A 288358-nucleotide genomic window follows, 5' to 3' on the forward strand; every position below is an offset into this window, starting at 1 on the left:
TGCCAAATGCAGTCCGAACGGGGATCTGTTCCGGACACACACCCATCCTGAATACGGGGGAAACCATGCATGCTTGTACCCAATGGGGTGCGTGCATGCGCGCCACGAGCACACATGCCATTCATTCAATTGTACCCCAGCTTCAGCATAAGCTGAAAGCTGCGTAAAGGAAGCCCGCATATGGCACAACTGTAACAGTGGGTGAAAATGAGACCTGGGTGACCATAAGAGTCCTCTAAAAAGTAATTCCTCTCTCACTACATCATGGGTCCAGTCTGTTTTTCCCCCTGTGTGCTTTGGGTACTGTGATAAACTTAGATTCTTGAGCAAGAGTGGTACAACACTGGCATAATTTGACTGTACTTGTGCAACTTCTGAGACTGCCCATGAATTGGGTTTTAAGATAGTTCTCTTTCATCAGTCAACAAGAGCAATTCAAACGTAAATGTAGCATGATAGTTTAATGTTGTTCAATGTGTGTAGACTGCAAAAGAAATGGGAATTTGGTTAAATGCTAATTTTTTAAAAAAATAAAATAAAGATAACATGAAGACCAAACACACATGCAAAGCATATTTAGGAAGATGGAATCCTACGAAGTAAATCATCTATGCAAACAGAATAAAACAGAATGAATTTAGGGGGAATTTAGGGGTAAGTTATGCCTTACTAGTTGCATAAAATCCAAAATATTTGGATTAATGGTTTAGTGTAGCATCAGAAAAAAATGTATTCTAATATCCTTGGACAGAGTTAAGCTGCGGAATAATAAAATGCAAACTATTTTGTATTTGCACAATTTAATCTCAGTGCAAGGCTGGGGAATTAAATGTCCACAGCAAATCAACTGGCAAAGACTCTCATCTTGCTTGCATTTCATGCCTTTTAAATATATGGTCTATTGCTCTTCTCCCACTATGTTGCAACCAGAGTAATTGCAAAGTAAAAAAGGGCCCTGTTCCCGTGGCTAAATACTTGCAGTTTACAATAAATAAACATTCACAAAATACTACCAAGTTTCAGACCCCTTTCCCAAGGTCCCAACTGACTTCCTCTTTGCATAATTGCTTCCATCATGATACTTGGAGGCAACAACTGTACAACATAAAGAAAAAGGGAGAATATTTCTTATTAAAATATGTTTGTGTATAAATTCAACAGAAAATACAAAGGGCATGTGTCTGATACTTTGATTTCACATTCCCCTGTTCCACTAAAGATTAGCTGGTTGACTGTTCATTTTTGTGAATATTTCTATTTCATATTTTAGTACTTTCTTGATTGTCTAAACTATAAAATCACCAAGATTAATTTAATTTAATGTCTTTTAGCACCTGCAATGAGGGCTGCATCTACACTGCATAATTAATGTGGATTGGGATTGCTTTAACTGCCATAGCTCAGTGCTATGAAACTCTGTAATTTGTAAGTTTATAGTGCATCTATGCCTTATGTGGGAGATCCGTTCCAGACCACCCCTCCCCTGCATAAAGTAAATTCCATGTATGATCAAGCCCCATTCATTTGAATGGGGTGTGCTCCCATGCCGCACAGCACAGCATGCACCATATTAGGGCTCGCCATGCATGTGCCCTCAAGTCCATGTATGGTGAGCTCATATGCAGCACAGGCATGCTGTACTATGAAGCTGTTCAACTTTGGACAATGTTTTACAGCAGAATTCTCTGTATCGTAAGAAATATGTCCAAATGACTTCCACTAAGCTTACTTCGAAGTGAATATGTACAGGACTGCAACTTGAATTGCTCTTCACAAATGGCACATCTATTTGTTATTTGTGAATAAGTAATGCTCCATAAATAGTCAGGAAAATTAGTTTTGTTTGCAGATGCTACCCAGGAATATAGGAGTACATTTAAATTTGTCAGAAGAAGCAAAATTGACACACCTTAAAGATCTACTAACTTACATATTCAAATGGTATTTAATTATGAGATCTTAATTAATTTAGTTACATTTCTACTCCTACTTTACTCCAATGAGTTCAAGCTAGCTATCCTATACCTTATTGTCCTTTGTATCTGTGAAGTAGGTTAGGCTAAGAGTGACTTCCAAGATCACACAATAAGCTGTGTGTTTCAACAGGGATTAGAATCTAGATCTTCCAGATCCATAGCCAGCATTCTGTCCATTACACCACACCGCTTCCTCACTTGTACTGAAATTAAGATCATACAATATGCCACTATGTGGTGGTGGGGGGTGTCTTTCAGTTCTCCACTACTCCCAATGCACTTCTGGACCAAGCCTTCAAACATTAATTGTACAAATAGCCAACAATAATATTTGTAAGTGCTGCACTTTCTTTTCTTGAGAGCACCCAGTTTATACAGTACTTGAATTTAAAACCTTTAAAAGAGTTCCAGATGTTGGAAACATCCTAGCCTCACCTTCTTCCAAGCAGATAGAGAGAAATAATTGAGACAGATAGCACATAAAATATTATGATAACGGCAGCTATCAATTGTTCTTCCATTGATTGTGCTGATGTGTATTCAGATCATGGGGAAAACACAAAAAAGATCTCAATCCAATAAATGATTTATCTTAGAATATGTTGGGCACATAATAAGATGCCTTGTTACCACTATTGTCTTTTCTGTCGGGCAAGATCCAATGTGTGAAGAAGAGATCTTCTACTCACTTGCAACCTGATTCTTTTAACCAGAAATTTGGGAGACTGAATCTAGGGTCTTTTGTATGCAAAGCATGTAGCTTTTTATAGAACAAACACAACAGAAAGCAATTCTTGATTTAATACTGAATAACACCTCAGTTCTGACTTCAGATTTAAATGCTGCTGGACCACTTGGGAACAGTGACTCAAACACTATCAAATTCATTGTCAATTTGAGGAGGAAATTCCAGTCACATTTAATTTGAAAAGAAGTTTTTTGTTTTTCAAATGAGAAGGCGCTAGCTTCCAGAAAGTTGAAGAGGAGAGTCAAGAAGGTCATATTCCTTCAGAAAGTGTGGCTGTTACTTGAAACCAAAGATAAAGTGTATATCATAGATAGAAAGGGCACAAATCATTCCAAGAGGATGCCTAAGTAGTTAAGTTGCAGTGTCAAGAAAGCCATAAAAGGCAAAAAGTGTCCATTTTAAAAATAGAATTCTTGCCCAAATTATTAAATATATATAATGTAAAAAACAAAACAAAACCTGAACAGACACTGGCAAAATTAATGCAAATTGATGATAAAGCAAGCAAATAAGAAATTTGAGGAGCTGAATGATAAAGACAAAAAACATAACAAAACTTTAGAAACAAAAGAAAACTTTTTTTTTCTAAATAGTGTGGCAACTTGGCTGGATTAATGTCTGTTCCAAAGAAGGGCACAGCCTCAGTGGCAGTTAGGGAAAAGTTATCAGACCTTTGGGGGAGAGATGAGGCTAGATGATGAATTGTACCATAAAAATATGATCTGAACTATGAGCCAATTTTCCATGTATTCCCCTTATTTTTTTTTCTATAAATTCTTCCCTTTTGGTTTATAAATAAATTCTATTGGTCAATCAACATTCTCAGCAGGAGAAAGGTGTGTTACTGATTGGTGTGGTATGATGATGATGATGATGATGATGATGTGCGAACTCTTCCTTTAAAGGATTCTAAAAAGGTAAAGGTAGTCCCTTGACATGAATCTAGTCGTAATTGACTGTAGGGGGCGGTGCTCATCTCCATTTCTAAGCCAAAGAACCAGTATTCTCCAAAGACAAATCTGGTGGTCATGTGGCTGTTACCTTCCTACCGAGAAGAGGTACCTATCTATCTACTTGCATTTGCATGCTTTTGAACTGCTAGGTTGGCAGAAGCTGGGACTAATGACAGGAGCTCACCCCATCATGCAACACTCAGGCCTCAAACTGCCAACCTTCCAATCTTCTGATCATCAGAACTGGCATCTTAACCACTAAGCTACTGCAGAATATCTCCCCGCCAATCTATTAGAAGTGCCTGCTTCTCCAATAGGGGAGTGAAACCAAAGCCAAAAATGGGTAGAGGCACTCCTTTTCTCTTCTCTCTTTTCTTCTCTGCTGTGCAAGGGAGTGATAGTTCATTCTCTGCAGAAGTCTGAACTGACCACTTGCAAAGAGTTTCTGTAATTAGACTGCCTGGGATGAAGTTGGCCTCATTTTGCCACTAAATTAATACACGGTGTTTCATCAAATTCTTGAAGGCTTAGACATTATGGCTTGGCTGAATAATTATACTTCTGAATAATGTACTTCTGAATCATGTGTACTGGATGGATTGTTTCACTTTTTAAAAAAAAAACTGTTTACATGGTTGCAGATTGTTTTAAATTGTTTTCTTGTCTATATCCCGCCCCGAGATTTCATACACACACTCCTGAGGACAGGATATGAAAACTTCAGTGCATTGATAAATAAATAAGCCAGAGGTCACATGCTTATACCATTGGGAAATGTGAGAGGTAGTACTGAACCTCTCAAGTGGAGTAATCAGATTGGCAAAGCAGAAGCTGAACAACAAACAGTCTTGTTGCCACACACACACACGGTCTAAAAGAGAAAGAAAGGAAGCTAGATTATCGCACCACTCTTCCCCATCCTTTCCTCCTGAGCAAGGCATGGGATGTAAACTTTAATACATGGATTTTATCGCACACCTCTGTGCCCAGGCAGGAGGCATCCCGTACCCGATCTGGACTTCTCCCACACTTTTGCAAGGTGCATGATAAGGCTGGATCAGGTATGGGATGCTGTGATCAGGTATGGGATGTCTCCTAGTCAGATGGAGGAATTGGATGATGCCTTTCTAGAACAGATGACCACACACTCAGAAAGGAGAGATGTAGTAGTGATGGGGGATGTCAACTATCCTGATATTTGCTGGAAGTCAAACTCAGCCAAATCCTCAAGGTCTAGTAAATTCCTCACACCTTGGAGACAATTTCATTGTCCAAAAGGTGGAAGAGACAACAAGGGGATCAGCTATTTTGGATCTGATCCTAACCAACAGGGATGACCTAGTTAATGGAGTGCAAGTGGTGGGATCCTTAGGTGGGAGTGATCATGGAGTTTGTTATACAATGGAAAGGAGAAGCCAGGCATAGTCAGACACACATTCTAGACTTTAGGAAAGCTGGTTTTAATAAACTTGAGGAAATACTGGGGGTGATCCCATGGTCAGCAATACTAAAAGAGAAGGGAGTTGAAGACAGATGGGAGTTTCTTAAAAGGGAAATACTGAAGGCACAATTTCAAACAATTCCAATGAGGAAGAAAAATGGGAGATGTCTCAAGAAACCAGGATGGATGACTAAGGAACTTTCAACTGAGCTAAGTTTGAAACAGGACATACATAAGAAATGGAAATCACCAAAGAAGAATTCAAATAAATAGTGAGCATGTGTAGGAGTAAAGTCAGAAAAGCAAAAGCACAGAATGAACTCAGGCTTGCTAGAGAGGTTAAGAACAACAAAAAGGGCTTTTTTGGATATGTCCACAGCAAAAGGAAGAAGGAGGAAATGGCAGGGCCACTGTGTGCAGAAGATGGCAAAATGCTAACAGAAGACAGAGAAAAGGCACTACTCAACACCTTCTTTGCCTCAGTCTTCTCAGAAAAGGCAAAGGGTGCTCAACCTGAGGATAATGGAACAGAGGACAGAATAGGGGAATTTTGGCACAGAATAAGTAAAGAGATAGTAGAGGAATACCTTGTTAATCTAAATGAATTTAAGTCTCCAGGACCAGATGAACTACATCCAAGGGTATTAAAAGAACTGGCAAATATAATATCAGAAGCATTGGCAATAATCTTTGAGAACTCCTGGAGAACAGGAGAAGTCCCAGCAGACTGGAGGAGGGCAAATGTTGTCCTCATCTTCAAAAAGGGGAAAAAAGAGGATCCAAACAATTATCGTCCAGTCTGTGAACATCTAGAAAGCAATGCCATAATCACAAAAAGTCAACACAGGTTTCAGAGAAAGAAGTCATGCCAGACAAACCTGATCTCTTTTTTTTATATAACATTACACGCTTGTTAGATGAAGGGAATACTGTGGGCTTAAAACTTTTTTGTTTAACTCGGCATTCCCCGACACAAGCCCCAATTAGCTCTTCCCCCCCCCAGGCCAGCAGTGGCAAGCTGGCTTGATTGTTTTAATATGTTGTAATTTTAATGTAATTGTAATTTGTTGTATCATTTTGATGTTTTTATGATGTTGTACACCGCCCTGATTGTTTAGAAGGGCGGTATAGAAATAAATTTTTTATTATTTATTATTTATTATTATAGTATATCTTGATTTCAGTAAGGCCTTTGACAAAGTTCCCCATGATATTCTTGCAAACAAGCATGTAAAATATGGGCTAGACAAGGCAACTGTTACATGGATTTGTAATTGGTTGACCGGCCGAACCCAAAGGCTGCTCAGCAATGGCTCCTTTTCATCCTGGAGAGAAGTGACCAGTGGGGTCCCACAGGGCTCTGTCCTGGGCCCAGTGTTATTCAACATCTTTATCAATGACTTGGATGAAAGAATTGGGAGTATACTTATCAAATTTGCAGATGACACCAAATTAGGAGGAGGAGCTATTACCCCAGAGGACAGGATCAAAATTCAAAATGACATGAACAGACTAGAAAACCGGGCCAAAGCTAACAAAATGAAATTCAACACAGAAAAATGTAAGGTACTGCACTTAGGACAGAAAAATGAAATGTACAGATATAGGATGGGGGACACCTGGCTGAATGATACTACGTGTGAAAGGGATCTAGGAGTCCAAGTAGACCATAAGTTGAACCTGAGTCAACAGTGCTATGCGACAGCTGACAAGGCCAATGCGATTTTAGGCTGCATCAATAGAAGTATAGTGTCTAGATCAAGCGAAGTAATAGTGCCACTCTATTGTGCTTTGGTCAGACCCCACCTGGAATACTGTGTCCAGTTTTGGACACCACAATTCAAAAAGGACATTGAGAAACTGGAGCATGTCCAAAGGAGAGAGACTAAAATGGTGAAGGGTCTGGAAACCATGCCCTATGAGGAATGATTTAGGGAGATGGGGATGTTTAATCTGGAGAAAAGAAGGTTAAGAGGTGTTATGATAGCCCTGTTTAAATATTTGAAGGGATGTCATGTTGAGGAGGGAGCAAGCTTGTTTTCTGCTGCTCCAGAGACTACAACACAGAACAATGGATGCAAGCTCCAGGAAAAGAGTTTCCACCTCAACATTAGGAGGAACTTCCTGACAGTAAGGGCTGTTCGACAGTGGAACAAACTCCCTCAGAGTGTAGTGGAGTCTCCTTCCTTAGACATCTTTAAACAGAGGCTGGATGGACATCTGTAGGGGATGCTTTGATTTAGATTTCCTGCATGGCAGGGGGTTGGACTGGATGGCCCTCGCGGTCTCTTCCAGCTCTATGATTCTATGATTCCTGCCTGGGCACGGAGGTGTGCGATAAAATCTGTGCATTAAAGTTTACATCCCACACCTAGCTCAAAAGGATGTGAAAGGGCAATGCAATAATCTCCTTCATCTTCTTTATAAAATACTTAAAAGTGGCTTTACTTACAAATTACTTGTCCATAGTGAAATACATGTTCTAACAGAGAAGAGTGAGGGAAGAGAAAATCGTTTCAGTTTAGAGTGATTTGGAAAAGGAGCCCACCAAATCCCCCCCCCCCAAAATATACATGATGCCTAAATTCTTAAAGATCAACATGCGAACTAGTAATTATTATGTATATGCATGCAAATGTTGCTAACTCTAACACACATCTGATGTTGATGTCATGTTAGTGTTCAAGAGTGTTATATACTTTGCAGTTTAATATATGTTACAGATGTTGCCAAGGAGGTAGAAATTGGGAAAGATTGGGCTACAATATAACATTAATCTAGCTCTGTTTAAGTTGCTCATTATGGAAATAAATTTCCAGTACTGTCCTTATTAAAAGTAAGTAGCATATGACACACGTTACTTCTCATTACCTGTAAGCAACTGACAATCCTCCAAATCATTTTGCCCGTTGAGACAGCATGGTGCACTTTGTTTCATTAAAACCCTTTTTTTTTTTTACAAAAACAGATGCCACATGTTCACTGCAACTAAACCCATCCTGCAAAAGCACTTCATCCTACCATTATGCACAATCAAAATGCATCTCTCTGAAACATAGAAACACAGTATATTATATGCATTATTCATGAGTGGTTTCCAAATTCAGTCTGGTCTTAGTTTAAGCCTGCTTTCATTTTAAAACATTATGAGGTCTGCAAAAGTAATGATTTTTTCCCCCTTCATATTGGTAGGTCAGAGCTTGCTGCCTCTTCATTAAAACAGGAGACTTGGGCTGGACAACTCCTACCACTGTTAACACTGAAAGAATTGGGCTTTTGTGATTCTGTAGCCTAGCAACTTCTTTCTTTTTGTTTTCCTGGGTGGATCAGTTATGGGGGGAAAGCCAAATGAATAGGTGCACATTGCTATAAATGGGGTGTGTCTTTTTTTCCCCAAGATCAGAAAACTGAATAGCATTCACAAGTGCCAGATCAACTAAGAAAATCTTTCTGGGCTGTAGACAGAAAAATGAAGTTTGTCAGGATATTCAAGTTTTTTTCTCGATTGCCTGGGTTGAATGGGTATTCTTGAGGAAAATGCAATGGGAAATTTCTGAAGTATAGCCCTTTCTACTGTGCACAGAGGCAGCATCAGAAAATCCATAGTAGTAGCATAGGGGCAAAGGTGGCAACAAAGCAAACATCTATAGTTATTTTGAGTAACTCTACACTCATTTTTTATATGGCCCCCCTCCCCACAACCACCTCCACAATGAGGCAGCCCAAAGGCACAGAGTGGCAGGCTGGTGGAGTTGCATAGAGTGACATACAGTATGTAGAGAGATCTTGTAGCACCTTGCAGACGAACTGAAAGAAAGAGGTTGGCAGCATGAGCTTTCGTAAACTAAAGTCTACTTCCTCAGATGCATATAGAGTGATATGCAGTGGGCTTTTTTATCCGCTAGGGTTTGGTTCCAGGGCCCCCCATGGATGTTCAAGTCCCATTAAATATAATGTCCAAGTAAAATGGTGTCCCTTATATAAAATGACAAAATCCAGGTTGCTTTGCAGATGGGAATGAACCTCTGGTTCTAGAACACTGGTTTCTGTAGCAGCTCAGCTTAAATGAATGGTCCACCTAAGACACTGACACTTCATTTTGGTATGTACAGCCAGCCCTTCATATCCAGATATCTTCAAGCAGTGGATGCTTAAATCCATGGATAAAAAAGCCTGTGTATATGGAGGGCTGGCTGTACATACCAAAATGAAGTGTCAGTGTCTTAGGTGGACCATTCATTTAAGCTGAGCTGCTACAGAAACCAGTGTTCTAGAACCAGAGGTTCATTCCCATCTGTGTCCTGAAGAAAAGCAGTATGGCACTGATTGATCTTTCATCTTTCTTTATTTAAAGGAATCCAAATATACTCCAAACATACATGCATGTGTAGGAAGACCAATATGTAGATTCCATTTTTACAGCAAGCCAAGAACTTGAAGGCTATGACTTGATTTCTTGTTTTGCTTGAGCTCCGTTTCTCTCCACTGTATGTTGCAGGCACTGTGTATCCAGTTGAGCTGCCAGATCCATGGTAAATCACGCTTCAGCAGTGAAACAGATGGATGAAGAGGTCACAGAAGTAAACAGGATTTCTGGGTGCAAAAACAGGATAACTCTCTGAGTGTCTGCTGTGTTGTGGCTCTGGGTCTTCATTCATCAATTATCTGGTGTGCTTAGAATCAATTGAGATGTCCTCTGTGGTATGATTAATGTACTTGGTGACATTCACAAGCACAGATTGACAGAAAACAACTCTGGGCCAAAGATACAAACGAGGGCACCTATAGGTTTTTCCAACCTTTGGCCCAACATCACTTCTACTATCAAACAATTAAACTATAATGGTTCTATCAGGTTTGCAGTGATCAAATTATTATCATTCTTATCTGTGGGAGAAATTGATCCAAGAGAATAGTCTGCCTAACATTATCTTGAAATTTCATAGCTACATTCAAAATAATTTTTTCCTTCAGAAAATACATCAAAATCTGGACTCAAAATTTGAGTGTTCTGTTCTTGTTGGCATTTCATTATTTAGCTTTTGTCAGGTGACGTATCTGTGATAAATTGTGAGTCACCAAATCCTTTCCCATTTTCAAAAATATTTCTTATGTTTCAAATTCAAAGCTGTACCACATATCTACTATTGATTGATGTTTAATATAAAATACTGCAGTGTGCTAGCTATTAAACACTAAACACCTTTCTTATTTAATAGCTGGTGTGTAAATACTAATGTTTGACAGCTACCAATTACTTAAAAGTAAAAATACCAGTATTATTTGACAGTATCTGTCTGCTATAACTGGATGTCAAATATATTTTCTGATAACATTGGATAAAATTTCCAGGCAAGAATTTGGGGCTAAAATTCATTTCAAGTCCAATTAAGGAGAAACAAATGAAAAGCCTAACACTACGTCTAAAATCAAAAAGACAGTTTGCAAGGCAACAAAAGCAAGAGAGGGCTATTGCCATCAGGTTCTGCTTGTGGACTTTCCATAGGCATCTGATTATCTGCTGTGGAAAATATTATGCTGAACTAGACCAGCCTTTAATCTCATTACAGTTTCTATAGGAAACTTGGAGTTGTACTTGGAGTTTCTATAGGAAGCTGGAACAATGATTCAGGATTAAGTGACACATAGCAAAGGAAACACAGGGCTAGTGTGGCCCTCCACCAGTTGTTGGACTGCACTTCCCATCAACCCTAGCTAGCATGTCCAACAGTGAGGGATCATGGGAGAAGAAGTCTCCCATGAAACCTCCCATCACGTGAACTGCAGTTTCCCATCCCCAGACTAGAGGACCAGGAGAAGCTAAATCAGACTATTAGTCCATCTCACCCAATCTACTGCCAATAGTTTGCCTGGCTCTCAGGCACAGAAAAGCCTTTTCCATTTCTTGTTCAAAAGATCTGTTAACTGGTGAATGTGTTCTTCCATTGAACCATGGCCTGTCCCCAAGACAAGGGATCATGCTGCTGTTTTATAACACTAACATTGTAAAATTAAGTAGCCACCCTCCACACCTTCTATTGTCCCAGCTGCTTTGACTGGAGTCACCACCCAGACCAGATTATCTGATAACATTTTAGTAACACAAATAAAATCACCAGCACTATTCAATTGCTCCTTCTGTTAGTAATGGAAACTCAGAGAGGGATGTTGTTAACAACAAACAACAAAAATCGGGTTGGCATGGGTTGGTGAAATTGGCGTCCCTGCCTGACCCAGTGTGGGTCTTTTCCACTCTGGTTCATCAGCTGAAAGATAGGAAGCTGTTACTGCTGCTCCTGCTGTGAACAAGAGCTTCAGGCAGGACAGGTCCAGCTTTATTGCAATGCCCTGGCGCCAAGCCATTGGCTGAGCAGGGCTTTTGAGCTGCTTTCCCAAGCTTTTTGCATCAGGCTTCTGCTTTTATGTATGCTGCAGTTGTATGAGTTGGCTGGATGGCAAGGAGTTTATTGTATTGCATTCGCCAGGACAGGAAACAGACATCAGTTGTTCAACTCCTTCATGGTAATGGGGCAGGGCAAGATGTTGCTGTGAATAATGCAGAGGCAGTACTGCAAATTACTGAGTGGGCTTTAAGAATCATCACAATCAGATTCCTGCATGAGAACCTTGGAATGGAGAGCAGTGGGGCTGGAGAGAGTTGCAGGAAAGGTTTGTGGTGTCTATGTTAATGCACATAGTGAACCTTTCCCATACTTTAGACCAAAGTTGAAAGGTTCTATCCAAGGTGAGGAACTCGATTCCCGAAACTGATTTGGCATATATCATTTAAAACCTAGAGACAATTCAATGATCCACTGATATAGAAGCCACGAGATGCTAATGGAGAATTGAGGAAACAGCCAGCAGCTGATCCATGAGTAAATTTCAGTCCAGTTTATGATGAAAGAGAGCACCTGGGTGTTTCAGGTGTATAATGCTTGTGTAGAGCCTGGACAACTCACCTTTCTGGACTACAGCTCTCAGAATCCTCTATATATGGCTTGGGCCCAGGGTACTTAGAGGACCGCCTCTCTCCATATAATCCACCCCGCACTCTCAGATCGGGTGATAAACATCTCCTAAGAGTTCCAGATGCTAGACGAGCCATCACTACACAAAGGGCCTTTTCCACCTCGGCCCCTAAGCTCTGGAACTCGATCCCCGACGAGCTCCGCTTGACCCCCTCCCTAGCCCAATTTAAAAAAGGGCTGAAAACGTATCTTTTCAAACAGGCATACCCCCAATAGCCCTGTTGTGATCCCTCTCCCCCTCACCGTTGTTACAATTGCTGCTAGCTTGGAATTGTTATTGTTGTTGTTTTATATAATGTTTTATATAATGTAATTGTAAATTTATGACAATGTTTTTATTGTAAATTGTATGTTGTTGGATTGCAAAATCCACCATTGTAACCCGCCTTGATCTCTGGAAAGGCGGGCTAGAAATAAAGCTTTTATTTATTATTTATTATATATATGGTGGCCATATTGGCTGGAGGATCCTGGGAGTTGCAGGTCCAAAAAAGGGAATTCATTCAGATGTGAAGTCGAAGACTTTCATGGCCGGCATCCATAGTTTTTTGTGGGTTTTTTGGGCTATGTGGCCATGTTCTAGATTTTTTTTTTTATTTTTTTTTAAGAATTTGTTCAAACTCTGCTGATGGTAAAACTGCTGGAGGCATGCCTTTTTTCCAAGCTGCATATCTATTGAGCTTCTGTAGTTGTGTTCTTTGTGAAGGTACACCTTCTTTGCAAAGTGACACTGAGTGATATATAAGGGAGAATCAATATTCACAGCAATTTGAGGGAGAAATCAATACATTCTTGCTATATTGGGATTGCCATTTGTAGGTTTATTATTCATTTATTCATTCAATTTACATCTGGTCTTTCTCTTGCCATAAGACCCAGTTTGCAGGTTGAAAAGGATAGCCTCTGAACTTCATTGATAATACAAGAACTCCAGTTCTCAAGCAATTTATTCTGGAACGATATTTATGGTAGTAGGCAGTTTTGACCCTGCTTTTTAAAATATCACAGTTAATCACTATATTCAGGATTCTTTATGCAAATATGTACAAAAATATTTCGGACTACTAAAATCATTCAGTAGGATCCAGACTTCATTATATATAGAATGAGCCCACTGAAATAAAATCAGAATTAAATTAATGAATCGTTACTATCTTAAAACAAATTAATTTCAGCAAGGACCCTGGTATGGGAGTGGGCAGGGGGATTGAGACCTGCCCCAATACCATGCAAGGCAACATTGGACTGGCAAAACTCCTATGTAGTTGGATGTCCGCATGAATTATCAATTATGATAATGATCAAGCCCTAGGAAATATTAAGACAGTTATTGTAGCTGAGCCCTACCACTCTTACTTGGGAGTAAGCGACACTGAACATGTGGAGGGGGACTCCTTCTCTTTCTCCTCCTCCTCCTCTTCTTCCCCCCAAATTAGCATTCAAAGCAGCTTATAATTTAAAAGAATACAATTAAAATACACAATGTGCTTGTAAGTGCCTTCATAGTTATGGATACTTTTTCCATAATGAATGGAAAAAGTATTTTGTCCTCTGTCTGCAGGTACTTACGAGTAGGTAAAATTAATGACTGCCTGTTTACCAACATTAACACACATACACACCTTTAAAATCACTTACAGGATCCCTGGACTCAATGGGTTGACTCTAGAAGAGATTATGTCTCCCTCCAAAACCTATGTCTTCTTACCCCACTGGATCTGCAACAGGGAACTGCAAACAAACACTAAGATCAATAAAACACAACACTTACTCTTATAAATAAATACAATTCCCCCCCCCCCCTTACTGAGAAATGTAAATTAATCCTTAGAATCATAGAGTTGGAAGAGGTCACAAGAGCCATCCAGGCTAGCTGCCTGCCAGACAGGAATACACAATGAAAGTACTCCCAACAGGTGGCCATCAAGCCTCTGTTTAAAAATCCTTTGTTTAACTCAAGTAATCTAAAAGGACCTGTATTCAAAATATTTTATCCCCCATAAACATCAAAACTGTATGATGTAAGGAATGGGTTGAGGCTAGTTTTAAACATAAAGAATTATTTTCAGATCAGATTTTGGAAGGAATCTGTGTCCTTATTAAAATATTCTTTGGGTTGGATAGCTGTCAAAATATGCATAAGCAGAACATCCAAATTCCTTTGTTCATAAGCTAATCTAGCAAAAGATGATAATTATGGTAGTAATCAATGTTGAAACTTGTTAAATGAGTCAAATAGCTCCATCTGGAGTGCTCCAACCACCAAAGGAAGCCCACACGAATGACGTACTGTTAGCACAATATTAGGCATAAAAGTCACTTGGCAAAATTCTCCAAATGGCCTTGTACCTCAGCAAGCCACCTACTACTATGACCTAGAATTTTCCCCATCTGCTATCTACATTCATCCAGCATGTGTTACTAATCACATGCATGTTACTCATTCCAGACACTGCTCCAATTCATAGAGGATGAGGCTAGCAGAAGCTGCTAGTTATGATAGATATATATTCTCTCTAATTCATGGGAAGTAATAGTGCCACTGTATTCTGCTTTGGTCAGGCCTCACCTGGAATACTGTGTCCAGTTCTGGGCACCACAATTCAAAAACAATGTTGACATCATATCCCCAGGAGAGCAACCAAAATGATAAAAGATCTAGAAACCAGGCCCTATGAGAAGAGACTTGAAAGCTGGATATGTTTAGTCTGGAGAAGAGAAGGTTAAGAGGTGATGTGATAGCCTTGTTTAAATATTTGAAGGGAAGGGATATTGACGATGGAGCAAGCTTGTTTTCTGCTGCTCCAGAGACTAGGACACAGAGCAATGGATTCAAGTTACAAGAAAAGTGGTTTCACCTAAACATTAGGAAGAATTTCCTGATGGTAAGAGCTGTCCAACAGTGGAATATGCTGCCTTGGAATGTGATGGAGTCTCCTTCTTTGGTGGTCTTTAAACAGAGGCTGGATGGCCACCTGTTGAGGATGCTTTGATTGTAAGTTCCTGCATGGCAGGGGGTTTGACTGGATGGCCATTGTGGTCTCTTCCAACTCTTCCACATCTTGAGCAAAATTAAATTATTTCTCATTTTGTTTTGTTTTTACTTCAGTCTGTAGGTATTCAAAATTACTTCACAATTGCAATCCTATGTATGCTTATTCAGAGGTAAAGTCAAACTGAATTAAATGTTTGACCCAGACTACATGGTTAAGTTTCTGTTCTTACGCTGCTATTCTAACTTTGTAAAAAAAAAGTGGATCAGCCTATTACTTTCTAAGCCTATGACAAGAAAGTGTTACTCCCAAGTCCTCTAATTTTTAAAAAACTGTGATTTTTCAGGTGACTTTGCCCCCAGGCCATGCAGATCCTGTCCCCAAACACGTAAAAATGCAGAAAAGGAACCCATGCCCCACAAAATCCCCGGAATCCCATCGTCACCTCCAGATATCTCCATTTTTGTCATATTTGAAAACTGAGGTAGCTTGGCTTGCTATGGGAGGGTACAGTCTGTGGAAGGAGTCAAGAAGAAACTGACCCCTGGACCCATGCAGTTATCCATCCCTTTTCTAAATTTTTGAGACCCTTCTCTGGGTGTTCAGTTTGCTTGCCAACTTATTCTTGATTGTGTTACATTAGGCTAGGCCCACTAATTTTTGAAATTATATTGATTGTAGTATTATCATAGGGATAATTGTTAGAAGTCAGGACAGGACACAGAAAACATGTCAGATCTGAAAATTCTGTTTTGTATCGTGAAATTATTAAATAAACTATTAAATAAAAGGTTGAACAAGGGGACTAGGACCCAAAAGGCCCCTTTAGGAACTTCCTATACACTGTCTTAACCAGCTCCAGCGATCTGGAAAAAATACTATCCAGGGCAGGATTTCCAGAGGCAAGGAGGGCTGCAGTAAGGAGGAGAAGGGCAGTGGTGTCATTAGGGGAGTTCAGAAAATATGTAGTAAACTGGGTGATACTATCAGAGGGGTGACACCAAAATCACTGTTTATAAAATGTTTGTGCAGTGTTTAGCAGAAATGTGTTGTTTTTAATTTTAAAAACTAGCCCTGTAGTTATTTATAACCACAAAAACATATTTTTTCTGAATATACCTACGGCAAAAACTCTCTGTGTGTGCCCTGTATATGGTGGCACCTGTAATGAAACCTGTAATGAAGAATGTGGTCCTTTTCAGCTACCTCTAAATCTGCCCATAGAGAGTTTATAGAGTACCCCCCCCCCCCAAAAAAAATGAGGCAAATGAAACTCTGTAGTCTCAGGATCTGGCTGGTGAAGGACTTCTTGTTGTGGTGCAATATGAGAAGGGAAGGAAGGATGAGGCCAAAAGGACTAGCTATAATGGATGGTGAAGAGCTGTAAGTAACAGTGCTTCATGGTCCCTGTCTCTCCATCTGATGAAATGATGGTGGTGTTGCTGTTGATGAATTTGTCATGACTCACCCACAGAATGACAATTATTTTCATTATAGGACAACAGTGGGTTGTTGAGTTTGTCAGATTTTTGTTGTTAGTATTCATATACATTACTAAGGATTTGCATGGTCTGATATGGAAGGAGGTCCATGTAGGTGATACTGTGAGCTACCATACTGACTGCCACCAACCCTAGTGATGCCACTGGGGAAAGGGGGGATGTTGTTATGCTAGTGGCTGAATGCTGGCACAGCATTGGATCTATGCCAAGATCTATTTTTTAAATACTGTTTTATTCTGGTGTTTCTTCAATGCTCCTTTTTAATTTTGTGTCAGTCTCCTTTCAAATTTTGTATAAAATGTTGTACAGTAATTTGAATTTTAGCCAGTGTCAACCTGTTTTTCAGGAGACTATTGCCCAGCTGGAAAAACATCATATTATTTATATTTTCAGAAATCTCCACCATGTACAGATGTTCTACTTTTTGGTTTTCATTAAAACATGCAGAAGTCTATTTACTATCTAGTGGCATTAGCTGGTGCAGCATATGCTACATATCACATTACTGTGGCTCTATTTTCAATTGGTTTTGCTTCAGAATTGTTTGGAGATGGCAATTCTGAGCTTTTTTGAATGGGAGATAATTTAAATCATGTATTTACAGTTCTTCCTTTCTTAATAACGTGGATGCTACCCCAGTACAAATCACAGAAATGCTTTTTATCTTTTGCCCAGATAATATGTGCGACAAATGCAGATAAATGTTTCTCCACTCACCCATGGAAGATGCTTTAGTTCTACTGCCATTGCAATCAACAGCATGAAAATTGTTCTCAGTGTGATCTGCAAATCTCCAAAGCACTTTTTCCAACATGATTTGCCAGTTCTCTCAATGCTGATGAACTGTTAGAACATGAATGGTTATCCCCATTTGGCCAGGCAATTTTCTTTTAAAGAGATAAGGACCTCTTTGCACACTTTCATCCTTCATGCACCCAGCTTCCAAATTAAGCTCATAAACATCTTCCTAAATTATACCTCTAATCTAGACTCTAGTTTTTAGAATGAGAAAAATATGGTCATGACTCAGTCTGCTTTTACGAAACTCTCTGAAATACTATGGAGATAATTTGCAACCTCTTCAAATATTTTTACAGTTCTTAAGAAATGAAGTATTTTATTTGCTAGAAAACTCACACCTCGACATCTGGGCTCTCATATTATGAAACACAGTCTGGAGTTGATTGCCTTTTTTGATTTCATGTCAAGTAATGTCTCCTTTCCTTCTTATTCATGTCTTCCAAAGCCTTATCTATACACCTTTGCCCCTTGTTATTCACTTTCTCGAATACATCTGATTTTTGAAAAAGAAAAAAAAGCCTTCCCCAGTTCTGATCTGCAGTACATACATTGAGCATGCTCTTTTTCCTTTCCTTTTGACATTTTCCCAATTTTTCATGGTTCAGCTTTTGTTCATACTATCTTCACACCCTTAGTTATTCTCGTTGTTGCTGTTGTTGTTGTTGTGCCTTCAAGTTGTTTCCAATTTACGACAACCCTAAGGTGAAATATCATGAGGTTTTCTTGGCAATTTTCTTTGGATGAGGAATGATTAGCAGGCATGTTGTCATTTTCTTCCATTTCCCTGAGGCTGTTCCATTTGACCTCAGCTGCATTTAATCCTGGGGGCAGCTCAAAAGGAATTGAATACCCCAGCAAAATATCTTGTTTTGTGTTATTCCTATTGCAGCACAAACTATTCTGGGGTGGCTTGTATTTAAAAAAAGTCCCTGCTCCTGATTTGAGATGAAAACTGCTAGAAATAGCTTCTCAATATGGATCCACACAGCTGCCTGTTTTTTTTTACTGACTTTCAGGATTTTCATAGTGAACAAGTATACTTCAGAATTTATCATTACACCATTGCCTCCATGTTGGCTTGTTTGTAAAACAATCTTGCATCTTTGCAGTTTCTAAAATTTCACCATTTAAAGCACTGTAGCATTTTAATAGAAAAATTAGTAACAACGTGATCAAATCATAAGGGAGCTGATAAATCCAAAAGTGGAAAACCTACATAATAGATCACATATTGTGGTGCAGAACACACCATACAGAATTGGTACAGCGGGTTCTTGAAATCCGCAGGCTTGGCATCTGTGGATTTAAACATCCACAGAGAGCAAGCCCCATTGAATTCACACATGCACATGGCCCCATGTGCGTCGCACCTACCATTAACTACAATGGGACTTGAGGTCCCATAGGTTTTTTATCCACAGGGTGGTGGTCCAGAGCAGATCCCCTGTGGATATGAAGGGTGAACTGTACATAATTCCAGTAACAATATATATTGTTGTCTTTCTTAAAGATATAGAGCATAGGACACCAGGTGCTATACGCTATATTACAGAAGAAAGAACTCACAAAACCACTTCTAAGTATTTCTTGCCTAAGAAAACCCTATAAAATTCATCAAATCACAATAAGTCGATGGGTGACTTGAACACACACACTGAGCTCTACTTCATGCACTGTCATAAGGTGTGCAAGAAAGAGACAAGCAGACAGATGGAGAGCAGAGATGCAGAGGTAGTTTAGGGTGGCAAAATGACAGCATTGCCCTAAAATAAGACTTCTTCTCTCCTCAAGGATTTTTTTCAGTCCCCAGTCCCCATTTCTAGCATTCCAGCGACTGAGACACTGAAAATCATTGACACCTAGAATTTTTATATGAATGGTATGTCTGCATTCCTTTGGCATTTTTACCTGCCCTTTTCTTTCGGATGCCTAAACTGTGTTACTAAATGCCCAAATGAAAAAATAAATTACCGCAATACTAAATATTTGAAAACTGAAAGAAAATTTCATTTGGCAAGGCAGAATTCTTCCTGAAGGTCAGCATCTTCCTTTTGCCTCCCCTGTAGCCCCAACACTAGAAAGGACTGTTAAAGAAACAAAGGTGAATGATCTATTCTATCTGCCAATAATAGAGAACCACATCAAATACTGTAATTCAGATTAACCTTGGCCCCAGAAATCTTGGAGCCATGACAAGAACACACATTTCATTGTGCGTTGCAAATTAATCAAATAACTATACATGAGTGGCTGGGCTGGACATAGAGGTTAAGGGAATATATTACATTTCCAGATTTAAAGAGTAGGAAATACACAAAAGCCATCAGTCAGAACTGCTTCAGCTTCATATAAATTGCTAAATGCTTTATTTATTTCTTCTCTAAATGGCCCAAAATATAATTCCTTCTAATTGCTAAGAGCACACAGCAACAAATGTGTATGCACTGTGAACACATGGAGATCAGAACTATCTATATTGTTGTTGTGTGCCTTCAAGTCATTTCCGACTTATGGCAACCCTCAGGCAAACCTATCATGAGGTTTTCTTGGCAAGATTTGTTCAGAGGAGGGTTACTATTGCCTTCCCCTGAGGTTGAGAGTGTGTGACTTGCCCAAGGTCACCCAGTGGGTTTACATGGCTGAGGTGGGAATCGAATCCTGGTCTCCAGAATCATAGTCTATCATTCAGACTGCTATGCCACGCTGGCTCCAAAATGGCCAGCAATTATAATGGGTGCCTCATTTTAACAAGGATTTAGACTACCTGGAGCAGGTTCAGAGAAAGGCAAGGAGGATGACAAAACATATGAGGAAAGGTTAAGGAGTTGGGTGTGTTCATCTTGGTGAAGAAAAGACTGAGGCATGACATAATTCCACCCTTTATATACTTCAAGGGCCATCACAGAGAGGAGAAGACAAGACTGTTCTCTGCTGCTCCAGAGGAGAGGACCAGGTCTAAGGGTATTAAGCTACAGGAGAGTAGATTTTGATTGAACTAGAAAGAACTTCTTGACAGTAAGAACAATTTGGAACTGAACCCAATTGCCTAGTGAGGTGGTGAGGTCAGCTGTCTGTTGGGGATGCTTTAGCTGGAGATTCTGCATTGAACAGGTGGTTGGACAAGATAGCCAATGAATTCCCTTTCAAACCTATGTTACTATGACTGTATGTATAGATTTCAGTGACATGTATATCTCCCTATCCATATTCTGGTATGCAAGGAGAGATACAATTATGTTGTTAATCTTGTTGAAAGTCAAACTGAGGTGATAAACTTTCTCTATCACAATATACAGGCCCCCCAGAGTTTAGCAGTACAGTATCATGGAATGAATTCAAGACCCAAAACATAAAAGAAACATGGTCAGCATGGACATGCTTGGGTGGTTCTTTACAGGGTCATATTAATATGGAAGAGAGAGAAAAATTGTCTTCAGTCCTTGTGCATTCTTTGAAAATGCTCATTTCAAATTTGAGTGTTGTAATAACTACATGTATGATACTAAAGTGATGATTTCTTTATTGGTTTTCTTGGACCTCAGTGGCTTTGACCTTTGACCAAAGCATCAGTCTGGTCCACCCGTCTGGGCTGGGAACTGACAGCACTGTTTTGTATGCATTATTTTAATCTCTGGAGGATAGCTTCCAGACGGTGGTGCTGACAGACTATCACTTATTCCTGCAGACCATAGTATATTTATCTGAAAGACCGTGGTTTATATGAAATGGAATATATTTCCCATGCCCGTAGCATCCATATGAAGCCATCGGGGAAAGGCATCTGGAAAGATAGGCTGATAGGCCCTGTGTCTTCTTTTCATTAGACTCAAATGAATGTCTGCGAGAAGTGGTTCATAGGCCTGACAATAAATGCATTTGAATTCACTTCCAAGTAAGCCAGAATTTATAATGTTGATGGGGCTGTACGTTTCTTTGGAGACAGATTTCATAGATGAATACTGTTCTTGGTAATACTGGACCTAGATCCAGTGTTGATCCTTAATTCTTATTTAAGGGTGCTTTTGAAAACAGTTTTAGATGGTTCAACAGCTAAATTAAAGAAGTAATTCACCACCTTTTAGTTCTAAGTGTAGCTGCTTTGGGTTCCTTTCCTTAAGGGGGCAAGCTTCTCTTTGACAGGACCTTTGGTTGTTGTATCTGCAGAGCTGGAAAATATTTGCCTAGAAGAAAGTCTGCATGTGTTTTCATAGACAATAATCAAATCAAATGTTCACTTTTTTATGTAGCTTTAACATTTTTATTAGTTTAATTGTGTTGGGGTTTTATTATGTTATATGGATTACTTCATGATTAAAATTGTTAGGACCCTTCTTCTGAACAGCTTTTCTATTGAAAAACAGTCTATATTCTTGAATAAACAACAATCAGATAGTAGAAATGTACTAGGCACTATGTTTACATAAAGTGAAAGGCAAAATGGGACTTGATATAACTTATTATTTCATTGTGGAAGCAGAAACACTGTATCTCCCAAACTGCTATAAATGCATTGCTCTTCTGCCAAGACATTCAGGTGACAAGGATCTGACTGCCAACTGGCAGTAGATTAGATTGAATATTTCCTGGTCTTACCTAGATCCTTAAGCAATCAGTCCTAGTGGGTTAAAAAATTAACTCTGCCAAAACTATCTTCTGTGACCGTATAAAGTTTGTTCCCTTTGAGTCATATTGAGGCCACCCTTTGGCTCAGTTCTTTGTGATTCATCTCCTTGCTCTCCTGATAACATTAAGTGCTTGCTCAAAATTGCTGAACATGACCTCTTGGTCCAACCTAGAAAAAGAGGAATATATTTTGCCACCCCAAGCAAAGGTGAGTCAAAGCTCACAATATATATTTTAAGAATATTTGTTGCATTGATTAAGACATATCTTTTCTCCAAGATTCATGTTACAGACTACATTCTGAGGAATCAGTTTTTCCCTTTAGATGAGAAATTCACAGGCAAATGGAGTCTCGCTGGTAGGAATCAATATGCCCTGTTAGTGAACTTTCCCTGAAGCATCTGTCTTTCCATTCACCACAGAGTCTGGAAGATGAATAGACTATTAACCTCACACAGCTTATCTTCAGAAGGAATCAAACCAGAAAATCGTACTAATTCCTTGTCTCTCACACCCAGTGTACCAACACACATTAGGCAACAGTTATTTGATAGGTAAAATTGATCACTTAATAAGATCATTTCTGCTGGGAAGAATTGTACTTCCTCTGAAGGAAGGCTCTGTTGTTGATAGTTAATATCACCTGTACCAGTGTGAGAGTTACAGTGGTTTAGTGATTCAAGTGTTAAACTATGATTGGAGAGATGTATGTTCAACTCCTGGCTAGAATTCAAAGATATAGCCAAAAGCATCTGAGGAAATAGACTGAAGTCTGCGAAACTCATGCTATCAACTTCTTTCTTTCAGTTCCTGGCAGGATCATGAAACTCACTATATAACATTAAACTAGACACTTATGAGCATAACACGAAACAGAGAACCTGATTTTGAGCTCCTTGGAATATAATAATAATAATAATAATAATAAGAAGAAGAAGAAGAAGAAGAAGTTTTATTTATAAACCGCTTTTCCGCAGTGATCAAAGCGGTGTACAGGTAAAAACTGCAATGACAGAGTAGATAATACAGAATAAAAATTGCAATACATAAATAAAACTTCAATAAAAACATTACAGTTATACAAATTAAAACCATTACATCAAATCCAAGCTAGCTGAGTGCAGTCGATAGTAAAGTACATATAGGGGGGAGTCACTTGATATCAAGGAACATCGGGGAAGGCTTGCCGAAACAAGAAGGTCTTGAGTCTCTTTTTAAAGAGATCCAGGGAGGTGGTGGAGCGGAGCTCATCAGGAAGGGTGTTCCAGATCCTAGGGGCCGAGATGGAAAAGGCCCTTTGCGAGGTTGACACATATCTCACCATCGGGATCCTCAGCAAATTCTTCCCAGCTGACCTGAGTGTGCGGGGCGGATTATATGGGGAGAGGCGGTCCTCCAAGTAACCTGGGCCCAAGCCATTTAGGGCTTTATAGGTTATAACCAACACCTTGTATTGTGCCCGGAAGCAAACAGGCAGCCAATGGAAATCTTGCAAAACTGGTGTTATATGGTCAGCCCTGGAACATCCAGTGACCAACCTTGCTGCCATATTCTGCACTAGCTGAAGCTTCCGGGTTTGGTACAAGGGTTGCCCTATGTAGAGTGCATTACAGAAATCCAACCGAGAGGTTACCAGAGCATGTACCACTGTTTCAAGGTCCCCCCAGCCTAGGTAGGGTCGCAGCTGGCGTATCAGCCAAAGCTGGTAGCAGGTGCTTCTGACCATCGCATCCACTTGAGAAGTCAACTAGAGCGACGAGTCCAAAAGCAGCCCCAAACTGTGAACTGAGTCCTTCAGGGGGAGCGTGACCCCATTCAGGACAGGTGGGCAAATTTCACCACCCGGACCGGAAGAGCCTATCACTAGTACTTCCGTTTTCTGTGGATTCAAACTGAGTTTGTTTTTCTTCATCCAGCCCATTACCGACTCCAAGCAGGCATTTAGAGGAGAGATGCCATCCCTAGTCACTGCATCAGTCAGAGACACAGAGAAACATATTTGGGTGTCATCAGCGTACTGATAACACCGCGCCCCGTGTCTCCGGATGATGTCTCCCAGTGGTTTCATGTACAGTGGACCCTTGTTATACGCTGGGGTTTGGTTCCAAGATCCTCCGTTTATAACAAAATCCGTGTATGCTCAAGTCCCATTAAATATAGTGACATAGCAAAATGGTGTCCGTTATAAAAAATGGGAAATCAAGGTAAATTTATACTTTTTTGGAACATTTTCAAACCGTGTATACTTGAATCCGTGTATAAAAAATCTGTGTATAATAAGGGCCGACTGTAAATGTTAAATAGCATGGGGAACAGAATAGCTCCTTGAGGAACACCAGATGTAAGTTCCCTCTTATTGGAGTAAACGTCCCCCAGCTGCACCATCTGGAATCTACCCGAGAGGTAGGAACGGAACCACTGGAGCGCAGTGCCTCCGATATCTAACTTCCTCAAGCGTTCCAGAAGGATACCATGGTCAATGGTATCGAAAGCAGCTGAGATGTCCAAAAGCTTTGCATAGGCACAATATAGGTGGAGATGGAAATGTAATAAAATAGAGCTAGTCCATGTACATCCATTAATAAGATTTAATTAAACAGCAGGTGTCATAGAATAAAAATGATTGTATGACTAGACTTTTCAGGTGAATTGGAGCAAATGAACTGATAGCTAATAGATCCACACATCCAGTTTTTCTTCTCCAACCTAGAATCATGTAGGGTTTTTTTTTTGTTTTTGTTTTTTAAAATCTGTCTGGAATCAACTTGAATCAATTACTTTTTTGGATTAGTAAGAACAGATTGATTATATGTAACTGTGGTTTATTAAGCAGTTATCATTGCAGTCACACATTTGGGATTCTCAAAGAACCAGGAAATGATTCCCAGAAACTGGGTATTGTAATCCAAAAGCAACTTTTCTAAGCTTTGGCTCTGTGCCTATGCAAAGCTTTGCTTGGTATCTTTTTGAGCTGAGATTTTTGTGGGGGGAGCACTACCTCTTTTTTCTCCTTCAACAACAGACAATCAGGTGTTATAGGTGCAACTGTTCTGGTTCATTTTCCAGTATCAACATGAATGGGGCAAGAATAGGTGAGGCAAGAGTAAGAGTAAATATAAGCAATGCTGCTTCTCATTACATTGGGGCTGGTGCTGTGAGAGTGGTTTGTAATAGTATCATAGTATCAAGACAGCGATACTGACCAAGATCAATAGTGATGCAGCAGCCTCAATGTGTATTAGTCTCCAGTAACTAGTGGATGCCAAATCTAAGCTCAAGCTAGTGACCAGCAAGGTTGTTTTTTGTTTTTGTTTTTTTGTTTCTTACATGTCTTTCCCCATAGATTGAGGCAGGGAACAACAAGAGAGCAATGAATACACAATATTACTTAAAAATACACATCAATTTAAAAACAAGATCCGTACATATTAAAACAATCCACATTTTTTAAAATAAAAAACCCATCATCATTTAAAATTTACAATTTAAAAATCATCTGGATAAGCCTGCTGGAAAAGACTCATCTTTAATACTGTTTTAAATTTGGACAGCATGTTCAGCTGTTGAATATCTTCCAGCAGTCTAGGGGTATCTTCCACAGTCTAAGGGTGACTGAAGAAAAAGTCACAATTGCCAACTGGGTCCTGACTGACTGAACTAAATGTCCCGTAATATATAAGAAGACAAGCTCTGAGATGGCCAATTGTTTATTCAATTTTTTTTTTAAAGCCCAACATGCTTCAGCCTCAACGAGAAAAGGTTTTCTTTAGTGGCTTCAAAAGAAAAAAATCACTGGAGCTGAATAAACTCCCAAACACAGGACCATATTCATTTTTTTTTTTAAACTATATTGGATAAACATTTCACCAACTTGGAGCATGTGGAGCTTGTCTCCTTGCTGTTTTCTGGAATAAATGTCCCCCAGAGGACCTGAGTGTATGTCGCAGATTATATGGGAAAAAGCAATCCTGTAGGTAATCTGGGCCCACACCATGTAGGGATTTAAAGGTAATAACCAAACACTTTGTATCTTGCCCAGAAACTAATTAACTAACTAAAGCTTGGTCTGAAGAATAGAGGCAGAGATCTAGTACCATCCAGCCAACTAGCAGAATGTCACTAGAAATCAACATAGGAACATGAGAACAATCCAGTGATCTTCCCACTATACAGCAGTGTAGAGGAATAGAGTTCTTCCTGGGAACCTTTAAGCCACTTGTGCAAACGCCTGGCATCCCTGTGTGGATAGGACCAATGGTTAAACACTACCATCTTAGTAAGGGTCAATTTCAACAGCTGATGTAAGAGGGGTGTTGGTACCCCTCTTACATCAGGGGCTAAACATTCCCGCCATTTCCCAAGTATGGTGAGAATAATAGACATAATCTGAGTCCTTCGAGGAACAGAAATTACAAGATAATGTCTGGGCATAAGGTGACCTACATTGGAGGATTCATTCTCAGGAAAAAGAAAGTTAGTCACAACCTGTACACATTTCAGGAAAAGAGCAAGGTGGTACATATGAGAGCAAGAAATATCAGTGGAGATCGATGACATGATGTGACAAATGGTGACGCAATTGTGCTTTCTTATCCAGCATTGGTATGGGTGATGCCATCAGAAGGGTCAGGTTTGAGACTAATCCCAGCACCAATGTCTACTTTGATTTAGACTTCCTTCTTGTTTCCTTTTAAGTGGATCACATCTCCACTACCATTTCTGTTTTTCAAGAAAAACAAAACATTCTGCTATTCATGTGTCCAAAGAGATTGCCACAAACAAAATTATGGGAAGAGTCGAGTAACTGGATTTCAGTCTTGAGGTAGTCAGTAGCAAGATTCCCACTAATATTACAGTTGGGACTTTTAAAAACCTTGTCTGAAGACATACACCAGTGAAATAATTTCCACAGACCAGAAAATTAAAGAGAAATCAAAGTACTATGGTAACAATGACATAATATATTAAAAACAAAAGGGGGGGAGAGAAAACCAAAAGTGAAAGGTCAGTCATGAAACACTCAAGTCAACTCTACCACTAATGAGACTTCTCTACTTCATGCTGTTGCTGTGGCCATTAAAAAAATGACCAGGAAAAATGAGAGCTGTGTTCTTAGTTTGGGGCGGAATAGAGCGCTTCTCAAAAAACTGAATTCTACAATAGTCTGGACAAAGTTCTGTATAGGAACAGAGCCATATGGACATGATATGTAGAAGCCACAATAAAAAATCCTCCATCTTTGCCATTAGTATTGACCAAATGCTTAACATTATTATTGTCTTCATATACAAGCCACTCCATTATTATCAAATTCTTTGCCACAGCTAATGACATGTGCAGATATAATAGATGTGTTTGATTTCTAATAGAAGCCACACATCTTTACACATCCCTTATTAGCTTTTGATAGTCTGTTGCATTAGCATCTCCACTAAAAGGCTGATATTTGCAGCTGACCTTTCCACCACTGACATTGTTATATTGTATATAGCTTTCCAGCAGCTATGTAGCAAGAAATCTAATTTGTGCTTCAAAGAGAAGCTTCCAAGGATACCCACATCAGGATTAGTTATTTAATTAGCAATTTAGTTGAAAATTCTTACATCTGTTAATGGGGCCTGGACCGTCAACACCCTTTATATTATATGTCCGCATCATCTCAGCAACAGTCAGAATTGTACCTTTCTCTCTTCTATTTATTTGAGTTTCCACACCTGTTCTACTCTTATTTAGAGCAAGGACCAAACTTCAGACTTTAATATTTAAACATATTGGACACTATTAGAAAATTCTGTTTTGTCTTATTTTTTATCATTATATTTACCATTGTGGGGGCTGGTGGTTATCATGCCGGTGTTATTGGTAAATCTCCTGGGATTTAGTCTAAATGTAGTCTAAATTTTAGACTAAATTTTAAAGTAGATATTGAAGAAATTGTACTTATTTTCCAGATAAATTGCAACACATTGGATAGGGCCTTTAAACTCTGGACTAAAACCTGGAGTGGATTCATTGTCCCACTTACATTGGAGTTACAGACACAAGTGTAGATACCTCTGACTCCTTCATGCATATATGCGTGTGATTCATGAAAAGCATTGTTGTACTTGTTGCTGCATCAGTCTTCATCAGAGAGGACTTCTGTAGCTATCATTACTACACAACAGCCATGGCAAAGAGTTCTTCTGAAGCATATTTGATACTATCTATGGAGTATTTAGTGAACTGAATATAATGGATATATCTCACCTGAATATAACTGATTTATCTCACAGCATTCCCAAGTGGTAAGCCACCTAGGCCCAGATCTTAGCTTCAGCAAATATATTGCGCTGTGTATTTTCAGACCATACTCTGGAACAAGAATGACTAGAGTTTGGAAAAGTAACTTTTGGGGACCATAACCCCCCACATTTCCCAGTGGTCATGCTTTTCCAAACGATGGGGTCAACACAACATTGCATCTCCATCAGAAGAATCGGGGAAGAACAAACTGCTTATCTGTGGAGGCGTGCTGGCTTTAGCTGCCACATGGTCATACAAAATGCAGTTTAGGAAACAAAACAAAACACCAGTTTCCTAAAAATTCCAAATGTTGTGTATTTTGTTGGCTTAATAGAGGTATAGTCCTGTGATGGACAGGACTGGAATACACTTCCTTCTAGGTTCAATCAATGGAATTTAGTTGAATGTTGTGAAGGTCAATAAAATTCAGTGAAATTTTCAGCAGCAGGGGAGAAAGAAAGAAAATGCAGACAATTAGAAAGAGAAAACAACTTGATAGAAACAGTTATATAGGCGGGATACAAACGGGCAGGGGAAGACGTCTTGGAGGTGTATTCTGCTGAATACGGAGCCTCCAGACCGCCCACCCCGGGGGCATGGCTCAGGAGATGGGGCTTCCACATGGGGGGCAGTGAAGACGCCTCACCTGGGGCTGTTTCTGACCCGCAGTTTCCAAACCGCCACCTCGGAGGACGCTGCAAAGAGAGAGGCAGCTTCCTCACGGGCGGCCAAAAACGGGGCTTTTTTTTTTCCTTTGCCGGCTGGCGGATGCGCAGCTGTGCAGCTGCAGCGCTAAGCAGCGGCGGCAGAAAGCCTATGGGCACATTTAAAGTGCCCAAGCCCCTTTAAAACTTTTTTCCCCGCTCTGCCCAAGAACAATGGTGGTCTCCTGCCAGCTGGTGATCAGCTGGTGTTGGCATCCTTGCCCGCTTGCACTTTGCCAGTGTCACCAGCATCATGGATGCCTCCTCTCCTTTGGTCCCCGCGCTCCTGCTGAATCTGCAATGCACAGCCACAGCTGTCGCCGCTGCCACCGCTGTCCCCCTGCCATCCCCCATCACCTCCCTTGTACATATGTAAATATTTACAGTTTTAGGGGTTTTTATTGTTAGGTGAAAATGGCACAGGAATGTGTGTAGGGGCTCACTTTAAAGTCCAAACTTTCCAAGCAGCGCATGCGTACATGTTGCTCTAGGGTTAGGGTTAGGGTTAGGGTTACGAGTCTTAAAATGCGCTGCAGCTGTGCTGCAGCTTCCACACCTGCATGGCAGCTGACGCTGCAATTAAAGCCTGACTGCAAACTGCGCATGTTCCAGGACCCCGACTCATTATGCGACGCAGCAGACACGGAGCTTTTAAATGGGCAACTTAAATTAGCGGCATAGCAATTCTGGCGCACCGGTGCAGCAGCTTACAGACGGAGCTGTGCAGCTGCGCATCAAACGGAAAAGAAGCGGAGAAAAGCAGCACCTTTTTAATGCCGCCTCTTCCCACTTGGGGCGTGCGGGGGGCGTGTTCATGGCGGCATTCAGGTAAGGCCCGTCTGAAGGCTCTACCTTCATGACGTCATGAATACACCCCTTTTTGCCCGTCTGTATCCCGCCATAAATTCTTAGCCCCCTGGGAGGCGGGTGGAGAGAGACACAGTGATGGTATTTCATTGAACTGTAATTACATATAAAATATTGACCAAAGCCTTGTAATTAGTATATTTTTTAAAAAAAAATCATAAAGAGTTTTTTCTCTCTCAGTCACACAATAGAGCATGCCCCCCTATCAGAGTTGAGAAATGAATTGTATACAAATTTTGTCTAATCTCCTCTAAAAACCATCTATGTTGATGGCTGTCTCCACATCTTTTGGTAAGGAATCTCATAGTATAACTATACCCTGTGTCAAGGACAGTACTTCCATTTGTCTGTCCTGACTCTTTCATAATTCAGCTTCACTGAAGGCCCATGGGTTTGAATGGCATATCTTATATTTACTGTATAAACTCAACTATAAATTGATCTAATATATAGGTCAAGGACAGATTTTGAGGCCAATTTTAATATGACTCATGGATAAGCCAAGGGAAAAACTTAGTGGCATGCAACAGAGTATCTAAAGGATGAAGCAAAAATATAGAAAGAACTTATAAAATTCCAGCAGGTATAACTGTTTGTGCTGCACTAGAGGCTGGATGGATGGAAGACTTGAGGGGAGTCAGTGATTCCAGGGCAGATGCTTTCCCCCTTGCTTCTCACCAGGGATGGTTCCTTTTTTTAATGGGTTAATATTTCTTTATTAATTTCATTTATAAAATGTCTCATATCTCAATAAACAATCATACAAACATTAAACTACAGATCTTACATTCTGTTCACATAATCTTATTATTTTATTATTTTATTTTAATTATTATTAACCTTTATTTATAAAGCGCTGTAAATTTACACAGCACTGTACATACAATCTTTTTAATTGGACGGATCCCTGCCCTCAGGCTTACAATCTAAAAAGACACGACACAAAAGGAGAAGGGAAAGGTGGTGGGGAAGGGGCCTCTCTAGTAGGATAATACAGTATAAAATACATAGCAATACAGGAAATGATTCAATAAAACAGGCAACAAAAGAACATCAAATAGCAAGTGACAATTATGCAATGCCTGGGAACGCTGCCCTGAACAGAATGGTTTTCAACTCCGTTTTGAAGCTGGTTAAAGAAGTGATGGCTCTTGCTTGTGGGGGAAGAAGGTTCCAGGCGTGAGGGCAGCGAGTGAAAAGGGGCAAATCCGGGATGGGGCAGAGGAAATCCTGGGCTGTGACAGCAGACCTTGACTACCAGAACGGAGGGCCCTAGTGGGAAGGTGAGGAGAAATAAGGTCTGATAAGTAAGGGGGGGGCAGCCCATGGAGGGCTTCATCCTTTCTTCCTTCTTTCTTTCTCACTCTTTAATCTTCCTATTCTCTTCTGTTCTTTACATCCCATCTCACTTCTCCTTCCCCTTCTCATTGACTTCTTTCTATCCTTCTCTCTCCCCTCTCAACTTCTCCACAAGACCTATCTCCATCCTGAACACCCATACTCTTACCCTCAACTACATACTTTAACCTTCTTACCTTCTATTCATATCGAATCCTTCTTTTAAACTTACCACTTCATCCTTTCTTAAAAAGAGAACACATTCTTCCCAACTTCCTCACTTCTGATTTATCCTTATCCTTGCAATATGCAATCTTTCCTATTCTCTCCTATTCGTATCATCTTTGCTACTATAAATCACATCTTCCTTATTATTTTCTTCTATTCTATCCGTTAAACCCCTTTTATCATCCAATTTCATTTCTATATCAATATTTGGTAACTTTTTATTTTCTTTAATAGTTTTACCTCTGTTCTGTCAAACTTATTGTTGCCAGTTCTCCCCACTGTTCTCTAATAAACTTAATGGGCTCTCCTTTAATATGTCTTCTCTTTCTTTTATCAGTTTATTTTACATATCCATTTTATATTTCTTTTTCCTTTGTAATATAGTGTTTTGTTGCATAAAGAACCCTCTTAATACTGCTTTAAAAGTATCCCAAATCACCACTATCTTTGTACCTCTATTCATATTTTCTTCAAAAAAAATAGGATTTTTTTTTTGCCTTTTCAACAACATCTAGTTCCTCATTCTTTTATTTAAGTCAGCATTTATTTAGTAACTAAAATTAAATATTTTCTTGCTAATGATTTGTGCCTATCTGAATGTTCACTCTTCTGCTTGATTATGCAAATGCCTCCAAGTATCTACTAATGCTAACTTTTCTATCATGTTAAATAAAGCCTTCAGTAGCTTACCCTGTTTCTCGCCTATCATCTTTGTAGATCTTATATCTAATTTGGGGTCAATTACTCCATTACAATCTCCAAATACAGTTATATTGTCATATTCATAATCAGTCACTTTTTTATACAGATCAGCATAAAATTCTCCCTTATTTTGTTGGGGGCAATAAATACCTTTCCAGACTAGCCTCCCCTTTACTGATACAGATAACATCGTCTACCCCGTGAAGGATGTTCTCGCCTCAATTTCCTACCTTTAATTTTAACTTATTTTTTGTTACTATATATTGTAACCTATTTTGTATTGTTTATGTTTTTTTTATGATCGGGATTATTTTAATGTATATTTTATGTATACTGTATTTTACTGTTTTTTGTCCTGTAACCCACCTTGATTCCTTTGGGATAAGGTGGGATATAAATAAATTATATTATTGTTGTTGTTGTTATAGCAGATGGACAGCTGCGCATGTGATAATGTACATTTCTGTAGATTTCAGTGGTATTCCAGTAAAAAAAAAAGTGAAGTCTTTTCCATGGAGTTTAGGTATATATATATATTTGTAAGGAGGGCAAAAAGCCAGAATTTTCTGCGAATCACATGTGGCCAGATCACATTCTATTTGATTGGAATGAGGACTATTTTAAACAGGTAGACTAGCCCCTACATTGATTCATATAGGACAATCCTGTCCCCGGGGTTTGTTGTTGTTGTTGTTGTTGTTTTTGGCACATTTGGTTCAGAGGGTTTTTTTGCCACTGCCTGCCTCTCAGGCTGAGAGAGTTTCACTTCCCCAAGTTCACCCAGTGGGTTTACATGGCCAAAATGGGATAAGCTGCTTCAATCCTGCTGGAGATGTGGGATAAAAATTATTATTATTATTATTATTATTATTATTATTATTATTATCACCTGGAAACCTTCTCCAACACTGAAACCACTATAGTATACTGGCTCTCATTATGTAGAAATCACTCTTTTATCCCCTAAACTTGCATTGCTTCCAAGCTGGGAAGAGTTTGACCATATGAGTTCTTGATAGATGGAATGATTCTTTGTGTTTCCAAATACAGTGGAATGTCATTATTTGCAGGTTTGCCATCTGCATATTTGAGCTTCCACGGATGGCAAGCCCTGTTGTTCTTAATGGAGGAGCATGCACACAGCCACACTAGTAGCCTCACACACATCACACTGCCATAGGGAACAATGGGGCTTGAAGTCCTGTGTTTTTTCTTACCCTTGGGGGAGAGGTCTGGAATAGATCCCCTGCAGATACAAAGAGACAACTGTAATGGAGCAGCACAGGACAAGAGAAACACTGACATGAGGGTGGTGTGGGGTTTAAAATTTGGTTTTGCAATCTTTGAGAATGAAATGGCTGTATTTGTAGAGAAACAACATTTCAACAGCAACTGAGCAAGTCAATTACCTATCTGAATATGTTAAATATCACTAGTATCACACAATCTGGTTTGCTTTGTTCTATGTATTATGTTGGAAATTCAAACAGTGCACCCCTTGAAGCACTCATCTCTGCAACATCAGCCTTTTCATGCATGTTAAGTAAGCTCAGGCCTTTAAAAATAAACTAAGATTGTATGAAATAGCTTTTCTTGGGAGATAATACTGGATCATATGTCTGATCCTTTAATCTTGTCACTATATGAAATGACAAAGTTCCACTGCTTTTCCTCAAAAACAATGTTGCTTACTTGTTCCCAGTTTTGAAGTAGTGGATTTGGGATGTTTGAAAACAGCTTCTCCCAGCTCCAACAAGAAAAAGAAAAACCTTGATGAAAATATCTCTCTACCAGAAATATTAAAAATACATTTTTATCTTCAGTGTCCAGCAAATTCTTAAAAATTGGGGTTTTGTATTTAGACTCTGAGGTGCCCTGAGGAAAAATACAAAAGCAACAGTTATAAACAGACAAAAGTTAAACCCTCCCCATAGTCCCTGTGTTTATCATGCCAGTGGTTGGAAGGCAACATAGCAAACAAGCCTCACAAAACAAGCTGCCAACATCTGGAGGAAAGAACATTTCATGTAGCGTGAGGAGAAAGATTTGGAGGCAGCTCCAAGAAAACAAAGAGATAATCTTGCCATACCTTCCATAAGTCCTTCAAAGGAGGGGGCAATATTGGAAAGCTGGTTTGGCACGGAACCTCAAGGACCTCTTTCTGCAATTTTCTGTTTCAATTCATATGAATTAATGGAATATAGTAATTAAAAACCTTCAATACACACTGCCATAATTTGCATTTGGTTATTTATCAACCAAAAAAAAAAAAAAAGGGGGGGGGCAATTCTCTGCTTATTACACTGTAGAGCTAAAGACTAACCAGTTTTCACAGTATGGGTGTGTTTTTAAATATACACAAGTGCTCAAACCATAGCCCTGCTAACAATAATAGAATTACCACCAAATAATGAAATTACCCCAAGATCTGCCCAAACCATACAAAACACACAAAGGGAACTCCATGCTTAGTACTTCTCCTGCCTGATCTCTGTAGGAAATGCCCCTCTTGACTTTCTTAAATACATTCCTTCCAAACTTGACTCTAAAAGTAAGGCTAATTATGGATGTAGATCAACTTGCATGGAAGAACTGGCCACTATTAGTTTGAGCCAGTAGTTTCCTGTGAGTTTCTTACACCAGCTCTGAAACTCCACTTTTATGCTCCTTTTGATGGGGATCAAAGTTCAAAATAAGGGGCAAAAAAGTGAGGGCACTAAGAGTTACTTCAGAAGTTAATTTTGAAAGCTCTATGTGAAAAATTCATTTCCTTCATATATGCTTTGTTCAACATACTGTATAGATTGATTTCAATGGAACAGGACTACAGAGCTTCCTATACAAATGCCACAGTTGGAGGGGGGGAATCTACAATTCTCAGAACCTGAGGATTTCTCCACACGCTTGTAACAACTGAAAACATCACTTTAATCTACTTTTCAGCTCTAAATTTGGCTGCCAAAGAAACTCCCAAAGTGTAAAGTACATCATATAAAATACATATTAATGAAGTCAAAATAAACAGCACTTTTAAACAACTCAAGGTGGGAACAATTAAAACCAAAGTAGTAGCCAGCAACCACAAACATAACATTAAAAAGCTTGGAACCTAATTTTTTGTGAATGGAATTAAGGGGAGAAACAGACAGCCCCGAAGGGGCAGCTTGAAGCAGCCCCTGACAAAGCTGGATTGGGGCCATGGCAACCACATGCCGTGGCCCCAATCCACCTTTTTGCCAGCCAAAAAAGAAGCGGCAAACATCCACTCCTTTTTGCTCCAGCAAAAAGCCAGCTTTTAGGCCTTGATGAAGCCGGAAACTAGCTTTAAGGCACTCCAGTGGTGTGCAGCATCTAAATGGCATACCACCAGAGTACCCGAAAGCCAGCTCATGTGTGGGCAGCCGGGGTGGGGTGGGGTGGCATGAAACCAGACTTCTGGCTTCTGGGGGGGGGGGGAATACACCACATCCCCAAGACATCTGGAAACCAGCTTTTCATGCTGGTCTGTTCCGGCTCTAAGTTCTGTTCACAGAATGAAGCTTTCCCACTTTCTCTTTCCCTTGTTAGTTCTTTCCACTTCCTCAAATCTGATCCTGAAAGTTAGGAAACCTGTGAGATGTTTCAGGAGGCTAAACCTCCCTTGTGTTCCTAGCCAAACTTCCCTATCCAACCATCCTGGGAATAGCCTGATCCCACTGCTGTTTTTGTCACACGCCATCAACCTATCCAGAATCTCACTGTCGGTTCCTGAAAAAGAATATCTAGCCTTTGTTACCTTACAAGATAGCCCACTACTTGGGGCTACAGTTCAAGTATAAATATTAATCTTGTAAACACATGGGAAGGAGTAAATGTAGAGAACACTGATTAAGAAGTACAGAAAAGACACATATTCATGTCTTAGGTATGGGGATGTGGGAAGTCATGTATGCAGGCATGAGTGGGGAGAGTAACAGGATTGTTTTGCTGGTTGATGTTGTTGTCTTAGTTTATGTGTCTGGTTTATGTTTTTTATGTGTAAACTCAATTAAAAAAGTATTAAGGGAAAAACTGGCACCAAGAACCTAGTCTCTGCACACTCACAGTAGCCATACTGTTGTACCAGGATACCCTCCATGTATGGAACTGTGCTACCCTCTGAGCCCTTCTTAATTCCTTTTATTATTGAACAGTTTAAATGAACAGATTGGAATTGCATGACCCACTGTTTTTCTTTGGATGGCAGTACCTTGTCAGTCTAGTAGAGATGCAAAAGTTTTGATCAGCTGAAAAGGTTTCTACAGTGTTTAAAGTTACTGTTAAAAATCACAGAGCTTAAGATATGAAGTACAGTACTCTTCAACTTCTGCATTCAAGATGGTGATCACATAATGCAGTTAATGCATCTCAGGCAGTTGATTGATTGATTGATTGATTGTGCCAATGTTATAAACAAATAATATTCCCAAGGCTGTTGTGGGACAGCATCCACATAGATGACTAGGCAGAAGCCTTGCAGGGAAGAGTCAGTGCAGGCTTAGACATAAGAGCCAGATCACTGAGGGAGAAAGAAACTGTTGCAGTTGTCATGGGAACTCTAGTTTTGCAGATGTTGTGATGGCGAACAGCCTGTTTCCCTTAACTGAGAAGGTCCTATTAGGGCAAGGTTTTTCCTTGCCTCCTGCTCTGGACTACTGGTGCTCACTGGAGTTGTCATTATCCTATAACTAGCTAAGGGTTTGGTCTTATTTTCTATGGGATGTTACTGCAAGATGTTTCCATTGGTGTGAACAAAGAATACCTGTTAACCTAACCATTGCATAGGTAATATTTTCTACAAGCATATATATTTCATGTGGTGAGATAGCTATAATCCTGGTTGGTGAAATGCTTGGGTTCAGCGTATGCAAGATGTTGATTCAGTATTAATTGCTTCAGAGTTTCTCGGCCCTTTGGCAAAAATTAAGAGAATAGAAATTATGTTCTGTGTCTGGAATGCAATTGTTTGGATATACTAATGATTGCCTATTTGTTCAATAGGAAAATATATTTTGTTCTTCTTTAGTATGCTCTTTTCTTCTTTGTTTTCTTTTAAAATGTATTTTAAAAGTTTAATCTATCCCACGAATGAGATATAATTTATATGTATGTATGTATATATAAAGTAAATCTTATTCTTGGGATAGATTAAATTTTTAAAATACACTTTAAAAGAAAATGAAGAAGAAAAGAGCATACTAAAGAAGAACAAAATATATTTTACTTTTAGATCACAAATAGGCGATCACTAGTATATCCAAACAATTGCATTCCATAAATAGAACCTGATTTCTATTCTACTTTTAATATTGCCAAAAGGCCAAGAAACTATGAAGCTATTGATACTGAATCCAACAAGCATTTCACCAGCAAGGATTATAACTACGTCACCACAATTTTTGCAATTGCATTCTTTGAATCTGATATGTATTACTCATCATTTCTATATTAAACTGTGTTTATAAATATTCTCTAATACAAAGATTAATCTATTCTATAAGTAGTTATTACAATGGGTCTGGGTTCCTGGAGAGCCCACTGCTCACCACCAAAGGGAACCAGTGGTACAAACTTTCTTCCATAAATCAAGGCACTTCCTGGAAAGTTCCCTGAAAGAACTCCTAAGAGAGACATATTCCACCACTATTTCGAGCAATATCTGATCAGTGAAAGGTCTTTGAGGTGACCAAGGAAAGTGGGACTCAAGTAACCACATTATGTCATATGGAGACTTCACACAATTCACCAACTGGCAATTTGTAAACCCAGCTTGCTTAAATGTTGTAAAATATATGTGAGAATTCAGATGTGAAAGAAATTTTCTGTGAATGTTTGACACACTATATTCTGTGTTTAACTGCATCAATAGTATCCAACTGGAAGAATCCAGATGTTTCTTGCTCGAGGAATTGCTAAGTTTCAGGGTTGTCTATGAGTAGGCTTGCCATATCCCACCTGTGGGCAGGACTTTCCCGGTTTTGGGCGGATCCGCACGGTCCCATCCCGGGTTGGCCCCGCCCCTGGGATTTCCCCCACCCCCGGGCTTTGTTGCAAAGTCTGCAACAGCAGTGGTGGGGGAAAGAGAGAGAGGCCTCTGTAGGCCTCTCCTTTGGCGGGGGGGGGGGGCTTCCCTCCCCTCTTTGGCTCCGCTGGAGCCGAGGGAGGGAAAGAAGCCTCGCCTGCCGAGGCCAGACTTCTTTCCCCATCTGAGTTCTGCCGGCAAAAACAGAGCCCAGGCGGGGGGAAAAAAGCCTCCCTGAGGGGAGGATTCCTTCTCCGCCTGGGCTCCGTCCTTGGTGAGAATGGAGCCCAAGTGGAGAAGGAATCCTCCCCTCAGCAAGGATTCTTTTCCCCCTGGGCTCCGTTGGCAAAAACAGAGCTCAGGGGGAAAAGAAAGCCTCCCTGGGGGCAGATTCCTTCTCCACTTGGGCTCCGTCCTTACTGAGAACGGAGCCCAGGCGGAGAAGGAATCCTCCCCTCAGCGAGGCTCTTTTGCAAATGCAGGACCCCAAAAAAGGTCCTACATTTGAAAATTTTGTCCTACATTTGTCCCGGTTTGGAGGTCCGGACTAATGGCAACCCTATCTATGAGTAATGAACTTTGACAAGTAAAGTTCAGTAAAAAGGATGAAAACAAAATGATTGCAATGTGAATAGGAAAAAAAAATAACTGGAACAGTCTGAATAGTTTTTTAAAAACTTACAAGTATGCTCAAGCTTTTTGTTCCCATGTATTTTCGGAATCATCGTCTCAGAAATACTGCAGGATTTTAAAGATTCTCAAAGGAACTGAGCAGCATTGTCCAATTTAAATCAATTTTATAATCTTCTATTGTCTTCAAGACAAGATGTTCAAAGGACTCATTAATAGACAATATTATAGAACTTCACTGTGATGATTGTAGGTATAAATTTTAATTCAGACGTTTCATCCAAATATATGTGCCTACTATTTACTCTTGGCATGACCCAATGGTGGCCTTAAAACTTGGGATGAGGAAGTACCAGAACATTAGCAATACCTGTGAAACTTCCAAAACAGGTAAATTTCAATGTAATTCACTATAGGCACATACAATAAGAGGCACATACAAAATTAACCAATGTAATTATTCACTATAGCCACTTGGGTTCCTAAGGATTTAAAGACACTAATGTATAAACTTTTGAGATATAAACCTTATAGAATTGTCCTGGGATGAGAAATACTATCTCAGAAAGAGACTGACAAATCTCTTGAAGTTACTCCCAAGTTCTTATCTCTTCCTCCTAAGCTACCGCTATGTATATCTTTCCTGTATTTTGACTTACCTTTCTGATTCTGATGCTCCTAATAGAGTAGCACCAAAGCAATAAAACCCAGCTTTATAAAGATGCCATTAGATTAGCCTTAATAATGCATTTCTTAATGGGTTATTTTCTACCCATTTGTGGGAGCATAGCTTTTATCATTCTTGTGAGAAGCTTTGGTATTCATAGACCCTTGTATGATGCTCAGTACCTATTAGACCTGGAATGTAGATTCATTAAAAACAGAACACTGTTTTATGGACCAGATGATTGCTTCTACAACCATAATTTCTTCTGGAAATAAAAGAACTAGTCAAAATTGAAATCAAAATAAAGAAACTTGCTGCCATACAAGGATTCTATCCTAGATGTGGCTATTATTAAATTCACTAGACATAAACTCCACTGGCAATGTGCTTCAAAAAACAATGTGCAGCATCACTGTAGTAGTAGCATAAAGAACACACAGGTTTCACAACCAAATTCAATGTTTTATTCATAAAAATGAGATTTGTATTTATTTGTTAGTTTTATTTTGCACTTTATTGCACATTTATTTGACACAATTTATAGCAAAACAAAAGGCAAGAAACAAAACTATAATAAGAAGAATAAAAACAATTAAGAATAAGAGTACTTTGGGGAAGAGGGGCAGGAGAAAAGAAAAATTCTACAATGGGTCTAAACAAGGGTTAAAATTAATTTTTAGGGCAGGTTCTAAAAAAACAAAGCCTACAAAAGTTCAGGCAAGCAGAAACCTCCCTTTTGAAATAGTCGTTTTGAGCTTTGCAGGGTGGAGCTCAACAAATTTGGACATGCTGAACTCAAATAAGTCTAATAAGAAAATGAGAAATATGTCTCAAATGACACAAGAGTGTGTGTATTATATAATAGCATTTTATTACTAAATGTACACTCTAGGCATATGGGTGAGTAAATCTGTGTGTTTAGATTTCTACAATTTTGGAGAATTTATTTACTCATGTCTTTTCCTTCCTGTTTCTGTATCAAGTTTTAAAAAGTTTTTTAAAAGTCTGTGCAAAAATGAATATGCAATTCCCATAGATTTGTTTTATTTCTATATGCATTTCTGAGAAGTGTGAAAACTGAAGGAAAACTACACTCAAGTTTTATATGCATTTTACTTTGCATATCAGTTCAGGAACACCAAATGAACTCATTTCGTATTAAAATACTAATTAAAATGTCCCACTCTCCTTAAGCACACCGTGTTAGGAAAGGAAACTAGGAAGTGCTCTAGTGTTAGGAAAAAGTAATTTTCTAAAACAAAACTGATAGTTTACAAAAGCATATGGTGTTGTGATTTTTCTATTAATCATTCACAATTACCATATTTTATACATTTTAAAATTCTACTAACAAAACTGTTAAAAATTCTGCTAACCTGAATAACTCCATCAAACATTATATTTAAAATATATCCATAATGGAGTTCTCTCCCATTTCAGGTAAGACTCCAGGAGTTCTCCTCTATTATAACACTTAACTGCAAAGTGACGATAATTTAACTGAGTAAACTACAGTGATAAGCCACAAGTTGCCACAGGGTTTAATGCAACAGGGCTGGTAGAAGTGGACATCCCTACCCTTATTCCCCAAAGAAGCTCTTCCGGCCTTCCTGTAAATACGAAACAGTAGGTTGGGAACTACTGAATGGGATAAGCTGTGGGCCTTGAAAACTGCAGAAGCATCTCCTGTAGACAGAATCCTTTTGTGCATGGAATGGATGAAGGAAGGAAATCCTGAATCCAACTTACTGAGATTTTCTTTGTGTGGTTACTCATATAAAAAGGTGGTCAGTTTTTGGTCCAAGCACTGAAATTTCATAGAACATGCAAGGGACATCTTGTCCTAAGTTAAGCATATGCTTAAACTCTCACACTGAAACAAGAGGTACGCAAGGTACTTAGAGTTGCAGCTTTGGGTAAAAAGCAGGGTATTAATAAACCAATATAATACAATTCCACACATGAAAGATCCTAACCTGGTCTCTATTTGTGCCCTGGATATTCCCTTGAGGTTTAGCTTTCTATATAACAAGACCAAAATAAAATTTGCTTTTAGGTATTTAGTATGCATGTATTTCTCAAGTTTCTGAAGGATTTGATAATCTCTCTTGGTAAGAGGGGAGCAAGGCTCTAGTGAGCAGGATAAGCCTGAATTGAGAGCTGTACAGAAAGGCAAGCATTTTCACTTCATCCCTAAACTACCACTGTAATCTGAAGCTGGAGAAAGGAAGTGGAGTTGCAAAGCAATTTCTCTGCATCGGGTAGGTGTCCTGAGCTTACATGATGCTGCGTGTGTCAAAATTTTGAAAAGGAATACTTTATTAATTAGCTGGCAGGAGAAAATTACATGAATAAAAGTAGACACAACAATGTCCCCACCCAATGTAAAAATGTTAACAGAAAAAAATTACTACTATTATTTTAAAAGCTTAAATTCAGTTTTTAGTTTCAATCAGATGTGACTCACTGAATCAACAGAACTTTAAAAAGGGTGACTTCACATGGAGGAAAATTAAACAAGAATTGTTGAAATGGTCAAAATTAAATTTGTCCTTCTCCGGAAGAATTGCTGCTATTAAAATGGCAATACTACCCAAACTGAATTACTTATTTACTAACATTCCTATTATCTCAAATCTGAAAAATTAGAAGAATGGAATAGAGAGATTAGAAAATTTGTTGGGGCAGGCAAAAAGCCACGAGTTACGGGTTGTTAAAAATATATGACATGATGGAAATGGACAGGTTAACAAACATATAAAAACCTCATGAGAAAACAAGAATGGACAAACAATACTGTTTAACCTTGAGAAGATAGAGAGATATAAAATAATAAAGTTATGCAGAGACTGGAGTTATCTATGGAAATTGATGTCATAAGGCAACATTATAGAAAAGGGTAATAATCACACAAGACGCATGTTACATGGTGGAAGTATATTTGTTTAATAATTTTTTTTAAAAAGTGGAAAATTCAACCATTTTACATAATAGATAGTGAAGATACAGAAAGTTATCTTGGAGTAATGATATACTGAAGATAAAGGAAGTTGTTTGGATGTTATTGTACTGCATGATGATATTTGTAAGAAATAATAATAATAATAATAATAATAATAATAATAATAATAATGGGTGACTTAGGGGCAAAACAGACCAGCTAAAAACACCAGTATTGAGGTGGAGTGGTGTGTGTGGTGACTTTATGCCACACTCCCCGACTCCGCCTCTATGTTGGCATCATGCTGTGTGCCTGACCACATGGCAGGGGACGTCACAGCGCTCCTTTGGCACAGCATTCATACACGCTGCGCCAAAGAAATGCAGAAACGCCGCCACCGCCACAGCAAGGGCAGCTTTTTGTTGGCTCTAAAAGGAGTGGCATTTTTAGAGCTGTGGTTGCCATGGGGGTGATCTGTTGGTGACAAGGGCTAATTTATAGGTTATTCCCCCAAGCATGAAAATGTGAAATGGCCATCAGTGACCTCTTTGGAGGTCTGGGGATACTATTGGTTGACTGAGCAAAGTTCAAGGGGACCGAGCAACAATGGGATGGCAATAAGAGAATATATTTCTCTATTGTCTGGGGGTCACTGCCCTCCCCTTCTAAGTTGCCATCTTTGGGCTAACTGGACACAACTCTGACTGGCAAATGTTTTAAAACAAGGCCACTGAGCTAATTTCATTTGTCATTGTTAACTAATTCTTGTCCCTAAGAACATACATTATTTGCTGTTGAGACCATGAAAGTCAAGCCATGTTTAGGGGAGAAGAAAAAATCAGAAAGCAAGGTAGTTGTGTTTTCAAAGTGCTATTTACTCCAAGTGGTGTAAAAAGTCTACAAAGTTGGCACCATCTTTACATAAAAACACTGAACCATATTTTCCCCTCCCATAAAGTTCTTTATGCATAGGGCCTCTTCTATGAATATGTATAAGAAAAATAATGGTCCACACATAAAGGCTTTCTAAGGGCACACCTACATTGTAGAAATGATGCATCTGACTCCCCTTTAACTGCCATGGCTCCATCCTACAAAATACCTTGGGTATATAGTTTTCTGAGACACAAACACTCCTTGGCAGAGAAGACTAAAGACCCCGTAAAATGACTTATCCCAGGATTCCATAGATTGGAGCTACAGCACTTAAAGTGGTTATCAAAGTGCATTATTTCTACAGTGTAAGTAAGCTATCAGCATAAATTAATTTTCTCAAGCCAACAACACTGCTGTGAGCAATAAAGAGTGGTGGTTGGTAAAGAGACAGGTGAAAAGCAGGTGGGGTGAGGACTATCTAGATTGATGCATGCTAAAAGCTAAAATGACACTTATATTGTGCAGAAACTAATGGAAATGATTGAAATATTTTTTCCTTTTTATGCAGCATAGATACATCTGTTTCAGAGCTTTAAATAATAAGGGCACATTTAGTTAACAGTAATTTTCATGGCTGTCAATGAAACTTTTTTTAAGCTAAATACATTTTGAACAGGACTGCTTAAAACCAGAGACTTCTGAGGAAGTAAAAGCAGTTTAGTAATTTCCATCATACAATATAGTATGTAATACTTTGGCTAGTTTTTTCTCCGCTTACTCTGGGGAAAGACTGGGCTGCTTCTAGAATGCTGTGATTTTTGTTTGGTGGTTTTCATTTCTGCGAAACTGTTGCTGAAAGAAAGAGAGGGGGGAGGGAGAGAGGGGAAAACTGATTATTAAAAGCTGAACATAACAGAAATAGATAGTTATTATCTAAAGAGATATGAGTCATAAACAGAGCATGTTCTCTGAGACGATAAAGGGGTATTTTTGGCCAGTTTATCTCACCTACAATATGGGCAAAGACTGATTAAAATAAGGCAATATTCACCCAGCTAAAGGTCAGAAGGAACTACTCAGATTCTCTAATCTTGCTGCTTGGCTATTTAGAAGCACAGGCATTTATTACAAAAATCAAGCCACTTACATGGGTTTAGCATTCATTACAGAAAGACATCCAGTTCTGATTTTAAGACCAAACCAGGAAGGCTAATGCCCACAGAGATCATTTTGTTCTCCTTCCTTGAACATTCAACTTCTTTATTATATGGTGTTGCAGGTCTTAAGCATTGTTCTATGCCAATGTGAGAGAGAAACCACATGTTGTGAGTGGATAATGGAAATAATGAGTTGAAGCTAAGCTACGATGCAACCATTTTTGAGATCTGTGCTGGCTAATATGAAGGCCCGTGGCCACTATGCTATCCTTTGACTGTTTCAACAATGGACAAGGTTGGGAAGATGAAGACAAGTTAAACAAAAAGGGATTTCTACAAAGTAGCATTAAGGGATGTAAATTTGTGCCCCAACCACATGCTGTGTCTTTTCAAATACCTATAACCATGTAAATCAAACTACAGTCAGCCCTCCTTATACATGGATTTTTTAAACACGGATTCAAGCATCCATGGCTTGAAAATATTAAAAAAAAGTATGAATTCCTGATAGCAAACCATGATTTTCCATTTTAGATAAGGGACACCATTTTGTTCTGTCACTGTATTTAATGGGACTTGAGCATCCATGGATTTTGTTATTCACAGGGGATCCTGGAACCAAACCCCAGCAGATAACAAGGTCCCACTGTACATACATACTTAGAGAAATCAACACCCACAGCTGTTTTCTATTTTTTACTGTTCAGACAAAGTTATGTATGGCTCAAATATTAAAGCAATAAAGTACAAAGGAATTGGGGAAAGAAGATCTGGTGTATTCATCTTTTTAAAATATCAGTATGGGTAAGAAACATGTGGAATGTTGCAGAGATATTACTTAATCATGTTAATGAAGATCAGAGATGGACAAGCACGAATATAGGATTTTACAAAGAAATGTCTCCCCTTTCAATATTATATAAATTTACCAGTGATGTCTCACAATATTCAATTTCAAAAGGAATTTCTTCTTTGTCCAAAAAGGTAATTGCATTTAGTTCCAGTGTGGGTTAAAACCTCCAGATTTCAAGATATAAAGTGCAGGAACAGCATAAACAAGTAAAGGCTATTGTCGGAAAGTTACTGTCTACACTCATGTATAAATCTAAAAATGTTAGTCAAATACTTGGCCCCAAAAACCTGAGTCAACCTATCCACAGGTGAATGTACCATATATATTTGTCTGTAAATCGAGAAATTTATGCGCAAAAACTGACCACAAAATTTTGGGTCAGCTTATATACAGGTCAATATGGTAATGCCGATGATGACAGCTCATGCAGTGACACACACACACACACACACACACACCCCTTCCTCCCTACTTTCCTTCCATGCCTGCGAATAGGCTGCTGGAAGCAAAGAGAGTGCAAACCTATTTTTATTTCTATGGGAGAGTGCAAGGTGATTTTTATTTCTATGGGAGCAACAGCTGATTCAGTCACACACTCATACACACATACAAACACACACTTTATCTCCCTCCCTCTTCCTTAGCTCCGGCTGCTGCAGACAACTGTGGACTGGTCAGCAGTAAAGAGCTTCCATTCCAGGAACAGTCTACTGTAAAAGTAGGTTTCTTGGCAGGATTGAAGTGGCAGAGGGCACTTGTGACTTTAACCCCACTCCAAGAAAAAAAAAAAGAGCTCTTTGGTGCTTTCTCGCTGAGGCAGAGAAACAGCCTCTGTCCACTGCAAGGGAAACACTGAAGAGCCACTATGGATCTTAGGAGCCTCAACGTTTTACCCTCGACTTATCCACGGGTCATACCAAAATCCATAACTTTGGCCCCAAACCTTACCCTCGACTAATACATGAGATCAATTTATAGTTGAGTATATATAGTAAGTACTGTACTTTAACTCTTAAAAAAAAAGGAAGGAACTACCTCCTGGTAAAATGTAAGAGAGCAGTCTGTACTGGAAACACTGACTTCTCACATCCATCCAGTCTTTAGAGTAAGCACAAACAGTTATGCCTGCTGAAATTTATAAGTTCTTTGGCAATGTTTTCCTTTGCTTCACCCTTTAAATCCTTTGATACATGCCCCTAAGTTTTACCCTCAAATTATCCAGGGGTCATACCGAAATCCTTACTTTTGGCCACAAAACATGCTCTGATGTTATACATGAGCTCAACTTATAGTCGAGTGTATATTGTAAATGACAAGGGTATTGATTGCCAAGGAGGAATTTCAAAGATTAAGTGTTATCTTGACAAAATTACAACAACCTAGGTACAGTCTGCTTACAGTACTTTTATAGTCTCCAAAAGAGAATCCATATAAACAGTCAGGCCAATGTTGCATATCACTCACCCACTGCTTTTCTAGGTTGTAGCCAAAGTGTGTTCCTTAGATGTATTTCTCCTTGTGCTCTAATTTTGTCATCTGGGGGAAGAAAGCAATTTGGGACCGACCAAATTTAGTCCTCCATAGAAAGTTTTATCTATTTTTTTTTTTTTAGAACAAGCAATATAGGAAAAGACCTAGATACCCTAAAGACATCATATCCCATCTAATCTTGGAAGTGAAGAAGGGTCAGCCCTGGTTAATATTGGGATGGGAGACCACAAATGAATACCAGGTGATGTAGGCTATATTTCAGAGGAAGGAACTGGCAAAACTATCTCAGTATTCTTTGCCTAAGAAAATCCTATGAAATTCATGGGGTTGCCATAAGTTGTCAAGCAACATGAACACACGCAAACCTACATGATATGTGAGAAAGAATAAATGAGAACTACACATGTTAAATTCATTTCTTTCATTCAGTGCAGTAATTCTGTGGGTCCTGCAAGATCTCATAAGTACATGCCAAGCTAAATTATCTAAAATGACTGTAAATTACTAATAGAGCTGTTTTATTGCACTTAAATTAGCACTTAAGATTTATCAACTGATGTTATCTGTGCATGCTTTCACTCCATCCGTATCATTTGCTTTAGAGCCAAAGGTGGATATTCAAATTCAACCTCTCACTGCTAAGTATTATTTTATAAGAACACGTTGTTACAAAAAGTGGTCCATGTTTTTCATAAAAATAGTCAGGCATTAAGTATTTCCATTTTATACATGCAAAACCAAAGCTTTTAGACAGCAAATGGACCAGTGCTGAAATCTAAAATCCTACTTACTGGTCTGGTAGAAGCATCAATTTTCAAAGAAAAAGAGTTTTAAGGATGATATACTAAAAGAAAATGCCTGTGAAATATGTGGCATAAATTCTTGAAAAGCAGTCTTAAAATTGGGGTTGCAACCTAGTTTTCAAGAATACAATGTCATGGTTCATGCATCATCTCAACCCTGCTGATGAAGGTTATGAAAACATCCCACGTAGCTATGTCAGACTGGATCACATCACATTAACATACAAAGCACTAACTACACATAATCCAAGGATTGGATTCTTTAGTGGACACTAATTCCTAGCAATTAGCACATGGTTGGTTCTTCAACTGCACAGCAATAATTCAAACAAGCAACAAAATTTCTCCAAACTTGAACTTAAAAGTAAGCCTTCTGTCCAATTATCCATTTTGCTTTCTGACTTACTAGAGGTGAACCTTTGTTCAAAGTGTACAGGGAAGCAGATCCTATGAGGTACAGTGCTTAGAAATCTAAGTTCTAGTCTCAATGAATCAAGTAGCAGGTGTGAGCAACTGCAGAGAGGTGTGAGGACCAATTTTCACCCCACACTGGATCACTCCCCCACTCAACCAAAGTTAGCCAAAAACAAAACTAGAAGTAACTTCCGGCTTACATTTGTGGCCACTTACTTTTGTCCATTCATCTTGCTTTTGGAAGATATCTGCCACAATTATGAGTGCTTTTCATACATAGACACCCCATTTTGTGTTTTCTTTTTGCGTTTAATATTTTAACATGTTGTACCCTGCCTCAAACCTTAGGGAGAGGGAGGAAATTAATTTATTATTATTATTATTATTATTATTATTATTATTACCATTATTATTGAGGACTGTGCCAATAATAATAATAATAATAATAATAATAATAATAATAATAAATTTTATTTTTACCCTGCCTTTCCAAAATATGATCAAGGCGGCTTACAAAATTTAAAAACATTACAAACAGGATAAAAATTCAATATAAAAAGTTAAGAACACTACTGCAAAAAACAAAAACAGGAACAGGAAATCAATAAAATACACATGTCAAGGGCAAAGAGAAGGAGAGAATAATTGACATCGATCCGAGGTCGAAAGGGAAAAAAGAGGGCAGGGAAATAAACAAACCATCTAACTAAGGTGGGAAGGCCAGCCGAAATAGATACGTTTTCAAGTTTTTCTTGAAAGTAACTAGTGAGGCGGCGGAGCGAAGGTCTACAGGGAGCTTGTTCCAGAATGAAGGGGCAGCGATGGCGAAAGCCCTCTGTGAAGTCCGTACAAGGTTAGACCTAGGGACCTCCAACAATTTAGTCCCAGAAGTTCTGAGTGTGCGGGGCGGATTATATGCGGAGAGGCGGTCCTCCAAGTACCCTGGGCCCAAGCCATTTAGGGCTTTATAGGTCAAAACCAACACCTTGTATTGAGCTCGGAAGCGGATAGGCAGCCAGTGAAGGTCTTTTAAAATAGGTGTTATATGGTCCGACCTGGAGCTACCAGCGACCAATCTAGCTGCCATGTTCTGCACCAATTGCAGCTTCCGGGTTTGGTACAAGGGTTGCCCCATGTAGAGCGCATTGCAGAAATCCAATCGAGAGGTTACCAAAGCATGTACGACAGATTCAAGGTCCTTACGGTCCAGGTAGGGACGCAGCTGGCGTATCAGCCGAAGCTGATAACAAGCACTCCTGACCGTCGCATCCACCTGAGAAGTCAGCTGGAGCGACGAATCAAGGAGCACTCCCAAGCTGTGCACCAAGTCCTTCAGGGGGAGCGTGACCCCATTCAGGACCGGGTGACAGATCTCACCACCCGAAGCCGGGGAACCTATCACCAGTACTTCCGTTTTCCCTGGATTCACACTGAGTTTGTTCTCCCTCATCCAGCCCATACCGACGCCAAGCAGGCATCTAGAGGAGAGATGCCATCCTTAGTTACTGCATCAGTCGGAGACATAGAGAAAATTATCTGGGTGTCATCAGCGTACTGATAACACCGCGCCCCATGTCTCCGGATGATCTCTCCCAGCGGCTTCATGTAAATGTTAAATAGCATAGGGGACAAAATCGCTCCCTGAGGGACACCAGATGTCAGGGCCCTGCTATCGGAGCGACAGTCCCCCAGCTCCACCATCTGGGATCTGCCCGAGAGGTAGGAACGGAACCACTGTAGAGCAGTGCCCCCAATTCCCAACTCCCTCAGGCGTCCCAGAAGGATACCATGATCGATGGTATCGAAGGCCGCTGAGATGTCCAAGAGCACTAACAGGGACACGCTCCCCCTGTCCATGCCCAGACGGAGGTCATCAACTAAGGCGACCATGGCAGTCTCAACTCCATAGCCCGCCCGGAAGCCGGTTTGAAATGGGTCCAGAAAATCGGTGTCATCCAAGATCGATTGAAGCTGGAAAGCGACTGCTCTCTCGATCACCTTCCCCAAAAAAGGCAGCAGCGAGATGGGCCGATAGTTATTATGAATCAGGGGGTCTAAGGAGGGCTTCTTTAGCAGGGGTTTGACCACGGCTAATTTTAATTTAGATGGAAACTGACCCTCACTTAGAGATGTGTTAATTATGCGATGCAACATAAGTCGCACCACATCTCCCCCCTGAGCTGTCAGCCATGAGGGACAGGGATCAAGGGAGCAAGTCGTCCTCCTAACACTTCGAAGGATCTTGTCCACTTCCTCAGTACTAACAAACTCAAAGTGATCCAGTATAACAGGGGCCACGGACGCTTCGGACACCTCTCCTGCAGGATCTGCACAAATACTGGTGTCAAGATCAGTCCTTATCCGAGAGATTTTATCCGCAAAGAAGTTGTTAAAATCGTCGCAGCAGGCTTTAGATGGTTCCAAGATAGGGCTCAGGGAGGGAAGGAGCTGAGTTAGCTCCCTCACAACCCTGAACAGCTCTGCTGGACGCGACTCTGCGGACGCAATACGTGCAGCACAGAACGAATTCTTCGCTGCACCTATTGCCACTCCGTAAGCTTTCAAATGAGAGCGAAGGAGTGTCCTGTCGGATAAGCGCTGATGTCTTCGCCAGTTACGCTCTAGTCGTTGCACAGCCTGCTTCCTTCCCCTGAGATCTTCTGCATACCAGGGTTGTTTATTGGAAGCAGGCCGGAAAGGACGCTTGGGAGCGATACTGTGTATAGCCCTGGAAAGCTCAAGGGGGTCTACATGTAGCCAGTAAGCCACATTTTTCCCTGGTCTATAGGCAAGCTCTGATAATTAACCTACACAGAAGACTCAAAACTCATGGCTTTAACAGATAGCATTTTTCAAAGTATAATATTCAACCAGTGGTGTAAAAATAAATAAAATGACATGGTAAGACTGGTATCCAGGAACAATCAACTACATGATAGATCCAAGAGATAAAACCATAGAACACTATTTCTTATCTCTAGGTTCTAGCCATGACTGCTCAGACAGACCTCAGGTGAACTACAACCCATTAATTACAATATTTTCCTCTTACAGCTCTTGGGTGGCAAGCTGTACTCACTTACAGGCAGCCACCCCATCAATTGAACAGCAACCCATCAGAAACAGCCAGCATGTCATGGATGCAAAGGCAAGGGCAAAACTACAAAGCCAGATGACATTTCTGCTCCTGATAATGACACGTACAAAATTAGGTTCACATTCACTTACTAGTTTGATATATTTGCTATATATATCAAATATATGTTTGGTATACAAAGTGATGTGTGCCATCCTCTGCCAGCAATGCACTTCTGCATTCTACCTAGGGCAAATAAAACAATCTCTACATGAGAGAATGAATGGAAGTAAACTGACATCCAAAATGGCAACACAAAAAAACCAGAGTCAGAATATTTCACTCTCCCAGGACACTCTGTCACTGATCTCAGAGTGGCTGCTGTAGAACAAAAGATTTGGACAGGAGAGGATGAACTGTGATACATTCAAACGTTCTACTCTGTCATCAAAGGTTTGAACTGAGGCAACTTTTCTTAGCATATTATGTTTATGAATAGACCAATTTTCACAACACTTTTATGTAAAGCTATTTTAAAAAACTATTTAAACAGGGCATTCAGCCTTCAGTACACTGGAAAAAACACTTTCTTGAAAGCTGAATTCATTGACTTAAAGAACCCACAAGACTCCACCTTTTGCTATAATGAAGCCCACTGCCTGACCTCAGGGCAGTAGTCTCTCTCAGTGTGACTTACCTTACATGGTTGTTATGAGCATAAAGTGAGGGAGGAATAGTCATCCTTAGGTCCCACTGGAGTAAATCCACTAAATCAGTAGGATCTTGTTTAACACTTACCTAACATCCATTAATTCAGTGGACTTTCTCTAGTGGGGACTAACAAGAGTATAATGCATGTTGACTGGAGCTCACTGTTGGAAAGTGCGATATAAATGTAACTAACAAATAAAAGGGGGGAATAAACAAACAGTAATGGAAGCTAAGCTCTAACCACAGCTCAAGGTGTGCATCAAGTTTTGCTACAAAAAATATACAATTAAAACCTGTGATGCAAATGTTCAACTGAAGGCGTGTATATATTGCTTATTTGTTTAAATAGGGAGAAAAGCACTCCTTTTCTACCATCAGTGTTTCTCACTATTAATGCCATTCACCTACATCCTGCCCATCTTTCAGTCATTTATAGGGCTTTCTAGGGCTACAAAATAAAGATCGGATGTTGGAAGAGTTACCTTTTAAAATAAAACTCCCAGAATCCCCAGCCAGTAGAGTCAATGATATTATTAATCTAATATTATAATTTAAGCAAAACGCCATCCTTAGAAAATACCTGCTTTAATATAGCAAATAGCTAGCAAACTAAAACCAGATGAGGAAGAATATCAACAAAAATGGCTATAGGAATGGGTATAAAAACTTTTGAAAGTAAGTTTTCAAGACATGTTAGGGCAAAAACCCCAGTCACTGGGGAAAAAAAGCTCATCCGAACATAGGAAACGTGTCTGGGTTAACAGTGCAAAGTCATCTCATCCCTCCCAATCATAAAATGGGTATGACGCTAGTTTCAATTAAAAATGAAAACTTCCTTCAGTGCAGACATAATGTTCTTGATCCTCTAAGCATGAAGAAACAGATGAACATCAGTGATGCAGAACCTCAACTAAGCAAAATTCTAATGGCTAAAGAATGAACAAAAACTGCACGCACAAACACATTTACAGGTATACCTCAGTTAATGAAGTAGATGTGTTCCTGAGCATTATTTCTTTAATAAAAACCTTGGTGCCAAAGGCTGAAATTACATGGAAAGAATAGGAACAGGTTCCCACATATAAACAAAAGAGAAGCCTGAACATGTTTCAGCAGACCTCAAGATATGCATATATGAAATGAAACCAGGTCAGGTAAGCCTTGCTTGAGTAAATAAAAACAATTCGAACCTTCTAGAAATGAAGGCTTCCTCCAAAATATATCTATGGATGAATTTCTTTTTTTCACCAATCTCAACTTTTCTTACAATTTACACTTTGGTAGCCAGACTTATAGATCTATCCTTTTTTAATATGTTGAGATTAGCTGGTAAGGAAGGTGTATCTGCTCTTAACCTTTCCCTCTGTTTTCCTGTTCATGCATGCTCATTCAGAGATTCTGAAGGCAGCTGATCTTTACCTTGCCTATTGTAGGCAGACACTCATAGCTACAGCAGGATCACCTGGAGAAGAATCTCATTTTTTCCCCAGCTCAAGCTTTTTTGCATTGTTTACTACAAACAGGCTGCTGCTGAAAGTCTGTGTTTCTACACCCCTCTTTCACCATAGTGTTGATGCTTCTCTCTCAGAATCAATGAGGACTTCAAAGTTTGTTTCAAATTCTGATTACGCAGAGAGATGAGATGAGTAATATTATCTGTTTAACAGAATTGTTCCAAGCAGGATTCCTTGAATCAAATGTGGTAGGATATGAAGGCCTTCCCATGATATGGAACATTAAATGGTAAGATGACATACAGTGAATGAGACTTTTGTCTCTGAAGTATCCTGATGTTTACAAAGGCCCGTTACAGACGGGCCTAAAAGTGCGCGCTCTGCGCGTGCTAGAATTAGAAAGGGGCGTGCTTTCCGGACGCCCCCAACCCTAGCACGCACGGAGCGCACACAAAATGGTGGCGGCTGTTCCACACGGCCGCCGCCATTACGTCACGACCGCGCCATCTCCAAATGAGGCGGCGCGGATGTGACATCCTTGCGCCGCGCGAGGGCGCTTAGAGCACCCTTTACGTGGCGCAAGAAGGAGCTCCTTCCTGGCTTTGCGTCGCTGGGCGCAGCCTTCAGATGGCTGCGCCCAGCGACGCAGAGGAGAAAGGGGCCAAGTGACCCCTTTCTCCTCCTCCCCGCCGCCGCGGAGTGTCCTTGGGGCTTGAAGCCCCAAGGACACCCCTTTCCAGGCTGCAGGGAAGGGGCTTTTTGCTGCTTCCCCGCGGCCTGGAAAGCAGCGGGTCGGAGCCTCAGCGGCTGCCGCTCTGGCCGCTGAGGCCCTGATCTGGCGGGGAAAGGGGTGGGTGCAGGCCGCCGCTTTTCGGCGGTCTGTAACCTGCCAAAGATATTTAAGGTAGGTCACCCCTCCCTTTTACCTAACCAAGGAACTCACAACAACATGGTGATGAAGAGTGATAGTGTATACAGTGGACCCTTGTTGTACGCTGGGGTTTGGTTCCAAGATCTCCCGTGGATAACAAAATCCGTGGATGCTCAAGTCCCATTAAATATGACATAGCAAAATGGTGTCCCTTATAAAAAATGGAAAATCAAGGTTTGATATTTGAAATTTATACTTTTTTTGAACATTTTCAAACCATGTATGTTTCAATTCGTGTATAAAAAATCCATATATAAGAAGGGCAGACTGTATACTCATGTACGAGTCGACCTCATGTATAAGTCAAGGGAATGTTTCAGGGTCAAAGTCATGGATTTTGATATGACCAGAGGATAAGTTGAGAGTAAAATTTAGGGGGCTATAATGAAAAAAGGAAAGGGGAAAACACCACTTCCATCCCTTCTACAGACCTCTCCCAACTACCTAACACCAATTCCCAAGTGCTGGAGGAGGGGTTTTAACATCAGATTGAAAAAGGAAGCAATGGGAAGAGGCTTGCAAATTGGACACACACACACACAGAGAGAGAGAGAGATGTGCCTCGAGGAACCAAGAGTGGGACATCAGGCTGCTTGTTTAAGGACCTTTCTAAGCAGTACTAGTTATTGACCCATATATAAGTCAACTCAGGATTTTAGGGTCAATTTTGGGCCATAAATTTCTTGACTTATAGTATATATGGTACTTTTCCTATCCAAGCAGGCTTTAAAGGGCAAACAACTTGAGCATTTTTTAAACAGAGATTCTTGGTCTGGGCCAAAGTAATGTGCTGCTAGCTCAGCTGTCCAAATGGAAATTAACTGGGCCTTAATTAGAAACTTGTTTTAAGTGCAAACACATGCTACGAGATGGACTTTTTAAAAAGTAAGCAATTATTATGCTATCCAGAAATAACCACAGAAAGATAAATTCATGATTCTAAGACATCCTGCTGTGCAAATAGGTGTTTTGGGAGGAAAGAAGCACGAAAGAATCTTATAAAGCAAATGGGCAAACTTGTCTATGCATGCACAAAGACACACACACACACACACACAGAGAGAGAGAGAGAGAGAGAGAGAGAGAGAACTACCGTTGTCCTCTAAAATGCAGGGTTATCGTCTAAATAAACATAATTATAAGGTCTTGGCTGAAATCATGTTTTTTCAGATGGTAGAATTTTAAGCATTATTGGCCTAGAAAGTAGGGCTCAGCCTTTGAAACATTAAACATATCAGAGCATTTGTGGTTGAACTCTTGCTTCAGATGATTTTTTTCAAAGCCTGAATAATTTTTATTATATTATATTACATTCCTCTTTGTTTTGTGAGTCATAGTTATTTACTAGCAAGGAGAATACATTTCCAACTATTGTTTTCTTTGGGATTTTAAATTTTACAAAGGAATGTACCCCCTCTCCCTGAAATAAAAATCTTGTTTGTGCTTAAATGCACAAGGCAGATAGAGATCGCTGCGGACCTCCCCCCTGCATTTGATTCACTTGGCTACAAGTTGTATGACCTGGAACATCAAGATACTTTGTGCATTTAAATTCATTGTCATATTTTGACTTGAAATTTACAACAGTGTGAAATCAAAGTATGTCAAAGTTAGTCTAACAAAAAGAACTATCAAGTATACCTAAGACACTGTGGGTAAATCAGCACCAACAGATTCAAACTTTCTGGATGGTTTTTTTTGTTTTGTTTTGTAGTTCTGTAGTTATTTAATTCACTACACAACATGGATGGGTGACCTGTGGGTCTCCAGACCTTAACGGCTGTCCAAATTCCAGCAGCTCTAACATGGCCAATGGTCAAGAACAATGGGAATTGTAGTCTAACAGAATCCCAATGGCCACAGGATCCTCAGCTATAAAAGGCAGGTGGATATACTCTTCCAGCCCCCAAATCCTGATATAACTTAGACTGCTGTTTCCATACTGCTGTTTGATTGCATTAGGATCTTTGAGAGGATGGGGCTGGGGTTAAAATTAAGTGTCCATGTGTGTGGAAAGGAGAGAGAAGAAAAAGAGTGTCCCCATGCATCTTTTTCATTGGTCCAGTCCCCTGCTATCAACATCATATTGTTTTTAGACATACAAGTAATGGGTGTAGTTGTGCCCATCTATCTGGCCTTACTTCTCCCTCCCAAACTCATTCAAACAGTCTGAAAACAAGTAACATTTACAATCACAAATATTTGGGAAACCTGTCCAGGTAAACCACCTTGTTCTGTAGAGCACAGAAAGGCATTTGGTTGAAACAACTTGGAATTATTTTGTTTTGCTAAATGTTATGGCTAGTTTTAGTACAATTTTATTCTTTATACTGTATGTTGAAATACTATGTGAAGTCAAGTTTCCAGTGAAATAAGTGGAACAACACATTTTAATCACATTATCTGTCTTGGGACTTTTCAGCCAATGGCTTACTGATGCTATTTTGAAGTCTTCAGCATATCCCTAAGATTCATGCGTACCAAGCCCATTTACAGGATTCCTTTATAGAAGAGAACCTGGTCTTTCTGAGAACCTAAACAGTGGCAGATTTACTGAGACATTCTGGAATGCTGTTTTTAGGGAAAACACAGGGTGAAAAGGCAGCTCTTCAGGTGAAAAATCTGCTTTCTTCTTGTTCTTCCACTACCACTGACAACTAATTACCTTCAGTACCTAAAAATGTCATATTAGAGTCACCAAGGAATGGGGGATCAGAGCACTGCCCCCCAGAGGAATTCTATCCTTCCAATGAAATGTCCTTCATTCTCCAAATGTCTATCATTGCAATAAACTAACATTTCAGCTGAGCACTTACATTAGCCATCTAATAAAAAGGGGAAGGCAAAGTGGCCCAGGAAATGCGAACAAAGCAAATGTAAGAGCTCTAGGTGCCATTTTCAATGCTTTTCTTGAAAAACTAGAAATGTTTACTGGTAGCCATAGATATATGCCTGAGGCATACACAGATTAAAAGAAAAAGATCATTTGCCTTACATCCTGCCTTTCTACTGGGACAGAGACACTAGACAATAACAAGAAGATAAAAATAGTTAAATGTAAAAACTGATAAAATAAAAACACATGCAATAAAAATAAACAAAAATAATAATGTTGAAGCACAATTAAAGGAACCATACATTCTATGGAGACAAAGAGTTGATCAAAATGTTTTAGTAATGATCTCTGTTTGTTAAGGAGTATTTCTGTAAGTCAGGTGACCAAAACAAATACCTACCTTAGCAAAAGCCTATTCAGTTACAATTAGGCTGGTTGTGGTTGTGTTATCTGGCTTTCCTTCGCAAACGAAGATTCAGGAAGGACTCATCCCGCGCTTTCTACAAGCGCGTTGATGACTAAAAAGGCCAATCCAAGTGGTTGTGTTACTCTTATCATTATTGTATTATTATCCATATAAGCGAAATTTTGTATTTTATAAATTTTGTAAGTTATAAATCAACATACAAAATCTAAACAATTTATATTACCATATAAAACAAACTTGAGCCATTTATGTACGGCAGGGCTGGGCAACTTTGGCTATCAAGTGTTTTGGGACTGTAACTTTCACAACCCCTCAACACTGGCATTGCAAGCTACAGATAGATTTTGTAGGCTAAAAACATCTGGAGGCCCATAGTTATCAACCTCTTACATATGCTGCCTCAGGTAACTATACCCTACTTGAACTTAATTTGAAGCATGAGTTTCTGGAAATCAGTGCTGTCCTTTATAAACCAAATAGCTATGTTACGAAGAAACGGCATGTACAACTCTTACATAGATTACAAGTGTAAGAGCAGAAGCACAGTAGTAAAAGCATAGAAGACCCTTGGCAAAACCATTTCCATGAAAATCCTGTATACAATGACCAAAGTATTAAAAACTCAGTGAGATCCTTTCCAAATATAATTCATTTACACACAGTATATTGTATGGCATTTGCTGCTAGATAGCTGAATTCCATCATTCTGCTCAACAGCCTGAAATCTCATGTAGCACTGACATGGATGATAAAGTATTCACCCAACTGGAAAAAGCTATTAAGACGTTATTCAAGTTATGTATGTGATAATGAAAGAAATGGGCACTTGTTTGCTTCTCATTGAATATTTTTTTTAAAAAAATGTCTAGAAAGTGCCTGCCAATGTACAACATTTAAAGGTCAAGAAGGTCTTGTAAATCAGATGACTACCCTTGCAGAACAATTGCAGGCAAATCATTTCTGCTAATGCACTGAATGGTGTATACCACTGTGATATTGTGTAGATACAAACCTGCCATACAAATGCATAGCCTGTGCTACCATTTGCAGAGAGGAATCACACACAAGGTAAAGGTAGTAGATCTGTCATGTTGCACTCTTACACAGAGCCTCCTCACAAAACCAGTTTGGGAACACAATTGTGGTGACAATTTTATGATTATGGTAAAAAAAAGTCTCCTATATACTTTACCACATGACAAATATGTCATACCAAATAAGCCTAAAGGGGTTTATCCAGTAAATTCTAAACACAATTTACTGGATAAAATTTAACTGCTGACATTGGGTCTAATCAAATCAGTGCATTTCAAAGGTGAAATTCTCTCACACAAAACAAAAAGGAATATTATACTTAAAAGAAATCAGTCTCACAGAAAATAAAAATAAAAATAAGACTATCTGGGAGAATCTGAGAACTACTCACACAGCTACAACCAATCTTGGGGTAATTCTAACATTTCTAAGAAATCTCACTCTAGCTGGGATTCAAATCATTCTTACTATAAAATATACTTACTAGTAATTTAAAAATATGTAACAATAAAAATAAAAATTATTAAAATAATATTTTCTAAGTAAAAATCAATTAAAACTATAATTCCTCCCATTAGTTTCTCTCTCTTTTAAAAGAACATGGTGCTATATTATTATTATTATTATTATTATTATTATTATTATTATTATTATGTGTTTTATCTCATCAATGTGAAGGATTCTGATCATTTTTATGATGTAAGTTCGGGATCAAGTTCAAACTGTGTGTATGTATGTGTACACACACACACACACACACACACACACACACACAAATTGTGAAGTCAAAGGCTTTCAAGACCAGTGTCCATAGTTTTCTGTGGGTTTTCTGGGCTATGTGACTGAGTTCTGGAAGAATTTATTCCTGAAGTTTTGCCTGCACCTGGGGCTGTTATCTTCAGAGGGTGGTGGCATGGAGGTATGTGAGGTATATATATACTTGTGTGACCCTTGGTTGGGAGGAAGTGAGTTTTATGTTAATCTGTGTGTTGGTCTGTTGTTGAATGGCAAGGCTTCAGGGTGGGAGGATATGTATGTCTATTTAATTAGTGAGAGGGCAGTGAGAGGATCTCTCCTGTCCTTTGCTGAGCACAGCATTTGCTGGATTTTCTTGGTTGGTCTGTACATCATTTGGAGGTTGTCTTTCCTCATCACTTTCCCTATTCTGTCCACTGATGAGGAAACACAACCTCTTTGCCTACCCTCTCTGGATGCCACAACTGAACTTTTAAGTTCCTGACATGCTAGAAAATTGGATCCTGAAGAAAAAAAATTTATTGGAGGGGATTCTTCTCCCCCGCATAGCTACACCACAAAAATTCTTCCACACACAAAACGTTTTGTAGCCAGCTTCCAGTCTCCAGTTTCTATACCATAGGGATGAAGAGTATATGGCCATCCAGGTATTGCTTCATCAGAAGACCGAACAAATATTTTCACTAATTACAAAAATCTGGAGGGCCACACATTCCGTATTCCTGCATTATGGCTACATATATTCATGGCTGATAACACTGAATAAAATCAGAGTCACAACATGAAAGGGGAACAAGAGCCTTCATTAAAATATTCTTATTATTTAGTCTAAATACAGTCAACCCTCGCTTTACGCGGGGGATCCATTCTGGAAGGCCCCCCCCCCCTCACGTAAAGCAAAAAGCATGTATGCTCAAGCCCCATTGGATAGAATGGGGCTTGGGCTCGTCGCATGGCCATGTTTGTATTGCTGAGAGGCTTCAGTGTAAGCTCAAAGCCGCCTATAATGAACCTGTGCATAGTGCAGGCTCATTGTATTTTGTAAGGTGTGATCAAGAAACACGTCTTTGCAGAACCACCCCTTTTTGCTTTGCTTGCATGCCTGTTCCAGAAGTATGGAATCCATGTTTTTGTTGTTGTTAACTGTCCTCATGTCCACCTCAAATCATGACAACCATGTGGATGAGACATCTCCAATACTCCGTTGTCTTTCACTGTTCTGCTTAAGTCTTGTAGATTCATGCCCGTGACCTTCTGGATCAAGTCTAGCCACCTAGAGTGTGGTCTTTCTCTCTTTCTACTACCTTCAATCTTTCATGGCATTACTATCTTTTCTAATGAGTCATGCCTTCTTATGATGTGGCCAAAGTATGGCAGCTTCAATTTCATCATCCTGCTTTGATCTGTTTGAGGAACCATTTGTTTGTCTTTTTGGCTGTCCACAGTATCCTCAGTCCTCTTCTCCAGCACAACATCTCAAATGAGTGATTTTCTTTTTATCCACTTTCTTCACTGTCCAGCTCTCACACCCATACACAATGATGAAGAATACCATGGCTTAGATGATTCTAACTTTAGTGCTCAATTATATAACTTTGCTGTTTAAGATCTTGTCTAGTTCTTTCATCACTGACCTTCCCACTCCTAGTCTTCTATTTATCTCTTTCCTGCAGTCTCTGTGTCGATCAATGCTGAATCCAAGTTACAAGAAATCTTTAACTATTTCGATTTCTTCCTTGTTTAGGCTGAATTTATGTAGGTCCTCATGGTCTTTATTTTTGTTTCTTTATGTTCAGCAGCAATCCTGCCTTTGCACTTACAATCATACAAGCAAATAATTTGCTCACTGTGTTCAGTTTGCTCACTGTGTCCAATCTTGTGTGCCTGTCAAACTATAAGCCCACTCTACCCTTAGCTTCCTATCCGCACTCTGACACAAGATGTAGCAGAAGCTATTTAAGTTTATTCTTCTTTGAAAGGATTTAACACAGTATGTATGTAACTAAAATAAATTGCAACACAGAGAGATTTTAAAGGGAATATATTCTGAGCAGGACATTTACAAGGAGGGAAACAGTTGTATTCCAAAATATAAATCAGAACCATTAAAAAAAAGAATACTAAGCATGATCAAAACTTGACAGTACTGTTTCATTTGCTTTTTTCAAAACAAACAAACAAACAAACAAACATTCACTTAGCATTCTTCATGCCAAGGAAAAAAATATTTGGAGATTAATTTGGAAGAGTAAGAAGCCAAAAAATCATTTTAAAAACAGCTTTTACATCTACTAGAGCCAAAAGGGAATTTTGCCACCCGTTCTCAATATTGCATAAAAAGACTGCAGATTGTGGGGGATGGAAATGTATGAATATTATTAAGCAGGGAATAGTATTACTAATGCACAGAATGGCATAACAAATAATTAAAAACCTACCCATTGCAGTTCTATGGGACTGACAATTCAGCATTACATATTCTTATACATTTGCAAGATTGAATTATTTTTCTTTGTTCCAACTCTTCCAATATATTTCTCTCTGGCTGTTTAAGCTCTCCTGGGTGGGGACTGCTTATTGCTTAGGGCTTTACTGATTTACCTGAACGACTGGTAAAATACAGATTTATATCAATTCCATTTTACCATACAAATCACAGCATAATCCTTCTCTCAGAAATCCTGACATTGTTATGGGAATTGCATAAAACACAATCCCAATCAGTTAAGGACATGTAAAAGTCAACCTCAATGCCATATCCTCTGTTGAAAACATAAGAATTTGAGCAACCTGACTACTGAAAAATAGGAGCTTGGGAGCACAATGGGGGAAATGTAAAGATTAGTCAGTGCTTAACTCTGTTCCTCAAACTTTTCTCTAACTTTGCACAAGTTCTAATTATTATTCTTCCTCTGTTATCATGGTGTTGTGTGAAGCAACTTGTTTTTAATTGCTGAAATAATAAAAATGCATGCTTAAGGATCCCCATCCATTTTAATTAGTGGTCGCTGAGTGCTGTCCCTAAACTAGAATACTGGCAGACAAAAGGCAGTTTTCAAAGGAAAGTCATAAAATTCTTTCCATTGGTTTACGTTTCTTCTCTAGCCCATGTGTCATTCTAGAAGTATTCTTAAAAAATTGATCTGCTATTCACAGAGTAGTGAGAGAATATGTACTGAAAAAGTAGACTGGTTTTGCCAAACATTAATTTTTGTGTGTGCTGCTGCAAGATCAGAGAGTGGATTGCTATTTTCATAAGAGACACATTCTTATTCATTTTAGTGTCCAAGCAATAACTGACCTGATTTTAACTCCCATTTATATACCTCACATTAATTAATGTGAAGCATGCAACCAGGTATGAAGTAACAATGTCTCAAAGTAAACTAATGCCTCTCCAAATTAGAGGAAAAGGATCCTGTGTTCTATGCTCAGTGCCCCAAAATAGTTCTGAATGGCATGCCACCTCTTTTTAGGCAAAGCTATTCACAGAGATATAGCAGAGTCTGGCCCAACCACCCCACCTTTTTTTAAAAAAAATCCTACTGCATGAACATGTTTCCCTGGGGGAGCACATTTGAAGACCACATTCTACAAACAGAAACCTCTATCAGTCCGGTCTTAGGCTATCTCTGCTTGTAATATCATAAACACTATTCCATTGAGCACTTCATGGTACCATGTTGAGCAAATCCCTTTTGATAACTGTTCATCAATTCCAGTTGCAAATTACTACCATTAGGAGTTGGCCCATTAAAATTCATTAATCCAACTACTTCTAGAAACCCATAGATGATGCCAGTTGATTTTTAAATTCCCTCATTATTATACAAGGAAAATTACTTGCTGTTGCCTGAACTGAGGCTGACAATTTCACTAATGATTTCAATGAACCATGTTTTACTGGTAACACCTTTCATTATTTGTGATAGATGCTATCAGTAAACATATGCACAGTACATGTCTAGAGAAAGTAAGAAAAGCTAAAGTTTGGATTGAGGTTAAAATAATAAAAAGGATGTTTTGACTATGTTTGGAGCTAGAGGAAGAATGATGAAACAGTTGGGCCACTGTATGGAGAAGATGGTGAAAGGCTAAGAGGGGACAGGAAAAGGGCAGAACTGCTCAACACCTTCTTTGCTTCACTCTTAGAAGAAAAACAGAGCATATAATGCAGCAAGAGAACTACAATGTAGTATAGGTAATGAGAACATAAGGGAATACCTAGTTACTCTAGAAGAATTCACATTTCTGCAGCCAGATGAACTGGCTATTCTAAGTTCTATTCTAAGGCTATTTAAGGAACTTGCAGATATAATCTTAGAACTACTGTCTTTGAGAATTCTTGAACAGGGGGGGTTCCAGAAGACTGGAGGAGGCCAAATGTCCCCTAGCTTCAAAAGAAAGGGAGGAAAGAGGAACCAAACAACTAGCACCAAGTCAGCCTGATGTCAATACCAGGAATGATTGTACAGCAGATTATTAAACAAATGACTGTGAGCAGTTAGAAAACAATGACGTGATAACTGAAAGTCAGCATTTTGAGAAACGTTTCTCAAAAACAAGTCATGCTGAAATACAACTCTCTCTTTTTTAACAGTTACAAGTTTGGTTGATTAGGGGAATGCTGTGTATATAGTATATCTTATTTAAATAAAGCTTCTGACAAGGTTGGTCAGATGTAAGTTAGACTGTGCTACTGGATTTGTAATTGGCTGAAGGACCAAACCCAAAGAGTACCCATCCATGGCTTCTTTTCATCTGGGACAAAAGTGTTTATTGGGGTGCCACAGGGCTCAGTCCTGGACGCACTGTTGTTTGACATATTAGTACAAAGGAACAGAGGGCATACTTATTAATTTGCAGTTGACAACAAATCAGAGGAGGATATCCAATACTCTAGAGGACAGGATAAGAATTCAGAATGTACTTGACAAATTGGGGAGCTGGACAAAATTTAACAGAATGAATTTCAATAGGATACATGTAAGGTATTACATTTAGTCAGGAAAAATGAAATGCACAAATATAGTAATTCCTCGATATCCTGCCCCGGGCTTGACTTTAGTGGAGTAGGCTGGAGCCCCATCTGCCGCAGGGACTTGGGTCTCGGAGCCTCCACCCCCAACCCCAAGCCCCTGTGCCGGAGATGACTCCCTGCAGCGGAGGGGGCTCCAGCCTCTGACCCCAAAGCTAAGCCCAGGGAAGCCTCACAGGGGGAGGAAGGAGGGAAGAGAGGAAGGGAAGGATGGAAGAAAGAGAGGGAAGAGGGAGGGAGGGCTTGTCCCATTGTCCTCAATGGCAGCGTGGCTGCATGCACATGTCACCATTGGGGACAGCACAGGCTTGCCGTCCACAGATGCTCGAAACTGTGCATGGCAAGTCTGAGAACCAGGAGGGCCCATGTACAGGATGAACAACAGCTGACTTGACAACAAAACATGTGAAAAGGATCTAGGGCTCTTAGTAGACCACAAGCTTAACATGAATCAACAATGCAGTGCGGCTGTCAAAAATCCAATTCTGGGGTGCACCAACAGGAGTACAGTATCCAGATCAAAGAACGTAATACTACAACTTGATCCAGCTTTGGTCAGCCCTCACTTGGAGTACTGTGTCCAGTTATGGGTACCAGCATTCAAAAAGGATGTTGACAAGCTGGAACATGTTCAGGAGGACAACTAAGATGGTAAAAGGTCTGTAAACTATGTCCTATGAAGAATGGCTTAGGAATCTGGAATGCTTAGCTTGGAGAAGAGAAGCTTGAGTGATGATATGGTTGCCATTTGAAAAGATGAAATATTTAAGATGGAGCAAGTTTGTTTTCAAACCAATGGATTCAAATTTCAAGAAAGGAGATGCCTCCTAAACATAATAAAAGACTTCCTGACAGTAAGAGCGATTCTTCAGTAGAACAGACTGCCTCCTTGGGATTCTTTAATCATGAGTAATTTAAACAGGAGTACTTTGAAAGTGTACCTGCATGGCAGGTGTTAGTCTGGAGCAGTGATGGCGAACTTGGTGGCATACAGTGCTGGGGGTGGGTGGGAATTCTGGGGGGCAGGACTTCCACATTCCAGGGGGGACTTCCAGAGGAAAAACCCAATGCACACTCTCTCAGCCTCAGTCTAGCAACAGTACCCCCCCCCCCCTTGACAAACCTTGCCAAGAAAACTCCATGATAGTTTCACCTTAGGGTCATCATAAGTTGGAAACGACTTGAGGGCACCACTCACACAAATCTCTCAGCTTCAAGGGATGGCAAGGGCAAATCCCCCTCCATTCCTTCCCCCACCCTCCCATACCTTTAACTAGTTCTGCAAGTCAGTTAAAGGCATGGTGGGGGGAAAGGAACAGGCACATGCCTGCTCCACTTCTTCCCTCGCCCTCCCACACCTTTAATTGGCTTCGGGAAGCCAGTTGATAGCATATAAGGGTGGGGGAAGATGAGGACCAGGTGTGTGCTGGCTCTTCCTCTTCCCCCGCCCTCATGTCCCTTTGACTGCCTCCCCAGAGATAGTTGAAGGGATGGGAGGGCAGGGGAAGAGGAGGAGCCGGCACGCATGCCAGCAAAGATAGCTCCGTGTGCCAGAGACAACATGCGTGCCATAAGTTTGCCACTACTAGTTTAGAAAACATCACTCCATGACCCAGCTTTTCTCCATGAATGATCATGAGAGATTGATGATATAGAATAAAAATATTTTTCAAGAATAAACACTAGCCTAAATTTTACTTTACCCCTTCTCTCCATAGCCTTTGGTGTCACCTAAATTCTAGTTTAGAGGGTTTCCAGGCATATTCTGTTGGTGCCACACTGGGAGGAAATATCAAAATGCAATTTGACTGATGGGAATAGTCAGTGGAATGCAGAGGCCCCTTTATTTGATTTATCCCATTGTTCAGAAACACACTTTTATTTGTTTTAAATTTTTTTAACTACCGTATGGTGAAAAATAAAAAGAATGAAGCAATTATTTAAATGTTATATTTTATACCATCCATCTCTGTTGGTCATTCCTGGAGAAATAATGTGCCACCGTTCCACAGTGATGTTTCCTGCAAGTCATTCTAATAAAACAAGTTAATAATTGAAATGCTCTCTCCCAAAAATGTTACTTAATTGTAATTAAGAGAGACAACAGCCCACAGAACAAAACTAGCACAGGAGACGACAGTCTGGCTCCTGCTTTGACAAAGCAATTTTTACTATTTCCTCACCATTGGCAACCAAACATCACAATCCTTCACAAAACCTCAAAATTAAGACCAGACAGACAACTCCTGCCACTTTTTAAATTCATTAGCATAAACACACATTAAGCAGTGCTGAAAAGAAAAAGAAACTGCCAAGGTGTCATCTAAACTGTATATCTATAGTAAAATTGTTTATAAACCCAGCTGGCATGGCCTGAAGACACATGATATAGTTCTACTGCTGAAGCAGGGATGGTTGTGTAAGTGGTGTGAACAGGACTCCATGTTTGGGCTCTTTGGTGGAAAAGAGGAGCATCCAGCCTGGTCTATCAAATAAATAAAATCTTTTCCTTCCTACTGTGCCAGTCCTGCAAATCCTATACACACTTACCTAGAAAAAAGCCCCACTGAACACAGTGAGATTTAGATCTAAATAAGAATATGAACTGGATTCTGTTGCACAGGTCTGACACATTTTTTAGATCTATTATTTAGCCCCAATGTCTGAGAGAGATATTTATTTCTGAAGAAGATTAATGCTTCTAAATAAATACTTTTGCTGTTCTTTTGTGAAATCCCTCCAATCTTTAATATCCTTAAGCTAACAAGATGCTGTATTCAGGATCATATCAAGGCTAATGAAATCAGAGGGATTAAAATAATATTTTTCCATGCAAGCAGGGGATGCAATTTAGCTTTTACATATTTTTCTGTCTATTTTAACATAAAAAATTAAATTAAAAAATAAATAGAAAAAATAAGTAGTGCAAACATTTTTTAAAAAAATACTACATCTAGAGAATCAAATACAAATAGACAAATATTGTTTAAACTTTTGATATTTTCATTAATCCAGTACATGTTCATGTGAGATGAGAGGTTACTACACTTGCTCATCCAAATGAGTGACAAAAGAAATAAAGGGTGACCATGCTCCCAAGAACATAACTGTTTTTGGCCTTTGTGACTATGTAAAAGGATTTTGTAGCACTTTTGAGACTGAGAGAAAGAATTAGCATAAGCTGTCATAGACTGGGTCTAAACCCAGTGCATCTGATGAAGTAGACCGAGTCTATGAAAGCTTCTGCCACAAACTTCTTAGTTAGTCTCAAAGGTGCTATAAGATCCCTTTACAAACCGATATAGACTAACATAGTCATGTTTTTGACTCCCTGTAAATACTTCACCTTGCAAGTTAACTTCTCTGAATAGGAAGGTATACCAATTACACCAATGGTCTAAGCTGAACTTGAACCTTGTTTTTCACTGCTTGGCATTTTCTTGCCTGACAGCCAGAAGCACAAATAGCAGTAAGCTCTTTATGAAGCATGCTGTCAGCACATCTGACAAAAATATTCGGCAAGGCAAGTTGAGATTCCATACTTATGCTTGCTTGCTGTCTGATTCACTGTTCAGCAAAATACCTTTCAGGTTATCACACTTAAAATTTTATTGGATGCCATATTCCAATCTGAACGAAATTTTGTGTTATCACTCTCTTAAATTTTTTAAGTTGAGGGTAGTACAGATCTTAAACCCTGCCACAAGACGGCTGTGATGACACTAGGATCATAATGATGAAATTACAAGTACAAGGCTTCAAATTCAACCTACTGCACAAACGTCAGTTGTTTTCAAGCTGTATTCCTGAGATAGTTGGAAGCATATCGAGGATTTTCTCAGATCACTCATAGCATACAATCTTTCATGAAATATTCCTAGCTTTAATGCACAGCTACAAGCTTTTTAAGCAAGTTGTATAAGCAAGCTGTGAGGAGACCTAGCAGGGCTAACCAGTATTCTATATGAACCCATGTGTATTAACTCTGTGTTATATGCGCCAAACTCTTTGCAGAGCTTCTTTGCCAGATAAGGTTCTATGAAGGCATCAAGTTTGAAAAGTAGTAGATTAGAGAATGAATGCTAAAGCTAGAGAGGCACTTAGAACGTATATCAGATTAGGTGGCAACCACAGAAGAGGGAGAACAAAGTCATCAGGTGAAGGCACATACATGCACACACAAGGAATCAAAGAATGTAAACTGATCTGTCCGCCAGGCTGTGTGAGTCCGTCCTGCCTGTAGCTTTCTATTTTACCTCCATTCCCTGGATGGGGTTAAGTGTGTTTAGCTTAAGTTAAGGAAAATACAAATTATCTATTTTAGTGGAGACTTAACACATGTCTCTGCTTGGGCTAAATATACTGGGCAAGAAGGAAGCGGCCATTACAGGCAGAGGAGGCATGGTGATGATCCAGGATTTGATCCTGATCAAACAAGCTGATCTGGTATGTGTGGTGAAGATATAGCTGCCAACTACCAGATTTTTAAAGGGGAAAAATTCAAGATATCTGAAAGACTACCTCCTCCTGTATGAGCTTGCCTGGAATTTGACATCTTGCATAGAGGCCTTGTTACATGTCCCCAAATCTAGTCTAATAGGGACACAAGCCAGGGATTCGTCTGCAGCATCACCACGATCACAGAACTCCCTCCCAAAAGAAGTCATGCTGGCCCCACCCTTGTTGCATTTCTGAGAGGCACTCAAAATGTATTATTCTGTCATGGCTTTGGCTTTTAAAGTTGTTTTGAGATTGTTGTCAAAGAATATTTCATTTCTGCTTTCTTTATATATCTTACATGGCTTTTGGGGTACCATTGTGCAAGTAAGTAACTGACAAATCCCCTTAATAAATAAAATAGGTCAGTTCTCAATGCTTCCCATACTATAGGAGCAAAAAAGATGGACTGCCTAATCAGGAAGGATACATATTCTTGCTGATGATTGAAACTTCCTGCTGTTGTACTACTGTCTTTTCATGTGAGAATGTTCCACCCTCACTGCTGCCAAAATGACATGCTCCATTACAATAGTAATCCTCCCTTGGAGTGTTATAATTTATTGCATTTTTTAAAAAAATCATAGTTTTAAAAACCATTATAGAAATAAGCCACTGTTTTCTCAATATAGCAATATTTATAAGCAAATATTTCTTGCCATACTTGGACGAAGAAAGCCACCTTAGCAAAATTTAACTAGTTAATGCTTCAAAACTATCTCATCTATTTTCTGTGTCCACAGTTTATGTACAATAGGCTGTAAGAACAGCCAACACTAACAGAGCTCACAGTAAAAGGCCATTAAGGAGATTACTAAAAAATGGTGAGGGCTGATGGGAGAGACATGTTTTGTTTTCAGGATCAGCACCATGGCTGCCCTGTTTTCTGCTGACACAGTTTGCACAATATGCAGCAGTGAACTGTGATAACAAGAAATGGACCTTCTACAGAGCAGTTGCTAAAAGCACATTCAGCTTGCATTTATGTCAACACTGGCACCGTTCACAACTTTAATTTTACCAAAAATTACAAATCCCAGAAACCCAGCAAGAGATGGAAAGCCTAGAGAACATATAGAACAGTGATAACATGGGAAGCAAAATCTTTAAAAATGCTGAAGGATTTTCATAGCACTTGAGACAAAAGGTGAGGAACATTTCAATCCAACTCTACATGTCTGACCTATCTCCAAAAGTTTGGAGGACAATGAAAAAAGTATTCAGGGTAATAATAATAAATAAATAATAATAAAAATTTTATTTGTATACCGCCCTTCCAATGATCAGGGCGGTGAACAACAAATTCCAATACAATAAAAATACATATACATATTACTAACAACAATATTAAAACCCATATTAAAACCCCATCAGCCAGCTACCATTGCTGTCGAAGGGTAGGGGAAGACTAGCTTTTAATATGTCTGTTTCTATCACTACTTTCCATGCCACACACACAGTTAATCCATATTGGAAAAGCTGGGAACTGAGCTAGACATTTCCTATTACTATGAGAATGATGGCCTGGTTTGTCATTCTCATTGGAATTACACTACAACACTGCCCTACTGGTAGTATAGAGACAAAACTGCAGCTTTTTAACAAATAAAAGCAACCCTGTTTGTTTCAAAGGATGCCAGAAAGGCTGGCACTGAAATAAATTTTCTGGAACACTCAATTAACTTTCTGTCAAAACACATAGGAGAATTCAATTTATGTTAAATTTTCCAAGGGTTTTCCCCAGGAAGCAACTGGTTCAATAATTAGTTTCCCAAATGGCTGTCCATGTGGGTTCCACAAAAAGAGTGAACAATGTACATTCATATTAGGACAGATTAGGAATACAGTACCTGTCTTACTTTAAGCCAACCAACCTCAGGCAGTTTGGGTGGAACGCAATCTGGCTTACAAAAATACCATTCTCACAGAGCATAACAAAAGTTTGTTGCTTCAAGGTACATGATAAGTGTTTCTCACAGGTTAGAGAAGGTTGTTCTGTAGAGAAACTTGGCCCTGTTGTTGCAGTCACAGCCCCATATTTCCACAGGTCACCGGTTTTTGTTCCTTTTTTTTTTTTTTTTGCATAGTTATGCTATGACTGAGGGGACAGCATGCCAAACTATTCACCATGCATTCCCACATTTAAAAAAACAAATCATTTATTACTTAATTTATATTGGGTTCTCCAGCCGGGGGGGGGGGGGGGAGCCAAATAAAGTTTACAAAGCAAAGGAAAAATACAAGACACAAACACTAAGTAAAGAATACTACAATTCAAATCTAGATAATTAGATCCAGTCAGCAGTGAAGTAATACATACTATGGACTGTTAAAACAAAACAAAAACAAAAAACTCCTCAACCAGGCAGCACTTAAGAATCCCAGTCCATGTGCCTGCCCACATGTATGAAGATAAGTGCCCTGGAAGAATCACTGAGCTGATCAGGGATCTTTGAGGCTACCTATCCCAACCGACTGCTTCAGACAGGAGATCGAAAGTCTGAACCATCCCCAGAAAACAGCTGTAAAGTTTCTGCTAGAAGGCATCCAGGAAGGAGAAGCCTCCTCTGCCAGTCTCCTAAATAATAATAATAATAATAATAATAATAATAATAATAATAAATTATTTATTTATAGCCTTTCCTCAGATCAAGGCAGGTTACAAGAAGTGCCATTACAAGATAAAAGCACAGTAAAAACACAGTAAATATACATTAAAATAGCAATAACCAATACAATCAATGCAATCAACAACATAACAATATCCAGCTAGCTTAGGATGTACAACAACAGTAACAGTGAGGGGGAAGAGGGAGACTAACAGGGAACAGTTAGGGGAAGGCTTGTTGGAACAGGAAGGTTTTTAATTCCTTCCTGAACCAATCAAGGGAGGTGGCCGAGCGGAGCTCACCGAGAAGCGAGTTCCAGAGCTGGGGGGCCGAGATGGTAAAGGCCCTACGTGATGTTGTGGCATATTTCGAGTCTGGAACTCTTAGCAGATGCTTCCCGGCCGATCTGAGTGTGCGGGGCGGATTATATGGGGAGAGGCGGTTCTCCAAGTACCCTGGGCCCATGCCATTTAGGGCTTTATAGGTAATAACCAACACCTTGTATTGCGCTCGGAAGCAACTAGGCAGCCACTGTAGATCTTTTAATACTGGTGTTATGTGGGTGGCCCTGGAAGATCCAGTGACCAACCTAGCTGCCATGTTTTGAACCAACTGTAGCTTCCGAGTATGGTACAAGGGTTGCCCCATGTAGAGCACGTTACAGAAATCCAAACGAGAGGTTACCAGAGCATGTACCACCGTTTCAAGGTCCCTCCGGCCCAGGAAGGGTCGCAGCTGGCGTATCAACCGAAGCTGATAGCAGGTGCTCCGGACCGTCGCATCCACCTGAGATGTAAGGTGGAGCGACGAGTCCAGGGGCACCCCCAAGCTGCGAACAGAGTCCTTCAAGGGAAGCGTGACCCCGTTCAGGACAGGTGGACAAACCTCCAATCCCGGACCGGGGGAACCTATCACGAGCACTTCCGTTTTCTCTGGATTCAAACTGAGTCTGTTTTCCCTCATCCAGCCCATTACTGAGTCTAGGCAGCCATCAATAGGAGAAATGCCATCCCTGGTCACTGCATCAGTCAGAGACACAGAGAAATATATTTGGGTGTCATTAGCGTACTGATAACACCGCGCCCCGGTTCTAATGTTGAACCACTGGTACTGATACGTTTCTCTTAATGTTCACCTAAAATCTGCCTGCATTTAACTTAACCTGCCTTTGAGTTAAGTTCATATGGTATGAGGGAACAAAATCTTTGCCCTTTCGAGGTCTCCTGTCTTCTCTTCTCCGCACTAAATAAACTCTGCTGCTTCAATCTTTCATGCTGACCATGTTAACTGTCTTCCTCAGAACCTGTTCCACTTTGTCTACATTCATCTTGAACCGTGACACCCAGAACAAATGCTCCAGATTAGGTGAGCAATTGCCACAACCAATCTACCTAAACAACTCTTAAAGAGTTAGAAGTGCCGGATTGGGCACTACTAAAACAAACCACTGGTTTTTAGAAACCTTTCTCAGCAGTCATGTCTAAAAGTGGATTAAAACCCGTTGCTAATCCAAACTAGAAGAAACTCACCAGATCAATAGAATTTATGTAATTGTTGATTTTTTACATTTTCACTGATTCAGTGCAACTCCTCTGGTTGAACTTAAGCCTCTGTGCTCAGACAATATCCCACTTCTCCTATCATTAGACGCAAGGTGGTTTACAACACAACATAAAACAAAGCCCATCTAAAACCCTGAAAAAAAAATTACAACCATTAAAATACTCAAAAAAAGTACTCAAAAAGATCAAAATACAGCACTCTCCATTAAAAAAACTGCCAAGTCTGGTTAACAGTCAACTACACTGTTCGACTGTCTGTCTACGAAAAAGAAAAGTATTTCTCTTTTCAGGGGATGGACCTGTCTGTCAAAGAAAATATCTTCTTACAAACTGAAGATCATTGTCATTTGTATAGGAAGTGTCTTATGAATAATCACTAACCTATTTTGAAAAGGATATGTGCAATGGCATCCTATGAATGTATCCTTAAAAGTAAGACCATGATATTTAATGGGCTTACTTTCTGCAGCATTTACATGATTTCAGTCTCTGCATGAAAGATGACCTGCCCTTGGGTATATGGAGCTTGTCACACAGCTTTTAAAAAGCAACTTACTGCTCCCGAATTGAATTCTAATTCAGGTTGCATCCTGGCCCTATCGCATGGCTTTTGTCTCCAAATCTGCCATCCAAATACAGCCCAGCTGCAGCCCATGTACTTTAACTCACTTTGCCGGCCATTTTTCAAAGTTAGAAAGCTCCCGACTTTGTAAAATAGCCACCAAAGCACCTTAAGGGATGCGGGCTGCAGCTGGGCTGTATTCGGATGGCAGATTTGGAGACAAAAGCCATGTGATAGGACCAGGATACAGACTGAATTACAATTCAATTCGGGAGTGGTAAATCGCTTTTTCAAGCTATGCAATAAGCTCCAATGTCTAATCAGAAGTCCTACTGAATCCAGTGCGGGTGCCTTGCAGGTAAGACTGTAGGGTCTTGCAAACTAAGGATGTATGCAAAGTACGATTATTCCTTGTCTCCATTCTAACACTGATATGTGATCAATCTGGAATCATATAAAAACCTTAACCCATTGATAACCTGCACTGAACAGATGGCATAGTTTTTAGAGGAACTCTGTCACCTTATACAAGGATCATAAAATAAAATCTAAGTTACACAAACTGTTTACAGTATATGCCAATGTTATATGTACATGAGATCATAGGAATTAACGTACTGGATCAGACAAAGGTGCACTAAATCCAACAGTTTGTTTCCAAGTGCAGTCAGTCAAATGCCTGCCAAAGCTCAGAGGTAATCGCCACAGTGTTAGTCCCCAGCATATGATCTTCAGAGCAGACATTTCAAAGCAAGTTTCCTGTATTTTAATATAGTATTTTTTTTATCCACACACACACACCCTGCAACAAAGAAACCCTTTGGCAGAACTCTCTGAAATTCATACACTACTCTAAGAGTGAGGACATTTTTCTTCCCTTTCTATTTGGTCTCTTTTCTCTCTGCATCATTATAGACTGTAAATCACTTGGACATGGATCTATCCTCTCATTATTTGTAAATTTTGTATAAAAAACTGAGTGAATTTTCAAAGTTTCCCTCATTACACTAATTATACACTTAAACTAAAATTTTCAAAGTGTAGAGTATTACAAATCACCACAGCACAGAGATCCTAGAATTCAGTCTTTAAGCTACTGGAGTTAAAAACATCTTATAAAATTTAAGAACAAATGGTGGGGAGATAATTTTAAAATTCTGCAACACAACAACGTCATCAGTTCTTTTAATTGGCACACTCCTACAGAACATCAGTTTAGCAACCTACTTGTAAACCAGATTCACTAAAAGTGATTACTCTTCAAGTGCTGCAGTGCCAGAGTACACAGCATTCATTTGTGCTGATAACCCTCAATTTAAAAAAAATCTATAGTTTAAATGACACCTAACACATGACACCAATTAGACAATCTATTTAAGGAGTTAATCCACTTTGTGGGCTTTCTTTTTTTATATATGCAAATGAGTTTGAAGTTCCCAAATACAAGAAGGAAGATACAACATGCCTATTTAATGTGCACGTATTTTGAAAGTCCTGGAGTAACAGAAGGACTATCAAGCCATTGTGATGGTCATTATCCTCTCCTCTCTCCTCCCTGTTTTCTAATTTCCTCTTCTGGGCAATGATCCAAATTAGGTGCTCAGCTCAAATAAAGTGAGACGATAATAAAAGTCATTATACTTTAATACCCTCATAATTAATCAGAGATTTTTTCTCACAGAGATGTACCACATAAATAGAGGCAAGGATCCAAATTTCTACTGACTAAATCAAAGCACGTCTATGTGCCCACAGAAGGCTTGCCATTTTCTTTTTAGCTGAATCTTTTTAGCTGAATAAAACAGCTTACTATTATTTCCCTTAAATCCTATTCATCTCACATTAACAAATACCAATCCACAACTACACCTAAGATACAATTCAGGAATGTATTCACCTCTGATGTCCTTTTTACCTTACCCAAATATATTCATGAAGAAATTAAATTGTCTTGTCACTTTCCATCATTAAGTTTTTTTTGAGAGAAATAACAATGGCACACAACACAAGGAATAAAACCACTCATATAGTCAGACTCCATTTTCCTGTTAACATTTCCCTTGAATATGTTAGAGAACAAGGAACAATTGCTGTAGTACATGAAACAGAAACTTTTCAAATATCCATTTTCTGCATGCTATTTTTAAAATTTAATCTGATTCTACTTCAAGGAAACATTCCCACTCTATCAAAAAGATCTGGCTTTCCCGCTCAGTAATGCTGTACCCTTTGCAACAACTGTGTCAAGCACAAAAGAGAAATGACACAGCTTCAAGAGATGTAGTAAAACATCTACTTAAAACAAAAGGAAACCTGTAGTGCTCATAAAGTCATCATTGTGTGATCTCAGCAGCTTATGGAAAAAATACTTCAAACCTCTAAATCCTATCTAAAACAAGCCAATTATACACTTGTGCTAGCAGCATATCCTTTTATGTGTGTCTGAGGTCAAACACTGTAACATGGAAGCCCAGGGCAGAGGACTATTTGCTTATCCAAAGATGAAAAATTCTGGAAAGCAATGTTTTGATGCCAGGATTATACACTACACACTATGTTAAATGCACATTCTGCAGCTAAACTTTTCATATATGCGCTGAAGCAAGCACACAAGATCCCAGTTGTGAGAGAGCTCTTCACAGGTGAACAGAGAATAGATACTGAGAAAAGTGGGAAATATATCAAAATAAAGGTTTGACTGTCCAACTCTCAGGTGATGCCAGATGGAGATAAAGATATGGATGGGATCAAAATAGAGATTCAGTCAGTTTAGAAGAGGGGGGTTAGTGAAGGGTTGAGTTGAGGGGAAAGCTGTCAAATTGATATTACACAGGTTGAGACACTGGAATAAATACAGGGCCAGCTTATATGCTTGATGTTTGAACATTTTGTTATGAAATAAATCTCTGCTCTTGTTTCATTTTACAGCTGTGCCTGAGATTTATTTCTTTAAGGGTTTATAAAGGAAGACAGATTTACAATTACATCCCTGAATCTAAACAAAATCACATTTGCATCTCCAGTTTTATATTCAGCTTAGAGTCTAGTTACTGAGCCCAGGGAATGGTTTAAAGCCTGTGCAGGACAAGGGGAGTGATGGGAGATCAAGGATTGGTGTCTAAGTGAGCAAGCTGGAGAAGGGCTATACTACAGACACCAATGGAAATCTCTCTTCCTCTTTAGACTTCAAGTGTTAAGCAACAATTTTAGGAAACCTCCCATTACACTGGTCCTCCATTACACGTTTCAGGTAGTATGTCATTTAACCTTTACTTTTGGCTGATAAGAACTCAACAGCCTCATATTATATTATCTGTGGAAGGGGAGGATCCACATTCAAGTACAACAGAACTTGTGGTGGAACATCCTGCATTTTCTCTAACACAATATCCATGAACAGCTAAGCCTTCCACTTTGAAAAACCAGGTGTTCAGCAAGTTACTAAGAGCGAGATTTCATTACCAATTATATACTCTGTTGATCTATGATGAAGTAGTCATGAGATTCAATTACCATCCCTCCCTGATTTAGTCACTGGCACCTGGTTTCTTTCAGATAAAGTAGTTGACTCTTTGATACAAAATCAGTGTAGATCATCATGATATTGCAAATGTTTTCTGGTTGCTAGCAACAGGTCTATTATAAGAGTGTTAAATTTAATATACATCTTTATTATTTATAGCATCCTCTATGTACCTGAAGCCCTACAAGAACAGGTATGAAGCCACCCTTCAATGAACAATTTCCTATCTAAAATAGATACAAAACAACAACAAAGATGGGGAGGAATGAAAAAATGGAGAGGCACATTTAATGACCCATTACAGCCCACAGACACTAATTATATAGAGAAAATAGTAAAAAAAAAAGTTGATGGAGTCAAATCTAACAGAATTTTAATGTATAACCTCCCAGTCCAATCTATTTGGCTCGAGGTGTGAATTCTATAACTTTAAAACTTCAAACTTAATTACTTGCTACCCAAGTCCTTACCTAATACGCCGAAAGGGATCTATGGTATATAATCACTCTCCCCCTTTTTAAATCTCAGGAATCTCAGCAGCAGTGTTCCAGAGACCTGTCTTTGGTTTTCTAGCCTAACAAAACTTACGGCATCCACTTTTTTTTTTCATCCTAGGAAGCTCTTTATTTGGAACTACATCTTGAAATTAGCCACTAGAATTTGAATGACAACAACAGTGACAACCAACAATGTGGAAACCAATACCACAGTGGTCCTAATAAGTTATGACAAGCTGCTTTCTCCTTCTAGGAAGCCCCCCTTTTTTTTTTCTTTGTATTTTGACCTGAAATTGACCACTTGAGCTTGGATGACAACCAAAAGCACCTGTCAAATTTGGAGGTATCAACTATAATTTCCTCAGACATTATGGTCAGCCTCTGTTTTTTTCCTTCAAGGAAGCTCACATTTGTAATTTCAACTTGAAACTTAACACTGCAACTTGGCAAAAACACTCCATCAAATGTTGAGGTATGTACGTTGAGGGCAGTATCCCAAAGAGCTATGATTGCCACAGACAAGCAAATATTCTATACACACAATGGTGGTTTTATTTCATTCTCAACTAGAAACCTGTTTGTTTGTTTTTCTTATGCTATTTGTTCCCAGGGAAAAAACAAAAAGAAATGCAATAGGAAGCAATCACAACCTAATATTTGGCATTTAGGACAGAGGTGGAAAAAGAAAGCCCGGTGACCACATGCAGTTTACTAAGGTTAGGTTTGCAGCTGTAACTGCATGTTTTGGGAGGAGAGGGGAATTGATCCTCTAGATGACTGTAGGAGTGGTTGTCAAACTTTGGACCTCTTGTACAATGTAATCTTTTAAATTTAGCCTTTTTTCAAAAGCAGTAGTGGTCATTCTTGGCTTTTTTCCCCTTGTGAGTTGTGGAGTGTTGCATTTTTGGCAGTTTGGAAGGCTCTAGAAGAGAAAAGTGGTCCTTAGACCTGCCCACCTTGTCTACTCCTGATTTGTGATAATTGGGAAAATAATCTAAGTTGATTCAAATGCTTCAAAGATCACTGCTATTTCTCTGTCACTGATACTATCAAAATTTATCATATCTGTCATCTGCACCACCATGCCTGTCAATTCTTATCTGAAACATTTAAGTTGCATCCATTCCCTAAGCTTAAACCAAACTCTTTTCATGATACACTTTATGAAACAGTTTACAAGATATTTATTAAGATTTACCACAGGCATGAATGAAGTGGACCTACAAATACTATTCAACTAAAACTCCCATCACCGCACATCCCTAGCTATGATGGCTAGGGTTGATTGAAACTAAAGCCCAACATCAGCTAGAGGGGCACATGTTCCTGTCACCTAGGGATTGAGTCAAGAGGACTGAGCAGTTGTTCTTCGTGTCGTATTAGATAGAAATCAACAAAGAGCTCTAAGACAGGTATGAGGTCCATCAAGGATGGGGGTCCCTTGCCACCACAGAATTAGTGACTATAATTCAAAGTAAAACAACTCAGTACTCTTACAATGATTATTTTCACACCAAAATTAGTACATAATAAAGATAGCACATTGGTTTTATATTTTGTTACAGACAGAAGTAATAGTGCAATGCACAGCGCTATAATAATAATAATAATAATAATAATAATAATCTTGAGGAATGCCTTAAGGAAAAATAAGGGAAAAGATGCTTATGATGCTTTTTATTATTATTTTTAAAGCATTTAAACCTTCCCCCAAAATCTGTTCTCGACTTATACATGAGGTTGACTTATAGTCGAGTATATACGGTAATTCACATGTATTCCCCCCCCCCCCATTCTAAATGTTAAAGAAATATAGAACTATCTAGTCAGATAGAAAAGTGATAGATAAACTGGTAGACAAACCCATATGATGACCTCCACTAACACCTCTCTGGCCCAAGCCACAATATTTGACATTTTTCATATTATAATAGCTGTGCTTCCTCCTAGTTGAGTAACAAAAATGAATCAGTGACAATGTTCATGAGATGGAAAACCATTACCTTTGTACTACACTTACATACTCGATGAGCCTGAACACATCCCAGCGATTTCCAAATCTCTTATGATGTCTGAACTTGAGCTGAAAGGTAAAATACTACTTGTTAAAAATTGTCAGTCATTCCAATATAACAGGCCCAACAAACAAACAAACAAAACCCCAAAACTCCAAGCAGAAAGGAACAGTCAGTTGAAAGAAACAATTTAATTATGAGTTTATAGACTATTACAACATGGATTTCATAGCAGCAGAAACAGGGTGGCAACCCAGGTGAGAAGAAGAAATCACTGCCAGTTTCTTCCTGGTCAGATTCAGAAACATATCATTCACACTTTGCATGCAAACCAGAGTACTGTGGAGTGCTGGACTACGACTGGTCAGAACCATGTTCAAATCCCCATTCACCCAAGTGATGCCTGGGTTATTTTGAACAAGTTCCTCCTTCTAAATCTAACCTGGAATTGAAATGGATTCAATTTTACCATTTGATGCACACAAGATACACCCCTCTGTGAAGCTGCAATACACACACACACACACACACACACACACACAGAGGCACAAAAGTTAAATAAACAAAATCAAACATATTTATGACAGCCTATGGCTCTAAGAAAAGCTATTCAATCCGTGGTATCAAATGAAATGGATTCTAGAGCAAAATATGTACAATGATATATGTGTTAAAATATTTAAGGCAAGGATGGAAAACTTATTATGGACTTACGGTGGGGGGTGTCAGAATTTGCTGCTGTCCATTAGATAGTAATAGTAGCTGACAGAAGAAAAAGAAGAATAAAGCTAGGAAGACTGGAAGGAAAGAGGAAGAACAAGAAGGATGAAGCGATTCTATTTCGCTATAGAGTATATAAAGATTGGAACAACGTTCTAGTTTATTTAAAAAAAGAATGGGGTACTTTAATTATGTAATGTCAAATCGTTTACTTTATGATAGTAATAACCCAGATGGATAAGAAATGTTGATATGCATGCAAAATAGCTGATGTAAAGGAAATAGAAAAACTCTACAGAAGGAGGGTAAGATACATAGATAGTTGTGTACAATTGCATGCAGAGAAAATAACCAGAAAACCTATAAGTACTAGAAGTAATATAGGTAGTAATTATGTAAGTAGAATGAAAAAAGGAAAAAGAATTTATTAGTAAAATCAGAAGCACTTTTTTTTAAAAAGTACAATATACTTTGAGCAATAGAGAGAAGGAAATTATGTTAATGTTATGAAGAATGTGTGACTGGGAACATAATGTTTATTTTATTGTTGTAAATTTGAATAAACATTTATTTATAAAAAGAAGGTTGAAGTGAGAAGAATAGAGAAAGGATGATAAGTGAGAAGCAGAGGTTTTTCCAAAATAATTTACCATTTATTTTTTGAAAAAACGGCACCCTTGTGGTGGCAGTAGCACAACAAAGCAACACAGCAGGGGCCACAAAAACAGCCTTGCCTGTGTATTCTTCAACTCTGATTTAAGGCAACTTGCTGCAAAATCTATTTCGTTAAAGTCATTTCTGAAGTTCAAAGGAGCCATATTATGTCTTTAAAATTAAGAAATATGTTCAGTATATAACTGGGGAAATATAAAATGGTACAATCCAAGCTAGGAATGAATTCAAATTAATTAATGAAGTTTCTAGTTGCACCATGAGAATATTAACAGTACTTCAGTGCTGTACATAATACCACTGTTTACATCCTCACCATATACAAACAGCCTCTGATAACAAAGCTTTCAATTAAGAAGGATTTATGGTTTGGTTTAGGTTTCACATATCCAAAACATATAGCTGGAAAGTAGTGCATTTCATTAATTCTTTTTTTTGATGTACAGCCAATTCCATGCCACTTTAAACGACACTTGTCCCATCAACATTCTGTCCCCTATCATGCAAGATGAAGAACTCTGAAATTATTCAGTGTAATACTTCATCTTGGTGCACTTTACTTTGTTTCTGTAGATGAGAATGTTGAGAATAGATAAAGTAATCTGTGTGGACAGGCATCCTTTTAAAATTACAGAAGCAATTCAAAGAGTAGAGGGTAGGAATAAGCTAACACTATACAGTCTGCACTTCTTATACATGGATTTTTTATACACTGATTTTTTTATATACGGATTCAAGCATCCATGGCTTGAAAATGTTCAAAAAAAAGTATAAATTTCAAATATCAAACCTTGATTTTCCATTTTTTATAAGGGACACTATTTTGCTACATCATTATATTTAATGGGACTTGAGCATCCATAGATTTTGTTATCCATGGGGGATCTGGGAACCAAAACCCAGCGTATAACAAGGGTCCACTGTAATATGGTGGGATTTCTGCCCTTTAATATGTTTCATGTTTCAGTAAAGACAAAATTGTAAAACTTGCTATTTATTTATTTTATTCATAAAACTCACATCAGTGTGTTGTATCTATATAGAAAAATCCATACAATCAGGAAATAGCCTAGAAATAACTATATTTGCATGCTGAGGTAACACTCCATTGAAGACAAGTTAGGCATACCTCCGTTAACTAAGCCTCTGACAAAGAAGTTCCTTTTTAGAAAGACCTTTTATGCCTGTCCAGCCTCCCTTCTTTGTCATCTTCTATCTAGCTGGAAGGGATTTAGCATCATCATCCCTGGGAGCATGATGAAGGATGCTGGTAGTGGAAAAACCCAGTAAACTTTACAATGAAGCCTAAGTGGGGAAAAGTACAATTCTACTCCAGCCAAATCTACAGTAGCTGTCTGAGCCTGCCTACAATAGGCAAGGTAAACAACAGCTCCTTTCAGAATCCCTTACTAAGCATGCATGAAATGCAAAAGGGGCTATGCCTGCCTTACCATTTTTCCCCTGTGTGTGTTTTGGGGTTGTTTGTTTGTTTGCTTAAGACCACAGATCTGTAGGTTTGACAACCAAAATGGACATCATAAGAAAGGTGCAGGCTGGTGAAAGAAAAAAATTGCCCAGGATGCTTTTGGAAGAAGCTTTTCAAATGGTCACTAGGTTGAAAATATTTTTGTTTACTTATTCAAGGCTTGACATGGATGTTTCATTTCACAAGGGCATATTGTTATTTTTTAATACAAACTTTGCTGAAACATACTGAACTCTTTTTTTTTTTTTTTTTTTTTTGCAGTATAGGAACCAATCCCAGTTCCTTTCACATTATTTCTGCTTCTGATATAGACATTTCTGTTAAAGAGATAAAGCCCAGAAAAACATATACTTGGTTAACCAATATACCTATAAAGGTTGTTAGGTTCATCATAAATTATCCCTTTATATATTTATTAGCAAAATCGCTACTGCCATCTCTTAAAATCATGAACTTCTAAGAAGACATATATCCCATAAATCCACCTATTTTTCTGTGGAGTTCACCACTCAGCCAACATTTCTGTCCTTCCATATGGGAATTACACAGAATAACTGTTCTGTAGGGGAGGAGGTGTCAAGGACAAAAGTAGAAAAATATTTGGCAAAAACACCCTCCAAATGCTCCTGGATCACTGCTCTCATTGAGTGCTTCACTGAAGGAACATAGGAAATAGCAGAGTTACTATCAGAGAATACCAGCCTCCTCATGTTTCAACCTCAGAACATACATGCAAATTTAATTTTGAGAAAGAGTAGAAAAGAGAAAAGAGAGGTATAACAGTCTTTCATATTATAGCTAAATGCTGAAAAGTGCAGTCAGCATCTCAAAAAGGTCCCAATAGGAACGTCTCTACCATTGGGCAAGTGGCTGGGAGGCAACAGTAGCAGACATCTAGCTGATCTTCCTCAGTCCTCTAGTTGTTCTTGTCTGATGGAATACAAGACTGTGTGTGATACACAGCTTATCCTTCATTCTCTAACTAACCTGCTGCCCTCACATGTAGCAAAGGCCTCCATACTATTGCCAGTACTAAGGATCAACTCCCAATCCACTCAGCTTTTTGTACAAGGAATGGAGGTAAGAAACTTCATGTCCTTTGCCTCAGACAACAAAATGTCTTGCACTAGCTCTGTGTCTCAATAGTAAGTCAGTACCATTGATGTGTTCCAACACTTCAGAGCATTAAATGAGTAATCCTTAAGAAACGAAGTGAAAATCAATACCTGAGAGCTCCATTCCACGCTGAGGGCAAAATGTGAAAAGAGAGCAATAAGAATAGCAGGGGATGAATCCAACATGCAAGAAAGCCACATGGGAGAGAAAACTACAAACAGCAGGAGCTGATTTCAAGTCATTTATTGGAATTCAGAACTCAAGAGCTTGCTCAAAAGGAAAAGTTAGTTGGACATCCTTTTCAAAGATAGGCTCTCTGACAATGCATTTGAATCAAGTACCTGGTAACAAAAAAAACACACAATTTTTAAGGTCAAGATTGGTCTGTGCTATCAAAAGGAATGCAGAATATGTTGTAATATAGGGGGAAAATGTCCATTGACATGAAGAGCAGCAATGGAAGAATTTTGGAGTAATATTTTCTAGTTGTATTCCAAGGGGAATTTTCATGTTAGTTTTGGATGTGTATAAAATCACCAGGAGACAAATTAATTATTGTACTGCATGAAGTGACTTGTGAATTGTGCCTGGTGAGTACATCTGTCCTTTCTAGCTGCAACTTCACAAGCTGATACTGAATGTCACATCAAACAAGAATTTATCTTGGCCCAATTAATGCCAGTTCCTTCAATGTAAGAGCACCTTCAAATACATACCCACAGTGAAATACTGAATGTAATCTTGCTACATTAAAATGCAGGACAAGAACCAAATCTTGAGGTCTCATGAATCAGTCTTTATGAGGAATATTTTGAGGCAAGTAAATGATGTATGATAAAACACCTTTCACACTGCATTACTTGTAAAAAAAAAAGTTTGCAATCTATTTACACTCCTTATTTAGCTGTTGGACTATCAAGGAATAGCAGGCGCTATATCAGAGGAAGAAAAGGCCAAACTACCTCTGAGCAGTCTTTGTCTAAAAAACCCCCATGAAAGTAATAGGGTCATAATAAACTGACAAGCCACTTGAAGGCACACATACACACACAGTAGCTTGCAGGAAACCACAATGCAAGTCTAGTATTGGTGATCTCATACCAACTCAGGGTAAACAGGGAACTGTTCTGGTAGAAACGCTTCAGCCATTGTCATTGCTACAACTGTCTGACTGTAAGCTCTCTGTTGATTCCACTCTTCAACCTATTGGAAAAAATTATTCCCCAGAAATTCCTGGCTGGAGCTGGAAACTGAGAACAACTGAAGTTATCAGGGTCTATCCAGGTGCTCTGAAGAATGTTGGTGGAAGAGTCAGAATGCCTTGCCCCCCCCCCCCCCCAAAAAAAAAAAATTCAGAAATATAAAATGGCAGGCACGAGCTTTCAAGCAAACACTTCAAATGAAATGCTTCTCCACCTAAACTCACCAAAAGCTTTGGAACACAAATATAATTATGCATTTGCTTAAAGAAAGTAGTGTAGATATATACTGTGACTTCTCTAGGACTTTTCATCTAGATGGTGAAAAGGAGCAAAGTGCATATCTCCACTCTTACTGAACTCCTATCAATCCTAGTCAGCCTAGCCAATGACAAGAAATGCTGGGAATTGTAGTCCAACAACACCTGGATGGTGAACTCTAGTGAAGAACTGTCCATACTTTTTACAAAGTGGATCAGTCCACAAGCCATTAGCTGCCAGTCCTTGAAGAACTTGCAGGAAAGGAAGAAACAAATGTATCCAACTGGCACAAATATGGTACTGATATTGGGCACACTCGGGTGAAAAAGACTGGTCCTCCACGAAAAACTGGTATAATATATATTATAGGATTATTTGGAGAGACCTGGTATTCAAAAAGACCAGAAGCGGCACCACAGAGGAGATAGGATAGGGGATCAGTGTTTCTTTTAGGTTCTCTTGGGATGGACTAAGCTTTCATAATTTCACTCAGAGATGGTGATGGTTCCTTTTTTGAGAAGAGTCCTTTTTTGAGAAGAGTTAAAGTACATTAATTACATTAAACCTGTAGGTAAGTCGACACAGGTTTTTGTGGTCATATTTTTGGACTGATCCTGGATTCATCTCTCTCTTCCCTAAATCTCAGGAATTCTGCTGATTCAGCAATGTCTTTATTTAACTCCACTCTCTCCTTGACTCTTGACTATTTTGCCCCTGTCTCTGTATGCACTTCTTCCTCTAAGACTAGGCCTCAGCCCTGGCTTACCCCCATCATTAAGTTTCTCCGGTCCTGCTCTAGAGCGGCCGAATTTCTTTGGAAAAAGTACAAATAGTGGGCTGATTTTATCCATTTCAAATTTGTTCTTTCTTCCTTCTCACGTGCCCTCTCTATGGCAAAACAGAATTATTACAAATCATTGATCTCCGCCAATGAGAGGCGCCCGCAGCGATTGTTCTCCACCTTCAACACTTTGCTTAAACCTCCCTCTCCTCCTGTCTCTTCATCATTCTCTCCTAATGACTTTGCTAATTATTTCATCTCTAAGATTACCACTATTCGCTCTGAGATAGTCTCCCCTGATTCTTCTTCTGCTCTAAGTCTTCTATCGCCCTCGCCTAACAAATTTTCTGTCTTTCCTCCTGCCTCTTTGGATGAACTCTCTACACTTCTGAACTCTTCCAAACCTGCAACCTGTTCTCTTGATCCAATTCCTACTCGTCTTCTAATTTCCATAGCTCCCTCTTTTCTGCCCTCGCTTCTCAATATCTTCAATCTCTCTCTCTCTACACCTCCTTCCCGTCGGACTTCAAACATGCTCTCATTTCCCCAATTCTGAAAAAAACTTCTCTTGACCCCTCCTCTTTGTCTAGCTATCATCCGATTTCTCTTCTTCCCTCTCTTTCTAAAGTTTTGGAACGGGTTGTTTATTCGCACTGTCTTGAGTTTCTTGAAGCCAACTCCATCCTCGATCCCTTTCAGTCTGGTTTCCGCCCAAGGCTTTCTACAGAGACAGCCCTCACCAAGATCTCGAATGACCTTTTACAGACCAAGGCTAATGGCCTTTACTCTGTTTTCATCCTTCTCGATTTGTCTGCAGCCTTTGACACCACTGATCACTGTCTCCTAGTTGACATACTCTCTGACCTTGGGTTCTCAGACTCTGTTCTTGACTGGTTTAGATCTTACTTGTCTGGCAGATCTTTTGCAGTAGTTGCAGGGGGTCAGACTTCTTCTCCTGTTCCCTTATCTGTTGGAGTTCTCCAGGGCTCTGTTCTGGGTCCCCTTCTCTTTTCCCTCTACAGACTGTCCTTAGGAAAACTCATTAGCTCTTTTGGTTTTCCCTACCATCTATATGCCGATGACACCCAGTTATATCTTTCCACCCCTGACCTTTCTCCAAGGCTTGAACAGCAAATTTCATCTTGTCTCACAGCTGTCTTGCAGTGGATGTGCCATCGGCGTTTGAAGCTCAACATGTCCAAGACGGAGCTTCTTGTCTTTCCTCTTAAGCCCACCCTTCAACACTCCTTTTCTGTCTCTGTGGACAACATTTCTGTTCAACCAGTCCAGCAAGCCCACAGTCTTGGTTTTATCTTTGATTCTTCTCTGTCGTGTATCCCTCAGATCCAGACCACAGCCAAGGCTTGTAGATTCTTTTTGTACAAAATTGCCAAAATCCGCCCATATCTCTCCACCTCTACTGCCAAGATCCTGGTCATGCCCTAGTAGTCTCACGACTTGATTACTGTAACGTCCTCCTGGCTGGGCTTCCTCTTTCTCACCTCCATCCTTTAATCTCTGTCCAGCATTCAGCTGCACGCATTATTACAACCGCCCACCGCTGTGACCATATCTCTCCTGTGTTGGCATCCCTTCATTGGCTCCCCATCCCTTTCCACATTCAGTATAAGCTCCTGCTGTCGACATTTAAAGCCCTCCATGAACTGGCCCCTCCTTACTTATCAGACCTTCTTTCTCCTCACCTTCCCACTAGGGCCCTCTGTCTGGTAGTCAAGGTCTGCTGACTCAGCCCAGGATTTCTTCTGCCCCATCCCGGATTTGCCCCTTTTCACTCGCTGCCCCTCACTCCTGGAACCTTCTTCCCCCGCAAGCAAGAGCCATCACTTCTTTAACTAGCTTCAAAACGGAGTTGAAAACCATCCTGTTCAGAGAAGCCTTCCCAGGCATTGCATAATTGTCGCTTACTATTTGATGTTCTTTTGGTGCCTGTTTATCGAACCATTTCCTGTATTGCTATGTACTGTATATGTATTATCCTACTTGAGAGTATGTATTTTCCCTGGAAGAAGATTAACCATCCATTATGAAGCCAAGCCCTTCCTCCAGTCCATCTGCCTTGGTCCAGGCCTCGGAGGTAGAGAGGAACTGCTGGACCTCTTACTCTTTCCCTCCACCACTCCCTGCTCCTTTCTGTGTCATGGCCTTTTAGATTGTAAGTCCGAGGGCAGGGAACCATCTAATTAAAAAGATTGTATGTACAGTGCTGTGTAAATTTACAGTGCTTCATATAGGTTAATAATAATAATAATAATATTTCTAGACTTATACATGAACATATATACATAAGTGAAAAGTTCTTCTAACAAGTCCCCTATTTCTTTCTATCTTGGTTTCTCCCTCTCCTCTCTCCTGACCTTTCCATTCTGCTTTCTACTCACATCCTTCCTCTTCCTCTTCCTCCTTCACCCCACACTCTTTTAACAGTTAAAATAACATGGATCTATAGAGGATTGGGCTTGTTAGATACTTGATCACTAAAAGTGCAGATGCCACAAACTATATTTGGAACACCTGGCTCCTGCATGGAAAACGTATTGTTTACTACTAATCCTGGCAGAACACACTTCTTGACAAGAAGCAGGGATGCAGTGATTCAGTTGTGAATTTCCCTGTTTTATTGAATCATTTCCTGTATTGCTATGTATTTTATATGTATTATCCTACTAGAGATGCCCCCTCCCCACCCCCACTCCCTTTGTGTCGTGTCTTCTTAGATTGTAAGCCTGAAGGCAGGGATCCGTCCAATTAAAAAGATTGTATGTACAGCGTTGTGTAAATTTACAGCGCTTTATAAATAAAGGTTAATAATAATAATAAAATAATCCCATCTTTCTCCCATTCTCTGCATATGTGCAGAAATCCTCGAAAAAATTAATTAAGTATTCTCCACTCTTAATCCACTACCTAGCTTTATAGCTATCTACATATTGCTGCACTAAGCAGTCCAAGTGGGAGGAAAGTTCAGGCTGGAGAAAGGAAACTTTAAAAGGGGCCACTAACAAAATGTGCTTTTCGCTCTAGTTCAACAGTAACAACCTCCATGCCATATTCTGTAAATTCCATGATCTGGCCCAAAACCAACCTTTGAATTCAACATTAATTAATGATCACCACTGCCCTACCAATCTCTCTGACAAGGTGAGATAAATGTCTGCCCTGGATATTTCCATTAGACTTTTCAAGAAAAGGCACACAGATGTTTATGGTGCAACAGCAGCTAGACAACACTGTACCAGATTCTAGTCTTGAGGCAAATGCAGCAACTTGTTTGCAATAATTCAAACAGTCTCAAAGAGGGGACAGACAGCCTATAGAGCAGAACTAAGGAAGTCTAATAAAGGTTGTAGATCAACTCTGTCACATGAAATTGAGGTTAAGCTCAGAACAGAACAGAATCAGGGTAATAAAGTAAGGCTTGCAACATAGTCATTCCAGCAAGACATGCTTGAACAGTAATGAGATTCTTTCTTATTTTATATTATTTTGGCGAGGATGTCTGAAGGATCATATTCTGCCATGTCAGCTGACCTAAGATGTGAAGTCTTTTCAGTCTTTCTTTCACTCCCATCACCCTCAAGGGAAGGTATGGTGAAAACCTGACTCCTCAGTGGCTGCTTCCAGGCTGTGGAACTCCATTCCATGGGAGACCAGACTGGTTTCCCTTCTGTTTTCTCTGCCACCAGACAAAGATCTTTTTATTCTGGTGGGGTTTTGACTGGCTGCTCAGGAAGATATATTTTTTTTCTTGGTGGGTACTGCACTGCACATATTATTGTGCTTTTTAGTTGTTTTTAATTCAGACATCTTCAAATATTGTAATATTACAACACAATTAAATGCATTATAAATTTTCCTGGTTTTATCTCTACTGTTTTAGTTAATCTAGCAGACCACCTTGAATCCGACTTATAGGGAACAGACATGAGTGTTCAGGATGTTAGATTGGGACTTGGAAGATCTAGCTTCATATCCCCACTAAGATATGAAACTCATCAGGGACCTTCTGCCAGTCATCCTCCTTCAGCCTGACCTATTGTGAGAATTAAATTATGGGGGTGGGGAAGACATGTACATCACCTTGAACTAACTGGAGGGAAGATGAAGTGTGAATGTAGCTATTAATACAAAAATAAGCAATCATAATAAAGCGGTCTCCTCCCAAATTTTATACAATTCTTAATTTCAAAGAAATAATTCCTACTACAACTATTAGAAGAATTCAGTTAAAATGGACTAAAATTAACATATCACAGAACTTGAGAAATTTCAGTCAAACAATCTGCTTAGTTTACCCATTGGACAAGGCTATATTGTGTGAAATAACAAAAAGATAATCTGGAGTATGTTAAGAAAGTCTAGGAAGCTATTCTGTTCTTAAAAAGAATGCTTAATTTACCATGTCCAGGAAGCATAAATGAAACCAAGGCCAGGAGAATGCTGACAACCCACTTTTTTCCCAATCTCAGCTTCATGAAGATCAATTACTAGAGATTGAAATGAAGGGACATCCTCTCAAACTATAACCTGCCCCAATTAAAATGTTCCTTCACTGCAATCTCTTTTATAGTGACCAATGAGTCAACACTTCTGTTAATTTTTGCCTTTGCGCATTCAATGAAAATTGTCCAGCGACACCCTGAGTAAGAGTTTTCTGACATTTCTGAAAAACAGATCATACCACAAAAATAATTTTTGTTGTTGTTTTTAACTGCCCTTGAGTCGATCTTGACCCATGGCGACCCTGCTGATGAGACATCTCCAAGACTCTCTGTCCTTCACTGCTCTGCTCAACTCCCACAAACTCACACTCGTGATCTCTTTAATAGAGTCCATCCATTTTGCAGGCGGTTTTCCTCTCTTTCTACTTTCCTCTACTTTTTCTAGCATTACTGTTTTTTTCCAATGATTCATGCCTTCTCATGATGTGTCCAAAGTATGACAACCTGAGTTTTGTCATCTTAGCTTCTAGGGAGATTTCTGGCTTGATCTGCTCCAAGACCCATTTCTTTGTCTTTTTCGCTGTCCATGGAAACCTTAGCACTCTTCTCCAGCACCACATTTCAACTGAGTTGACTTTCCTCCTATCCTCCTTCTTAATTGTCCAGCTCTCACATCCATAGATGGCAATAGGGAATACAATGGCTTGTACGATTCTAACTTTTGTGCTCAGTTGTATATCCTTGCATTTTAGGGTTCTTTCATAGTTGTCTTTCCCATTCTTAATCTTCTTCTGATTTCCTGGCTGCAGGACTCCATTTCTATCAATGTTTGATCCCAGGTATGAGAATTATTTACTATTTCAATTTCTTTGTTATCTAATTCAAATTTTTGTAGGTTTTCTGTGGTCATTATTTTTGTTTTCTTTATGTTCAACAATAGGCCTGCCTTTGCACTTTCTTCCTCAATGTTTCTTAGTAGCTGTTCCAGGTCTTTGAAGTTTTCTGCTGGTATTATGGTGTCATCTGCGTATCTCTGATTGTTGATATTTCTTAATCCTATTTTCACTCCTCCTTCTTCTGTGTCTAAGCCTGCTTTTCTTACAATTGGGAACCATTCTGTTTCTCCATGTTCTGTTCTGACAGTAGCCTCTTTGTCCTGAGTACAAATTCCTCATCAAGACTATCAGACGTGTGGCACTCCCATGTCTTTAAGGGCATTCCATAGCATTTCATGATCTATGCAATCAAAGGCTTTGCTATAGTCTATAACACACATGGTGATTTTCTTTTGGAATTCTCTGGTGCGCTCCATTATCCATCGTATGTTTGCAATGTGGTCCCTAGTGCATCTTCTTTTCCTGAACCCTGCTTGGACTTTTGGAATTTTTCTTTCCATGTATGATTGAAGTCTATGCTATAGAAGTTTGAGCATAATTTTGCTATAGTTGCTGAAATCTTTTGTGTCTCCTTTTCTGTGAATGAGGATATCAATAGCAATAGCAAATACATTTCTATACCACTTATCAGTGCACTTAAGCACTCCCTAAGCACTCCGGTTTACAAAGTGTAAGCTAATTGCCCCCAACAAACTGGGTACTCATTTTAGTGACCCCGGAAGGATGCAAGTCTGAGGATGTATATACATCATTGATGCAAGGATGTATATTAATGTCTCCTGTCTGTCGGCCATCATTTTGTTTTCTATATGTGTTGACATATGTTAGTTAGCACTATAGTTTACTCTGTCAATGTGGACTACAGTGGCTCAATGGGAATATCATCTGTTCCTGGTGACTTCTTCTTCTTCTTCTTCTTCTTCTTCTTCTTCTTCTTTTTGCCATTTCTCTTATTGCAGCTTCTACCTTGTTTTTTAGAATTTGGAGTTCATCTTCATATGGCACTTCATTCCATGTGTCCTTAATTCTGTCATCTTTCATATAGCTCTTCTCTGTATCCATCATCTTTTATTCCTTCCCAGTCTTGAAGTGTGTTATTTTTTATTGTCATAGAGGCGGGGTACAGACCGCCGCTTTGCAGCGGTCTGGCACCGCCGCCAGAAGGTCCGCGGGGGAGCCGGAGCCTTCAAACGGCCCGACTCCCGCGCGGACCGAAAAAAGAAGCTCCAAAATGGAGCTTCTTTTTGCGTCGCGTTTGCGACGTAGCGAGGCGCCAGGGGCGCGCTCGCTACGTCAGCAGCGGCGCGACGCGTCTGGACGCTGTGCGTCCGATGCGTAAAGATGGCGGCGCCCATGTAGAAGGGGCGCCGCCATCTTGTACGGACGGAGTCCGTACTAGACCATGGGGCGTCTAAAAGAGACGCCCCTTTTTTAAAATGGGACGTCCGGAGGACGTCCCAAATGTCCGTGTAGAAAGCCCCAGTGTGTCCCAGTCCTTGGTTTGAACTTTCCTTTGGTTTCCCTGATCTTGTGGAATATGTCTCTTGTTCTCCCCTTTTTGTTGTTTTCTTCTATTTCTGTGCACTGCTCATTGAAGTAGTTTTCTTTATCTTTACGCACTAGCCATTGTACTGTTGCACTCATGGTTTTTAGCTTGTTCCTATCTCCTTTTTGTATTGCTTCTATTCTTTCCTTTAAAGTGTCTGTCTGCATTCTTATTTTATTATGTCCTTGGCTTCAGACCAAAGCTCTTCTGGATATGCCAGCTCATTTAAAAGTAATAGGCTGGTTATACTGGGTGGATAACAGCAAATAGTTCCAGGTGCCTTGTTCAGATGCATGCATCTCCAAGCTGTTGGTTATAAATTTAATATGAACAAGGACACTCCCTGAACTCTTTGTTTCTGACCATCCTTCAATTAAGAACTTCCAAGAAAGATTCCAATATGAACAAGCTGAACAAAAACTAGCTCATCTCTGAACATACTGTATGACTGTACTGCCAGATAAACTGTGATTATTCTATTTACCCTGTTTAACTTACTCTTTCTGCCTCTAGTTTTTACATTTCCATACCTTTCCAAAGATGGAGAAATAATTAAATGAGATAATTAAATTACCTGCAACTAGTTACTTATTTGCAACAATTTAATAGCAAGGTTACTTTTCAAAAGTCATATAACAAGTGAGAATGCTATACTCTAGATACTCTCTAAAGCGTATTTTTAGAAATATTTTGGCAGGATTTAATTTCAACATATGCCACTCTCTCTTAAACAATCCAAACAATGTTTGAAGGCTGAATGATTCAATACAATTTTTTTAATTTGCATTTTATGTGAGTAGATCATTATTCCTCAGATTAAAAGACACATTAAATAGAAAAGCATACAGTACCCAATAAAATATCTAAATATTTAAAAGATTCAGTTATGCATTAAATATAGTTAACATGTTCTATTATAGATGACCTAGTAAGAACTGCCAATTTTTTTAAAAAAACATAGCTACTTGTTCTGTAGATAGCCAGCATCTGTCATGGTTTGAGCACTGAACTCCAACTCTGGAGACCAGGGTTCAAATCTTTGCTCAGTCATGGAAACTCACTGGGTGACTTTAGGCAAATCACACTCTCTCAGCTTCAAAAGGATGAAAAGTCAAACCTGCTCTCACCAAATGTTGCTCAGAAAACCCCAGATAGGGTTGCCATAAGCCAGAAATGTCTTGAAGGCATGCAACAACTTGGTCTGGAAACATTTTGTTGGAATCTTCGAGCAAAAATAAAAGAGACTGAGGGGAGGAGACTGGAAAAATCTGCATAACTGGGAAATATTAAGCCTTTGCTAGCTCCTTGCTAATAACCACAATAAAAGAATACATGTAAGATAGATTCAACTTCAATATTGTTACAGAGGGTGTATCAATTGTTTAATGGAGTTGTATTGTATCTTTCAACTAATACATTAGAAAGAAGAGCACTGAACCTTGCCAAGGAGAAAGCCTCCTTTTGGGGGGGGGGGGGGGAGATAAGTTAACCAATCTGGATAGGGCATTCCTTCTTTATAAAGAAGGCATGGTGGACCCAGTGAGTGGAGAGAACAAGGTCTATGTGCTGCTCCTTGACGATCTTGAAGGTCAATATCCTAAAGTCTCTGTTTGACCATAGATTTGGCATCATCAAGATCCACAGACAGCAGGTAGGTAGGTAGGATGGGGATAATCCTACAGGGGTAAATTCATGTACTACAGCTTTTGTTCAAGGTAATTCAAAGGAATCTAGATTGTCTTTGACACCAGAGAGTTGGGAATGAGTATTATACAGCAGGAAAGCCAAAAATGAAGGCTGAACAAACAGCATACATGTTATTGGGGTGAGGATGCAACTGGTGCTTTGCAGGTATGTTGGTCTATGAATCCACCCATCTGCCAAATGCAAAATTCACAAAAGCAACTTAAAATTCCCAAAACTATAATTTTGAAGATGCCAGTAACAAATTGTGCCACTTTCTAGTCACAGTGTCAACCAATTTTTTCATCAATCCTTTGCTTTTTAACCCTAACAGCTAATGTAACAGCAACATACTGTATATTGTTTAATATCCCCACACCCACCTGTAATGTGAAGAGATTAAATTGTTGAGCCCACTGATGGTGACTGAAAAATGTAAAGCCCTTTCTACCAATGTACCAATGCCATTACATCCAATGTGGCTATATGTATTTAGTTATACAGTAAATAAACAGTATGCTTTTGGGAAGGTGGAAGATGTCTGGCTGCCTTTAGAATACATTTGGGAACAGATTCAATTTCATTTAATAAATGCCTAAAAAACTAGTGTGATATGGTTGTTAGTAATGCACTTTAGATTATGTCTTCAGGCTGACCCATCCATCATTTAGAGTGAAGCAAAGATCCATCTAGCCACTGTCTGACTGTGCATGCAAAATCCAGTGTGATGAGGAAACTATCCAGGAGATATTTTTTATTTATTTTTAATGTATATGCCACCTTTCTCCCAGAAAGGGACCCAACACAGCTCACAGATAAAATCAGTTAAAAACTTAACAATAAAAATGTAAAAACAATTATAATCTTATTGCTAAAACAATACAAAATTGTATTAAACATACAAAAGTTATGGCATGGACCACCATGAGCTCAGAAAAAGAAAAGAAAAAAACTAGAGAATTAGGCTAACAGCACTAATAGCATTGGATAATTCTTAATAATTAGATCATTGTAGGATGGCAGTATAAACTTCTAAACAAGGCTATCCATATGTTCTATAATAGTCCAAAAAGTATTAACTTCTAATAATAGGACATTGTCACTAAATTCTCACTAAATTCTTCCAAAAACTACCCTAAATATTTTTAAAAAATAGAAAGGACTGAGGCTGACTTAAAGTGGACAGAAACACTTCTTCAGCTCATTTATCCTCTTAACTGCACTGTACAATACATAATTATTATCTGAATGTCAAATGAAGCATTTGTTTCTGGTAGTGCAACACTTTGGAAAGCAGGTGTGGGATCTCATATTAGAATGATTCTCTGGAAACGATCCTCACAAATTTCAGACTGTTAATATATTAAGTATAGAGAAGGACAGCCATGATTACCCTAAGGTAACACCTCCAAGGAGAATCTAGCACATAAGAAGCATAGTGCCTACATTATGAAATGACACAGTCTCAGACAAACTGTACCAAGTACTTTTTCTTAACATTTCAACCAATTCTGAAAAATAAACAGAACTGAAGAGGAACTTTGCAACATTTGTATTTACAATTCTAGTGTAAAGATAGCACACCTGATTCCTAAGTGTTTGTGTGGGGGGGTATGCAAGTATGTAAATAAAATGGATACATGTGCATTTGGGTGTGCATGCATGCATGCACCTAGCACACACAATTTTCCTCAGCCCATGCTGCCCTGTTTTACCAACCCAATTTTATAGAGCTGATAGGAGGAACCATCTATGTACGCTGCACATTCCAAACAGATTGCCTGTTATGGTAAAATTAAGAGTGCTAGAAGTGGGGAGTGGTAATACACTCGTTCCAGTGTTTTAGCTTTGTCCCACTGATCAGGAAAAAAAAGTTCTAAAGCTAGGGAAAACACAGCAATTGCTTCAGTCTCCCCTCCACTTTTGGTTTTTGTAGCAAAAAAATGCAAACCTGAGCTCCACTTAAACATGTGGAAATTTGAGAAACAAGATACATTCAAAAGAATCAGGTAAAGGTAAGTAGAACTTCTATCACTTGCTAGATTTCCTGTAGGGAAAACTGGTGTTTCTTGAAGCAGTCACAACATTTAGCTCTACACTTGTTTTATTTTTGTCCTCCTGCCATTAATTCCTGCCTCTAGCAGAAAGTCTAGCAAAATGTGTTTGTGCTTAGAATAGTTTCTCATTGCCTTCTCCCTTCAAAGGAAAGCTCCTTATCGCTTTGCTCCTGACCCTGGCAGCAGCCTACACAGATAAATCTGTTTAATAGCACCCAGGAGTGCTGCAATTTATGACTAGCTGGATTCATACAACTTTTTTTTAAATGCCTCTGCTAGTTTCTGCCATGACCAAGATCCAAGACTAGAAAACTAATCTGGACACAACTGGAGCATTTCAAGGAGATCCCATTAGCACAGGAGAGGCAAGCGTTAAAAACATGCATCCTTAAATAAAAATCTCAAATAGATAGGTAAGAACAGTGATCCATGATTTTGACAGCTGCAAGAATCTGGATATATTTTAGAATACAATTTATAAACTAATGGATTATTTACAAAAGTCTGATTCAATAACCAAGGATTTGAATGCTAGCTGCTTTAAAACACTTAAAGCACTTTTAAAATTTAATTTGCAAAATAGTTTCACAATAATCAGCATGCTCTCTCCTATGTGGAGACAAATCGTTTATCATTTGCATTCTACAGATGGGGAAACTGAAATAATCAGGGAGTTAATGGGACTAGGGTCTAACACAGACTTCCCAGGATTCAAGTAACACTCTACCCACAGCTTTTAAGAACAGACTTGGAATATCCCTGTATTCTGGATAAGTGGGACCTGAAATAAAATGGCTACAAGTGCACCTGTGACTCATGATGTGCCGGTGAGCAAAATCTCCCTATACTTCACCTGGCTCCAATGCTCAGGTGGATTTGCTAGGCCAAGAATCAATTCCTTGACTTGCAAGTGCTTGATTATGTATGATAAACCAGAGGTTAGCATTCATTATTGAATTCTCCCATGCCATGCCACTTGAAGAGGCCACAAAATTTCTCTCTCAGGCATAAAAACCCACTGGGTGACCTTGGACAAGTGACACTCTAGGCCTCAGGGGATGGAAATGGCAACCCCCCTCTGAAAAAACTTCCCAAGAACACCCTAAGATAGGTTCCCCTTAGGGTTGCCATAAGTAAAAAAATGACTTGGAGGTACACAACAACAAAACATACAGGTTGGGCTAGGAATCCATGGTACATCTAGATGGGGTTAGAAAAGATCTACATTTATTTTTCATCTGCAGAGGCAAACAAATACATTGGCCTGTTACAGACTGCCAAAATAAAGCTGCTTCGGGTCTCTTTGGAGGTATGCTGTTTGAATGATGCATGCGTCCTAAGAATCCGGAAGCTGCACCAAAGCTGCACTCCAGTGCTTAGGAATGGAGTGTGGCTTTGGTGCAACCTCCAGACTCTTAGGGCCCATGCATCATTTAAATAGCATACCTCCAAAGAGACCTGAAGCAGCTTTATTTTGGCAGTCTGTAACAGGCCATTGAAAGCTTTTCTACGCTGACCTTTTAACAGTGTGTTTTATAACCTTTAGCTTTTAAACGGATTTTCATTCTGCAGAGAGTGTTTATTGCATTTCAATAACTTTATGTATTTTTTTTACTTCTGTTTTTTATATTTTTTGTGAGCTGCCTTGAATCCCAATTTCAGGCAGAAGGCATAATATAATCAATAAATATAGACTAATATCTTAAACCCATTTATAAAAATGATAGCCATTTTCCCTCAAGGGTATTGTCCCATGGTGGGAAGGTTTCTGTCAACAGAACCTGATGAGGGCAAATGTTCTCACCCACCCATCCTCATTCCAAGTCCCATCCATAGCCCTTCAGGCAACTACAAAATTTGCTCTGAAGAATAGGGAAACAGAGCAAGATTTGGGGCATTGTGGGAAAATGTTCAGTATGGGGAAAGGAGGCAGATGAAAGATCATCCCTCCATGCCAACAGCCATCGTCATGGCCTCGAAGGGAAAAAAGAAACAGGCACAGTTCCACCATGTCCAGCCCCAAAAGAGAAGAAGGACCCTCCCTCCATTCCAATTGCCATTGCCCTGGCCTCAGAGGGAGAGAAGATCCAGTAGTATCTGCTGGACTTGATCCCATTCCCTTCTCCTTTTGTGTCATGTCCTTGGCATGTGTCATGTCTTTGACTGTAAGCTTGAGGGCAAAAACTATCTAATTAACAATTTTTAGGCTGCTCTGAGAGCCTTTGTGGTGGAAGAGTGGGGTATAATTACTCTAAATGAAATGAAGAAAATCCCATAAGGCTAGCGAAGACCAATGCCAAAATGTTAGATTCAGTTTATTATCAGTATACTTTGATTGTCCTTTGGTCATTTGTAATAATCAAGCTGTACTATGTATTACCTAGGCCCAGAACAGACGGGCCTTGGCAGTGCCCTCATCACATGCAAGGGCTGTTTGGTGGGTGGAGCGCCCACACGCCCGGCAGCCCTCACATGTGACGAAGGTGGTGCAGCTGCAATATGCCCATCAGACGCGGCGCGTATTGGTGTGTCGCTGGTGCTTTGGGGTGGCGGAAGTGTGCCGCAAAAAGGAGCCGCTTCCCGGCGCTCCTTTTTTGCTGTGCAGGAGCGCCACACAATTTGGTTGCTGAGGTGCTCCTGCAGAGCAAAGAGAGGCGCCGGGGACGCGCCTCTTTCTGGCGGTCTGTACCCCGCCCTAATTTCTCTTTTCTCATAGATACATGCACCTCTTTCTAAAAATCAGAAACTTGTATGATATCGTCAGCAATATAAATGACCAAATTTACCATTCGTTATCATAATTCACTTTCAGTAGATGGGGTAGGGTTTGATTTTTGAACCCACAAAGAAGAATATAAGATGTAAGTCAAGCTTCATTACTGTAAAACAGACTCTTCTAGATTAATCTCATTGCCATTTCAATACTACTAATAAATAATTCAGGTTTCTTCCTCTAATAGATATTTTCCATTGAATAAAAGAAAAAAAATAACATCTTTTTCTTGCTTTTAATTTCCTAGCATGAACTCACTTCCCCATATCTTCTATATGTTAAAAAATGATGATCCAAAGTTAACAAGATAGCTGAAGAAACATAAATGCTTGTGCCATCTAATGCTTCTTAAGAATTTTATCAATCCATAAAAGGAGGAATGGCTCTGAACATTTTTCAATATCTTGAATGTCAGGAGGCAGTACAACTCAATTTTCCTTTAGCAGCAGGAACTAATCATTATCAAACCTTTGAAATCCTATTTCCAATTACATTTTTCTTTTTAAAAAATAAATCTTTTAAACAGCAATGGATAGGTAAAAGGTCCTGTTGCTGTGCATTCTAGAATTTTAAGGCTCATTGTGGCTTGATGCAGCAATGCAAACCAATAAGACTGTTGATAAGCATTCAAGGGTAATATTATACACTTGTAATTTCTCTTGGCATTTACAGTAACTTCCTGTTTTTCAAATTAAGCAATGTATATTTTGCCATGCTGCCTCAGAGAGGCTTACAACATATGAGAAACACACTGATAAATAAGCAGGATAAACATTATCTTCATAAATCTACCACTTAAAGCAAGTTTCTAAAAACAGCATAAAAACTATTCAGTCCTGCCAAGTCACAAGTCTTCGGTGGGTTACAGACCGCCTGTTTGGGGCGGGCTGCACCCGCCCTTTTCCCTGGTGTATCGGAGCCTCAGCGGCCAGAACGGCAGCCGCTGAGACCCCGATCCGCTGCTTTTCAGGCTGCGGTGAAGCAGCAAAACACCGCTTCCCCGCAGCCTGAAAAGGGGTGTCCCTGGGGTTTCAAGCCCCAAGGACACCCCGCAGCAGCGGGGAGGAGGAGAAAGGGGCCACTTGGCCCCTTTCTCCTTTGGTCTGCTGGGCACAGCCGTGTGAAGGCTGCGCCCAGCGGACCAAACCAGGAAGGAGCTCCAAAACGGAGCTCCTTCCTGCTCCGCACTAAGGGCGCGCTAGGCGCCCTGGCGCGCAGCAAGGACGTCACTTCCGCGCCGCCCCGTATAGAGGCGGCGTGGTCGTGACGTCCTCATGGCGGCGGCCGTGTGGAACGGCCGCTGCCATTTTGTGCATGCTCCGCGTGTCCTAGGGTTGGGGGCGTCCGGAAAGGATGCCCCTTTTTAACCCTAGCACGCACGGAGCACATACTAAAGTGTCCGTTTGTAATGGGGGCCCCTTTCCTTCCTGATTCCATAACTCATTCTGATAACCCTTCCCTCTAGGCAATCAAGTAACAAAGAAACTGTTTATCTGTGAGGATTTGGAAGAAGAAAAGAGCTTGGTGCTAGTCAGAGGAGGAAGACATCCATAAACGTTTTCAAGTGAGTCTCCAGTATCCAGAGCGTCCTTCTTCTAGAATAAGATTGCTATAGAAGAATGAGACATCAGCTCTCAGCAAATGATTAAAAATGGCAAAATAATCCTCTCTATATAAAGCACCTACATGTCATGCCTCTATGAATTCCACTGCCCATTAATAAGTAATGCATATAAGCTTTAAAACCAGAGTCATTTTAACCCACTCTACAGCTAATTCATTATTATAACAGAGGACAAAAGGTGAAAGGGAATTTTGTTTTTCAACAAGACAACCATTCACCAACAGAACAGAGCATTACTTCATGCAGATTTCAGAAAATGGTCTGTAGTAGAAGAGTACTGTAGCTCTAATCCACCCAAATAACAGTGATAAGATGCACAAGAATGACTGTGCAGAAATTGGAATGGTTGTTATTGATAATGTTATTACAGTACTTCCAGCTCCATTTAATATTTTGTTTTTTATATTTTCAAATCCATTTTATTTAAGTGTTTTTCTGAATTCTAATTTTTTTCTACCATGCTGATTATACGTTTCTGTGACTAAGAAATTACACACACACACACACACAAAAAAAAAACACCCACTCTCATAATGAACACATCACTGTAAAAGTCAGAGCACTCACTACTGGGAAAACCTGAAAGATCTCCTCCCTCCCTAACTGTCATCCTTCGGCCTCTGAGGGAGAGAGAAGGCTGGCCCAGTACCATCAGGGGCTAGCCTGAAGACAGAGGCTCCTCCCTCCCTAACTGTCATCCTTCAGCCTCTGAGGGAAAGAGTAGGCTGGCCCAGTTCCATCAGGGGCTAGCCTGAAGAAGAAGAGCCCTCCCTCCGGTCCATCTGCCTTGGTCCAGGCCTCAGAGGGAGAGAAGAATGCTGGACCTGATTCCCTCCCCCCTCACCATTCCCTTCTCCTTTTGTGTCGTGTCTTTTAGATTGTAAGCCTGTGGGCAGGGAACTGTCTGTTATCCCCTCTATTGTAAACCGCTCAGATTCCCAGTGATTGGGCGGTATATAAATAAAACCTATTATTATTATTATTATTAAATCTTATTGACCAGAATAGATCTATTTAATATATACTAACTTGGTATGTCAATACTAATGTAAGTTCAGTTCATTCAATAGTTCAGACAGGCAACAGGATTCAGACCCTAGTTTTCACAATTTCTTACGGAGTTTCTCTCCTTTAATATACATTTATTTTCAAACTAGCAATTATATGTTGATATTTAAACATAACATTCCCACCCCAAATTACTCTACACAACACAGCCACAGACCCTAAATGGCACTTTGAACATCAGATGGCCCTGTTGTTGGCTTGCCCATAAAAGCACCTGACATCCCTCTCCAGGATCTCCCTGCATTTGGATATTTGTTGCCACATTTGGCTGACCCCTCACAGCAACATGCATCCCACCAGCTGTAATGTGTCCCTTGGAGAGACAGCACAAGCACATGTCAAACTACAAAATGCCTGTTTGCAATATGCCTATGAACATGCTCAAAACAACTCCTTGTTGCTGCTGGGATTGTCTTAATTTAATGAAATGTCCTCTCTCTAACTAGATAAACTGTGACCTTTTTTGTCTTTAAGAATTTTAAACAATATTTTCTAAACTTTACATTGGATGTGTTACACATTTAATTGGTTTTGAGGATGTGATATAATCAAAATGCTCTTTTATTCCAAGTATTTATCCCTCTCATTTCCACTGTTCTTCTCTGCTAAATATCCCTCCTCCTTCTCTTCCAATGTCCTCCAGGCAGGGATGTAGCCAGGATTTTAGGAAGGGGGGTCCAAACTAAGTGCCACCATTATAATGGGGCTTGGGCGTGGTGGTGTGGTGGTACAGCAGTACATACCATTCATTGTATCTAACGGAAGGGGGGTCTGGATCCCACGGACCCCCCCACTTGGCTACGTTCCTGCTCCAGGATCCTCCATCCTGCACACCCACCATGAAAACCTTTATTTTTCAGCATCCCACATTCTCAAATACTGTAACTCTTATCAAGTAACAAAGTGTGCTTCCAGAAATTACAGCAGTGGTCCTCACGAAGACAGGCTGAGACAGTTGTTCAAAGAACATCCACAATTAAAGTTCGGAACCCCCCCCCCCCTGACATTTAATGGGACACTGCCACTTCCTAAATGGAGCTGTGTGGGAAGCTTACCTTTCTCTTATACAGCTCTAACTGCTTGCAGCCTTGATTTCATGTAACCCACGTGGAAGTTACCAGGGAACATACTGTATTGCCTTGTGTCCTTGCTCCAGGAAACTCAGGGTGGTATGGACAGGATTTTGATAACAATTCAGAAAGAGCAGGATTAAATTCAGTTTATGTTATCAGACTCCAAGGTCATAATTGAAGCTCAGTTTCATATTTTGCCATCAATAGCTTTATGAAATCAAGGCTGCAAGCAGTTAGAGCTGTATAAGAGAAAGGTAAGCTTCCCACACAGCTCCATTTAGGAAGAGGCAGTGTGGAGTTTCTGGAAAATAAGGTAGGACATAACTTGTGTTCTAGCATGTTCATTCATTGTCTACTACTGCATACGTGAGCGACAATAAAAAGTTTGTCTTCATTCTTAATACAAGGATCTGTAAAGTATAAATTCTCCAGAGGGCTTCAGAGTTGCACACACTATTTTCATGCAATCAGTGTTCATCAATCCAAATAGCATAATTACATTTGTGAATGTTTCTGTGATGAGACACATTTTATCCACTGGATACCCGCAGTGAGGTTTCTGGGGAAAAAGACATGGGAGATGATGACAACTAAATCAGCAAGTGATTCAGAAATGGTGTAGTGTTCCATCTTGCCCAGAATACAAAGTCTTTTTTATGCATAAGTGTGTGTCCCTCCCCACCACTTCAGTTGCACTTTGCCATAATCTCTCACTGCATGAGATTGCATCCATTAATCAGGAAGAAATGACATACAAATACACAAAGAAAGTATTCTCATTTGTGGGTAGCAGGTGAGGGAGGGTGGCTAAACAGAAGATTAAATCCATGCTGTGTAATAAAATACACCTTGATTAATACACAGTTGGAAAGAGCCATATGAGTAAGCCCATGCTGGGGTTGGCTGAGTGGGACAAAAAGCTCTAGAGCAGCCCACTCGATTTCTGTGCTGAGCATAGAGGAGAGGGGCAGCATTCTACTCAGGCTTTGCCAGCCTGCTCATCACCAGTGTGGATTCCTAAGACACGAACATAAATACAAGTCTAGAAAGAAAAGGCTGTTTTCTCCTGCTGCATTGCCAGTAAAACTTATTGAATGTTCTAAACCAGGTGTGTATATTTTAATCAGTGCCGCAGTACAGACTGCAATAAAGCAGTGTACTCATGCCGATACTAGGGTTAGGGAGCGTGCACCATCCGCATACTCCCTATCATGGGATCACGCCGGTATCATGGCGGCCTCCCATCTACATGGGGGCTGCCATAATGCAGATGCCGCCGCTGAGCGCCCAAACATGGTGCACAGGAAGTGGCGTCATAATGACACTTGTGGTACCACAAGCTTCGTTCCCACGTGGCAACCAGACGGCTGCACCTGTCAGGATGCCCTGAGGCATGAAGCCCCAAGGACACCCCTTTTCAGGACCACGGAGAAGCGGAATTTTGCTGCTTCTCCGTGGTCCCAAAAAGCACCTGATTGGGGTCTCTGGGCTGCTGGTGAGGCTGCCCTGGCCCCAATCCGGCGAGAAAAGTGCTGGGTGCAGGCCGCCCCTGAATGAGTGGTCTATACCGTGCCAGTATGTATAAATGTATTTTGGGATTGTCATGCAAAAAAAGGTCACTTTTCCTTCCTCCACCACCCCTTTTCAAGCTCCCATAATCATTCATATCACAGTTCAATTTAACTGAAGGGAAATACACCCCTCACTATGATTCCTGCTTTGAGAATGAAAACAATTTTGAAGTTGTTATTTCCCTTCAAGTAATTTCCAACATATGGCAACCCTAAGCCAAACCTGTCATGGGGTTTTCTTGGCAAGATTTGGGGGTTTTTAGGGGTGGGGAAGTTGCCTTTGCCTTCCTCCAAGGCTGAAAGAATGTGAATTGCTCGAGGTCAGTCAGTGGGTTTCCATAGCTAAGCAGGGATTCAAACCCTGGTCTCCAAAGTCATAGTCCAACACTCAAACTGCTACACTACAGGATAACAATACATATGAGATATGAAATGTACTGGATCCAACAGGTGTTTCTTCCTTTTCTTCTTCACTTAACTAATGCAACAGAGCTTCCTAATACTTTTTTTAAGCATTAAGCATGAAATGATTCATAACTAGAGGAGACCTTTTCTTTCAAGTAACGAGCTAAGACAAGCTAGAGTAGCTGCCATGGACTTTGAGGTGTCTTTTTTTTTTCTCCTCCTAGTCATACACATTTTTTACTAAGCAACAGTAACAAAATACTTCATCTTTCTAATGATGTTTAAAGAAATTTTCAAAAATATAAAATAAATTCATTGTCAAACTTCTTATGTACTCTTAGAGTACAGCCTAAATATCCACCAGTTATGAATCCTGCACAATGGACATCAAGGTCTTGTTAATAATATGTTTGGTTTTTTTGTTTTTTTATTTATATACCACTATTCCAAAGATCATAGCGGTGAACAGCAAGTAAGCTAATTAGCAAGTAAGCTAATTTGCCCCCAACAGTCTGGGTACTCATTTTAGCGACCTCGGAAGGATGCAAGCCTGAGTCGAGCTTGGGCCCTTTTGCTGGTCTTGAACTCACAACCTTGTGGTTTTGAGTGAATGGCTGCAGTACAGACATTTAACCACTGCGCCAACAGGGCTCCTTGTTACTTTTAATGGTTTACTTTAAAAAATAAATAAATAGCAACAGCAACTGCTAATATGTTCTGGTTATAGCAAGCATCTATTTAATTGCAAACCAGTAATTTTTTCTCAGCAGAAGGTGTGTTTAATTATTCAAGTAGTTTGTGAATTTCAAAATGCGAAAGTAGATTTAAATTATTATTATTATTATTATTATTATTATTATTTATATAGCGCTGTAGATCTAACTTTCTTCTTGATGCATTCAATGATTTAAATTACTCTAATCCAATTTACTAAATTAAAGCCACCACTACTGTATAGAAAAAATAGGACTATTAATCTCAATCACAATTATTATCTTTTTCATTTTTTAGTTTTAAAGAGTCCAGAATTAAATAAGAATATGTGCAAAGACACCTGGCTGGTGTCTTATGATGGCTTTAAGATATAGTCAGCCCTCTTTATCCACAGATTCTGCATCCATGGATTCAACCATGCATGCCTTGAAAATTTATTTTTTAAACACTTCTCCTACAGCATTGTGTGGACTTTGGTTCCCATGGGGTCCTGGAGCCAAACCCCAGGGGATACAAATGACCCACTCCATATAGGGCTCAGGAACCTGGGTCCCTCCAGATGAGGTTGGATTCCAGTTCCTAATAGACTCAGCCAGGCTAATCAGCAGCACAATTCTATGCATGGTTCTATGCAAGGCTCACATATTTATCATCAGGTTGGAGAAGAGTGAAATGTATGTAGCTCTGAGCTCAATCAAGCTCTAAACCAGTGGTCCCTAAACAGTGCCCTTTCAGAGATTCTGGACTTCACCTCACAGAAGCCTCAGCGACATTGGCCAATAGTCTGGGATTCTGGAAACTGCAGTCCAAAATCCCTTTAAGAGAACAATTTGGGGGTCTACACTCTTGTTCCTAACTAAGCAGAATAGTATATTTCCGGAAGAGTGTAATTTTAAATGATTGATGAAATAGTATATAAAAGAGAGGAATTTCTTACAGTCTTTGAGTTTGAACTGCTGCTTTCTGTGGCCTGCCATTAAAAATTAAGAACAGTGTATGCACTTTATGATGTAGACCCACATACAAGGCTACAATTACATTTGAACATTATAATCAGATTGATTGAAGAGTGTTTTGGAGATAGTAAGCAAATGTCAAAGAACAGAGCAATAGAAAGTGGTTCCAGACACTGGCCTTAATAAAACTGGCTCCTCTAAATGAAAAAAATAATAATAATCTGGAATTCTAGCCTAAAGCTTGGCACAGTTGTTAGTAGAGCTGCAACACAGGATCCCTTGTAAGATGAAAAGGGCAGAAAAGACTTTTTTTTAATACTGTTATTCAGAGTTACGCTTCGAAAGACTAACAGCAGAAAAGTGTCAAAGTGGGCCAAGTGAAGTTCTTAAACCAATTTACCTACTAGAAATTTGGCTTATATGGCTGGAAGTAATATTACCACCATCACCACCCTATTTCAAGTCTTAGGTTAGACTGTATTTTGCTAAAGGTAGATTTTCCTATGATATATTTATTATTAGTAGTAGTAGTACTATTACTATTATTGTTATTATTATTTTGCATTCTGGTTGCCAAAATTTGTGTTTTAATTGCCAAGCAGAACATATACTCAACAAAAGCAGTATACTACGTAAGGCAAATGGGGCAACATGCTCCAGCCTTGCTTTAACTGCTTCAATAGTGGTTCTTAGTTGAAACACAAAAGCAATGCAAGTACTTCTGCCACCTAAAGTAGGAAGACATATCCCACACTGCTACCACTACCAGCCTGCCCTCTGCTTCATCCTCAGGACATCCTCAGAGCATGACAAAGGGAAGCTGGAGAACCAACAAGACCTAAATGTTTGTCACTGAAGGGGTCCTTCCTTGGAATCAGGAATGGTAGAAGAAGTGTCCAGGGAGACTTCTAGCCCAAAGTGGGGCCCGCAAACTTCTTTGGAGCACCTGCTGTATTAAGGCTTCTCTCCAGCAAAGTGGAGATGAAGTCTATCCCAGCTGCGTAATGGGGGAAAGAATGCAAATGACTCCTGTGATAGTGAGTTCACTCTGCTTCATGATAACATACATGATGTCTTCTTTCTTTCCGCTCCTCTAAAGCCTCCTGCATATGTTGGTTGCAATAATGAAGCAATTTCCAGAGATTTTATCTACAAGGACTGAGCTTAAATTTTCAAAATACAGAAGGAAAAAATCTTTTAGATAGATAAAATGAAATATTTGAAATGTTTTGGAACAAGATATATTATGGAGGCCCATTTCTCAAAGTATTTATATGCACATGTTCAGATTCTAACCACACTTATTCCAAATTCATGTCTTCTAGTTTCTTGATTCCTAGAAAAATGTGTTTGTAATAAGATTAGAGCCAGCCTTTGTAAAGTGTCTCCCTCAAAGGGCATATGGCTTGAATTTAGAAAACACAATTTTTATTTATTTCATTTTGAAAAGCCTCAACAACTTGGAAAGTTCTTTCAGAAGGAAAATTTGTTGACAAGGAGTCTTCTAACAATTCTACCAAATGCCTGGAAGACTTACACAGATATTTTCAACAGTAACCATGCTAAGAGAAAACACAAACATGTACAAATCTACAATATTTTTGGCATGGGATATGCAGTAGCTAATTAATATTAAAGAAAAACAATTTACTAGAAGTACACTACTGAAGACAAGAGAGACACAATCCAAGAATAAGGCACCCATGTCACTTAAGACTAGGAATGAATACAAAACTGACTACTTCCGGAAGATCAATACAAGCTCTCAGAAGGAGGAAAGAGGATCTCCTCTGCCCCAGGCAGCCCTCTACATGCCCCCAACACCATGCTTGGAAGACTGATAATCTCTTCACAAGTTTTGGTCAGCATGGAGAGTTGGGTTCAGGTGGAGAGAAGGAATTTCCATCATGTGGGCACTACAGCATCAGTATATGAAATTAGGCAGAGGTAGGCCAAAATCCAGCCCTCCTGAAAATATTGGAGTAAAATTCTCATCCACTCTATTCAGCTTGAATCCTGGAAGCTTCAGTTAAGAAACGTCTGTAGGGCCACATATAGTCACTGGGGCATTGTGTAACCAGTTCTGTGACAGCTTGTACCCCGATGGCTACAATTTTCAGACACTACATATGCAAATATGATTACCTGCTCCTTTTAGTTCTGAAATTATACCATTAATAATCCGTTGATGACCTCTACGTTCATGGCAACCAAGAAAGTTCCCATAACAGATATTGCAATCAAGTGAGAATTACAAAGATTGTGAATTGAAAGTACAAAGTGAAATCTAAAAGAAAAACAACCATCACAATGTCACCAAGGTCTGGTGGAAGTTATGTAACTCACTTGTTTCATTCAAAACAGCTGACCAGAAAGGGAGGGATTTGAAAGAAATTACCTTTTGTTCTGTTGGACAAATGTCCTTGCAATCCTGAAGGATATTCCACTGAGGCAGAAAGTTTACCAGTAAAAGTGGTATATGCCAGATTCCCAGTCTCTAATCTGAGCAATGACTAGATTTAGTTTACTACAGTAAAGTGACTGCACACGGGATCAGTGCAAGATTCACTGGTCTAGATGGTTTTCCTCTTGCCATTAAGCCTCTTTTGAAGACAGGTAAATCTGCTTCCTAACTGCTTTTTTGTAGGATTTGATCATTTAAGTATTGGATCATTTAAGTATTTCCAATGCAGTCATAACAGAACCCCCCACACTCACCGGAGGATGTCCAGAGTGTGTGCCTCAGTCACACCTGCAACTTGCCTCCTACCAAGCAGGTACTTATTTGCTGGCTGCACACCTGTCTATCAATTTGTCAAAAAAGCAATTTTCCTCTTTATGGGGTTATTCATACATTGTTGTTTTTTTAGTGCGACTACACAAATAATCTCATTCATGCATTCCAGTTTTGTTGTTCACCCTTTTTTTTAACTGGAAACACATTTCTGTGTATAATAAAGACAGAGTCAATGATGTGGACGTATTCAAAATACATTCAAGGCATGCAGAGTTTTATCCCGGTTCATCTCAGGTCTATTTGCATCGGTTATTTACACAGCTGACAATGTGAATCTTTCAGGAAAACTTGACAGAAGGGGGGGAGAATAAGATTGATTATCTCAGGTTAAGTGGGGGTTTTGGAAGCCCCCCCCCCCCAAAAAAAAAAAAAAAACACCTTAATAAGATGCATTCAAAATGCATGTGAACAACAAAGATTCAACCCACATTCTACTGGAATTATTTTAACCATCTGAATAACCCCTACAAAACTCCCAACCTGCCAGAAAAAGCAACTTCTCTATATAAACGTAATTTTTAAAACATATATGCTTTGAATAACACTGCAACTTTAAAAAAAACCAAACAAGCTATAAAATGGAGTGTGAAAGCACAGGATTTTCACTGGACATGCAGCCCTTGCACCTCCAGTTAAAAAGACCATGAGTCATTTGACACCACACAGTTACAGCAGTATGATTTTACATTAACTGCTCTAGATACACCCTATGGACTCCAAGGATTTCCAGCTAGGTGGAAAGCAGGTTGCAGCTCTCTGGCTGCAAATTCTGTATACTGCTCCTTCAACTGCCTACACCAGGATTCCATAGGATGGAATCAGGGCAATTAAAGAGGGATCATTGTGTAGTGTGGAAGGGCCCAAGCTATCAGATGAAGTGAAAGACACCTCTGTGAAAGTGACCTGGGAAAGCTGCTGGTAGGTAGAGCAGCCAATACTGGCCAAGATGTACAAACAATCTAAGCTAGTATAAGATAGTTTCCTATAGGCCAGAAGCAGGAATTACATGGGCCTCCATATGATGCTGAATGGCAACTCCCAACATTCTTCACCACTGGCTAACCTGGCTAGGGCTGCTGGAAGCTGCAACACAACAACATCTGAAACTCTGCATGATTATCATCCTTCCTATAAATAAGGCCTCTATCACTAAAGTAGACTGCCACTGAAAGGATGCGGTTTTTATTTGCTTCAATACTGCCTATTAATGGCCTATAATATTTCAGTTTGGAGACACAGGCATAGGTGGGAGAATCTTTCTGATACTCATGGCTATAATGTATAAAACTGTAGCAACAATGGTCAGTTATGTGACTGTAGTGCATAGGGACTAGCATACTGCTAGCAGAGATACAATAACAATGGGAAACATCTGTTCCTTAATAAGTATGCTGGAAATTTACATTTTCAAAAGCTGTTTTCTCAGAATGGAACAGTCACTGCCAATTCCCCTCTCCAATTTTTCTTAACATACTTTACATTCTCATGTGTCTGTCCCCTAATTATTTTCTCTCTTCAAAACAAACATGGTAAGTCAAATAAAGGTTGCCCACAAAGCATGAATGAACTAATCATATGGCCCCAGTTAACATCACCAGTAAACAGCTGAATGATGCAGAGTCACACAAAGGATGAAAACGGGTAAAAGTGAGGAAAGATCAATCCCAAACCAATGGGGGGGGGGACCCACAAACCCCACAGTCTGTCATTAACTCGCCCATATTAGAACTTTCAGCAACATAAAAGCACAAGCATTAGTGTGATTTTTTTTTTAAAAAAAATAGAATTTATGGACATCTTTACTACTCAATTGATAATCTGCCAGTGGAAGGGCTGGAGCTCACTGGCAGAGGACTTGTTTTACATGAAAATGTTCCCAAATACAGTCCATGGCATCTCCAGGTAGAAATGAGGTGGGGAAGGGCATGGCCAACTCCCCGCCAGTGTGATTTGGCATGAGCTGGGAGGGACAGGTCTGTTGTTTTGCTTTCTACACATTTCAGATTTTTGCAACCACATTCTGTCCCGTTCCTACATAAATCTACACACTGTTAACTGCCCTCGAGTCGACACTGACTCATGGCAACCCTGTGGATAAGACATCTCCAAGACTCCCTATCCTTCACTGCTCTGCTTAGGTTCTGCAAATTCAGGCCCATGACATCCCTGAGTCTATCCATCTGACATGTGGTCTGCTTCTCTTTCTACTATAAAGAATGGGAAATACAATGGCTTGGACTATTCGAACTTTAGTGTTCAGTTGTATAACTTTACATTTTAGAATGTTGTCTAGTTCTTTCATAGCTTCCCTTCCCATTTGTAGTCTTCTTCTGATTTCTTTTCTGCTGCCCCCATTTGATCAGTGTTTGATCCAAGGTATAGGAACTCTTTAACTATTTCCATTTGCTCACTGTCTAGGTTGACGGTAGCTCCTCCGTAGTCTTTTTTTTATGTTCAGCAGTAAACCTGCCTTTGCACTTTCTTCTTTGATTTTCCTTAATCTTTGTTCCAAGTCTGTGATGTTTTCTGCCAGTAGTATGTTGTCATCCTCACATCTTAGACTGTTGATGCTCCTTTCTCCTGTCTTCACTCCTCTACCTTCTGAGTCTAAACCTATCTTCATATATTTCTAACATACAGGTTGAACAAATAGGGTGATAAAATACAGCCTTGCCTGAACCCTCTGCCATTTGGGAACCATTCTGTTTTTCCAGATTCTATTCTGACAGTAGCCTCTTATCCTAAGTACAGATTTCTCACCAGGACTATAAAATGTAGTTGCACTCCCGTATCTTTAAGAGCCATCCACAACCTTTTGTGATCTATGCAGTCAAATGCTTTGCTATAGTCTATGAAGCACATGCTGATTTTTCCCCTGGAATTCCTTAGTATGCTCCATTAGCCATCTTATGTTTGTGATGTGGTCCTTAGTGCCTCATCCTTTCCTGAACCAACCTTGCACCTCTGCAATTTCTCTCTCCTTGTATGATTGCAATCTATGTTGTATAATTTTGAATATAATTTTGCTTGCATGGGAAATTAACACTATGTTCCCAGAGTTGCTGCAGTCTTCAGATGGGGTTGTATATTGATCATTTCCACACGTTTTGTTTTCCATATTTGTTGGCATATATTAATTAAGACTAGAGTTGATTCTGTCAGTGTGGATTTCACCCTGTTCCAACAAGAGCCTCAACTGAGGTTTTTTACACCTTTTGGCCAAGAACACTCATTACAGGTTCCATCTTTCCCCACCAAGTAGGCAACCTTAACAAAGATGCCTTTGGATTGAAGCTTAATTGACCCCTCCAGAGATTCATTCCAAACATAACCCTACCATTCTGGCATTATCATGGAGGAGGCATGCAGTCCGTGCACTGGAACTAGGTTTAGGGAATGCCAATGCCCATCTGAGCTCATGGGTCTCAGGTCTTTGAAGGCTCAGGAATCTTCATGGTGTTTGATCCTGGGGTATGTTGTGCTGACATCACTAGTTCCTCAGACCCTGAGGTTATGTCCAAGCCAGCTGACAATCAGAAGGAGAAAATATAATGCAAAGAAGCTATACTGTGGCTCAAGGCCAAGGAAGTTCCAGATACAGTCTATCCTGTGAATTCAGATTCTTTATCCATGGATTCAACAATCTATGGCTTAAAAATATTTTAAAAAATGAATTTCCAAAAGCAAACTTTGATTTTGCCATTTTAAATAAGGGATACCATTTTACTATAACACTGTAATGGAACTTGAGCATCCATAGATTTTGGGATCCACAGGGTAGTCCAAGAACCAAACTCCAGGGAATAATAAGGACCCACTGTACTAGAGCAAGATCCACATTTTCTATATTAGAAAGGACAGTGGAAGAGTTGTGGAAATTACCCACTGGTATGGACACATAGGTTTATGGAAATATAATACAGTTTTAGGAGTATGGCATCATACATTGAATATTCATCTGTAATGCAGCAGTCTTCTTACACTTTTGTTCCCAAACATTATGATGACCAGGACAAGAAACAACAACAAAAAGCCTTCATGAAAACAAACCTGTTTGAGGATTCAGAGGATTGAAAAGAAGAAGCAGGAGCCAATCCTCCAATATCAGCCCAATCTATACTTTTGCTTCTTCCACAGTCTAGACTTGCCGTTTCGTGTGAGTGATCTGTAATGGAGGCCCAGTCTGCTTGTTCTTCAAGATTCAATTTTTCTCCTGGGAGAAACAGCACAAAACAAATGTGAGAAAATTGGTTTAGCTATGTCTCAACTGATTTTTTACTGCAGCACACCCATGTTCTTCTGTACACAACTGAAAACATTATGTTTGTCTGGGTTTCATGGTACACAGCCCTTTTAAAATCCATACTTTAAAACAACTTACTTACGCCTAGACTTCAACAGCTGTTCCAGTGAATTTTCTCTCTCTTTTTAAATGCCATAAAATACAGGGAGATGAAATGAAATAAGAAATTACAAGGAATAGATTTCTCTGATGTCTGCTGAATGTAGAGGAACAGCCAATTAAAGCAAGTGACGTGCATGTGTGCTTGCGTGAGAGATGGGTTTCCTTTCAAGATGACACTTTATTCTAGAGAAATTACAAAGCCTGCAAAAAGCAGCAGTACTTGTATCTTAGTGAAGAACATGAACAGTCACTAAACACAAAAGTCATAAAAAGCTTTTTAACTCAAAAATGAACTGAGTGCTCTCTGGTAAAGTAAATACAGCAATTGTTATTACAAGCACAAAGTTCAAAGTGCAATTGCAAAAGTCATTTTTGCTCATCCCAGCGTGGATCCCTGTTTTGGCCAGTTTCCCCATCCCAATCTTGTGCCATTTGACAGGTCCCTTTCCCCCCAGAAATAACTTTTCAAGGGGGTGGATGGTGCTGCAGAAGGAAGTAAAAGGCTGGAAAGCCCTTTCCAAGTGGGAAGATTTATGCTTTACTTTAATAAAAATCCTGCAATGCAAATCATTTTAATCCCCATTTTTACAAGTGAATAATTACAACAGAATTTGCCAGGTAAGTTCACTACCAAACTGCGTAGCAGACAAGTCATCCAGTGGCCCTTGCTGTCTTAACTGTCGAGAGGTACAGCAGGAGATTGAGTAATGACTGGTGCTAATGCGCAAGGACAGTATATGCCACAGGTATTGTATTATTAAGGCAGAGTTTCCTTCGAAGAGAAGATGAGCAGATGAAAAACCTTCCTCAATCCAAGGGCATAATCTCCTTATAATGCTGGAATGGAGAAACCAATATGATAAAATGGCTGGAATGCTGGCCAAGGAGTTGAGAGATCCAAGATCAAGTCCCTATTAAACCACAAAGCTCACTGGGAAACCTTGGACAACCTTCTCTCTCTCTCTCTCTCTCTCTCTCTCTCTCTCTGTCTAACCTAATGACCAGGTTGTTGGACAGATAAAGTGAGGAAGAGTCATCAAGTGTGCTACCTTGAGCTCACTGGAGTAAAGGGGGGATATGAATGCAATGACTAAATAAACATTGTAACACAACATCATCAAATCTGGCATCAGGATCCCTGGTAGTGCAGTGGTTAAATGCCTGTACTGCAGCCACAAGGATGTGAGTTCAATCCAAGAGGCTCCTAGGTCCACTCAGTCTTGCATCCTTCTGCAGGACACTAAAATGAGTACTCAGCTTGTTGGGGGCAATTAACTTACACGTTGTAAACCACATAGGGAGTGCTTAGTTCACTGATAAGCGTTTTGGAAATGTACTTGCTATTGCTATATATGGGAAGATATGAACTTTTAAATAGATACGTGTGTGTGTGTGTGTATAAAGTTACATCTGTTAATACCAACATTGTGATTAAGAGTTTAACCCTGAAGCTTGTTTATCCACTGTGCTTTTTATTTTTATTTTATTTTAGTTATTTATATTTTTCTGGAAGTTAACTAAAATTGCAAACACATGCTCTGGTTTTGTAAAATAATCTTCTAGAAAAGGATTGCAGATGAAGAACAGTGCTTTGTAAGCTTGGTATCCTTCCATCCACTAAGATTTATGAACACACAAAGGGAGCTAACTATGGTCTGATAGCCTAAAAGCGATAACTTTTACCCTTGGAAGTGTTTCCAGCTTGCTTTGGCTTCAAGCACTGCATAAGTTGTCAATGATGAAGTTCAAAAAGCATCTTGGTATTTCTATTTATTTTCATTCATGAGGGCTTTATTAAAAGAAACAGGTTAAGAGCCACTGACAGGCCAAAAAAGCAATCTTCTTAACTTGAGAAGGGCTGGGATTTAGATAACTCAAATGAAGCCGATTGTCAGCAAGAAAGTGAAGTGGACATTTTCCAAAAAAACAGTCAAAAGAGGCAGTTCCTGTCCATAAATGGGATAAAAACAATAATCATTAATTCTTCTCTTCTGTGCTGTACAACACACTTATAGCTCATTTCCAAAAATATTAAACCACTCAAGGTAGTACATGCAACTCTCTCTTACCCGCCTTACACTTTATGCTTACAACAGGCATGTTAGGATGAGAGAAACTGACTGAAGTTCAACCAGCTAGTTTCATGGCTGAATGGGAACTTTAACTTGGATCATTCTCATCCTAGCCCAACAGTCTAACCACTACAGCACACTGGATTTCACACTGAATTATCAGAAAAGGGCTGGGAACCCTGTGGTACAACCCTGTGGTACTCTAGATGTTGTTGGCTGGCTACTCCCACCATTGTTCATCATTGGCTATGTTGGCCAGGGCTGCTGGAATTTACAGGCCAACAACATCTGAAGAGCTGCATGACACCCACCTCCTATTAGGAGTAAAAAATAATCACTCAATTGAGGTACCTTTGTGACTCCAAGAACTTGCCTACAGTGTTCATACACCAATCTTTAGACCTCAAACAAAACAGGTTTATTTGCAATAACTGCTGGTCAACACAGAACAAGAGAGCTTGATGTACTGAGAATATCTTGCCTGCACCAGTCTAAAAAACCTGTCTATTGAACTGCAACATATGGTCAGGACCTTCCTGGATAAATAAATCCCATTAACAAATATCCCACAGACAGAGAACAGAAGTGCTAATGCAATTCAAAGGCTGATAAAAATATCCTGGTATTTCAAGCAAGAGGGTTTATATCCTCATGTTTGAAATAGGGAATAGATTCTTATGTAATATCATCAGTGTCTGATACCTACCATATATACTCGATTTTAAGCTGACCTCATGTATAAGTCGAGGGCAAGTTTTGGGGCCAAAATTATGGATTTTGACATGACCCATGGATAGGTCGAGTGTAAAACTTGGAGGCCCCTTCAGTTTGTGTATGCGAGCAGCAAGAGGAGAGCAAGAATCTATGATGTTTATCACACTATGCTCTTAAAGAGCTACTATTCCAGTGTGACTCCTCTAGCAGCCTCCTGTTGCATGCTGGGATTGGCAGTTTTAAGGAGCTGAACTTCTCTGCCTGAGAATTCTAAATACCCCTCCTTAAAACTGCCAATCCCAGCATGCAACAGGAGGCAGCTAGAAGAGTCACACTGGAATAGTACCTCTTTAAGAGCATAGTGTGATAAACATCAATATGAAGCTTCAATATTTCAACCTTCATTCCCGAGCAAAATGTGCAAGTGGGAGAGGGACTGTTAAACAAACAGCAATCAATCAGTCACCAAGGACTCTATCTGCATGGCTCAGGACAGAAAGAAACTGCATGGGGAAATCTGAAAGAGCTGCCATCATATTACCATACTGACCCATAAATAAGTCAACCTAGGATTTTGGGGTCAATTTTTGGGCATAAATTTTTAGACATATAAACGAGTATACATGATATAGTAAACAAAACCCATACGCACAATTTCTACTAAGTGCAACACTGAACAAGATGCCACCTTCTTGAATATTCTAGAGCATGAGTGCATGAATATACAAACTATTATTTGACATAAAGCAGAGCAGATATGTTACATAGCAAGCCTTATGGAAATGGAACCATTCTACTAGCATTCTTCATTCAGTAAAATTATACACATTAGTATTCCAAACGAATATGTCCTAATCAGCATTACATACGAGTCTCTATAGGTGGTTTTTCAGTGGTTGTTTCACTCTGCTTTGGTTCTTCATTTATATTCCTTTTACTTGCATGTTTCTTTCGCTTATTCATTTGGTCAATTAAAAGCTTGAATTCAGCTTTATGTTTCTTCCCTGAAAAACAAAATTAAATTTACATGCAAGAAGTAAGCCACAACCTAAGATATTACTATACTGAAGGCAGACTGGAAGAGCAGTATGAAGTCTCTAATGATTGACGTTATAGTTTCTGGCACAGTTTCACTCACATGAATTCACTTTAATTAATCTTCACAACCAATCTGTGAATGTTATCAGTGTTGCCCAGTAGTATATGCTGTATTTGTAAGCAGCCACTTGTCTATGGAACTATTGTTTTGAACCTCAACAGCCAGTTCTTGTATAATCAGGAACAAACAGCACTTGCTTTCCCTTCCCAAACTATATGGATAACATGATGGGGAGCCGACCAAAATAAGTTGTTCTTGGCTAGTAACTTTTATGGACTCATTTGCAAAAACAAGTAGAAAAATGTTCTGCTGTGGATATGGAGTAAGCATAAGACTGATCAGACAACAGCTGGATGCACACAGATAGGAACATATGAGTGGACACAATTCTACTCACTACCATATTCCAGAGTTACTCTTATTCCTTTGTGTAAACTGATACAATACAGTCAGTATTGCTATTTGATGACATTTTAAGTCTGTAAATCCAAAATATGGAAAGAGAAACCAGAGGACACAGGTATATTTGTACACCTTTGATCCATGATAAGGAAAAAGACTGGATATTATAATTATCATTACTATTATTGAGGAAGAAGAGGAGGAGGAAGAGATGATATATTACATCATATCATTCAACACTGAATATAAACCATTTTTTAAAAAGCAAGAACTATAAAAATTCCAACCACGAAAAAAGAAGGCTGTAACATATAGCTGAGATGGAGAACTGAAATGCTCACTGATAAAAATGTGCAGTCAACAGAACTTGGATTAAACAGAGCCAAGTTATTTTCTTCACACAGACTTATGAGCAGGTTAAGCTGAGAGTCTATAACTAACCTGTAGGTATGTCATGTTACTAAGAGGGGTGACAGACCACTTGCAAGATACCACTACAGGGAAAGAAGTACAAATATGAATTTTCTCACTGTCCAACTGGTTATTCCATTCATGTGGACTTTTTTTCTATTCGCTTGCTGTATTTTCATTCAGCAGATTCCAGCACTGAAGAAAACTTAGCTACAGGTTAAATTTCCCTTATCTGAAATGTTAGGGACCAGAAGTGCTTCAGATTTTGGAATACCTGTATTTGCATATATACATACATAACGAGATATCTTGGAAAATAGACTCAGGTCTAAACATAAAATTAATTGATGTTTCATATACACCTTATACACATAGCTTGAAGGTAATTTTACACAATATTTTTAATAATTTTGTGCATGAAACCAAGCACTGATTGGCTACAAATGCTGGAATATCAAACATTCTCTCTCATTCCCTCCGTTCATTGCTGTTACAGCAACTGGGGATTTTAGATAGTTTAGCTCCCACCCCACCCTCAAATGTCTATACTCATTCTAAGTTCTTTAGTTCAAGTTTACCCATTTGCTCATCTATCTTATGAAATGCATAGTCAAAATTAATTTGTTTATATGAGCAACCAGACCATGTGACCCAAAACACTTCTAGGGTCAGTGGTCATATAAAAACTTCCTGTTAACTATCCACTTCCTCTTTGCCTCTTTTCTCCTTCTTTTGGTGTATAGTTCAAGATGGCAAGTTAAAGTTTTAAGCTCACTCACTGAAATGCTTCATTTTACTTAATCTTTTCATTAGCTGGTTAGAATGCAGGCACTTCAAGTGCTGTACATTTCAAAAGCAATTAGAATAGTGTAGTGATCTGAGTGCTGTACTATGTCTCTAGAGACCAGGAATGGATCCCCGCTTAGACAGGGAAACCCACTGGGTAACCTTAGGCAACTCGCACTCTCAGCCTGAGAGGAAGGCAAAGGCAAACTGCCTCTGAGGAAATCTTGCGAAAAAAACTTATAAATCACAAACAATTTGAAGGCACACAACATCAATCCCTGACAATAAAAAATAATATAATCCTACTGTCTTCTGCACTGCCAAGGTTGACCGCACAAAGCAGCATAAGGGATTTCATTGTGAGACACATCCCAACAAACATTTTCCAGCTGTTGATCTTTGATTTCAGAACTGTTCAGTAATGATCCAGCAGAAGTCAAAGTTAGTCCCCAGAGAGAATTAATACAAACAGGGCGCAAGTTTCCTCAAAACTGTCTCATACCATCGTAAACTGGAGTGTAGAACCTCCACAATCTCAAATGGTGTGCTTCTATACATTTCTAAGTGTTTTAGCCATCTCGGGCCATCCCAAACATGAAGGATAAGGTTTTCCCACTACTCTAGCAATATGGAATCAGGAATATAGTATTTGGTACCTGGAAGGATTGCTGCACATTCACAAGAAAGGCAAGGCATTTTTCTCAGAGAATAAATAACAGGCTGCCTATATTGAAGGAATTGCAATGCATGCTTTCTCAAGCATCCTTTGGCAGAAAAAATTCATAAGTTTTTTGTGGCTGTTGCTTGATTCTGGTAAAGAAGCAATGTGGTACAAACAAAGAAGCTTGCATGAGATGATGATGAGATCCATTCTGTCAACATGCACCTCTCAGCCCAGTTGGGCTCAATTGCAACATTTGTGAAACAAGTATGAAATAACACTAGTGTGCAGAGAACCACCAGTGGCAGAATGTATAAACATGTACAACTTCAAAAAAATTATTGAAAGTTAGACTGGACAGTTCAGAAGATGGGGCATAAAGAGTTACATTAAACTCATATTTTGAGTGCCATCATCCAACAAACTCTTCCCATTTTAGTCAAAGGAAAGGAGCCATTTTATTGTGGAATGATAAGCTGATTTATCCCATGGAAAAGCTCAACATAAAGTGCTTAGTATAATTCATTTGACACACAGACAGATTTATAAAACACCAAATGTGAGCTGGAAGATTGCCACAGTGTGGATCCTCTCAAGCAAAACATCTGTTTTAAAGAAAAGTTCACCTATGCAGCCCAGACAAAAGCATTATCATTTGATCTAGATAGGATACCTGTCCTGTTTAGCTAAAATGCTCCAGTACACAATTCTATAATGCTTGCTGCTCATCCTCCCCCATCCACTGTCAAGATTATTTTTATGAGCAGCAGAATTCTTTTTAAACACATTGTTTTAAACAGGACATTACTAAAGGGAATTATATTTTTTTACATACAAATGCATCTGTTATTTCATACTTCAAGGAAAAGGCATGCCCATTCCAGGGCTATGCCAGATATTGAAGGAAAATGTAAAATAAACGGGGAAATATTCAACACAGATTTATTTAAATACATTGTGACACTCATACTACTCAAAATATTCCCAGTAACTGTCTATTTTATCTGTCAGTGGAGTAGTCACAGCACTTATCACAATTTAGCATGTGTGTGTCATCTGCTTCTGGTATCCTGTCAAAGGAATGTCACTTCTGCTCAGCTAGAACAGCACTGATTCCCTTATTAAAGTGTTTGAAAAGCAATGAAATTGTCCAGAGAGATTTTATATATTGGTCACTCCCATGTTTCATCAGTGCACACTACATACCAAAAGCAAGAGAAGGGAAGGGTAATTTAATGGGTTCATATGCAGTAAAATTTTGAAAAAAGATTGGTGACTTTATTGATAAAAGTTGAATTGTTCTAAAGCCAAAGGATGTGTGTATATACCTACACACACACACACACACACACACACACACACACACACACACACCCCGCATTTTCTTGGCTTGTGAAACTAAAAGATTTGAAATGACAGACACAATGGAATAATAACACTGTTTTCCTTTTATGAAAATTTAGAGGAGTCCTAATTCCAAGGCACTGTATGTAATGAAACCTTAGAAACACAGTGGTAAAACAGCAGAGAATGCTTTAAAAAAAAACTGTTCAGAACTCCATTAGGAACTTTCAAAATAGGTAGCGACTCAGGCAAAAGGAGAAATAATTTGGATAATGACAACTATGATTGGAAATGGCACAGCAGCCCCCAGCAACTTATTTGATAGTCACTGCTGAAACCTTCACATGATAGTCATTGTTTTGTTTTCGCCATTAAAGTATAATGCACATATTCTACATTCTCAAGGAGTCCTCAGAAATACATCCAAACAGTCCATCCACAGAGACTTTTGAATGCCAAACAATCCATTAAGCAGAATGCAAACAGGCATACAGAGCTACATTGTTTAATGCATATTTCAAAACCAAGAAAATTAAGTATTTTTCCAGTGTTCCATTTGACAAGCAGCACTGGGTTTAAAAAAAAAAACCTCAGTAGCATAGCAACAGGTTGCTTCTTTCCAGTGTGTCTTTTCTTAACAAAAACTATATTGCCTGACAAATTAAACTCTTTATTAAAGTAATTAATTTTGCAGAAATTCAGGTATTGCACTAGGAAACAATTCATCTTTATTCTTGTTTATTCTTCATTCTTCAAGTCAGCTCTGACTTAAGGTGACCCTATCCTGTAGTTTTCTTTGTAAGATTTATTTAGAGCAAGTTTGTCATTGCCTTCCTCTTAGGCTGAGAAAGTGACCTACCCAAGGTCACCCAGTGAGTTTCCACAGCCGAGTGATGATTTGAAACCTGGTCTCCCAGAGTCCTAGTGCAACACTCAGGCCATTACATAATGTTTGCTTCCTTTTTCTTATATTACAGCAATAGAAGTTTGATAAGGAAGTTCATTCAACCATAACCCTTTCACTATTCAGTGTTTTGGAACCTTGTAGTAAATGAAGGGGAACATAAACCTGAATTGTGCAAAAACACACACCACCGAGACCAGGAATTGACCAGGAATTGTACAGTACACTACATCAGAACATTACAATTCCTGGTCTCGGTGGTGTGTTTTTCTCCGTTCTTCTTATGAGAATGACTGTGATATATATGCTTGACACTATGGAGAACTAGTAGAGACAAAATAACTTTCTCTTTTACTGATGCCAGTCATTCCTTCTGGTTTTATTTGATGAGGAGGGGTCACCTAGTATGCAAAATGGCAAAATCAAAAAAGGTTTCTTATAGTTTATATGTTCCTTAGGATCAGGGTCTTGTAGCCATTTGTAACAAAAATATTTTTTAAAGTTCAAATTGTAATTATATCCTGAATACACTGTATTTTTAGTATATAAAATATAGTAAGTTTAGGTCCAACCAAGTTATTTGTAATGCATTTCATGCTCCAAAGTCAGTCCAAGTATCTAAAGGGTACCAATGTTCAATTTTTCTATTTATTTCTGAAAATGTCATAAATTTTTTTCAGAATAAAACAATGTGGATTTTCCCCCCATGTTCAAAATGTTCTAAAATATTTCTACTTTGCATGATTTTATTACATATTAGCTAAAGTTATGTAGACACTACCCCTTTAAAATAGGTTTAACATAAGTTAAGAATAGTTGCAAAAACGACAGAGCATACCATTTGTTATTCTCATGAATATTACCAATAAACCTATCAATTCACTATCATTCTCTCTAGTAGTGTATCTTGTTCCAGAATGAATTCTAAATCCATGCTTACAAAACATTTAAATATGTTCAGCCAAACGATTTGATTTTACACACAAAAGGCTAAATTTTATCACCCTACATGTTAAATTCGTATGCAGAAAAATCATACGATGAGCAGGTTTAGAAGAAGGTGTGAAGATAGGAAGAAGGAACATCAACAGTGTAAGATATGCAGATGACACCATTCTACTAGCAGTAAACATCACAGACTTGGAACAATTATTAAGGAAAGCCAAAGGTGAAGGTGCAGCATTAGGATTGCTGCTGAATATAAAGAAAGCAAAAATAATGACCATGGAGGATCTACATAAATTCAACCTAGACAATGAGGAACTCAAAACAGTTAAAGATTTGGATCAAATCCAAGTAGCTTGAATCAAACATTGATCAGAACAGAGAGTGCAATCAAAAAATAAAAAGACTAGGAATGGGAAAGGAAGCTATGAAAGAATTAGATAAGGTCCTGAAGAGTAAAGATATACATCAGAGCACTAAAGTTAGAATCATCACATCCATTATATTTCCCACCACCATGTACAGATCTAAGAGTTGGAGAGTGAGGAAGGCAGATAGGAAGAAAATCAATTCATTTGAGATGTGGTGTTGGAGAAGAGTACTGAGGATACTGTGGACAGCCAAAAAGACAAACAAATGGGTCCTTGAACCTCAAGCCAGAACTCTCCCTGGAGGTCAAGGTGATGAAATTGGAGCTATCATACTTTGGCCACATCATGAGAAGGCATAAGGTGGAAGGTAGTAGAATCATGGAATCATAGAGTTGGAGATGACCCGACCCGCCCCGACCCTCTGGAACACGCTGCCCATAGAGCTCCGCTCGGCCACCTCCCTGGCCCAGTTCAGGAAGGAATTAATGACCTTCCTGTTCCAGTTAGCATTCCCAGACACAAGTTCCAGTTAGTCTCCCCCCGCCCCCTGACAGCAGTGGCAAGCTGGCCAGAATGGGGTTTTTAATGTGGATTTTAATTGTATTTTTATTGTATTTGTATTTGTAACCATTGATATGTTGTGCACCGCCCTGATTGTAAGAAGGGTGGTATAAAAATAAAACTTTTATTATTATTATTATTAAGTTCCTCCAAAACTCTAATCTCTCATGCAAACAAACTTACGCTCAAAATTCTGCAACACAGACTCCAACCATATATGGAGAGGGAAACCCAAGAGGTCCAAGTGAGGTCAGGAAAGGAAGAGGCACTAGGGATCACATTGCAAACATAAAATGGATAATGGAGTGCACCAAGGAATTCCAAAATAAAAATCAGCATGTGTTTCATAGACAAAGGCAAAGCCTTTGACTGCATAAATCATGAAAGACTATGGAACACCCTTAAAGACCTGGGAGTGCCAACATATATGATAGTTCAGATAAGAAATCTTTACTCAGGACAAAAGGTTACTTTCAAAACAGAATACGGAGAAACAGAATGATTCCCAATTGGCAAACGGGTCATACAAGGCTGCACCCTTTTAGCTTAACTGTTCAACCTGCATGCAGAATATATTATATGAAAAGCAGACTTCAATACAGAAGGAGGAGGAGGAAGAATGAAAACAGGAGGAATGAAAAAAGGAATATCAACAGGTATGCAGATGACACCATACTGCTAGCAGAAAATATCATAGAACAACTACTAAGGAAGATCAAGAAACAAAATGCAAAAGCAGGCTTATTGTTGAACATAAAGAAAACAAAAATAATGACCACAGATCATTTACTCAAATTCAACCCATGAGAAAACAGAAATAGTAAAAGAGTTCTTATATCCAGGATCAGACACTGATCAGAGTAGGGACTGTAGTCAAGAAATCATATGAAAATCAAGAATAGTGAGGGCAGCTATGAAAGAATTAGAAAAGATCCTAAAATGTAAAGATATAAAACCGAGCATGAAAATTAGAATTGCACAAGCCATCATATTCCCTATTACCATATATGGATGTGACAGCTGGACAGTTAAAGCAGACAGGAAGAAAATCAATTAATTTGAGATGTAGTGCTGGAGAAGAGTGCTAAGGATTCCATGGACAGCCAAAAAGAAAAACAAGTGGGTCCTAGAACAGATCAAGCTAGAAATCTCCTTGTAAGCCAAGATGACAAACCTGAGGCTGCGATACTTTGGCTACATCATAAGAAGGCACAACTCACTGGAAAAAACAATAATGCTAGGAAAGGTGAAGGGAAGTAGAAAGAGCCTCAGGCTAGATGGCTGGACTCTATTAAAGAGATCACAGGTTATGAATTAACAGGACATAGCAGAGTAGTGGAGGACAGGAAGTCTTAAACATATCTCACCAACAGGTTCACCATGGGTTGAAATCAACTTGATGGTGGTTAACAACAACAGCAAGTTCCTCTGAAACTAAACTTGGTCCTCAGGCAAAAGAACATTCCCCACCTTTTGGCTTAAGAAAGATCAAGGATTTCTGCCACATTGCAGAAATAAAGCTGTTTGACACCACTTTAACGTCCATGACGCAATGCTGTGGGAATTGGGGATTTGTAATCTGGTGGGGCACGAGAGGTCTCTGACCTAGAAAGCTAAATATCTCACAAAACTACAGTCCCAGAATTCCAGTGCATTGAGTCATGGCAGTTAAAGTGGTGTCAAACTGCTTTATTTCTGAAATGTGGCAGCAGCAGATCTACAAGGCCTAAGGGAGAGTTATTTCCAATAACATGCTACTTCATCTTTGTTTTAATTTAAGGGACCAGAGACTAAACCTGGGACCTTACATCCAAAATCTGTGCTCTGGTGCAGCTTTGTAAGTTCATGTACACTGAAACATTCAGTTCCCTATCATAGTGTTACATGCATACCTCAATATGTGTCTTATTTCCTTAGACTACATGTCCATAAAATACTTTGTAGGGAGGAGGGCAGCCTTCCAGCTACTTTGTCAAATATTCTGAAAGGCAGCTGCATAGAATATCATTCTTAAGAGCATATTAAGGCTTGTGGAAGGGTTAAAGCAGGCAAGCGGGTTACAGATCTCTTGACCTAAAGACCAAAGAAGAAAAATAAACTGAGTAATGAAGCTGACATTGCTGGGAATGAAGATTATAATTTCATGGCTTTAGATGAAATCTATGCAGCAAAAACAGTTCAGAAATCACCTAACTTTGACAGTGAAAATAAACTGACTTGCAAATATCCAAATAATCTTTTGAGATCAATTATCAGTCTATATAAAACTCTAATGATAATCTAAAAACAATTATTTTCAATTCTCTGTGACTTTATCTTCAGCTGGGTAGATCTCATGCTCTGTTTTGCATTTGGGACCTTAGAAATAATCAAGCCATTTGTTCTGATTGCATTCAATTTGCATTGCTACATACAGCATTAGGACATTTAGGTTATATGCTTTTCTTTAAAAAAAAAAAAAGGATTTTAATTAACCAACAGGAAAAAAACCCTAAAACTCTGCAAGTAATTTGAAATTTCATACAGCTAAAGTTCAGAGAATGGCAGCAGTTTTACCTTTTGTTCATGAGTAAATACTGAATTTCTAAGGTTTCTACCTGCAGTGATGCACAACCCATACAAAAGGAAGGCAGGTGAACTGGAGGCAACAGGTGCCATCTACCAAACAGTCCTTCTATACAACCTTCAGTCTTTTCAAACTGTGTTGAGCAGATGGCTGAAGCTGCAGTTGATTAATTCTACTTACAAGAGTAACAACTGCTACATTAAGAAAGATGCTGCTATACAAGTCTAAGTAAGGTTTCCTTTTTTGTGATTCGCATCTGAAGCTGAAAGCAATCAATGTTCTCAGACTCACAATATAAAGAAATAAAGCAAAGCCCTCTCTGGGGGCACACAGCAGAGGCCAGGAGGAGCGAGGGAGAAGGAGAGTGGAGCATGCGCATGGAGGAAAACTTTCCAGGGGGGGGGGGGGTAGAGGAAGAGAGCACTCCATTTCTCCATTCCTCCCACCCTGGAAAGGGGTGAATGATCGAAACCCTCTGCCCCCTACAACCCTTTCCGGAAGGGAAAGCTATCTGGTGAACAAGGCAGCTATCCGTCCTGGAAAGGGGGTGGATGATCGACCCCTGCCCTTCTCAGTAGTGAGAGTTGCCTGGTGAACCACGCAGCTGTCTGTCCTGGAAAGAGGTGGAGGATCAACCCACCCCTCACCCTTTCCTGGAGAAAGAGCTGCCTCGTGAACCAGACAGCTCTCCCTCCTGGAAAGGGGCATGGGGGGGGGGGGATCCTCTAACCCTTTCCAGGACGGATCCGTCCTGGAAAGGGTTGAGGGGAGTGGTTAATCCTCCAGCCCAGTGGTTTTCAACCTTCTTAATGCTGTGACCATTTAATACAGTTCCTCATGTTGTCGTGACCCCCAACCATAAAATTATTTTCGTTGTTACTTCATAAATATGTGTTTTCCGATGGTCTTAGGTGACCCCTGTGAAGGACAGGTTGCTTACCTGTAACAGTATTTCTTCGAGTGGTCATCTGCGAATACATACAAATGGGTTTTACTGTGCCTGCGCAGTGCTGCTCGGAACCTACTGGAATCACTGGGCAAAGTTTACTTTGCAACATATAGAAACTTTTTGGCGGTAACTCCGCCCACCAGTTATAAGGCCCCTGCCTTCCCGCTCTTTCCCTAGTTCCGCAATTTTTCCGCCAAGCAGGCAATGGAAAGAGCCAATAAGAGCAGGACACTGAGGGGATGGACGGGTGGGATTTGTATGTATTCGCAGATGACCACTCGAAGAAATACTGTTACAGGTAAGCAACCTGTCCTTCTTCTTCGTGGTCTCTGCGAATCATACAAATGGGTTAGACTGACAAGCTTAGGTATGCGGCGGAGGGAGTGTCCTGAGACCAAAGTTATGGTAAACCAAGGGTATATTTATTGCAACAATAAACACCTTGAACCATAAAGAGAGTCAGTCTTTTGTTCATGCACAAAACTCAACACAGCAATAACATTGCAAAACCTGAGAAGGGGATAAAAGGTCATGCAAGACCAGTCCCACTGGAATTGTGCAAATCAACATTCAACAGAATGTAAAACAGTGGCATTATGTACATAAATGCTGAAACACAACCATCAGTAGTGCAATCAATGCAACTGTGGTGATCCCTGATCAGTAGAGCACAAGTGAGAGAGTGTGGGGAGAGATAGAGAGAAAGAGAGAAGAGAACTTCTTCAGAGCATCAAACTGAAAGCCATCTCACCTCCAAAAGCGGAATACACTCTTGCCCCCGCAAGCAATGTTTCCAACAGTCCGAAAACCACCGCTGCCAACCATGTGGTGATCCCTGAGGGCAGAGCCCTGTGCGTGACTATTACCCTCAGGGGATCCCTTTACAAAAAGAACTTTTCGCTGCCACCACTCAGTGAATTGTCAATGAACTATATTTCCCAAGCACACACTGAGACTTGCTGGGGAGAGAGAGAGATCTAGTTTCCTTTCTTGCCAACCCAGAACAACCAGTAGCCGAGTCAAGGCGCGTGTACAGGAGCAGAGAGACAGCAGATGCTTTTTAAGAAAGAAGTTTATTCTAAAAAGGGATAGAATAGGATAGAAAGAATTTATATCGCTCTTGCAAAGCCTCCTTGCCTTACAGGTCAAAGAACATAGTTACAGAGTTCATTCCAGACAAGCCATTGTTGAAAATAACAAAAAGGCCTAAACGCACTAGCTAACACGTTCCTAACTACTCACGGAAGATGGGATTTGTAGTCCTTTTGGGTTCCTGGATGCAGGGAGGGCTCCTTGCCGCTCGACCTGCATTCCCCTGAGTCTGTGTCTCCCAGACTCAAAGAGACATCATCTGGTTCCCCCTCAGGAGAGGATCAAGGGAGAGACAAAGGAGCGCATGGCCTCAAAGGGTCTTTTAAAGATTTCCCATAGAAAGTTCTTGAATCTCGCGGTCCTACTCTCTGATTGGTCAGTTAGACCTTACATCAGCTATGATGCTACAGCTCATTAGCATGTGATGTCATCTCTCATTAGCATGTTCTTCCTCCCCGATTAACCCCTTATGGTTCAGAAGAAGTTCCCAGATGACTGAAGGACCAGTCATCACAGCAACCCTGAAACCAACACAGCCCTCCCGAAAGCTGCGTCTCGGATGGCTCTGGTGTCCAACCTGTAATGCTTAATAAAGGTCAGAGGTTGGGACCAGACAGCAGCTTTGCAGACATCCTCCAAGGGAATCCCCGACAGGAATGCAGAGGATGCTGCCATTGCCCTTGTGGAGTGGGACCGAACCCTGCCAGGGAGAGGTTTGCCCAACAGTTCATAGCAGAGGTGGATGGTACCGGCCACCCATTTGGAAAACCTCTGCGCAGACACAGGCAACCCTTTCTTCGGCTCCGAGTAGCATTGGAAAAGTCTCTCGGAGCGGCTAGAGGCAGCAGTTCTGTCCAAATAGAAAGCCAGAGCTCTCCTGACATCGAGAGAGTGCAGGCTTCGCTCCGCATCCGAAGTCGGGTTGGATGCGAGAGTAGGCAACACAATGTCCTGGCACATGTGGAAGGCGGACACAACCTTAGGCAAGAAAGTAATGTCTGTCCGGAGGACCACCTTGTCCTTGTGAAACCTCAGGAAGGGCTGGTCCCTCTGCAAGGCACAGAGTTCGCCCGCATGGCGGGCAGAGGTGATGGCCACAAGAAAAGCGGTTTTCCAAGTCAATAGTCTCAAGTCTGCCGTGGCCATCGGTTCGAAGGGCTTGGATTGGAGGGCGGACAATACTGCCTCCAGGCTCCAAGCCGGCGCTGGTACCGACACAGGAGGATACAGGTTTGCACATCCCTTAAGGAACCCCTTCACCAAAGGGTCCTTGAAAAAGGAAGCCCTCCCCCCGAATTGGTACTTGGCACAAATGGCAGACAAATAGCACTTGATGGATGCGAGGGACAACCCCTCATCCAAAAGCGCCATCAAAAATTCCAGCACCACTGGAGTGGACACCTGAGCAGGAGACAAGCCCTTTCGATCAAGGAAGAGGCTAAACCTCCTCCATTTCAGGGCATAGGACCGCTGGGTGGAAGGTTTCCTCGCAGCCAGGATCACCGTCCTCACCGCCTCCAGTAGGGCAGTAAGGGCTGTATCTTCCAGGCCACCAGCGGTAGGCTCTCGATGTCCGGATGGAGAATCCGTCCGTCCTGGATTGACAGCAGGTCCGGGCGAGGGTCGAGGCGGAGAAAGCATCTCCTGGAGAGGTGGAGAAGGGATGCGAACCAGGGCTGTCTCGGCCACCACGGGGTGATCAGGATCGCGTACGACCGGTCCGTTGTCATCTTGAACACCACCCTGATGATAAGAGGGAACGGAGGGAAGGGGTAAAGGAGCTCTCCTGTCCAGAGGAAGGCGAACGCGTCTCCGAGGGATCCGTCCATTCGCCTCCTGGAGCAGAACTGGGGACAGTGGCTGTTCCACCTGGTCGCGGAGTTTCCCACCGGTCGAAGAGGTCGCTGACCGTCTCGGGATGGAGCCTCCATTCGTGGCACACCGACGGAGATCTGCTGAGGCGATCTGCCAACTCGTTGTCCTCTCCGGGAAGATGAATCGCCTGAAGGAGGACTTGTCTTTGGATGCACCAATCCCAGATGCGGAGAGTGAGGTCGAGCAGGGTTCTGGATCTGGTGCCTCCTTGCTTGTTGATGTAATACATCACTGTGGTGTTGTCCGTCCGCAAGAGGACCACCTTGCCTGCGACAGCGAACTCGAAAGCCCTCAGTGCCTTTTCCACTGCCAGCATCTCCAGAGCGTTGATGTGGAGGAGTTTGTCCTGGGTGGACCACCTGTCCTTGACGACCAAGTCGAGCAGGTGGGCGCCCCATCCCTCCAGGGATGCATCGGTTGTGAGAGTCAGTTGCGACTGGGGCTGATGGAAAGGCATCCCGGTGCACACGTTGCGACAGTCCAACCACCATCTTAGGGAAGCAGCTACAGGTCTCGGTACCGTGAGCCACTTGGACGGGGGGTCCTCCATCGGGGAGAAGACCGAGAGGAACCAGGACTGCAGAGGTCGAAGGCGAAGTCTCGACCAAGGTGTGACAAACGTTGTTGATGCCATGTGGCCCAGGGCGACTTGAACATCTCTGGCCCTTACCCTTCTGTGGGAGATGCAAGGCCTGAGCGACACCGTCAAGGCCTGGAAACTGTCTGGAGGGAGAAAGGCGGAGCATCTTTCGGAGTCGAGGATGGCCCCGATGAACTTGACCTGTCTGGTCGGTGTGAAGTGGGACTTTTCCCGGTTGATGACCAGACTGAGGGAGTCTAAGAGGTGCAAGGCGAACGAGACTGCCTCCTGCAGCTCTTGTTGGGATTCGGCGGCAAACAGCCAGTTGTCCAGATACGGGAAAACCATGAAGCCTCTCTGATGAAGGTACGCCACCACCGGTGCCATGCACTTCGTGAAGACTCTCGGTGCCGTGGCCAAACCGAAAGGGAGCACATTGTAGTGGTACGAGGCGGAGCCGATGGCGAAGGCGAGGAATCTTCGGTGGGACTCCCGGATCCCAATGTGGAAGTAGGCGTCCTTCAGGTCGACGGTCGCGAACCACAGGCCCTGATGAAGCAAAGGCAGAATGGAAGCCAAGGTTACCATTCGGAAGCGACGGTAGTCAAGGAACAGGTTCAATTGTCTCAAGTCCAGGATGGGCCTGATGCCACCATCCGCCTTCGGTACCGTGAAGTACATGGAGAAAAAGGCCCTGGAGCATTGGTCGGGCAGTAAAGGGGAGATTGCCCCCTTTTCAAGCAAGGTGCGCACTTCGTTGAGAAGGGTGTCCGAGGGGAGAGTGGACATGAAGGCTCCGGGTGGAGGGAGCTCTTGGAACTCAAGGGCATATCCCCTACGGACGATGTTGAGAACCCACGAGTCCGATGTTATCGAGGCCCAGGTGTTAACAAAGGGCCTCAAAATGTCCAAAAAGAAGAGGGGCGAAGGGGAGACGAAGCGCGCTGCGTCCCTTCAGGTTCTCTTCTTCCCCTGGTCGGTGTCCTGCCGGCGGGACTTACGGTACCGAGGCGGGAAGTTGCGACGGCCAGAGGAGGAGGAAGACTGCGAGGGGTAGCGACGTCTCTGGGAGCCCTGCTGCTGAGACTGCCGATCCTGGGAGAAGGTCCCCTGTGACTGACCTTGTGGCTGCCACGGGCGCTGCCGCTTCCGGAATGGCGAGACGGATGCGGAGAACATCCCATGCTTCTTCGCCGCCGCCTTCATCCTGAACTTCCTGTTCAGGCGGTCGTCGGTTTCGGCATGGAAAAGTCCGGTCCCGTCGAGCGGCATGTCCTCGATGGCCGCCTTGACGCTAGGGTTAAGGTCCGAGGCCCTCGACCAGGCGTGTTGTCGGAGTGCCATCGATGCCGACATGGCCCTCCCCGCACAGTCAGCCATGTTCCTGGAGGCGGTGATGAGCCAACTCCCAATGGAGTGGGCCTCATCCCTGACCTTGACCAGCTGTCTCTGGACGTCGTCCGGGATGTCCGGTATGAGGGGGGAGATCCGCTCCATAAGAGTCTGTATGAAGGCCCCCATGCAGGCGTTATAGTTGATGGCCTTCACCGCAAGGGCCGCTGCCGAGTAGGCCTTCTTGGCCAGGCCATCAACTTTCTTAGCCTCCCGGTCGACGGGGGAGGTCGCCTGCTTCGGGACGAAGCTATGCTGGGCTCCTTCCACAATTGCCGAGTTCGGCTTGGGGTGGTCGGCCAACCAGGTGCAGCTTGCAGGGGCGACCCTGTAGAGGGATTCAACCTTGCGGGAGGAGCCGAACAGGGAGGCCGGGGAATCCCAGGACCTCCGGACTATGGTCTCCAAGGACGGAAGCAGGGGAATGCAAGGTGGTGTGGGCACCCGTCCGTGCACTCGACGCTCCACCGGGTCGCGGGCATCATCCTCCGGGAAGGAGAGCTCGATGTCAAGAGCCCTGGCCATCTTCACGATGTGCTCACTGAAAGAGCACACGTCATCCGAAGGGGAAGACGGTTCGGGGTGGTGCATCCTCTGCGGGGAAGCAGACGCCGAGAGGTCGTCATCGTCCGAGGGGACATCGGATGGAGGCAGAAGCTCGTCCCCAGAGTCCGTGTCAGAGGTGAGAGGTATGTCCGGAACCCTGACCTGGGATCTCAGACGAACCGGGATGGGGCCTGTCGAGGACTGAGAGCGGCGGCGGGGCGACGATGGAGGCTTCTCCATGACCGAGACACTCGGGATCGACCGGGCAGACGTGCCCTCCCGCGGATCAGCAGGGCGAGGGTTGAGCCTGGTAAACTCCTTGAAGGCCACATCCCTCAGGATGGACATGAAATAACGGCCCGTCTCGGAGTCGAAGAACAGGTCCGGGGCTTCGTGTCTATGGACCTCGTCTCCGTCTTCCTCATCCTCGGAGTGGGGGAACAGCGGGGGCAGTTCCCCAGGAGGGGAGGAGGGGGTGGCGCCTTCCACCTCATGGACGAAGTCCATGGTGGGTTGAGCTGGCGTGTCCGGAACCAGGACCGGTTGTACCTCAGGAGCGGGTTCCGGACAGGGAAAAACTGCAGGAGCGCGGGCCTTCTTCGAAGGGGAGCGCTTCTTGTCTCTTGGCTCGGAGGGCAAGTCCGACCCGGCATGCTCCTTCGGCCGCTTGGACTTTTTGGGCGCAGGGTCCCGGTCAGCCTCCTTGTGGTGCCTCTTCTTTCCCGATCTCGGGGTCTCTTCTGGCGGGAAGAAGGGGTTCTCCGGAAGGTCCAAGAGGACAGCGGCTGCTCCAGACGAGGAGGGCTTTGGAGACCTAGCCCTATCGGCCGTCGCTCCCGAAGACGAAGCCGGCTCCCTTGGCTTGGAGGCGTGTCAGGATGCCTTGGACGCCTTGGAGGATGAAGGCGAAGCGAGCCGGACCTCCGCCCCAGTCCGTTCCCTCGTGAGCGAGCCGTCCTGTTTCCTCCCGGATTTCAGTTTCGGCTTGAGACCCTCAGTCCCCGATGACTTATGGGGGCGCTTGGAGGGTTCGTCGGGGGCGCTGGGCGGTTTCGAGCCACGGGCCACATCGGAGGTGGTGGGGGCCACTGTCCCGGCCGGGACAGACACCACGCTGGACACGCTGGCCCTGATAGATGTCACACTGGACATGCTGGCCCTGGAGGATGAAGCGGGCGGCACGGAAGGTGGAACGGATGACGAGCGGGGACCTCCCTCCTGTACCTTGCCCAGGGCGATGGCCGAAGTGAGCCGGGACTCACGGTTTTTCCGGGCTTGCGCCGAGAGGGACTTGCAAAGCGGGCAAGCCTTGGCATCATGGTCCTTGCCAAGGCACAACAGGCAGGAGGAGTGCGGGTCCTGGACGGGCACCTTGCCCCCGCAAACGTCACACTTCTTGAAAGGTGCAGGCATTTCCGAAGTCGTCAAAACCAGAGGAGAATTCAAAGCGAGGTCAACAGTCCGAAAGTCTGAAGTTTCCAGGGGCAGGAGACAAAGAGTAGTCAAAGAACGGTCCGAGGTCGGGATTGAAGTGATTCCAAAGAGCTAGTGAAGCGAGCGAAGTTCCTTGAAGCAGCTAGCGCGGCGGAAAAAAGGAACTGGGGAAAGAGCGGGAAGGCAGGGGCCTTATAACGGGTGGGCGGAGTTACCGCTAAAAAGTTTCTATATGTTGCAAAGTAAACTTTGCCCAGTGATTCCAGTAGGTTCCGAGCAGCACTGCGCAGGCGCAGTAAAACCCATTTGTATGATTCGCAGAGACCACGAAGAAGAAAGGGTTGTTTGACCCCCAAAAGGGTCACGACCCACAGGTTGAGAACTGCTGCTCCAACCCTTTCCAGGACAGAAAGCTGTCTGGTGAACCAGGCAGCTCTCCATCCTGGAAAGAGTCATGTGTTGTGGGGGGAGGGGGGTATTTTTAGCTCAGGGTGACCAGATATGGTCCTCCTCCTTTTCATAATCTGTCCTCTATTTTAACCTCGTGTCCAGGATGGATTCCAAACGGTTTTCCATTTTGAGCAGGGCTGAGAAGGATGGATTTAATATTTATGAGTGGCTTCTTTCTTTCCTTTTTGTTTTTAGCTTTTATTTGATCAGGTCCTCTATTTTTTCCTTGCATGTTTTTCCCCTCAAAATCCCATGCCCCTGGATGACCACCCCCAGCACCAGTTGACACCTGGTGCAGGAACGCCACTGAGTTTGGGCACTTGGTCTCTAAATGTTCACCATCACTGTGTTAATCTGTCCCTAGGCTTTCTCAGCCACCCTCCATCCTGGATGAAGCTATAAGAAAAAGTTTGAAAACTTTTGCCTCCAACCTGATTAAATACAGAATGACATATTATATACACCTGAAAAACTACAGCTGATGTTAACTATAATTAGTAGAAACAAGATTTCATGAACCATGATAAGAGATTAAGATTTGGATAACATACAGTGGTACCCCGGGATACGAATTACCCGGGGTACGAAATTTTCGGGATACGAATAAATCCCATAGGGATTTATTGCTTCGGCTTACGAAGGTTTTTTCGGGTTACGAAAAAACCCCGGCGCTGTTTCAAATGGAGCCGCGGCGGAGCCGCGGCTTTTTTTCTATTAGCGCCTATGGCAATTCGGGTTACGAAGGTTTTCGGGTTACGAAATTAACCGCGGAACGAATTAATTTCGTAACCCGGGGGACCACTGTACTAAAGTGAAATAAATATAAAACAGAAGCAATTGCTTCTGATCCCTTCCTTGCAACCCCAAGAGAGGAGAGAAGATAAGGAGGTATATGCAGGTACTCACTCAAAATATTCAAAGAACACTATATAAATGCAAAGCATTAAATTCCACTGGTGGAAACTAACAGAGCTGTAGCTAATAAGGGGGGCACTGAGAATGATTGAGAAGTATAAAAATGGGGAAGTTCTAAAAACTAACCAAAAAGGATTCTGTAGTGGCCACATAATACTATGTGTATTCAAGAAGGAGGGAATGAATCAAATGAACTATCATGGAAAACATAATGACTGGTTAGCTGCAATTGTAAAACTAGAGCACTCAATACTTTAACGTTGCTGAGGTTTTACTTGTTCCTGCTGTTGTTGATCAAAATATTTATATTTCTGAGTTTCTGAAGAAGGACATATCTTGTAAGCCTAGCATAAGATTTCAGAGTGCTATCTGGTGTTGGTTTGTAGAAGTAGCTTAAGTTGTTGTACTCCAAGAATAGAGACATAATTCCTACTAAAGACGAAAAAGTGCTTCCATGTTGATTCTCATTGATCTCATTATGGAATTCCAAGCTCTTGAACCTGATATGATCCTGGAACAGCTTAGTGAGTTGGAAGTAGGTGGCAATGTAATACATTCCATTCCTATTTGCAAGATTGCACTAAAAAGCCAGAACATAGGTATCACTCAGAGACAGGCTCAGCTCTATGATAGTTGTGCTTGGCCCGTTTCAGATGGGCAAAAAGTACGTACTAGGTACGTATTAGGGTTAGGAAAGGGCGTCCTTTCCAGACTCCCTAACCCTAGTACGTACCTAGTATGTACAAAATGGTGGCGCCCATGCTACATGGGCGCCACCATTGGGACATCACGACCGCGCCATCTCCAAATGGAGCGGCACGGAAGTGACGTCCTGGTGCTGTGCGAGGGCGCTTGGGGCGCCCTTTCTGCAGCACCAGAAGGAGCTCCGAAACGGAGCTCCTTCCAGGTTTGTGTTGCTGGGCGCAGCCTTTACATGGCTGTGCCCGCAACACAAATGAGAGTGGCCCCTTTCATTTCGTCCCTGCCGCTGTCAGGTGTCCTTGGGGCATGAAGTCTCAAGGACATCCCTTTCCAGGCCGCGGGGAAGCGACCTTTTGCCGCTTCCCCGCAGCCTGGAAAGCGGTGGATCAGGGCCTCAGAGGGTGCCGCTGTGGCAGCTGAGGCCCTGATCCGGCGGGGAAAGGGGCGGGAACAGGCCGCCCCAAAAGGGCGGCCTGTAAACCGCCCTTGTGAGATCCTATAAGTCTTCACTGTGTGTCTCCCACGCTACTCAACATCTGTATGAAAGTAAAGATGAGACATCACCTGGGGATTTGAAGCATAATGCCACCAAGGTGTAGATGACACAAAAGCTATATATTTCTCTATTCCAGCTGGGTCAAGACATGCTGTATTAGTAATTAGTAGTGGGTTGAGTAACAGCTAACAACATGAAACTGAGAGGTCTGTGGACAGGCAAAGTTCCCCATCCAGAAATTTTGGGGGGAGTTATACTCCTTTGATGGCGTGGTTATTTAGCATGAGAATACTCCATTTAAAGATTTCACTGATGGTTCAGATGACCTCAATGGCAAGGTATAATGTGCTTGTTTACCCACTGAAGCTCTACCTGGAGAATCCATGCCCTTATACACTACCTAATTGGATTGCTGCAATGCTCTCTATGTGGGGCATCCCTTAAAGACAGTTCAGAGTTGCAAGTGGTTGCTGCCTTTGTGATGAGTGCTGACAGGGGAGGTGACATGTAATTGTATCATACCAGTTTTAAAAACTCTGCACTAGATAGCAGAAGGCTACCTGGCCCAATTCATGGTGGCATTATTCAGTAAACAAAGCCTAAATGAGCACAGAATCCGAATACTTCAGGGACTGCCTTTGAGAATATTGACAAATCAGGGATTTTAAATATGGTGGGGAGGCTGTGCTAGAAAACTCTTGTGAAGTATGGCCTGTAAGGCAACCATACAAAGCCAATGGCATGGAATCTTCCAGTTATTCCTCTTGCTGTAGCCATTTAAATTGCAATTGCACTTATTTGTGAAAACCCTCAGGGTAAGTGCTCCATTTCCTTAGCTGCTGGTAGTTTCACTGATATTTTACTATATATCTTTATTGTTATTGTTTTTAATTCAGTATATTGGCCACCCTGGGCTCTTTGGAAGAAAGGATAGGACACCACTAAGCAAATTCTTAAAAAAACCCCAGTGTTACAAATATTGTACATTCAAAACCAGAATAGATTTCTTGCTCATATGTGAAGTATTGGTCCCTAAGTATTTTCTAGCTACATGATGCAGTGAAGATAGACAATGACCTACCATTATGCAGAAAGTAAAAAATAACATCCCTGGCAGACATCTCACAATTTCAGTCATCAATAAAAACAAGAGAGCACACGCTCCCTGCCAAATCAAAAGGAATCTTACCTGATGACATTAAATCTCTCCCATTTCACCTCCATTTCCTACTATTCAACATTCACTTTATGTGAACAAAAAAGTGAAAAAAGGAAATGGAATCATTTTGAGCAATAAACAGAAGAAAACATTGTAAATGTTGTTTCAGAAAGCCATTATTTTATTTATACAGTTGTATTCTTATATTGCTCCCAACAGATTTTTTTTTAAAAAAAAATACTATTTACTCTCTGGAAAAACAATTATATATACTTTTGATAACAATCTTGCACCAATAAAAATTATGTCTAGGTCTGAAATGCATAGATCTAAACCATGTATAAAAAATCAAATCAGACTATAAATCAAGAGAATTTTAACCACAACTGAATCCTCAGATGTCTACCCTGAAAATACAAGCCAAAGCCAAGACATTTGTTATTTTCAATCCTAACATGCTTCCAATTTCAGCCATGAAGGTGAGAGGAAGAAGGAGAACTTGGCATGCTGTAATAGTGAAGAGAAGCAATCTGCCCAATTCAAGATGCAGAGGAAGTAACTGAACTATGGATCAAATCTGCAGCTAGAACAAATGCACTCCACACTGGAAGACATTAAGTCAGTCTTGTGATAGACTGCAACAGCATGGCCCTTTTAATGGACCTTTACAAACAGTGCCAGAACATTCCTTTCTAACCCTTATTACCTTAAGGTCATGCCATCCATGACAGCCCTGCCGAAATGAACAAAAGCTGTATTCAATCACTGTTTGTTATATTTAGTCCACAGAATGAACACAGCAAGCTCTAACCCAGCTAACAACTACAATTGAGTAACCCAGCCACAAACCACAATACAAACACATGATTTGCTGCTAGCTTATGAATGCTGGCTAACTGAAATCATGGCTAGCTGTGACTACTATACCTGTAAAGGGGACTTTGTTCCTAGCCTGTTTTCCCAGCTGCCCACTGTGAAACAGAAGGTAATAGAAAGGAATTCAGAGAAAGAAGACACAAAAAGGTGAAGACACGCTACCGTTTGCCTGGTCTCCTTCCATGCATCTTGTTCATTAAACAAGCCATGGCTAACACAAACAGTAATTTAGAATGATGTATAAACATACCAAATAACTGTATTCTATAGTTTCTCTCATTCCTGGTTTAGTACACTTGGTAATGGTGGCATATGTCTTTCTCAGTCTCCTAAAGCCAAAATATGGATTACCAGCAATGAAAACAATGTTGCCATGCATCTTCAAGTCATTTCTGACTTATGGCCTTATGTGAATTTTTAATGGGGTTTCCTTAGAATTTGTTCAGAGAGGGTTTTCCAGAGGCACATCTTCAACCTCTTTCAGAGGGATTTTTTCCCCCAAAAGGCAGGGGAAATAAGCATTATGTGATCTCTAAGTACCGTAGGTATGTTCTACTCTTTAGAGAAAGAATGTATTTTGGAATTAAATATAGCTGTAAATACCTTTTGTTAGTACTTGACAACGGTCAAACAGTGTGAAAAACAGCCAAACAGAAAAAAGCCAACAGAATAAATGCATTTTTCAAACTGAGGTTTTAAATTGTCAAATAATCATTTAATAGTACAACCATTTGTAGTTAGCCGAGGAGAAAGTAAAGGACATAGTTGCAGCTCAAGTATCTGCTCATGTCAGGGGACAAAATTCAACAAAATATTTTGTTGCAATTGACCATCTCAATAAGAAAATGGGCTTTAAGTGTTTATTTGTATGGAAGCAATGACAAAGCATTTTGTTTGTGGTTTGCAGGAAAATAAAAAGCTCAGCAATGTTTGGGACAAACTGGGACAATATCCAAATACAAATGTCTAGAAGAAACTAGTTGGAAATGAAGAGTCTCCTACTTGTAACCGAGTTCCTTCCTCAATAGGTAAGGTATACAATGGCAATTTAGCAAGATAAAATTTTACTTGTTTTGTGGTTACTTTTAGTTCCTTTTATATTTGCTGGGTTTGGCCTCACTGAATAGTGGGGAACTATTACACAGTTCAAGCATTGGCTGGTGGCTGGGTGTTGACAGGACAAGGACGTAGATGTGTTATGTGTCACAGGCCAGTGTCTTACATATGCAAATGTTTTCTAAATTAATTAATAGTAACAGTTTAGTTAATTTTGAGAAATGATAAATAACTGAGAAGTGATAAATAAATACAGTTTATAAAACTGCAACTATGATAGAATTTCATTGCAACTACTGCAGAGAGGGCTCTTCCAAATCATTTTCTTGTCATTACAGACCAAACAAAAATCATCAATAGCTAACAATTCCTCTAAAGGCATACAGATTGCACTGAGTTCCAAATGGCAATAGACAAGGTTCAAGAATCTCACCTGTCGGCCTTGCCATGGCAAAGACTTTGTTAGGCTCAAGAAAGTATGCAAGATGAATGTTTTCTCCAGTACCAATGATACAGATGGGAAGAGATCACTGCCATCCCCTTCCTAGACCCCCAAATGAGCCAAAACATATAATTTATGTGAGCTCTGCATCTGATGTAAACAAACAGAGAAAAAAATCAACCTCTGTGTTCCCTCATTTGGCTCTGAACTGATGAGGAAGTGTGGTAGCACACTGATTTCTCTATGTGGCATTTGGGCACTCTGCACTCTTAACAGATGGCAAGCACAGAAGCAGAGAACACTGATATGCTGTTGCTGGCCCTCAATGTCTCTAAGCAGGAGGGGGATGGCAGAGGTGCATTAGTTGGTATATGACTTCATACTGTGTTTCAGAGATGCAAGAGGAAACAAAGGGATCTTCTGGCAATGATGTTTTTTGGTTCAACTTCGTTCATTTAGGCTTCAAAACTGAATTGGGTAGAATCAGGATTCTTGAGGATATGGGAGGTGAGGTTGGAAAACAGTCCACAAGCCACATTTTGCCAACCCCTGGTTTATACAGATATTTCATTAAAAAGAGTGCTATTCAACCAATGTAACCACACTTTTCTTATACGGCTGTTGGCCTATGGTTGCTTAACCATCAAGTCTCATAATTTCTGTAGCCAGTTAGTGAAGAATGTTCACCTATACAGAACATCTTCAGTAGTAATGCACTTTTTTTCCAAGAGCAAGAACAACGATAATAAATATCTGTACATTCACAAAACAATATGCATCATTCTTATTTCTTCTTCTTTTTGGAAAATGAGAAAGATAACCCCTCAATGTGTTTAGGAATCATTCCATTTGTTGCCCCAAGTTCTTTCTTCCTGATAATTAGACAAATTTTGAATAATGCAAATTAGGAAATGCTAGCCAATACAACAAGCAAACCACAATTGCTCTGTTATTTACTTTGTAACTTTACATTAGGGGAAAATCAATCAATTTCTGTCAAGAAAGTGTACCAGAAAGCGTACAAGCAGAAAGTCTTTAAAATGAGCCCATCATCTCAAATTAACCCTGGTAAATGAGTAAGATCTATTTGGATTCAATTCTACAGTTTTGTTTTCAAGAAGATTTCTAATGGATTTATTATGGGCAATCTGTACTTCAAACCTCACAAATATGTGTCTAAAATCCCTTGGATTTTTAAATATAAAATACATATGTAAAAAAGCATTGATAGGCTTAAAGAAATTATCTGCGGAAAGCTCAACTTTATGTGTGCAGTATAGCGTGAGCTTCATGATGTCAAGCACTGAAAAATTATTCTAAATGAATATGAATATACAAGACCATTTTAAGCCAGAATCACAGAAATAGGAAAATCTGTTCTTTCCACTCTCTTGAGATACTATACATGCTCAAGCAACCACTGCAGAGTTTAGCAAACATCCTACTATTGGAGCATATCTCCAACTAGCTTACAAGCCAAAGAAGGTACTTCTATGAAAATCTGGCTTCACATAAAATAGCTTCTTGATTGTACTGAGAACAACAGTCAAATAAATAAATAAATAATCCTCAGACAAATCTCTTTCCATGTCTTCATAGCACAATCCTTTCCTTTTCAAACACAATTTTAGACATTCTAGATCGGTGAGCAAAATGTGACTCTCCAAGGATCTTTTTGCAGTCCCTAAGCCCTCAGACAGGCATGACAGATGGTTTGATTGTTGGACTATGACTCTGGAGACCAGGGTTCAATTCTCTGCTTGGCAATGAAACCTACTGGGAAACCTTAGGCAAGTCGCAGACTCAGGAGAAGACAATGGCAAACTTTGACTTACCAAATCTTGCCAAGAAAACCCCATGATAGGTTTCCGTTAGGGCTGCTGTTAAGTCGGAAATTATTTGAAGGCACACAACAATAACAAGCCCCCAGACTCCCTTGATCTGTCCTTCTAACTAAAATAGTTGAGTTGGAAGTCTGGAAGTCCCAAGAGCAGTAATTTGCAGTAGCTTCTGACGTAAATGAAACCCTGTTTTTCAATACTAGAAGTAGACCAACTCCCCAACTCTGGGAGCACTTTTTAGGCAGCCACTGTGGCACCTGGGGGGGGGGGGTCCTAGGGCAGAAAATTGGTCACCACTGAAGGTCACCAACCCTTCTTTTGATATTTACTCACCTCCCTCCTGTAATATGTAAAGTCTTGCGGCTATTAAATATCTTAAACCTATCACAGTCCTATCCAGAATCAATACTGAGGGAGGAATTGCTCCATTCTCATTGTCAGCAGGCCAGATATTGCCCCGATACTGTACTTAGCACAGCCCCCACTTCACATTTAGATGACAATGCAACACAAGAGTACTGCAGTGTAATATCATTTCAGTGTTCACTTCAGTTAAGAGGCAACAGCTACATCAAGGCAACGCATTGTTACTCAGCTCCTCCTCAACAGTGGCCAACCTGGATTGAACTAATGAGAGATGCAATCCAACATCTGGAATACTACATATTCCCCAGTCCTAACTGACATGTATAGAAATAACTTTGCAGGCTGCAAGTGCCAACTCTGTATGAATAGCAACTTTTCAATTCAATTTTCAGTTTTATAAAAGATGCTGTTGACATTGGTCCAAAACACACTGCATAAATAATCTCCTGGCTCAGTGCTAAGGAATCCTGAAAATTGTCATTTATTGTGGCACCCAAGGTCTCTGACAGAGAAAGCTAAATGTCTCCCAAAACTGTAGTCCCCAGAATTCCCTAGCATTAAGCCAGGGCAATTAAAGCAATCTAAAACTACATTATTGCTGCAGTATGTTTTGGACCATTACTCCTAATGAAAAAGGCCTAAATCTAATTGTTAGTCCTAAATTGTGAATCAAGAATATATATGTGTTTGTGTGTGTGTTATTCTATAAAGTCCTATTGTTTCAGCGAGTCAATATGAATTGGAACGAGCAACTGAAATTAGATCCAAATAGGGACTAACTACCCCAAAACTATAAATGTGACTATCAAGCAGGCCACTTCAATTTGGAATGAAGTTACTGGAAACAGATGTGAGCTTAAGAGCCACTTTAATTGGTTAATCTTTTGATAAGAAAAGGAAAGATGTTTTCTGATCAAACCCTCAATAGCGTCTCAATAAAAACTGTCAGCTAGTAGTTCAGTTGTGTGATTCTTTTTTTCCCCTCCCTTGCTACTGTATATGTGGAAATTACTACTGGAGACTTCCATCTTCCATGATCTTGACTGAAGCATATTGTCTATATATCTGTTTAAATTACTTCTAGTACTTTCACACCACTTTTTTCACATTGGGTTAAACACATACAAACATAGACACAGACATACTTTATTTATTTATTTTTATATATATGCTTTCTTCCAAAAGGGGACCCAAGTTACTTCCTCATTACTACAAACCATAGTGATGCATCCAAACTGTGAACTATGGTTTCTGCCTGCCCTCCAAACTAAGCCAGCATCACACTGCAGTTTGCTATTTTAGTTCAGAAGAAAAATGAAAGGCATTAGTCAATAGTCTGAATATAATGTCAAGCTGAGGTTTGCACCTCAAGAGAAGGAACTGACTGAGGAGAGCATACAGTACATCTAGTGTAAGTGGGGCAACAGTCACTGAGTAAGTAAACCCTAAAAAAATAAAATCCAGATTTTTCACAAACTTGTTTCAACATAGGACTGAAAGAGAGAGCCATGAAGCGGGGGGGGGGGGGGGCTTAAAGCCACCCCCACCGAAGAAGCATTGGGACTGTGGCAAACACACACTGTGGCTCCAATCCACCCTGAACCTGACCCAAATAGGAGCAGAAAAGATTCACTCCTATTTGAGCCAGGAGAGCTGCCTTCAGTGGCTCTGCCACAATCCCAGGGCAATTTCTGGGTACTCTGGTGGTGGGTGGCATGTAAATGCCGCATCACTGGAGCATCTTGAAGTCTCCCCCATCTGGGCAGCTGGGGCAGCTTCCGGGTGGCTTGGGAGCGTGCAGCTTGTAAATGTCGTACTCCCAAGATGCCCGGAAGGTGGCTTTAACAGGCAGTCTGTTCCGGCCCATAGACTTGTGTAGACTTAATGACACACACATCCAATTCTTGGCAATCAAAGACAGATAAGTCTTACTGTCTGCTAAGAAGATCTGCAATAGTTTGCCAAATGTCTAAGGGGTTTCCGAGCCTTGGCTCTCCGAAATTCCATTAATACTCTGTTATTCCCCTTTTCCTTTGGTCTGACAGCATTCAAAAACAATAGTGGTTGTGGAAAATGGGAAGCAAGAATTTTGGTACGAATTCATTTGATAGGTGTACATTTTCTAAAGAGGAAGAGGATTTTCCTTCCCCACCCACACCCACCCCCCATGCAAAGAAATAATTGTGTTACTTACGGTAATTGCTATGAATTTCATCTATTTCATTCTCTGTCTGGGTCTTTGTAAATGTCATGCTCTGCAATAGGAGTACAAACATTACTTTTTAATGAAGAAAAGATTAAAGGTATGAAGCTGCACACTAAAGATTTTAAGAGATAATTATCTTGAAACCCAAAAATAGTCCCTTTCCCTGACTGTTCCCATTTTGACAGCTGCATTTCAAAATTCTCTCCTACCATATTCCACCAACCTTGCTGCATTTCACATTCATTGAATTAATTAAAGAGAAGTCATTTTTTCTATGTTCAAGCTAAGGTGCTCGCATTTCAAGACACATACACAAACCTTTTTATGATAAAAAATATTTTGATACAGTAAGTATGGATGTCTTGGAATTAAAAAATAAAACCACACACATATCATTTTGTGCCTATATTTATATGTTCGTTAGAATATTCCCCCATCCCATTTTAAGTGGCACACTTTACCAGACAAACATGGAATTCAATTTCTCAAAGGAAGTAACCAAGCTGGTGGTAAAGGAGAAAAGTCACGGTGTGACTGTAAGGCCTAGAAGAGTTAGAGCCATGTTGAAGATAACAGTTTTACTGAATAAGGAAATGTTGTACAGTGGACCTTCCCCATCAGCGGGGGTTTGGTTCCAGCCAAACCCCCTCACCCCATCCCAGAAGGCAAAAAACATGGAGAGTCACACCTCATATTATTCAATGGAGCCAAACATATACTAATATAGACAATGCAATCCACCAGCAATCAAATACAGTGAACCCTTGTTATCCGTTGGGGTTTGGTTCCAGGACCCCCTGTGGATAACAAAATCAGTGGATGCTCAAGTCCCATTCAATCCAAAGGCTTAACAAAATGGTGTCTGTTATATAAAATGGAAATTTAAGGTTTGCTATTTGGAATGTATGCTTTTCTGAATACACTGGGTCCTTATTATCCACTGGCATTTGGTTCCAAGATCCCCCGTGAATAATAAAATCCATGGATGCTCAAATCCATTAAATATAATGGCATAGCAAAACAGTGTCCCTTATATAAAATGGAAAATCAAAGCCTGCTATTTGGAATTATACTTTTTAAAAATATTTTCAAGCTGCAGATGCGTGAATCCGTGGATAAAAAAAATCCATGGATACGGACTGACTGTATTTTCAAACCGTGGATGCTTGAATCTATGGATAAAAAAATCTGTGGATAAGGAGGGCTGGTTGTATGTGGATCTCCAGCCCAAAGCATGAAGGGTCCACTGTAAGTTCCAAGTGATTTCAGTTTAAGTTACCCATGTAGAAAACATTCTGAGCTATGTTGCCAAACATCTTGAAATGTACTGCTGATAGGAAAACAGCTACAACATAAAATTAGATACAAAAAAATGGTGTGGCATACATAGTTTGGAAATAGCAGTTGCTCCTTTTTGGTGTGTGTGTATATATGTCGTACCCTTTGTTAATCATAGAATCATAGAGTTGGAAGAGACCGCAAGGGCCATCCAGTCCAACCCCCTGCCATGCAGGAAATCCAAATCAAAGCATCCCCAACAGATGGCCATCTAGCCTCTGCTTAAAGACCTCCAAGGAAGGAGACTCCACTACACTCCGGGGGAGTTTGTTCCACTGTCGAACAGCCCTTACTGTCAGGAAGTTCTTCCCAATGTTGAGGTGGAATCTCTTTTCCTGTAGCTTTCATCCATTGTTCCGGGTCCTGTTCTCTGGAGCAGCAGAAAACAAGCTTGCTCCCTCCTCAATGTGACATCCTTTCAAATATTTAAACAGGGCTATCATATCACCTCTTAACCTTGTCTTCTCCAGGCTAAACATCCCCAGCTCCCTGAGTCGTTCCTCATAGGGCAAGGTTTCCAGACATTTCACCATTTTAGTCGCCCTCCTCTGGACACGCTCCAGTTTCTCAATGTCCTTTTTGAATTGTGGTGCCCAGAACTGGACACAATATTCCAGGTGGGGCCTGACCAGAGCAGAATACAGTGGCACTATTACTTCTCTTGATCTAGACACTATACTTTTATTGATGCAGCCTAGAATTGCATTGGCCTTTTTAGCTGCCGCATCACACTGTTGACTCATGTTCAACTTATGGTCTACTTGGACTCCTAGATCTCTTTCACATGTACTTTCATTCAGCAATATGTCTCCCATCCTATATCTGTGCATTTCATTTTTCTGCTCTAAGTGCAGTACCTTACATTTCTCTGTGTTGAATTTCATTTTGTTAGCTTTGGCCCAGCTTTCTAGTCTATTCAGATCATTTTGAATATTGGTCCTGTCCTCTGGAGTATTAACTATTCCTCCTAATTTGGTGTCATCTGCAAATTTGATAAGTGTGCTCCCAATTCTGTCATCCAGGTCATTGATAAAGATGTTGAATAACACTGGCCCCAGGACAGAGTCCTGTGGGACCCCACTGGTCACTTCCCTCCAGGAGGAAAAAGAGCCATTGTTGAGCACCCTTTGCTGCCATGTCATAGCTTTGTAAGAATTCTATATAAAGTTAGTTTAATTGTGGAGCCCTGGGCTACCAAGCCAGAGTCCAACCTGAAGTGTATTGTTAAATAAACTGCTGGGTTCCATCTACTATCAGACTCCATCCATAAATTTTAAGGTGTTTTTAAAAAGTCTCTTTCAGGGCTATTGGAGATGACTATGCTAGGCATGATAACAACGTAGACAAATGTGAAACCTTGAGGCAGGATTCTGAGGCTGTGCAATAAATAATGGTCAAAAGAATGCATACAGATGTACATATTCTATGGAAGATCTTAATAAGGAACCAGAACATATGTTCATACTCAAGCATATAATCAAGGATTAGTTGTACTCTTACCTTCTAAATGCTATTTTTCATAAAATGTGTTACTAACTGTTCTTGAGTTGATCCCAACCTATGGTGACCCTGTCAATGAAACATCTTCAAGGCTCCCTGTCTTCCACTGCTCTGTTTAGGTCTTGTAGATGCAGCCCCATGACCTCCCTGATTTAGTCTATTCACCTGACATGTGGTCTTCCTCTCTTTCTACTACCCTCCACTTATTAATGTATTTTCAAATGAGTCATGCCTTCTTATGATGTGGTCAAAGTATGGCAACCTCAGTTTCATCATCTTGGCTTCCAGGGAGAGTTCAGGCTTGATCTGTTCAAGGTCCATTTGTTTGTTATTTTGGCTGTTCACAGGATCCTCAGTGCTCTTTTCCAGAACCACATCTCAAATAAGTTGAATTTTTTAATCTGCTTGTTGCACTATCCCACTCTGACATCCATACATGGTGCTGGGGAATACCACAACTTGGATAGTTCTAACTTTAGTGCTCTGGACCATATCTTTACTTATTAAGATGTTTTCTAGCTTTTTCATGGCTGCCCTTCCCATTCCTAGTCTTCTTCTTATCTCTTGATTGCAATCTCTATTCTATTCAATGTTTGATCCAAGGTACAAGAAATCTTAGCATCTTAAACTGCAGGCTTTGTAAAAGTGACCCAAATTAGAGGCGAAAGAATCTGGCTAAATTATTCATTCTCAATGAGACTGGCTATCTTGACATATCAAGATCCCCTCCCCCCTCACCATTCCCTTCTCCTTTTGTGTCGTGTCTTTTAGATTGTAAGCCTGCGGGCAGGGAACTGTCTGGTTAAAAATAATAATAAATGTAAGCCGCCCTGATAGACATTAGAGCTGAAGGGCGGGATATAAATACCTAAATAAAAAAATAAAATCAAGACAGGGTGTCAAAAATTTATTCATCCTGACAAGACTGCTTGCCTGCAACATAAGAACACAAACACTTTTTTCCACTGAGGTTTCTGCAATTTGTGCAACATGCCTCTATGCAAACCTGTTTTTTTTTTCCCTTTTTGAAACAAAGCACACACACAACCAGAGCAAGCCCATGAGGGTTGGGAGACTGATACAAAATTTACAACAATCCATCCAGTGTAATTGAAAATTAGGAAATCCATTGAACAAAGCAGCAACTGTTGCAGTTTAGTTATACAATTTGTACAAAAATCACCTCCCAAACAAGAAAACTGTCTGAAGAAAACATCACACTGGCTGCATCCACACTGTAGAAATAATCCAGTTTGACACTACTTTAACTGCCATGGCTCAATGCTATGGAATTCTCGGAATTGTAGTTTTGTGAGACATTTAGCCCATGTTACCCAAAATGCAAGAGTCCCAAGAGGGCACCCACAATCAATAAGAGCCAAGGCTGGGAACCCCCTCCAGACAATATACAAATAGTTAATTTAATTAGCTCAAATGACACCTGCAAGAGCACTTCAGGTAACAAAAAGCAGGGGTCAGATCTGTGTATAACAGTTCCAAAAAACTGAACTTCCAGAATGCAAGTTCCAAATGGAGTTTTATTTATAATAGCAAATGGGAAAATAAACTTTCAAACAAACAAACACACACACAAAAGAACTAATGATATAAAAGGTGTTAGCAGTTACTGATTTTCATGACTGCACAGGGTGATACTGTATCAGTTCCAGAAGCAGAGATGGGGATTCTGTGAAGTAAAATGGCTCATCAGCTGCTGGTGGATCTAGCAATGCTGAGGAGTCAAGGGAGATACTGACAGGGTGTTTATCTGACCTCAACCAAGGTCAAATTGGTGGTGTTTTGGCAGACACTTTTATAGGACATAATGATTCCTGGAGCAGTTTTGGGATTCCGGTGAAGCTCCCAGGAGAGAAGAATAAAAGTGGTAGTCTGTAAAGGGCTGGACAGTCACCACCAATGTCTCTGGACAAAGAAGTCTCATGTCCAGAGAGAAGTAATCTTGGACTTCTGTTCATGTGTAAGTCCAAGGTCTATTACCCACCATCACTCCTAAAAATAAAGGGATTATGCTGATTCTAACCTTAATTGATTTATCTTGGCCAAGTGCCCCGGCTTTCCCCATGCTGAGACAGCAAGATCTCCAAATATGGTTATGGATGTCCCTTTGTGGCAAAGCTGTTTTTTTGCACTGGAGGTGTCCTCTCGGCTACCTGCCTAACACATCTCTTTAATATTACATTGATATCAAAAGTTGAGCAAGGATGAAGGAAGGTTAGTCCATGGGGTAACACCTTTTCTGACAGAGAGCTCTGGTGTTCCAACAAACTACAACTTTCAGAATTTCACAGGACTGAGCCATGACATTTAAAGTGGTGTCAAATTCTGCAGCCACTGTCTCATAGACAAATAGAAAAATGCTGACATTTATCTCAGAAACTTCAATTGTCCCGAAGAGGTACATTGAAGCTGGCTACAGGGAACATCCAACAATTCCCTTATTACAATAGTTCCACTACCAACTAATTAGGGTTGGGCTTTTAATGCTTGTTTTTTTTAAGGTTCACATATAGCGTTTTAGTATACTATACTATTTTTAATGTTTAAACTCCATTAACTAATCGGTTTTTAAAACTTACATTTATGTTTAATGCTTTTGTTTTGGTTTTAATTTGTAATGTTTTCAATATATTTTTACATGTTTTGAGTCCCATTATCAGGAGAAAGGCAGGATACAAACTAATCACATAAAAACAGTAACAACAACAATAATAATTTATCATGCTTGCACACAAACATGAGACAAGCAAAGATCTACATTTCCTAAGCAGCCCTTGACAAACTTGTGTTTAATGGGACATTCTTCTATTCATGGAAATGCCATCACCTCATCCTGAACAGACTAAGCAAATTTAAAGTAAAAACTACCCACATGCTTTCTCAGTTGACCATCACCTTTGCAAAAAAAGGACACTGTAGAATTTTCATTAAACTGAGTGACACATGCCTCTTTCACTTTACTAAGTCTCAAATCAAAGGTTGGCAACTTACATCTTCCCTAGGTTTACTGGATTCAAGCTGTGCTCGAGTCTTCTCAATATTTTCCAGTTCTTTTACTATTTCCGCAACTGTTGGAATAAACAAGCACCATAAACAGTAGTCCAACACAATAGGAGGGCTTATTACAGCCAACTGTAATATGGCTAAGAGTACATTGAATAGTTTATGTTGAGATGTAAGGGCTGAAAAACACTGATCCCTAAGTGAAAATACATTCTGAACTACAATAAGATCCATTTTAACAGATGGGGACACAAATAAGGAGTGGAGAGAGAAAGGGGAAGGATGTCTCAACTGCTTGTTTAAAGCGAGAACTGAAAAGAGCAAGAAATAATAAGTCAGTTGCAACTGGTGAAAGAGGTCAAGAAAATAACTAGCTACAGCTATGTGCCAGAGAGAATTCTTCATTCTTTTTTCCTGTCTTTAACTGAAGTAATTCTTTTTTAAATAAATGTTTATTAAATTTTAAAACAACACTTAATACATAAAAAATAAAAAATAACATACATACATACATATGGATCATCCAATTATCTATCTGTCGTAAGTGTAGCTGAACTTACAATCTTACAATCTTATTCAATCATTCACCCTTACATACCAAACATTTTGGTTATGCCATTATTGAGCTTATGTTCTTATTAGTTTTCTTATTTAAGTGAAGTAATTCTAACAAGCTGTAAGAGACCGTCTTCAGGGATTTTTATCATTAGATAAGATGATTCCTGAGAGAAGGAGGTATGTAGTTAAAAGGGACATTATTAGGGAAAGACAAGGACTGTGAAATAGCAGCCCATCTGCAGGCCATCATATACTTGTTTTCTGCTCCCTGTGTGCCCAATTCCCTACTCATCCCAAATGGCATCACCAGCCACTGAAAGTTCAAATACCCAAAGATCTGAGCACAGAAATATGCTGCAAGAGCTTTGAAAATCAGTACAGAAAGGACTGTGGATCACCACCTTTTCTCCAAATAGTAGTTACATTTCTTATTTGTCAAACACCTTGCTTTGTACTGCAGCAGCTGTTACAGGAACCACTTAAGAAGCTGGCCTTTTTCTACTAAAATGTTTTGCACTGACCAGATAATGCTACAAATGATTCATATGGATGGAAATGTTTCATAACAATATGCTCAAAGATAATTCCATTGCATTATAGTCACTCTAATTTGAGAGATAGAGAAAAAGATGTGTGTGTAAGGGAGTATGTGACTGTATCTCTGTGTCCAGTTTTCTCCCAGTCATCTCAGTTGCACTATTGTATCTCCATTCTTCAAAAACTTCTACCAAATATCAGTTACACAGCATTTAATAAGGTGGCTTAATTCAGGATCAAAATCATCACAAAGTGATCAGGTCATGTGGATTCTAAGAACTAGCTCGTTTAATACCTGTAGGTAGAAAATCTGTCATGTCCCAATAATATTTCACCCATTTTTGAAATATTGTGTGGTGCAGCAATAAGAGCTTTGGGCTTTTAGCACCAAATACTTGTTGCACTCAAGTGATTTTAATAAGAGAAGGTGAATGGGTTCAAATAGAAAAATAAAATACAAGAATGCACAGGAGGATAGACTGATTATTTTTATCAAGAAACTTAATTAGACTTTCTAGTTTACATGATAAAAAGTGACTCCATGAAGCATCTATCCAAACCACAAGGTGAACAGATGGAAGATAGGAAAGGCCCAAGTGGTTAGTAATATAAGTATGTTCTTCAATAGAGAAAGTTCAGAAACAATACTCACAAGCCACATTTAAAGAAAGCACTCTTTTTATGATTGCAATTTTGCTTGTCCTTTCAATTTTGGTTGTCTTTTTATGAGGTCTGGGCCATGCTATGCTCATACTCCCTTTTTTTCAAAGGCTGTCTTTCATAGGAATGGCAAGGGATGATTTATGAGAACAAGGAATGCTTCTCAGAACTTTATTCAACCCTGAAGTATTACCCACGTGAAGCTTCCTATTTATTTATTTATTACATTCAGACCTCACCCTTCAGTCAAAAGGACTCCCACAGCACCTTGCTAATAGCTAATTGGACTATCCCTGCCCTCAGGATTCCAATCCAAGTCTAGGCTGGTCTACACTTAAGTATATTATGTGAACTGTTGCGCATTTTTGCACTTTTGGATCAATGCAAATTTGTATCTATCCAGGCTCCCTCTGCCAAAAACATGCAGCTGTGAGAATTCATGTGAAATGGATGGACAGTCACACATTTGATAATGCACATCCTCATGGTTGTTGTTGTGTTGTTAGCTACCCTTGAGTCGACCCCTGTGGATGAGACATCTCCAACACCTATCCTCCACTGCTTTGCTTCGGTCCTGTAGACCTATCCTCCCTCAGTGAGTTTAACCATCTGGTGTCCAGTCTTCCTCTCTTTCATTGCCCCCCCCCCCACCCCACCTTTCCAAACATTAACATCTTCTGACCTCTTGGATCCTTGTAGATAGTCTATAAAAATCACCATTCCTTTTTCAGTGGAGTTTATGAAGCAAAAATCCCAAATTCCTCTGGTTAGCTTCCGGGCTCAGTACAAGGTGTTGGTTATTACCTATAAAGCCCTACATGGATTGGGTCCAGCATACCTGAAGGAACGCCTCCAGTATTTGATTCATGAAGATAAGCCCTAAGACATAACATATAAGGGGGAAAGAATTGGTTGTGGGGGAGCAGTGCATGGATGTAAGTTCAGCCATTTGGGGCACTATGGAAATGTGCCTGGCTCTTTATTGTCTCTCAGGAGGCAGAGGAACAGCAGCTGGAATCAAGAAGAAGGGGGTCTTACCAACTACTGAAGTTGCACTTTGCTGCTCTTCTTCTCCCTCAGAACCATATTCCCTGGGAGGTATTTTTTGCCATTGTATAAGGCAAAGTAAGGGAAAGAGGCTCAAAAAATTGGGGGAGGCTGCATACAAGGAAAACTGGGGACAGTTGAGGATTAACAAAGAAGCAGTTCTCTGGGAGGAGGATTAGAAAACAGAGAACCCATTTCAAATTAAGATGATGGGGTCTGTCACTCTCCACAAGCAATACATGATTCATCAAAGTGGACAGTGTTTAAAAGAGACGTGGGGCACCCTACCATTGCCTCAGTAAGACTCACTTTTGGGATCTGCAAAGGAGCAGTTTCAAACACTCAGTGGGACAAAAAATAAGACTCCTAGGTTGCTTCTGGCATAGAGATCTCTCAGGGTTTACAATTCACATGTATAAAGTGATATATTAACTTAATTGTAAGATTTCAAGTCAGATTTCAAGTTATTTTATTATTCTTTTAGTACAAGAGTATTACACCACCACCAGAGAATGAGACTGTTTCTTTTACATTAATTTTACTTTTATGTTTTTAAATAAATGTTAAGTAAGACTCTCTGCTCCCTCAGGCCCACCTCCTGCTTGCATTGGACTCTTCCTCTGAAGGCCCGAGCTGGCTATAGACTCTAACTGCTTTAACACCTCAGAAAGAGAGCCAGCTACCTCTCTCCTTTTTTCTTTACTGTCTCTCCCATTGTCACACCTTCTCCTGTTGATCACTGGGTAGTGAATCCTATCCTTCCCATGGCTCCTCACATTTCTCCTAACCTGATCCCCATTCGGCCTCTCCCTGTCTCCCTGCTTCCATTGTTAAGGAAAATGCAACATGGGACATACAGTAATAGAAATAAAATATGTATGTGAAAGTCACAATGACTAAGCAAGAGCAATTAAGAAGCTACACAGGTGAAAAAGCTAATGTAATTTAGAAGTCTTGAAAGTCAAGGACAGAATTATAGAATGTACAATTGGAAACACCTGAGATTCATTAAGTGTACAAGGTAAAATGATGAAATACTTGGGTTGGTCTTAAGTGTGGGTTGAACTATGTGAACCAATCAAAATGAGTGTACACACCCACTGGGTGGAAACTGACTAGTGGGTGGTGATTAACAATGGCTATAATAATTGCAATGTTTGCCAATGTTTTTTGCTGGGTAGTTGGAGTAGTTTGGAGATATTATGGAGTGTTGGAGATTGTGATTTTGTAGGGCATATAGTATTTATATATAGTAGAATAAAGTAGATCTTTTATATAAGACTACTGAGTTGTCTGGTGTCTTGAGTGAAGATACAAGAGCCAGCAGAATCCTGGAGAAGCCTGGAGACATCTCAGGAAGAAGAGTAAGAAGGCTTGGAGAGTTTGTCAGGGTCTTCAGCCTATTCTCTGAAACTCTGCTGCTTGGAAGAAAAGCATTAACCACTGACCAAAGCTGGTCAGCTCTGCTGCATAACAAGGTGGTGAGTTAGAGCCAGAGGTGAAGAGCTACAACTCCCATCATCCCTGACATCCATTCCTCTGTTCCCTCTGGAACTGCCGCTCTGTTGCCCCTAAAGCAGCAGCAATCCATGACCTTTTTCTCTCCAAATCCTTTAATCTCCTCGCTCTCACAGAAACCTGGCTTCCAGCCCATGATACTGCAACCCCCGCTGCCCTTTCTTTTGGTGGTCTCTCCTTCACCCACACAAGCCGCCCTGAGGGTCGAGGAGGAGGGGTTGGTATCTTGCTATCTAACTCCTGCCAGTTTCAAGTCCTATCTTTTCCCCCCAGCTATCATTTCTCTTCCTTTGAGTTTCACCCTATTAGACTCTTTTCTCCTCTACAGCAGTCATCTATCACCCTCCTGGTTCTGCCACCCAGTTCCTCTCAGACTTTGAATCATGGCTGACATTCTTTCTTTCAGATTCAGTCCCCACTTTGATCCTAGGTGACTTTAATATCCACGTTGATGATTCCAATAACCCTACAACATCCCACTTTAATTCTCTGCTAGCTTCTTTTGGCCTCCAGCCATACTCCAACTCTTCAACTCATTCTCTTGGTCATTGTCTCGACCTGGTTCTTGCTGCAAACTGCACCATTTCTGATTACCTGGCACTTGACTTTCCACTATCTGACCATCATTTAATCTCCTTTGCTCTCATACTCCACCTCCTCGTCATACCATTCAACGCCATTTTCGTAACCTTCAATCTGTTGACTCTAACCATCTTGGTCAGACCCTGGACTCATCTCTCTCCTCCCTAAATCTTGGGGATTCTGCTGACTCAGCAATGTCTTTATTTAACTCCACTCTTTCCTCAACTCTCGACCATTTTGCCCGTCTCTGTCCACACTTCTTCCTCTAAGACTAGGCCTCAGCCCTGGCTTACCCCTATCATCAAGTTTCTCCGGTCCTGCTCTAGAGCGGCTGAATGTCTTTGGAGAAAGTCCAAACAGTGGGCTGATTTTATTCATTTCAAATTTGTTCTTTCTTCCTTCTCACGCACCCTCTCTATGGCTAAACAAACTTATTACAAATCATTGATCTCCGCCAATGAGAGGCACCCACAGCGTTTGTTCTCCATCTTCAACTCGTTGCTTAAACCTCCCTCTCCTCCTGTCTCTTCATCATTCTCTCCTAATGGCTTTGCTAATTATTTCGTCTCTAAGATTACCACCATTCGCTCTTAGATTGTCCCTCCTGATTGCTCTTCTGGTCATAATCTTCTTTGGCCCTCCCCTAAAAAAAATTCTGTGTTTCCTCCTGCTTCTTTGGATGAACTCTCTTCACTTCTGAACTCTTGCAAACCTGCAACCTGTTCTCTTGATCCAATTTCTACTCGTCTTCTAATCTCTATCGCCCCCTCTTTTCTCCCCTCGCTTCTCCATATCTTCAATCTCTCTCTCTCTCTCTACAGGCTCCTTCCCTTCGGACTTCAAACATGCTCTCATTTCCCCAATTCTGAAAAAACCTTCTCTTGACCCCTCCTGTTTGTCTAGCTATCGTCCGATTTCTCTTCTTCCCTTTCTTTCTAAAGTCTTGGAACAGGTTGTTTATTCTCGCTATCTTGAGTTTCTTGAAGCCAACTCCATTCTTGATCTCTTTCAGTCTGGTTTACGCCCACGGCATTCTATAGAGACAGCCCTCACCAAGATCTCGAATGACCTTTTACAGGCCAAGGCTAATGGCCTTTACTCTGTTCTCATCCTTCTTGATTTGTTTGCAGCCTTTGACACCGTTGATCACTGTATCCTAGTTGACATACTCTCTGACCTTGGGTTCTCAGACTCTGTTCTCGACTGGTTTAGAGATCTTATTTGTCAGACAGATCTTTTGCAGTGGTTGCAGGTGGTCAGACTTCATCTCCTGTCCCCTTATCTGTTGGAGTTCCCCAGGGCTCTGTTCTGGGTCCCCTTCTGTTTTCTCTCTACACACTGTCCTTAGGTAAACTCATTAGCTCTTTTGGTTTTTCCTACCATCTGTATGCCGATGACACCCAGTTGTATCTTTCCACCCCCGACCTTTCTCCAGGGCTTGAACAGCAAGTTTCGTCTTGCCTCACAGCTGTCTCGCAGTGGATGCGCCATCAGCGTTTGAAGCTCAACTTGTCCAAGACGGAGCTTCTTGTCTTTCCTCCTAAGCCCACCCTTCAACACTCCTTTTCTGTCTCTGTGGATAACATTTCTATTCAACCAGTCCAGCAAGCCCACAGTCTTGGTTTTATCTTTGACTCTTCTCTGTCGTGTATCCCTCAGATCCAGACCACAGCCAAGGCTTGTAGATTCTTTTTGTACAATATTGCTAAAATCCGACCATATCTCTCTGCTTCTACTGCTAAGATCCTGGTCCATGCCCTAGTGATCTCACGACTTGATTACTGTAACATCCTTCTGGCTGGGCTTCCTCTTTCTCACCTCCGTCCTTTAATTTCTGTCCAGCATTCAGCTGCACACATTATCACATCCGCCCACTGCTGTGACCATATCTCTCCTGTGTTGGCATCCCTTCACTGGCTCCCCCTCCCTTTCCGCATTCAGTATAAGCTCCTGCTGTCGACATTTAAAGCCCTCCATGGACTGGCCCCTCCTTACTTATCAGACCTTCTTTCTCCTCACCTTCCCACTCAGGCCCTCCGTTCTGGTAGTCAAGGTCTGCTGTCCCAGCCCAGGATTTCCTCTGCCCCATCCCGGATTCGCCCCTTTTCACTCGCTGCCCCTCACTCCTGGAACCTTCTTCCCCCGCGAACAAGAGCCATCACTTCTTTAACCAGCTTCAAAACTGAGTTGAAGACCATCCTGTTCAGGGCAGCGTTCCCAGGCATTGCATAATTGTCACTTGCTATTTGATGTTCTTTTGGATCATTTCCTATATTGCTATGTATTTTATATGTATTATCCTACTAGAGAGGCCCCTTCCCCACCACCACTCCCTTTGTGTCGTGTCTTTTTAGATTGTAAGTCTGAGGGCAGGGAACCGTACGATTAAAAAGATTGTATGTACAGCGCTGTGTAAATTTACAGCACTTTATAAATAAAGGTTAATAATAATAATAATAATAATAATAATAATAATAATAAATCAGTCTTCGTCTTGTTATGTGTCTCGCTGATAGGTTGGCATACTTTATTTCAGCCTCCTTTTACATTTAACAAATCCAGGGCCTCAACTTTAATTTAAACTTGGATGATAGATTAGATAACATAGGCGGGGTACAGACCGCCAGAAAGAGGCACCATGGAGGCACTTCTCTTTACTGCGCAGCAGCGCTGCAGCAACCAAATTGTGTGATGCTGTTGCACAGCAAAAAAGAGCAGTAAAAAGTTTGGACGGTGCGCAGCTGCGACGTCATAGCTGTGCGCACCATGTGGGTGGTGGTGCGCAGCTGCGATGCCCTTGTTATGCGCGAGGGTTGCCGAGCGTGTGGGCGCTCCGCCCACCAGGCAACCCTTGCTCGTAATGAGGGCGCCGCAAAGGCCCGTCTGAGGAGGGCCATACAGAAGAATCTTTGAACACAATGATCTGCGTTTTGGAGTCCAGATAGTTAAGGTTAGAAAGATACTTCATATTTAAACAAGAAACAGCAAAGAGTAAGTTTTGGTACAGTAATTATTCAATATAGAGCTAGTTTTTTAAAAAGTGACATAACGCAATGCACAAAATGCTGGGATGTTACCAATAACAGACATTCTTGTATATTTTTGCTTAAAACCAAGGATGGGGCTTGCAAGGTGTGGTAGATTTCTCTGATCTGGTTTTTGATGCTTTAAGCTGCTTTAGCTGTAGGCTGAAAACATTCAAGATGGAGAAGCAGTTCACTTGCTTGCTAACTATTTTTAATTACTTTTATTTTCTTTTTTTAATCTACTACAAATTTATTTCCTAAAGCCTGAAATATGCTTGCACTTTTAGAACAGAAAGGGAGATGTTTTCCTTTTATCATTTCTTGGGAGGGGAATCTGGGGACATTTTTGGAACTTTTGCAAGGAAAATCTTTTAAATATTTTTGACTTTTACTTTTTTCTTTTCTTTCTGGAACCATGTAAAAATCCTGAACTGTCTACAAAAGTGATGCATATCCATTTTTTTAAAATAGACCGGATTTTAAAATGCTTATGTTTCTCATTTTATTATAATTGTTCTCGTATACTACAATTTGCCATCTATTGTGTCTACCATATTATTTCATTATGGCTCTTTATGACAGTCACATGAACGTCGATTCAGTTCTTATGCTTTATGCTAGCCACATGATCATCACTTCAGTAGGTAATTGCATTTAAATATATTTTAGATAATTAATTGCATCCCTCTGGGGTCCAAAACAAAATTTGACAGAAGTGAGGTTTTTCAGTCTGCTAGGTACAAATGTAAGAGTGAAACAGAAAGCCCTAAAGGGGCAGCAAAGGTCCGCACCTTTTTCAGCTGGCAAAAAAAAGCTTTTACTGCTGCACCGCTGCAGCATCTTGAAGCCGCCCACGTCTAAACAGCCCCCTCCCCCAGAAGGCGGTTTCTGATAACCAACACTTCCCAAACTAAAAAAAAACAAGCTAACAGAAAAGCTGGACAGGTGTGCTTGAACAGTACATGAGCATGGGTGATTTTTCACTTCCTCCAATCATTATTTTGTACTGTTCATTCAACTACTTTATTTACAACTAGCACTGAATTAAAAGTTGCCAGCATTAATGGCATATGGGATTTGAGACTGAGAGGCCAGATTCTGAATCTGTCTTACAATCAGCTCATTAGATAACAAGTTTGGGTAAACATCTCTTGCTCCATTTCAGGCCTCTTTCTGTGAAACAGAAAAAGACTTGATTTGTTTTACAGAGTCACTGCTGGTTGAATTACTAGACAGAGCGTAAACAATTATAAGCATCAAACGTGATAGAAACCTTGTTGATGTTCTTGCCTGCTAACATTACCCAGAATTCTCCTGGCATGGCTCTCCCCCCTCCTCATTTCTATTATTTATGGCAGGCAGAAAATAAATAGCTGATTTCTAAATAGAAAATGGCACAAGGGTTTATACTATGTTTAAAAAAACCAAGAACTTTCTGGAATCTCAAGCACTGTGTTTTTAATTGCACAATGTATAGATTTTAAGCTTTTTCTACATAGATACTGTTACTATAGAGCCTACAGGTTTCTCTCATGAGAAAACAAAACCCAAATTTGAATTCCATCAGGAATCTGGTACCTTGTAAAGAAATCACTCCATTAAAATGAGAAATGAACCCAATTCTGGAGTGTATCTCAAGTTTGCTAACTAAGCTATTAGACAATGTATCCCTATCTGAAGTAAAATTGGAATGAGCCAACTTGACACCAATATTCCAATAAATTCATTATGGAATGAATTAGAAACAGCAGTAGATCACTAATCCACTTCTCCCCTCCAGCACAGCAGAGAGGACATGAAAATCTATCTCTTTCATCTTCAGTTAACCAGTTGAGCTCTACATCCCAACATGAATCCTAGAACCAAACTCCAGTGGATAACAAGGACCCAGAGTACTAGTCATGATGGCTTTATTCCCCTTCCAGGATAAAAAGCACAACTGATGTACAGTGGGCCCTTGGGTGTCAGCTGGGGTTTAGTTCCAGGACCAGTCATAGATTCAAAAATCCACAGATGTGCAAGTCTCATTAAATACAATAGTATAAAATGGTGTTCTTTACATAAAAATGGCAAAATCAAGTTTTGATTTTTTGAATTTATATAGTTTTATATTTTAATATTTCCAAGCTATAGAAGTTTGAATCTATGGATAAAGAACCTGTGGATACAGATACTAACTGTACACCTGACTACCAGATGCTAGGAAATAATTGTGGAAGAGGGCTATCACCCTTCTCTATTCTATGGGCTTCCCAGAGGCATCTAGCTGGCTTCTGTGAGAAACAATGTGCTGGACTAGATAGGCCTTAGGTCTGATCCAGCAAGATTCTTCTTGCGTTCCCAGCATCATTCCTTTTACTCACTCACTGCATTTCTCTAACGGTTGCTGAAATGTTAAGAAGTCAAATGAAAACACCAAAGACAGACACTTCCATTGTTGCGTATGACTAATCGGAGTACAGCAAATCACATTATGACAGATAAATTGTCAGGCTGTCTTCTCCTTTTGCTTTAAACAAATACTTGTGTCCTCAAGTCACATTTTTCCCATTGTAACTCTCAAGTCATACCAACCTTTATGTGAAAGAATATCTGTTTTCAGCTCTAACAAGAAACCTATTTGTGAAAACTGAGTCAGAGACACCTCTGTTAAGTTATCTTTAGAAAACCTTCACTCTTTCAAAAAGCAGTTAAAGCTATGTGATGATCGACAACATTCATATATGTATGCATGCCAACTTCTCTATTCTTTGTTGGGAAGGGGTAGAAATATTTATATATTAAAACTGATTTTGAAATAAATAATTACAAGACCACAAGAACCCCTATAACACAATACTGAAAATAATGCGAGAAAAAAACTGTATAGCAGTTTATATGGCAAACAAAGGGATCAGCAGTATCAAGTTATCAAGGCCAGCTTCATCATACACCAATAAAAATTTAAAAAATGGGCATTTAAAGTTGCATCCATGTGACAGCTTCTAAACAAGGGGTGGGCAAAATGTGGCCTGCAAATTGCATGGGGCTCCACATTGCAGCCTCACATCCCCTGTAAAAGTTTTTGCCAAAACAGCCCCTACGCACCCCATCTAGGTAATGGGAGAGGAAATTTCAACAAGGAGAGGTTTGTTTCCCCCCAAACCGGAAGTGATGGAGCTTAAATTGCTTTCTTTGACAAGCTAATGATCTGCCACTGAAATCAAAATAAAGTGGAAGCTAAAAGCTAAAGGGAAAGCAATTACTTTTGGAAACAATTGATTTTCTTCAGTAATTATGGCTGGAGAAGCAATTAATCCAGTGGAGCCTTTGTTTTTCTTTAATAAGCAAGCCTTCATTAAACAAGAAAAAGAGGGAAGGATCCCAGTGTCCCGCAAGCAAAAGCAGCAACTTCCTGGCTACCCATCTCCACATCTCTATGATCCTGGGGCTATCAATCTAGCAGCAACCACAGAGCTCCAGTCTGCTCCTCATTGTGCAAATATAATTAAATTAAATAACCCAAAGTTAATCAATTGTGATGTAGTTGGCACAAAGAAAATCTAATGCATGTGGAAAGCAGCCATTGAACACGGAGAGCTAACCTGCATAAAGAAATTGCCATGCAAATACAATTTCTACTGGCCACCAACACAGCAGATTATTTGACAAGAAGAGAGATCTGAGTCCAAATAAGATCAAAAAGAAATAACAAATCAACAAGCTAACATTATATTAAGTTTTAAATGGTAGATAAGTGAACTGTGAGGAAGAAGTACTTTTTGTGAAACAGTAATTTTTAAGTAAAATATCATCTGAAATCCATCTTCCTACCTGATTTGGGATTTAGGGAATCACACTGTGAATTATACATGTGCACGAACTCCTGATGTCTTTTAATAAGCTGCTGCTTTGTTCCCTGGGTGGACAGCCCATATTCCTTCAGCAATTTCTTCAGATCACGGTCAGAAAGCAAATTGTAAACCAGTTTAGGCAGGAACTTCTTTGTGTGTCCAGAACTGAAAGATTTTTTTTAAAATCACAGAAGAAGAAAATGTTAAAAAAAAAATCCTTTCCTGAGGACAAATGAACAAACTTTCATGAGTTTCCTACAAGGTAACTAATTTTAAAAATACATAATTATAGGAGCACATCAAATATGTTATAGCGCCATGACTTCAGGCAGGTCAAGTTTTTGATGGATAGGATTATGCCTGCAAAATTTTTTAAAAGGTTCTGAAGGATCATTTTGTCTTCAAGCCTTCCCTTCATTACTTTAAAAGTGTAGTTAGAATTTTGTGTCCTCTGTACCAGCTGCACCATTCCTGTTCTAAACATCAAGATTTCTCCCTTTTGTTTATTAAGTATATTTATATCCTCCTAACTTTACCCCATAACATAGAAAGTCCTTGCCCATTGTCATCCTCACAACAACCGTGTGAGTCAAGTTATGCTGAGCTGCATTCAAGTAAAACATTTAAAATCTATTTCCTTATTTCCATGGCACTATAACATACCAGGCTGAGGTTTCCTGAGTGGCCTACCTATTAATCTGTTACAAACAGATGTATTTACATGATAAGGTACGTGCAAGTACCACTCAACAGTACTGATATTATATATTCCAATTACTTTGATCCAGCTTTCTTACTTCAAAACATTACTGAAAGAGATAATAAAATATAAAGAAAACACAAAATGTACAAAGTTTGAAAACAACAATATCAAGCATTAGAGCATCATTATTAAAAAACAGTTTCTCCCAAAAGATTACCAGAAGTCCTATGAGCCAGATTTCATGTACAGTTGTTGTAAATTCCATCATAGAATCATAGAGTTGGAAGAGACCGCAAGGGCCATCCAGTCCAACCCCCTGCCATGCAGGAAATCCAAATCAAAGCATACCCGACAGATGACCATCCAGCCTCTGTTTAAAGACCTCCAAGGAAGGAGACTCCACTACACTCCGAGGGAGTGTGTTCCACTGTCGAACAGCCCTTACTGTCAGGAAGTTCCTCCTAATGTTGAGGTGGAATCTCTTTTCCTGTAGCTTGCATCCATTGTTCCGGGTCCTGCTCTCTGGAGCAGCAGAAAACAAGCTTGCTCCCTCCTCCATATGACATCCTTTCAAATATTTAAACAGGGCTATCATATCACCTCTTAACCTTCTCTTCTCCAGGCTAAACATCCCCAGCTCCCTGAGTCGTTCCTCATAGGGCAAGGTTTCCAGACCTTTCACCATTTTAGTCACCCTCCTTTGGACATGCTCCAGTAAATGCTAGACAGATACATCTGTTCCAAGGTAACTGATATCACAGACTCTGTCCTGTGGAAAAGGTTTCATTCCAGACATTTGGAGCCACAGGTGGTAATAATAATAATAATAATAATAATAATAATAATAATGTTTATTTATATTTCCCGCCTCTCCCAAGGATCAAGGCGAAATTACATCAGTAAAAATGATACAATAATACAAAATACGATCAATAAAATACTAATACTGAATTAACCAACATTCCTATTAAGTAGGGCACAATCATGGAGATCAACGCTACTCAAAGTGATGGTCCATGAACAAGTACCAGCACATAAGCCATAAGCTTCCAACCAACAGCAGATTTCCAGAAAAGAACTGAACAGTTGTAGCTAACAGCTCCTGCTCCTCTCCATCTGGTAACTTAAGAAGCACTGGTATAGATCCTTTTTTAGGAAGAAGGACAACTCTGTTGTTCCAGACTGGACCAGAAGATGAGAAGCAGCTCTCGACTGTCCAAATGTATGAACGTATTGCATACCATAAAAAGGAGGAAGAGGGTGAGCAAACAAAGAATGTGACAGCACCTTTAAGACTAAACTGATTTTTATTTTAGCATGAGCTTTCATGGCTATAAGCCCACTTCCTTATATGAAGTAAAGAGTAATGTGTTTCTGGGCACAATTCAAAAATCTAGGTTTGCTTTTTTGGTTTGTTTTTTTTTAAAAATTCAAGCCATGGATGCAGACTCTATGGATATGGAGAACTGACTGCATATAGAAATGTAATATTTAACCAACAGATAGGGAATTTATAGTTAACAGGTCAAGGAACCGTCTGAATAACTATCTGTAAGCCGCTCTGAGAGCCTTTAGGGCTGAAGAGCGGGGTATAAATACTGTAAATAAAAACAAAGTAAGGACACATACTTTATTATCCCCTCCTTTTACCCTTTTACTTTTGTACTGAAAAAGTACAAAAAGTACTCTGCCTTGGGTCCCATGTTGCATGAAAAGCAGGATATAAATTAAATAAATAACAAATAATTAAATTAATTAATAAAATACTCCCATTTTCACTGCACTAAGTCATTCTGTAAGTCTATCATATGGATCATATGGATCCCTTATACCTGTGATGGTGAACCTATGGCACACGTGCCAGAGATGACACACAAAGTCATTTTATCTGGCACGCAGAGGGCAGGGAAGAGGAGGAAGTGGCACACATCTGTTCCTCCTCCTTCCAGACCCTCCCCAGCCTTCAGCTACCTATCTGGAGGCAGCGGAAGGCTGGGGACAGCTTGGGGGAGGAGGGGGAAGAGGCATGCACCTGTTCCTCCTCCTTCCAGAGGAGGCAGCTGAAGGCCGGGGATAGCATGGGGGGAGGAAGAGGAAAAGCCGCATGTCTGTTCCTCTTCTTTCCCCCTTGCCTGCCCCGGGCCTTCAGCTGCCTATGGAAAGGCAGCTGAAAGCCTGAGAGGGCAGGGGAGAGAAGTCCTGTCCCCAGAGAATGGAAGTCCAAACTCCCAGCACTGACTAACACCCGGTACCGGAAGGCCTTTTAGTTTGGAAACTCAGCCCCTAAAAGGTTCGTCATCACTGCCTTATGCTGTAGTTGACTAAACTGCCATAGTACACTGGCCAAAGCAACTATGACTCTATCGGTCAATAAGAACACCAGAATGCCATCTTCTCTCCAGCTGCTTTTTCCATCCAGCCATTGTATTATAAATTTCTGTCTTGGACTGTTATATAAGCAGCACTGAACCACTATATTTTCCAGGATTTCCACAACTGACTGCCCACACTGGTACAGGTTTAGAAGTGTTAGGAAGACAACTTGCTCTCTCGATCCCTGTCCCTCGTGGCTAGCGGCTCAGTGGGGGACGGTGGTAACTTCCATGTTACACCGCATAATTAATACATCACTGAGGGATGGGCAATTTCCATCTAGCTTAAAATTGGCCATTGTAAAACCCTTGCTAAAAAAGCCCTCCCTTGACCCCCTGATGCATAATAATTATCGGCCAGTATCGCTATTGCCATTTTTGGGGAAGGTGATTGAGAAGGCAGTTGCAATCCAGCTTCAATCGATCTTGGATGAAACGGATTATCTAGACCCATTTTAAACCGGCTTTCGGGCGGGTTACGGGGTTGAGACCGCCATGGTCTCCTTGGTCGATGATCTCCGTCTGGGCATGGACGGGGGTAGCGTGTCCCTGTTAGTGCTCTTGGACATCTCTGCGGCCTTCGATACCATCGACCATGGTATCCTTCTGGATCGCCTGGGGGAGTTGGGAATCGGGGGCACTGCTTTACAGTGGTTCCGTTCCTACCTCTCAGGTAGGTTCCAGATGAATGAATGAATGAGATTTATTTATATACCGCCATTCCTTCGATCACGGCGGTTTACAAGATAATAATAAAATACAATACAGCATAAAACAAAATTACAGATAGAAATTTGACCACAAAACTCCCCCATATTAAACCGTATAATAAAGTACATCATTAAGAATCCATCATTCATACCTAATGATTAAAACCAGTTAAAATCAGTAAACAATCTAAACAACACACAATACACTGGAAAGATGACAGGCAGGACATGTGAGGAAAGGCTTGGTGGAATAAGTGAGTCTTGAGATTTTTCTTAAATGACTCCAGGGAGGGGGCCGAGCGGAGCTCATCAGGGAGAGAGTTCCAAGACTGCGGGGCCACCGCAGAGAAAGCCCTTTGCACAGTCCCTACATATCTCATCTTTGGAACTCTCAAAAGTTTTTCCCCACCTGACCTGAGAGTGCGGGGCGGATTGTATGGGGAGAGGCGGTCCTCCAACTACTCTGGGCCCAAGCCATTTAGGGCTTTATAGGTAATAACCAACACCTTGTATTGAGCCCGGAAGCGGATTGGCAGCCAATGCAGATCTTTCAATACGGGTGTTATGTGGCTGGCCCTGGAACTACCAGTGACCAGCCTTGCGGCCATATTTTGAACCAACTGCAGCTTCCGAGTTTGGTACAAGGGTTGCCCCATGTAGAGCGCATTACAGAAATCAAGTCGAGAGGTTACCAGTGCATGTACTACTGTTTCAAGGTCTCCCCGGTCCAGGTAGGGACGCAGCTGGCGTATCAGCCGAAGCTGATAGCAGGTGCTTCTAACCATCGCATCCACCTGAGGAGTCAGGTGAAGCGACGAGTCCAGAAGCACCCCCAAACTGCGAACAGTGTCCTTCATGGGGAGCGTGACCCCGTTCAGGACCGGTGGACAAATTTCCTTCCCAGGACCAGGAGAGCCTATCGCAAGTACTTCCGTTTTCTCTGGATTCAGGCTGAGTCTGTTTTCCCTCATCCAGCCCATTACCGACTCCAGACAGGCATTGAGTGGAGAGATGCCATCCTTAGTCACTGCATCAGTCAGAGACACAGAGAAGACTATTTGGGTGTCATCAGCGTACTGATAACACCGCACCCCGTGTCTCCGGATGATCTCTCCCAGCGGCTTCATGTAAATGTTAAATAGCATAGGGGACAAGATCGCTCCCTGAGGGACCCCAGATGTCAGGGCCCTCCTATCAGAATGACAGTCCCCCAGCTCCACCATCTGGAACCTACCTGAGAGGTAGGAACGGAACCACTGTAAAGCAGTGCCCCCGATTCCCAACTCCCCCAGGCGATCCAGAAGGATACCATGGTCGATGGTATCGAAGGCCGCAGAGATGTCCAAGAGCACTAACAGGGACACGCTACCCCCGTCCATGCCCAGACGGAGATCATCGGCTAAGGCGACCATGGCAGTCTCAACCCCATAGCCCGTCCGGAAACTGGTTTGAAATGGGTCCAGATAATCCGTCTCCTCCAAGACCCTCTGTAGCTGGGAGGCAACCACTCTCTCGATCACCTTCCCTAAAAATGGCAGCAGTGACACAGGCCGATAATTATTTCGAATTAGGGGGTCAAGGGAGGGCTTCTTTAATAAAGGTTTTACAATGGCCGTTTTGAGATTAGATGGAAAACGGCCCTCCCCGAATGATGAATTGATAATACGACGCAGCATTTCTGTTGTCACCGTGAACTGCCAGCCATGAAGGGCAGGGATCAAGAGAGCAGGTCGTCTTCCTAACGCTACCGAGGATCTTGTCCACATCCTCGGTACTTACAGACTCAAAATGATCCAGTGCAACTGAGTCCACGGAAGCTCTGGACGCCTCTACTCTTGATTCTGAACCAATAACAGCGTTGAGATCAGCTCTTAGCCGAGAGATTTTATCCGCGAAGAAGGTGTTAAACTCGTCACAGCAGGCTTTAGATGGCTCCAATAGTGGGTTCAGGGGGGGAGCCAACTGAGTGAGCTCTCTCACCACCCTGAACAGCTCTGCTGGACGCGACTCTGCGGACGCAATACGTGCAGTATAAATGGTGCAGCTGGGGGACATGTGCTCCGACAAGAGGGCCCTTACATCTGGGGTCCCTCAAGGAGCCATTCTGTCCCCCATGCTTTTTAACATTTACATGAAACCGCTGGGAGAGATCATCCGGAGGCATGGGGCGCGGGGTTATCGTCAACTTTGACCTTTTTTGGCAAATCTTGCTTAAGTTGATTCTGCACTTTCACACAGCTGTTCTTTAAAAGGTCAGAATTTTTATTTGTAATATTTGTTTCTAGATATTTGATCTTTTTGCCAATTAAGAAATATGATTTCTCAGTAGGCATTTGCTTCTCAGCTTTTTTCATGTTTTTAGTTTTCATAACAGTTTTTTCTTTATTCACTTGCTCAGAAGGGCTCTCTAAGTAAGCACATGGGATACCAAGAGCCACTAAATGCCAAAGCCCTTTATGTCAAACCAGCCCTATCACCACAGGTTAAAACCAAGGCAAAAGAAATGAGAGGAGGCTTTCAGTAACCATGTTGCTTATGGCTTTTTTTTTTCTTCCCTTCAACAGAAAATAAGATACCTTTTCATATGGACATCATATGAGACCTCTAATGGAATGCCAGAGACTGAATTGGAAGCCCAAGTCATCTACTTGCATCACTTCAGAGTCTGAACTTTCACAAGGAAAGGAAAGATCTTTAAAGAAGCCCCATCATCCATGTACCAGTACTGTTAAGATCCTTTTCAACCACAGTGTTTTTCTTAGATAACCAATAGCTTACATCCTAAGGACTGGAGCATGGCTTTGGTGCGGCTTCTGGACTTTTAGAACGCATGCATGATTTAAACAGTATACCTCCAAAATGACCTGAAGCAGCTTTATTTTGGCCTGTCTGTATGGGCCCAAAGTTAATTAAAAGAAGAAGCTTCCAAAAGCCTTCTTCTGGCGGCATGGAAGAAGGAGCGAGGTGTCATTCTGAGACCCAATGCATCTTGTATATTCATAGAATCGTAGAGTTGGAAGAGACCACAAGGGCATCCAGTCCAACCCCATTCTGCCATGCAGGAATTCGCAATCAAAGCATCCATGACAGATGGCCATCCAGCTTCTGTTTAAAGACCTCCAGGGAAGGAGACTCCACTACACTCGGAGGGAGTGAGTTCCACTGTCGAACAGCCCTTACTGTACATATATTGTGTATATCAGTGATGGCGAACCTATGGCACGTGTGCAGGGGTGGCACTCAGAGCCCTCTCTATGGGCACTTGTGCCGTCGCCCCAGCACAGAGTTTGCCAGAGTTTGTTACTAGAAAGCCAGAGAGACATGGCACTTTGCAATAAATAAGTAGGTTTTGGGTTGCAGTTTGGGCACTTGGCCTCTAAAAGGTTCACCATCACTGGTGTACATGTACATGTATATTGTGCTGAACTATGACTTAGCATGACCTGCAAATGTAACCAAATAAATCACTGTGTGCATGTACCTGGACTCTCCAGCTAACTTCACTAATTTAGCACTGGGGCATCTTCTGCTATAGAAATGTGTCTAATCCCTTCTACATGATTCATTCATTCATTCATTCATTCATTCTTTATTTATTTATTAATTATATGAATCACTCTTCTGCCATGGGCACTCAAAGCAATTTGCAACAAATGCCACTGATAACGTTCCCTAGCAACAAGCTCAGGCTCCATGGATAACCTGCATGTTTCATTAGGTTTAAAAAATCCTTGACATTGTTCATCCTGTTTGTGTGCTGCCTATTTATATTTCACTGGAAGCCCTTTCTTTTTTCACGTGGTAGGATGGGATAAACCATTCTGCTCTATTCATAACACAATTCCATTCATGCTATCACATAACTGTTTAAACCACTGTAAGTACTCTTTCTGTGGCAAGAGAACAATTTTAAGAAGTCCTCAATCAAATTAGAGCATATAATCTCATCCCAGCCTATATTTTCAAAAGATAAAAGGGCAAGAGGGAGAGAAACTGATCAAAATTTACAGAAAATGGACAGTACTCAAAATCCAAAGGCAGTTTAAAACAGGGGAAAAATTCTCTACAAATAAATTCCTAATGATCAAATTATCCATGCAATGATATAATTTTAAAATTGTTGTTTTTCAGGCATTCAAATTGTTTCCAATTTATGGTGACTTTAAGGCAAACCTATCACCAGGCTTTCTTGGTTAGATTTGTTCAGAGCAGGTTTGCCTTTGCCTTCCTCTGAGGCTGAGAGAGTGTGACTTTCCCAAAGCCACCTAATAGGTTTCCAAGAGACAATGGGAATTTCAACCCTGGTCTCAAGAGTCATAGTACCATGTCAAATCAGTACAATGGGGGCAACAAACAGAAAGAATTCATTGATAGAACAAAATCACAAATTAAAGGGGAGGGGGAGAGAAAGTCATTTAATAATAATAATAATAATAATAATAATAATAGGTTTTATTTATATACCACCCAATCACTGGGAATCCGAGCGGTTTACAATAGAAGTTTACAATTTATTATCATTATTAGTGTATCAAGTGGGATACTCAAATTACAGTCAGAGTGAAATAGTTTACAAAGCAGTTCACTAACTATTGAGAGTTTGGGTTATGTAGCCAGACCCTACCCAGAAAAAAAGCATCTGCATTTGACTGGAATGTGATCCAAACCCTGAATGGTTCCCATATACAAGATAAATGAAAAGTTTGTTTCACAACATTTTTGAAAAATGGGATTCTTTGCATTTGGCCCTTGCTGAGTACATCTGCACATACCCATGGCTCCCAATTTTAATCACTCATCCAGTGGTTTGAGTGCCTGAACTAGAACAGCAGGAAACCAGAGTTCAAATCCCCACTCAGCCATAGAAAATCAGTGGGTGACTTTATTCAAACCTCCTTTGAATAAACCTTACCAAGAAAACCCTATGATAGGTAAGTTGGCGTAGACTTCAAGGCATATAACTCACACAAAAAGCTGTTCAGAAGGTTGCTTAGGAGATTTCCAATTACATGCTTACATGACTACATTTCTGCATAGTTTAATAAGGTCTTCATGTAGGGACCTGGGATCACTGGGTTCAAAATGATGAAGCATCATAACCTTTAGAATTACCTTCTGCCTTAGCTGCAATCAGCAATCATTTTCCAGAAATCCTGTCTGTCTGACATTTTGACCAAAAATAAAAGTCTGAATCAACCTATCATCATGCCTCCCAACAATACTAACCTCAGTTTGAACGTACTAAGTGAGACACTGCAATAGTGATATTTTTACCTGCTGAAAACTTGTACTGAATTTAGAGATTAGACAACCTGGTGAGGAAAATCCAGAAAAATTAGAGGGGAGAACTTTTCCCATTCCTCTTCTCCAAGGATTTTTCCCCAGAAAAATTGGGAAAAACAGATTATGGAATATTTCCTTTTAGAATGATTATTAAATTTTTAAGACAAGGCATTCACATATTTATTGCCCTAAAATCATTTTAAATATCCATGTAAGACTCTATACATAATCAGAACATTACAATTCCTTGGTTTGGTTTCCTTTTCTCGGGGTTTTTTTTTAAATAGGAATAAGTGTGGTCTGCCTGAGTGACCCTATGGAAATAAAATCATGTAATTTGTTTTAATAATAATAATAATAATAATAATAATAATAATACTTATTTATTTATACCCCGCTTTTCAGCCAAGGCTATCAGAGCAGCTTATTAAGTGTGCTTTTGGCCTGATCCTTACATTGGCAAAACCAAAGTGGTTCTTTACATTACAAACATTTCGTTCAGGACTTTTGTAGCTCAATTTCTTATAAAATAAAATAAATAAAATCAATTTGTAATCATATTCTGAACAAATTATATTTTTCATATATTAAGAGAATAATTTTATACCAGACCATGTAATATATCAGTATTTTATGTTCCTAACAGTAAAAAATGGATTTTCCATCTGTGAAGGGTGCTAATAAGAATTTTTTAAAAATTTTGCTAAAAATTTCATTATTTTTTCTGGGGAAAAAACAGAAAAGTATGTTTTCTTCCAATGGCTACTTAATTTCCAAACATTTTGCCTCTTTTACTGAACTTCCTTTAAATTTGTATGGATTAATAAATCTACAGAAACCAAGCCAATCTCCTTCTTTCAAAGACTCATCCAGGTCATTCTCCCATGCCTAGGATGGGCTGTTGCACCAAAATGGCATTTGCAGAATGATTAGAAAATGGTCCTATTTCCTACCTATCTATCTTATATCCCATTTTTCTCCAAGGGGTGAAACAGATGGGCAAAATAAAGCAGTTTCCAGCTGCTTTGAAGGTGGGGTGCTTAGATGAAACATGCCTCGAAAGCAGCTAGAAAATGGACCGAAGCCACACTCCAGGACTAAAACCCCCAAGCAAACAGAAGCTGGGATAGTCTGACTCAAGGCGAAAAATGCACATGTTCATGTCTGCATACAGACGCCCCAATGCAAGTGCAGGGCTGCAGCAAAGCAAAGAAATGGAAGTGCGACAACTCCAATGGATGTAATTACAAAGTATACAAACCAGACAGTCCAACAGGGAGCATGTGGTGTAGGGGCATGTGGAGGAGGAGGCTCTGTGATTGTGCTTTGCCAATGTATCACTTGTACACTGATGCACCGATGTACCAGTGGATCATCATACGTGCAACTGTGTGGATGATCAAAGGGGCAGTTATCTAATGGATGTGAGAGGTACTTGGAGGTCACAGGTGGTGTGTCTGTATGATGGTGTGCATGTATGGTGGGGAGGCAACAAAAAAAATTACCCAGCGGTGCAGCTTGATGCAGAGCAGTGCAGTCAGGCCATACGTATTTGGCCCATCTTGGGAACGGGATTTTGATCTGCATTTCAGAAAAGCAGGATTGAGCCAATTTTTCCTGCCCATCTGTTCTCGTCCCAAGTTCAGGATTCAAGAGCTTCAATTGGAAGAAGCGTTTATAGAGTATTCAAAAGAGGAAGTCTTGCTAAGAAAATGAAGATTCTGATATAAAGACAAGTAAATCACTTTACCTTTTGTTAAAATATCTATATCCCACTTACCCAATAAATCAAACCATACTGAAGTACCAAACAGCAAGAGATTAGTTTATCCCATTTTTAGCATGTGAATATCAAACACAAATCTTTACTTTTGTTCACAGACCATAAGAGCAAGCAGATGGTACAGTGCTGGTACATAACAATGTTATGGCAGCAAGCATTGACAACATTGTCCACAATTCACTCACTCAGATCTATTACCTTCGAAGGCTGTCCTTCTTCTCATCTCGTGTCAAGCAGCAGTCAAGGTGCTTGTTTATATGTATTTCTTGAACAATAACCCCACAAACAGGACATTCCACTGAAATATTTAAAAATATCCACATCAACTGACAACTCCTACAAGAATACTTGTTAAAGTAAACCCAATATTTTTATATTTTAAAAAAAACAAACAAGGATTGACAGTTATGCAAGATGCAGACTTTTAAGGGACTTCTTCCCAAATATCATAAATTTGATTTCCTTATTTATTTCCAGAGCAATAAATTTCCACTAACATATGGGTAGTTATTTAAGTACACATCCCATCATCCAACATCTTTATTTAAATTATATTTCTAAGCAAATTTGGTCCATTCGGGATTCAAATTTCCCCCTGTATGTAACTGCATTCTTCTTCTAAGGAGAAAAGTGTTCCAGCAACATCAGTTTGAAGGAAAGGAAACTGTATCCTGTTGATTCACAAACAGAAAAGGCCAAAACTGAAATTATACATCATATGGCCAAATTTGCACACTACGGCTCCTCAATTCACTTCGAGAAAGCAATATCAGAAGAAACAATTTGGAGTGGAGAAGTAGACATGGGAGATCTACATACCTCTCCTCCCACACACAGTTATTTCTTTGTTTTATTTCATTATTTGTTTTTTTACCCAATTTTCTCTCAGAACTGGAAGAGCTCATTACAAAATTGAAACAGGTACAGATAAAGGCAGAAGACAGGTTGTACAAAGCGCCCACGCCATATGCAGGCTTGCCGTACACAGATTTGAGCTTATGCATACAGCAAGCCCGAGAAGACAAAATGGCACAGGAATGCGCCACCATAGAAACCAAAGGGATTTGAGCGTATGCGGATTTTTTTTTTATATGCAGTGGGGTCTGGAACAGATCCCCTGTGTATAAGTAATCACATATTCACTGTGATTAGGGGTGAAGGGCCCTCACAAAAGTGGAACAACCAAAAAAGACCATTTTTTAAACCTGAGAGAACACCTCTCTAGGAATCTCTAGGTCCTAGAGTGAAATCCTGTGGTCAAAATCTGTCAGATATTGATCACAGAATTGTGGTACAGGATCTACAAATGCCTAGAGAAGTGTTCACTCTAGAAATCTCTATGTCCACTTCCATAATGTCTGCAGAAATGTGAACACAGAGTTGTGGTGAAGGACCTAGGGATTCCTAGAGAGAATATATGTCCATATATACTTGACTATAAATTGACCTCATGTATCAGCCAAGTGCAGGATTTGGGGTGAAAATTATGGATTTTGATGTGACCTGTGGATGAGTCAAGGATAAAACTTCTGGGCATGTAACAAAGGATCTAAAAGATGAAGCAAAGAATAACTATGCCAAAGAACTTACAAAGTTCCAGCAGGCATAACTGTTTGTGGCACCTAAAAACTGGATGGATGAGAGAGCAGAAGAGAGTCAGGACGGATTATACTCTTGTCTTTGACTAGGGAATGGTTCCCTTTTTAAAATAAGAGTTAAAGTAGAGTCCCTACATTGACCAGTTAATAAGTCAACTCAGATTTTGGGGGTCATTTTTCAATTAAAATTTCTAGACTAATACATGAGTATATACAGTAATCAAATCTGTGGATAATCAAATTCACAAAGGTCAAAGTCACAAATATGAAGGGCTGGCTGTAATGTAACACAACCATTAAACAAATTATGTCAGACCACTAGTCAATTATCAGTTTAAAAATACATCAATTTAAAAAGTACACTACGGCGGGATACATACCGCCATTTAGTACGTCTTCTATACGTACTAGGGTTAGGAAGGGGCGGTGCTTCCGCACCCCCCTAACCCTAGTACGTATAGAATACGTACAAGATGGCGGCGCCCCTTCCACATGGGCGCCGCCATCTTGACGTACTGGACGCACAGCGTCCAGACGTGTCGCGCCGCTTGTGACGTAGCGAGCGCGCCCCTGGCGCCTCGCTACGTCGCAAACGCGACGAAAAAAGAAGCTCCATTTTGGAGCTTCTTTTTCGGTCCGCGCGGGAGTCGGGCCGTGTGAAGGCTCCGGCTCCCCCGCGGACCTACTGGCGGCGGCGGCAGAGCGGCGCAAAGTGGCGGTATGTACCCCGCCTACCAATCTGTTAAAAGCCCCTTTCTCAGCAGGCACTCAAAGTCTAAAAAAACAGCTGAATGAAAGGGTGTTTGCTGATAAAAGCATAAGAGGGAGGGGGCAAGCCTAACTGTGCTTGGAAAGAATGTCTACAACTTGGGAGCAGCTGCTATAATGCTCTTTTTGCATACCTTTGAGAGGTAAGAAATCCCACTGTCCTTCAACCTCTGCTACTGCCTCACACATATACCAATACACCTTTTAGGTTTGCAAGGAAAAAGAAGGATAAAATTGTAGTGTAGTCAATCACAAGTATAATTCTTGGGGATTCCAGAAAGCCTGGAAAACCTTGTTCTGGGCACGCCACCCCCCGCATAAGGGAAATTCCACAGATGCCTGAGCCCCATTTAAAAGGGCGGCCACGCCCTTTTATGGTGAGTGGCTTTCAACGTAAGCTGAAAGCCTTGTAAAGTGCACCCGCATATGATGTAGGCGCACTGTAGAAGCGTGATTTTTAGCATTCCCTCCCTTCCAAAACACAAGAACACCAGTCTATGTCCCCTTTGGAATCATTTTAACATATTTTCTGTAGGTTTGGTCGCTTCTTAAGATTTCTTTGGGCAGAAAGGTGGCCGACAATGTACAAATAAAAAACCAATACTGTATAAGTCTAGAATTTTATTTAAAAAAATTGAACCTAAGAAACTGAATCAACTTACCCACAGATCAATTCAAGTAGTGTCATTTTAACCCTTTATAAAAAAGGGAACCATCTTTTTCTCTGAGTAGAGTGGTGAAAGGCAAGAAAAGAGCTTAGTCCATCGTGGGACAATCTAAAAGAAGAACTAGCCCCCTCTACTCTCTTCTGTGGCACTGCTTCTTTACATTTTTGAATAGCCGGTTGGGAAAATGCCAGAGGTGACAACTCTTTGCTCGTTCCTTTCAAAGGAACACTGAGAAGAATCAGGTTTTGAAGGATGTGAATAAGGCATTTATGTATGTTTGTCAGCTTTTCTGGATTAAAATCAAGCAAAGTTATCACATTCAAGTTAAAGGCTATAACCACTATTAATAATCTTTGCTTTGCCTTTTCGTCCTTTTTGACATGTGTGCATTTTCTTGGCCTCATGTGTGCTAGTCACCTCCACAATACATCACACAGCCACAATTTATCATAGTTCTCTCCTCATCCATCCAGTCTTTAGGATGAGCACAAACAATTCTTTGACACTGTCTTCTTTTGCTTCATCCTTTACACCCTTTGTTATATGCTTCTAAGTTTTACCCCCAACTTATTCATGGGTCATATCAAAATCCATAATTTTGGCCCCAAAACCTGCCCCTGACATATACATGTGGTTGACTTATAATTGAGTATATACGGTTCTCCCCTTAAAAGCAAACGGTAATGGTTCACCCAGGAAATGAATGCATTTCTGCTTTGAGTCCCAGGTTTAAAGGTCTAGCGTGTACCTCAGATCCATGAAGTGGAAAGAAAAATAAAAGGCAAATATAAAAGCAAAAGAAGAAAGATATATTTTGGAATATAATGCCGCATGTCTCTTCTGATACTGCAAATGGTGGCGGGTGTGTGTGTTTACCTTTCATGGTCATGGAATGATTAAAGAAGGCTGAAACTATCATTATCAATTCAGCATATCCTGAAATCTCAAGCCCCGGTGAAATTTATATAGCTATCACTGCAAAAGAGATCAAGAATATCATATTCATCTAAGCAACAATATTTAGTTTCAGAATTGGCTAGTTCCAATGTCGTAATCCAAATCAAACATAAATAAACCAGATTGATGAAGTAAGATATAAGCAACCCTATAAAGGCTATTATTACATTTTTCCATTCATTTTTCAATTCACAACATGGGAGTCTGGAATAATGCCCTCTCCTTCTCCCTTCATGTTGGAATAGCTATTAAAGGATCCTTTAAAATATGCAAGAACAACAATCATGTATGATGAATGTCGAAGTCCTATTTGTTTAAAAACTTCAACTGAAAATGAGACAGCCCAAAACAAAACAAAAAGCAGGACTAGAACACAAAAAAAGAGTTAGAAATGAGCTCCAGAGGGAAATCACAATAGAGGGTGGATCAAGGCACAGAACAACTCAAAAAAGATGGGAAGTCAAGCAGTAGACAAGTTCAATGATGCAAACACTGTCCACATATTATAGGAACATGGAATGTGAGAGGAATGAGCCGGAGGATGCTAGAAATAGTATAAAATAGAAAATGGAATGCATAAACAGCAATACTAGGGGTGAGTGAGCTAAAATGGACAAGAATGGGTCACTTTGACTCAGATACTGTATTTTCTGGAGCATAAGACTATTTTCTAAACCAGGAAAATCTTCTCAAAAGTCAGGGGTCGTCTTATACGGCAAGTGTTGTCTTATAGGGCAGGTGCTAAAACCTCCAAGCCAGACTGGAGAATCTGCGGTTGCCGCATATGGTGGGGGGAGCTCAAAATGGCCGCGGCTGCATTCCCACCATATGTGGCGACTCACCAGGATTCATGGAAAGAAGTGACTTAACGCGGTCCTGATGACAAGGTGAGGGACACCTGACCGGGAAGGTGTAGGTGAAGGGCGAAGCAAGCTGCAGGTGTCCGAGACGCCCGGGGCATGGAAGAAAGAGCTGTGTTTGCACTACTGCTCTGATAGTCTTGGAGACAGGGAGAGCTGGGCAAGCAGGGACAGCTGACCAATCCAAACAGGCTTTGTATAAAACAAAAATTGCATGTCATAAACATTGCAATTAAAATTACCATATTGAAATCAAATCTCATGTTTTTTAAATTTTTATTTGGTGTGCACTGGAAGAGAGGTAGTCTTATATGGTGAATATATCCCAAACTCTATATTCCACCTCAACATTAGGAGGAACTTCCTGACAGTAAGGGCTGTTCGACGGTGAAACACACTTCCTAGGAGTGTAGTGGAGTCTCCTTCCTTGGAGATCTTTAAGCAGAGGCTGGATGGTTTGATTGAGATTTCCTGCATGGCAGGGGTTAGACTGGATGGCCCTTGTGGTCTCTTCCAACTCTACAATTCTATGATTCTATGATTCATACAACTTAAGAGGAGACTATACACATGGACATCACCAGGTACTCAATACAAAAACGAGATAGACTATATAATTGGAAGCAGAATATGTAGAAGCTCTATTATTGCAGCAAAAACTAGACCAGGTGCTGACTGTGGTACACATCATGAATTATTTATATCAAAAATTAGAGTAAAGCTAAGGAACAGAAAAACAGTCAACCATACATTCTAATGAAAACTATTTTAATAAACTTTTAGTTAAACTAAAAGATTAAACTCTTTAATAATTTGATGGCAGCCTCAATTTATCACCTAATTTGGTATTTTTCATTAAACTCAGATGCAAACAATTCACTCACTGGCTAGCACTCTCTAATTAGTCCCAAATAGAGTAGACATATTCAATCAGTTACTGAATGTTGAATCAACGCAGAGGTAAATCTCACTGATTCAATGGGTCTAATCTAGTTAAGACTAACAAAAGGATTTATATCAATAACTCTGACTGAAGTTATTTTCCATAGAAGGCAGCCCAACAGCAATATTGTATTCTCTATTCAAAACACAGAAAATATGAAAACCTTGCATCTTCTGTTTTGCTTTCTTTCATATTATTTGTAGCTTGTGTGACTGGTTTTTTTCAATTTGTTGTTGTTAACTGCCTTTGCATCAATCTTGTCCCATGGCAACCTTGTGGATGAGACATTACCAGGCCCGCCTGTCCTCTACTGCTCTGCCTGGGCTCCTGCAAACTCATATTTGTTCCCTCTTTAATAAAGTCCATCCATCTCTCATGTGGCCTTCCTCTCTACTTCCCTCCACCTTTCCTAACATTATTGTCTTTTTCAATTATTCATACCTTCTCATGATGTGTCAAAAGTATGACAGTCTAAGTCTTGTCATTTTGGCTTCTAGGAATATTTCTGGCTTGATCTGCTCTAGGACCCATTTGTTTGTCCTTTTGGCTCTCCATGGAATCTTCAGCATTCTTTTCCAGTACCACATTTCAAAGGAGTTGATTTTCCTCCTGTCTTCTTTCTTGACTGTCCAGCTGTCAATCCATACATAATAATACAGGCTTCTATGATTCTGACTTTTATTCTGAGCTGTATAACCTTGCATTTTAGGATATTTTCTAGTTCTTTCCTAGCCACTCTACCCATTCTTAATCATCTTCTGATTTCCTGGCTGTAGTCCCCATTTGAATCAATGTTTGATACCAGATACGAGAACTCTTTTACTATTTCTATTTTCTCATTGTCTAGTTTGAATGTGTGTAAGTTCTCGGTGGTCATTATTTTTGTTTCCTTCGTATTCAACAGTAAGCCTGCCTTTGCACTTTCTTCTTTGATCTTCCACATTAGTTGTTCCAGGTCTGTAAGGTTTTCTGCTAGTATTATGGTGTCATCAGCATATCTTAGATTGTTGATATTTCTTCCTCCTATTTTCACTCCTCCCTCTTCCATGTCCAAGCTGGCCTTCCTTACAATATGTTCTGCATATAAGTTGAACAGGTAGGATAATAAGATGCAGTCTTATCTGACTCCTTTGCCAATTGGGAACCATTCTGTTTCTCCATGTTCTATCCTGACAATAGCCTCTTGTCCTGAGTACCGATTCCTCATTAGGACTATCAGATGTGTTGGTACTCCTGTGTCTTTAAGGGTGTTCCACAGCCTTTCATGATCTATGCAGTCAAAGGCTTTGCTATAGTCTATAAAGCACATGCTGATTTTCTTTTGGAGCTACCTGCTACGTTCCATTAGCCATCGTATATTTGCAATGTGATCCTTGGTGCCTCTTCCTTGTCTGAACCCTAACTGGACCCCTAGGATTTCTCTCACTATGTATGGTTGGACCCTATGTTGCAGAATTTTGAGTATGATTTTGCTCGTATGGGAGATTAGTGCTATGGTTCTAGATGCTGCAGTCTCTCGTCTCTTTTTTTGTGGATGAGAATGTGCAGTGGACCCTTGTTATCCGCTAGGGTTTAGTTCCAGGAACCCTCGTGAATAACAAAATCTGTGTATGCTCAAATCCCACAATGATGTCCCTCATATAACATGGAAAAATTAAGGTTTGATACTTGAAATTTATACTTTTTTTGAATATTTTCAAGCCGTGGATGCTTGAATCCGTGTATAAAAAATCCGTGTAGAAGGAGGGCCAACTGTATACTGATCTTTTTCAGTCTGTTGGTCATTGTTTTGTTTTCCATACCTCTTGACATATGATGGTTAGCACTAGGAGTTGACTCTTTCAATGTGGACTGCAACTGTTCTACTGGAATATCATCTGTTCCTGGTGTCTTGTTTTTTGCTATTTCCTTTATTGCAGCTTCCACCTCATTTTTTAGAATTTGGGGTTCATCTTCATATGGGTCTTCATTCCATACGTACTTCATGTTTATAACTTTTCTGTGTATTGCATCCATCGTCTTTTTATTCTTTCCTTGTCTCGAATTATGTTATTTTTATTGTCATAGAGCACCCTGGTTCTCGATTTGAACTTTCCCTTGATTACTTGAATTTTGTGGAATAGGTCTCTCATTCTTCCCTTTTTGTTGTTGTCTTCTATTTCTCTACATTTGTATTTGTAGTAATTTTCCTTATCTTTGCACACTAGCCATTGTACTGTTTCATGGTTCTTAGTTTATTCCTATCTCCTTTTTGTTTTGTTTCTCTTCTTTCCTTTATTGCTTGTAGCGTTTTATCTCTCATCCATAGTTTCTTCACTTTCCTTTTGTCTGTTGGAAGTGTCTTTGTCTATTCATATGTCCCTGGCTTCAGACTAAAGCTCTTCCAGTTCACGATCCATTATTCTTAGTACTGCAAATCTATTTCTTATACTGTCAATGAATTCTGTGGAAATGTTGTTTAAATTGTATTTTGGCATGATGATTAGTTCTGTCCTCTTCTTGAGTTTTACTTTTATTTTTGAAATGAGTAGTTTGTGATCTGTGCCACAACCAGGATCTGGTCTAGTCTTGGCCATCAGTATGGAGCTTCACCATCCTTTACTTCCAATTATGTAATCTATTTGGTTTTTGTGTTGGCCATCTGGTGATGTCCATGTGTATAGCCTTTTCTCTGGTTGTATGAAAAATGTGTTTGCAATGAATAGGTTGTTTGCTTCACAAAAATCTATCAGACACTCACCTGCTTCATTCCTTTTGCATATTCCAAATCTGTCAACTGTTTTTGATTCTTCTTTACTTCCAATCTCCTTTGTGTTCCAATCGCCAATAAGCAGTTTGACATCCTGTGTTAGTGTATTGTCAATACACTCCTTTGTAAAATCTATCAATTTCTTCTTGTTCTGCCTCAGTGGCTGGTGCATATACTTGAATTATGGTGATATTCACAGGTTTCCTGTGGAGCATTATTGAGATGATTCAATCTGGTTTTGCACTGTATCCTCTGACTACTTTTGCAACATCTTTTCTTAGTATGAAAGCCACCCCATTTCTTCTTGTCTTCTCATTCCCTGAGTAGAGCATTGTGTGGTTGTCTGATTCAAAGTGGCCCATTTCTGCCCATTTTAACTTACTAATCCCCAGGACTGCTATGTGCATGCATTGCATTTCCATTTTCACTATATCTAGCTTCCCTTGGCTCATGCTTCTCACATTCCATGTCCCTATTTTATGTGTGGTGCTGTTTCTGATGGGGTTTGTCTTTCTGTGAATGTTTAATGCCTGCTTCGTCATTTTTGGCTGCCCTTAGCTGCTCTTGCAAGTGTGTTTTCCTTTAGTTTCTATCTCTCTCTCTCTTAATGCACTTGTCCTGTCTGTGCAAGGTCTCCTCATAGGGTTTTCTAGATGGGGGGTTACACAAGAAGGACCACCTTCACCTCCCTAGCAGTGCTAACAAGTGTTAGCTATGATGTCACTGCTGTTCATAGAATCATACAGTTGGAAGAGACCACAAGGGCCATCCAGTCCAACCCCTGCCATGCAGGAAATCTCAATCAAAGCATCCCCAACGGATGGCCATCCAGCCTCTGCTTAAAGACCTCCAAAGAAGGAGACTCCACTACAGTGCTACCTCGGGTTACGAATTTAATTCGTTCCGCGGCGCCGTTCGTAACCCGATACATTTCGCAACCCGAAAAGGCGCTGGAAAGCCGCTAGCCGCGCTTCACATTTGAATTTCGCGCCGAAATGAATTTCGTAACCCGAAAAATCTTTCGTAACCCGGAACAGTTTTTTCCAATGTAACTTTTTCGTACCCCGGAAATTTCGTAACGCGGTCAATTCATATCCCGGGGTACCACTGTACACTCCTAGGAAGTGTGTTCCACTGTCGAACAGCCCTTACTGTCAGGAAGTTCCTCCTAATGTTGAGGTGGAATCTCTTTTCTTGTAGCTTGCATGCATTGTTCCGGGTCCTAGTCTCTGGAGCAGCAGAAATCAAGCTTGCTCCTACCTCAATATGACATCCCTTCAAATATTTAAACAGGGCTATCATATCACCTCTTAACCTTCTTTTCTGCAGGCTAAACATCCCCAGCTCCCTGAGTCGTTCCTCATAGGACATTGTTTCCAGACCCTTCACCATTTTAGTTGCCCTCCTTTGGACATGTTCCAGTTTCTCAATGTCCTTTCTGAATTGTGGTGCCCAGAACTGGACACAGTATTCCAGGTGGGGCCTGACCAAAGCAAAATACAGTGGCACTATTACTTCTCTTGATCTAGACACTATATTTTTATTGATGCAACCTAAAATTGCATTAGCTTTTTTAGCTGCCGCATCACACTGTTGACTCATGTTCAACTTGTCGTTTACTTGGACTCCTAGAACCCTTTCACATGGAGTCTCGTTCAGCCAGGTGTCCCCCATCCTATATCTGTGCATTTTATTTTTCTGCCCTAAGTGTAGTACTTTACATTTCTCCGTGTTGAATTTCATTTTGTTAGCTTTGGCTCAACTTTCAAGTCTATTCAGGTCATTTTGAATTTTGATCCTGTCCTCTGGAGTATTAGCTATTCCTCTTAATTTGGTGTCATCTGCAAATTTGATGAGTATGCCCCCAATTCTGTCATCCAAGTCACTGATGAAGATGTTGAATAACACTGGGCCCAGGACAGAGCCCTGTGGGACCTCACTGGTCACTTCTCTCCAGGATGAAAAGGAGCCATTGTTGAGCACCCTTTGGGTTCGGCCAGTCAACCATTTACAAATCCATGTAACAGTTCCCTTGTCTAGCCGACATTCTACAAGCTTCTTTGCAAGAATGTCATGGGGAACTTTCTCAAAGGCCTTACTGAAATCAAGATTATACTATATCCACAGCATTCCCTTCATCTACCAAGCTGGTAATTTTATCAAAGAAAGAGATCAAATTTGTCTGGCATGACTTGTTTCTCTGAAACCCGTGTTGACTTTTTGTGATTATGGACTTGCCATCTAGATGGTCACAGACTCTCTGTTTAATGATCTGCTCTAGAATCTTTCCTGGTATTGATGTCAGACTAACTGGACGATAATTGTTGGGATCCTCTTTTTTTCCCTTTTTGAAGATGGGGACAACGTTTGCCCTCCTCCAGTCTGCTGGGACTTCTCCTGTTCTCCAGGAGTTTTCAAAGATTATTGCCAATGGTTCCAATATTATATTTGCTGGTTCTTTTAATACCCTTGGATGTAGTTCATCTGGTCCTGAAGACTTATATTCATTTAGATTAACAAGGTATTCCTCTACTATCTCTTTACTTATTCTGTGCTGAAATTCCCCTATCCTGTCCTCTGCTCCATTTTCCTCAGGTTGAGCACCCTTTGCCTTTTTGGAGAACACTGAGGCAAAGAAGGTGTTGAGTAATTCTGCCTTTTCTCTGTCCCCAGTTAGCATTTTACCATCTTCTCCACAGAGTGGCCCTACCGTTTCCTTCTTCTTTCTTTTGCTGCGGACATATCCAAAAAAGCCCTTTTAATTGTTTTTAACCTCTCTAGCAAGCCTGAGTTCATTCTGCGCTTTAGCTTTTCTGACTTTACCCCTACATATGCCTGCTATTTCTTTGAATTCCTTTTTAGTGATTTCCCCCTTTTTCCATTTCTTGTACATGTTCCGTTTAAAATTTAGCTCAGTTGAAAGTTCCTTAGTCATCCATCCTGGTTTCTTGAGACACCTCCTGTTTTTCTTTCTCAATGGAACTGTTTGAAATTGTGCCTTCAGTATCTCCCTTTTCAGAAACTCCTATCCGTCCTGAACTCCCTTCTCTTTTAGTATTTCTGACCAAGGGATAACTCTCAATACTTCTCTAAGTTTACTGAAATCCGCTCTCCTAAAGTCTAGAATGCGTGTCTGACTATACCTGGCTTCTCCTTTCCATTGTATAACAAACTCCAGGAGAACATGGTCACTTGCACCCCATTAACCAAGTCATCCTTCTTTGTTAGGATCAGATCTAAAATAGCTGACCCCCTTGTTGCCTCTTCCACCTTTTGGTCAATGAAATTGTCTCTGAAGCAAGTGAGGAATTTGTTAGACCTTGAGGATTTGACTGAGTTTGAATTCCAGCAAATATCAGGATAGTTGAAGTCACCCATCACTACTACATTTCTCCTTTCTGAGTGTGTAGTCATCTGTTCTAGAAAGGCATCATCCAATTCCTCCATCTGATTTGGGGGTCTGTAGTAGACTCCCATGATAACATCCTTGTTGTTTCTCTCCCCTTTACTTTTTATCCAAACGGTAACACGCTTTAGTGACATCCATCACTACAGCTGCTGCCCAGTAGTTGTTTTCCTATGTTATTCTCCCTCCCTCCATTATTGTTGAATTAATCGTTTCCCTTCCCTTCTCTTCCCTCCTTTTTCCTTCCCCCCTCATGACCTTTTTATTTTAGTCTCTCTCATCTGTCTTCTGGCCCTTGTTTGATTTTTCTTGTCCCTCCTCTCTGTTTTCGCCTCTCCTCCCTCTGGGAGGCGGGAAGGGGAGGGAGCTGAGATGGTCTGTGCCAAGGCTGAGATGGACTCACATGGCTGCGTTTTCCCTTCCTCTTCCTCCCAGCTGTTTCTCCTCTCCTCCTCCCTCGTCATACCTTAAGTTATGTTGGCTTTTTGATTTCCTAAACCAATCCGTTTACAAAATGACAATTTCATTTGCCAAACAACAATTTTGGCCCTCAAACTCAATAGCCAGCACAACAGCCACAATAGTCAGCACAACAGCAAGTGGCAGTGTATAATTGTCAAAACACATTTCAACAGCATTTAGATTCAAATGTCCATGCTAGAATAACATGGTTACAACAACCTTGTAAGGAAGCTTTCCAATTCTGAGAGAAAAGGTGGGGAATAAATGGATGTTTGCGGTGAGAGACAGTGACTCGCCTAGGTTCATATAATGAGTCTTGTAGCTTGTTGAGGATTTGAACCTGGATGGCACACAAGTACAGTAGGCACTCCTCCTTATGATGCTTTTGCAAGGAACATATACACTATTCTATGCTGAGAGAAAGGTGGGATATGAAACAAGTAATAAATAAATAAAGACAATTAACACCAGCAAAAAGTATACCCAGAACGGGTATCATTGGGTGGAGTGGGGGGAATGAGTTGAGTTTAACTGGTGGAAAATCATCCTGCAATGCTGCAATACTAAAAGTATTACAGAATAACAGGATGAAAGACTTACCTTTTGGAACAATTTTTGTTGCAGATGTGGAAGGTGTTACAGGATTCCTGGTGCCTCCTGTAGGACTTGTACTCCCTGCTTCTTGACTAGCATCATTGTCTTCCTGCTTTATCTTTATCTGGAACAGCTGTTGTCTAGGAGAAAATGCAGAACAGGATCAATGTATAACTCTTGTGCTTCTATCACAGTATTTTTTTCACCTTAAAAAGGAAACAAATAAAAGAAATACAGGCAATCTATACTACTTGCTGTGGGTCCCCCAAAGATTACCCAAAGAGATGATGGTTAACACAAAAGGTGCTTAATAACTCATTCTGTCCAACATTAATCTATTTCTCTCCAATCTGCACAGGGAGTTGAGACACAAAGGAACCTGAATATCTACTTTGATTATTTATAGCATGAATGAAAGTTCAGCAATTAAGAACTCTAGCACCCTCTTGTTTTGACAAGAAATCTGGGCTATATTTAACTCCACATCTACTAGGTAGCCTCTAGTCAGCCACTTGTCAAGCAAAAGAGGAGCAAATAATAATAATAATAATAATAATAATAATAATAATGGTAATCCCATAGTACATAGGACCTTGGTATCCATGGACTTGCCACCTTTGGATTTGAGCATCTGTGGACAGCAAGCCTGCATTGTTTCCAATGGTCGTGCAAGCACATGGCCACGCCACCATTAGGGACAGTCCCCATTGTCCCCAGTGGCAGCATGTGCATGAAGCCGCACCTCCATTAGAGTCAACCGTCATCCCTAATGGCAGCGCAGCCACCATTGGGGACAGAGAGGACATGAACATCCGTGGATTGTAGTATCCTCGGCGGGGGCCAGAATGGATCCCCTATGGATATCAAGGTCCCACTGTAATAGTTACAGTTGAGAATTTCCAACTATTTCTTTGAGAGTTGAGAACTGTTTTCTATTTCTGTTTATTTAATTGTACATAACTTCTCTCAGCAATTCCACCCAAGTTTTAGTAAAGCGTGCTGCCACACTGTCCAGAATTATTTCCAGAATAATTGATGTCTTACTGTGGACTGACAGCATCCAAAAGCACAAACACAAGATGCAATAGCGTAGTACAGTGGTGAGGAAACTGCGATCTCCTGGGTTCCCTACATCTTGCCAAAGACTACACATCCATACCCCCAAAACTGCAGAAACAGACACACCATCAACCACAAAGAGGGCTAATTGGCTCTGTTAAGCCCTATTGAAACTGAAAGTATTGAGTTCAAGAGCAATTTAAAAACACGTCCCCACTCCTCAATAATGCATATAGTAACCAATTAGTTGGTCAACTTTTCAAAAGAGATAGTTGTTACCCACCTTGATCTAACACAGGGAGAGGTGGGTTATAAATAAATTATTATTATTATTATTATTATTACTATTATTATTATAGTTGACACAAAATTTATTAGTGATATATCTGCAACTTCATATCTGGTATACACTTAAACAACCAGAGTTTAATAGTGACTAATAACTAACACCTTCTTCTCTTTTATATATTTCCCATTATATAGCATTTATCTTTTCCTGAGAATATGGAACTTCCATGGCCTGAATGCCCTAAAGGCACCAGATCCTATCCGATCTTGGAACCATACAGAGTCAACTCCGGTTAATACTTGCATGGGAGACCACCAATGTATACCAGGTGCTGTACATTATGTTTTATAAGGAGGAACTGGCAAAATCACCTCTGAGTATTCCTTTCCTAAGAGAACCCTATGAAATTCATGGAGTTGCGTATATCTTGAAGGTGCACATGCACACCCACACACATATGCAGAGACGTACAAACACAGGAACAGTTGTACATATCTTACATTTTGGGCACTCTCAGACTTGGGAAGAATTGTGTTTCAGCAGGAATACAAAATAACCACAGAAGGATTTGTATTCTTTAAGTGCCAGAACACAGTCAAACATTAGAGTAGAGATTTAATAATAATAATAATAATAATAATAATAATAATAATGTTTATTTATATACCGCTTTTCCAAATTAGATCAAAGCGGTGTACAACAGGATTTTACAATTTACATCTCCATTGCAATTCTTGGTCCATGTGGAGACATTTAAAAAGCAAACAATTCAATGGCACTTGCTATGAATGATGTCTGAAAATTCCTGTTAACATGACATGTGGCCTACTAAGAAAGCAGAGCTTCAAAGAAGGTCCCAACTAGCATTAACTAAGGACCACCCCAGATCAGGGGTAACCCGTGGGTCTGCTGCCACAGGAGCAGTGAATCCATGCTCAGTTTTATGTCTCCTCTATCCACAACTGCTATGGATTATAGAGGACCATTCCTGGTGCCAACTCTGTGTTACAATGAGAGTCCAGCATCTGAATGGCTCTCTCTCAAGCTGGAGCTGCTTCAGGATGAAAAGACATTAAAAAGAAGAGTGGAATTTCCACACAAATAGCAACAGATCCACTTCAAGTGCTTGACCAGCATGATGACTCTCCAATACAGTGGGCCCTTAGTATCCGCTGGGGGATTGGTTCCAGGAGCCCCCGTGGATACCAAAATCTGTCAATGCTGAAGTCCCATTACATATAATCATATAGTAAAATGGTGTCCCTTATATAAAAGGGCAAAAATCAAGGTTTGATTTTTTGGGGAATTTATATTTTTTGGTATATTTTCAAACCATGGATGCTTGAATCCATGGATACAGAGGGCTAACTGTACAAGTAAATGAAAGTCTTGCATCAAACTGAGGTTGGGTTAACTCCCTTTAAGATTACAATTTCCAAAAAAAAAAAAAAAAAAGGAGTCTAGATCTTCTATGACAGTGCTACTCGAAGTGGTACACCAGTCCGCATGCCATGTGCTACTGGTCCCTAGAGAGATTACAGGAAAGAAATAATTGTAGCCAACAGGCACAAATATTGTACCAGTATCTGATACATGGGGAGGGAATAATTTCTTCCCCCCACAGTTCAGAAGCACAAACAATCGCACGATTTTATACCAAATACTATGGTTGCTTGCAAAAAAACTTAGCTTTACTATAGTTATGCATGTTATCCAGAACATTTAATGAGCTATTATTTAATACCAGGAGATAACACAAGTTTTGCTAATGAAGTTTTAAGGCTCATTGGTTAGAGAGCTAAAGTAAGCTAACTGATGACATCTAGCGGTCATGGACTGGGTGCAGCCCTATCTTCCATTAAACAGATCTGACAAAGAATAATGAAATGTCATAGCCATTATATTTAATACTGTCCCATTCAGCACAGTATAATATTAGGAGACAAAATATTGCATTGGTAGACGAATATATATAAACACACACATATTTAACACACAAATCTTCATTTGGTTAGAACATAATGGTCAGAGTGGATGTTAAGAGCTGCAGAGGAGAAAAAACCAGCTCCTATTGTCCTCCTTTCCTTCCCTTTTTCAAAGGAGAGGGAGGAGAGGAACTAGGAAAGGCAGCTTACACCAACCCCTTCCATTAATGCTATACTAGATGCAAATCTATGTAACTAGTGGAAACTCTACTGCAAAATGAGAAACATAAAGCTAAATAAGCAAATGAAATATATATATATATATATATATATATATATATATATATATATGAGAGAGAGAATAAGACCACTGTCAGGACAGAACATGGAGAAACAGAATGGTTCCCAATTGGCAAAGGGGTCAGACAAGGCTGAATCCTCTCACCCTATCTGTTCAACTTGTATGCAGAACATATTATACAAAAAGCAGGATTGGACACAGAAGAAGAAAGAGTGAAAATAGGAGGAAAGAATATTGCCAGTCTTAAGATACACAGACGACACCACACTACGAGCCAAAAACATCACAGACTTGGAAGTCCTACTAAGGAAGATCAAGGAGGAAAGTGCAAATGCAGGCTTATTGTAGGACATAAAGAAAACAAAAATAATGACCATAGAAAATTTACACAGATTCAACCTAGACAATGAGGAAATAGAAATAGTAAAAGAATTTTCATACCTAGGATCAAATACTGATCAGAGCAGGGACTGCAGTCAAGAAATCATAAGACTAAGAATGGGGAGAGCAGCTATGAGAAAACTAGAAAATATCCTAAAATGTAAAGACATACAACTGAGCACAAATGTTAAAATCATACAAGCCATTGTATTCCCTATAACCATGTATGGATGTGAGAACTGGAGAGTTAAGAAAATGGATAGGAAGAGAATTAATTCATTTGAGATGTGGTGCTGGAGAAGAGTGCTGAGGTTACCATGGACAGCCAAGAAGTCAAACAAATGGGTCCTAAAGCAGATCAAACCAGAAATCTCTCGAGAAGCCAAGATGACTAGACTGAGGCTGTCGTACTTTGGCCACATCATGAGGAGGCACGACTCACTGGAAAAAACAATAATGCTAGGAAAGGTGGAGGGAAGCAGAAAGAGAGGAAGGCCACATGCTAGATGGATGGACTCAATTAAGGAGGTCATGGGTATGAATTTTCAGGACCTGAGCAGAGCAGTGGATCATAAGATGTCTTGGAGATGTCTCATCTACAGAGTTGCACCATAGGTCAATATTGACTCGAGGGAGGATAACAATATATATCAGTAGAGTCCCGATTATCTGACATAAACAGACCGGCTGATAGTCGGATAACTGAAAATGTCGGATAATTTGGAGGGGCCAAGAAATATGTTTGCAAAGCCATGACTGCTGCACTTGGGGAAATGTGCTATCACAACTACAGAAACTGGAAGCAGCTGTTTCTGAATCAAACCCCATTGCTGCTAACATATCTGTATCAGGCCCCATTCACACTCATGTTTCCTTTTGTAACCATAAACACTGAAGCTGCTCATGCGCAGACCAGCCTCCAATGATACCATCTCAGTCCCAAGGAAACTGAGCATCACAAAAAGTCCACCCACCAAATATGACTAAGAGAATATTCTCTTAGCCTTCCAGAACAGTTTGCTACATGGAACATAAGGGCTCAACGTTTGGGCAGCTTCCAATATGCTCAAAAGCAAGAGGGGATAGAAGGACAAAGACTGAAGCAGCAGGAGAGAGAGGTTATTCATGGTCCCAAAGAGATGCAAAGTCTTCTCATCTTTTCCAAGGCACTGAATCAGCTCAGAGTTTCCATAAAATCAAATGTAACATTTATTTATTTATAATTTCATGGTACCCAGTAGCAAAACTTAGAATAAAAGGATTTGAGGAATCTCAAGGCTATAGGCTTTTCTATGCTGTATTTCTTTGCAGCTGATGTTACTACACTAGCCATCAAGGGACAGTAATTCTACCCAGGGAAACTGACTGCCCTTCTTGTCACAAGACTATCTGGTATCCCCAGCATAAACGTGTGTAGACCCATCAAAGAAATCAGAGGTAGTTAAGAATTATAGTGTAGTATCAAAGTGAACACAAGCAGCATTACAGTGGGCCCCTGGTATCCGCTGGGATTTGGTTCCAAGATCCCCTGTGGATATCAAAACCCATGGATAATCATGTCCATTAAATACAGTGGCATAGTTAAATGGTGTCCCTTGCATAAAATGGCAAAATCAAGGTTTGCTTTCTGGAATTTATATTTTTAGAAAATATTGTCAAGCCATGGATGGTTGAATCTGCAGATAAAAAAAAATCTGTGGGTACAGAGGGCCTACTGTACTTGCTTGCAGCATTAAAACAGTAAAATAAAAGTGCCAGTAAAAGATCTTGACACTAAAATGGCTTAAACACAAAGTGAAAAATGAAATATTAATGCAAATGAGAAACTTCCCAGGGTCAGGAGTTTCCCAGCAGTCAATGAGCACTAATCAAGCAGACACTAATCCTCCTTTGCATACCCTCCCACCCTGAGGCCTGCCATTAGCAACAGAACAATATACATGCAAATCACTCCTGCCTTCCCAGGGTCACACAGTATGTATGTGTGTATACACACACACACACACACAACTCCTTTCCAGGCAAGCATTCTCTGAAGATGCCAGCCACAGATGCTAGCAAAATGTCAGGAATAAACTTTTCTAGAACATGGCCACATAGCCCAAAAAACTCACAAAAAACTATGAAACATTAATGTTGTGGGGTTTAAAATGTTCCTATCCAAAATATCAATGGTTATAAACAGAAGCACCTGAGAACATCACATAATTTTTCCACATTAAAATCAAGAATTCCTTTTTGTTTCCTGCAACTGTTCCAAACATGTTCATCAAGAACAACATAAATGAAAGCGGATTGTCTTAGGACCTAGACAACAAGGAAAAACAAAAAGAGGCACAGTTCAAACATACCAATCCTAGTCCAATAAGATATGGATTCCTTGACTTGAAATTAATCATGGAATTACGTGTTTCTTCCTGTTCTTGTACACCACACTTCAGTAAAACTTCCTTAAACCAATTTATAGCCTTTGATAAAGAAGCTCCTTTATACAAAGTCTTTTTATGTGGCCCCCGCCCCCTTTCCTCCTTGTCCAACTGTTTATCTGGAAGTGTTTTTTAGCAACATCAGCATTCAAAGGATGGTAAAGGGGGGCTGGAGAAACACAGACTTTCAGTGCTGGAGCTGAGCAATGTGCCTGCAGCTTCTTGTTGTTGTTGTTGTTGTTGTGTGTCTTCAAGTCGTTCCCGACTTACAACGATTCTACAGCAGCCATATCATGGTGTCTTCTTGGCAAGTTTCTTCAGAGGGGGTTGCTATTGCCATCCTCTGAGGTTGAGAGCCATCCTCTGATGCTGAGAGTCACCAAGGTTACCAGTGAGTTTCCATGGAAGAGCCAGCATTCAGACCCATATCTCCAGAGTTGTAGTTCAACATTCAAACCACTACACACCAATGATGGCGAACCTATGGCACGTGCGCCAGAGGTGGCACTCAGAGCCCTCTCTGTGGGCACACATGCTGTCGCCCTAGCACAGAGTTTGCCAGAGTTTCTTATAGAAAGCCAGAGGGACATGGTACTTTGCAATAAATAAGTGGGGTCTGGGTTGCAGTTTGGGCATTCAGTCTGTAAAAGGTTCACCATCACTGCACTACACCACTGGCTCTTTTCTGTGCCTACAGTAAGCATTGCAACAGAGTTTCACCTGGGAAGTAGTGGGATTCTGCTCTAGTGGAACCTAATGAAGCTGTGTGGACCTGCCTGTAGGGAGCAAAGTAAACAGCAGCTGCATCCAGCATTACTTGTTGAGCACGGGAAACAGCAAAGCAGAGAGAAAAGGAGAAGCAAACAAGCCTGCCTTACTATCTACCACAAGCATGTTAAAGGAGGATAGATCTATCAGTTTGGTCTCCAAAATAAAAACTACAAAAAACATGGAGGGTGAGCAAAGAAAACAAGATTCCTGGTGGCATTTTGGAACAAACTTTCCAATAGTCTCTAGAAGATTCCAAACATTTCTGTTTACTTATACAAGGCTTGCCTGACCGGGTTGTTTGATTTTACATGTGCATATTGTTAGTTTTGAATAAAAAGTTTGTTAAAACACATTGAACTGCTCTCCTCTTCTGTAGTATAGGAATCTACCCCTGTTCTTTCCATGTTATTTCTATCTCTGGTGCAAAATTTTCTTTTAATGTAGTAATACCTATGAACACATCTACTGCACTAATTGATGTATACCTATAATTTCTAGAAGATGCACAAATAAATGAGTTCTCAGAGTAGCTGCTATGTTAATCTGTTGTTCTTTTTCTAGCAAAGTCTGAACCAAGATGCTTTATCTTAAGTTACACCATACAGTACCTATTAGCAACACTGGCATTCTCATGTCACTTGTACTGTCTCTTAGGAATAATTGCTTTCCTAGAGGTATATTCAGTGGAAGATGGAAAGGTAAAGGTAGGTCAAGTGTAAATGCAAGAAACATTCACAAAAATGCCTTCATCCCCACAATACTTCACATTGCAGTCTGGGTCCAGTTCTTTGAAATGAATTACTGTTATTTTATTTTATTGTATGAGTTCAAGTTTTATTGTATGACCACAAACCCCAGCAGAAGATTCTAGACTCTTCTTTGAGCTTCTTACTATGCATTTAGAGAAGAGTGTATGTCACCCTTATCAGATGTCAAGATTATATAATGACAGCTAAAATAAATGGCCATATGTCTACATATGTTTGAAGATAAATGGGCACTTTGGCAAAAGAAATACAGCATTTAGAATGCCAGATGCATCATATAAATTTAATTCTTTTAGATTTCAATCACATTTCAAGTTCTCTTAACAATTTGCAATACAATCCTATACTTGTCTTGTCAGAATTTAAGACCCATAGAGTTCAAAGGGGCTTAAACCCTGGTAAGTGAGTAGAGGATTGCAGCATTAAGTCTAAATTCAAGATTGCAGCGACAGTTCTCCTGTAGCCCTCACCAGTACCCAGAGAAATCTCAGAGATATGGTGAATCAATAAAAACATATTAAGATTGCTACTATTAACATGAATAGATTTAACAAACACTACATTACTCTCATAGCCTTGTCGTAACTAGTCTAATATCTAGAAGGCAAAACTATTATGTGCTGTCAATAAGAAAAGAGAACCAAACACTTAGGTGCTCATAAAAAGGAGAATTCTAGATCTAAAAAGACCCAGAACAGAAAACAATAACAGCAAACAGTGATGGAGACCACAGGAAGAGTAAAGGAAACATATCAATTCAAGAAAATAATATTTGGGACTATAGTGTCTCCTGAGGGATAGAGATTGTGGGGATACATGTGTTGCTATCACATACTTCAGTTTGCTCTGTTACCCCAAATAGGATGGGGAGCTTATCAACCACACCACAGAACCTTACTCTGCCCCTTTGCAATGCCAGGTCGGTGAAAAAAAGTCACCGCATACACTCAGTTCCTCTGGGAAGAATCTGTTGCAGTCTGTAAAGACCAGATTGACTGCGACCTCCCAGAGGACTTTCTCCGCAGTTGCTCCCACCTTATGGAATGGTCTGCCGGATGAGATCTGTCAAATTACCAACCTAGATAGCTTTAAAAAAGCTGTCAAGACGGATCTCTTCCGACAGGCCTTCCCAGAATAGCACTCAGCCACACAAAGATCCACATAAAGATCCCCCCATATATGTGATGATTCTACCCATTGTTATTGTATTAGTGTATTATTGTTTTTAGATTTTATTGTTTGTAATTATTTGTTAGAACTGTTTAATCCTTTTTTAAAGAGGGGAGATTGTATATATTGCTGTATCATTTTAATGTGGTACGCCACTTTGATTGTTTTAATAAAAAGTGGGATATAAATAAAAGTTTTTATTATTATTATTATGCTATCACAGATTTTGAATGCCCACTCGGCCATGGAAACTCACTGTGTGACCATGGGCAAGTCACACACTCTTAGCCTCAGAGGTCAAAGGCAAAGCCCCCTTCTGAACAAATCCTGCCAGCAAAGCTCCATGATAGGCTTGCCTTAGAGTCAGTGTAAGAAACTACTTAAAGGCACACAACAACAACATCACAAAAGATAAAAAAAATATTTCAAACTAAAATATTTTTAAAAGAACACCATGACTTGCTGGGATTTGTTGTGCTATTTTGATAGCATGGTTTTAGTCTAACAATATAATAGCATATGTTTTAGTCTAACAATTTAGTCAAACAATTTGATTTTTTTAAAAAAAATTATCTTCCAAGGTAAGCCAAAAAGGTTTTCCATAGCCTGAAAGCACTTGGGATTCAAGAAATTGCTTGGATCAATACATATTGTATAGTTCTGTCTGTTTTTTGAAAGAAAAAGTTAAAAGTTTAGTAGGACAGCTGGGGTGCAGAACTGAGTCACCTTGTAAAGAAATTACATTTGGGGGAGCAAAAAGGCAAAATAATCAATAGTAATAAAGTCAGCCAGTCCAACTGGCAGGAAATGTCCAATTACCATTGTCTTGTTCTTAAGAATAGCAATGTTTCCTTGGATGTCAAAGCCGTTGTCTTACAGAATGCTCATTCACAGACCACCCTTGCTCTTTCTGACAACCTTGCAATCATTTCTCAACACGCAATGTCCTTGCCACCATTCTCAAGTCAAATAATAACATACATTAATAAGTAAGTTTCATTGCCATTACTGTCTTCCTGAATGTATCTGTCTTCCTAAATATATCCAACAATAATACCAGTGTTGCTTACTTTACTTTGGATAAATTCACCTACTGGTATAATTAGCTATAGCAGTCCTATAATTTCTTATTCCACAACTGTATCCAATTGTGCACAGTCCTAAGAGGTTCTCCGATACAGACCAAACCTCCCATGAATTAAAGAAAGGAGGTGGTGGGGTGGTTTTTTTGGGTGTGTGTGTGTGTGTGTGTGTGTGTGTTTGTGTGTGTGGGGGGGGGGGGTTGCAAATATTCCTTTCTCTCTTGGTTCCTCCTGTGCCACTTCCCACATTGTTCCAAATGATCCTCCATCATCAAGAACAAATTTGAGAGTGCAAAAAACTGTAGAGAAGGAAATCAGCAAAAATCATGTCTTTCCAATTGTTTCATTTATAGAAGCTTCTGTTAGAGTGAAGAGTCTTACGTGAATATATATGCAAAATGGGATACAGGCTATTATCTATCATTAACAGAGTTCAAAATGCAAAGGATCTTGCAGCATCTTTGAGACTGTTGGAGCATGAGCTTTGGTCAACTCAGTCTACTTCCTCAAAAGCTCACCTTATAACTTCTTTCACAGTTAGTCTCAAAGGTGCTGCAAGATCCCTTTGCATACTGATATCCCAGACTAACATAACTATGGCGGGTTATAGACCGCCGCTTTGAGGCGGTCTGCCGCCGCCACCGTTTGCTCCGTAAGGGAGCCATCGCAGCCACACCGCGTGGCTCCCTTGTGGAGCAAAAAAGAAGCTCCAAAATGGAGCTTCTTTCTGTGGCGCCCTAATGACGTCGCGAGGTGCCGCTGGCGCACTCGCGACGTCATTAGCACCGCGACACGTTTGGACACACAGTGTCCGATACGTAAAGATGGCGCCGGCCGTGTGGAACGGCCGGCGCCATATTGTACGGACAGAGTCCGTATTAGAGCCAGGGGCGTCTAGAAGAGACGCCCCTTTTTTAAAATGGGACGTCCTGCGGACGTCCCAAGTGCCGGTCTGTAACCGGCCTATGTTTCAGAGTTCAGAATGTAACCTTTTTGGACCACTCTCAAAATCTCTCCAGTAGTCCTGCTGACTGGAGGATTCTGGGAGTTGTCATTCAAAAAAGAAACTTCCCTATGCTCTGACTATAGCATTGTTTATTTGAAACATCAAGTGGTGGTAGAACATGATGAGTGTGAAAGACAATCTCACAAGAAAGCACTGTTGTGACTCCAATGGTACAAGCAGAGCTCAGGGCACCATAATATGTGTTGAGGACACGGTGCCACCTTACTAACAACAACAAAAAACCCATCTATCAAGCACTGAAAGGCAAGGGGCTTGCTTCAGTCCCAGAGATGTTCAGGAGAGCACTGTCCATTTCTGCTGAGCCCTAATTTATTTCCTGTCAAAACAGTATTGTTGCCTGAAGACTAAAAGAAGGATGTTCAAAATTACAGAAACTGCTTCACAACTTCACCCCTTGACAGATGGTCCCCTCTCATTTCCTTTCTTATCAGAAAGGCTCAGCATTACATATGTATTTAAAACTTTAGTTTTCTTATGCAGCTGCTCTCTTCCCTTCCACAGGCCATTACCTTAAGAAAAGGATAATCCCAAGGCTAAATTGTTATAAATACAATACAGACCATGGAGGTCTAATGAAATATCTAGTTTTTAAAGCTATAAAAATAACCAATAAATAAAACTAGCAAAGTGGGAACTGAAAAAAAAGGAATTCCAACTAATCTTGAATCTATTATTTGGCATTAAGACAACTTCAACATAGCACAATCCTATGAATGAGAGACCTCCAAGACACCCTGACACCAATAGATCTGTTCAGGTCTTGCAAACAGAAGGCCATGGCTTCCCTGATTGAGCCAATTCACCTGCAGCACAGTCCCCTCTTTTTCTACTGCCTTCCACTTTACCCACTATTATCATCTTTGCCAATGAGTCACATCATCTCATCAAACATCCAAATTACAACAGCCTCAGTTTAGTCATCTTTCTTCTAGTGGTGATTCAGGCTTCATTTGCCCTTGGACCTACTTATTTGTATATTTTGTTTTTCGAGGGGGGGGGGGGTTGGGAGGGTTGGCAATCCATGGTATCCATAGAACTGTTTTCCAGCACTACATTTCGAATGAGCTAATTTTCCTCCTGCTAGTTTTCTTCACAACCATACACAGAAATCAAAAAAACTACAGCCTGAAGGAGTCTGACTTTGATGTTTAGTATTTCTTAAGTTTGCCTACTTTGCTGAAGAGACAAAAAATATAGCGTGTCTTGATTTCAGTAAGGTCTCTGACAAGATCTCCATACTCTTCCCCTCCCCCAAAAAAACCTAGTAAAAAGTGGGCTACACAATGCAACTTTAGGTGGATTTGTAATTGGTTGATGGGTGCTCAGCAATAGCTCCTCTTCATCCCAGAGAGAAGTGACCAATGCAGTGCCACAGGGTTCTGTCCTAGGCCCAGTGCTATTCAACATTTTATCAATGACTTAGATTACGGAACAGAGGATATGCTTATCAAATCTGAAGATGACACAAAGGGCCAAAACGGCCACAACGGGGTGGCTTAAAGACACCTTGGGACCACAGCAAACACACAACGCTGTCCCGCAGGCACCCTCCGCCACTGGCCCAAATAAGAATGGAAAAGATCCATTCTTTTTGGATCTGTTTTGTACTGCCTTAAGCCGCTGTGCGCAAGCCTCGTGCGGCTTCTGGGCACTCCAGGGGTGTGTGTCATCAAAACACCATGCCCGTCTGATCAGCCAAGGTGGCTTCCAGGAGTCTTGGGGGGCGTGCGTAGTTAAAACAACATGCCGCAAGCCGCCCAGAAACCAGCTTTTCCAGCCAGTCTCTTTGGGCCCCAAATTAGTAGTACAGTCATCCCTTCATATTTGCAGCTTTGATATTTGTGGATTTGATTATTCACAGATTTCATTAATACATTCTCTCTAGGACTGTCTAGGTCCTCCAGTGCAATTCTGTGGTCAACTTTAATTAAAAGTTGCACTGAAAGACCATTTGTAGCTCCTCCAGTGCCATTCTATGGTCAGTGTATGTTGGGCATTGACCACAGAGTTGCACTGGAGGGCCTAGAGATTCAGAGAGGTGTCCTCTCAGGTAAAAACAGTGTTTTTGTTATTTGTGGTTTTTCCATATTCATGGGGGTCTTGTTCCCCTAACCCTAGCAAATATGGAGGGACAACTGTAGTATCTAATAACACAGAGGACGGGATTATCTTAAAAGAGTAAAAACCTAGGCCAAAATTAAGAAAATGAATTTCAACAGGGAGAAATGTACCGTAAGTTATTATATTTAAAAAATGAAATACACAGAATGAACTCAGAACACAATTTACTGAAGATTGGGGGAAAGTTTTGCTAGATATGAGCAAAAGTTGGGGACAGAAATTACAATGAATAAGAATAGTAAATAATGAAATCAAGATACTTAGGATATTCCTCTATTTTGTTATTTTTCTTTTACTTCTTTTCATTAACCTTTAATTGCACTTATATTTTGTATTTTCCTTTGAAGTTTAGATGAGAAAAAGAGCACATTATAAAATAATATTGATGGAGAAAAATGTATTCATATAATTTCAGTATCATAAATCATAAATCTGTAACAAGATAGACCATGTAATAAAAGGCTGTAATAGATGAGAATGGGCAGTTCAAAGAAGTAACAAATGGGATAAGATTGGTGGGATGTTTGTAAATACAGGACTTGTGTGACTGTATTTGTCACAAAAGAAATGTTAAATAGTAATTTGTTCTTTTGTTTTTAAAGATATTTTTAACTGTAAAAAGTGAATAAACAGATTTTTTTAAAAAAATGAAATGCACAAGATGGGCAACACCTGGGTTAACAGCAATGTGTGTAAAAATTGATCTAGGAATCTTAGTAGACCACAAGCTGAGTCAACAGTATGATGTGTTAGCTAAAAATGCCAATGTGATTCTAGGCTGCATCAATAGGAGTATAGTGTCTAGATCAAGGGAAGTAATAGTGCCATTCTATTCTGCTTTGGTCAGACCTCACCTGGAATAGTGTGTCCATTTCTGGGCACCACAATTCAAGGATATTGAGAAACTGGAATGTGTCCAGAGGAGAGCAACCAAAATGGTGAAAGGTCTGGAAACCATGTCCTATGAGGAGCAGCTTGGATATGTTTACCCTGGAGAAACGAAGGTAAAGAAATGACAAGAGTTCGTGGACTAAATGTTACCTGCAAATGTCCCACCCTTGCTGTAAATGGAATAGACATAGGAGAAGGAATATATAATGTACCTATATAGAAGAGTGCCTCTAAGCATGTTTTTCTCACTGAATTACCCCCAACTTTTGAGATTAAATCCATGGACCACCCAGGTAGAAGACTGGATTTTACTTATGCCCCAATCAAGATGTGTATGTTTCGCTTGGGAAAGAGAAGGTTAAGAGGTGACATAACCATGTTTAAATATTTGAAAATGTGTCATTCTGAGGATAGAGCAAGCATATTTCTGCTGCTCCAGAGAATAGGACATGGAGCAATGAATTCAAACTACAGGAAAAGAGATTCCATCAAAACATTAGGAAGAACTTCCTAATGGTAAGAGCTCTTCTAGAATGGAATACACTGGTTTGGTGTGTGGTGGAGTCTCCTTTGGAGATTTTTAAACAGAGATTGCATATCCATCTCTTGGGAGTGTTTTAATTGTGCCTTCCTGCATGCAAGTCCCTTGTGGTTTCATCCAACTCCTTAATTCTATGATTCTACAGAAAATCAGTCTTCATTTGAGCTTTTTGAATGTAAAGTTTGGCTATCAGTCCTGAAAAATAGCAAAAACAATAACCAGCCCATACAAATGAAAATCACCCAGGGTTTGGGGAGTTTCCCAGCAGACAGTGGGTCATTAATTAGACACCCTGAGCACTTGCCATTTAACAACAGAGCAATACACAGATCAACATACAAATCACTTCCCCTCAACCAACAATATATACCCTTCTCTCTTCCATGCCAGCATTCTCTGAAAATGCCAGCAATAGCTGCTGGCAAAACATCAGGAAGAAACTCTTCTAGGACATGGCCTCATAGCCGAAAAAACCCACAAAAAACTATAGAAGCTTCTTAGTGTGCCTAGTTATAACCTTTAAAACTTGACATGGCTTGGATCCACCTTATCTAAAAGACCCTATCTCCCTATGTGAGCCAGACCAACTTTTTAAGAGCTTTAGGAGAGGCCTCTCTCACATTCTCATCACCTTCACAGGCACTTTTAGTTAGGACACAGGAGTGGCCACTCCCAGACTATGAGACCTACTTCCACGGGAGGTTTGGCTGGACTCCTCTATGCTCTCTTTCCACTGGCACACAAAGACTTTTTTTTATTTTGGCAGAGCCTTTGTCTCTTAAATCATGTGACAGAAAGCTGTTTTGAAAGTGGTGTACTTTGCTTTTATCTTTTAAGTTTGAAATGTATTTAAATTGTATTTAACCATGCGCCTTTTTAAACAAAGGTGTTTTGTTGAGTGGCTTTTTAATTTTTGTATAGGAAAATTTTAGCTTAATTTTGTTTTAAGTTACTGAACGTATTTATTTATTTAATGCCCTGCCTTGGGTTGTGTGCTGGGAAAAAGGCAAGACATTAAATAAATAAACAAATAGTTTGTGACACAAAAAAAAAAGTAAATTCTTATTTTAAGCTGAGAGTTACTGTCCAGACACATAACTGTATATGGAGTTATGTGATTATGTTTGGAGATACACAAATGTTAGCCTGTTTTTCTAGATGGAATACCATCTACCACTTCAAGGAGAGAAACACTTTTGAACTCTCCCCTCACATGTTTTTCTATATATAATCAAGCCCCCAATGTTGCTACAACATACCCAGATAACAAAAAAAAAAAAAAAAACCGTATTTCTCAACATTTACTGGCACAACACAAAGGCTTTATTTCCCCTACTCAGGTGCCAAAGAGCCCTACTGGAAAAGAGGACATAGGAAGCCTTTTATTTTCCCTTTGCTATAGTTCTGGCAATTCACCACAATGTTATCAGATGTGCAGACCTCAAAAGCATTTCAAGCCATGGGCTACTATTTTCTTGCTACTGAAAAACAGCAAAGCAACAAACAAGATCTTCTATCCCAACAATATTTATATAGCTGCCATAAAGGACTAAATCCAGAACACATGAAAACATATATTCTCATACAAAAATTTACAATAATAAAAGAATAGTATCCCTACTTTAAACCTTCTGTGTCAATGGCTTCAGTCCAGTTAGCAGGACAGTAAAGACTAGCTTTGTTCAGATCATTCCTTTATTATCTGTTGTAAGCTCTTGATGACAACACCAAGGTACAAACCTTAGAATTCTTATCTATTTATTATTTATTCTATTTTATTCTATTTTATTCTATTTTATTTGCTGCCTTTCTCCCAAACTGGACCCAAGGCAGCTCACAAAAAAATGGTTAAAAACAACAATAAAACAATATAATTTTAAAATACAGCATTAATAATTTTGTAATAGCAAATGATTCAGCCACTCAGAAAACAATCAAAATGACAGGTATTATCATGGTTCAAGCTTCAAACTTCAGTTCCCTAGCCACTTGGCTAACACGAGATTCAAAGTGATATTAAACATCACCGTGTTAATCACACTGTAACTGTCAGACTGACACACATTTAATTACAAAGGAAAATTATCGTAATTCAAGAGAAGGCTACAGTTGGAAAATAACACCTAGAGCAAACTACAACCAGCACCCCACATATTCCCTGCAACCCTGTTGCCACGTCACTTGTCTGTCTGTCTGTCTCTGTTAATGTTGGTCCACCTCCATTCCAAGGGATTTCCAAGAGAAAGACTGGCAAGGACATATCTGTCTGGCATACAGGGAAAAAAGCAGCATGGGAGTGGGAAGGGCTCTTTCAGCAGCTACTGAATTCTTTCCCAGAAAGGATCCTCTTGCAAATGCTTTGCAGTTCTGCCAAGAAGACCCTGCTTTCCAGCCTTGAAAAATGAGAGCTTCCAAAAGAAAACATCTCCTTCTTGCTGCTCCAAGAAGAACACACATTGTCATAGGAAGCTAATAAAAATGCCCAGAATACTGTTGACAGAGGTAGGGGCTTTGCAGGTAATAGGATTACTATATATTTTCAGGAAATGTCCTCTTTTTCAAAGCTAATTTGAAATTCCAATTTCATTGGCATATCCTCTTTTTCAGAGCTAAAATATCTCTCCAAGTGGCTTTTGGAAGTGCCTGGGCATTTTATAAGGTCTAGACTAGAGGAAAAGGGCGAACAGATCATCGAGCTCTGAGGAAAGAGTTAGATATGCCAGGTAAAGCAGGGTGAGGGAAGTTCTCCAAAACAACCAACCTCAGCCCAGTGGGGATTACACAGTGCTGGCCACAATCCGCCTCCATGCCTAAGGAGAAACATCATCAATGAGAAAGACAAAGGAGAGGAGAAGGCTGACCTTCCACAGTCATCGGGATGTTTCCCAGTCACATCTTAGACCAATGACTCCAAAAGTGGGCAGTACACCTCCCCAGGGGGCGGTGGAAAGATCCAAGAGGGCAGAGAGGGAAAAGGGGGCAGCAGGAGGTGGTGAGGGAAAAGAGAGAGGCAGGGGGGATGTTCAGACAAGGATTTGTGCGCAACAAAGATAAGGGCAACCATCAGACTATAGGACCATGGCAGGAATGAGGATTGCATTAAACTACTTTTCTGAGTCTCCTAAAACCACCACACAGCCTCACTGATCGCCTCATGTGGTGGTCTCCTGCTCTTTGCCTGCTCCTGTGAGCTCACTCCCTTAGCTACATCTTTCACTAGTAGTGGCAGTGGCAGCTGGGAACTTGTGAGGCTTGGGCAAAGGTCATTGCTTCTGTGGCCCAAAGTGGCACCATTTGGGGACAGACTGACTGACTGGTTAAAGAAGTTAGGAGCTTATGGCAGTGGGGGTGAAATAGCAGGGAAAAAAGGAGCTTTCAAATTTGAGACCTTGCTTAAACTTTGTGAGCTTTGCTGGAACATGGCTGGCAGGTTGGAGCTGCATTGCTGCTCCTGCTTCCTTTCATCAGACAGGCTGAGAGAAGAGGTAGCAAAAGCAACAATGTCAGTATATGTGTTTGGGGAGGGGGGGAGGGGAGAGACCCTTGAAGCTATGTGGAAAAGACATCTCTTGGGAAGGAAGGGAAGGAGTATCCAGGGTCAATTCAGTCCAGAGAATGTGGCCTCTGTAAACCCCCTACAAACACACACACCAGCTACACCCCTCTGTGTCCAATGAAGAAGGACTGAGAGTCCTTCCTCATTAGAGAGATACATTTCCCTTTGTACCCAGTCCCCTTGGGGACAGCAACCGAGCAACTGGTTGAGCAGTGACTGAGAGGCCTCTTGCCCACGCTGTTCTTTGCTGGAAGGGCAGCATGGGTGAGAGGCTTCTCGGTTGCTAGTCAACCAGCTGTTTTGTTGCTGCTCCCAGGGTCAGCAGGTGCAAATGGAGCAGTGACCAAGCAGCCAGCCAAGCCGCAACCGAGAAGTATTCTTAGCCGCTGCTCAGGCAGCTGCCCAGTTGCTGCTCCAAAGATCACTGAGCGCAAAGAGAGAAGCTGTCTAGGTTGGTTGCTCTGAATTTCCAGTAGAACAGTAGACCTAATATAAAAAAAAGACATGGAGGGGCATTGGGGGAAAATTGTGGTGGCCACTGTGCTATACTGACTCAACAGAGGAGCAGTGGCGTCTCTCATAACTGCTCAGAACTTATAGAGTATTTAAAGCAAGAATCATCATAGTGAGGGGTACTTTGACATAGTCTGTCAGTAAATGTGTCCTTTTTTGCTTTTCAACATATGGCAACCCTAGCAAGTAACTAACACAAAGTTATTTTGCAACCATTTCTATTGGTGGCATCTGTTCCTTTCAAGTGAAGATGCCTGGCACTGAACCTCAAACTTCCTGCATGAGAAAGCCTGTACTTTACCAATGAGCTATCACCTGCCCTCTTCCTTCCTTCTCACATTGTCTCTGTTCCAGCAATTGCTTCCAATTTGTATCCTGAGGTTACTGACCCAAAAACCTCCAACAAATGTGGTGGTGCAGGGATGATACATACTTGTCTGCACCCAAATCTATGAATGTACATGCCTTCATGAAATACTGAATGAATATGAAAATACCCAATATAGCCCTGACCCAGAAACATCACACATCCCCTTGCACTGTAAACATTTTTGGATTTTGTAATTTCAATATATATTACAGTTTAATCTGTAGTTCCCAATGAGTACTGACTCACATCTTGCATTTGCTCTGTGGAATCTACAAAATAGCATGTTACCTTGCAGAACGGAAAGTCTTTACAAGCCCATCTAATATCCTGTTATTTTTCAGGTCAGGTCCTGCAGCTGCCTAGAAAAAAAACAGAAAATGTTCAAGAAAACATTGTTTTACTTAGCCATTTGCAGTTTCTTAAATTTCCTGCAGTGAAATTGTTATATTTGAAAGGAAAACATATATCAGGTACACACCACCCTTCCTGAAAAACCTCTAAGCAGCTAGAATGCAGTGCTACTCAAAATGGTCTGTGGAAGAGTGCAGGTCTCCCAGCCATCTGCAGATCTGTGGCAAGTTCCCAGGAAAGGAAGAAACAGCTTTAGCCAATGGGCACAAATATGGCATAAATCCCTGGCATTAGAAAAAAAAATGCCAATCTGCCTACGACTGAGAAATTTTGAAAAGTGGTGTGTGAGTCACATATGTTTTACAAACTTAAAAAGCAATTGTATATTTAAAGGCAAACTAACAAACTTTTTAATCTCAAGCAATTTAGTATTTTTTATCACAGCCAAAACTATATTTTTGAAGGGAAAAGGCGTATACTGAAGTTTCATGATAATGTTAAGTCAAAGAGAAAATGGGAGAAATGGGAAGCAAAGATTTTAAAAAGGGAAGGCTAAATTTTAATTAATTATGGAATATACAGATACACTTTCAACAAAGATTCACTGCATACAAATTTTTCTTTTATAGATCTCCTATTTATTTATCTCTGCTTGTAGAGTGCCAAAACAATATTGTTCTTTTGCGCGCGCACACACACACAAAAAAAAACCATTTTTTATGTAAAAGATATAAAGGCAGAAACAAAGTTATTTGTTCCAGAGATGTATACAAAGCAGCCTTCAAAACAGCAACAAGCCTCAAGAGCAACAGCCTAGACAGGACTTAACTTTCAAGAATTTGCAGTTTAAATCAGACCTTTATGATAAGAGACTAAAAATCAAACAAATTAGGCCACTAGAGCTTATCAAAATTTTTGTTAACACTTTTAGACAAAGTATCGTAAGAAATGTGCTAAAATCCAACTACTCTGAACTAATTCCAATATGGCTTAGTAGAAATAGTTTCTAGCAGTCCATGTCATTTTATTATGTAACAAAATATTTAGAACCAGCAAGCTGCACACTAATTCACTCTCTGTTTCAGAAATAGTATACCCGATATGCCAGAGTTCCTCACTTTCTGATTACCAATGGGGCACTTTATTTTTATTTGGTGACAGGAAATCTAGGAAAAAGTTTACAGTATGAAATCTAAGAAAAACGCTGTTTAAATAAAATTAAAAACAGCACTTAGATTTCCTTCTACAAAATAAGTCATGTTTTCAAATCTGAAATGTGCACAGATGTGAAATTTCATCTGATGACAGCTTGGGGTGGGATGCTAGGTAAATTGTCATAAATAATTAGCATCTATTCCTCAGATTCATGCTTTTACATTGTGACAGCATTGGGGTTGTTACATTTTCTGGGGACAAGGAAGACTTGCAACTACTCACAAATTCCACATTTTCTGGTTTTGAGTGTATGGGTACTGAAGAACATCCTTCGTTCTGAACCTACAGAATTTTGTAGTTTTTATCCCCTGGAACATAGTGGAATTCTCACTGGGGTCAGAAAATGCCCCCGATTAAGGTGCACAATCGAAAGTGTTTTTTGTTTGTTTGTTTTCTATCTGCCTGAGTAAAGCTACATTTGATAGCTGCTGAGGGAGATCAGATACCAGTGTAAGAAACAGTGCAAATACAAGAAAAGTCACTTGTATGTGTGTTTGCATATGAGCGGGCCAGATTCCACAGCAAATTTTGTGACCACATGAATATTTGAACTTCTGCTGTCCCCTGCTGACAAACACACAGATGAGAGATATATTAACAGTTTGTACCACTGTAGTCTTGTCTCTTTCTTCACTCTTTTGCAAGTAGCAAGAAAGTTTATAAATATCCCAGGGCAGCCATTTTGTGACTGGCACCCATTTCAGTCTCTCTGATTCCAAAGACACCTGCAAGTCCAAAAAGTCTGGTCTCACCCTATATGAACTGACTCTATGAGGTTGGTCAAAAATAAATAAACACTCAGACTGGGGGATAGAAATCACTCACCATAGAAGCAATAGCAGTTTCATTTATATACCGCTTTATACCGCACCAAGCAGTCTCTAAGCAGTTTACAACTGTAAGCAATTACCCCCATAAAACTGAGTACTCATTTTAGTGACCTAAGAAGGATGAGTCCACCCTGAGTCTCTGGCTGGGATTGTACTCACCACCTTGTGGTTTATGAGTGAGTGGCTGCAGTACTGGCATTTAACCACTGAGCCACCAGGGCTCCTACCATCTGAAAGTTATGTTCCAAAATAATCTTTCCTTAAAACCTGAATAACCAAATAAACTTCTCAGTTTAAAACAGAGCTGCTTCAGTTCATAAAGGAGTCTTTTTTGCATTTATTACTATCATTAATATTTTAGTACGGAAGTCCCGAAATTCTGATTTTAGTGTTATTCACTCCAAAGTACCAGAATGATCCACACTAGACCCAGCAGAGATGAGAAGCAAAGACAGAGTTACTTTTGAAGCATTGAAAGTGCTGCCATGAATGAGTCTGTTGTCATTCTATGCCTATAAAAAAGAATTCCTCACTATAACAAAATATCCAAAATGCCTCCCCTAAGCAACTGTTTGCTTACTTAAATACTGTATGAGTCAAGTCTCATAAATACAGCTCAATCTCATCTCCTTTATGATTATATCATCATCATACCTTAGATTGCACACCGTTGATAGGATTTTATTGTTATTACTTTTTGTTGGAAAGGGCCATGTAAATTTATGGCCCTATAAAATAAATGATGATGATGATGATGATGATGATGATGATGTTGATGATAATAATAATAATAATAATAATAATAATGATGATGATGTATATTGGATAACAATGCTCCCAGGGCATTATGCATATAATCAGGTCTGGTTCAAAATCTAGTATGTCACTTAGGGATTTAAGACATGCAGTCTTGATTTTAGGGGAAGGGGATTTAGAGGGCATGAAAGTTTGAAAAAGCTTTACATGCCCAGGAACAATTCTTTAGTACAATAGACTAGCACTGGCTTTGTCTCTGGGCTAATCTAAGGAGACAATATCACATTGCAAGGAAAGAAGTATTTAAGACACTATCCCCCAAAAAACTTTCTAAGGAAGATTTAGGTTTTTATTTTGAAAAGAAGTAGTAGATAGGAGTAAAGAACTGAGGAAAAAAGGAATGAGATATAGCTTAATCCTTTCCCTATTCAATAACCTGCAGAAAGGGAAAGAATTTAAATTCCACTATTCTCCAATTTTTTTCTGTTATCCTTTCTGAAGCTGCTTTACTTTCTTGCATGAATTTGTGAATGTATCTCAAACAGTTTTGTCCATGACATTGTCTGCAGCTGCAACTCACAGCAAGCCCCTCTGAACAAATCTTGCCAAAAAAAAACTTGTGATAAGTTGGTCTTAGGGTTGTCATAAGTTGGTCTTAGGGTTGTCATAAGTCGGAAACAACTTGAAAGCACCCAACAACAGGAATGGATGCACAAGAGGCCTGAAACGGTAGTGGAGGGAGGTTGCCAACAGAGGTACTGGAAAAGAGAGCAATCCATCAAAGAACCCTGGCACTGTGTTGCAGAAGAGAATACCAGATCTGTAAAGCTGTAGGGTCATGGAACAGAGGGTAGTTTTCAAAATGAGGGAAAGAGTGGACTTAAATTAATATCTCCAAGGGCCCTTAATTGTAACTTTACAATATAAAACATTTGCTGAAACAGAAATACGGCAGAGGGAGGTTACCACTTACCACACAGCAGGTAGGACACTGAGCTTTAAAGGACAGGGACTTACGAATGCAGAGAGAACAATCTGCAAAGAGAGAGGAAATAACACACAAAATACCATTAGGGCAATCAGCTATTTGACAACAGTACCATTTTGGTAATTTACTTCTCAACTGGCAAAGGCTGAAATGTAAATTTTCAAATTGGTTCTCCACAGCTTTAAAACAACAACAATTATGTGCAGCTCTTTAATTATGAACAAGCATTTCCCAAACAACCTGTGTGACAAAGTAGAAAGAATCATATAAGGAAGCCTTACAAGTAGAATGGACAAATTTCATAAGCTGTAACTAATATAACAACTAATGGACTTCAAGATAACATAATGTAGCACAAGAGAGCCAAGGGAGACAGAACTTTTGCTATCCCATGCTTTGCTTCTGCTAGCTATTTGTCCAGAACAATGACTAAGCAACAACTCAGGAACAAGCATACTGTATACCACTTGTTTGATTATTATGCAGAATTCTAGCTTAATACAAAGAGGATGCACAATATTTTTATTTAAAACACTGCACAGATTTTCCTTAAAAACTGTGCATGGATATGCAGGCGTTGGGTTGCATTCAGCCCTGGGAACCTGTACGTTTGGCCCCTGAAGCCATCCAGAAGCCCTTCGAAGCTCTCAGACAAAAAAAGAAATTAATAATAACAACACATTTTCAGATTATCTTTTTTTTTTGTCCCCAAACTGACCCAAACCATTACTTCCCAAATTCTCCTCAAACCTCCTCGCGACACAACAGAAATCTTTTTAAAAATCAGATACAAATCAGTCAAAATGGCATCTGGAAATTATGTCACATGACTATGTTTAAAAGACACTGACTTGACAATCCAAGCAACGTTAGTAAAAATTGTGTTAATCTGTCCTTATGTTTATGAACTTCCCAAAGAGTTCACATTTTCTAGGACAAAAGCCATTAGTCTCTGATCCTATTACTATCAGGCATACTTGTTAATTCTTTGTTAAGTCCTTGTTCCCTACCAAACTGGGGTTGATGCAAGTTCGAAATTCTCTACCTAATCAATTTACATCACCCTTTAAGAAGAAAATTAAGAAGCACTGGAGCCATTAATAAAGTTCATGTTCAAGCGCTAGGCTGCTGATCAATTAGGCAGTCACACAATTAATGTTACATTATTTTTAAAAAATGCCATGTATGAAAATCCATATTAGAAAAATGCTTTACACCTGCTTGAATACAAATCAGCTTAATTGGGCTGCCCTGAAATCCTCCTGGGAACTGAGGCATTTTAGAACGTGATGGGACTGATTTATGCCATGTTCAATATTCATGTCCCAGGAGTGCTGGAACACATCCAAAGATAAGCAGTAAAGCCAACTGAAAAAAACAGTCATCACCTCTCCACCTTATTTGTATTTGCAGTGACAATGTAGTACATTTTTGTGTGGCAAATGGCACCTACAAACTGAATTGTGTGTGCGCATGTACCTTCAGTTTGCCTCTCGATTTATGGCAACCTCATTAACTTTATAGGGTTTTCTTAGGCAAGAAAAACTCAGAGGTGGTTTTGCCAGTTCTTTCCTCTGAAATGTAGCCTACAGCACTTGGTATTGGTTGGTAGTCTCCCATCCAAGTACTAATCAGGGCTGACCCTGCTTAGCATCCAAAAACAGAGGGGCTCTTGTGACTTTAGGCCATTACAGCACTCTAAACTACTGAACTGCCAAGTAAAAACAGTAAAACACTCTGCCTAAACTTTTAGGAACATCCACTAAATTTCACTATAGAAAAAAAGAGACTGAGACTCAAGATACTGGATTGCACAAAGCATTACCAGAACTATATTCTTGCAGAAGCAATACTTCAACAGAATGCCAGCAACAGCCATTATTTTACAGAACAGAGGTCCATCATGTCCTCTAAATAACATATTTTTCACAATGCCATTGTATCGAACTTGCTTACAACTCTGGCTGCTCCATCTGAAAAAGGAGCAGAAGATATAGAGAAAAGAAGCAACTAAAATTAATAAGAATTATCATTTTCCCCAGAAGGAAATACAAAATAGACTTTTGAGTTCAGCAAAAAAAAAATCTAAGAACATAAAGTATAATAGAAGTTTACAAGATAATGAGTGCCAAAAAATGAAATAATTTTCTTTAACACAGTCAGGATTACAGCTAACTAGTAAGTTGGAATGAAATTGGGTACACTGAGGGCAGATTCAGAAATGGACACTGAAATAGTTCTTTCCATGACACGCAAATACCTTATACAATTTTCTGTTACACGATATACCAATGATTCAGACATGATGCTACACTTTTATTAAGAATAGTCCATAGAGCTTCCAGTATAAGAGACCATTTCTCTGACAATTGATTACTTGCAGCAAAGAAAATGTCTTGGATCAAGAGTTCCCTCAAGAGGAAGTCCACTCATGTACAGGCCTGTCAAAAGATAGGAGAGGAAGGTTTTTTCCCACCAATTCCCACTGCAGCTCCCTCGGCCTCTTAAAATTCCATGCTCCAGAAAGCTGGGGAGATCCTTCAGAACGGTATGGAAGATGGCATGGAGGTATCATTCCAAAGGAGGAATGAACAACAACAGCTTACCCACTCCTTGTCCTCCTAAAGAAACCTTGGCTGTAGTCCTTTCTGCAACTGAAAGAAGCTCTTCCATTCAGGTACAGAAGCTATGGACCCAAATCCATGATTTTTACAAGATATCCTACCTGTGAATATCCATACACGTGGCCAGGCACATCTATAGATGGCCAAACATCTTACTCTTTAACAACAAGTTTAATCTACAACGTATAATATCTTCAGGCTAGAGGGATAAAGAATACAATGCTTCACACAGGATGGACAAATCAAATTGTCCCAGGTACATTAAACGGTTTCTAAAAGTAGGTAACTCAGGCCCTGTACAGATGGGCCATTAAGCACATCTTGGCGACTTACTAGGGTTGCCTCGGGGCGTTGCTTATATACACCCCGCAACCCTAGTATGTCACTGGGATATCAAAATAGTGGAGCCCTGTCTACATGGGTGCCGCCATTTTGACGTAACAGCCGTGTCGCGTCCAAATGTCACGGACGTTATGTCCTGGTGCTGCTGCAGGGTGCCTGTGGCGCCCTTTCAGCAATGCCAGGAGTTCCAAAACAGAGCTCCTTTCGCGCTGCGTATCGCTGGCACAGCCTTTACACGGCTGCGCCAGTGATACAAAAGAGAAAGGGGCCGAGTGGCCCCTTTCTCTCTTTCCCCACCACTGTTGGGGTGTCCTTGGGGCATGAAGCCCCAAGGAAACCCCTTTCCAGGCAGCGGGGAAGTAGCATTTTACCACTTCCCCAAAGCCTGGAAAAGCGGCGGATCAGGGCCTCCGGGGCTGCCATTGTGGCGTATCCTGCCTTAGTTAATGGGTGCTGAAGTAAGACAAAATGAAGAATATAGATGTGGAAAAATCATCATGGACTTGCAGTGAAAGAGTGTCAAACCCTTTTCCACACTGCAACACAAAAATCCTACATGCACAATTTGGGAGTAATGCATAAGATTAATCTCTAGATGTGCAAAACATTAAATCACGGTGCTCCTACAAATAATTTCCAGTAATGTCAATGCATTTCATAATCATCTATAAACCAGAAGATATTACTTCCTCACAAAAGCCATATGGTGGAGAGAACACAGAATCATCTGAGAGACAACAGGAAAACAGCAACCATGAGATCTTGACAGCTGAATTGCACAATCTTTGGAGGGGCCAAAGTTCCCCAAAGCTAGTTTGAGAAGGCTGCGTTTTAGCTGCTGTTGCTATAAAGTTAATCTCAAAGGTTCTACAGGTTCCCTTTCGATACTGATATTCCAGATTAACATGGCTATGTTTCTGAATTCTACTCCCATAGTCAAAGCAGAGTTTCTCTAAAAGCCATTCCTAGGAGACGGGTTTGGAAATGGAATGTGGTTTTGACAAGAGATAAGATTTCTAGTGAATTCAAGTCAAGGGAGGACAAGTACAAGGAGGCCAATGGCCAGTTACCACCCTCTGGCCCCATATGGGCTGCACCTGCCAGAACAAGCCCAGATTCCTCCACTGTCCTCTACAGTCCCTCTGAAAATCAGTTACAGGAAGTGGTTTACTCTTGCCATTTTGAGAGGGACGGCAGAAGAATTTGAGGCATGGGGTATGGGATTCTGAGGTGCAAGTGGAAGTGGGGACATTTTGATGTATTTTCATATGGGGAGGTTCTACAGTTGGCCCTTCCCTTACATGGGGGATCCATTCCAGACCCCACCGCATAAGGAAAATAATGCGTAAACTCAAGCCCCATTAGAAACATTGGGGCGCATTCCCATGGCGGGCACCCGGCGTGCCCCATTGTTTCTTCCAGGACATGGCAGAAGCCTTACCGGCGCAGCTTCCAGCGTATGCTGGAATCCGCATATAGCGCAGTCGCATATGATGCGGGAGCACTGTATATGGTTTGGGGTCAACCAAATTATTTTTATTATTATTTTATTTTCTTCTATCCTGCCTTTCTCCCAACACAGGGACTCAAAGCAGCTAACACCTTATTTAAAAACAATAGAAAATTCAAAAATACAATATAAAATTTAAAAAACATTTAAACAATTTTAAAAATTAAAACTGTTATGAATTAAAATGAAACATGTTAAAAATATAAACCTTAAAATTTAAAATGCACAACATTTAAACATTTAAACAATTTAAACAATTCTGCTTCAACATGTGGACTTTGTTGATATTAAATATTTTTTTAATTGTTGTAAGCCACTTTGAATTCCAATCTGGGTAAAAGGGAGAATATAACAACAACAACAACAACCAACTAGTAAGCATAACTAGAACATGTACCTACCTTCCTATGCATAATTACTTGGGAATTTGTCCCATGAAATGATTTTGTAATAAAATAGAAGCAGGAGTAGGAGATACATCAATAATAAACAACAGAGCCACAGATAATTCAATCCATAAACTGGCAAACTTGTCTGCACTGATAAAACAGAGTTGCCAGTAATTCATGATGCTAACCAACATCATGATTGTCCTTCTGATCAAATAATGACAGCTATCTCATTATTTGACAGCAAACTCATGTCTGCTATCAAACCAGTCCAAGCTTCAAGTTCTGTGGCACCCTTGGCAACAAACCTGGTAGATGCTTGACACAAACTGATTATCCCTTATCTAAAAATCTGAAATCCAAAATGCTCCAAAATCAAATCCCTTTTTCATGGACAGCTGAGATAGTGACACCTTGGCTTTCTGATGATCCAATACAATGGGACCTCCATATCCATGGACTTCCCATCTGCGGACTTAAGCATCCATGGAAGGAAAGTCCATGTTGTCCTCCATGGTGGCATGTACAAGCCGCCGCACTGCCATTAGGGACAATGGGACTTCAAATAAGCCCCCATCCCAGTCCCTAATAGTGGTGCAGCCACATGCACTCACCACCACTAAGGACAATGGTGGCTGTCTGTAATGGCAGTGTGGCCGAATGCTTTGGAGACAACAGGACTTGAGGTCCCGTGGCATTCAGTATCGGGGGGGGGGGGGTGTCCGGAACAGATCCCACAGATACCGAGGTCCCACTGTATATATCAACTTTGTTTCAGGCACAAAATTATTGTTAAAATATTGTAGAAAAATATCTTCAACTATATGTATACAGTACATATGAACCATAAATGAATTTCATGTTTACACTTGGATCCCATCTTCAGGATCTCATTATGTATGTGCAAAATATTCCAAAATTTAAAAAAATCCAAAATCGAAAACTTCTGATCCCAAGCATTTCAGATAAGGGATACTCAACATGTAATTTCAATTTTCTAGTTACTGTTCATATTGTACATCTTACTTTTTTGGACTGGATGAGAATTTTTTTAAAAAAACAACACATCAAACACATTAAAAAATAAAACATTCAAGCATTAATGGACAACAACATACAGTTTTCCTTTCCTTTACGCAAGGAGTTAATTATGGACCCCACCCCCCACCCCCAGCATACGGGAAATTCCATGAATGCTCGAATTTGTTACACATAGCTAAGAAATTCAAAAATGAAAAATAATTAATACCATGTACACAGAACATTTAAACATAGGTTGAAAAATCACTTCTATACTTACAATTATGTGAACACTGGGGAATGATCATTGCAGTGTTGAAGTATTCGAAACATATCCCACAACGCAACAAGTTATCTAATTCCTGAAACAGGTTTACAAATGTTTATTGTCATAAAGATGGGTCAAAAAGACACATTCAGGTTATAATATAAAAGTCATTTTAAGAAAGAATCTACTTATAAAGGATAAGACACTTATAACTGATTTCATTATTGAACTTCAACAATAATGCCATCCATAATAGTTCAAGCCAGCCTTCTCCACCCCAATACCCTGTAAATGTGTTTGTCATGAGGGCTGGTGATGACAAAAGCTGAAGTCCAGCATATCTCAATGGTGTTAGCACAGATGTATACAATAAAACATAGTGTTTTTAGAGAAGACTCTTATTATTTATTTATTTATTTATTTATTTATTTATTTATTTATTACATTTATTTGTATAGCACCATAGGCTTTACATAGTGCTTTACAAGAGAAAACAACAATCCAAAATAGAAACAAAAGCCTACTTACAGTGCACAATCTAAAAACACAAAAAAGATTATAAAATTAATAAAATATTACTATAACAAGGTTAAAACAATACTATAAAAGTGTAAATTAATACAAATAAAATGGTTATAAAATCATGACAAAAGTTGAATAGAATAGTCTTTAATTTAGACTTAAAGTAGTCGAAAGAGGTGGTGGTCCGCAAATTCAAGGGAAGGAGATTCCAAAAACAGGGGGCAGCATGAGAGAAAGGGCATGTCTGAGTAGGGGCAGAGAAATTCCTTGGTTGAATCAAAACCCCGAATCACTAGAGTGCAGAGCGTGAAAAGGGAGACAGGGAGAAACAAGGGTGGACAAGTAGGTGGGGGTCAAACCATGAAGGGCTTTGAAAGTTACTAATAACAGCTTATAACGGATTCTAAACAGGATCGGGAGCCAGTGAAGGGACGTCAACAATGGAGTGACATGATCATAATGGTGGGCGGAAAAATTATCCTAGCAGCAGCGTATTGCACAGAAATCAAGGGGGCAAGATGGGAAAGAGGAAGCCCAGTTAGCAAAGAATTACAGTAATCCAGGTGAGAAATGACCAGTGTGTGAACCAAAGTCTTAGCAGTAAAAACAAAAAGAAAAGACCTGATTCTTGCTAGATTATAAAGAAAGAACCGACACGACTTTACCACAGTCTGAATTTGAGAAACGAAAGAAAGGGAAGAATCAAAAATGAAACCAACACACACACTTTTTTCACAGGTTGAATATTAGTGCCACTAACTCTGATTGAAAATGAATAATGCAGAGTTGGCTTCAGCGGGAAAACAAGTAGCTCAGTCTTGTCCATATTGAGCTTAAGGCTACGATGGAGCATCCAAGCAGAAATAGCAGAAAGACATGATGGCAGTCGCTGTTCAACATCCATAGAGAGTTCCAGACTGGAGAAATACAGTTGGGAGTCATCAGCGTATAAGTGATACTGAAAACTGTAGGAGCCGATAAGGTTACCTAGGGACAAAGGACCTATCAGAAAGGTACTTCCAAAGAAGAACGAATTAAATCACTCTTAGCAGTGAAGTGAGTAGCAAAATCATTAGGAGAAAATGAAGAAGGAACTGATGGAGATGAGGGTCCTGATTTGTTCATGATAGAGAAAAGAAAGTGCTTTCTCAGTGGTGCCACCCCTTAGTCCAAATCCGATGTCAGTTGCAAGCAGAGCCAGCCCACTGAGTCAGTCAAATGTTAGTAAATTGACATTTACTTAAATCCCATCGCTTCAGCAAATCTGTTCTAGTTGGGACTAGTAACTGGATTTAGGCTCCCATTGTCAAAATGTTCTCCCTATCTTTACTATGGCTGATATTATTATTATTTATTTACCCGCTGCCTGCTGGGTATGAAATCCTCGAGAGCATTAGACTAAAGCAAGAATTTTTATAACATCTCTTTGTCCTAATTCTGTTAGTTGCAACGTGAGTAGAGCGCTGCAATGAACTTATATAAGAACTGACCAAGTTCCCATTGACTTAATAGTTTTACTATAGTTAAGACTAACAACTTGATTTATTTATGTAGTACTATATCAAACTACTACTACTACTTGTGTGCCTTCAAGTAGCATCTGACTTATGGTGACCCTAAGTCAGGCCTATCATGGAAAGATTTCTTCAGAGGGAATTTGCCATTGTCTTCCTCTGAGGCAGAGAGAATGTGACCTTCCCAGAGTCAACCAATGGCTTTACATGGCTAAGATGAGATTCAAATGCTAATCTCCAGTCATAGTTCCAATGCTCAAATCACTGCATGGCTGGATCTGTAATTCTGCCCTGCATCATGGGATCACAGTGAGCATACAAGATAAGCAATTAAAAACACTTCCAGATTAGAACTATAAATATTTTAAATAAGATTTTAAATACATATTAAACAAAGCAACAGTTAAAATCACTTTCAAAGCTACAATAGTTTAAAACTATGTACACGTACACTTCTGTTGTGGATTACTTCCTGACTAAAGATTTTAAAGTTTTAAAGCCTATTAATACTTTGTCTGTTTTGCTGTTTTTAATGCTTGCAGTCTGTTTTTAATATGATGTTATTCTACATTTTATTGCATTGCATTTCTGGCATGTTTTAGCCTTTTCATGCCTTTAACCATTAGATCTTAAGGAATTTTCATAAATACTTTACTTTGACTGACAAAGTACTGTATAATTAAGTATTTAAAAATACTTTACTGACGTAATTAATTGTTTATAAAGCATTAGCTAAGAACTCTACAAAACATTTTTTAAGAGGCACGCTCTGCCTGCCATCTTACAAATAACTACTAGATATACCATTTGACCTCTGGTTTTGCTAGCACCAACTTTTTAATGCCTTCTGAAAAACCTGTGCAAGATTCATGGATCTTTTTCTGTTATATTTCTCTTTTAATAATTTAAAACTCCTCTGGTTTATGATACGGCAGCCGCTTTCTCCACATTTACCATGCTACAAGAGCGACAAACTGTAACCTTAAAAAATACCCAGGGACATGAATAAATTGATTCACAAGCAATCACAGCAACACTGGTCTGAAGCTCCTTTGAAAGAGATTCAAGATGAAATACCAAAACTCTGCTAATGCAAGGCTATTGCAGAAAGATGCTACTGCATGCTGACTTATGGCCCCCATAAGTTGAGTTAACAGGATCTTCAATTTATTGAATAGCTGTACAACAAAGGATGCCTATATCTATAATACTGACTGGATGGCCTCTGGATTCCAAAGAAGCTTCTATAACCAAACAATCAGTTACACCTCAAATAGTTTTCTCTGTGTTCTAAGTGTGACATAAATGCTCTTGCTGTTATTTCCACCCACTCAGTGATACCATCCACAGAGGAGAGATCATGCTTTAAGGCCCTCCACTCTGATTTCTGCACATTCAGAGGAACAACTGTAAAGTGGGGTGGGCAACTGAATGGAGTTCAACAGTCACACCCAGAAGGCAGCCACACCACCCCATTTTGGACTGAAATTTGAAACTGGATGTTACTTCTAGTTGCAATTTCTGTGGGCCATTTTGGGAGAGGTATGGGGAGGAGATGGGGACTGAAGATGAACAAACCTGTTCCTCCTGAAGATCTCTAGAATCAGTGACTGACAATGAAAAGGATCTAGAAGTCCTAGTAGACCACATGTTGAGCATGAGTGAACAGTGTGATGCTGCAGCTAAAAATAGCCAATGGGATTCTAGATTGCATCAATAGAGGTATCATGTCTAGATCAAGGGAAGTAATAGTACACTCTATTCTGCTTTGGTCAGGCTTCACATGGAATACTGTGTCGTTCTGGGAACCACAATTCAAAAAGGATGTTAACAAGCTGGAGTGAGTCCAGAGGAGGCTGAGCAAAATGGTGAAGGCTCTGGAAACCATGCCCTGTGAGGAGAGACTTAGGGAGCTGAGTATGTTTAGCCTGGAGAAGAGATGGTTGAAAGGTGGTAAGATAGCCCTGTTTAAGTATTTGAAGAGGTGTCATACTGAGGATGGAGCAAGCTTGTTTTCTGCTGCTTCAGGGACTAGGACACAGAGCAATAGATTCAAACTACAGCAAAATAGATTCCACCTAAACATTAGGAGGAACTTCCTGACAGTAAGAACTGTTTGACAGTGGAACACACTCCCTCGGAGAGTGGTGGCATCTCCTCCTTTGGACGTTTTTAAACAGAGATAGAATGGTCTTACATGGTGGGGTTTGGATTGGATGGCCCTGGTAGTTTCTTCCAATCCCATGATTCTTTTAAAATGACTGACAAAAATTTGGACAGGGCAGAAGCTTGGGGGGGGGGGGGGCATCAGGGAAGCTTGTGGGATTGAATGTTACCTGCAAATCACCCACTTCTGAAGTAAATGAAACAGACATGGGAGAAGGAATACATAATATAATTATACAGAAGAGGTAGGGTTGCCATATCCCGCCCCCCGGCGGGACAATCCCGGTTTGGGCGGTGCCATCCTGGTCCCGGTCCGGTTTGGCGCCCAAACCGGGACGGCCCCGCCCACCGCGGCCACCTCCGCCGCCGCCGCGGCTCCAAGGCCTTTCTGAGGCCTGGGAGGGCTCTCCGCGGTTGGAGCTCCAGCCGCGGAGACGCTCCCTCCCGGGCCCCAGCGAGGCCAGGGAGGAGGAGGAGGAGGCGGCCGCTTCCCACCGCGGCGATCACCGCGATGAGGGGCAGCCTCCGCCTCCTTCCCGGCCTGGGAGCCGGCCGAGGCTTGCTCCCAGACCGAGAGGAGGAGGAGGCCGCTTGCCACCGCGGCAATCACCGCGATGAGGGGCGGCCTCCGCCTCCTTCCCGGCCTGGGAGCCGGCTGAGGCTTGCTCCCAGACCGAGAGGAGAAGGAGGCCGCTTCCCACCGCGGCAATCACCGCGATGAGGGGCGGCCTCCGCCTCCTTCCCGGCCTGGGAGCCGGCCGAGGCTTCCTCCCAGGCCAGGAAGGAGGGGGAGGCCGTTTGCCACCGCGGCGATCGCCGCGATGACAGGCGGCCCTGGCCCTCCTTCCCGGCCTCTATGGAGGCTTGGGCCTCCACAGAGGCCGGGAAAGGGAGTGGGGGCCGCCCGCGATCGCGGCGATCGCGGGCGCTCTCCTCCCTCCTTCCCGGCCCCTATGGAGGCCCAAGCCTCCACAGAGGCCGGGAAAGGGAGTGGGGGCCGCCCGCGATCGCGGCGATCGGGGGCGCTCTCCTCCCTCCTTCCCGGCCCCTATGGAGGCCCAAGCCTCCACAGAGGCCGGGAAAGGGAGTGGGGGCCGCCCACGATCGCGGCGATCGGGGGCGCTCTCCTCCCTCCTTCCCGGCCCCTATGGAGGCCCAAGCCTCCACAGAGGCCGGGAAAGGGAGTGGGGGCCGGGAGGAGGCTGCTTCCCACCGCGGTGATCGCCGCGATGAGGAGCAGCCCTTGCATCCTTCCCGGCCTGAGAGGAGGCCGAGGCTTCCTCCCAAGCCAGGAAGGAGGAGGAGGACAAGGTTTTAAAATGTAGGACCTTTAAAAAAAGGTCCTACATTTTAAGCCTTGTCCTACATTTGTCCCGGTTCGGAGCTCCTCATTTATGGCAACCCTAAGAAGAGGGCTTCTAAATATGTTTTTGTCACTCAATTACCCCAGGATTTTGAGATTAATGCCATGGGCAAATTGGACAGAAGGGCATGCCCCAATCATGAAGAATTAGGAGCTGGGTATGTTTAGCCTGGAGAAGAGAAGGTTAAGGGGTAAAAAGACAGGTATCTTTAAATATTTAAAGGGGTGTCTTATTGAGAATTGAACGAGCTTATTTGTTGCTGTTCCAGAGAATAGGACAGGGGTAGGCAACCTTTTTGACCCAGGGGCCAGGTTGCTGTCCCTCAGGCAACTCAGGGGGCCGAAGCCAAAAAAAAAAATTAAATAATTCCCTGATGCCCCCCCCAAGCTTCTGCCCTGTCCAATTTTATTATATTAAATAAATAAATAAACCAGGCCAAATGTAGGACAAAAATTTAAAATGGAGGACACTTTTCTAAAAATGGAGGACACGCAAAAAATCTGCTGATTTTTTAAAAAATTTTAATATAAATGCATGTTTCTGAGGCTTCTATAGACAATTGCCCCCCTTGCTCCTCCTTGCCCCCCTTGCCCCTACTTGCCCACCGCTTGCCCTGTGTCAGAGGCCCCCACGCACCTGCGCCGGAGGCCAGAAGCCCCCGTGCACCTGCGCCGGAGGCCAAAGGTAGGGCAGGGGTGGGGCTGGTCCCTAGGCCTCGGCGGGCCACATGCGGCCCGCAGGCCATAGGTTGCCAACCCCTGGAATAGGACATGGAGCAATGGGTGAAAGCTACAGGAAAAGAGATTCCCCCTCAGCATTAGGGAAGAATTTCCCGACAGTAAGAGCTCTCCAGCAGTGGAGCACACTCCCCCAAAGTGTGGTGGTTTTTAAACAGAGGCTAGATGGCTATCTGTCTGGAGTGCTTTGACTGTGTATTCCTGCATGGCAAAGGGTTGGACTGCATAGTCCTTATGGTCTCTTCCAACTCTATGACTCTACAATTAGTTTCTAATCATGAATGAGTCTATACCAGGGTTGAAAAACCTTCCAAATTTTGGTCAGATTGCAATGCCTATCATTCCTTGTCATCCCCTATGCTGACTCAGGCTGATGATAGTATTAATCTGAAATATCTAGAAGGCCTATACATTTGCCAGCTGTTAAAATCTCAATGTCGTGCTTGTGCATTAGTACTAGAAAAATACTTCTGGCCAGACAATTTCTTTTGACCAGAAAAATATCAATCCTCTTCAGATTCTCAGTTTCAGGACTCACAAAGAGGTCGCTGTTTATCATCAACATCACATTTAGAAAATATACAATTAAAATCTTTTTTTTTAATCTCTGATCACAGTAAAATAGGATCTTATCAACTGTATAATCTGGATTTTAATTATTTTGCATAAAAGAACACTTTCATGAACCAAATAACCACAGGCAGATAATAAAATGTAGTAGAATACACTAAAAATTCTTTTTCCATATGAGGCCAGTACCAAATTCACTGTGCAAAATAGGGACACAGGTGAAGGTCTGCAGGAATTTCAATGTTTATAAAAGTAGAGTAAAAAACATTTAGAAAGAAAACTGGAAAAATGAGATAGGATCCAAAAAACACCCCAATGACATGCTCAGTTCAGTAACTATGAGAGATGGGGGAAGAAATGGAATAGAGCACTTTGGAAGAAGAGGGCCTAAAAACGCTAGATCCTGTCTGATACTGGAAGCTAAAGCAGGACAGTCAAAAAGAATACCAGGTGCTGTAGGCTTTCATGCAGAGGAAGGAACTTGCCTAAGAAAATCCTATGAAATTCATGGGGTTGCCAAAGGTAGACAGGTAATCTGAAGGCATATACTGTATATATACCCTCTGAGGAAGAAGAGAGTAGCTAGCTGGCCAGTTGAGCAGGTGCCATCCACACTGCACTGCATTTATAGTGTAGTAGTTTATTAAAAGTTGCACACTGTACTATATTCCAGGTTTAGACTTAACTTCATGACTTTAATAAGTACAATGTTGAACAAAAAAAGTTACTTGGCTGAAAATAAAACCTATACATGGATTCCATGGTGCTTTAGTTCATTCTTATTAATAATAATAATAATAAATTGTATTTTATCCCACTTTTCCACGATGATCAAAGCGGCGTACAGATTAAAATTTCAACATCGAACTACATACATAGCAATAAAAACAATATATAAAAATTTCATGTTAAAAACTATTACACAGCCAGCTGAGTTTAAACTCCAAGAAACAATGCAAAAAGCATTACAAGATAGGGGGAAAGGACATAAAATCACAACTCATGGGGGGAAAGCTTGTTGAAAGAAAAAGGTTTTAAGATTCTTTTTAAAAAGACCCAGGTTGTGGATTATTGTTGTGATGCTTGTTATTTTAATTTTAAAAAAATATTTTTATTAAACCCAAACCCAAACATACTTTTATATACAACTAAAACAAATACAATTACAAAAAATCCTTTCAACTGCTAAACTAAAACTAACAAATACTGTCTTCCCCAGCCTAACTGACAGATGTGTAACACTAATTGTTATACTTCCCTTACATGATGTTATATTTGTATTTCTACAAAACACTCTGTTATTTAACAAAACCTACAATTGATTCATATCCCAAATGTAACTGCAAGTAAGTAAAACAATTCCCAATCTTTCTTAAAATTAAAGATTTTTCTTTGATCAGCATTGCCAATTTGTCCATTCAGAAAGTTAAATCACACCAGTTATTTTATTTATTGCTGTTTTTAACTGATCGGTTCATTTGCTGCTTCTGAAATAATGTAATTCTATTTTATTCCAGTTGGCAATCTTTTCCACCTTCCTGAGCAGACCTGAGAGCCATTTTTAAGGGGAAAAACCAAACCTGGAATATCAGGAAAGCACCAGATTTTCTACCCTGCCTCTGCTCACAAAGATCCAAAATTTACCATATATATCTGGCTGTAAGTTGACCTCAGGGTAGTTTTGGGGGGCAAAATCATGAATTTTTATATGAGCTGTAGGCACATTGAGGGTAAAATTTAGGGGCATGTAATAATGGATCTAAAGGATAAAGCAAATCAAATAATACCAAAAAAGTGTACAAAATCCCAGCAGGCATAACTGTTTATGCTCACCCTAAAGATTGGATGGATGAGAAAGTTAAAGGGAGACAGTACTTCCAGGACAGATTACACTCTTGCCTTTGACCAGGGAATCGCCCTCTTTTTAAAATAAGAATTAAAGTACAGTACTTACAGTGACCCATGGATAAGTCAACTCTGATTTTTGGGGTCAATTTTTTTACTAGAATTTCTAGACGTATACATGAATATATAGAGTACTTTATAATTAAAGGTCATGCACCTTCCATACATAGTTTTACATATTTCTGAAACAAAGTGTACAAGCTTTTCTCCCCATAAATTTATACATCGAGAAAGTATCTTCCTCTGTAAACTGCTCTAGAAATGTTAATTATTTTTGTAATAAGAAAAATGTAGCTAGATTCCATAAAAAGAATTTGCAGGCAATACGGATTTTGGAATATATTATGGAATATGAATAATATTAAGGTATAATGAATAATGTATATGAGTATAATGTATATGAATATAAGGGATATGAATAATATACATTGAATTAATGTATAATATTACGTAATGTATATGCATATAAGGTATATAAATAGTATGAATATATAATATGGAGAGGAAACCATCTAAGATATGCTGATGACACCATAGTACTAGCATAAAACTTCACAGACTTGGAACAATCACTAAAGAAAGTCAAAGAAGAAAGTGCAAAGGCATGCCTAATGTTAAACGTAAAGAAAATAAAAATAATGACCAGGGAGCGATTATATAAATTCAACCTAAGTAACAAGGAAATCAAAATAGTTAAAGATTTCCCATAACTTCGATCAAACACTGACCAGAATGAAGACTGCAGTCAAGAGCCCTGGTGGCGCAGTGGTTAAATGCCTGTACTGCAGCCATTCACTCAAAACCACAAGGTTGCGAGTTCAAGACCAGCAAAAGGGCCCAAGCTCGACTCAGGCTTGCATCCTTCCGAGGTCGCTAAAATGAGTACCCAGACTGTTGGGGGCAAATTAGCTTACTTGCTAATTAGCTTACTTGCTGTTCACCGCTATGATCTTTGGAATAGCGGTATATAAATAAAACAAATTATTAAATTAATTAAATTATTAAGAAATCAGAAGATTAGGAATAGGCAGGGCAGCCATGAAAGAACTAGACAAAATCCTGAAATATACATCTAAACAACTGAGCATTAACACAAGGATCACCCAGTCCACAGTATTTGCCATCACTGTGCACAGATGTGAGAGCTGGACAGGGAAGAAAGCAGGTAAGAAGAAAATCCATTCAAGATGTGGTGCTGGAGAAGAGTGCTTAAGGATACCGGACAGCCACAAAAACAAACAAATGGGTCTTGAACAGACTGAGCCTGAATCCCTAGAAGCCAAGATGATCAAACTGAGGCTGTCATACTTTGGACACATTATGAGAAGAGAGGACTCATTAGAAAAAACAATAATGCTAGGAAAGGTGGAGGGAAGGAGAGGGAGAGGAAGGCTGCATGCTGGATGGATGGACTCAATCAAGGAGGTCATGGGTTTGCAGGACTTAATCATAGAAGTGGAGGACATGGGGTCTTGGAGATGTCTCATCACAGGATTGTCATGAGTTGGGATCGACTCTAGGGCAATTAAAAACAACAAATAACTAAATTATTATTATTATTATATTTTTGTATCCCGCTCTTTTCCCAGGACTGGGACTCAGAGCGGCTCACAGCATTAAAATAATAATAATAATAATAATAATAATAACAACAATTGAAACTTAGTTTGGAAGACTGTGCTTTATAATAAAACATAAATTGTCTATGGCCCCAACTGGGCACACTTCTTTTGCCTAGAGCCACACAGATCAGAATTCACTACAAAATGTAGCGTGCCCCCCAGGCACTTCCCCCTCGTGGCGTTTAGTATACCACCACAAACACAAATCTACATGTTTGTCTTCTTGGCTGTCCATGGGATCCTCAGCACTCTTCCCCAGCACCACATCTCAAATGAATTGATCTTCTTTTTATCCACTTTATTTTTTATTTTATTATGTCCTTTTCCTCCCTGTCACATCCATCCATGCTGATGGGGAATATTATGGCTTGGACAATTCTAACTTTAGTGCTCAGTTGTATATCTTGATTCTTCAGGATCTTCTCTAGCTCTTCCATGGCCTACTATTATGTATAACTTATTATTACTTAGAAAGGCCTAATGGACCTGGGTCCAGGATATCTGAAGGATTGTATCTTTCCACAGGTGCTCAGTTGCACAGTGTGTGTATGTATGTGTGTGTGTGTGTGTGTGTATATATATATATATATATAGTTGTACAGCATATATATAGTTGCACAGTATGTGTGTGTGTACATATATAGTTGCACATTACATATATAGTTGTACAGTATATATATAGTTGCACATTATATATATAGTTGCACATTATATATATAATTGCACAGTATATCTTCACACTTTACACTTTGATCTTCACACTTTATCTTCACAGCCAGGCGTTGCGTGATTGCTATCTGTAATTTTTAATTTGCAGCCTGCTTTATTTTATTGAATTCTATCAGCCATTATTACGTATTATTTTTTTATTGGCAGGTTTATTTGGTTTTTTATCTATTTTACTGATTGTATGTACAGCGTCTGTGCAAATCTACAGCACTATATAAATAAAGCATAATAATAATAATAACAATAATAATAATACTTGTATCTTCTAGCCCTGCCCTCCCTGTTCCTGATCTCCTCCTCCTCCTCCTCTCCTGGCTGCAGCCTCTGGTCTGATCCAAGTCTTCTCAAAGCGAGGTGCCTGCAGTTGCCTCATTAAAGAGGTTGTTATATAAATATATTTGGTTTGGTTTGGTTTTCAGGGGGAAAGAGGACAAAAAAAACCAAGACAAACTGTGTCCCTCCCCTTCAGTGGCCCGTGGTTCTAATCCCAAAAGGCTGGGGACGAGAGGCAGAAAGCACTCTGCACATGTTCTGGGGCCCCTTGCCAACAGTCCTCCATCCGGGCTCACCTTCAGAGGGACCAGGCTCTGGGGCCACTCAGGCTCGGACATGACGCCTCCCTTCCTTCCTTTCCCTCTCCGAATGGCCCGCTCAGCAAGAAACCACGTGACGACGAGACAGGACGCCTCACTTCCGGTCCCGTTGCAGAGCCTGCTGGGTAATGTAGTTTTTGCAGTTCAGAACCTGAGAAAGTGGTTTTTTGAGGGGAGGGGCTACAACACCCAGCTTGTTGCTGATATTGTTGTGTGCCTTCAAATGGTTTCCTAAGTTTCCCTAAGACCCCAAAGTGAAGCTATCCTGGGGTTTTCTTGGCAAGATTTGTTCAGAGTGCGTTTGCCTTTGCCTCCCCTGAGGCTGAGAAAGTGTGAAAGTGGGTTTCCATGGCCAAGCAGGGATTCAAACCCTGGTCTCCAGAGTCCTAGACCCAACTGTCACTTCTGCCTATGTAAGGTGTCACTTTCAGCTGGACTAGATCCAAGATACTGATCTTTATTAAAACCCCAAAACAAAGAACCTGAGCGTCCAAAGATGCCTTTGGCAGGGACCCAGATATGCAGCAGATACAGGCTTATATACAGGTTGGTCTCAATTGGTCTCAGTAAGGTTTTCTTCTGTCCAATTGACAACACAAGCAGTTGACAACACAACTCTGTCTGCCCATCACAAGCACATCCCAGCCCATCTCTCTTACTGCTTTATCACACTAAGGGGCAAACAGGATTTAAACGAGAGTTAAACTAGAGAAAACCAGGAAATGTTGTGTGATAAACATCAGGCATTTCCTGGCTTTCCCTAGTTTAACTCTCATTTAACTCCTGTTTGCCTGCTAGAGTGATAAAGCAGTATAGTCTGCTACCACTTTACAAGGGATTCAGGCCACTGCATGTAACTACTGCCACAGTGGCTGTGGCCTAGTCCACTCACACAGTGCTCAAACCACTAGGCCACGCTGGCTCCTCAAGGTGGAGTACAGCATTGCAAAACACAATTAAAATCGCATAAAACCAACAGCTGAAATACAATACCATAAAGCCATTAAAAGCACATTCTTTAGCATTTAATTTAGTTTAGAATTTTCTGCCAAGAGAGCAATAATATCTTCCCAAGGATTCCTTGTGATGCAACCATGGCAATTTGATTGGTATCAAAGGTCCAAAACACACTGCAGAAACCATTTTAACTGCCTTAGCTTAATGCTAGGGAATCTTGTGAACTGTAGTGTTGTGAGACATTTAGCCGCCTCTGTCAGAGAGCTCGGGTGGCACAATAAACTACATACCTCAGCATTCCCTTGTTGTACTGAGCCAGGGCAGTTTAAAGCAATCTCAAACTGGGTTACTTCTGCACTGAATTTTGGACCAAAGTGCTGCAATTGAGTACTGTAGTATGGTCAGCAAACACTCAGTTTCTCAGTCATATACTGACTTGCAATATTTGTGTCTGTGCTTCTGTTTGACTTGGACTGGAAAAGCAGATTATGGCTGGTGTACATGCATGCATTGTGTACCATACCAGTTGCCAGGACAAACAGATCTGCCAGATTAGTCCTAAAGGGGTCAACATGGCTTCCCAGGCCAATTCAGTTTGCATCCAATGAGAACTCTGATAAGGAACTGCTGTATTTAGAAATCAGGTGGTTGTTGTTTGCTTTCAACTAACTTCTGACTTCACTTATGGCAACCCTATCATGGGGTTTTCTTGGCAAGATTTGTTCAGAGAGGGTTTGCCACTGCCATTCTCTGAGGCTGAGAGAGTGTGACATGCCAAGGCTTACCCAGTGGGCTACCATGGATGATTTGGATTCAAACCCTGGTCTTGACAGAGTCCTAGACAATGCTCAAACTACTACACCATGCTGGTTCTCAGAAATCAGGTTTAGCAGAACCTAAAATCCCATCCTCGTGGCATGAAAGCATGCTCCGGGTTATAGCCAAGGAAGATAACTCCGCAGTTAGGGAAAACATGACTTTTCTCTGTTTGAAAATTCTCTGGCCCTACTGCAAGGCAGACAAATGAGACACAGTCATTCCATTGTGGGACTAGATCAAGATACATCGTCTTCATCTCATTGCTGGTGTTCACATCAGTCATTTCTGAAGTGCACCATGTAAATGAAGGGGAAAACCCATCAATAATTCCCAATAGTCCTGCTATACATGGTATAGAAGAAAGAGCAGTTACATGGCATGAAGGGGCAGGATTCTTCTCTTCTTTCCCCTCTCTGCCCCCTTCCCTTCATTATTGCCAAACAGGCCAAGCTGTGTCTTTCATTTTTTAAATGGGGCAGGTTACAATTTTTCTACACTACACTCCCAACTTGGTCTGTCTCAGAAATCATCTCCCAAGGCTAACACACAGTTTAATCTGAGCCAGTATTCACCACTGACTATGTAAATGTCAAAGTACCTCAGGATAAGACAACAAACTGTAATATATCTATTATTTATAGCAGATGGTGTGTGACATTCCCTCTGCCCTTCTGTAAAGTGTGGTTCCATCTGCTTCATATCTTGATATCTAATGGTTGGTGGTGGTCTGTGGTTTGAGTGGGGAGGAGGCCTCACCCCAAAGTCAGAAAAGATCCCCCCCCCCAATTTTTTTCCACTTTCATGGAAGTCCTGAGCCCCTAACTCCAGCGAATATTGAGGGCTCACTGTAATCACATACCTGTTTAGTCAGACATAAATCTCATTATGAGGGTTGCCTATTCAAGATCATCCCAGGCCCTGAGATTTAGGGCCCAAAACGTGAAACCTAGGAATGGGTTAGGGGCTGATGTTATTAAGGATTATGCATTAAATGCCAACCTGCATCACTCATAGAATCATAGAGTTGGAAGAGACCGCATGGGCCATCCACTCACCACTTTTAATTTCAGCACACACACATGCACCAAAGAGAACATAATTGTCCTATTTGGAAATTAAGACGGAAGTGATAGCTAAAGGGGCTGTCGCCCTCACTTCTTTGGGGATCATTGTCTACTAGGGCTTGTTCCTACACAAGTTCCTCCATGAGACTGTTGCCAAAAAGTATAATCCTATGTATGACTTCCCCCAAAAAAGCCTAAAGCTACATATTGTTGTTGTTGTGTGCCTTCAAGTTATTTCTGCTTTATGATGACCCTAAGGGGTTTTCATGGAGTTTCCTTGGCAAGATTTATTCACAGGAGATTTGCTCTTGCCTTCCCCTGAGGCTGTGAGCATGCAACTTGCCCAGTGGGTTTCATGGCCAAGAGCTTACATGTATAGAATTGTACTGTAAAGCCTCCATCCTTCTAAATGCAATGTTACAGCTCACTGACTTATTCACTAAAGATATTTAGTGAAATAGATGGTGTGTGTGGATACAAGCAGAAGCAGAAAACAATGATCAGAATGCAGAAGCACATAATGCAATAACAAAGTTAACAGAAATGAGAGAAGTCTCCCTAATAATGAAGGAATTCAGAATGAGTAATAGATAGAAACAAAGCCAGCAATAAGACTAAGGCTGTGCCCTAAATGGACACTAGTATATAATTTTACGTCATGTAAAATTCTAGTAATGAAAATTGCCTCTGCACTTGAATAATAAAAATATACTGTTCAGATTTAGTCCAACAAATTTAAATCGTTTTCCATAATACTATTAGTCTAAATCCAAAGTGCAAGAGCATACTCAACAGATAAAAATGAAGCCAGTTACCAATTTTCCACTCTGCCAGTTGTCAACACAATTGACAGAAAGGCCCTTGAAAGATTTTATTTAAAAGGATGTTATTTATTACTTCCATTTCCATTTTATTTCCCTGTTGGCCAGTAGTTTTGGAGACATCAGGACAGATCTGAAAATTCAGCTTTCTGCAGAAAGATACCAAAGCAACCATTTGTATCAAATTATCTCACAATTTATATTATCATTTAACTAGAGCAAACCTATTAAGCCAAGCAAAGCCACAGAAGATCTTTGCCTAGGCTTGCATCTTCCCCTACCCTACCTGGCACTTTTAATATCTGGGCTATAACCCCCATTATCCCTAGTCCAGAAAGCCTTGTCTGGCAGATGGGATTTGGATTCCCAACACATTTGGAGAACACTAGGCTAAGGAAGCAAATTAGGATGTAAAGGCTATATATAAGGCAAACCGGAATGTAAAATCTCCCACACAAAGGGGTGGAGAAAAAGAATTGCACTGTGCCTTAAAGGTACCAGGTCCTGTTTGATCTTAAAAGCTAACAGGTCAAACTAAATTAATACTTGGATGGATTAATAACAGGTGCTGCAGTCTATATTTCAGAAAAAGGAACAAATAAAATCTGTTGGAAGATCTTTGCATTTTCTCCCCTCCTTAAATAGATAGGGATTTCCTGCATGCAAACTCCTCCTCCTTTCTCATTCATACTAACCATGAGGTCATTATGCCTTGGGACTGTCTCTCTCAAGATTCTCAACTGAACTGCTTATTTTTCATCTTCTTCCTCTCCCAACTTTCTTTGGAAAGATGGTGAGATAAATATTTCTTTTTACCTGAACTATTCACTAACTAGATTAGGATATAGCTTTTATGTAAATATAGATTAAGGTCATTAATAAACTTTTGTTTAAACTTCAAGCTACTTGTGTTATTTTTGGAGTCAGTCTCAGTTCTTAGGGAAGTGATAGTTAGACAAGAGCACATTTCTGCTACTCTGCTGAGTCAAAGTTAATAATAGGCTTGGCGTTGATATTTTGATATTTTTTTTTTCCTTAAGAAAGGCTGCAGCCTTAGCAAACTTAAATTACCCTACAAAATCACCTCTGAGTATTCCTTGCCTAAGAAAACTCTATGGAATTCATAGGGTTGCCATAAGTCGACAGGCGACTTGCACATGCATACACATACACACCATCGTCACTTGTTGACTTATGGTAACCTCATGAATTTCAAGGAATACTCCAAAGTGGTTTTGCCAGTTCCTTCCTCTGAAATACACACATGCACAAATCATGGGGTAAGAATTATATGGGTGATCATTGATACAGGCCATGCGATCACAATTAGGAAATTAGTAATGCATTCCACATGGGCAAAAGTAATCCGATTTAAAAATAAGTTTATAAACAGCAAAACACAATCATCGCTGAGATTCTGCATCAGGAGACAGGGCACAAAGTTCCATCCTGGTGAAACTACGAGGAAATACAGACTGGCCATTAAGACGCATGCCCTGACTCTACACCCAGGCTGGCATGCTACCGCACGCTGCACCACACAGCAGCTGGTGTTACGGTGCTCCTCTGGTGCTGCATCTAGATAAAGGAGCACCAAAAAGCTGTGGCACCAGTGGCTATGGTACCCTTTCCACGGCGCAGGAAGGAGCCACTTTTTGCAGCTCCTTTTTGCACCACAGAAAAGCAAGATTGGGGCCACAGTGTGTGGTTGCCACGGCCCTGATCTGGCACTAAAAGGGGTGGCTGTAGGCTACTCCTTAGGGGTGGACTGTACAGCTGCTACATCTTGTCCCCTTTCTCTCCTGCCCTAAATTTTCATGCTTGGCCTCCTAACATGGCCATGGGAAGTCCTATGCCTTCATCATTGTTCATCCGGCTAGACACTCTTCTTCTGCCCGTTAGTCTCCAGCACTCTGTAAATAGCTGTGTTGGAGGGAAGCCTGGAAAAGGTGGGGCACGAGGAGGGGTTGGTTATTGCAGGAGGGAAGAAAAGCATTCCTCCCTCTTTAAGAGCCATGGGGGGAAACGTGTAAGTGTTAAACTGGACTTACTTCTCTTTATGTCACTACTGTATTAGGATGCCAGCCTATGTATTTCAACAGCTATGCTGTGCATGACATATAGCATAAAGCCAAATATAAAACCAAACATCAAACCAAGCAAGTCGTTGTGATCCCAAAGGAAAATTCCAGCATCAGCTATCAGAAAGAGCAATCCCATCTGCAAAAAACTACAGCCAATTTTTAGGATCTTGAGATCCAGGATGACCAGATGTTCTCTTTATCCAGGATATGTCCTAAATTTGAACCTTCTGTCCAGGAGGAATTCCAAAATGTCTTCCATTTTGAGCATGACAAAGAAGTATGGATTTATAGTTATTGTAATATTTATAGCTTTTATTTGGTAATGTCCTACATTTTTCTTGAATGTATTACATTTTATGGTGCCTTCTCCTCCTTTGTGGTTAATTAGCTGTGATTTAGTTGTGAAGTTACAGTAGGTCTACTCCTACATAATTGTGCGTATAATTTCAGAGATAGGCTTCCATTTATTTATTAAAGCTCAGAATATCAGTAAAAACAAATACAAATAAAGCTTCCCCTTTTCAAACTATCATCATTTCATAGTTTAATTGCTCCCCCCCCCCTTCCAATTCAGGGTTTCCCAATGTGGGGTATCTGCAGGCTGCAAGATGAAATTTCAGAGGGTGAGACCAAGAGTGGCTTGTGTCCTTGAATGGTAAGTGACAAGTCATCTCTCAGGCAGCTCCCCATGTGCCTGGAGAAGTGGTAGTAGGTGGTTGTGTTACACGATAGTAGTATTTAATCAAAAGGAGAGGATTTTAGGGTTTACAATAGTCTACATTTTTTCTGAATCAATTAGAATCTAATTGCTCAATTTAGGGGCCATTCCCACTGGACATATAATGCAACGTATATCACTGCGATTCTGACCCTGATTTTTTTCCGAGTTGTAATCGAATCTGACCCATCATTCCCATTAAAAATGGCTGCAAACAGACCCGGTTTTTTTACCCCTGTTTTCATTCCCATTGGTATTTTCCTCGTGGTAATTTGAAGTGGGTTATTTTGCTCCCCATTCCCATTGCCCTTCCAGAACCTCTTTTTAAAAAAATCAGCTGTCAATCAAGCACCTAAGTGCTTGACGTCACAGCCAATCAGTTGCTTAGGTGCTTTTCCCCTCCGGGAAAGGAAGAAGGGAGCCTCTATTCCCCGGAAATCTATTCTCTGGAAAAGAGAAGGAGCCTCTATTCACCCTAAACCCCTTTGCATCCCAGGCTTTTCTGTGTCTCCCCAGACTCCCTCTGGAAGAGAGAAAGAGCCTCTATTCACCCTAAACCCCTTTGCATCCCAGGCTTTTCTGTGTCTTCCCATAGTTCCTCTGGGAAAGAGAGGAGCCTCTATTCACCCCAAATCCCTTTGCCTCCCCCATTGCTCCCTGGGCTGTCTGGGGGGCGATCAATCAGGCATGTAATGCAAAGCCCATCTGCTGCTCAGACGCTCAGGTAGAGGCAAAAAAAGAAAAAAGAATAGTTTAAAAATGGTGTTCAGTGGGTCTCCTCACATGTTAGTCTATGAATGTGGAGCAGGAGGGAGGTTGCAGTAATATGTTTACTGCACGATCGCCTTACCCTGCTTCCCAATCCACTGGGGGAAAAGCTATGCGAACGGAAAAAAATGGCTCTGGAAGTGCAGGAAAGAGAACAAGTGGGTGATACCCCCAGTCCAGCCCCTTGAGCACTGCTCCTCCCATCCCCAAGTTCCCGAATCAGACACCCTTTCGTTCCCATTCATTTGCCCCAAATCAGACTACGGAGGTGCAGGAAAAACCTCTAAAAAGTGCACTCTTTTTAAACCGATTTATCCACCACTGATTCAGTTTTTTTCAGGAAAAATCAATTACATGGGGATCAGATCCAAATTCCAATGGGAACGAAATCAACTCAGTGAGGATCGAACACGCACTCAAATGGGAACGATGCACCCCTAATTCGATTCTTGATCCACATTATAACCCAGTGGGAATGGGGCCTTAGATTGCCATTTTATGCACTAAGTTAAAATATTTGTTCATCCACAGTATTGTATGTGGTTCAATTTTCAGTTTAAAAATTAGAAATTAGATTTCTTCATCTTCAAACATGAGTTTTGTAGGGGGTGTGAACATTAACCAGACATTTCCTTGAGGTTTGGGGCATTGAAAAGATTGGGAACAACTATTCTAATTTATTTTCCAAACACAAAGTTAAATGGTGTGACATTGTGCACACATGATTCTCATGCCCTGAAACAGAAATAACAATCTCTTTCTTAAAGGCTGTTTCAGACTCACAGTGTTTTGTTTTTTTTGCATCATTCTACCACTTCAAGATACAAATGCCCATATAGGTTATAAAACCAGAGATTCCAAGTGTATGGATCATAAAACAGATGAGCAATTTGTAGCCCTCCAGATATTGCTGGATTGCGACTCCCAGTAAGCTTGATCAGCACAGTGAAGAGTGAAAGACGATGGGCTTGCAGTGCAATAACATTGAGAAAGCCACAAGTTGCCCTCCTTTGATAAAAGACAAATATGAATCAGCCCATATAAATGTCAGATTACAGCAGGACTTCCCAGCTAGCTCAATTTAGAAGCATCTGTACAATACCAGTGATTCCCTTACAGAAAATGTACTTCATTTTAGGCTTCTGGGGATTCTGCTATCAGACAGACATCTACCGATAATTTATTATGTTAGCACTCATATTTTCCTCCAGGGTACAGCATGAACTATGAACACGCACTCATTTTTGACAGCAGCCTCACACTCTGAAGAATGGAAGAGCAATTTTTTTACAGTACCTCTAATGACATTCCAAACATGTTGTCCTATAAACCTCAAACAGGTTACAGTGGCAACTGCAAAAGAAATAAAAGTATAACATTTGGACCACCTGCTTTCTTTTTGACCTCAGCAATATCACCTCTCTAGTGCTGGATCATTCATTTAATGAGAAAACAGTAAGGAAGCAATTTTCACTAACTTCGTACAGACAGATTCACTTGTTGACTTGAAACACATTGAAAGATCTTTCTGAAGATCATCAAAGGTGTTGTGCAAGTGTTCCCAAACACATTGCAGTATTACACATACTGAATTATCTACAACAGGCTGTTCTTTCTTTTCACAGTTGTCTCTGCCTGGTAAACTGCAAGTGCCCCACAGATTCCTGACTTTCAGCACAAAACCACTATGTTGGGATGTATCCATACTGCATAAATAAAGCAGCTTGACATCACCTTTATTGTCATGGTTCCATCTTGTGGAATCCTAGGATTTATAATTTGGTGAGATATTAGAGGTCTCTAATAGACCAGGCTGAATATCTCACCAAACTAAAAATCCCATGATTCCACAAGATAGAGCTATGTCAGTTAAAGTGGTGTCAGACTACTTTATTTGTGCAGTGTGCTAACAGCTTTGGTGCAAATTCACTGTGATGGTAATTGGCATTGCTTTGGCCAAGATCCTTTTGTATAGCAAAAAGCAGTAATTTCCATAGGTAATTCCATTCTGCACACCTTGCCTAAAGAAGCAGAGGCTGACTGCTCTGTGGTGGGCCATACAGACAGGAGAGGAAACTAGAACCCATGCTATGCCAATTACGTGCAAACAACTTTTTCACTTTGAGCTCTGTTTGCAGCAATTGAAGTAAGCTGAGGGCAAAGACAGGGGCTTGACAGACAGACCCAAAGGAGCAGCTTCCCACTGCCCCTTTTAGCTCTGGACTGGGGCTGTGGCAACTGCACTCTGCACCCCAATCTGGCACTTTGCCAGCTCTAAAAAGAACAGCAAAATGTCCCTCCTTTTATATCCGGCAAAAAGCCTCCCTTGCTATGGCGGTAGGGGCTTTTTGGTGTTTCTTTGGCACAGTGTGCATAAACATTGCGCCAAAGGAGTACTGAGACAATGCCCCTGCCATGCACTCAGATGAATGGCATAACACAAGTGACGGGTGATGCAGCATGCAGTCACCATACCCCACTCCACCCTGATGCTGCCGTTTCTAGCCAGTTTGTTTTGCCCCAAAGTGAAAAATTTTAAATCAGCTGAAAAGTGGGATGGCAGAGAATTCATTGGGACTGTCACTGCCAGTTCAGGACAGTTGGAAGGTGTGTGCTGCCTGACGAAAAACAAACACATTTCCTTGTTTGCCACTGGTGAGCACATCTTTCCCCTTGGCATTGGGGAACATTGCTTTACTTCTCACAAGCCTGAGTAATAGCTGGGACTCCGTTCGCTTGTTTTCTGAGGCTTGAAAGCAGTTGGAAAGTAGTGAAATCTCCTTTGTGCTTTTGAAGTGTTTCTAAGGGGCTCAGCAGACAGGTGGCCTACAGCCACTCCTTTTCCCCCTGATCGTTGCTGCAGCAACCAGACTCTGTGCCAACGATCTGCTCCCTGTCAGGAGCAAAAGGGGCGCCATTATGGTGTTCATGCGCCCCTCCCATGAAGCACCGTTTGGACACTCTGATGTCTGTGCGTCATCATGGCGTGCCCTGTGTAAGTCCTGTGCCTCTAACCCCAGCGAATGTGGAGGGATAAGTGTACTCCCAATAGATGGTCATCCAGCCTCTGTTTCAAAACCTCCAAAGAAGGAGACTCCACCACTCTCCAAGGCAGTGTATTCCATTGTCTAACAACTCTTACTGTCATGAAGTTCTTTTTAATATCGAAATGAAAATTCTTTTCCTATAGTTTGAATCCATCGTTCCATGTCCTGGTGTCTGGAGTATCAGAAAACAAACTTGCTCCATCTTCAATATGCTATCCTTTCAAATACTTAAACATGGCTATCATGTCACCCCTTAAGCTTTTATTCTCCAGATAAATATACCCAACTCCTTGAGCCACTCATGGTAGGGCATGGTTTCCAGTCTTTTTCCCATTTTGGTTGTCCTCCTCTGCATGTTCTAGCTTGTCGACATTCTTCTTGAAATGTGGTGCCCAGAACTGGACTGGTATTCCAAGTGAGGTCTGACCAAAACAGAATGGAACAGTACCATTACTTCCCTTTCTAGACACTATATTCCTATTGATGCAACCTGAATCACATTGGCTTTTTTTAGCTGCCACGTGTAGGAATTACACTGTAGGTAGTATAATCTTAACTGATGGCTTTTATATATATCTGAAAGTGTCTGTTTCATAACTTCCTTGTTATTAACATTTCCTATGTTGCTGTAAAAATATTAGTATTTCTACCATTTAATTGCAATTTCTAAAGAGTAACATCTAATCTTTTCCCTCTATTTTCCAAATAGTTGTATAGAAAAACACACAGTATTAACACTTACCCCGAAGGCAAGTAGCAAAATTATGAGATTGTTCCACAGAAGAATTTACATTGTTTGAAAGGAAGCCTAGCAGACACATTTGTGAAATGTGACTGGTGCATTGGATAAGTAATCAGAGGATGTTGCAGCCAAGATGTCATAAACTGTGGAGAACGACAATACTAAAATGTTATAGGCCACCATTTCATTTATAGCTCTCCTATATTTTAAAAACATTGCACCCTTCCGTATATCCATCGTACAGGGAAAATTACATCTTCTCATTTTAAGTACCATATAATATAAGTTGTTAGTTTGCAATTAAGTTCTGCTGTCTACCATCTGTCAGACAGATTAACTTACTAGAAAAACATTATTTTTTATATAAAATCCACCCACAAGTTGTAACCAGGGTCGGTAACGCATCTATTTGTCTCAAGATGCTTATGTATGGACAAAAATAACAACCAAATTGCTTGAGGGATCTTTTTTTAAAAATATAATAGGTCATGATGCAGCCTGCAGTCTGCACGATGAAAATTATCCTTGTAGAATCCAAGATCCCATTCACACTATAAAAATAATCTGGTTTGAATCCTTGTTTTTCATAAATGTCCCAAATGCATCCGATGCACTTTTGGGGGGGGGGGGGAGGCAGAAAACCTACTTAACTCAGGATATTCCATACCAGGTCTTTTTCCAAGTTTTTCTGAAAGATCCTCATCGATCTGCATCTTTGGCAGTGTGAATAAGTTTCCAAATTGATTCGGATAGCTCTGTATTGTTCAAGGGAATGGGGGAGGCTCCATTTTATCCTGAAACGATGGCATGTGTGAATAAAACAGGGGTTACAGTGACTCAAAGTGATTCATGAACCCAAAACAAAATGGGAACAACAAACCTGATATGCATCAGAGCGGCTATCTGCCTCTCCTCAGGACAAAAAAAGGAGTGTGAATGCCCCCCAAGTAAAATGTGTATGTGATTCAAATGTCTTTGCCCTATGGGGGCAGGATGAAAAATTCTTCGAACTCTGAAGAAAAAGGCACAGAACAGTATCCAGAAGGACACACAATGGCATCACGGGGGCACAGGGGTGTGGACCACATCAGGTGACACCCCACAGTAGGGGTGATACCTGGTTAGATCCTCCACTTTTGGTGCAGGAGGGGCGAACATGCACCCTTCCTGGTTGCTTTGTCATCAGGCTTTCTGTTTGGGAGAAGCCCGACAATAGAGCTGCAAAAGGGGTGAACTCATGCTCTTCCTGGGTGACACCCTCTGCATTTGGTGACATCCTAGCTAGTGACACCACTGAAGATGCACATTATTGATTATGTGGACATCCTCTTTGAATGCCTTCATATGGCAGAGGGCAGGTGGATGGGCAGGCAGATGGGCATTACTGCTAACAGATTTGTTTGGTTTTAGTTTCATATAGGGTTTGCATATTTCAGAGACTTATTCCATAACCAAACCCCTTGTTGGGTTTAATGCTTAGCATGGTTTAACATGGCTATGCATATTGAACATGTTAAGGTGGTTTCACAAAAAGTGGATTTGCCATTTCAGGTTTCTTGCCCCAAGTGTACTTCTCAGAAGTGTGTACTTGGTCAAGGAACTGTGGTTTTTCTTCACTGCGCATGAGATTGTAAAAATCACAGCAACTTACATTGGCCAAGCCTCAGAGGCTTTCTGATATCAATATCACCATTAAAGAACCAAAAACACACAGAAAAGGCACTTTGGAAAGTCACACTCTCTTGGCTTCTGAAACAGTGCCTTCATGCCTCTGAAGTTGACTCATATCATCATCATCATCATCATCATCATCATCATCATCATCATCATCATCACCACCACACTATCATTGTCAAAACAAGGGAGACTTGTTGTTTTTATATGTTGTAACCCACCTTGATCTGTGGAAAGGCGGGCTATAAATAAATATTTTATTTATTTATTTATTTTTAACATTAAAAGCACGCAAAATAAAATTTAAAAAAACTTGAGGCCTCTGGCAACTTACCACCACCACCTCCTCCTCCTCCTCCTTCTGCTCCCCCCTTCTCCTCCTCCTCCTCCTCCTCCTCTTCAAGGCTATGGAATCCTGGGAACTGTAGCTCTGTGGACCATTCAGCCTCCTTTTGTCAAGAGAGCTCTGGTGCCACAAGAAACTACAATTCTCAGAATCCCATAGCACTGAGCCATGGATGTTTAAGGGGGGGGTCAAACTATTTCTGCAGCCTTTTGCTATCCCAAAGCCCTTCCTATTTACAAGCAAGGCAAAATCTCTTCCTTCCAAGCCATTGAAAACCAACCCAAGTGAAGGGCTGATTGCTTCTTTCCCATTGGTCAGCTTCGGGAGAAATTTGCATATTACAAGTAAAGGTGTTTAGGGCCTCAAAAACGATCCTGTGATAAAGAAGTACAAGAATACTGACGCGGTATACATTTAAAAGATGAGGCGTTTACACTCCCAGTGAAACATGAACGATTTATGGGCTTTTTTTTCTTCTCTCACTGTAACCTTGAAAGTAATGCCTCTTGCAGGGCATATATACCAACGTGGGCGGGCAAAAGCTCTGAGTGGCAGGTGTCCTGAAGACCTACTCTCTAGGTTACGCCATGCAGGACGGCGGGGAGGGTGGGGCTGCACTGCGCTGGCAGGCGGGGAGGGTGGGGCGGGGCTTCCCCCTTCGCCTCCTCCGCCCCAGGCTGCGTGGCCTGATTTTTGGTGGCACAATCGCGGAGCCGCCTCCAGGGCCTCGCTGGGGGGGAATCCCGGGGGCGGGCCAAACCGGGGCGGGAATGTGTGGACCCGCCCCAAACTGGGAAAGTCCCGCCCCCAGGCGGGATAGGGCAAGCCTACTCCCGTTATTACCCAATGGCAGGTCCATTCCTGTTTACAGATGGTAGAAGAACGGGATAAGCATGCGGGGGGTGATCATCTCCCCCCCCCCCCCGATCACACTAATAACACGAAGTAAACACAGGAGAAGAACACTTTCCTCTCCTGGGTGATAATCTCCTATGTGGTGAGGAAGGATTGGAAAATATTATAGCATGAAAGTAAGACTTACTATAATATATAAATAAATAAATAAATAAATAAATAAAATTTTTATTTGTATGCCGCCCTTCCTACGATCAGGGCGGCTCACAGCAGGTTAAAATACAATCAGATTAAAATACGCAATACACAAATTAAAATACACAATAAATCAACTCAACAGCAAAAAGCCCCCATAGCCCAACCTCTTGGCCACGGGAGAGGAGGGAGGCCCACAGGATATTTATTCGGGGAATGCCTGTTGGAATAGGAAGGTTTTAAGATCCTTCCTAAATTGGGCCAGGGTCGTAGACGAGCGGAGCTCTGTGGGCAGCGCATTCCAAAGGGCTGGGGCAGCTATGGAAAACGTCTTCCGAGTGGTGGAGACTAACCTAGCCCCAGGCACCTTCAGTAGCTGCTGCCCAGACGTTCTGAGGGTGCGAGGCGGAATGTATGGGGAGAGGCGGTCCTTTAGGTATCCTGGGCCCAAGCCATTTAGGGCTTTATAGGTAATTACCAACACCTTATATTGAGCTCGGAAGCGAATGGGCAGCCAATGGAGATCTTTTAAAACCGGTGTTATATGGCTGGTTCTGGGAGCGCCAGTAACCAGCCGGGCTGCCATGTTCTGCACCATTTGCAGCTTCCGAGTTTGGTATAAGGGTTGCCCCATGTAGAGCACATTGCAGAAATCCAGTCTCGAAGTTACCAGAGCATGTACAACAGTTTCTAGGTCCCTCTGGGCCAGGTATGGGCGCAGCTGGCGGATCAGCCAAAGCTGATAACAGGTGCTCTTGACCACCGCATTCACCTGAGCAGTCAGGTGAAGCGACGAGTCAAGAAGCACCCCCAGACTGCGCACGGAGTCCTTCACAGGGAGCGTGACCCCGTTCAGGACAGGTGGAACCACCGCCATTCCTGGACCAGGAGAACCTATCACTAGTACCTCCGTTTTCTCTGGATTCAATTTGAGTCGGTTTTCCCTCATCCAGCCCATTACTGACTCTAGACAGGCCACGAGAGGAGAGACGCCATCCCCAGTCATTGCATCAGTCGGAGACATAGAGAAAATAATTTGGGTGTCATCAGCGTACTGATAACCCCGCGCCCCATGTCTCCGGATGATCTCTCCCAGTGGTTTCATGTAAATGTTAAATAGCATGGGAGACAGAATGGCTCCTTGAGGGACCCCAGTTTTTAGGGGCCTCTCATCAGAGCACACGTCTCCCAGCTGCACCATCTGGGACCTCCCGGAGAGGTAGGAGCGGAACCACTGGAGCGCAGTGCCCCCGATTCCCACCTCTACCAGGCGTCCCAGAAGGATACCATGGTCTATGGTATCGAAAGCCGCTGAGATGTCCAAGAGCACCAGCAGGGACACGCTTCCCCTGTTGATGCTCAGACGGAGATCATCGACCAAGGCGACCATGGCCGTCTCAACCCCGTAACCCGCCCGGAAGCCAGTTTGAAATGGGTCCAGATAATCCGTTTCATCCAAGACCGCCTGAAGCTGGATCGCAACCGCCCTCTCGATCACCTTCCCCAAAAATGGTAGCAGCGAAACAGGCCGATAATTATTATGTATCAGGGGGTCGAGGGAGGGCTTTTTTAGGATCGGTTTTACAATGGCCAGTTTAAGATCCGATGGAAATAGCCCATCCCTCACAGATGTATTAATTATCCGGTGTAACAATGATGTTACCACCGGTCCCCCCTGGGCCGCTAACCATGAGGGACAGGGATCAAGAGTTTTACAGAATAAGAGAAATGTAATTAAAGTTTGAGAAGATAAGGAATGTTTCATATTTATGTTTACTAACGATGTAATATATAAAATACAGATTGGAAAGATGTGTGTTGAAGAATGGTTATTTTTTAAAAAATTAATAGTAATAAAAAATGAATCTACTGCCTGAGGCAATGTTGACCCTGCTTAGAAAATACTGTTACCAGTGACTAAGTGTGTACCACACTGCAAATTTAAAGCAGTTTGGCACCACTTTAACTATCATGGCTCCATCCTGTGGAATCCTAGGATTGGTAGTATGGTGAGGTATTAGCCTGGTATGTCAGAGAGCTCTGATACCTCACCAAACTACAAATCCCAGGATTCCACAGGATAGAGTAATGGCAGTTAACGTGGTGTCAATCTGCTTTAATTCTGTAGTGTGGATACACCCATGGCCTAACAGGAGGGTCTCTGATTGTCTGACATCTCCAGTATCTCTTCTGCACCACCTACATTGCGTCAGGCCTAAAACCTGTCACCAGTCCAAGCAGAGGAACTTTGGAAATCCACTGTAGGCATAACTAAGAAAAAGAGCAACTGATCAATATGCTGTTCAACTTCAAAGTGCAGAATGCATATTTCACATACCTGCTGAGAACCTTATGCAGTCATATTTCTTTTTATAGTTCAGACCAGAATATTTTATCCTTCTAATCCTTTATGAAATATCCTTATGATTGCTGAGTTGTTCTCTTTGCATTTTTCTGAGTTCAAAAAGCAGTCTGGAGTTTTGGTATAAAAGTCATGTTTGTACATGCACTCTTTGTTTACATACTTTGCATTCTTGGCAAGGAGATGGGGTTTGTTTGTTGGACAACAACTGGCCATGCTGCCTAGGGGATTCTTGGCACTCTGGTCCAAAAAACTAATTTTTTCAAGCTAAGTGTAAATATGAGAAGAAGAAAAGTCATACCTGCGATCCAATTCTCATCTAAGGTGTGTAACTATGGCACAGTACAGAGCGCCTGAAAACTGTGCCTTGCCGGTACTTGTTTTCTCTTTGCAGGGAAGCCACAGCCACCAAACCGCGCAGCTTCCCTGCAGGTTCTTCTTACACCACGGCGGCAGCGTAACAAGTGTGCCACTGGCGCACTCGTTATGCAAGCACCACGCGGCACCATGTAGATGCTGCATGGCACTTGCGTAACAATGGCAGTGCCTATGTGTACAGGGCACCGCCATTTTGACGCCCTCATCACGTGCTAGGGTTGAGGGACATCTGGAAGCACCACCCTGAGGCAACCCTAGCAAGTGACGAAGGCGTCAGAAAGGGCCAGTCTGTACCACCCCTATATACATAATCTATGGCAATCAAATCCAAATCGCTCAGACAAATTATTTCCAGAATTTGGTGTTGTTTCTTAAATGGAAAGATTAGGAGCTTTACCTTGTTTCCCCTCCCCATTTTCTTTTTGTTATTATTATTCCCAAATTTTGTAAAGAGGATTGTACATGCAGAGTTTGCTATTGTTTTGTCTCTTTTCCCCCCACACATTGCCAGATGATTGGTTTTCAGAATTCTATCAACTAATAAAACTATTCCAGAGGATTGAAATCCAAGGCAGGATTAGTAGGGAGGAGAAGGAAACTGAGTGTCTTGGTAGACGATGTGTGATATGAATATTTGAACAAAGAGTGAGAAAAAGGAGAAAGAGAGAAAGAGAACACCTCTGGCTAGAACCCCAATGGGGAGCATGACATACCACATCATTTTATTTCAAGTTCCAATTATGTTGTTGCCATTAAGTCAGCTGCAATTTATGTTGGCCCTGTAAATGAGAAATCTCCAAGAGCCATGGCCATCAACTGCCCTGTTAAGACCTTACAAACTCAAGGGCATGAGGCTACCTACCTGTAATTCAGCTTTCCTAGTCTTTCCCAACTGCTTTCCACTTTGCCAATCATTATCATAATTTCTAAAATGTCTTCTCATGATATATCCAAAGTATGGTGGCATCAGTTTAGTCATTTCGACTTCCAGGGCAAGTTCAGGCATTTATTGGTCATTTAGTCAGTCCATCGTCCCCATAGAATTCACATCCAGCACCACTATTAAATGAGCTAATTTTCTTCTTGTCAACTTTCTTCACTGTCCAGTTTTCGTAACCATAGATGAAAATCTGAAATATAATGGCATGGACGGCCCTGATTTTAACATTCAATTATATATCTTTACACTTGAGGATCTTATCTAGTTTCTTCATAACTGCCCCTCCAAGTCTTAATCTTCTTCTAATTTCTTGACTACAGTCTCCATTTTGATTAATGACTGGGTGAAACTACAGAAAATCTTTATGAGTAGAACAATAATCGAGTACAATAATAAATGAAATTTTCTAAAATTTGAATTGCGTTAAATTTAGTCCGTAACTTTTTTTTTTTTTAAAGGAAAATATGTGTGCTTCCACTAGCCACCGATTTCTCATTTACTACTGATTGTACCTCTGCCACTTTATAAGCTTGAATATTGTGATCTTTATATGGGAACAAGTTCCACTAAAATCAGCGAGATTCACTTCTGTCTTGACATTTAGGAGTGCACAATAAGTTACTACTGGAATAGCCAGAAATAGTTTTCTCCTAGGACAGGGATGGAGAATGTGTACTCCTAGAGGAGTTGTTCAGCTGCATCTCCCATCATCCATTACAATTAGCTATGCTGCTTAAGGTTGATGAGAGCTACAGTTCAATTGTGTTACTCCTCCCTCACTCGGGATGTTTTACATTGCCCAATAGTATTTATACAGGTACTGTGGATATTATAAACTTGGATAGTTAAAATAAAGATGCTAACATAATAAATGCGTGCTACAAGACACACACCAGTTTCCTTCAAAATTATTAAATAATTATATTTTGCATTGAACACCCCTAAAGGAGGTACTAAGTCTTGCATGGTAGGAAATATAAGCAATAGTAATGGTTCTCTCGAGCAGAGTTATCAATTTGTAAGGCAGAAACTGAATAGCAAGGAAATTATTTCCCTGATGTTGATGAATGGTAAAGAAAGGGGAAGATATTTTGGACCTTTATCAGTTCCTGGCTGATTCCACTTACTTTATCCCAATGATGGAGAACATGCCACCCTCAGGGTTTACAATGGGCCCCATTCCTCCCCCACATTTTTTTTTTTTTTTTTTTTTTTTTTGGCTAAAACCCACACCTTTGGGGCAAAGGTAAGGCATTTTGCCCTATCTCTTCAATATATTTTGGGATTATGGGGTCCTTCTTTCAAAATCCAGAGGTGACCTACTTAATTACTTATTCCAGCAGCATGAACCCCTTTGTCTGCCCAGAAGTGAGATAGCATCTTTGAAGTCAGTTTGTCTGCTAGCTAATAAACGTTCAAAATTCATAAGGCACCTGAAGACACGGACATTAATTTCTGTTTCCTTAATAAGATATGATAACAGCAAATAACTAGTACCAGGGGATAAAATTCAATTTAATTATACTTTGGATGCATTCTTTGATATTAAAAAAAAAACCCACAGACCCTGAGCTTTACATCTTCTCCATTCAGGGAAGGAAGAAGCCTGACACTCAGGTTAATTAATAGAGCACAAGGCTATCAATCACTATTAGTCATGCTGGCTATATATGTATTACACCCATCACAAGAGGAAGTATGATTCTGACAACTGGTGCAGAACATGAATAGGAAGAGACTAGTGCACTCATGTTCTGCTTGTGGTCTTCCCAAAGCCTTCTGGTCACTTTGGCATGAGATGCTCTGCTGTGATAGAAAAGGAGAAATAATCTGAAACAGGAATTTGTCAAATCCGGCAGTTAACCAAGTTCAGAAATTCAAGTCTCAGTAATTAAAACTTATTCAGTAACTATAGATCCACACCAGAGACATTCACTATCAGAACTAAACAGCAAGCATTAGCAATGCCTTATTAAACCACGCATAATTTCAAATTATTGGTGCGGTAGTTGCTCATACTCTACAAACTCAAAACAATGTTGGCTCTTTCATTTCCTGAGCCACTCCCTCCTTGATCCTTCAGCCAGTATGGCCTTGGGTAGTCTGAAGGCAAACCTTTCTTTGTTATCATACCACCTGTGAATGTGATAACCACTTTCTTACAATAATTGCTTCACTGCATATATTAGCAATAGCAGCTATAATAATAATAATAAATAAAAGCTTTATTTTTAGCCCGCCTTTCCTGGGATCAAGGCGGGTCACAACAGCCAAAAACACAATACAATCAATATACAACAAAATTAAAATACAGAAAATACAAAATCTTACAACATCTTACAACAGTTAAAATCCAGCTAAAAAGTTTTCCAACTAGCACAAAATTGCAAAAACAATGAGGAGAGAGAAGGGGGCAACATGGAATGTTAGGGGTAAGCCTGCTGGAACAAAAAAGTTTTAAGCCCCTTTTTGAAGTGTTCCAGGGAGGAGGCCTAGCGGAGCTCGTTCCGGAAGCGAGTTCCAGAGGATGGGGCCCGAGATAGAAAAGGCCCTCTGAGTGGTGGTAGAATATCTTGCCTCTGGGACATGTAACAATTGCTTCCCAGCAGATCTGTGTGCGGGGCGGAATGTATGGGGAGAGGCGGTCCTCCAAGTACCCTGGGCCCAAGCCATATAGGGCTTTATAGGTAATAACCAACACTATATTTCTATACCACTTCATACTGAACTAAGCAGTCTCTAAGCAGTTTACAACATGTAAGATAATTGCCCCCAGTAAAATGGGTATTCATTTTAGCAAGCTTGGAAAGATGCCATCACAGTACCTCAGCATAACAACTTCCATTACCCTGTCTTTGCACTAAAATCATGGCAGGCAAGATGCAGCTCCTGCATTGTTCTCCATTTATCCCATACCAGCAATGTCAAAATCCAATCTGGCTTGTCACATTCTGTGATCTGAATTTGCTTTTCATCTGTATTGTTTTCCTAATATATATATATATATATATATATATATGAAGCAAGATGGTGTCACCTCCCTAATAAAGTTGAAGAGCAAGTGCATTTAGGTGGCCCTTGTTTTTTTATGACAGCATGTATAATCAATCAAACAGTTCTCCCCTCCAAATTGTTGTTTTGCAATTTTGAGTAAATAAGATAGTAGTAGTTTAGGTTGAATAATCCTTTTCAGTGTTTGTTTGGGCAAACAAATTATGACAAATTTAATTTTCCCATCCTTTCTAAATTATTTTTAGAGTGAAAGGTGAAGCAGCATTTTTAACCATCCCATGTTTCAGCATCATTAAAATATGTGTCATATTCTTCATAGAACTTGCTTCTTTGTTCCTGACACATGCAACCCGTGTCTAAGAGGAAATTCTGACACACCAGATCAGAGTTGTTCGTTTTCTAATGAGAAAAGAATCAGTCTTTCACTCCACTTCACACTACAAAGTTGTAACAAAGTTATAACACTATAGTCTTTTGTGGGTTTTTCTAGAACATGGCCACATAGCCCGAAAAACCCACAAAAAACTGTAGATGCCGGTCATGAAAGCCTTCAACTTCACATTATAACACTATATTCCACTTTAGCTGCCATGGCAATGTCAGAACATCATAATAATGTACCAGGTTAATGACAACTTCCCACAGGGCGTTTACAGCAGTGATTCCAAAATTATGGAATAGCCTACCGGAAGAGATCCGTTGCATTACTACCTTAGAGGCCTTTAAGAAGGCACTCAAAACGGATCTCTTCCAGCAGGCTTATCCATCAGATTCCATATAAAAGTTGATGATAATATCCATCCCTCGACTGTGATCACTGACTACTGATAAATTGATTTTAGAGTACTAATAGGAATTGGTAAATTAAATATTAATGTTTTATTGATTGTATTAATATTCTGTACTATTTGTATTACCTTGTATTATTTTATTGTTGTAATCCTGCCTCGGTCTTTGGAGAGGAGGGAAATATAAATAAACTCTATTATTATTATTATTATTATTATTAAACCATAGCATTTAATGTGGTGTTGAACTGCATTAATTCTGCAGTGAGATGAGCCCTAGTCTGATAAGACCACTTAGCACTCTGCTTTCTAGCAGAAAATTGCTAGTAGCTCAGCACCAAACTGCAAATCCCAGGGTTACAAAGGATAGAGCTATGACAATTAAAGTGGTATCAAATCGTAATACTTGTGCAGTGCCTTGATTTATTACATTTCTCTCTTTTCCTCCCGTGAGCTCAAGGCAGTGAACATGGCTCCCCTACTCACTTTATTCCCTCAGTAACTCTGAGAGGCAAGTTGAGCTGAGAGAGGGTGACTGGTCCAAGAGGTCATGCAGCAACTTCTACAGCTCAGTTATGATGGGGATCTGAACTGGCATCCCCAATGTCTTACTTCCACACTCATAACTTTTATGCCACACCATTTGTAGCTACCCCACTCTCACATCTTTTCCCCCCAAGACAGTTTACAGAATTCTTCCACTGCCATTCTAAAGAACTGTTCATTGTTATCAAGACTTAGAAAATGGGAGCCTTGCTTTTCACAGTCTTCTTATCAGTGCCACTAACCCTGAAATCACACATCATTTTCTTTTCCCATTTGTGCCGCATTGTGTCCAAGGCCCATTGATAACAGCAACCTTTAAATTGACCTACGAGGCTCCTTTAATTCACGTATGAAGATGAGTTTCCTGCCCTGAAGAAATGTGTTACCTGGCTGCACATCTGATAGTGAGGCATATATAAATGTGCAAGCAGACATGTGACCAAGATGCCTTTCCCATTTCTTGAAGATCGATGTCCTTGGCTCTAGACTGAAACATTATCTTCCAAATATAAAATACATGGGAATCCAAAGAGGAAATGGGGGTGATTAATGCGGTCTGCTGATCCTGCTTGCAAAATGCTGTAAACAATTGATGGTAGAAGCACTAAACTAAAAATCAATATATACAAGGTGGTTGTCACACACTGAATCCTGAGTAAGCAGCATGGCTGAATACAAATGTTTCATCTCGATTGGTGCATGTATTGCTGGCTATATTTTAGATTGCTGAAATTGAGCTATTAGGCTGTGCCTTCCTCTTTCCCCCCCCAAACATACATACCATGCCACTGGAATTTTAAATGAACAGTAGCCTTTGCTGCATTAAATGAGGAAATATTATAATTTAATATAATAGATGTTACAGGTAGATCGATTCAGTCAAGAATGCCATGCTCCTTAGTTTCCAAAACCTGAGCAGGGCTGTTAGTAACAAGGTTTTTTGAAGTCTTGTTCATAGAGTTGCCATAAGTCGAAGCAGATTTAGTAGCACATAACAACAGTGGATCTATTGTAGCCTGAAAAGAGAAAACCTGCTTTGCAAAAGGAAGATTCCAGGTTCAGTTCCTGACATTTCCAAGTAAAAGTATCTCTGCTGCTTGGAGAGCTAATGCTTCTCAGAATCAGGGCTTGAAAGGCTTACCTTTTTGGAATACAACTCCCAGAATGCCCCAGCCTGCATGTGGAGAAATGTATTTTTCTCTCTATGCTCTGCTCAGAACAGACTATACTAAGAGTCAGTGGTTTGGCTCACTATCTGGTCATATATTCAAAGGGCTTTTCTTTCTTTTTCTGTTTCAAATCTGCTTTTTATGACAGAGCAATACTGCACTTAAGCTATTCTTCAGTGATATTTTTAATTATTCAAAAGATTTCCATAGCCCTTTCGGTAAAGCTTCCAGAAAATTATAGTCATTTTCTTTGGAGAAAAGTGTTGGAGCAATTACCGGTAGCAAATTGATTTAACTTTTGTGTCTACCCAAAGTAATCAGGCAATATATAGCCTACATAATAGGTGCTTTGCATGGCAGGGGGTTGGACTGGATGGCCCTTGTGGTCTCTTCCAACTCTATGATTCTAATAGACAGAAGAATCAGATTACATACTGCTGCATGAAGGCAACAATTTGACAAATATTTAAAGGGCAAAAATTTCTTCTACATTGATTTGATATTATCCTATAATCATATTCTGAGCAGCGGTTCAGGATAGAAAATGAATTTTAATCACTGCTTGCATTCATTCTGGTGGTTAGTAATTTGCCACATTTTCCGGTTTCGGTCAACCCCCCTCCCAACTTTTTCATTGATTAAATAACAGAGAGGCATGCAGAATTTCAGAATGGTAAGAAAGTGCAGGAATAAGACTGTGTGGCAGAACTTAATGTGCTCTCTCTTACCAAATCCAATTTAAAACGTAATTTAGCATCAGCAACAGTCTCATCAATCAGAGCAGAAATTCTCAACGTGTGCAATTTTGCACTGTATTGTTAATTTCTCCTTCAGATGTCTACCTCGCTTGCAGCATTAAATATAGATTTCCTACACCACTGCTTCTTACTTGCAGAGCACAACTAGAGGGGAGAGCAAAATAAGGTCACCACCTGCCAAATAGAAATTCCCACAGCTATGCCTCCTACGTAGAACCTATGTCCAAAGCACCCACCAGTGCACCTAAAAATATTCTGCCAAAATCATGGTGTACCTTGGTCTGGAGAGGAGTTCATTCTACCATTTTTAGTGAGGCATTCTCCCCCCCCCCACCCCCAGTGTGCTCAAACCTAGGACAGCTTCTACACTAAACCAATTTTGTCCCATGACAGAGGCTGCAGGTCTGAAGTTTCAGCTTGTGCCTCAAAGAATGTACAGCCCTCAGTATCTGCGGACTTGCCATCTGTGGATCTAAGCATTTGCAGGTGACAAGCCTGCATTATCCCTAATGGCAGTATGTGCACTTGGCTGCACTGTCATTAGAGACAGCCCTGTTGTCCCATGGCAGCTCGTGCACATGGCCATGCCATCATTAAATTCTGTTGTCCCCAATGGCAGCACAGCTGCTTGTATGTGCCACCACAGGACAATGTGATAGGCCTGATCAAATTTAAGAGCACATTCTGCAAACAGAGAAACATGGACATCTAAAAATTAACTCAGTTTTCCTAACCTCCATTCCTCTGCCATTACCAGTTCTACCTTATATGACTGAAATCCAATTTTTTTGTCCTGAACAGAATAAACACATTGAATTAATGGGAACTTGGTATGTCCATACTTAGGGTCATCTGTTTAAATACAGCCCCCAGGGGGGTGAGATGTAATTTTGAAAATGGAATGCCAATACAAATCAAATATTATTAAGAAAAATAAGCATGCTTATAGAATCCTTCAGGATAACTCAATAAAATAATTTTCTGTTTCATAAAAGAGAAGCATCTTGCCTTTATTCATATATCTAACTTGGGCACAGAAAATAACACTGATCCAGTTAGTATTTTTTGTTTAGAAAAATACAATGTGATTTCTCAACTCTGAGGGTCAGATTTTTGCCCCATAGAGGGGGGGGGGGATAAGAGAAAACAAAGGAAACAGTTCCTACTTCATGAGAAGGGGGGGGGGAGTGGTGAATATAACTACTCACTTCATTATACTTGGCCCTCCATATCCAGAGATTCTCCATCCACAGATTCAACCAACCACAGTTCAAAAATATTCACACACAAAAATTCAAATCTAAAACTTTGATTTTGCTGTTTCATATAAAGGACACCATTTTACTATTGTATATAATGGAACTTGAGCATCAACCGATTTTTATATCCATGGGAGATCTTAAAACCAAACCACAGAGGATACCAAAGCCCCACTATATATCTTCTTTTGGTCCATCCCTGAGAGGCTCCTATTGGTTTAGGCTTACTGTAACATAACAAAAAGGGTTCACAGGACCCAAGCAGATGGGCCAAATGAAGCAGCTTCTGTTCACTTTGGAGGCATGTTGATTAAAAGATGCACTCCTCCAAAGTGGCCAGAATCTGTGCCGAAGCCACACTGGTCCTTAGGACTGGAGCAAAAAGGAGCTGAGATAGTCAGATTCCTGACGGTGCTGGTCAGCCCTGCATGGCCCACCTTGGGAGTAGGCCATGCAGACAGCAGGTTTTCTGGCTGGAGTGGACTCAGGCTGCTCTTTTATGCTCATCTGTTCCACCCCATAGTTATTTTTCAATTACATTAGGACAAAGGCCTGGTTTGCTATATTTCCACTGTGTGTAATGTGCAGTATTGACTACATACTTTTCAGCTCACGATCATAAAAATATGAATAGTTTGATTCCATATATTTTTTATAGGCACAATATATAGAGTTTGGAGAGCCACTATAGTGTAGTAGTTACAAGGCTGGACTGGGCCTTAAGATAGCTGGGTTGTAGTGCCCTTGGCACTAGAATCTCACAATAGAGGGACAGAAATACAAGACAGAAATAAATTAATGAGGAAAATCAATAAATAATATAAACATAAAATGCGAGCAAAAAACCATCTCTGTACTTCCAATTTTAACGTAGAGTGGGACTTACCTGTCTACTACACTCGTACCTCTGCATTTGCAGATTTGACTTTTACAGATTTGATTATTCACGGATTTTATTAATATGTTCTTTCTAGGAATATCTAGGTCCTCCAGTGCAACTCTGTGGTCAACTTTAACCAAAGGTCACACTGAAGGACCTAGAGATTCCTAGAAGTTTATTGCACGGGCCCTAAAATGGGCCCGTTGCGTTCCAAAATGGGGGTGCACACAGGCACACACAGAACAAGATGGGGCTAAGAACTGGAGTTTACCGCACACTGCAATGCCGCCACTGCCGATGGGCATTCCAATTGCGTCCTACATCCATTCCAGGGGGCGCGATTTCTGAGAACTGTTCCTAAGCATTCTCAGAAATCGCGGCCTCTGGAACGGATGTAGGATGCGATTGGAACACCCGGCGGCGGCAGCATTCCAGTGTGCGGTAAACTCCAATTCTTAGCCCCATCCCATTCCGTGCGCACCCGTGCACACCCTCGTTTTGGAACACAACGGGCCTGTTTTAGGGCCCATGCGATAAACGTCCTAGAGAGAACACTCCACTAGGCATTTGTAGCTTCTTCAGCCCAATTCTTTGGTGAATGTCTGGCAGATGTTGACCACAGAGTTGCACTGGAGGACCTAGAGATTCCTAGAGAGGTGGTCTCTCAGTTAAAAATATAGTGTTTTTGTTATTTGCAGTTTTTCCATAGTCATAGGGGGTCCTGTGCCCTTATGCCAGTGAATGTGGAGGGATGAGTGTATATAGATATATGTGGGGTATACCTTCGGGTTCCTTGTTTACTTATGGCAGCCCCATTAATTTCATGGGGCTTTCTTAGGTAAGGAATACCCCACAGGTGGTTTGCCTGTAATTTCTTGATGTTCTCCCATTGAAATACTGATCAAGCCTGACCCTGTTTAGCTTACAAGATTGGATGTCATATGGTACCTTCATGGTATTTATGCCTACATGGTGTTGTTGTGTGTCTTCAAGTCATTTCCACCTTATGGCAAGCCTCAGGCAAATATATCAGACAAATCTTTTCTTGGCAAGATTTATTCATAGGAGATTTGCCATTGCCTCTCTCTGAATCTGAGAGGATATGCCTTGCTCAAGGTCACCCAGGGGTTTCCTTGGTGAAGTGGGGATTCAAACTCTGATCGCCCAGGCTCTTACACCACCACAGAAACCAGTACATTATGCTGGCTGTTTCAGGAGCCTGATTTATATTGAATCAGCTTGTTGCTTCATCTAACTCAGAACTGTATATACCAGGCTTCCCCTAGTCTATGGTGCCCTTCATGTGTCTTGAAATACAATTCCCCTCAGTGGCAGCTGGTGAGGTTGTGGACAGAAGACAAACATGAGGATTATCACATGATGTCAGCCATTTTCTGTTGTTCTCCTGGTGGGAGATGGTTTGGAAAGCATTTATTTTCATTAATGTAAAAACTTCATTAATAACCTCTTTTACCACTATTATTCTGCTACCATTTGCACCGCAATAATTCAATTCCGCTTTAATGCCAGTTGTGGGTGGTCAGCAGATGGATGGTAGGTGTGGCTTAAGTGCTCTTTGCTTACCAGTGTCCAGGGGAGAAGAGATGGATATTTCCATTTTATTTCCTTTCAACTGGCAAAGTAACTGAGAAGCTTTTAAACATTTATTTATGTATAGGGGAAAAAATCCATTGGCAAATCGTGCTTGCTCCCAAAACTGGTGCTTTCCAGGGAAGCCGGGAAGGGGAAACTTTGCTCGCAATCATCTATCCTTTTGCAGATGAGTAGCCTCGTTCTGGAGTTTCTCTCACATGGACCTGAAAATGGAAATGAAAAATAATCTTACAGGTGTTTTTTTAAAAAAACATTTATTCCATTATCTGCTGTTCTTGTTGCTAAACTTCAGATTTGATTAATCCCTGGCAGATTAACTGCTACTTTAGCTGCTGGCTTTCACCTGCCAGTGGTTAATCAAGTCCATCCCAAGTCAGGAAGCTGCCCACCTCCAGAAAAAAAATGCCTTTTCAAATATTAGGCTGTTTTCATTTCATATTTAATTTTAGGGGAGGCACCTGTGTGTGTGTGTGCACGCGCACATATGTATACCAAACTAGGAAAAGGAACAGTGATAATGATTTGGAGGAGGAAGTAGGTGAGCAGTCTGTGTGATAAGCTGTTAGTACGAACTAAAGCTACAATTCTGGAAAGGTTCAAAGATATGAAAGGGAAGAGAGGAATCCCAACTATATAGCCTTTTAGTAAGAGAAGAGCATGGTGTGATAAAGTCCTAAGAGCCAAAGTAGGTGTTAATATTTTTCCATCCAGGAATGTGTTATTAACATGTTTATCCTCCACTGATGAGATTTCCTCAGAGACATGTGTTTCAGCAATAGGGTTTGAAATTAAGCCCATCTAATGAATCAAAAACAAAGTACATTAAGTGCACAATTCATAGATGAGGATAAGTCTGTATAAGTATGGCAAACAGATGTCTTTTACAACTAATAGAACGACTTACTCTACATATGTGTTAAGCATATTGAGGAGTTTGACTCCTAGAATATAAAGAGGCATGGGTACAGACAGCATAGTTTGAACATTCAGAATGGTAGAAAATGTACTGACACAAGGGGATGGGGATGCAAATCAGAGTATGGATGTTGTCTATATAAAGTAGAGAAGAATAGGCAGATCTTACTTTTTAAAAGAGTTATCAGTTGAGGTTACATTTCCAAGTCCCCTTGGTAACTAAAACTGGCATATAAAGAGACAATAAGTTCCTGGTCTGTGGTATAAAACACATCTAAATTAAATTTCTAAAGAATAATTATGTATAGGTAGTTACTTCCAAATTCTGGACCCAGGATTTGTTCTTCTTGGATACACCAGACCAAGTGACTCTTCTGGATGAATCTACAATTAGAAGCTGAAGATAAGCCAAGTCTTTTCAACTCCCTGATACCTTGTGCTGGATAGAAGCTGGAAGGAAAAAATACTGGTTGTGTGTGTTCCTTTTGATCCTGGAATTCCGAGATATGAAAACAAGGAGGAGGTAGAAGAAGAGGTAGGATCAAGATTCAAAATGACCTGAACAGACTAGAAAACTGGGCCATAACTAACAAAATGAAATTCAACACGGAGAAATGTAAGGTACTGCACATAGGGCGGAAAAACGAAAAGCACAGATATAGGATGGAGGACACCTGGCTGAATGAAACTACATGTGAAAGGGATCTAGGAGTCCAAGTAGACCATAAGTTGAACATGAGACAACAGTGTGATGCGGCAGCTAAAAAGGCCAATGCAATTTTAGGTTGCATCAATAAAAGCATAGTGTCTAGATCAAGAGAAGTAATAATGCCACTGTATTCTGCTTTGGTCAGGCCCCACCTGGAATATTGTGTCCAGTTCTGGGCACCACAATTCAGAAAGGACATTGAGAAAGTGGAGCGTGTCCAAAGAAGGGCGACTAAAATGGTGAAGGGTCTGGAAACCATGTCCTATGAGGAACGACTTAGGGAGCTGGGGATGTTTAGCCTGGAGAAAAGAAGGTTAAGAGCTGATATGATAGCCCTGTTTAAATATTTGAAGGGATGTCATATTGAGGAGGGAGCAAGCTTGTTTTCTGCTGCTCCAGAGACTAGGACCCGGAGCAATGGATGCAAGCTGCAGGAAAAAAGATTCCACCTCAAAATTAGGAGAAACTTCCTGACAGTAAGGGCTGTTCGACGGTGGAACAAACTCCCTCGGAGTGTAGTGGAGTCTCCTTCCTTGGAGGTCTTCAAGCAGAGGCTGGATGGCCATCTGTCAGGGATGCTTTGATTTGGATTTCCTGCATGGCAGGGGGTTGGACTGGATGGCCCTTGTGCTCTCTTCCAACTCTATGAGTCTATGATTCTACTGAACTTGATTTTGCTCAAGCTGATCATTCATTATTTTATATATAATCTCTTTCCCTACCCCACCCCTTAGCTTTGGGATCAAAGGATCAAAGGAAAGATGAAAGGGATGTATAAAGATAGGAGATATAGAAGATAACATTTTGTTTTCCCATCTTAGGTACTGTGCACCAAATTGCAGTGTGTAAAAGGAGGTCATCTGCATATCCTAAGGGAGTCATTGGTGTGTTTTGAGCACAGGTTGATGGAAGCTAATCAGCCTTGATGGACAGTAGTGATGAATGATGTATTTGTCAGTGGTAGCAGTGCCTTAGGCAGCATTCTAAATATTTCTCTAAAAATACTGCTCCTTAATGCTGACAGATGCATAACAGTGAAAATGACTGACAAGAGGCTTGAAAGATAGGCATGATATTAAACTAGGTCAGTGATGCATGTCTGATGTCCTGCAGAGCCTTAGCACACAGATATTGGAAGAAGCCTTGCTAGGTGCAACTTTGTTCATCTGAGACCAAAAATGCTAGTCACATTCTCACTGATGTACCTTCTAAGCTGAAGTTGGCGCAGAAGCTATTTTTTCAGCTTCTTTCTCCTGCTTTGGCAACGGCAGAACCACACTCCTAACTAGCTGGTGTCTCACTAAAGCAGAGCTAGAGAAGCATTGTTTTTTACCACCTCATGGGCCTTCTCCGGATCCAAAATGTTGTTTGAAAATTTGTAATGCCCCAAATGCTTTCTAGGGGCTAGAAAGGTAATGCTGCTATGTTTTTGGCTTCTCCAGGTCATTTTAGGCCCAAGAGAAGCCTTTTTTTCCTAACAGAAAATGAACAAAACTTAACTTACAGTTCTTTTCTTTTCTTTTTTTGGTAAGAAGACATTTGGGTCCAAAAATTGAGATTTTTTTTTTCTGGAGCAGTGAGGGTGCCAGCTATTGAAATTTCTTGGAAGGCCAATATGGTCCTCAACAGTTACCCACCCCAGCACTAGGGTGATGGGGCACCTTTTGCTCTGACCTTCATCAGCACCCAAATGCTTGCTCCTTGGTGGGTTGCAAGGAGGAACAGGAGTCAGTAGAACAACACACACTGGAATCTGGCCAGAGTTATGTTTGTAACTGATGTGGAAAATCATTGGAATGTATGTTACTTCTCCTTGTTCTCAACAAGGGTATTGTCATAACAAAATGTTTTTGTATAACTTGCAGGGCCAGCCATTAAGGAACAAATATTAATACCTTTCAACAGAGCAGAGCAGAGCACACAATTTCTTTTCTCCAAAATGGAATTGTGGAATCAAAAGTATAGCTATGAGTTGTTGTTGTTGCTGCTGTTGTATGCCTTCAAGTCATTTCCAACTTACATGATCCTAAAGCGAACCAATCACAGTGTTTTTCTTGGCAAGGGAGTTTGCCTTTGTCTCCCTCTGAAGCTGAGAGATTGTGACTTGCTCAGACTCACCCAGTGGATTTCCATGGATGAGAAGGCATTCAAACCCTGCTCTTCCAGTGCTAGTCCAACACTCAAACCACTACACTACACTGGCTCTTGTAGCTATGTGGGAGAGGCAAAATGAGAACATCAATCCTCTAATTAGGAATTCTGCCTTAACTAATGAAATGTTCCTTCATTCCCAGTTTCTAGTATTTCAATTTAAAACTTCAGTTGAGTGTTTAGAAATAAGTTTAAGGATCAAAAGAAAAGAGGTGGGCAAAGTGACCAAGGTGACGTGGAAACAATAAAAGTTCTAAGTGTATACAATCCTGAATGCCTCACTTTCTGCAATGACAGAAATGTGGGGACCGAGGAAGAATTTCATGATCAGGGAGGGGGGATTCTTATTGGGAGTGATCATGGTCTCATTTTGTCCCCTCCATAGCTATACTCCAGTTGAAATCTACCACTTGCTCTAAGTGATTAAAGGGTGTTGAGAGCTGTCATTTTATCAAATGTTTTCTATGTTTTCGCTTGCATAAAGGGTTCTCACACATTATACCAATCTTCTTTGAACATCTACCTCTTTCACACCCATTATAATTTCTTCCGTTTCAGCAAGAACAAAATTTATGAAAGACTACATAGGTATTGTCTTTGCTTGCCAGTTCCTTTCTCTGAACTGTGTAAGCAGGTGAGGCACAGGAAGGCAAGTGAAGTAACTAACACCCTGTGTGCAAGTCTAGCTGTAACTCACAGAGGAACCACAGAGGTAGCTCATTCATTCCATTACTCTGCATCCTGTTTTATCCACAAGTAGTGCCATGAAAACCTTCGACTTCACAGTGCCAGAATTACAGAGCATGGAAAGGGAGGCTATCTGATTTGATTAAAAATAAAAAATAAAAATAAATAAATAAATAAATAAATAAATAAATAAATAAATAAAATTTATGATGACTACTAAGGGTCTCATAGAATTCAATGGCTGTGCTGGATAAAGCCAACATAGGGTGTATCAGCACTATAGCAACAATGCAGCTGGACACCACTTTACTCCCATAGCTTCATCATATAGAAGCCTGGGATCTGTAGTTTTCTGAGACACCAATGCTTTTTGGCATCAAATGCTAAAGACTTTGTAAAACTATGTATCCCAGAATTCCATAGGATAGAGCTACAGAACTTAAAGAGGTGACAAAAGGCATCATTTCTACAGTGTAGATGCACCCGTAGTCCAGCATCCTTCTTCCGAAAAAGGTGAACCATAAGTTTCTGGATAGTCCACAAAACTAGCCATTAAATTGTTATGAGTTATGCTCAATAAATATTAATATTAGACTTTGACGCATGAGACAGGAAAGCTGTCTGTTGCCAGAGTCTGCACAAATTGTTAAGAAAGCATACTGGACAGACTAGGTCTGCTGTGTCCTAGTCCCTGTCCATCTTGAAAAAAAATGCAGACTGGAAGTTGTACTCCAAACTCTCCACCTCTTGTTGACAACAAAATAGGTGGATTGATGAAAGTAATTGAGGTTAGCTATCCTGTTTACCTGCACTGAATGGAGACCTGCCAAACTGTCTCAGACTGGTACACCCACCTATCCCAATTAAGCCTTTAGAGAGGATAAGAAACCCATATGGATTTGAAAGAGGGTAAAAAAATCTATACAGGTTAGCTTTGTCCTGTGTATGTAGCCCCATTGTATCTACTAACCAGACCATTTAAGTCATCAGGACCCAACAGATATGCTCACCTTTTCTTCCCTTTGCAAGCACATATTTTGGGGGTTTTTTTTAACAACATAGAGCTCATGTTTTGCCCCACCCAGATGTGTTCTCTTCACTCTTACGAGATAGCCCCCAAGTTAGGAAAGACCTTGAATACATAGATCTGATTCCCCATCTCTCTGAGACCTGCTTCTGCTGCACCAATCTCCAGTCATCTTCACCTTGGAAAGTGTGTTTTATCCTGTAGTCTGTTAAATTTAGCTCCAGCCCTGTTAGGTTGGTTAGGTGAAAAGTTTTCAGTTTGCATGCCCTTTCCCCCTTTTACTTTGAAAATCAGCTTGCATTGAACATAAGACTGTTCTGTTCTACTGCTATTTTTCTCTGCCTTTTTAATGAATAAACAATCAGCTTGTCCTTCTACTTCACTTGGAGTCACTTTGGTTAATTGTTCGTTTTTAAAACCGTTAGCCTGTAAGGTCTTGCAGAGAGTTACATCCTGGAGGAGCTTTGTCCACAAAACCAGTACAACCACTGCACTGCTCTTAACACAAACATCATAACATTCCATGTTTATCAAAGCCAATGATCACTGAAGTACTGTTTTCTTGAACTTGTCCAATTTAAGGATTAGGTTAGTAATCCAAACATTTCTTTCTAATTTTTACTCTCAGGTAAGTATGCGGGGATGCAATATAGACTGTGTTAGACATGGAAGGGGAAGAGATTTAGACCTCTCCCCATCTTCCCCCCCCCCCCTATACATTAAACTTGAGGCTCTCTCAAAGGGGATGTGCATGTGCAGGGAAGTAGTTTCAAACCCTTCTACTCATGTGGGAGATCCTGATTGAGACTGGGTGCCTTTACATTTACTTTTAGAGTAAAAAAAAAAAAAAGAAACATAAAAAATGCAACATAAAAATGCTTTGTTGACAGTGAGTGATTCTCCATCTACTGAGACAGGTTCATTGGTTCCCTATTGCATACTTCTCTTTCATACTTCTGCATACCCATGGTTCTGTTAGATAATCAGACCCTTTCTGTTCATCCAGAAAACTTCCATGCATTGCAGAATAAATCTATAAGACAAACAGCATATAACTCCCGTAATGAAACAGCTTCACTGGCTACCGGTTCGTTTCAGAGCACAATTCAAAGTGCTGGTCATGACCTAAAAGTCCTACATGGCTTAGGTCCAGACTATTTGAGAGACCATATCTCCCCATACAAAATACCTAGAGCCCTAAGATCCTCAGGAGAAGGCTTTCTCTCGGTCCCACCACCATCCCAGGTTCACCTGGTGAGGATCCGAGAGAGAGCCTTCTCAGTGGCTGCTCCTTCCCTGTGGAACTCCCTTCCATGGGAGACTAGGCTGGCCCCCTCACTGCTGGCCTTTCACAGGCAGGCAATGACATTTTTGTTTAAACAGGCCTTTTGAGATCTGGCAGGCTTGGTTTGATTGGGGATGAGAGGGATGGACTTGGATTGTCCAAATTTTAACTTTGTATGTTTTAAATTTTATATTTGTAATTTTTATATTTTAATTGTACAATTTTAACTATTGTGTTTTATGTATGTTAGCCGCCTTGGGTCCCACTTTGGGAGAAAGGTGGGATAAAAATAAAATAAATAATAATAATAATAAACAAAGTTTCTACTTCAACTTCTCAAGTAGAAGATGATAGCAGAATAACCTAGCTGCAATTTAGCTTGAAATTAAAAACCACATTTTGAGAACTACGAAATATAATGAAAGCACACACACAAAAATGTTTAAATGAGATTGGCTTCCAACATGCTCCAACATACATGTTTACAATTAATCATGGTTCTAGTTTTTATGGCTTCATAATTCCACACAACCCAAATGATGCCATATAATGAATCAATACTGCAATTTTGAAAAGTTTTATAAATGTTTGTTTTGGTGAGTTCTTCTGATAATTCATTGACAATTACCTCTCCTCCAGTTTTTAAAAATATGTTTATCGTTTGAAATTTGTTTCAAAGCAGAAAAATATACATTTCATCTGGATCTTAGTATATAATTTTTGTGAAAGTCTCCAAATTGTGACAAGATGTTGGAATAAGGAATGTGAAAAATATTATTACTTCAGTTATTGAAACCATCATTTTTGAATGGGACAATGTGCCATAATAACACATGCATCATTTTCTCATGAAACAATTTCCTGTGCTCTACTGCAGTGAAGCAATAACTCTTAACATTTTCAGTGCAGGAACTGGAGCAAGGAGAGATCAATTTTTGTATCCAGAGTTAGAATTCAATCTACACCTCAGTAGCTCACATACCCTCCAACATGTCACAAATGAAAACCAAAACACGTGTGGCCTAGCAATATCAGAGTGTGGTCAAGATGAGAAAAATCATTAACAAGGAAGAACATGCAAGCTAGGAGAACCATACCACTCAGTTTGGTTTTTCTTGAGTGCACTGGGAAGGGCAAGAAAAAAAGAAATTTGGGCTGCATCCACACTGCAGAAATAATCCAGTTTGATACCACTTTAACTGTGATGGCTCAGTACTAAGAATTCTGGAAATTGTAATTTGTTGTGACACCAGAGCATTTGGGCAGCTAAATATCTCACAAAACTACAGTTCCTAGAATTCCATTGCATTGAGCCAGGACAGTTAAAGTGTTGTCAAACTGGATTATTTCTGCAGTGCAGATGCAGCCTTCGAAAGAAAAGAGTGACTTCCAATCGTATCTTCAGCAGTTATTTAAACTGTTTTAAACTATAAAATCCATCAGTATAGGCCTCCCCTGCATATTCAACAGGTTAGGGGCCAGAGCAAGGGCAAAAAATGGAAATCATCAAAATGCAGTACCATTTTGTGCCCTGGTCCCTCCCCTGTCTAATAAACAGGGACTCAAAGAAAAAGGCCAAATCTTTCCCCCCCAAAAAGGGGGGGGGATTCCTCACACACAAAGAAACTGTTATCTTGAACCCAGGGGATGATATTTTACTTCCCCCCACCAAACATTCCCTGCAAGCACAAATACACACTCATACACACAAGATAGGGTGAATGGATCTGAAGCAGTCTTTCCCTCTACACTCTGCCTGACCAGTGTGAAGGATGGAGGGAGCTGAGTTGAGGTGAAGAAAAGCAGCAGCAGCAGCACCGCAATTGCACCACAAGGAGAAAAAAAGAGGAAGGTGGCGAAATAACATCAGGCAACATGGCCCCTGCAGGACTACGTGTCCATCAAACTTTAACTTGGCTATAGCACCTTTAAAAGTAGTGAGTGAGGGTGGTACTGTAGCCTGTTAGCTCTACATCATCCCTCTTTAACATTACCGTCTCAACAGTGCCAAATCCCACCTCTGCTCTTTTGACCTTTTCAATGTCCCACTCTTTCTTTCTAAATTATAACCAGAACCCATTAATTCTATGTGTGCTCAAAGGAGTGGAACATGCATCAGACATATGGGTTCTGGGTATAATTTGGAATGGTTGAAGAAGCAAGTTGTTGAAAAGGGCACCTGTACCTCTCCCAATCAGAAGAAAACCCTTCAACCTTCAGTCTATATGTTACAAATATTAATCTTTCCAAATTAAATATTTTGCAGTCAAAGATATAATCCCTAGCAGAAAGTCAAAAAGAGATAGATAGATAGATAGATAGATAGATAGATAGATAGATAGATAATCTTTATAATCTATTGCTATTAGCCTTCCTCTCAACTAAATAAAATACTTTTACCTTTCAAATGCAAATATTTCTATTGAATTCTACAAATCACTGTCCGCTCAATTTCCCTTTTACCATCTGTCTGACATAGCATCATTAGCTGTGTCTCTCAACCAATCCCAGATAAAAATAAAAATAAATTTATCTCAATTCCTTTATTTTTAATATAAATCCCACTTCTTTTAAAATTGTTATTTTCTGTTTTCTATGACTTGCTTTATTTGCCTTTTTGTACAACTCCACTCAAATTCCTATCACTTATAGGCATTTAAATCCTATAAACCCATGTAAACTGTTCTTGGGCCTGTACAGACAGGCCAAAATAAAGCTGCTTTGGGTCACTTTGGAGGTCTTATTTTGGAGGGAAGACACACACATCTTAAGAGGCCAGAAGCTGCACCAAAGTGCTTTGGCGTGGCTTCTGGACTCTTAGGATGCATGCATCACTTAAACGGCATGCCTCCAAAGTGACCCGAAGCAGCTTTATTTTGGCCTGTCTGTAGGGGCTCCTTGATAACTCTTGTAAATATTTCTTAAATCACCAGACTTTGTTTTATGACCTATTCCTTTACGTTGAATCAACCAAAATAAGAATTCCTAAATCTTTAAACAACATTATATAACGAGAAACATAGTAACCACTTAAACCCAACCTAAGCAGTCTTTATTTCTGTCCATCCTACTAGAATTTCACCCTTGGCATTTTACAAAATCTCTTCATTTGAACAAAGTAGGCACCTTCATCTGATTGCACAATACCTGAGGGGAAAACATTTCCCCAAAGAAAACATCCATAATCTGTCATTTTCAAAAGCTCCTCACACGTCCCCCCCATCTTGTTTATGATTCTTGCTCCTCCCTCACCTCTAGGTCTTCACACATTCTCCTCACATTCCAAGCTGACACCCTATTGCTCTTCAGTTCCTGAGTTCTTTGCGTCATCAATTTCCTCCTCTGAAAATTCAATTTCCCCATTATCAGTCCAGTCCAATCCAATCCAATCAAAACTCTTGCCATATTGTTGAATCAGGATCCTCTTTCCAGGATTGTATCTTTTCCCTTCTATTAAACCAGATTGTGACACATGAAGAGTTAACCTTTCTCTGCACAGCAACTTCTCTCATACAATGTAACAGCAACACAAGCTAGTGATTAAGCTCTCATGTTACTGTTTTCACTGAGGAGCCTCTTCCAGCCAAAACAATTCCATTTTATCAAAACAAACCAGCTTCCTTTTAAAAATCTAAGAAATACTGTTGTTATTCTGTTTTTATGCATCTTGAAAACTTTAAATAAAATTTATTTAAAGAAAATATAATGCCTACTGTTTTGTTTCACCCTCTGTATCATACTTTGGATTATAGACTTTTGCTTCCCTCTTACCTGCAGACATCACTTCCTCATTCCCTCTCAAGAAGTTAAGCCTGGGACAGACAGGCCAAAAGCGGTGTACCACCACTGATACTAATGTTCTGGAGCACACAGCAACCGCACACTCCAGAACCCTAGCACACCACGGTGGCAGCCTAATGGCAGCCTCCTGTTCACACAGGGGCCGCCATCTTGACATAAGCGATGTGTAGTGTATAGATGTCGCTGCGCCTCACTTGTGACGTGCACACGCCATCCTAAAAAGAACCTATTTTTTCTGGGTTCTTTTTTGGGCGGAGGGATGCTGGGCAGTTTGGCTGCAGCGGCATCCCTCCGCAGGCAAACAGGCCACTGCCAGCCCGCCCTTTTGGGGCAGTTTGTACTGGGCCTTAGTTAGTCTCTTTCTCTTCCTTTGTCTGGAACGAGATCCAAGAGGCTCCAACCCCAACAATCGATGAAAGCTTACACCCACACATGAGAGCCAGCTTTTAGTGGCTCTTCTCAACAGGTTTAGGTCAACTTCTTTTGCTTATCTCCTTTTCTATCCTAAATTGGATTACCTGGGACAAGAAATGTCTTCAACTTCACAATAAATATAAGTTTTTCTTTTTGTTTAACCATACAAGATTACCCAGAGTCATTTCTTCTGTTTCGACCACAAGCTCATGTTGAACTAGCCTTGCTATGCTCTACTTAATCTAGGCCTGTTACAGACTGCCAAAATAAAGCTGCTTCGGGTCTTTTTGGAGGTATGTTATTTAAATGATGCATGCATCCTAAGAATCCGGAAGCTGCACCAAAATCTGCACTCCAGTGCTAAGGAATGGAGTGTGGCTTTGGCGCGACCTCCGGACTCTTAGGACCCATGCATCATTTAAATAGCATACCTCCAAAGAGACCCGAAGCAGCTTTATTTTGGCAGTCTGTAACAGGCCATAGATACCAAATATTCATAAAGCTAGGCCACAGATGTACAGTATTATTTTCTACCAAATTAGTTTCTACCATGGAACAAACTCAGTGGATCATCAAATTATTATCTAATTGACAATGTTTCATTTTCTTGTGAATGGGCACCAGAATCCTGTTGGGGCCTTACATCTTCATAAGTGGACTTATATCTGTGGGAACTAGAATTGTCCAGTTGCATAAAGTCTGTATCCAACAAAAGGCTGCTGTTACATTATCATGTAGCAGAGCATGAAAAGTGCCCAAAGTGCATTTTTGCACCATTCACGTCAGTGTACAATGTGTCTTACTCTGCAATGCGCATTGGTGCACAATGCACACCAGTGTCTAACGTGCAGCAGTTTGCATTGTGCGGTGATATGCATTGTGCATCAATGCAAATTGCTTCAGGCACTTTTGCAAGTGTCCCATTATGCATCTTTGCAATTCAGTAAAGGGTGTTTTTAAGCACCTTTTCTATGTAGCTAGGCATACTTAATGTAACACAGCAGGTCATATAGGATTCTAGTAATTATATATCTTTGCCCTTCGGCCTGCATCAAAATGAAAATTTCCTTCCCGTGTTTTAGTTTTCTTGGCAACCACCACATCAGCAGTACTGACATTTTATTAAGGGAAAAGGCCAATTGCTTCATTTCAAGTACAAAAGGCAACAGCAGCATTTGAATAACTTTTTCATTGTTCAATGAGAATATTTGAAGTCACTTGGGTGGATTTTCCCCCTTTCAGACATTGAATATTTTTAGTCATGTCAAGATATTTACATAGAGCACTGAAAGATTTTGCTTTCAACTTTCCCTAGAGGTATTTTTGCCAAGCAAAAGTGAATGTCTGGTCATTTATTGAAACAGGCTTGCTTGACCACATAAACAAAACCTTCTTTAAACCTCCACCTCCAAATCTATGCAACCCATTAAGTCCAGACCAACATAAACCAGCAAAAATATCAAACTGTACTGCTCAGTGGTATGGACTGAGACTGAAAAGGTTGTTGAAATTATCATCTAAAAGTTTCTTTCCTAAAACTGCCAGGAACAATATTTAATTTTTCTCTGCATCCATTCTATACATGAGAGTTTCAGGGTGAGGAAATCATACTGGGAACTTGCCTAGTGTATAATGAGAAACCAGTGTGGGTCTTCATGGATTCGAGCTCAGATATCTAGAATAGGAAAAACAAAACAGTAATGGCTGATGAAGGCAGTATTTTTTTTAAATTTACATATATAAAAGGCAGCATTGGGGATCAAAATTGTGTCAGGATTAGGAATTGTGCAACCCTTGGATTAGGATTAGGAATCATGCAATTCCAGCACTCCTCACCATTGGAAATGCTTGCTAGGGCTGCTGGGACCTGCACTCCAACAATTTCTACTAGGCTGTGTGATGCTCACCCCAGTTTACATCACACATGATATGTAGGCTGACATCCTCTTACCAGTTTTTCACACAGCAGCCATTACATGAGAGGATTCAATTCACAAGCAAAATGGAAACGTAAATCCGGTAGTTTTATAAATTTCCTTATTTCCTGATTGACCTCACATTCACCCTAGATTCTCTTCTGATTGCATGCAGCATCATGTGAAAAGCAGTTATGAATTTGTCCCTAAACCCTGGATGACCCTGCATTGGCCCCACTTTAAACTTCCAATTTTGCCCCATGTGATAACTTCCTTAGTGAATTACAATGGCAGAAATCTAATTTACACTACTGCACCTCACTTATCCAAAGAGATATTGTAGCACCTTTGACATTAACTGAAAGAAATAAGTACTGTAGCTAGAATGAGCTTTTGTTGACTTGAGCCCAGTCTAACATGGCTAGGTCTTCGAATTCTACTGTAGCTCACGTTTATAGTCTTTATTTATTTATTTATTTATTTATTTATTTTATTTTATTTTATTTTTATCCCACCTTTCTCCCAAGTTGGGACCCAAGGCAGCTTACAGTACACACACACACACACACACACACACTAAAACAACACTCTAAAAACAATTAAAATAATCCAATTAAAACAGTATAACATGTTAAAACATACAAAAATTTAAATATACAGAGTTAAAAATAATCTAAACCAACTCCCCATCACCCAATAAAACCGGGCCTGCATGATTTGTGGAGGCTGTAATTCTGTTCCGACCTCTGTGTGTGTGGTGTGTGCTTTCAAGTCATTTCTGGCTTACGGTGACTCAAGGTGAACCTATCATGGGGTTTTCTTGGCGAAATTTGTTCAGAGGACATTTGCCATTGCTTTCTATTGAGGCTGAGAGTGGGTTCCCATGACTGAGTTGGGAATCAAACCCTGGTCTCCAGAGTCGTAGTCCAACGCTCAAGCCCTGCTGAATTACACAGCTATGAAAATCCCCCACAAAACTCAACTTGTAAGTAGGGCAGCCTCCCCAACACAACCATTTCCCTGTTGTGGGACAGCTGGTGAATAAACAGAGTAAATGATCCAGCTATTTTCCTGTAGCTGGATGCAATGCAATAGGAATTTGCAGAAATCTCCAGGGGTCTTGCGAGCTTTTTGCAGATGTATTCCTCGCAGTATATCCAATGATAAGATTATAGCTGGACACATCCCCACACATCTCCTTGCTCTCTGACAACATGAGTATGGCCATACTGGAGACTGCACTGCTTGAAAGGTGAGGTTTTTTTAGGGTAGTGTCAGGAGATGTAGCTATGGAGACATAGTTATGTGACATATATATGTCTCCAAATGCAGGATCTCAGTCATAGTTTCTATCAATTTACATAGCGTGAGATGGTATCAACTGTAGTTAGTGGTAGTAGGCATATGGCACTGGGCTATTTAAGAGGGTTAAGGAGAATTACTATATATACGACATTACCTACTATTTCCAGGCTATGTAGGGAAATTGCTATTTTAAGTATAAAATGTGATTAGAAGAAAATTGGTGGTGGGGGTCGTGGGGGAATAGGAAAATGAGTTCCTTCCCACATTGTAGATTGGGTCTGTAGCATACAGAACTTGTCAATATTTATTTGTAAATAATTGGGTGACCTTCAGTAAGTCACACTCTCTCAGCCTCAGAGGATGGCAATAGCAAATCCCCTCTGAAGAAACTTGCCAAGAAAACTCCATGATTGTGTCATCATAAATCAGAAATTACTTGAAGGCATACTAAAACAACAACACTATTAAAACCAAGCATGGTAATTTTATTATGTAGACAGTTATTGGTTTGAATCTTTGAAACATTAATAAAAGCCTATGCTTACTGACATTCCAGTTCTCTGTGGCCTATCTGGCTTTTTCCAGCTGCTACCATCTCACACTATGCAAGTTGTTCATGTTTTTTTCATGGATTGTGGGGACATTAAAATGCACCATGCATACCATGCTGGAGATAAATGTTATTTCAGCTCTAAACCACTAACATTTCAGTAAAAAGCAATCCCTACTGATCAAAATAAACAGAAAGGTAAATTCATACTGGCGGTGAGCTCCCGTGCTCAATGTACTGTTGATGAGACATCAAAAATTATTTAAATAGCTTAGATGGCTGAAAGTGCTTTGTAATAGCACTGTGATCTATGGGAGCTAAGAGGAAATGTCCATGTTATAAAGAATTAAGCCTTGAAGTAAACAGGTTGCAATTCTGGTTCCCTTTCATATGCCTCAGATAAAATCCCTTTCTGGGCCGCTTGTTCCACAACCTGGTGCCTTCCTGATGTGCTGGACTAGAACCCCTACCATTCCCAGCCCAGCACTAGCCAATTTGGCTAGTGATAGTGGTGATTGTGGCCCAACACATCTGGAGGTTGAGGAAGGCTGCTGTAATATCAGCCAATATTCTCTTTGAAATGGTAATCTTGTGGAAATGCCTTGAGGATGAAACAAATTTGAATTAATTAAAGATAAGGCTGGATCTTGCCTATCTTGCCAATACAGATATGCATTTATGATGTCAACAGCAGGAAAGGGTACTCAGCATTTTACTGTGACAATTCTCCTAATTATGATCCTTGTTGGATAGGATGCATTGATTTCACGCATCAAATAGTCAATCAGATTAAAAGGAAACATTCAACAGAAAATTAAGCAGCAGGTTATAATGAACCAGAAGTGAAAAGTAACTCTCAGTGGCTAATTGCCTCTTTTTTTTTCTTTCAGGCTAGCTCTCATTGCTTCAGAAAATCAGGATACTACCTGCATCAGAAACAATTAATAACAACAGCACCCCAGATACTAATTGTCCTCTAATTTAATTTGGGGCCTAGCCATAATTTCTACTTGCTAGCACCCAGACTATCTGTAATTGGAAGCAGAGAACGGAACTCCTGCATGATGTTTATTTGGATTTTTGCTGGATCTCAGGTAGTGGCTACACTTTTTGTCTTCCTACAAGGAAGAAAAATAACTGTTAATTTTAAATAACAAATAAATAGCACTCCTCTAATTCATAAAGGATTTGGTCTCCAGATCCCTCAATGTCTTTGTCACCCCTTTCTAGTCACATTCCAATTTGTCAGTGGTGGGGGGGGGGGGGGATTGTAATGTTTAGATGGCTCAGAGTGCTTACACCTTGGCCACATCTGAATCTGCCACAAGGGGAGGTCAGATAAAGTCTGCAATTCACGTTGGTCTTGAGCGAATAGGTTGCCACAACCTTGAGTAGTTAAAGGAATGCCATCTGAACTAAGTGACTGCTACTTTGAATCCTTCATGGCTTTGACAGAGGCCACTATTGCTAAGGCTGCACATTTTCTAATTTCCCCTTTAACCCTTCTGGAAGAAAGGCAACACCTTTCCATGACTTACACTAATGAATTTTGGAGCAAACTATGGCCATCTAGCAAACCCCCAAAACTAGTATATTCGGATCTATCCTAACCAAATGGGGCAAAAAGTAAATATACTCAGGTCCTTACTAATCAGATTGAAGAACTCTATGTCCATTCTCTTTCCTATCACTCTCCCCTCCCCTATAATCTGTAATGAAAATCTGTGTGGAAGAGATACTTCACAAATGGCACCAAAGCAAAAGGATCACATAGCTTCAAATCATTCTCCATTCACACAGCTAGTCCATTATGCCCAAGTTTTCATTACTTTCCTCACTACTTTCCTTACTGTTGCCAGAATCCTATATCACCTTTTATTTTACTTAACATAACTTGACAGAGACATAGCTAAGTAGCAGAGGTGGTAAGAAATCCTGTTAGTGAACTGCAGAGATGCATATTAGGACACGAGCAAGAGTGCCTGATGCACATTGTTGTGTCATGGAGTTTTCTTGTCCAGAAGAGGTTGACCACTGCATGAGGCTGAGAGCATGTGACTCGCCCAAGGTCACCCAGTGGGTTTTTATGGCCAAGCTGGGAACTGAACCCCGGTCTCCAGAGTCATAGTCCAACACTCAAACCACTACACTATGGTGGGGCTATAGCCAGATGCAAAATGATTGCAGCAGCACTGAGCTCCACCAGAGTCCTCCAAAGGTCTCAGTGCTGTTGTAATCATCTTGCTCCTGGATACAGTGCCATAGCCAGATCCTGCTCATTCCCTATGAGCCACAGAATGGCTTTGTGGAAGAGGGATATTCAGAGGCTGGACAATAAGAATGGGGGGTTGACTTTGCTGTGAAGAGAGAAAGGGAATTTCAACTTCTATGGAACCAAAAAAGGACAATTGCACACATAAAGAAAACTTGTGCATGTGTATGCTCATAACAGAATGCTAGGCATTGGCTGATTTTTGTTTCCCAATACAAATATTTCCACAAAAATTGGCAGGTTAAAACACCCAAATGATTAATTTGTCTCAAGAAGTTAAACTGCTAGTGTGAACAGTAGGAAGGAGAATGTTTTCTCATAGTCTGCGAGGGTGAACCATTGGTCTGACTGTTGTTCTAATAGCATTTTCATTTACATTTCTATACAACTTCATAGCGAATTCAGCACTCTGTAAGCAATTTACAACATGTAAGCCAATTGCCCCCAACAAGCTGGGTATCATTTTACTGACCTATGAAATGATGGAAGGCTGAGTCAACTTTGGAGCCCGGGGATCAAACTCACACTGTTCTAACATTCTAATGTACTTATTTGAAAGAAGTCAAACTATATTGTTAATCCGGGGTACTGTAATTGGACATAATGTTCCAATAAATACTATCACCTTATCATGCAAAAGGTGATGGATCCAGCAAACAATAAAGAGTTGCTACTGTCCTAAAACCCAAAATATCCAGATGAAGATTCTGTGTCATGTTTCATTTCATTCTAGTTTTCAAGTTGCTTTGATCATGTTTTTGTCAAGTTCTTCCATCTGCAGAAAACATATATCTTCTGGTTAGAAGTGTTGTGGTCATTTCCAACTTATGGCAAACCTAAGGTGAAGCTATCACAGGGTACTTTGAGCAAGATTTTTTTCAGAGTGGGGATTGCCTTTGCCTCCCTTTCAGGCTGAGAGGCTATGACTTGACTAAGGTCATCCAGCAGATTTCTATAGCCAAACAGAGATTCAAACCCTGGTCTTCAGTGCTGTAGTCCAACACCCAAACCACTACACCATACTGGCTCTGAACTTGGGATGTAGTCAAACATAATCACCATAAAGTACTTTGGGATACTTTCAGAACTACTCCTATGAAACATGTTTCTACATTTAAAGTGTGCACACACTCCTCTGGCTGTTGACATCAGAAGTGAAAACCTGTGTTCTTCCATTAGGCTGTGGATGTTCCTATGTTAGTAAGGTGATGAATTCCTTTCTGTGGTTTAATCTAAACTTTAAAGATGTCCAAATTGCTGAATCTGTCTTGGTAAAATGGTTTAGAACTTTGGACAGCTCCCTTTAACTTCCAAGTAAAACTTGGAGTGGATTCACAATCTCACTGACATGGAAATCACTAGTCACCATTGTTTACCAAGTTATGATTGCACCCTGATTCCCTACCATCATAATGGTTATTCTGTTCTGCTCAGTCATCTGAATAATGGAGGTTTCACAATGTGGGTAAAGGAGGAGAAATCTCCATTCTCTCTCTCTCTCTCTCTCTCTCTCACACACACACACACACACACACACCTATCATTGGACTGCCACTGAGTAAAACGGGGAAGTGAGTATGGGATGTTCCAACAGCAGTTGAGTGCTCTCTGGGCTTTTCTCCTCCAAGGCCTTTTTGTTGCGTGAGACAGATCACCAAATGGAACCCCAGATATCTCCATAGCTAAGGCAGCAGCTTTCTTAACAGATAATTTATTTTGGACACCTAAGACAAAAATTCTCAAAGGCACCTCCTTCCACCTGGGGCAGCGGCTTGGAGGACTTTCTCTCGCCGCCGGAGCGGCGTTTCCAAGGGGTGGGGCCGGTGAGAGCGGCCCCATAAAGCCGGCTCCCGGCCTCCCTAAGGAGGACGCCACCGCTTGCCCTCCTTCCACCTGGGGCAGCGGCTCGGAGGACTTTCTCTTGCCGCCGGAGCGGCGTTTCCAAGGGGCGGGGCCGGTGAGAGCGGCCCCATAAAGCCGGCTCCCGGCCTCCCTAAGGAGGACGCCACCGCTTGCCCTCCTTCCACCTGGGGCAGCGGCTCGGAGGACTTTCTCTTGCCGCCGGAGCGGCGTTTCCAAGGGGCGGGGCCGGTGAGAGCGGCCCCATAAAGCCGGCTCCCGGCCTCCCTAAGGAGGACGCCACCGCTTGCCCTCCTTCCACCTGGGGCAGCGGCTTGGAGGACTTTCTCTCGCCGCCGGAGCGGCGTTTCCAAGGGGCGGGGCCGGTGAGAGCGGCCCCATAAAGCCGGCTCCCGGCCTCCCTAAGGAGGACGCCACCGCTTGCCCTCCTTCCACCTGGGGCAGCGGCTCGGAGGACTTTTTCTCGCCGCCGGAGCGGCGTTTCCAAGGGGCGGGGCCGGTGAGAGCGGCCCCATAAAGCTGGCTCCCGGCCTCCCTAAGGAGGACGCCACCGCTTGCCCTCCTTCCACCTGGGGCAGCGGCTTGGAGGACTTTCTCTCGCCGCCGGAGCGGCGTTTCCAAGGGGCGGGGCCGGTGAGAGCGGCCCCATAAAGCCGGCTCCCGGCCTCCCTAAGGAGGACGCCACCGCTTGCCCTCCTTCCACCTGGGGCAGCGGCTCGGAGGACTTTCTCTTGCCGCCGGAGCGGCGTTTCCAAGGGGCGGGGCCGGTGAGAGCGGCCCCATAAAGCCGGCTCCCGGCCTCCCTAAGGAGGACGCCACCGCTCGTCCTCCTCCATCCTGGGCAGCGGCTCGGAGGACTTTCTTTCGCCGCCGGAGCGGCGTTTCCGAGGGGCGGGGCCGGCGGAGGCCGCCCATGGTTGGACTGTTTTTGTTTTTGCGCAATTTTATAGCGGCGCAAGGGGTGAGAGGGTTGTGCCCAAGTCAGCCCAGAACGGAGGATGACTGCTGGGTCACACCTCTGTTCTTTTTGTGGCTTGCAAGGGGGAGGGGAAGGGCATGATTGCAGGGAATGCCTTGGCTGGGGAGGAAGAGGGTAACATCGGTGTGAGCGGGGCTCCTATTGAGGTGGTGTGGGGCAGGGGGAGGTATGGCGGTAGGAAGGCGGACTTGCGTTACAGAGGAAGGCGAGATCGATGCTTAATATCTATCTCTCCTTCCGGTCCCCTTCCTAATCAAAAGGACCTGAGGGTCATTCCAACCGTGCCACAAACCCTGTCGCTGCTCCTGTGCAATGCCAGGTCGATCAACAACAAGTCCCACATCCTCCATGATCTATTGGAGGACAGTAACTGCGACCTGGCTTGCATTACTGAAACCTGGCTTGGGCCTGAGGGAGACGCTGTGTGGGCACAGGCCCTCCCTGCCGGGTTTTCGGTCAAGGACCAGCCCAGGTTAGGTGGGCGGGGGGGGGGTGTTGCCTTGGTTCACAAGAACACCTTGTCTCTCACCAGGAACCACATCCGTCAAACTTCTTTCATCGAGTGTATTTACCTGACCCTAAAGGCTAGGGACAGTCTGGGGATTCTGTTGGTGTATCGGCCACCCCGTGCGCTAACGGATTCCCTTAACGAGCTGACACAGCTGGTTGCGGAGCTGATGTTGGAAACGCCCAGGCTGTTAGTCCTGGGCGACTTCAACATCCCCTTCGCGGCCAACTATATTCCATCCGGTGCGGCTTGGGAATTTATGGATACCATGGCGGCCATGGCCCTGTCCCAGCTGATTACGGGTCCAACGCATTTTGCGGGTAATACACTGGATTTGGTTTTTTGTACGGATGCGGAAAATCCGTGGGCGGAAATAACTAATATTTCCCCTCTGTCATGGACGGATCATTTCCTCGTGGAGGCGAAAATCAAGGCTTCTACCCAGATCCCCCCCGGGGGTGGTGGACCTATTAGGATGGTCCACCCTCGAAGGCTGATGGAACCCAAAAGGTTCCAAGAAGCCTTAGAGGGGAACATGGTTGGAAATGACGGCGACTCTGTTGATGCCCTGACTGGTATTTGGAATACCGGTCTCTCTAGGGCTATACACAGTATCGCTCCCAAGCGCCCTCTCAGACCTGCTTCCAAATGTAAGCCTTGGTACACGGAAGATCTCCGGGCGAGGAAGCGGGTTCTGCGACGGCTAGAGCACCGCTGGCGGAAACACCTACGCTTAGCCGACAAGGCTCTCCTAGACCGCCTTTTGGAGGACTATGGAGAGGCGATACGAGCAGCTAAGAATTCGTTCTATGGTGCTCGTATCGCGTCCGCGGAGTCGCGTCCAGCAGAGTTGTTCAGGGTGGTCAGGGAGCTAACTCAGCTCCCTCCCGCCCCGAACCAGATCCTTGAACCTTCCAAGGCATGCTGCGACCAATTTAACAACTTCTTCGCGGATAAAACCTCTCGGATAAGCGAAGATCTTAACACCGGCATTAGTGCAGAACCGAGGGTAGAGGCATCCAGAGCCTCCGTGGACTCTATTAAACTGGATCAGTTTGAGTTGGTAAGTACCGATGATGTGGACAAGATCCTTGGAAGTGTTCGGAAGACAACCTGCTCTCTCGATCCCTGTCCCTCATGGCTAGCGGCTCAGGGGGGACCGGCTGTAACCTTGTTGTTACACCGGATTATAAATACATCACTGAGGGATGGGCAATTTCCAACCAGCTTGAAATTGGCCACCATAAAACCGCTGTTAAAAAAGCCCTCCCTCGACCCCCTGGTACATAGTAATTATCGGCCAGTCTCGCTGCTGCCATTTCTGGGGAAGGTGATCGAGAGGGCGGTTGCAATCCAGCTTCGATCGATCTTGGATGAAACGGATTATCTGGACCCATTTCAAACTGGCTTTCGGGCGGGTTACGGGGTTGAGACGGCCATGGTCGCCTTGGTCGATGATCTCCGTCTGGGCATCGACAGGGGAAGCGTGTCCCTGTTGGTGCTCTTGGACATCTCAGCGGCTTTCGATACCATAGACCATGGTATCCTTCTGGAGCGCCTGGCAGAGGTGGGAATCGGGGGCACTGCGCTCCAGTGGTTCCGGTCCTACCTCTCTGGGAGGTTCCAGATGGTGCAGCTGGGAGACGTGTGCTCCAATAAGAGGGCCCTCACAACTGGGGTCCCTCAAGGAGCCATTCTGTCTCCCATGCTATTTAACATTTACATGAAACCGCTGGGAGAGATCATCCGGAGACATGGGGCGCGGGGTTATCAGTACGCTGATGACACCCAAATAGTTTTCTCTATGTCTCCGACTGATGCAGTGACCGAGGATGGCGTCTCTCCTCTCGTGGCCTGTCTAGAGTCAGTAATGGGCTGGATGAGGGAAAACCGACTCAAGCTGAATCCAGAGAAAACGGAGGTACTCGTGATAGGTTCCCCTGGCCCAGGAATGGCGGTAGTTCCACCTGTCCTGAACGGGATCACGCTTCCCGTGAAGGACTCCGTGCGCAGTCTGGGGGTGCTTCTTGACTCGTCGCTTCACCTTACATCTCAGGTGAATGCGACGGTCAAGAGCACCTGTTATCAGCTCCGGCTTATTCGCCAGCTGCGCCCATACCTGGCCCAGGGAGACCTTGAAACGGTGGTACACGCTCTGGTAACCTCTCGATTGGACTTCTGCAATGCGCTCTACATGGGGCAACCCTTGTACCACACCCGGAAGCTACAGATGGTACAGAATATGGCAGCCAGACTGGTCACTGGTGCTTCCAGGGCCAGTCATATTACACCAGCACTTAAAGAGCTGCACTGGCTGCCCATTCGCTTCCGGGCACAATACAAGGTGTTGGTAATAACCTATAAAGCCCTATATGGCTTGGGCCCAGGATACCTGGAGAACCGCCTCTCTCCATACATTCCACCCCGCACCCTCAGAACATCTGGGCAGCAACTACTGAGGGTTCCAGGGGCTAGACTAGCCTCCACAACGAGGAGGTCATACTCCATCGCCGCCCCGGCCCTCTGGAATACGCTGCCCATAGAGCTCCGCTCGGCCACCTCCCTGGCCCAGTTTAGGAGGGAGCTAAAAACCTTCCTATTCAAATTAGCATTCCCTGAATCAAGTTCCAGCTAGCCCTCCCCCCTCCGACAGCAAGGGTTGCTGGCTGATGGGGTTTAATACTGTTTTTAGTAGTGTTGTTTAGTGTATTGTATTTTAATATGTATTGTATTATATTGTATTATTAACTTGTTGTTCACTGCCCTGATCATTGGAAGGGCGATATACAAATAAAATTTTTATTATTATATTATTATTATTAGTCTAGACAGGACACACAAAATCTGCTATCTGGGATGGCTGCTTCATGGCATAATGATAGGATTGACCCCATGCCATATCTTTGTTGCTGGTGGTAATGGACCATCTAGACTTCCTCCACTGTCTACCTAAGACACAGTGGAAGCTCTCTAGAGAGCACCACAATCACTTCTGTGCTTTTTTCTATGTTTCCTATTTTACTCTTGTACTCTGAATAATTCTAATTCTAGTAGTCAAACCATCTGCTTACTCTCTATGGTTAGGAGCCCTGGCGGTGCAGTGGTTAAATGTCTGTACTGCAGCCACTCACTCAAAACCATAAGGTTGCGAGTTCAAGACCAGCAAAAGGGCTCAAGCTTGATTCAGGCTTGCATCCTTCTGAGGTTGCTAAAATGAGTACCCAGATTGTTGGGGGCAAATTAGCTTACAGTTGTAAACCGCTTAGACACTGCTTAGGCGGTATGAAGCAGTATATAAATGAAGCTTGTTTGTTGTTTGTAATCTCCCCCCCCCCCCCAGTATTATTGTATGTGCACAGTCAATAGAACCATTACACAAAAGCTACACAGTTAACCAGAAAAATATACATATTTCAAGTCAGAGTGATATTATATATACCTTTTTTATGTACACACTCACACACACACACTGCTGTCCACTTGCCATGTGTTTTAATAGCAGAAGCCAATCATTTAGTCAAAGAAAATATGTATATTTCTAAAAGCAATTCCAAATGACATGTCATCTCTTTCTTTTTCATCAGTTAATATTGTTATGGTGGAGGGTGAGGTGAGCTGAAGCTTGTTTTTAATTTCAAATGGCATGAGCGAAGAGTATTGTTGAAGAAAATAAAGCTGAAATGCTCAAAGCATGATTCTAGGTTAAGGCAGCATGTTAGGACTTCTTTTAAAAATGGGTATTAGTCACTGAAGAGCAGATAAATCATACAATGCCTGGAGATTTTATGGATGCTAAAATTAAAAAGAAAGAAAGAAAGAAAGAAAGAAAGAAAGAAAGAAAGAAAGATTCCAGTAGCTAAAGGAGATGGTATCATTTGTGATTTTACAAAATCCAAAAAAGAAAGATCAAATATAAGTTTGCTGCTTAATTTTAAGAAAAATGTGCCTTCATGTCACTTGTTGACTTACAGCAACCCCATGAATTTCACAGGGGTTTCTTAGGCAAGTTATATTCATAGGTGGTTTTGCCTGTACCTGCTTCTGAAATATTGTCTACAGCACCAGGCATTAATTGACAATCACCCATCGAAGTACTAACCAGGACTGACCCTGCTTAGCTTCCAAGATAATCATAGAATCAGAGAATCCTAGAGTTGGAAGAGACCACAAGGGCCATCCAGTCCAACCCCCTGCCATGCAGGAAATCCAAATCAAAGCATACCCAACAGATGACCATCCAGCCTCTGTTTAAAGACCTCCAAGGAAGGAGACTCCACTACACTCTGAGGGAGTTTGTTCCACTGTCGAACAGCCCTTACTGTGAGGAAGTTCCTCCTAATGTTGAGGTGGAATCTCTTTTCCTGCAGCTTGCATCCATTGTTCCGGGTCTTGTTCTCTGGAGCAGCAGAAAACAAGCTTGCTCCCTCCTCAATATGACATCCCTTCAAATATTTAAACAGTGCTATAACATCACCTCTTAACCTTCTCTTCTCCAGGCTGAATATCCCCAGCTCCCTAAGTCGTTCCTCATAGGGCATGGTTTCCAGACCCGTCATCATTTTAGTCTCTTTCCTTTGGACATGCTCCAGTTTCTCCATATCCTTTTTAAATTGTGGTGCCCAGAACTGGACACAATATTCCAGGTGGGGCCTGACCAAAGCAGAATATAGTGGCATTATTACTTCCCTTGATCTAGACACTATGCTTTTATTGATGCAGCCTAAAATTGCATTGGCCTTTTTAGTTGCCGCATCACACTGTTGACTCATGTTCAACTTGTGGTCTACTTGGACTCCTAGATCCCTTTCACATGTAGTCTCGTTCAGCCAGGTGTCGCCCATTCTATATCTGTGCATTTCATTTTTCTGCCCTAAGTGCAGTACCTTACATTTCTCCGTGTTGAAATTCATTTTGTTAGCTTTGGCCCAGCTTTCTAATCTATTAAGGTCATTCTGAAGTTTGATCCTGTCCTCAGGGGTATTAGCTACTCCTCCTAATTTCGTGTCATCTGCAAATTTGATAAGTATACCCCCAGTTCTTTCATCCAAGTCATAGATAAAGATGTCGAACAGCACTGGGCCCAGGACAGAACCCTGTGGGATCCAACTGGTCACTTCTCTCCAGGATGAAAAGGAGCCATTGTTGAGCACCCTTTGTGTCTTTAGGGTATTTAGGCCTTTATCAATCATTTTTAAGCATCAACAGGAAAAAATTCTGCCTCTCTCCTTCTTACATGAAGTTGTATTTGTTTTTTTTAAAGGGGGGCTATTTAAAAGTTTTTTACTCCTAGTAAAATCTTGATTTTATACATTTTAAATAAAGAGCCGGCATGATGTAGTGGTTTGAGTGCTGGACTACAACCCTGGAGACCAGGGTTCGATTCTTCTCTCAGCCATGGAAACCCACTGGGTCACCTTGGCCAAGTCACACACTCTCAGCCCCAGAAAACTCCATGATAGGTTTGCCTTAGGGTCTCCATAAGTTGTAAATTACTTGAAGGCATGCAACAACAACAACAACAACTTTTTAATACCCACCCCCTTTAAAAACAAGTTCAACTTCTCTAGTTCTTGCTTAAAAATTATTAATAAATATTTTTTCTTAAATATTAGAAAGCGTGGAAAAGCTTCAGTCATCTCAAAAGCACTCTTGTCTACCTTCTTAGATCTGCTATTCCCCAGCTGTTACAGTCAAAAAAAAATTTTCTCCGATGAGTATTCTTGTCATCAGCTTCCATTTCCTAGAACCCCTCCTGGCATTAGCTTAATTGAAAGCAAAGGGATTTCATTTGAAACATCTTGGAACCCACTGTGGACTTTCTGCCTGAAGTCACTTGAAGGCATGAAATAAATTCCTCTTCTTGCTGTTCCTGACAACCTCCTTCCCCGCCTCAGGTGCTTATACAAGTTTATCAGTGAGCCTTCTTGTTATGAAGTCTTACTCTCAGCATCCACTCCCCTCTTTTTCCTTACCTATCTCCCTTCTATATATTAAAACAGAAGTGAGAAAACTGTAGCCCATGAGCCACATACAGCCTCAAGACCATTTTTGCAGCCTACAGTCCAGCAATGCCCCTCCAGTACTCCAATTGCAGATTTTTAAAATTTAAAATTTATTTATTATTATTTTGCTCTTGGAGGCTTCTCCATGAGGCAGCTTTCACTTTTTAATAGCTAGTGGGCCTATTAACCCTTGCACCAATCCCTGAAATGTGACAAAAGTAATACTTGAAATGGCTGAGAAGCCATTGTTGCTGTTATTCTTTTCATTTTTTGCCCAGTGCCAAAAGCACCTCAGAGAATGAAAATCAATCCAAGATATTGCTTGCCCCTCTGCAAGAAACTTGACATATATTATCCCATACCCTCCAAATACCCAGATTTGGGTGTTCCCAACAATAACAGATGAATAGATGAAATAGTTGGCAACAGGCTTCTAAAAGAATTAGAATGAAAGTATAGAGCCAATATAGAGCCATCATCTTATTAGATTTCACAGCCTTTCTGTACTCCTTGCACTTTTATCTTGCCATCTCTTTTGTTTCACCTGTCTTTCAAAGAAAGCTGCTTTAAAACATGTATGGTGTTTTTGTTATCCTTGTGAAAGTGAATCATTCCTGGAAAATATGTTCATGTGAATCTAGATCATGAATGGAGCACCACCTTTCTGGAAGAATTAAACCAAGAGTAGACATGATGCAAGGATCACAGAGCAATTTTTGGCTCCTCCCAATCCTTGATGGGCCAAGGGCTTGTCTATATGGGCCAAATGAAATGAGATCACCTCATCTTCACAGTGAGCTGCCCAAATGACACATGGGATGATCCAGACTTTTTCATCGCTTCAGGACCTTAATCTGGAGGGCGGAAGTGAGGTTTTATAGCAATAGCAAGTATATGTCTATACCGCCTATCAGTGCACTTAAACACTCCTTATGCGGTTTACAATGTGTAAGCTAATTGCCCCCCAAAAGCTGGGTACTCATTTCAGCAACCTATGGAAGGATGCAAGACTGAGTTGACCCTGGAGCCCTGCCTGGGATCGAACTGTGGCTGTGAATGGCTGCAGTACCAGCAGTTAACCACTGCACCACCAAGGCTACCTAATCCATTTACTCTGGATTTGAGCAGAAAATCAGAATATTTACATGTGATTCTTGACATAATAAAGCATACATCATAGCAACATCAGTGTGGGGCTAGGGGTGGGAGGAGTTGCTGGAGGGCAGGAATAGTTGGATCCAGCAAGCCTGGTGTTAGTTGCCATGTTTTTTTACTTCACTGTATGTTCAGCCATGAGATCTGCATTGAGGTAGCCCTCAATGCAGGCATACCATCAGGCAAAGGGGAATTGGATGGGGAGACATCCAATCAGAGTGGATCCAATACACTGACAGGCAAACAATAAGGGCTATTGGATGATAGGTTGAGGCATGATGGGAAGGAGAAAAACACCAAGTTCTCCAGGGGAAAATATGTGGATAGTTATGCCAATGCCACCTCACTGTGTCTGTGAGTGTGTGGCATTAACAGAGTGACTGCAAAACAGAAAACTGCAATATGAGGCCAATCTTTTTTGTTTGCTTGTTTTTTTGTTAGTGCAGACATCCCTATCATTTTTCTAGAACCAGAAGTGGAAGAGTGGCTAAATGGCTAAATCATGTCCTTTGGAGTAATTTTTCAGTGAAAACAGATCGGAAGGGTTGAACTTTTCTTTGAAAAATATCTTGTGGCTTCAGGAGACCTGCCTAAAGGGCAACATTTTATCTACAAATTGTGTGATTCCCACCTCTGAAATATATTAAACAGATAAACTTTTAGACAGGAAAGTAGTTTGAATAAAAAATGGAAAAGCATGTGCATGTCACTTCATGCAGGGCCTCTCAGCCTCACTTTTTGTGTCTATAAAATTAGAAACAAATATTATTAGTACTTGGTATAGAATACAGAGAGAATTAATTACCATATATATTTGTGTATAAGTCGAGAAAGTTAGGTGAAAAATTGACTCCAAAAACCTAGATCGACTTATACACAGGAAATATGGTAATTGACTCAAGCCTCACCCCAGCTGAGCTGCCTTTGCAAGGGACAGCCCAGCTGGGGAGAGGCTAGGAAGGGCAGCCGATTCCCTGTAGCCTGTTCCCAGCCAGGCTCCCTCCCCAGGAGAAAGCCCAGCATGGGAGAGGCCGGGAAAGGTGATCGATCGTCCTGTAGCCTCTCCATAACTGAGCTTGCTCCCCAGGGGGAAACCCAGCTGGGGAGAGGCTAGGAAGAGCGATTGATTGCTCTGCAGCCGCTCCCCAGCCAGGCTTCCTCTCCTGGAGAAAGCCCTGCTGGGGAGATACAGTACTGGGAAGGGGAGCCGGCCACCCTGCAGCCTGTCCCCAGCTGGGCTTCCTCCTGTGGTCTGACTCTCGGCTTATTCATGGGTCACACCAAAATCCATTATTTTGGCCCCAAAAGATGACCTTGACTTATACACGAGGTCGACTTATAGTCAAGTATATATGGCAAGACACTACAAAAAGAGCAAATGAGTCACACCACATTGCCAGAAGAGAGTGAACAATGTGGTCAGCTCTAAACTTTACTGGGGGGTGGGGAAATTAGGCAGTCATTAGTCCAGATCTTAAAATGTTTAAAACAAATTGCTTCCTAAGCCATGTTCTAATCTAAGGGTTATCTGCAGTCCTGAATACATTTATGAGATACACTGTGTATGTATGTTCATTTGAAAGCGTTAGTTGGATTACTATTCCAAGAAGATCTGAGTCATGCAAATCTCTGTGTGGCTTTCTTGTCTAATTTTGTTTAGCAAGGCCTCATGAGGACTTCAAGTTCCATCGTATTACTGTGAACTGAAGGATGCAAAGTTCCAAGAATCATCTACAGTATATATCAGACATTCAGGCTTTTGTCAAGAGCATATAATGTGCTCTCCCTAACACCCACCCCCACCCCCCGCTTGTTAGAGAACCTTCTAGTTTTGCAGTCTCAACAGATGCTATTCTCTTCAATTCTTCAGATTCTCTCTGCATTCTATTAAATACCTCTGATCACAGACTGGAAAACTTTTTTAGGACTATGGCTCCAAGTATCATGCAGTCAGCATGGTGACTGACCATACTCACCAGGACAGTCTGGGAACTGTAGTTCCTAAAGTTACTTTTCCATACTCTGTCTTGATTAATGCGATCTGAACAAGTCAGTTCAGAAGTTTTCTCTGTTTCAGATACTTTCAAATGGCATTTTGCAATGTATATCTTAGTGGATGAATTCAAATACTAAGTCACCTCCCACTGCCCTGAACATTTTGTAGGTATTCTTAGTAAGAGTAGAGAAACTAACCTCACACAGCAACTATACAAAGTCTAGTCTGTCCAATGAGAAGTTTTGCTTGCAGACCAGACTAAGAAGGGTTAAAATATCAAAACTTGGAAAGCAAGCAGTACTTGCACTTCATGTTCAGATTCACTGCAGTGTGTAATTGTCTGCCTATACAGATGTCCACATTCAGTTATCTTAATGTCCAGACCAGGAGACACAAGTCAGAATCCCTCATTCTGATATCTCTGATGTTTGTATTAGCCATTTCCATTGAGAGGAGGACTCAAACAGGAACAATGGTTCCAGTTCTATTCCAACTACAACACAGCCTTGAATCCAGCTGACAGGTAAAGGCTGAAATCCTGTGTAGTTCAGCATAGCATAGCAGTGACCTACCCTTAGACCTACTGTGGACCTACCCTTGGCTGACAGTCTTATCACATTATAAAAGTAAGTTGAGATGAAGTGGCAGAGAAGCAGCTTTCTGCTTACCTCTCTACATGCTCTTGATGTACTTTTGTCCTCTTCCCAAGACAGTCATAAAAACATGTCTTGTCACACAGGTAAAATCCATTTGGCTAAAGGCATGCTTTTGCAATAGTCCCCATCTGTTTGTGTTTGTATGTCCTTTTTCAGGCCTTGAGAAGGCTGGTATTCCCTTCCTCCCTCCACAACACCCCAAGCTCCCTCCTTTATTTTTTAAAACCTCCGAAGCTGCCCTGCACTGACATTTTGTGCTTCACAATAAGCAGGCAGGACTGGAGATCTGCCAGGGTCCTTCAAGGGTCTCAATGCTGGTTAAGGGCACATAGCCAGCTGCTTCTCTGAGCCTGCTTGCTTGCCCCGAAACATGGAATGGCCAGGCAGGATGGCTTCAGGGGCTTTTCAGTAAGTCAAGGAGGAGGGAACATGGCTCAGTGTAGAATACGTCTCCATGCAGATATGTACACTAAGAATCTAAGGTCTAAACACCCTAAAGGCACCAGATCCTGTTTGGTCTTGGATGCTAAGCAGAGTCATTCCTGATTAGTACTTGGATGGGAGACTGCCAAGGAATATTGGATGCTGTAGGCTATATTTTCCAGAGGAAGAAACTGGCAAAACTACCTCTGACTCCTTGCCTAAGAAGCCTCTATGAAATTAGTGGGCTCTTCAAAAGTCAACAGCCAACTTTAAGATGTGTATACACACAAGGAGTTTTTGAATAGAATCTAGAAAGTGATAATTCTGAATAGGAGAGCTTCTCCTGTGCATGGATGCTCTCCACACAATAAAGGATCAAAAGAAAATTTGGGATACACCTATGTTAAGTATATGCTTTACCAGCCAACAGCCACTGCAAGCTATGGAGGTTTGTCCTCCTGTCAATCTGGATGCAGTAGACTGATGTTTCCACCTGCTCCTACCATCCATCTTTGGTGAAGCAATCAGACATAGAACCCCTGTTGCAATTCCTCCTTGCACCAGAGATTGCTAGAGATAGGGGATGGAAACATCAGTTTGAAACATCCTGATCAACAGAACAGACTCCCATTGCTCTTGGCAGTGCTGCCTAGTAATACAGGACTGGGGACTTTTACCATCACTACATACTCCCTATACTGTTGCTACAATTGTGAATATGAGTGATCCTAAATACAAATCAGTTATGCATATGTAACTCCAAGTTATGCATTTCTAAGCGCGGTTGTGAATTCCAGCCTTTGCTACATCTGCCAGTTCTTGATTCTGACATCTAGGAATTAAAATACATTGGCATCGGAAAATAAACTCATATTCCAGAGTTTCAAACACAGAAGTATATTAAGCAAATAACAGCAGTACTATTGACAGAGCTGAAAAGTTACTGAATTTTTGGACTACAATTTGCAGAATCACACAGCCAGTTTGGTACTGTTTATATTGGCTATGGGATTCTGACAGCTGTAGTTCAAAAAGTAGCTCTCCAAAGTTCTTTCTGCATAATCATACTTAAACTGCACCTTGATACAATATGTTCATTTTCTCTTCCTAAACTGAGGAGAAACCACTGTCCATTTGCTTTTGGCTGATTGCATTTTATTTGTGTCTGTCTTCCACTTGCCTCAAACACATACCCTTCTCCTCAGAGCTGCCATACTATATTGGATTGCTCCATTGTTACTTGTGTTGACAAAGTATAACCAGCAAAACCATTAATCAGTTTTGTGTCCTCAGCAAGTGGTAAGTCAAACAGCTTAAGGACAGAATCAAATTACCAAAATATTTGAGTAATATAATTCCACTCTACAAGACTGGGAGAGGATTTCCCAGCTGAGAATCTGCTATGAGACTAATATCCAGGGCAAAATAGATTCAATGGTTGGGAAATTACTATTAGAAACAAATACTATCATGATATGGTGTATCAGCCTTAAACTGAGCAGTGATAGGATGATGTTTGATCATTAAATTTGTAGCTCCCATACATGCCTTCATGTTGCTGTCTACTTAAGGCAATTCCATGAATTTTCACAGCGTTTTCTTAAGTAAGGAATATTCAGCAGGGTTTTTGCCAGTTCCTTTTTCTGAAATATAGCACCTGGAAAATGTTGACGGTCTCCCACCCAAGTACTAACCAGGGTTGACCATGCTTAGATTCCACGAACAAATGGGATCTGATGTCTTTAGGTATTTAGGCCTATATTTAATTTTACTTCCAATAAGTTCTTTAGGAGGCAATGAGTGTTGTCTCAGTAGATCTGCATTTGTGTGTATTTTAGAAAGTTTCGAAAGGCTAGGGGTCATTGAAAAAGAAGCATTTAAATGTGAATTGGGGAAATAATGTTTCCAAACTAAATAAAAGGGATTTCATTAGGCTACTAAAAGGTACACCATGGACATCATGATGAATTACAGGGAGGAGGAGTGGGAAGGGAGTTCCAAAACCTGGGAGAAGCCACACAAAAGATTCTCTCTCATGTTCCCATTAATTTCACTCCATTTCAGTCTGGCTTCAGACTTGGCTATGGGACAGAGACGGCTTTGGTCGCCTTGGTGGATGACTTACACAGGGGGCTGGACAGGGGGAGTGTGGACCTGTGGATTTCTCAGCGGCTTTCAATACCATATGCCATGATATCCTT

At 40.8% G+C, this 288358-nt stretch overlaps 1 protein-coding gene across 5 annotated transcripts; it reads right to left on the reverse strand.

Moving 5' to 3' along the window:
- Positions 1-42463: 42463 nt before the first annotated feature.
- RAD18 (RAD18 E3 ubiquitin protein ligase) lies at positions 42464-227868 on the reverse strand. Of its 5 annotated transcripts, none has more exons than XM_089520324.1 (13): positions 227727-227868; positions 216041-216122; positions 209861-209922; positions 206024-206094; positions 186552-186685; positions 173739-173838; positions 162670-162854; positions 150917-150993; positions 145058-145118; positions 117512-117646; positions 113502-113664; positions 79599-79661; positions 42464-44198 (listed from the first exon to the last, which is right to left on the reverse strand). In XM_089520324.1, exons 1-13 carry the CDS (start codon positions 227766-227768, stop codon positions 44105-44107), a joined length of 1269 nt encoding a protein of 422 aa, XP_089376450.1. In that variant the 5' UTR covers positions 227769-227868; the 3' UTR covers positions 42464-44104. The 5 variants fall into 5 exon arrangements, with proteins under 5 accessions (XP_089376450.1, XP_089376461.1, XP_089376469.1 ...); XM_089520343.1 differs by having other exon boundaries at positions 44087-44198; positions 79603-79661; XM_089520353.1 differs by having other exon boundaries at positions 44113-44198; positions 79582-79661.
- Positions 227869-288358: the final 60490 nt, after the last annotated feature.

This window comes from Sceloporus occidentalis, unplaced genomic scaffold, assembly GCF_023333645.1.
Source record: "Sceloporus occidentalis isolate IW3139 unplaced genomic scaffold, rSceOcc1.0.p SCAF_1, whole genome shotgun sequence".
Taxonomy (NCBI): Eukaryota; Metazoa; Chordata; class Lepidosauria; order Squamata; family Phrynosomatidae; genus Sceloporus; species Sceloporus occidentalis.

Excerpts from the sequence above, each read along its gene's own strand:
- RAD18 (XM_089520324.1), bottom strand. The coding sequence starts at position 227,768 with ATGTCCGAGCCTGAGTGGCCCCAGAGCCTGGTCCCTCTGAAG. Across the intron at positions 206,095-209,860 it reads AGTGTCCTACCTGCTGTGTG|GCAGCTGCAGGACCTGACCT; the intron begins GTAAGTGGTAAC and ends TTTTTTTTCTAG. Across the intron at positions 186,686-206,023 it reads AAGACTTTCCGTTCTGCAAG|ACAACAGCTGTTCCAGATAA; the intron begins GTAACATGCTAT and ends ATTTTCTCCTAG.